This window comes from Lagopus muta, chromosome 18 (genome assembly GCF_023343835.1).
Source record: "Lagopus muta isolate bLagMut1 chromosome 18, bLagMut1 primary, whole genome shotgun sequence".
In the NCBI taxonomy this organism is placed as follows: Eukaryota; Metazoa; Chordata; class Aves; order Galliformes; family Phasianidae; genus Lagopus; species Lagopus muta.
The window spans coordinates 3,369,466-3,652,346 of NC_064450.1; the positions used below are offsets into that span (position 1 = coordinate 3,369,466).

Consider the following 282,881-nt stretch of genomic DNA (forward strand, 5'->3'; position numbering starts at 1 on the left):
TTACAATGAAGTGTCAAAAAGGAGATATTCCTGCCAGCACCTGGGATTCGAGGTGATGCATCGATCTGAATTTGTTTTGATTCTGAATTTATTTCCGAGCTGCCGACACGCGGAGATTCAGCATTTCCCCCCCAACACCCCGTTTCCCTGCCTTTCAGTGCTGTTTTCCCGGGGTTCGAACACGTGGCCTGAAGCTCTAGCTCCGGCGGGGAGGTGGGACTTAGCGAGATTGATGGGCTAACGAGCCAATGGCTTGCTTGAAACCCTGTAGCAACTGAGCCGCTGTCTCCCGCTAGAAACACGAGGAGGGGGCGTTCGAGGTGCGCGGCCCCGCAATGGGAGCCGAGGTGGGCGGGGTTACCTCAGACGGGTGCGCCAATAGGCGGCGGCAGGGCGGCCGCAGCGACGCGAGGATGGACGGGGCTGTTGTTACCCCTCACCAATGAATGCTGAGGGGGGCGGGGCCGGGCGGGAGCGGTCCAATAGCATGGCTGGGGGGCGGGGCCCAGCGTTCTGTCAGAACGCCGCGGCAGCGGGTTGAGGGGTGAGCGAGCGCGGCTGCGGTTCGGCGCGGGCAGGCGGTGAGGCGGGGACGGACGGGCGGAGCGGGACGGGACGGGACGGGACGGGACGGGACCGGACCGACTCCCCGCTGAGCCGAACCCCTTCGCCTTCCTGAGCCGCGACAGGAGGTCGGCGCCGTCTGTCGCGAAAAACGACCATCTCCGTTCTGTCGCGACATGACGCGCTCCGCCGCCGTTCCCCGCCGCTGACGCCGGGCTTCGGGCACGACGGGACCGCAGCACTCCCGGCGATCAGGTCATGCCGCCGCCCGCCCGCGCCGCCGCCCGCCGCCGTGTCCTCACCGCCGGGATGGGCCGCGGGAGCTGAGCCGGCGCGGAGGATGAGCCAGGCGGGCAGCCCGGGGAGAGCCTACGACTTTCTGCTGAAGTTCCTGCTGGTGGGAGACAGCGACGTGGGCAAGGGCGAGATCCTGGCCAGCCTGCAGGACGGCGCCGCCGAGTCGCCCTACGGCTATCACATGGGTAAGGGCCGCCCCGCCCGCGGGACCGGCTGCGCCGTGCGGGGACGCGGAGCTGCCGGCGGAGCGGGATCCCGACGCGGTGTAACGGGCCGTGCGGGTCATCTGCGCTGTGCAGTTTCATACACAGAACGCGTTGTCAGGGTGGTGAGATTTCTCTTACTGAGCAGTCATCCGTAAAGGAAGAGAAACGCTAGGAAAAATCTTGTTCTTGTAAGTATCCGTGAAACAGCAAATGTATTTGCTCTGAAACAGCTTTCGCTGGAAGAAGAGATTGCTTTTTCTCCCTGTTTATTGCTCTTCCACATCAGAAGAGTGGCCCTTTAAGACCAAGGTTCGCGTTTGTAGTGTGTTCTTTCACTTAAGCTTTTTAAAGGGCAAGACAGAAGAGCCTCATCCGTGCCAGGTACGTTCTGTCTGCAGACCAGAGTTCTGAACACTGCCAGCTGATTTAAACCTGAGCCAGTGGCTTTGGGAAAAGGGATTTTTTTTTCCTTCTTTCTCCCTGTTCTCTTCATGTCCCCTGACCTATTTTCCTAGAACACAACTCTAGTCTCCCCTTTTCCTTCCTACTGCAAACCTATTGTGTGAGTTATTAAAAAACAAGCGATCTTGTAAAATTACCCGTTGCTTCAAATTACTGCTACTATAAGTCTCTGACTAGTTAATTCATTTGGAAGGCTTTGCATTTGTTATTATATTGAGTTCGTTGCACTGAATCAAAGCAAAGGAGTGGGTGGAGGTGGAGAGTTCTTTTTGTGGCTGCTTATGAGTCAGACTGCGCCTCGAAGGTATCTGTGTGCATTTTAAGATGTTTACTTAATAGCTTTTGCTACCTTCCTCCTTGGGATGTTGCAGTCTCCTCAGTCTGGATCCTCCAGGTGACTGGAGAAAAAGGGGAAAGGGCTTCAGGGGGGAGCAAGCCAAGTCTGGCCCTGTTCTGTACATGTGGTCTAAGTTTATACATCCTTATTCAGCAGCAGCAGTGCAGTCTCCAGTATGCCTTGACATAACAGTTTTTGACCAGCTCCCAAGCTCATAGATCATACTTTAGTCCTTGCTTATAAACCTTTTGCTACTCGTGGCTTGCATGCAAATCACATTTAAATTGTGTTGGTATCTCTGTGAGTGCATCTCTTGACAGCCAAGAAATACAAATATTCTCTTGGAATTATTTAGTGAGTACTTAATGTGCCACTTGGAGAATCTTCATCCATAATAACATCTCCAAAATATTTCCACACGAGGCTGTACGTTCTGTACTGTGCTTTGTGGATTGTGGTCTCTTCACCAGTCTTAACTATACACAGACAGATCCAGTTATTCATGTCTCACCAAACCTCTTATGCACAAGTTGCTCTTCCTTGGAGAGAGAAAGGAGTTGTAGCCACAAGCTGATGTGCACATGTGAAGAGAGGGGTGTGAGACACAAGTAAGGGCAGATGTAATGGAGGATGTGGTCCTGGGCTGTAAAGGAACACGTTAATGAGCGGCATCCCCAGGGGTCTGTCATGGGACTGGTGCTCTTTAACATCTTTATCAATGACGGCGATGATGGAATCAAGTGCACCCTCAGCAAGTTTGCTGATGACACCAAGCTGAGTGGTGCGGTCAACACAGCTGAAGGAAGGGATGCCATTCAGAGGGACCTCGAGAGCCTGGAAAGGTGGGCCCGGGTGAACCTGATGAGGTTCAACATGGCAAGTGCAGAGTTTTGCACTTTGGCCAGGCATCCATACAGACTGGAAGGAACGGTCCTTGAGAGCAGCCCTGTGGAGAAGGACCTGGGGGTCTTGATAGATGAAAAACTTAACATGAGCCAGCAGTGTGCTCTTGTGTCTTGGAAGGCAAATGGTATCCTGGGCTCCATCAAAAGAGTGGTGGCAGCAGGGACTGGGAGGTGATTGTCCCCCTCTACTCTGCTCTTGTGAGGCCCCATCTGGAATACTGTGTCCAATATGGAGCCCCCAGTACAAAAAAGACAGGGAAGTATTGGAGAGAGTCCAGAGGAGGGCCACTAGGATGATCAGGGGACTGGAGCACCTCCCCTACGAGGACAGGCTGAGGGAGCTGGGCTTGTTCAGCCTGGAGAAAAGAAGGCTGTGGGGTGACCTCATTGCAGCATTTCAATACCTAAAGGGAGCCTACAGAGGGGAGGGGAATCAACTCTTTGAAAGGGTTGCTATGTGTAGGATGAGGGGAAATGTTTTTAAGTTGAGGGAGGAGAGATTTAGGTCAGACATCAGGGGGAAATTCTTTACCCAGAGAGTGGTGAGGTGCTGGAACAGCTGCCCAGGGAGGCTGTGGATGCCCCGTCCCTGGAGGTGTTCAAGGCCAGGTTGGATGTGGCCCTGGGCAGTCTGGTCTAGCATTAAACATGGAGGTTGGTGGCCCTGCATGTGGCAGGGGGGTTGGAGATTCATGAGCCTTGAGGTCCCTTCCAACCCTGGCCATTCTGTGATTCTGTGATTTAATCTTACATTTTGTGCAACTGTGGTATAATTAAGATTTTGTTTACACAACCACAGCATACCGTTACGTCTCACTTAATGAAAGATGTTGACTTGAACTGTGGAAAATCTGTAGAAAATACTTTCTTGCTCTTCATCCATCTCTGTTTTTTAAGGTATAATGTTCTCCACTGTACCAAATGTGGAGGACTTTTGAACACTTGCATGTATGCTTACCAGTTGTTATCCCTTAATATCCCTTCAGCTCTTCCTGCATCACTTGAGTACAGCAACATAGGATGCAGCTGTGGGAGACCTGTGCAGGCTGTGAGAATAGAGATGCTGTGAGAGGGAGCAAGCTAAACATCCTGTTGGTGTTATGACTCACTTTCTGATTTGACTTAAAAGCTTGATAAACAGGAGGAGAATTGAAGTGAGCCCTGCAGGACATGAAGAGAGGTAGGAGGAAGACGTGGTGAGGATGGGCTGATCAGCAAAGAACGCTGCTTGTTGTCTTCGGCAGCATCAGATTAGTTGAGCAAGCAAGGAGAATGAAGACAAAGTAGAACACAGAGTTGACCAGAACAGCATGTGCTATCGTTTGGGTGTTTTTTTTTTGGTGTGGTGGTTTGTTTGGATTTTTTGTTTGGCTTTTGAATGCCCAAAGGCTTTGTGTTCATCTATGAGCTGTGTAATTGTGCCATCTCATGTGTATGGGCTCAAACTTCAGTTGTATAAACCAGAAATAATTTTTTCGCAGACACTTTGACTAGTTATTCAAAAATAAACCTGCAGTCTCTCTCATTCCTGGGAAAATACAGCAGTCACGTGTCTTACTATTTTTTGTCAGTACACAAAATTGATATAAAATCTGGAGGCAGGAAGGGAAGCCAGCATCGTGTGGTCTCTCAAGTCTCTGCAAGCTGCTGCTGGTCCAGGAGCTGTGGTATGAAAGCATTTGGCATAATACAGCTAGTAAGATGAAATACAGCCTCTTCATCTCTGAATTCTTAATGACCAGAGGGCTTGGAAAGAAGAGAAGAAGCTTTATTAACATAACAAAGTAGGGACTGCTATGGAAGATACATTAGTGAGCACGATTCATAAAGATAATCCAGGAAGCAGTTATTCTGAAGGTGGGCAGGTAGGCAGTAAGGTTAGTTGTCTGGGTAACCTGCCGTTAGAGGTTTCCCACGTCTTGCTGAAAACTGAAATATTACAGGTTGGACACGATAAGGAAAAAAATGCACAAAGATGATCTTAGGGAGCTGCAGAAACTTTGCTGCTAAGTATTGCTGATTTATCATCAGAATATATTTGGAGGAAATAGAACATAATACCTTAGATGTTCTGTCACTGGGCAGAAAAATATTTTCATGCCTTGCACCAACAGATTTTTATTCAGCTGGGTTCTGTTTTTGCTTCCACATTAAAATAGAAAAAATTTTGCTTGTGATGAGATTGCTTGACACGGGGGCTGAAAGGAATGATTGCCTACACTTATTGCACTCCTAGTCCTTTTCTTGCAGGAACCCCAGGTTTACACTGGCAAATTCTTTCATCCTTTCTCCCTCAGTGACCTTTTTATGTTCCATCTCAGGGAGAACAATAATTGATCACTTTGCTGTTATGGGGTAGCTTTCCAAAAGGCATGAATTCCTCCCCCACTTCCCTTTAAATTACGTTAAAATTCATTTGTGTGCCCACTCATCTCAGTTAAAAACGTGTAAATCAGCATTTTTGTAGAAAGGAGAAGCAGGTGGGATTTGATCTCATACAAAAGCTAAGTGCCAAGAAGGCAACTGGTTTCTTATGTTGTTATTATGGGCTGCCATGGCACTGGTGTTTCAGACAGGGCGTCTGACTTCTTTTGGGATGGGCCTGTGAAGCAGTGATGGATGCAGCTCTGAGTGTGCTGGTTACAACTGCTCCTTCAGTGCTGCCTTCCAAGAAGGACTACATTAATTCTGGGTTGTAGTATGTGATGCATGTGGAGAAAGAGCCCCTCTATTACTTTATAAGACATGCCCACTTCATGAGACCAGTGCATTTTCCCCCATGTGTGGAAGCAGACTTAAGTGTAACCTTTTTTTTTTTTTTTTTTTTTTTTCTTTTTTTTTAACCTTTTTTCTGTATATAAACACAGATAAAGGGTCCTTTCATGTTGTCTGTGACTGCCAGGTCAGTCAGTGGAGTTGTTTTGTTGGGGTTTTCTTGTTTCTAGCTGGTCTTGCACATCTGTTGGAACAATTAATATTCACCTCGCTTGATTTAATGGAGAAGTAGTAATCCTAGGCATGAATGGTAGTTCATAGGTGTTCCTAAGTTTCTTTGAAACTTCCATAAAATTAGTTTTGCTTTGTTACACACTTCTATTCAACCAGCTTCCTTCAGCCTAATGTAGTGAAATCATTTCTTTGGCTTAATGTTACTTGGCAACTTTGGAATCAGGAGCTTGCATCCGTCTCATGGCCAAGAGTTGCATTTCATGAAGGTGAGGAGGTAGGCTGTCTCACCCTGAGGTCTGCAGACCCCCTTGATCAGTGGGCAAGAACTGCTGTTCTCCCCATCTCTCTCCTCACCTCACCAATATCCCTGCCTAAAACTCACCTGCACAGACATGTTGGAATTTGATACCTGCTATTGCTACTTGGGTTTGTTGTGGCAAAAATGGTTACAGCAGTAGCTCAGGTTCTCCTTTTTCTTTCTCATGCCCATTCTCTAGCTCACTGTGCTGCCTGTCTCCATTTCCCTTGGGTTACTGGTGTCCTTTTTTTTTTCTTCTCTTTTTTCTCCTCCCTTTAATTTTTTACAGATGTGCAGGAGTGGGAAAGAGACTGTAAATAAACAAAATTACCAGGAAGCTCCCAGACAGGTGTGCAACATGAAAGGAAAAGTCCAGGCTGGTTTGGAAAGCGGTCAGACTTTAGGCTCATTTCAGTCTTTTAAGTTGCTTTGACCTAACCCAAAAGGTGCTCATCTGTGCAATATGTTGATTAAAATACATTTACATATTGCTGTAAACTTGCTCTTGTTCTGGGAATATAATGAGAATGCAAAATGGGATGAAGAATAGAAATTGGTTAATTAAAAAAAAAAAATATTTCTATCCAATATTATTTAGTTTCTCTGGATTTTGTTTAATGCGAGACTGAAAGTACAGAAAAGCAGTGCCATTTTATCCAGTCCTTGACATGGGCTGGAGTTTGTCATGCTGGTTTTCTTTAAGGAAAATCTCAAGCAAGGTTCTGATACACCAGACAAATTTGTTTTGAGCTTGCTGTGCTTTTTCCATCCACTTTTCACTGTTGATACGGTGGAACACATCCATACAAATAATTATTCTTTTTTGTTATGCCTTCCTGTGTTGTAATAAAGTATGAACTGGTTAAATAGGCAGACAGTCACAACTTGGAGTCCCACAGCAAAGTGAAGCTGTTGCAGCTAAGGCCCCGATTTACTGATCGTTGATATAGCGCATGTGGAATAAACAGTCCTCCAGAAAGGTGAAATAAAGCCTTCTGTGTCAGCATTATAATTTAGTACCTATTCAGGGCAAAGTTTACAAAAACACTGGTGTTCACAGCAGCTGTTATGTATCTGCACTGTCACTCAAATCTAAGGAGAAATTGAAAGCTAATTAGTAGGAAGCTCTAATCTCATGTCTGCCCAGGAGTGGAGGAGGCTTAAAGGTCTAGAAACTGACACTGCTCCCTTATTTATAGCAGCCTGAGGCTTTAATGTAGCACATGCCTGCTATGGTATAATTGCATTTTTGTTTGGTCTGTTAGTCAGGCTGTTATTCTGGCTTCATATATTGGAAGAAGGAATTCCTGAGTCTTTCTCTGGACCTTGCTGGTAGCTCTCTGCAGGAGGTGTGCCTTTTATGGCCCTGAGGGCTGCAAGTCACCAAGGAAGTTGCTCTTAGTGCTGGACCAAATCTCTGAGCTGTGCTTTAGCTAAGGTGAAAATCCTCGTAGTAAACAAAAATAACTGCTTTTGAAGTGGGGATGAAGAGGGAGTGGGGCCTAGCAGGTAAAACACCCTTACACACATACAGAAACTTCTCTGTCAGGTCGGTAACATAGGACAGTTCTGTAGGCATGTGAATGTTAAAGATTGAGCATTTTGGAATTGTGTTTGTTGTTAGAAGCAGGGAAATGGGAAAGCTCTTTATTGTTCGTGAGATACAGCCTCGTGCTAAGCTGAAAGCTGATATAACAGCTTCACTGTTTTTCTCTGTGGTGTTGGATTTGCTGGTGTGCAGGAACTGCGTGCGGTCAGCAAGGGCTGCCAGGAGACAGAGGTGAGTGCAATAGGTGGGAGCGTATGGGAGAGCACGGGCTGTTGGCCCAGAGCATTGGGCACTGACATCTTTTCTGGAACACTGGATTTCAGTGTAGATGCTGGTAGTTTTATGTATGAGGGTGGAGAAGCTGACGAGAATTTTTAGTGGGGAGATTTCCATCTGTTTTGTCAGCTTATTTTTAAGAACTTAACATGTGATTTCTTGAGTTAATGCAAAATCAAACCATCCAGAGTTTCTCCCATTGTATTATTTTTGGATCTCAGCTTCACATTCATATAACATGAGCTCCTGGCAATACCTGTAGTGTCTTTAAGTGTATTTGCACAGAACTGTTTTCATTCTTGACTCAGGAGATGACCTATCTAATGAAAACTCCCAGCGATTCTAAATACGTAGCTAGTTTAAGACCCATGTTTATGTGCAGATGTAATAAAAGAGACTGAACATGTGGCCACATTTAGAAGTGAACTGCAGTCCAAGAGTGACGCATTTGCCTTATATGAGTTGTGGCTCATCTCTTGCACTTTCAAATGCAGACTGATGGCTTGTGTCAAATGCAGGCTGATGGCTTGTGACTGTAATTTGTTTAGTGTAAGGTGTGTCCCAGGCTGATGGCTCGTATTTTACCTCTCTGCTCTTCAGCCTGGTTTTATACTGCGTTTGTTCAGCACAACTTGGCAGTCAGTACCTCACTAGGAGGCTCCTGCCATTTCTCCTCTGGACTGTGATTGCATGCAGGGAGCCCTGCCCTGGCCTTAGCAGTGTATGTCTGTTGTGATCCCACATCAGCAAACTGAAATAGCCAAGAATGCCTGCTATTCCAATGAATATATTGAAGAAACAGTCAAAAGCCTACTTGAGGATTTAATGCTCAATTTGCTTGTTGTTATAGAAAGTGGGCTGTTATTGTTGCTTGTATGAAACAGAAAAGATATTAATTAAAAAAAAAGTTTAATTTAAAAAGCAGAAGGGGGCTGTTATTCCATGGACTTCAAAACAAAGTAACTTACAAATTTTAGAGATGAAATCATTAATGCAGCTCCCATGCCCTTGTGCTTTGTTTGCAAGCTGACTTTAATACAGCGCCTCAAATATTTAAGTGCAAGAAACATGAAACTGCCAGCTGGAAAATTCAGACCCAGCAGGCTGCCTTCCTAAGGCTTTTTCACGAGCAGGCTGAGGAGGAGAGGCTCCTGCAGATGATGAGTTCAATGGAATGACTAAGTCAGTATAAGTCTTGTGGGTGCAGGATCTCTCCATGGATCTGGGTGTCTGTGTTCCCATTCTGATTGCTTTAGCAAGGAAATGCTATCCCTGTACATGCTGCAAAATCCCAGTCAGCCCATGACTGTCCTTCCGATCTTTCTCTGTGTTTACTTCTGTAAATATGCCAGGTGAAGTTTGCATGACCTTGACTTCTCAAACCAGTTCAGAATTTGTAGATTGTGGTTTAACTTGAGCACATACTTTATAAAATAGAAATGTGACAAATGGGACTTTAAACAAGTTCATAACCTCTAAACTTTTATTTTCCTTTTTAGTTCATTCTAAAAGGACCTGTATCATTTGCCTGATCTTAGTCTTGGAGCAAGAGGATTGCAGAGTCCAAGAATACATGCAGTGTAATGACCTTTCTGGTCTCCAAACAGGAGTTTAATGCAGTGGTGGTTGAGTGCTGTGGTTTTATAGGCAGTCTCACTTCTCAGTCTACACCAGACTTTTATCTTCAACATCTGTAGGACAAATAATTCAATGCAGAAGAAGTGAGAAGTGACCACGTAGTTTTGGGGTGAAGAAAAAGTCTGCAGTTGTAATGACTGAAATGAAGCTTGGCTGCAGACTGATGAGTTACCTCTGGGTAGGAGAGGGGCCTCTGGGGGAACAGAGGAGCAGCCTTCCAGCACCCCTGGGCTGGTCATCAAGGGGACAGAATCATTCTTCATAACGAGTTCGTAGGTGTAGGTTGAAACAAGAGGTTCAGAGGTTCAGAATGGGTAGGAGGGATAACATTTTCTTCAGAGCCAAGCTGTGAGAGTTGAGGTTGCACAGATGATCCCCAGACCTCACAGCTCATCCTGGTTTGAACAGGAGATTTATACAACTGACCTGAGGTTGGCCAACCTGACATTTCTTTTTGTCCTTTTCACCCCAAATCAGTTTATTCTAATTTAATGGAAAAGTGAAGCCAACTAAACAATGAAGAGAACAAGATCTTAGTAACATATGGCCTTTCTTTTTCCTTTAAATCTGAACACAAAGTGCCAGGAAAAAAATCTTTCTGAAGTTTTCCTCCTGGAAAAAAAAAGTACAGTTAGAACGTTGGCAGCTCTTCTGCTGGAATAGCTGGGGAGGAGGAGAGGAAAGAACTGGATATCTGATCCAAACCAAACTTAATTTCCTTTATTTTTATAATGGAAGATACATTGTGACTTGGTAGTTCTTCAAGTTATTGTTAACATTATCTGGAGAGCCCACTTTGCTGCAGGATGTGTTTTGCTTGGGATTTCAAATCCAAGGAGTGCAATGGGTCTTCTGTTGTTCTGGTTTGGCAATATAGTTTGAAAGCTCTTTCTCTTCAATTATCTGTGCTTTTGCTTTTATATTTTTAAAGCAAAATTATGGTGCTTACATTTACTCCACTTATTCTTTGTGAATTCCAACTTTGATCTTCATTGTAATGACAGAATTCACAATATACAGGAGTATGCCTCTGAAATAGAATTCCAATGTTGTAATTTTTATGATGTGTTAATAAGCTTAACTAATAACAGTAGTGTAATTTTTCAGAAGCATTTATTTGCAGCTTGATTTAAAGCCTGAGGAAGTTTTGGGGAGGTTTCTAACTCTTCTCTGAGCTCTTAGACCTATAGCTCAGAAAAATGATGGCTGGATGGTCTTGTGATTCTTGTCGTGCCAAGTATTTCTGAGCTGGTTTACTGCTAATGAAGTGTCAGGATATAAAAGATCATTGTTCTCTTCTGGAAAATGTCGTAAAATGTGAAGTATTGCATCTGCTTTTAATATTTTTATGGTGGCTTTGAAGCTATTCTTCTTTCCAGATTCTGGCCATGTTTCAAGCCTAGCATTCTAGATAGAAGGGCAAGTTGCACGTGGCTGCTTCTCATTTCTTTCTCAAGTTGTAGAATCTGTAGAAGATACGTAAGCTACTTCTGCTTCTTTCCCTATGTACCAGGATGATTTGTCCTTACCTGTGAAGCTGAATTACTATACCAGGAGGATATCCATATGCACAAGGACTATTGGACAATCAGTTCTTATATAAAACCCATTTGACTCTTTTGAGGTTAGCTATCTTAGCCTGGTGAAGCTTCTCTTCATTCTGCTTTCCATGGATGTGCAGAACACCATGTCATATCTTGAGACACATTCATATGTCAAAAAAGATGAAACAATCGCATTTCAACAATGTTTAGTTGCAAGGAATGTGGAAGATGTGTGAGATCTCATATGACAGGCTGCCCTTGAGAGCTGGTGTTCTTTGAAAGTAATATAGCAGCTTTTCAGGAAAAGAGAACACTTGTTAATATTGTGCTCCTTTCTCATGTCACCATGACATGAACTGCAGGAACTGGAGGAACCTGCAGGAACTGGAGAACAGCAACAGTGAGAAGATGCTAGGTCATGGTCACCTTTAATTTGATATCAAATGGACCAGAATTCATCTTTGACCTCAAAGGAGAGCATAACCGTTTCTTAAATTTCACTCTATTTTTCTCATCCAACTACCTCACTTTGTGTGTGTCCTTCTCAAAGCTCCTGTCTCTTCACTCAGCCATTTATGGTTCGGTCACTACCTGGTTCTGTGCGCTTTGTTTGCCTGGACTTCTTGCTCTGTACCTCTGCTCAGCTCCTCTGTTCAGCCTCCATCTCAGTGTCTCATCCCCACCTTTGTTCTGCCTTCATGCTGGCATCTTTGTCACATCTCTCTTAACACGTAACTCAGTGTTCTGTCAGTTCCTAATTTCTTTGTCCAGCTGGTAACAATCATTCCCAATCTGTTCTCTGCAACTTCTGTCTTTTCACATGAGTTTTCTAGCCAGCAGTGTGTTGCTGTGCTTGCAGGTTGTATCCTGATGCCAGTCAATCTATGAGGCACTGGAATTCTGTGATTGTCCATTATTTATGGTCTCCTTGTATCAATTTATTCTTTCACATCTGTGTGGAGGAAAACTCTTCTCACGTGACATTTCTGGAACTGATACATTAGTCTCTTCCTGTCTTCTTTCAAACTCAATAAAATAGGATGATGCTTTAAAAAAAAAAAAAGAAAAGAAAAAAAAAACAACAAAAAACTTTTTTTCCCTGTGTAATGCTAATAATAACATTGCCTTTTCCTGCAGTGCTACTATTTATAAACAGTAACATGGTTATATATACTTACAAATATATTCTTCTCAGGAAGTTAGCTGCAACTTGCAGCAAGCTGTTGAGGCAGCCAGCTTAGCTTACACCTCTGATATCCTTTCCTTCTGGAAGAGTGAAGAGGGGAAATGATGAACTGATGCCTCTTCCTGACCTGGGGATGTGGGGACGCATCTTCTTGTGGAGTAAATTTGGATTGTGCAGAAGCTATCTATTTTTTGTGCACAATTGAATTTTAAGACGGAGGAAAATGAAATATTGTCTCAGAGTCTTCATTTTCTTTCCTCTTAGCATGAACAGAAAGAGATCATTCTGAGGTTTTGGCTCTTTATTTAGCCACCCTAGCAGAAACTCTGCAAACTAAGGCATGATTTTATAAATGAAATCATGTACTTTTAAGTTGTTTGCAAGTTTTTGGGGGTAGGATGCAAATTCAGCATGTGAAGTACTGGCTTTAGTTTGCTTACAAACACTGATGATGAGAGAGTAGACAGAAACATAGGTTCTGTTTCTGTAAATTAGCAATCTGGCTAATTAAATCTTGTGGCTCATACAGGTTTTGGAGTTGTAATTTGGTTTTCAACTAAGCATTGGAGGTGTGCCATAAATTTATGACAAACTTCTTAATCCTGTACCCATTTCTTTGCTTTGAAGGACAGTTGGTCTGGGCTAGAGCCAATGAGAAATGCTCTGAGATTTTTGGATTCTAACCTGGTGCCCTAGGAACTTGCAAGCATGAAAAGCTTCTGAGTAATAAAGACCATTTTGATTTGTAAGAGTAGATTTCTTGTAAGCTGATTTCTTTAAACATTTGCAGGAGAACAAGTGTGCTGAGGGATAGGCTGTGGGATTCACATATCTGACCATAAGCAAACATAAAAATAAAAGCAGAGCTTTCTGATCCAGATCTGTTATTTAAAAAAAAAGAAAAAAGGAAAATTGTCACATCTTTGAAATGAGTGCAAAACTTATTATGTGTAATTGCAGTTTGTGATTTGATTAATGAGCTGAAGAAAACAGTCTGGATCTAAAATTCCAGTATCCTTATTTCAAACTGAATACCCAATCTGTGCTTTTCAAACACATGGCTTTTATTGCAGTAATTAAGGGTGATAGAAGAGATTAGAATTTGGAAAATGATGATGATTCTGAAATGGCAAGCAGAAGGCAAGTCTGACTGTCACATAACCTGACCTTTGTGCTTGCATATCAAATTGTATGGTCCAGTTTTATTGCAAATAATTTATTGGCAGTAAGAAGTTTCAAACATCAGCTTAATTGAATTCTGAATCAAAAGCATGGTGTGGGTCTGCTTGCTTGGGGTGATAAATGAACGGGCTTGGAAGCTGTGGCACTTCTCAAATATACTTGAGACAGTCGCAAATGTGTTCCTAGCTGTAATTTTGCCGTGGATAAAGAAAGGTAGATAGCATAGAAGGCTTATAATGGGAAATGATGCATGAAAGCATTTTAAGCACTCTCTAAAGCCTACCACCTGTTTTCTCAGTGCTGCCAACAGTCTTTGAAGGATGCTTTTGCTTGACTTTGTTAAACATCCCAGACTCAGAATCCCACTGACTGTGTGTATCTATTTATGGTTCTGTTTGTTTTGTAGAGTCTTAAGGTTTGGCACAGAAACAGACGGTGGGAAGGAGATGTTAATGTATCTGATATAACTATTAGTTATCGTCTAATTTGGGCAAACCATTGGAAATCTCCGAAATGTGGTCAGGTCATGTTCTCTGTTCTCCTATAGGTTATTTAAATTAAAATACAGATACAAAGAACACTCAGAACAACCTCAAAACCATGTGAATGTTGGACAAACGTCTCATTCCTATGAAAAATTCTGCTTTTTCTTTTCTTTTTTTTTTTTTTTAACTGTCAAAATACAACTGATGATGTGTCTGTAGCCAGTTGCACTCAAACTGAGCTGGAGTATTCTTCACTACTGCAAAGCTGTACTGCAGTTGGCAGCTGCACTGTAAATTACTGAATCTCAGTAACAGAGAACATTTCTGGTGAAGTAATCTTCCTTTGCTGGAAGACAAAATGAGCAACTGAAATGATTGAAGGAGACACATCACAGGAATGCCACTGCGTGCTTCAAGAGGAATAGAAGTTTTACAGGGAATGTAAAAGTGATCAGTGTTGACAAGGATGCAGTGCAGTCAGTGAAGCATCAGTGATGGTATGGAATGGCTGCAAAGCATCTCTGCAGAGAGGATGCCTTCCTATTTGCTGTTGTTACCAAACAGCTGAATGATTTTGGGGTGAATTTTACTACATTCCTAAATGTAGTAATACTAAGTTCAGTTTTCTAGCTGTTTGCTTTGTGCTTGAGAAGAAAAGTATATATTAAAAAAGCAATTCTCTCCAGCAAGGGATGCAGCTTGTCTGAGGTTCTTTAATTTCAGTTTGTGGCTTGAGGCCTGTATGATTTTGATTTATTAAAAACACCAAACTACACAAAAGTGTGAAGCACCACTGAGGGGTTTTTCTGGTTCACTTCAGGCAGCTGAACTCTCTGACCTGTCTGCCTGTTTCTTTCCTCTCTTTTCCTCTGCAGCAATGCTTCTTGCCCATGTATCCCAACAAAGCTATTCAGTATTTCTAAATGAGTGAATAATGTTCTGGAAGGACGTTTGATTTCTGCAACAGCACAGCCCACGTCTGTTGGTCTCATTGTTGTAGCTGCATGCTGTTCCTGATGATTCATGGCAAAAGGCCTTTGTTTTGATTCTTCATCAGTGGCAAATGCAGAAATATTCAGGTTATATTATACTCAGGTCTTATTATCAACTGGCTCTATCTGTATCACAGCTGAAGAGTACAGAAGTTTCTGAACCTATTTCTTCTTTGGAGATCTTCTCAGAAGCCCATAGATGCTCCCATAAACAGCAGCTGGTAGCAGTATATCTTTGAGGTGCCTTATGCATGTCATCTTAAGGAAAAATATGTAATATTTTGCTGTATGTGCAGCTAACCAAGGCCAGCTTGCAGTGGTGCATGCTCCATGGTGCCTGGTTTACTCAGCTGTGAATCTCTGCAATGACTTCCTATGTTTGGTATGTCTTTAAGAAGAAGGATGGATGTCCGTGCACTGCGTGGGATGTCAGTGTTTGCTAATCGTGGTCTGTGTCTCCATGAACTTCTAGATAAACTGATGGAAGTATTTCGCCCTGTGGGAAATAGCAGCAGTAGCACAGGATGCTGGAACAAGCTGTGCAGTTGGGCAGGGTTTGTTCTGTGTTTTATGTTCTTCAGGATTTCTGAAATGATGAAACTTGTTCTTTCAGTACAAAAACAGTTTTTATGTTGTGGTCTGTTCCGTGGCCCAAGGCTTTTCTATAGGCTGGATTTAAAAAATACATATATATGTGTATCTATCTATATATTGTTCTTGGCTTTCAGGTTGGGCAGATGTTTAGTGATTGCTGCTGGAACTGACAAACTATTCAACAAGTCATTGATAGATAAAACTATTTCTAATAGTTCTACAGTGCAGTTGTTCTTTCAAATTTGTCGCTCTTGAATCTTTTCCCCTATGAAGTCCAAGACTGCTTTAGCTCTACTAATAATATCAGCAAATACAATATGTAATTACAATATTGGCAAAGTGTTTTTTATGGGTTGTTTTTCTACTTGCTATTTATTCCATGAATGTAAACTTCAACACACAAAAAGCTAGAAAATGACTGGAGTTATTTGTAATGGAGATCAAGGGCCTGGTTCTCTGTGTGCTTTATCAATTATGTTACAGCATCCATCTTATGAAAAGGAACTGATGCCATCGTGCGATGTAATGAAAGCATTCTGCGATCCTTGGAGGCAGTTGAGGAATTGGGTGATAGCTGTGCACAGAGGAGTTGCCTTCAGTCTAAAACTCACAGATGCTGCACTGTGTGCTGTGCACTCATCTCTGGCAAGAGTGCATTCGCATCTGTAACCAGGGGAACGTTTCCTGTTTTAGATAACCCGTACTGTATGTCAAAGAGCAATGTCTTGTGTTTTTAGTTTAGTGAAGACTCTGTATTCTTAAGCTGGGCGCATATCTCATTTCCCTCGGACGATGTATTTCTCAAGTACCCGTGACAAACGCCGCTTGAGCAGTCGGAGGGGGGCAGATTTGCCAAGCAGCACAAAAGCTGTGCACCATTCCTTTGCCTACCGAGCGCTGACTCGGCTAGCAGCTGCTGCACCGTAACTCCTGTTCGGCAGCGTAACACCTGCTCGTCTTTATTCCACGCCTGACTCTTGCAGACCCCCGAGGTCCTCCTCTGCGCTCCTTGCCCGCACATCAGCCCTCCCCTGCTCTGATGCTGTGTTCCCCGCCTCACTTCTCCACTCATCCATCTTGTCCCCCGCTTACCTACAAGGCCGTGAAAGGAGGCGGGGCGAGGCGCTTTGTTGAAGTCCAGGTGCGCACGAGCTGTGCCCGCTCCGCTCCCACGGCTCTTTCCACCCCGCCTTATCTATCCTGGATGAGGATCCGCTCACGGCAAAATGCGAATTGCGTTGGCCGGGAATCGAACCCGGGTCAACTGCTTGGAAGGCAGCTATGCTCACCACTATACCACCAACGCTGCGGTTGCTGTAGCACATCTTCATTTACTGCCGTGCTGTGCTGTGCATTCCTTCTTTGAGAGTAACATCACCAGGACGGATGTCTTACTAATTCTTCCCATAAATATAGCACACCAAAAAAATCTTATTGCTAAGCATTTGATATATGCACCATTATGAACAGTTATATACACTGTTATACAGCTTCTTTTTATTCTGAGCATTAATGGCCACCCATAGTAATGAATCTTACACCTGCCTTATCGTAACTAATAAAACCCAGCATCTTTAGTAGATACTGAGACTTCCTCTAGCCTGTCTACACAATTCTTGCAATCCATTTATGTGCCCCAGCAGAACCTCCTGGCTGGCTGGTGGGGCTGCTTTCTGTGACAGCATGGGGCTGCCACTGTTTGGATGTAGAAATCCCTTGACAGGCAGTGCTGCCAGCTGGCAGCTCTCAGCTTGTGCTCTTCGTCCCGTACCTAACAGCTGATGAGACTGCAGAAGGACAGCAGGCTCACAGCACAGCAAGAGGTTGAGATTCTTCTGTTTCAAGTCTCAGTACTTCCACTGATTTTGCAGCTTGCTGCTGTCTGTGTACCCAGCAGAACTCTCCTGCAGTGCACTGGGTGTCTCCTCACACCTCTGTTGTTTTGTAGTTGTCTGTGTGCAGTACAAGTACAGGCAGTTCAAGGGATCATCTTCAGCACTCTTCCTCAGAAGATCTGCTGAATTGTTAAGTAGTATTAGGGTATTCTTCCCACTACATTTGTCCTGCATCTGTGTGTTTTTTCTCATTCCCTTGTTTATTTTACGCTCAGAAAATAAGACCTCTGCTCTTCAAGACACGAGTCTTGTTATGTTTTAGGATATTTTCAGTTTTCATGCTTTTTAAACTTCATTTGGAAGAGTTGATGAATAAATGTTCCATTCAGGAGGTTTCTTGTCCATGGCAAAGTCGAGAAACATGAGAAAAACACACCAGTGAAATCGTGTTGCATGACTGAATGGCATGTGTGAATACTGCACACAACTTTTCAGCTAACACTTAATAAGATGAAGCTTTCTTTTTATTTTTTATGTTTATAATGATGCACTTTGTGGATGCAGTGTTAAAGCACAGTGTTCAAAGCCATTCACCTGAGCATTGTGGTGGATATTTTCAGGGGTCAACTGTTGCTACATAGCTGCTTCTGGTTAGTATTACCTAACTGAATTCAGAAGAGCTACTCCCATTTTGTCCAAGAAAGCTGCAAAGCAAGACCTGAGCATATTTTTGGGTATCAACTTGAAGGGATACAGAGAAATCTACTTAAAATGAATCTTGCTTAAGAAATATGAAAACTCTTCTAAGCTTTATGTGAGCAAGTTATTTTTACATATTCATAGAGTAGTAATGCATAAATTCTTTTATGATCAGCTTCTACGAAGTCCGTAACTATTGTCCATATATTACACACATTCAAGCTGATGTAAGATTTGTATGCCTGTGTTCCCCTCAGGAATAGATTACAAGACTACAACAATTCTTCTGGATGGTCGACGAATCAAGCTACAACTCTGGTATGTCTTCCACTGTTCCTCATAGTTTATATTTCAGAGACATAACAAATGCAACTCTTTGGGGCTTGGGTTCACCCTTATGCCTCAGAAATATTTAGCCAAATGGGGAAGAATAATCCAGCTAGCCAGTACTTTGGGCAAGTTGCTTACTTCGTATTTATTTCAGTTTTTCATCTACTTCATATAAAATGGTAAGCCTAGAATTTCTCTAATGGCATAAAAGAGGAAGAAGCAGGGTCAGGGCAGGACAGACAGGAGATGGACTGTGATTTTTGAGGAAACTTCATCTGGGCAAACTGGAGAGCTGAGTTGTAAGAACACAAAGAGTTCAGATAGGGTAGAGAAATGGAGGTGAAAATGAGTTGTTACAGTTATATTCTTTTCCTCCTGGATACAGACAATCTTGTGCCACTTCTATCTTTAAAAGTCTTGTTGATGTTTATTTTAATTTGAAAGTTTTTAAGATACTAGAATTAAATGTCTAATTTATTCTTCATGGGCTGTTTTTGCCTTTATGCATTTCAAGATCACATTTCAAATGTTAAATGCAATGAAGGATAATAGTACTCTGACATACTGTGTCTTGATTACTTGATAATTTGTTCTTATACTTCATTTTTCTACTGCATTCCATTTTATATAGCTTTATAAAAACAGCATATAATGCTCACCTGAGAGATGCTTTAATCCTTTTTGTGGAGGGAAATTATATTCTTAGGACTCCTGAAAATAACAGGTCAGAAATGTTTCTGCAGCTGACCATATACAGACCTACCTCAAAAATTCTTAGGAATTTTGTTTCTTAGCATATCCTTCACTGTGATTCTGTACTTGATGCTTTCACTGTCTCCTTAAAGACTGCTTCCTCATACTGAACTCATAATAAGCTATTGCTGCTGTAATCAAGAATTTACTGTTTTTCCATTAGTTTCCTTGGTGATAGCTATTGTTTCCTCCCACTTTTTTTGTCTGCTGCAAAAACAGAATGTTTCTTCAAGCTGAGCTAAATGCAAAGTCTAGTGGCATACGTATGCTGGACCAGGAGCCTTTGTTTTCCAAGGACAAGTGCAAGAATAACATTTCAAATTCTTGTCCTCTCATACTGAAAAATCTGAAAAATTTAAAAGGCTGAATTCCAGAGAGGGAAAATCCTGTTGAGAATAAGAACAGCTCTTAACACGTTAGTGACTACGTGTGTGACTAACAGAATGAGGGGTGATATTGATCAGCACAAACCTACCTGAACTCTTAATGTTGGAGTCCACCTATTTCTTTTAAAAGTATTTGTAACTTATTTTGTTTAGGGATACATCAGGGCAAGGGAGATTCTGCACCATATTTCGGTCGTATTCAAGAGGTGCTCAGGTAAGCTGCATGCTGCTCTCTTTAATGATGAGTAATGGTATTATAGGAATGTTTAACAGACAGCAAGTTGTTGTGATGACTTTTGTTGCTCACTTGTAGATTGCATGCAGTTGCACTGAGAGTCTAAAGATAACATGAAACTTGGGAAATAATAAGGGGCAGGATTTTCTTGGGTGAGAGGAGGAGGAGGGGCAGAAATTAATGACATGGTGGTTGAACCAGCATGTGCTATAATGATAAATATCTTCAGGCCTTCTTGTTGGCTACATCAACAACTTAAGCCTGTTAGCTTCCTTTAACCATGTGAATATGCATGCTAATGCTGCCTTTTAAAGCTGTGAGCCAGGTAAGGTGAACAGCCAACACAAAACTCAAGAGCACCAGGAAAATACAAACATAATAAAAACTGTAACAAAGTGTATGGACTTATAATGAAATCTCTCAAAAAAACCAAACATACAGTGTAGTGATTTTAGGGTTTCAGATTTCAAAGTACTGCTTTAATTCACGACATGTAGAATTGCATGGTTTATGTTCCAGAATTACATAGAGCATTGAATCTTCAACCTACTGCATCTGACCACTAATATTTATTTACTGTGACTTGTGTTGTGTGAATGATCAATCACATTTGTCTACTGTAAAAAGAAATATTCACCAGTACATAACCCCCTCCCAGAAAGTTTTGGATTCTGTCCCTTACCATATCAGTAGTCTACAGAGAGTTGGGGCTTGGTGTTATAGAATGTCGAGGTTCTGCTTCATTAAGATCTTTCTCAGTATCTTACAGGATTATTTCAGACTCAGAGAATTCACAGATAGTATTTTCTGTCTTGTGCCTTTGTTAAACTTATTTTTTTAATAACATGTATATTTAAAAACAGGGAGTAATACTGGTGTACGACATCACCAACCGTTGGTCATTTGATGGCATCGATCGATGGATAAAGGAAATAGATGAGGTAAGGTACAACCCAGGACTGTCACCAGTCTATTGCAGATGACTAAGACTGACAGTTTATGATATTTTCTGCTGTTTTTACTGGCATTTGCAGGCAGTGCTTACTACGGCGTCATCCAAGATGCCAAGTTTACCATTCTGTTTCTATGTTTACAATTTTGGAAGTTAGAAACATAGCAGCTTGAAATGTCTCATTTCTTTAAAGGTGTTGGCAGTAAGCATATGGAGGGCAAAGATTTTATATTGTAATCCCACTCTTGCTATAGATTTGACACATCTTCTCTGCAAGTGAGAAAGGGATGTTTTTAAATCATAGAATCATAGAATAGCTTAAGCTGAAAGAGACCTCTAGCGATCATCTTGTCCAACCTGGCACTCAGTCTAAACTCTTGAAAAATCTTCTGTTTTAACTGAGGGAAGGGAAAAATTAGAGCCAATTTTTTGTATTGCTTTTCTTTTCTCAGCATGCTCCTGGTGTACCAAAAATCCTGGTTGGAAACCGCCTTCACTTAGCCTTCAAGCGCCAAGTGTCTACTGAACAAGCACAAACCTATGCTGAGCGGCTGGGCATGACTTTTTTTGAAGTCAGTCCTCTTTGTAATTTCAACATTACAGAGTCCTTCACTGAGCTAGCAAGAATAGTATTGATGAGGCATGGAATGGACAGGCTCTGGAGGCCAAACAAGGGTAAGCAAAATACGCTGAAAATGTTTAAAATTAGTCCTGGAAAAGGTTTGTGGTTCCTTAATGAAAAATAAATTCCAGAGAATTGATTCCTTGGCTGACATCAAAATGAAGAGCCAGGAATCTGATACAACTTGTTTTCTAAACAGAAAATATGCACATACAGGCATAACCTGTTCCTGCTTTTGTAGGGAATAGCATGTCTTTCCTAGAACTAAGTTTTGATTGATACATAAGTAGGAAATGGAAGCAGCAGATATTTTTGATAATGCAGGTGTGGGAAAGCATGTGGGAAGAGAAATGAGAATTCATCCTAGAAGTACAGCATGCATGCAGAGTGTTGGTTATTCTACTAGCGTTTGGCTGACAAAAGAAAACTATTATAATGGAAGTTTTATGTCTGTTTTTAAGTACTGAGTCTGCAAGACCTTTGTTGCCGTGCCATAGTTTCCTGCACCCCTGTGCATCTTGTTGACAAGCTCCCTCTCCCAGTTGCCTTAAGAAGCCATCTCAAATCCTTCTCCATGGCCAACGGTCTTAATGCCAGAATGATGCATGGACGCTCATATTCGCTCACATCCAGCAACATCAATAAAAGGAACAGCTTAAAGAAAGCTAAAATTATCCGTCTACCACAGAGCTCATCAAAAAACTGTACAAGAAACAGCTGTAAAATTGCTTAAGCTCTGTGGGAAAAGGAACCTGGATGGAATCCCCTCATGTGAAGCGTTGAATGTGAGGACTCCTTTTTTTTAATAGAGCATACTCTATGTAGGTATCACACTACATAGACAAAAATGAGAAAAACAAGTACTAATTTGGAGCCTGATCACTACGGTAATGCTGCTTTGGAATGAATGACTTGTTCAGTGCAACTGAAAGGGTGTGACGTTTTGCTGTTGGACTTGCATACTTTATTTTAGTTTCTGACTTGCATGATGCCATTGTTTTCACTACTTGATGTATTTTCCTATGGGGAATAATTATCATTATATTGAGTTCTTAATTCCATTAAATCTGGAATGTGGCTTACTGTGTAATTGTTTAAAAAAAAATCCTGTCTTTTTGCAAACTATTAAAACCATGAGTCATTGGTTTACATATCCAGGCAGAAGTTTTTAAATGCAATGTATTGTATACATTGTAAATTCTATAAATAGTGCAACCAATTCCAGTCATACTGCAGTTCTGTATTTGGATGTTTGGTAAAGCTTCCTTGATGACTTCAAAGCACTAACTTAACTAAGCTAAAAATGTGTATACAATTATGATGCACATATGCAACAAGGTTTTGTCCCATTAGTATATGTAATGGATTTGATAAAGTTTTTTGGTATGTTATTTAATACTTTGGGAAAGTAATTTGTGGTTTAAATACTTATTTTTCTGTAAAGAAAAAAAATATATATATTACATTTTATACCACTCTACAGGAAAGTTTGAGAAGGAAATGCCAAAGATTCTATGGTTAAGGGAACATGACTTGAAAACCTGCTTTATAAGAAAAAAAGCACTATTTAAAAAAAATAAATAAATGCTTCTGGAAAATAAATCCTACTAAGCTTTATTTCATTGGAGAAAGTTGTCTTTGTCTTCCTTGAGAAGAACTGGAAGAACAGTGTACCTGAAGTGGACAGCAGGAACATGAAGCCATCTTAAAAGGATGATAAAATACCTTGAATACAACGTCTGTCTTCAATACTGTGAACTGACATGCAGGAGGATACATGTCAAGCGTTCCCCTTCTTTTTGAAGAATACTGTGACTCGTTCTGAGCAGTAGGAATCCTTTGAGGTGATGGTGTAATTCTTCTAGGCATCTTCACAAACGGGAGATACCATCAAGTTAGGAATCCTTAATGTTCCCCCTGGATCTGACTAGGTTTCCACAGCCCCTCTGTGTGAGTAGGGAAAACTAAAACAAGTGAAATGCCAAAGCTACGTCAGGACCTGGACTGATAAATGCAGCACCTCTTGAAAAGTGTCTCATATTTAAAGATCAAATAGGAAAACACAGCACAGCAGAAGGAATTTCTCCTGGCTTGCTTTCATTGCTGCAGCTCACTCCATGACCAGCAGGCTCCATCTGCTGGGCTGAGCTGCACAGGGATTGCTGCACGTCAGGATGAAGCCGGTGCACTGCAGAAATCACACCTCCACAGCTTAAGAAAACATACATAGCAGCTGCGTGAGGTTACAGCCAAATCCTAGGAGTTCTGGCTGTGTTTCACTATTGGTTGTGTGCAGAGTTCTGTGCGCATTCGTGTCCTGTTTTAAGTCTTGGCCTCTTCAACCAGCAGATCACTGATTTCTTTTCTACCTGCTGCGTGTAGTGTGAAAACTGGGAGAGACCATTAGCATGGATGTGCTCACATCCTGCTGCCAGCGAGGGCACGGGGGAGGCCGGAGCAGCAGTCATCGTGCAGTGATTGAAGCCTGCGGGCGCTGTTCTATGCAGCACTGAGGGCTGTCCTGGCTGAGCGAGGCCTGGTGGACATGGAAGGTGATTTTAGGGAAGGGGAGGTGGAAGGGAGCGGGCTGCCCCAGGCGTGAACGCTCCAAGACGTTTGTACCTTTGTTTCGACGCTTGATAGTAACGGTGGTGGATTTATTGTTAGTGTTATTTCTTTCTCGGGGAGTTCAGGGCTCAGCTCGCACGGCGCACATCCGCCCTCAGCGCCGCCGTCCCTCACAGCACGGCGCTCCCGCCGCCATTCCTCGTGGGCGGAGCGCAGCGCAGCACGGCTCGCTCGCTCGCTCGGCGATCCCCGCCCCGCCGGGTGGATGGCCTCGGTGCTCGCCTTGCGGCCTGCCTGTGTCGGAAGCCGCCGCCGTTCTATCCGCCACGGCTCTCGGCTCGGCTCGGGCGGGCTCCCGCGGCGGGGCTGAGGCGGGCGGGTGCCGCCATGGTTTAAAGTCCCGCGGGAGGAAGCTAGCGGGCGAGAGCCATGAACCTGCTGCCGGCCAACCCGCACGGCAACGGGCTGCTGTACGCTGGCTTCAACCAGGACCACGGTGAGGCGGCGGGGCCGGGCCGTGCCGTGCGGTGGCTGCGGGGCGGTGCGGTGCCGTAAGGCGGTGCCGTGCGGTTCGGCGCGGTCCGTTCGGGCGGTGCGTGCTGGGCGAGGCCCGGGGCCGGGAGCGGGGCTCCCGCTGCGCTGACGAAGCGGCCTCCGATTTCAGCGGTCGTTTGTAGAGAGCCGAGCCAACCCTCCTGCTTCCAGCTCTGAGGAAGGCTCTGCCGGTTCGGTGCGCCGGGGAGCATCGGCATCTCGGCGATCCTTGGGAAAGTAAAGCAGCGAACGTCGCATTCTCAGTGCCGGCGCTGTAACTCCGCGTCCGATTTGCGTTCTCGAGCTGCTGATCGCATCAGCGGGCAAAAGCAGGATGCTGCGGCCGGCCGGCTGCAGAACGGTTCTCTTGCTTTATTTGCCCTCTGTGAGAAAAGCCCTCCCTACAAAAGGGGTCCGTGTGCCTCCTCTGGCTTTTGCAATGTAAAAATAGCTCCGGCCCTATGAGTAAGTGGCCTTTTGTGGAAGGAGTGGAAAGCCGTCATTTGGTAACATCCTTTGGGCTTGCCACACAGCACTCTTGCCTAAGGCAGCCTTATGTATGCCTGTTGCTGTTAGGCTGTGTGTTAGCAAGGCCTGCTCCGTGCTCATACTCTATACTCTAGCACCTCCAGTGAGTTGTTTGTCAGTGGGATATCGAGCTGTTAATGAGCTTCCAGGTAGTTCTGTTCAAGCAGTGATGTTGGCTTGAAAGTCAAGAAGCAGTGCTTTTTCAGCAGCTCAGTCCATGCTTGTTTTCATCTTGTGTTTGCAGCAGAGGGGGAAGAAGAGATGAGATCGGATTTGCTTCATTTCAAACCTGCAGGGGTCTGTAACAGCGATTTCATATCTGATCTATGGTTGGGTTGGGTTATAAAGAGAACGGCACAAGAAGATGGGATTCTGTTCTCCCACAAAATGCCTTTGGAGCACCATTTTAGCCCATAAACTCTTTGTTCTTAAATTTCTTAATTTTGTAGCAGTAAACACAAATTTAGCTTTTTTTTTTTTTTTTTTTTTTTTTTTTTAATGAAATCTTAAATCCAAAGAATATTAAGGAACTTGTCTTTGGAGTCTGTATGCTCTGTGAGCTGAGCAGTTTGTTCCTAGCAGTGCTGGCATCCTATCCTACTGGGTAACAACCAGAAAACGCCTGGAGCAAAAACCATCTTGGTTTTTATTTGCAGGTTCCCAGAGCCTGGGTAGGTATGATGGCCTTTGGACTGTAGGTAGCACAGAAGCTCTGTATTCACCTAGAGCCTCAAATTGCTTTAAACAATGGTAATTCTTTGGTTGCCCAAAGAGTCGATGTGAGGAAAAGCTCACTTCTTCCATGTTGCTTCCACCGAAAATAGAAACGTGAGTCACTTGAGTGCTGAAGCTCAATAGTGTGGGTGTCTGCATATATTGCCACAATAACCTAATTTCTTGGTAATTGAAGACTAGCCAATCCTATTGAGTCTGGATAATGGGAGGAGTGATCTAACACGTCTCTCCCGGTCTTAACTTCCGTGATGGACAAGTGATAAAACTGGCACCCGTTGTTTTCCTTTTACTGTCCTTCCCTTGCTCTGTTCTGAGCAATGCTTTGTTTTTACGCTGTTCAACTTTGCTGCTTTTTTTTTAATTTTAAATTTAGGAACAAATAAAATGGCCCATAGTGCAAGGTGTTCTCCCTTGTCTTAAAGCAGAATACTCTCAGGATCTTCATTTTTATAATGCTTTCAAAGGAACATTAAAACACTTTATGGAAATGAGTAGATAAAACATTATAATAAATTAACATACCAGAAGATATTAATCTCAAGCTGGTTTGAGGATGGGAGTGTGGACTTGTTTTGGTATTTAAACACATATTTGATCTCATTTTGTGTACTGAAACACTTAGAGGACCCCAAAGTGGGGCATGAGTAGGATCCTGTGCTGCATCTTATGGCTTTAGACAGAATTTTCTGTTGCAAGGAACAGGAACGTGTCAGGAGCTGCTCCTGCCATGCTGGCATGCCCAGGCTTCACTGTAGCAATTTCTGGGTCTTAGGCCCTAAAGCCCACGAGTTTCTTTACCCTTGTACCCCCTTCAGCTTCTGGTACCTTCTTGGTTAGTTGTGAATGTAATCCTTTCTTTTTCCTTGTTTTTAATAGAGCAAACAAAACCCACCCTGGTGCCACAGGGACTTTTGAGAAATGGTGCTTTCTTACCATAGGAGCAGACACAGCTGCGGTGTCACAGTCCTGTGGAGGTCCAGGTTTTACCTGGGATTCCAAAGGGAATTTTTAAAAGCAACTGAATTGCCTTCTGTCAGTGGTTCTTTGACAACATGCCTGTCCTTTCTCAAGAGTAAGATGTGATCCTGCTACTGAAGGAGGCTGAATTACTGCTGCAGAGGTTCCCATCCTCCTGTTCTGGCAGCCTCTTTCCATCCGTGTGCAAAGTTACAAACTATGGCTGTGTGCCTGAACTGTCAGACCTGTGATCCCATTAGCAAATGCTGCAATCCCATCGAAAACACTGCGCTCCAAAACTCCTTCCATAGCCTGGGACCAGTTGTGCAGCAGTGATCTTCTGTGTCTCAGAGATTGCCATGACAAAGAACTTCATGTGTCAGTAGTGATCGACTGCATAGGGAATACTAACATTTATCCCCTTCCCTCAGTTCTGATGTGCTCCAGCGAGGAGTGGAGCCATTCTCAAGAAATAAAAGCAGCCCACATGTTGCTCCCAAGGTTAGCCCAGCAGAAAAGCTGCAGCAGTGTTACAGGAAATGGTGTGTCTGTGCTGTATTGCATTAGGAATACTTGGTGGGGGTTTGTAACAAGCTGCTGGTGTCAATGCAGCGAAAACCCAGCACCCTTCCAGTGCAGAGCAGGTTTGCCATCCCTCTTCTTCCTCTCTCCTGGAAATAAAGTACTTTGTTTTAAGGCTATCACTGGAAGAATAATTATATTAACACACACTCCAGCTGCAAGAAACAGCCTAGTTCTCATTTTGTACAGTATTGTGTAGTGAGATACATTTCCATTACAACATGCTTTCTCGTTATCCCAGCAAAGTACACTGGAAGAGGTGGGGCCTCATTAGTGCCACAGCCTCCACACAGAGCACTGCTGTGTCCCACCAACAGAGCAAACTGAAGAGTGGTGCATGGAGAAGGGTGTGAAACTTGATTTAAAAGCTTCTACTTCGTGTGATGTCAATGTGCTGGGACCCTAAGGATGCGTTAAAGCTTAAAGCTGACACCACCAGACTTGTCCAGTACTGGTCTGTACAGCAGGGTGTGGAGTGCCTTGCTGAGTCCTGCTGGAAATGAAAGTCTGCTCCAGTGCCATTATGACTTTCCCTGGATTACTGATAGGTGTTTATAAACTGCACAGCACCCATTGTTCTGTCAGCCAATCTCTGGTGGCACTTGCTGCTTCTTAATGACTTTTAATTGCTCCAGTTTCACACTGGCATTTACTTCTATTAGTAGCTGCATGCACCCGTTAGCAGGTAAGACAGGATACTGCTGCTTTGATGGATTCCACCAAAAAGCACATTTGTGCTTCTGTGCATACGTGTAGCTAAAACATTACTTTTCCAAAGGCTTCCTTCTGATTATTCCCTGGTTTAGACTTAAGCTACTGCCATATGCTTATGGGCAGCTAGTCACTAGCAGGCTCTCATTTCAGTATTCTTTAGGAACTACATTGAGTGCTGTTCCATAGAAACATGAACAACAGATCACTCTTCTCATGTATTGCGACCTCAGAGTGAATCCTGACCTAATAAGATGTGGGAGAGGTTTGCTTAATTGTGCTGTTAAAAGGACCTTAAAATGTTTCCTTCCCTCCAGTACTGTGGCATGGGATACCAGTGGGTTGTGAATTGCTCTCCTTTCCTTCTGTTGTTTCCTCACCTGTTTGAAAAGAATGCTAAGAATGTGCTGCTTGCAATCGAGGCCAGCACAGAGGACAGCTTCTCCAAGTGCTTTCTGCTTGCAAACATTAGCAAAGCTGCCCAGTGTTCTTCAGCTTATGTTTAACAGTGCAGTTACTGAGTGATGCTCTCCTAACCTCTGGCACTACCTTAAATCTTCTGTGTATCTCCCAGTTACTGTATATGTGTATATGTATAATGTGCTTTTTACTACAGGATGCTTTGCATGTGGAATGGAAAATGGATTCCGAGTTTATAATGCAGATCCACTCAAAGAAAAAGAGAAACAAGGTAAAATGCTTAATTATTATACCTTGCTAGCTTTGTGTTGGAAGCTCAGCCTTGTGTATGTATTTTTTTCCCAAAAGATTCTTGCTTTTACATCCCTGGAAGGCTTAGAATAAAGCCTTATGAAAGAAATCCCTGCTGGTGTCAGAGGGGCTGTCACTTACACCACTGCCTCGTGAGATGTTCGTTTAGATGCTGCTAATTAGCATAAAGCTGGCTGCTGATGAAGTTGTCTCACCTTCGTACAGCAGCTGAACTGCAGGAGCTGCTACTGCTGTTTGTAGTCCCGAACAGGAAATGAGTTGTGTGGCTGCTGACAAGTGGGAGAAGAGTTGCTTGCTGCAGCATCACCGTGTGCCATCGTGAGGAGCTGTTCTGTCCTTGTGCAGCAGCCTGGATGATTGAGCACAATAAAACTGCTGCCCTGTTACTGGAGACCTGGACGTAAAGCTGCTTGTACTTGTGTGGAGCATTGCTTGCGAGAGCACTGTGAATTCAGACCTCTCACACTCGTGCTCTAAGCTATAGATTCTCTTTGTGCTTAAAAAAGCTGGGAGCATCCCGAAGCAGTAAACACACTGTTGTGCTTCACAGGAAGGTTTCGGTGTTAACAGGTAATGGGGTTTTATCAGCAGGCATTCAACTGAGTCACAGTGAGGGAAAATGAAATCCAGATGTGATTCTGACCTTAAGTGCGGAAGGAAAGCTGATACAGTGAACAAGTTTCCCTGTGCTGTCACTGTGGTGATAAACCAGAATGTAGATTTATAAGAGGAGAAATGTATTCTAAAATAGCACTGCAGTTCCTATGAACCCAGGCATGCTTTTAGTGCTGTAAGAGATTTCAGTCACAATTCATGTGACAAAAGCTGACAAATGACTTTCTGTTCCTAATAGTAAACTCTTCTACAAGTATCAAGCATTCTAACTTCCATCTGTGGCAGCATGCTGCAGATTCAGAAGTCAGTTTGAAGTCCTGTTGAGGTCGTTGTCAAAACTCTCCCTGATAGGAGCTCTGAGCGTGGAAAACTTGTGAAATGTTTCCTGTCTTCAGAGTTGTGTGGTCGCATAAAACATAAACTCCTCGTCCAGATGTGTGGCAGTGCCTCTTAATGCCTACCTGAATCTCCCTTAATCCTACCATTTATGCACATGTCTAAATCTTTCCATTGTAGTACCTCCACTCTCATCCCCTGATGTTTTTGCTGTTCTTTCCCATCCCTGTTTCTGACAGCAGTTCTCAATTGATTACTTGTGAGATCTCTGCTTTCTCTGTAGCTTTGGAAGAGCTGACTAGTTTCATCCATCTTTCTTACTGGAATGTGTCCACCTGTGGAAGTACTGGGCAGTCTGTTAAATAAAAGGTTTGGGTTGTGACTTGGATCATCTGAAGGCCACAGTTGTGGCCTCTCTTCCTGGTGGCTGAACGCCAAACTCCCCTCTAAGCTATGTGAACAAAACCAAGACCCAACTCAAATGGCATCCAATGGCAAATCCTCTGCTTGATACTTGATTCTTCCACTATCACAGGATCTTATTCTACTTCTCCTGCAATTCAGGTTGTATGAAGAAGAAAACAAAAGTAGAACTGTATTCCTAGCAGTAAATAAGACACAGGCTGTACCAGCTGCACTATTTTTCACTACGTGTCCTGCACTGTGTACAGCTGGAGTGGAGGCTCTGTGCAGGTGGACCATTCTTCTCAGGTGTCCTAACAGCTGTGGGCACATCCTGAGAACAGAAGTAAAGATTCTGTTTCAGTCACACATATGTACGTTTTGTCTTCTTTCCTCAAATCCACCAACACTATGAAGCCAGGTCCCATTGCACATGAAGAACTTCATGACCTTGTTGGTCGTCATATTTGGTATTTTCTAAATCCATACCATTGGCTTAATAGAGCAACACCAGACTCAGACTGTGTTCATGAGGGCAATTAGCTGGGGAAAGAATTTGAATTGGCCACTCATTCTTTCTAAACATATTCACAACATTAGTGTGTAATAGTAACGATCACGCTCCCATGATATTGCTTGATCTGCTCTCATGCAGCTTCTTTCTATAGAATTTTAACATCTTGCTGATTTTTTTCTGCATGTGAAACGAGGGCTGTCCCATCTGACAAGAGCAGCAGTGATCTGAGCTGTGAGGAACAAAGCAAGTTTAATGTGATTCCTGGACTTAAATCAAACAAACCAACCCTTCTCGGTCATGCAGTGCTCAGGTTTGCCTTGTCTGTCACCTCCACTCAGAGGATCCTGTTTTCTTTGGTTTGGTTTCAATATGAGGGTAAGAAGGTACCATTCTTTGTGGATGCCTGAGCAGCGTGGTGGATGACTTGAACTCCCCTGTAACTCTGATAGCAATTAAAAGGCATTTTCACAAGTTGTGGTGCTTTAAATGAAATACATTTGTCTTCCAGAATTTCCAGAGGGCGGTGTTGGCCACGTGGAAATGTTATTTCGCTGCAACTATTTAGCACTCGTAGGAGGAGGAAAGAAGCCCAAGTACCCTCCTAACAAAGGTACTGTCTTGAGTCTCACCGAACAGTTTGCAAACATTTGTCTTGCTAAGCTGTGTGAAACCACCCAGCCTGAACCCTAGCCTTGAGATGGGCTCTTGTATTCTGAAGGTTGTAAGGGAAGGGCTGTTGCAGCAGCTTTCAGTATTTGTTAACAGTTATCTGCAGTCTCTCAGACTCATTGCAGTGACAAAGGCTGTGCTTGGTTAGCTTTGCAAAGGGATCTTGGCTCAGCAGCTCTGGGGGGAAACGGCCCTTGGTTGGCAGGGTTGGTATGGAAACTTTGCCTATTGGGAGGGCTGTCAATGAAATAAAGAAATAGGAAAAAAAATAGTCTTTAGTAGAAGATATTTTTATTATCTGCTTTTGCATTTTGAGTTTTCCAGCCCCTGCCTGTAGGAGACATAGAATGGGTCGGTGGGTTGGTGTTATGCAGAATGCCAACCTGTGAGTGCTTTGCTGCTGAAGGCACCTGTTGGTCTTCTCAGAAACTAGAAGTTGTTCTAATAGAGACTCTATGGATCTTCAGCTATGCTTTGGTGAACTAACACAGTCATCTCTGTACTGTTCCAGTAATGATCTGGGATGACCTGAAGAAGAAGACTGTCATTGAGATAGAATTTTCTACAGAAGTCAAAGCAGTTAAGCTGCGAAGAGATAGGTAGGTGCAGCACGTGTTCCAAATGGTCGGCCTTGTAGGTTATATGAGCAGCTCTTACTCATTTCCAGCCGTTCACAGAAATAAAAAGGTTTTGCTGTAACACTTAGCTTTCATTGCTGATGTCCTTTATTTAAAACAGGATCTTGGGGCAGGTGTTTAGGTTAACAGATCACAACTGGAGTGTATCTGAAGCCTGATAAAAAGCCTGTGGGACTTTGTGGCCTTCTTTCAAAGGGCTGTGTTCTCATATGGCTGCTGCTGGCAGTGGTGTCTGTAGGTATGGTGTGTGTGATGAAATCAAGTGAATCTCTAGAGCAAGAGCATTTGTTAGCAGCTGGAGTCCTGTGTATGTGTGGGCAGACGGGTTCTGCTGCCACAGCTCCAGATAAAAGTGCTTTGCAGGCTCACAGTTGTGTGGTTTTGGGTTTGTTGAAAGCCTCTGCAGATCTGAATTAATACATGTCTGTCTTCTACCCTGCACCAAGTCATAGGAACTTCTTGTGTCTTTCAGAATTGTGGTAGTCCTGGATTCCATGATTAAAGTTTTCACATTCACACACAATCCCCACCAGCTGCACGTCTTTGAAACCTGCTACAACCCTAAAGGTTAGTGCTGTGTGTGGGCTGGGGAATGGAAGCAGTTTTATTTAGTTCTTGTAGTGCTGTTTATCTGTACATGCCTGATTTTGTTTCACTTAGTAAATCATTTACTTTACTTACAACACTTTACTTACAACAGCGTAGCCATGCCCTTTGAAGGTGATCTGTGTTTATAAAATGGTTGTTAAATTATATCCACATTTGGCTCTGAAAAGCTTTTCCTTCTACCCCTATAATGTTACTGCTTTGATTTCCCTAGGAGCTACATGCTTTCTTATGTAAAGCATCTGTGAGCATAATGCTGAAATTATCAACAACCAAGGGCACAATTCCTCTTTTCTAATGAAGGTAGAACTGTCTGGAGACTTGTTCTCTACAGTGTCAGAAAGAGACTAATCAGCAAGGGATGATTTCGGTCTCTGGTTGAAATGAGTTGATTTGGAAATGTCAGCCAGTGTCCTGGACAGGCTGCAGTGCAGGGACAGCAGCTCTGGCACAGGTGGGCAGGGCTGAGGTTTGGCTTAAGGAATAGGTCAGTTGCAGTGCCTTTACTTACCGAAAGACAGAACAGCTTTCTGGAAGAAGAGCCTTGAGAGTGAAGAGATGAGCACGTTTCCAGGTCAGCTGCACACCTGTGATGAGCTTTGTTGAGTGCAGGTCTAAAACTGGAGAAGTAAATGCTGGCTGAGTGGAAATCTAAATGAAAGTGTCACCTGCTGCAAACTCTCTGCTCTCTTAAGCTGCTAAGGAGACTTTTATTTTATTTTATTTTAAATAGCTTTGCTCTACCAGACTGATAGAGCGGATCTCTGAAAGCATCCAGATGTTGGATAGCAAATGGATTACTTTAAAGTGATGATAGGAGGGAGTTAAAATTATGCTGTGCTCCTTCTTTATGGTCTGCACCTATGGATGGATCGGATTTTGGGATTCTGCAATAGCAACAGCCCTTAAAAGGAATTTCTGATTGACCACTTACGTTTGTTCTCCAATTACTGATATTTTGCAAACTGGTTTGAACAGCGCATTAGGTCGTGGAAGCTACAAAGTTATTTTCCTTTTTTTGTTTTGCAGGTCTCTGTGTCCTTTGTCCAAATAGTAATAATTCCCTCCTTGCTTTTCCTGGAACACACACTGGGCACGTGCAGATCGTGGATCTGGCCAACACAGAGAAGCCTCCCGTGGACATACCTGCTCACGAAGGCGTCCTGAGCTGTATAGCATTAAACCTGCAGGGAACAAGAATTGCAACAGCATCAGAAAAAGTAAGAACGATGACCACGTACCTCTGACTTACTGCCCATTTTAGTGTGGGAACTCTGCCAAAATAGGGAGTTGTGTCCTCTCATGGGAAAGGCACAGATGTAACTCACTGGTCCATTTGTCTTTGAAATATACTTTTTTCTTTACTGCTTCTTCAGGAAATTCAAACAGCAATGGAAATGCAGCACTTGAGGTAGCATTCATATTCTAGCTGACTGTAGCTCTGACCCCTCAGTGAAATTTGTATGGAATTTGGCCCAAGCAGTTCCTCAGTTCGTGCTTTCTTCAGTAAATACTATTCAGTGGATTTTCTTTGTTTTGCTTTCTTTGGTTAGTTGTTGTTTTTTTAAAGACCTTTGTTAGGTTCTATTTAAGTTTTCTTACTCACTGGCTTTAAAGTTATACATGCAAGCAGGACTTACAGTGGAGGACTGCAGTTCTCCTCATACGCACACTGCAGGCATGTTCATAGTGTGCAAAAATAAACCAGTAAAAAGGTTACTGGAGAACTGACTGCACTTTGTGTGGGCTTGAGTTTCATAGGGCTGCAGAGTTCAATATGCTGACAAAACCCTGGCATTCCTGCGTAGTACAGATTGCTTTGGGATTGATGCAGACATGTAGAGGGAACACACAGCGAGTCACAGACCTGTGTCCCTGTATGGGTGTCAGTGGAGTCTGCCTACTGAGCTTCCTCTTCCCAGGGGGGCTCCCAGCTGTCCCAGTGAGCGTAAGGCAGGTGTGTAGGGGGCAGGCTGAGTGCTTGCTACCTTCTCTCCCTCAGCTACAATGAGTTTCTCAAGGATGATCTAAATTAATTCCACCAGTGTTTGGAATAGGTTCTGCTGTACAACCCATAGCTCAGAGAAGCCTGAAAAAAAGCAGTCACAGTCTCTCTTAACTAGGCATAGCTACTGGAATTCTTCTGAATGGAGCTTTTTGAGCTGCAAACTCCACTGCTAAAAAAGAATAATGAGCTACTGGATGATGCTAAGAGACTATTCCTGTGGCTTTCAGTTGTTTTTCTTTTGGATAGAGCTCAAACAGCATTTTCAGACAATTTGTTTCAGGCAAACAGCCATATTGAACATACTGTATGTCCTAATACAATGCTCGATTCCTTCTCAAGGGGACCCTCATAAGAATATTTGATACTTCATCAGGGCATTTAATCCAGGAGCTACGCAGAGGATCACAGGCGGCCAATATATACTGGTATGTTTAATTGCTTCTGCTTTGTCTTCTTTGGGGTGCTGTTACACCTGGGGAATGGCAGCCGAGCCTCTTTCAAAAAGCAAAGGAGAGCTGCACTGCCATGGGCACAAAGCAAAACACTTCAGGTGGTCAGGGGGCCGAGGGCCACGCTGGGGACTGTGTGCACTGTGCTGCTTCCTCTGCTCAGTATGGGTGAGGAAAAGCCATTGCAGTGGGACCGTGCCTAGGGCTGCACCTTGGTAGATGCACATTTCTGTATAGAACAGGCTGTAGCTGGGTGGGAACTTCACACGGGAATATGGGGAAGGCAGCAATGCAGCTGAATGCTTCCCAGAGGGACCAGGAGGGTGAGTACCTGGTGTGAGCATAACGTTTATCGTAACACACTGCCACCCTGTGTGCAAGAGCCTGAGGCAGAAGTTTGACTCTTAGTCTGCTGCCTGAAACACTTTCCAGTGAAGAGGGGGAAAACTGCTTTCTTCCACTTAGCCTCAGCCTTTGGGTGTAGACGTGTTTCCCATTGTATTTAATTGTATTTACCTGTCTGCTGATTGGAGCAGCAACTGTACATTTTCTTTTAGTACAAGTGGCAGAACAGATCACGTCAGTTGTGTCCATCCCAGGGCAGTCTGCAGCTTGGCTGTTACTGATGAACCAGGTCCTCCGTGTTCTGATGTGTGTACTTACCCCTGAAGGGGTGTTCATTCCAGTCAGCAAAACTGCACTGAACTGGAGGAGTCATTAACACCTCCCCGGGCAGGATGACAGCTGCCCCAGACAACAGCTTAAGTGAGATTTTACACACAGGAAATGGGGATATGTTTCAGTGGAAATACTGCAGCTGTCCTTATTCTCTACAGCATTAACTTCAATCAGGATGCTTCCTTAATCTGCGTATCCAGTGACCATGGCACAGTACATATTTTTGCTGCAGAGGACCCCAAAAGAAATAAGCAGTCAAGGTAGGTTTTAAGCCATTCTGAAGCCTGCGTGGAAGGAGTGGCTGCCCTTGCAAGAAAGCACTGGGCCTGTCAGATAATGGCTCCCTGAGCAACAGCAACAACCAATACCTACACCACTTGAGCTGCTAATAGTAATCTGTTGTTCTGCTTGAATATAATTGCAAATTTAGGACTGCTTAGCAACTGCCATTTTTCTGCCCTCCATGGAGCTGTAGAGTTCTTCCAGTGCGATGGTGGGGCTTTTCCAGTGACTGAGGAATTTATTCATAGCATGGTCATACTGTGGTAGTTACACAAAGGGAACTAAACTAAAGTCTACTAAAATCAGTCCTCTTAGCAGTTTTGGCAGTCACTTAAAACCCAGAAAGCCAGAAAGGTAGTTGTACAGTCACCCGTCCCTGGGAGCAGAACTGCATATATTGCCTGATGCTTAGCTTGAAGGAGACAGGCAGTCAGTAACAGTAGCAGCCCTGAGACTTGTTCAGACGTGCCAGCAGTTCTAAATCAACGCTGGTCAACACTTCACTGAGTTGTCTGTTTCTTTTTTTTCTTCCTTTCAGTTTGGCCTCTGCCAGCTTTCTCCCTAAGTACTTCAGCTCCAAATGGAGTTTCTCCAAATTTCAGGTTCCCTCAGGCTCTCCGTGCATTTGTGCCTTTGGAACAGAGCCAAATGCTGTCTTAGGTAAGTACCAGGGGGTCCTCCAGGTTCTGTCTGGAGAAGCAGATTTTGCACCATGCTTGTTTGGAGCTGGAAGGAGTGTTCAGATGAGACAGCGTGGCAGGTGTGAGCAGGAGCTGCTGCTGCCAGACTGGGCTGAGGGCCTGCTCACAGCACAGCCACCTGGCAGGCTGTCTGGGCTGACAGACACTGCATGAGGAGCAATTTATCTCAGGCTTTTCAGATTCTTTCAGGACACCTCTGTCAGTTTAAACGAGGTAAGAGAACAGCACTTCTCAAACAGCTGAACTGAAAATGGCTTTGTTTTTGTTTCAGCAATATGTGCAGATGGCAGCTACTACAAGTTCTTATTCAACCAAAAAGGGGAATGCTCAAGGGATGTCTATGCTCAGTTTCTAGAAATGACCGATGACAAGCTTTGACTGAAGTGAGGGAGTGCACAGGTCAAAGTACTGCCTTGGCTATTCTGCATCTTTGGGAGGACAGTGTATGAATGTCCAATGCTGATCAAGAAGTTTAGCAGACCTCAGTGAGAAGCCTGGCCCACCACGATCGGAACAAGCTCTGAAGTAGGGGACTACATTTGTTTATTCTCATTTCTGCAAGCTTTCATCATTAAAATCTCTTTGGATTACTGTCATCAATTCAAGTTTTCAAGTTGTGGCTTTCAAAAAGCTTGTGCCTATTGGGTTTCTCTTTAAACTGTGAAATGACTTCAGTTAAAACACGAGTGCCTGCCATACTGAAAGATCTGCAGGGGGCTGTGCAAATGTCAGGACTAGCCTTAGAAAAAGGGATGTGAAAGCAGAAGATTTTAGGCAGTGCTGGAAGTGGGGGGCAATACTTCCACTCAAACCCAAATACAACTCCACCAGCTGGGCTACAAAAGGACTTCAGCCTTTCCCCTTTCCCTGAACACATCTCAGTGTACCAGAGGAGAGGTGTGTAGCCAGAAAAGACTGGAGCTTGAGCTGTGTTGGTTGGCTGGGGGTCATCCTGTGGCTACAGCCCACTGCTTGTGTCCACCTGCCCACAGTGGCTCAGTTGAATGATCAGCACTAATGGTCAAAAGGTGCCAAACTGTACATAGTAGCTGAAGGCACATTTAGGCATTTGCTGACCCAACTAACCTCTCCTCAGTGCGTGGAGCAGGCAGCCAGGACACGGGCATGGGGAACTCCTGCAGCTGTAGAGGCAGTTCCTTCTGTAAGGGAGCAGCCATTCCAGGTTCAAAAGGAAAAACCACCACCCGTGGTCCTGCTGTCACAGCTGTACAGATTGCTTGGAAAATTCCTGTACTTCAACTGGAAGAGTGGAGTGGCTGCTTACGCATCCAGCGCAATACATGAACCAGGTGGCACAGAGCAGCTGCTCTGCACTGGCTTTAAATGTGCAAAGTTTTTTTTTCCTTTGAGATGTTGTACTGCATTACGTTTACCTTAGGAGGGGTAGGTTAGAATAAATCAGTTGCAAACTCTCCCCAAGTTGTGCAGCAGTTAAGATTTAATGCTGGGTTAAGGCACAGAATACTAAACTAGGAACTGAAATAGACACAAGCTCTCAGCACTTGGGGGAGGGAAGTCTTGCTCTTCTGAAATTTAATTTCACAGATGCTTCAAATCCGACATCCCAGTTCACATTGTTTAGGTGCAGACTCTCTAAATTTGACAGTTTCTTTTAGTGTCATGTAACATACTGAGGACTAACTTCTACGCAGACTTCGATGTCAAGGTTGCATGTTGCTTTTATGTGTATTTAATCACAAATTGTTTTGCACACTTATTTGTAATATGTTATTTCTTTTAAATAAAAGTGACTAATTTTGCTGTACTCACGATCACACCCAGAGTTCCTATTGCTGCAGGCTTTAGGGAATATTTAGCTGAGCAAACAGTGCTGGATGGTAGAGGACAAACAGATTTGTGCTGCTTGGAGCCTGGTAATGCAGGCCGTGAAGTGCAGAGATTGCTGCCTAGGAAATGCTGCTATTTATACCAGAATGAGACCATCTCAGCACCAGTCCCACTTCCAGTGCAAACCAGTGCTGTTCTGGATCCCTACTGCATCGCTGTTTACTGCACCATCCCTATGTGCTGCTGTTCTGAAGCTCACCCTTAACTGCTGCATTAGCAGAATGACTGGACTGTGGTCTCCCTGGAGCAGTGCAGGAAGCCATCAGAAACTGCTCTGTAAGGATGATCCTTTCCCTCGGCCTCAGCAATATCCACTGCAGAGAGCTGCTCGTGCTCAGTCAGCTGCACAAAGCAAGGAAATGACTTTAACTAAACACGAAGCCTTCTGCACACTGCCTTGAAGGTTTCACCTCTCATCATCTACTGAAGCACCATCCCCTGACCTTCCATTCAATCAACCATAGTGGTGACCAGAAAGACTACGAGCAGACTGCTTGCATAGTTAAAGCTCTTCCGAACATAAAATGTTCCCTGTTCTGGTGTGACACCAACTACAAACCCAAACACTGACAAACTGACAACTGAATCCATAGCACATGGCTAAATATACTGACTGCAGTGCCACGGCCTCGTTCTACATCTTTACAGCCATTGAAAACGAGTTAAAAATAGGTCTTCCCACCTGCTGCAGGCTGCAGGCTGCTCAGCCAGTGCTTCCTTACATCACTTTTGGGCGCAGAACATGAAATACATCATTCTAACTGAAAACTACTGCAGTAAGAGCAATACTTGATCAACGTACCTCTACAACCACATTAACAGTATTTTAGTTACTCTCTCCAAAAGGTTGAAGAACGAGACCACGTCTCCACCCTGCTGATTTATTTACGGTACTGCACTGCTGAAGCATCCAGTTACACTGAAGCTCAGAACTAACAGTGGCACCAGCACAGCTCCCTGCGCTGCCTCACAGCGACACTCACCCGTGTTCCAGCCCTGACAAAGACACACTCTGGTCCTCCTGGGCAGGCTGTCAGGACTTGCTTTGTTCACATGGAGGAGCACGCAGTGAACAGAAGGCAACTGAAGGTCCAGAGTGAGCAACCGGCTCCTTGTGAGCAAGGCAAACTGTCAGAAGTCTGTTCTATGTGACAAAAGAGGATTAAATACATTTCAAAATGACAAATTGCCAGCTGGAGGTGAGCACCACCATCCACAGATCCAATAGCTTTTATTCCTTTCAGTGCAGCTGCCCGTGGTGCAGGCTGCATCTGCTGGCAGCCAGGAGTAAGGTGCACATTTTGTAAGTCTAAAGTTACTGCTATTCCTGAAAAGCAGTGTTTCCACCAGCCGCAGGATTTCAGTTACTGTCATCTTAGGTTTTGTCTGTTGTTATTTACGCATAACCAAACACCACCTCTTCCTCGTTTTCTTCTCTCTTTCCATAGTGGCTGTGTCACACCACAGTCCTGAAAGGAAAACTAGATTAGCAATTAATTTCCAGGTAATTCCAAATATTTGCCAGCAGGCACCAGAAGCCACAGCCACATCTGTGCCAAAGTCCAATCCCTGAGCTACCGCCGCTCTCTGGCTGCATCCCTGACCTCAGCATCAAATGCCAGCACGGGGTTCTCATGAATTAAGATGAGGAAAGATAGAGAGGAAAAAAAAAGCAAGTTGGGCTTGAACATTAGCTGGGAAAGAAACCAGCTCCACAAAGATGAGAAGAACATGGCGGTTAAAGCAGGCCCTGCACTTCCCAACTTCAGATGCTCTCTTTATCAGTTAATTTTGTGTCAGGCTTTAAAGCAAAACAGAATCGTTTCAGGAAGCTCCACACACCTGGGCAAAATATTACAGCTTATTATTATGTAATAAATGCAGGCCTCACTCTTTACATACCAAGCAACTGAGGATTCGCAGTAAGAATGTTATACCATGTAGTTAAGACAAGTACAGAAAGGTTAATGGAAGCACTGGATGTGGTGTAAATGCTGCTGTATCTCACAGCTATCAAATTCACACTGTCTAAATCAAAGTCTGTATCAGTGACTTCCAACCTCTTCCAACCAAAACTTACCTTTTTGGGAAACCAGAATCAATTTACAACAACATTCTAACACAGACTGTTACCTGAAGTTCCACTTATGGAGTGAGGTAATTATAAAAGCTCGAAGTTTAAAATGAACCTGCATTACAAATACCATCAAAGGGAACATAGAAGTCCTTGCAGCTTTGCCTCCCAGCCAACAGCGTGCACTGCAAAGCGCTTCACAAAGCAGGAGTGCTCTCAGGGCATAGCATCATATTTACCTGCACCATCAGAAGGAAGGCCAGCACAAGGAGGGCTGCTGCTGTTGTGCTTCACATGCTGAGGTAATTGCAGAGGGTGGGCGAGGAGGCGGTGCAGCAACTCCAAACTGAGACAACGCACTGACCAGAAGCAGCTTTTCTTCCCAGCCCATCCACAGCCCTCTGGCTCTCATGGAAGACTCAGCGTTGCTTTGCTGTATGAGACACCCCACAACCCCATGATGACATCCAGCACGAGGACAGAGCTGTCACACCCAAAGGCAAAGATGTCATCTGTCCAGATGCCGCCTCCTTCCCCATCCCCACATTGGTGCTGGCTGCAAGCTGGGGCCACAACACAGAAACAAAGCTGGTGGGAAGGCTGGGAGCCACATCATGGAAGGACACAACATGCTGACAGTGCAGATAAAGACATCTGTCACCAGAATTAGATGCGTGGTTGGGTCTGCTGTATATCAGAATTCTGAATCTGTTTTAGAAAGGGAGGGGCAGGGAGGAAAGCAACCAGACACAATGAAAATTAGATCAGATTCCTGAATCTTTTACACCTTGCAGCAAACCCAATGACAGGCAATGAAAATCAGGGCAGCTCTAAAGAAAATTAAGCTGGGTTGTTGTTTCTTTGTTTGTTTTTTAAGTTGTCCTTAAATTCCAATTAGAACACTGTATGTTGTTTGCTTACACCCAGCCATTTTCAAGGACTACACAGAAGCTTTCAGCAGACGGAACACCAAACTGTCTGCGCAGGAGCACAAAAGGAAATCACACCAAGCACTGCAAAACATAAAAGTTAACAGACAGGTGACATCAATCCTAGAGGTCAAATCTCCATAAGAACCATCTCAAGAAATTTTCTGTTTGCAAAAGAAAAACCACATTGATGCCAGGAGTCCACAGCTGAGAGCAATTTCAGAAAGGTCAGGAGCATCAGCTGAAACACAGCGGTGTGCCAGCTGCGCCACTCAGCCTGCAATGCCGCGTGGGAAGCACTGCTGTACCAACGAGGGGAAGCACACAGCTGCACACACAGCAGGGTGCAACACCCTGGAACAGCCCCACTGCCCAGCCTGGTGCCAAGCAAGGCAGAGGAACCTGCACCCGACAAACAGACGAGAGATGATCCCAAAGGAGCGCAGTCAGCATCACCACAAACACGGCGCTGTACGGAAAAGGTGAGCGGAGTTCTCCTATGGCACAGCTTTACTGAAGGGTTTCTCCATCCGAGCAAAGCTCCAAACCCCACACAACCAACGTGTGCCACCAGCAGCACTGCAGAATGGGGCCCAAAGCACATCCACACATCCCTGTGCTCAGAGTCCCAGCTGCTGCCACACCAGCAGCGCTTCCTCGGCGCCGCCAGCAGCCTCTGCACCGTCAGCACGACGTTGCACGTGTTACACGGTTGTCAAACACACTTGTTGAGTCATTCCAACTTAGTTAATTTGCTGAATAAAATTTAATTTTATTTAAAAAAATCTTATACACTATTATTCACCTAGCCCTAGTTGTGAACAGATTCTCACTTCTGAAAATAAACCACATTCTAATCGATTCATTCAACACCAAATTAAATTACTAGTACTGGATTTTGTTTTCTTAAAAAAAGTATGTTAAAACTTTACTTTTTTATTTTTAAAACCTCTAAAGAAAATCTTGCAGTTTTACAGAAATGGTTTTTTTTCAGGTTATGCTCTTTGTTTTAAATGCCTGTTATAAATTCAGCTTGTGTAGAGTTCTGTTGTTGGTTTTTTTAAATAGATTTTTAATATGTATTATCTGCAGAGACATCATTGTAACAGTTCCATTTTGTGGATGAACACAAAACTTGTACAGATTTCTCGTATTTGGTCTTTAGGTAAATAGTTCCAAAAGCTGCCTCAATAAACCACTCCAAACTGTTCAGTCCGTCGAGAAAACACAGTTCTTTTCCTTTCGTAGCAGAAAAGGAAATATAAATAATGCATCATTATTACAGAAAGTGACAAAAATCAGGTTCAAATCAAGCCAGCTGTGCAGCGCTCACTCACCGTGCTGCGTGAAGAAATAAGACATGATGTGAACTGAAGACTGAACAGCAGCCTCGCGCTCAGCTCGCGTTTTTTACTGTAAAGTGGAATCTATTACCACAATTAAAGTGAGAAATTGCCACTACATTTTAAAATGTTCAACTGCAGAACACACACTTAAGTCTTCTTTATTGTAATCATTCGGTAGCCACTGTTAGAAAACCACAACAGCTACTGTGGATGGAGACCCGGGTCAGTGTTTGACATCAGAAGTGTTACGGAGAAAACTGGTCAGATTAATTCCTACAGATGGGTGCTTAAGCTTAAAAATATCGAATATACCTCTGACAAGATAATTTTAACTCTCTTTTTAAAAGGACTCGTGATAAAGAATTTCATCTTTTCTAAATGAAGAACAGTCTGTTATCTTAAACATACACAATATTAAGCGAGACTCTCGTTTTACTTTAGACTGGAAAAATATGCCAGGGACAGTCAAAGTCAACACAAAGTAACAAACAGCAAAAGGTAGCAGAGAGAGAAACAGATAAGTGCAGCTCTGGTCAAATTCATAGCAGTTCTTTACGTCAGTTAACGGCTCATTTACATCGTAATTTCTAATCAGTTACATGCAAGCCCAAAGAAGCATTTGATCACTACACATGGTAATAAAATTTGATTAAATTTATCAGGCAACTGCTAAAATATGAAAATTTGCAGATGTAATAAAGTAGCTTTATCTGAACTTTAAGAGGACAAACAAAAGTAAATCATTCCGTCGGTTAAAAAAACCCTACATTCAGTTTTTTACCAAACAAAATTTCACATGAAAAGTATTGTGTGATTCCAAAGTTTCCGGAGTAGAAATGGAGTGATTTGAAATGTCAAAGACCCCATCGTTTTGCAAAGAAATGAAAATACACCTCAAAAATTTCTAATTCCACATGTGAACAACAAAATACTGCATATCTACCAACAACTGCATTGGGTAGGTCATTATGAAAGGCTAGCTGCCAAGATGTAGGAAATGGCTCCTTGCCTCTGTTCCCTTTGAGGAATATACAATCGTTTGAAACCAGTTCACACTAAGCGCTTATCATGCTGCCGTTACACTGAGATGCTCAGTCCTTAAAATCATCTGATAAAGACTTTTTTAAAGCTGCAGCCCTCCCCAGCACTGTACTTCTCAGCGCACACAGTTCATAGGGGCAGGGAGGAGCGGGGTCACAGCCTCTGGAACAACATGTTTTGCAGTTTGACTTTAAGTTACCAAGTTTTAAGGCCACCTGTGTTGGTTTATTTTTCAGTGCTGAACGTTGAAGTCTGATCACAGGGCCCCTTTCCCCACTGCGTGAGAACATGTTCCAAGATTTTAGGTGTTATATTTAAGTGTCTCCTTTTGGCACCACGGAGTTTGTTGTTGGTTGGGTTTTTTTTGTGTGTTTTTTTTGTTTTTGTTTGTTTAAAAAAAAAAAAAAGAAAGAAAGAAAGAAAGCAAACTCTAAGTTTCTAGTTCTGGCTGCCTTTATCGCTCACTGCCACAGGCGGGGTGTCCACGTTAACAGCTATCACTATGCTCTCCCCATCCTCTGTTTTGATACGTTTCAGTTCCTGCTGTTCCGACTGGTCTCCGTTCTGGCGCTTTGTTGGAAGCGATGCTGAGGCGGACGCGTGGGTTGCCAACATATGCAAAGGACTTGCAGCAGCTGCAAAAAGATAACACAACTTCAGCATAACATAAAGATAACACAACTTCAGCACCTAATCTTCGTTGGAACAGGTGAGACTGAAAGCAAACATGCACTGCCATCAAAGCGCTGCACTACAGCGGGGCGTCTGTCAGCCCAGGCGAGATTCAGCTGCAACCATTTAACCTCTGCACAAACCCACAGACGTTGCTGTAAATCACTCACCGATCACACAGACAGGACAGGGGTGGGAAAAAGGGAAAGTACCTCCATTCTGTCAGTGGGGAACTGAACACAGAAAGAGATTAAATGATATAAAGCCAACCTCTGAAATATCCGTGACAGAACTGGGAAGGGAATTTAGAACCTCCCTGAAGGAGGATCTGGCCGTGGCTGTGGATGTGCAGATCCTGCCTGTGCACAACGCAGTGCTTGGCCAGGAAGAACAGCAGCAGCTCATATTCATTGCTGGCCATGAGTTATTCAACAACAGCAATGCAAAGCACACAGCCAGGGGATGCAGATAACTCGAGCATCACTTCCTCTCTGATAGATAGTTAATCACCCACAGTGTAAGGAAAACAAGAGAGGCTTAATGAGAAGGTTTAAGAAATTACTGTCTGATGAAAGTGAATCAGATAACAGAAATGTAAGTGCTTAAAACATGCTACAGCAGATTGTCATACTTGTCATTACATGGAAACAACAGCACACCAGTCATCATTACAAGCAAGCACAGTCCTGCAGTCATCACATCCAAGGGTGCTTTCCCTCTAACTGTTAAAAGGTCGTTTCTCAATTTTGATTTTCTTCATCTGACTATTCACATGTCTTTGGCAAATAATACAAAATACCAATTATATTTACTTGTTCATTGCATTTCATGAAAGCTTGTCTAAACACCACCTACTGACCTGCTTTTTACACATTAACTCCCTGTCTTTGGCATCACAGCTTTGCTGAGAATACCACGGAATTCTGTTAGTGCAGCTCAAACATCAAGAGCTCAAGGAATTCATATTTGCTGAAGTTCTTGGTTCTTAGTAAACTATTCCAGTGAATACCTGGAATCACCACTGCAAATAACCAAACTGCCTTGTACTCAGTGTGTACTTGCAGAACAAACTCGTTGGAAAACACTTCATGTGACTCTTGGCTCAACTCTGATTAAAGAAAAAATGTGCATTTAGTCTGACAGTAACTCCCTTTGCTTTACTTGTGCTGAAATGAAGCAGAAGCAGACAGAACACTGACCTGTAAGTACTATACTTCAGTAAGAGAACTGATGACAGAGACGGAATAAAAAGGATACAAAACAAATAATTCACTCCATTAGTAGGATTTTACTGAAATAAATGCATGTAATGAAGAGTTTTGGGCTTCCTTGTATCAATTTCCAGAAGTGTAATTTATGAGAAAATACTGCAGCACCAGGTAACGTATAAAAGTGAAACTGTTGAAACAAACTACATATATCTGCAAACCAATCCAAAATTGAATGTATCTGTAAATCACAACACAGGCAGAATAATAAGAATTGTGAAGAGGTACCACTGCTCACACAGACTGCTGAGTCTGAGATGGGAAAGACAGCATGCAGACAGAACCACCTCAAAATCAGAGAAAGCTCGTTAATTTTAGCGCCCAGCTTTTGTACAGGTTGAATAAAAACAAGAAAGAAGTAACAGTCCAAAAAGCCAGTGTGTTTAACCACAGAACACAAAGAGTTGGAAGAGACCCATTAAAGATCATTGAGTCCAACTCCTATCAACAAGAGAAGATGGGCTGTCATCACTGGAACATCCCTACAGCGACCACAGAGCCAATAAAAAGCTCTCAGGCAATCTCCAATGAAAAGAAAACATGAGCTCTTACCAAGAGAGAGAACAATCTCACACAAGGCTGTAATCAAACTTTTTTAGTACAAATTATGTTTTCAGTACGACTACAAAATACAAGAGAAAGCACAAGAAAAGATTCAGCACTGGCCACTGTGAGGTTTTAGCACAGCCAGAGCAGCAGAACAGCCCGACACAACACTCACCAGCATTGCCCTGCCCTTGTATTGCAGTGGTGATGGGTACTATGTGCGTTCCGTTTTGCGTTACAGTTTTTATTGGTAGCTGGTGTTGACCTAGAGGTGCCTGTTGCACTATAGTGACTGTCTGTAAAGGTGTAGTCTGAGATGTCTGAATGATACGACTAGCAGCTCCGATTGTAGCATGGCTAATAGCAGGTATAGGCTCCACTTTCACTGAAAAACAGATGAGAAAGCATCAGTGAAAAACAAGAAAGCATTAAAAACAACAATTCACATTTACTATGTCAGCCCTCAGTGAAGATGCATACTGTTATGTTCTGAGCTCCGAGCTATGTGAGAAATTACGATGCAAATCCTCAGTTTTAGCATGGAAATCATTTTTGAATAATAACCAACCAGAGCAACCAACCCACAGGTTCTCACCTTTTACTTCCTTGTGGTCTCCATTCTCTTGAGGTTCTACCTTGGGCTGGGTTACCATTGCAGCTTGCGTGACTACTGCCTGTCCAGCTACAGTGTAAGTGTTTGCTGGTGCTAATCCAGTCACATTTGTGACAGACACAGCTGGTATCTGGTGAACAACATGAACTGTCTGAACTACAGGCTGCTGGGATGTTGATGTTGTCACAGGAGTTGCAACAGTGTAGGTGACGGGTTTAATAGTTTGTGGTAGCTGCCGTTGTACAGTAATTAAAACTGGTTGGCTAGATAGAGGTGATCCTAGCAAGGAAGAGAGAAAAATCAGGCTGCTGAATTATATCATTTAAACCAGTCGTTCTATTAAACTTACTGCTAAAGCCTGAGAGGATTAATGACCTCCTTCACTCATCCCTGACAAAAGCAGACATCGATTACAGCACAACTCCTCCAAGCCACATATTCCAGGTAAGCGCCTCGTTAGCTCAGTTAGAGCTGCTGATTTGGGCAGGAGCTCCACCCCCCACCACAGCCCTGCAGCTACCACAGCTATGTTTGATCTTCATTCAGTGAAACTCCTTCCACAGACGGGAACTAACATGTGCTTCAGTGCTGCATGGAAGCTTTCCACACAGGAACAACTCCCAGCTTCCCAGCCCCTGCTGAGGGCTGCTGGCTTTGTCACAGAACATTTATTGCTACTTTCACAGGAATATCACTGAGAAGATGGATGGCAAAGTGCATCAGCTAAGGTAATCAAACAATCCTTATTCCATTTCACCTTCCCCTCTTTTTTGGTGTTTTTTTTTTGTTTGTTTGTTTTGTTTTTATTTTTTAAGGAGAATTTGTGCCTTGTCTCCTTAGCCTTATAATTCTGTTCTATGTCCAGCATCAAACAGATGGAATGACCACAGATGCATGCAGGACATCTGCTTCTTTCCATAGCCTACACTTAGGTTGGTTGTTTTTTGTTTGTTTGTTTGTTTTTTCCTCTAACCCAGAAAGAGCACATTTCCAAACATAGCAAAAGCCATTACAAGGCAGCATGGCTCAATTCAGCACAGAAGTACAAATCTCTGCTTACTATTAAAGCAATCAAGGGTTCTGGAACCCAGAGATAACATCACCTGTGGGTCTGCAAAGAGTATTTACCTGGAACATGTGTGTATTATTCAGTGTTTGTTATATATTTTAAGACATTAAACATTTACTCTTTGTTGTTTCTTTTTGTTTCTATGCAAAGCCCTGGTAACACAGACATGCCAACCCTCTCCCACCTCCAACCCCACACGCTTCTTTCAGGATCCTCACCTGGGGCACTCTGTGCAAATCGTGCTTCTTGTATTACCGCTAATTTTGGCTGGATAGCACTAGGCTCAGGTTCCATTGGGACTGGAGATCCTTCCCTGGACAGACTCTCGGGGGTCTGGACTCCACTGGAGTGTGCAGACAGCACTCCAGAGTGATTAGGAGAGGCTGGGGCACTTCTGTATTCAAAAACGAAAGCAGCAGCTGACGTGTTTTAACTTCTGAACTGCGAAAGACAGCGACCTTCCTCTACAGAGACTGTAACACACACTGCCCACAGGAGGGCACTTGTGCCTTCTGGCAAGTACAGTTACAACCCAGAGCAGTTTTGAAAAAGCTTCTGTTAAACAAGAACAGAATTTAAAAGCAAACTTCAGGTGCAGTTAATGGAATGGAAGCGGCTGGATGCCTTCCTAGGGAGACTCCCTACAACCATCTGTGAAATATAAACATTTCTTTTGGTGGAGAAGGATGTAAATGTATTGGACTAAAGGGCAACTCAAAAAAATGCACACCACCAAGAAGGTCATAACTTTACAAAGGGAATCATTAAAAGCCATGTATTTCCCCATCACAAATTCTGCTTGGACATTATCAAATTAAAACGCACACTTGTAATTTCTAAGCTCAAAATAATGGTAGCTGGTATTTGGTTATTTTCTTTGTAAACTGTTTTAGAATTCTGTAGATGGCAGTTAGAAATTAAAACTGTAATTCTGTAAAGAAAAAAACAACACAACAAAGGTACAGCAAGGCTTGCTTACGTTAACATCTGACAGTTAGGCATACAGAGTCAGTTCTTTAACACAAGCAATAAAAACAAACCTAGCGTATGGGGCAGCCTCCTAGCAAAGTTTATCATACAGAATTCAAACACTGAGCCTGGATTTAATTAAATTACTGAACTTGTGACTGTATCCAAAACTATCAAGTCTGTATCAGCCTGAAGATTAAACAACAGCCATAGTCTTTTTGTTCATCTGTTTTTCCTTACCTAGAAGAGAGTGGTCCCAGAGGGGTTCTAAAGCAAGGTACTCCCCTAGGCCGCCTTTTCCTAAAAGCCTGCTCTATTAATTTGCTTTCAGAGGCAGGGTCTATCCTCCAGAATGAGCCTTTGCCTGGTTCTTCCTGGGAACGTGGTACTTTGATGAAATAACGATTCAGAGAGAGATTGTGACGTATTGAATTCTATGGAACATAAAAAAATATGTAGAATTCATATAACTTTTTCAAGTCAGAATGTGGCCTACTGCAGCAATGTGTACTACAGGAAACTCGGGGTTCAGTTTCTTTAATTCCATACTTCAACAGGAGTCACACACTGCCAACGCAGCGCCATGAACCTCAAAGGACTCTGGCATTTTCCAAATCTTTCCCAACAATTAAAAACCAATATGTTAATGTGATACATGGTGACTTTCACAGTTAGAACACTACAAGTATTTGACCATAATGCAGTGCAAAAAAAACAAAAAAATAGCAGCCCTCATGTCCTCATAATACCACCCTTCCCCAGGTGTCAAGGAAAATATCAGACTGTACTATGAGGGCCAGAAAAGAATGTGCTGATACTGATCTTACACGATTACACTTTGTTGCTGTTCCAAATACAGAAGGAAAAGGTTAAATTTCACAAGCTCCAAATACTGAGATTGTTGGGAGTTCACCCACAGTCCAGCCTGCCTCAGCAGAGCAGCCAAGGACTCAGCATGTCCTGCAGGACAACAAATGGCAGTAGGTCCTCACACAGCTCCTCGGTGAGATCCCTGTTACTCCAGCCTGGTTTGCACGCTACCTCATCCTCACGTGGCTGTTTGTGCTGCAACTCACACAACTTTGATCAAAGAGATGCAGAGAACTGCTAATGCTCCAAAGTGTCTGTATCTACCTCTGCTTGCCTTTGTGCACATCCTTTTTTTCTTCTTCCTTTCCCCAATATAAATCCCAAATCTTTCTAAATATTGTCACTGAATAACAAGAAAGTAAGTACAAGAATAAGTACTGAAAAACTTGTGAGAGAACAGAGGGGGGGGGAATGGAGAAAAAGCTTTACATTAATAAAAGCTCCTCAAAATTTCCAAGACTAAATGTAAATCCAGCTGAAGTGTCAGCATTCGGGACCCTGGGAATAAGTTTGGAACACCTAAAAAAAAAATTGATGATAACCATGCATGGTTTCTTAAATACGAACTGATGAAACCAGAAAATCTTTTCCTCAGCCAAAAATTGAAAAAGAACTGAAAAGATGCCAAGAACATGTTTATAAATTGTATTTATTTCTCCATATGCTGGAACAAAAAAGTAGATCCAAAAGCACCTGCTAAAATAAGATCACAAAGAGGAGTCCTCAACAAAATGAGTTTTATGTAATAGGGGATATAAATACTGCAGTGCTGCTAATTAAGGGATGGGATCTGGACGTTATTTGCATGCATGTACTGTCTGGTTTGAATAATATTCAAATATAGCCTCAAATATTACTTAAGGCATCAATCAGATAAGTCACCTTACCTATCATCTAATACCTGATAATTAAAAGCTAGCAGAGCTGTTACACATGAGCTGCCCCTGTCAGTGCTCCTGCACTGTTTATGTGACCAGTTACTTAACAGCATCTCATTTCCAGCTGCTTTTTTAATTTGTTTTTCAGTAGAAATAGGTGCTAACTATTTATTCTGGAACACATCTGCTTTGCTGTGTCCATCACCTTGGTTCAGTCAAGTATTTTTGTCCTAAGCCAGAATTCTGTGTGTTACACTGTATGTGTGTGTGTGTGACTACATGAGGCTCGCTCACATAAGGAAGCGTTATATGCACAGATAATGATTCCAAATCAGGAAGCAAAAAGCACGCCAACGTTCTGTAAGCAGAACCCTATTGCTAAAACATATCTGTCAGTATTTCTGCAACCAGAATTCTGCACTGATCACTTGAGAAAGGGAAAAAAAAATCTTACAGGTCCTTCCCAGTCACAATAAGAGTGAAGTCCTTTACTAGCCAAAGCATTACAAAATCCTTGTAGAAGTGCCATTCCCCATTAACCTTGCAATTCTCCTATGAGTGATTCAACTTTCATATAGGCTCAATGACAAATCAGCACGTAATTCATATTTGAAATCTGTTCCTCTACTGAGAAGGTGTGTACTCTCTGGTCTCCTGTAAGCACAGCAAGCACATACACTTCCTCACTTTTACCCTCCTTCAGTCTCCCCCGATTTTATTTCCCTGCACAGAAGTTCAGAGCATGCCTCTGCTGTACATCATGACTGTGCTAAGAGCAGCACTGTGAAAATGATCCTTCATGACGGACAGTGCAGCCTGAATGCCACATATACAAACTTGCCAGTCCTGCTAATTGTGCTCTTCAGTCCTTCACTGACACTAAAAACAGCAGCAAAGGCATTGAACCCTTATGTGTATCTGGAAAGACCGTGCCAGACTGATTCATATTCCGTTAGTCATCCTGGCAAATGCTGAGGCTAGTCTCTTGGAAAGTGAAAAGAAAGCAGAAATTAATTCTACAGGGTTTGGTCTAACTCAGAACAGAAACAACCCATTCACAAATGGAATACTGCAGAAGTGCATCAGGCACACAGTGCAGGGGAACAACAGTTATACATACTCACTCCTTCACTGTATTGTATGGTCAAGATCCCAAATGCCCAAATGAACCTGAACCCAGAACATTAGGTATCCTAATTCTATCCCAATATGACAACATGCATGTTTATGCTGTGTGAAGTTACAGAACAGAACTGCATCCCCAGACACTAACATGTACTTAAATCCACAGCTCTAGCTACATTTTTCTTCCCCAGTAGTCTGTATGTGTCACTGCCAGAGCTTTAGAGAATACTACTCCATAAATAGAGCAATGCTTCAAACATAAAATAATGTTAATTGCCTACTTTGTTGGAGATTCAATCAGAAAAAGATACATTTTAACCAACACTGATTTGAGAAGTTGTATTTACAGAGGGCCATTAGGCTCGCCAACTGACTTAGGACCAAGTATGCAGAGAGCACTACTCTCAACTAAGAGAACCTTCTAGAAATCAAGCTTACCTGCCAGCCCTTGTCTGCTGTCCTGTAGTATGGATAATTTTTAGTTATGTGCGTATAGATTCCATTTAGTGTAAGCTGCTTATCAGGTGCCATTGTAATTGCTTGTACTATTAACTGTGCATAGGAGTAAGGTGGCTTGGAGTCGTCCTGCAGAGGAAAAAAGAAAATTCTGCATCAATAAAAATGTAAAAACTTTATGAACTGAGTTGCAAAGCAATTAATGCCTTAAGCACTTCTGGACAACCAGAATAATCAAACAGAAAAACTAAGACAATTTTGCTCTTCTGTTTTGCAAATTGTAAACTAACACTAAAAAAAAAAAAAAGAGAAACAAATGCCACTAAAGAATGCCTACAAAGATACACACATACACACAGACCTCTTTGAAGATGAGGGGGAATGGGAGCATCAGAATAAACATCGTGTCTCATCACAAAGAACTCACAATTATTTTGAAGTTTGAAATGCTGGGCTATGATTTAATGCATAAAAGGTGGCTGACAAAATTTCAGAAGTATTGCATTCACTGCAAACATAACGTATGGGTTTTATTTCAAACAGTGCTTACCTTTGGGCTGTCTCCACCCGATGCCTCCTTGTCATTTTCTGACTGAGAATTGTCAGCCATTAAATGTAGGTCAGATGGTATCACACGACTCATTTTGTACCCTGAAGAGCCTGCACCACGGGGGCTAGATGGGCAGGAATTTGCAGCACTGTTGAGCATAAAAAGAAGATCCTACTATTTTGTTATACAGTATATCACCACATTATATTTAATCAAAAAGCTCTTATTGCAGAAAAGCCCACTATCAGTGCTTCTAGACCACAGTTAAGGGCCTGTCAGTATTTCCATTATAAAACCTATTTTCCAAGCCCTTCTAACTCATCCATGAGCATTAAAATCACTGCAGGAAGAAACCTGTCAGATGATGCTCAGGCTTTCCTCCTCAAAGGAAAAGGGATTAACTGATTTATTAGGTTGTACTGTATTTGGGTGAGATTTGCCTACACAGAAGTCCATTTTAACTACATAAGCAACCACACATTTTAAGACACTCATTTGAAACACGAAACACATCTTGCCTGAAATCTCTGCCATATGCTTGTATTTTGTCTACTCAGAAAGATCTTGTTCTGTGCAGTATTTCTGCACATGAGAAAATATAAAAAGCAGTGAGGCAAAAAAAAATAAATTGATTCTCATTAAAATCTAAAACATTATTTTAAACATTTGCAAGCGTGTTCATACACACACACATATATATATATATATATATATAAAAAAGTGATGAATGCTATGAACAGGAAGCATCAGCACTGACTTATCTGACTGCACTCTGTATTACATCAGCAGAGCAAATACTGTGCCAGAAAGTGAAAGCACCAATGAAAGGGAAGAAGTGATGCCCTCTGACTCCTCACGTTTTGCTACCCACCACAGAAAAGCAGAGCTAAAATTGGAGCACCTTTCCTAAGGGCTGCTCTCCTGCCCCGTGAGCCCACATGAACTACAGCAGCACAAAACTGGTTTTACTTCCACAATTTCATTTTGCCAACAGGAAAGACAAAGTCACTGAGTGATGTCTGTCTCCTCCAAATAAAACCAAAACTCTGGCAGCTCTCCATTGGGGCACACGCTTCTCAGCGACTGTAACTCATTTCAGCAGTCCCCAGCACTTCCAACATTCAACTAAAAACTACAATAGTAAAGAGGGTGCAGCCTTATCTGCAAAGGCAATCTGAGAAATCCAGCACAGCCACTTGTTACCTGCCAGCAATAAGCCATACAAGGGAGACTGGATTTCTGAAGCACTGCATGGAAGAATCCTTGATCAGAACCAAAATATCTGACTATTTTTATTATGCTTTTTCATATAGGTCACTGCTGTTCTGTGTTTTTACAGATCAACTGACAACATCCTTCCACTGAGCTCACTTCAGCATATATTGACAAAGCAACACATATGGGTACACACAAAGCAAGCTTACAAGTCCTGTCCAAAACAGGATGATTGGAAGAGAAACTGTCAAGCTCTGCTCTCAAAATAGACTCAAAACTGTCATCTTTTTTTTCTGTAATAAAGTGTGCTCAACAGGTGCACGAAAGCCCTGAAGAGAATTGCAAAATTCATAGTGAGGCAAAGACTGTGGTGATACACATGATATTATCTGCAGCATTTATGAGTTGCTCTATCATTTCATAAGCAAAAAATATTTTCCTTGAATTTTAATCAGAAGGCAAACCTGTTACACAGACAAGTCAAAATCTCTCTCTATTTCCACCATCTGTATAGATCTCATTAAACACTGCAACACTGAGATGAAGGTCTTGGCAAACAGGAAAGAAGTCGATTATCCTTCATTCAAATCTCATTAACAGTAGGTACATTTTTCAAAACCAATCATTCACAGTCCATCACCCAAGTGAGGCCCACAAGAAGCACGGAGCAAGTACATGGTTTGCAAAAGCAACTTTCAGGGACTTGAAATGAAGTTTTTGCTCCAGCACTTTCTATCTAAGCTAATTTTATCAGCTTATCAGGACAGCTGGTGTTTGTTTCATTATTTTGGTCCCAAACAAAGAGTCACACGGTGACAACAATTACCAAATCAAGCAGCACAACGAATAAAAAACCCAAATTAACCTCCCTTGCAGATGACCTCCCTACACTAAACTTCTCATGTTCTATTTCAGTTTATGTGCTTTGTTTACTTTCAGTAATGACTGGTCACTAAAAAATCATCTTTCAGAATTAAAAATCAGTCTATTTTCCACACTAATGATAACCAAAGACTATAAAAACACCACCAAAGTCGCTTGGAAAGAAAGTAAAACATGTGCTCCTTTCTTGTAAGAATGTTACACTCCAGAGCAAACTGCTACACGTCTAAGAAATCAGGTGTAAGTACTCAAGGCTGCTGATGTAACTGTTTTCACAGGTAGCAGAACTGAAGCTTCATCACAGAAGCAAAATACTGAAAGCATATTACAAAATGGTCTGAATTCTGTAACCATTCTCTTGCCCTGTATTCCATCTGCAGGGTTTAAATACCTGATAGTTCCTGTGGGAGAAGGGAGAGGGCTGATCAGGTGAGCCATGTTGTCTGGAATGTTTATCGTTAAGGGAGAGATCTGGGGTTGCACAGGCTTCACTGGGGACTCCGGGGCCTCCTGTTTTTCTCTCTTCTCATTGGACAGAGCAGTGAATGTTATCTTTATGTTTGTGCTGGGAAACCTGAAAGTACAGCTGAAAAATGAAAAACAAACACGTAAGTCACTTGTTTACACAGCATAAGAGTTTTTTTTGCATGATTTGCACATATCACCATATCTAAAAATACAAAGGTATGCTGCCTTGCACAATTACTTGCAACCACCTTCATTCTACTGATCACACGAAGATCAGTGTGACCAGAAACAGATCCACAAGTGAGCAAGTTCAGAATTTGGAAGGACATAAACAAAGGCACTTATTTGTAATGAAAGCACTTCATGTGTAGTCTCTGCATTTCCTGAGGTTCATCCTAACCTTGCAACTACCCCTAAAAAAGTATTATTTTGGTATTATTTTGAAGACAAATGCTATTTGCCAGATGTCAAACAACAGCTCCTGTAAAGGAGCAAGCAAGACAAGCAGAACTCACCAGGAGCATAAAGACAGGCAAATCTGAGCCTTAATCAGCTTCATGGACTGCTCCAGCTAAAAGACTGCTCCATTTTCTCTTCGTACACATATTGAATCCAACACCTGTCAGTCCTAAGGCCATCATCTGCAGAGTGCATGGCTGCTGCACTACCACTTTTAGGTATGTGTTGGTAAAGCTGAGTTTAAGAGCCAAGTTCAATAAATTTCCATTTACACAAATGACCAACTTCTGTACCCCTAAATTGAAAAACTGATTATAATCTGGCAGTAAATTAACAATGTGAGTTGTTGGAAAATGAAGTACAACTACCGCACACGTGAACGTTTTCCTTCTGTCCCATCTTTCCATGCAGGTATTCACAAGTTAACCCAGTTACACAGAACAGGTTATTTATAACTTCTCAGAACTAAACAGACTGAGTTAACAAGAAACTTCATTTTCTCTCAACAAAAGGATCTACAAAGGCTCCGTTCAAGGAACTTTGCCACCTCCTCTCTTTTAATTAAGCTGTCAGATTGCACTCAGCACTAAGCCCCCAACTGTATTTACACATCCCTCCCAAACCATGAATACAACTTTTAAATGCTGTATGACCTACAAACAAACCTTCACAATCGTTTTTTAAATGATTCTGTGTAGGTCTGGTTTTAAAAAGATAGAAACCAGCATACTGGAACAGGTCTGAGGGATGCAGCCATGAACACAAGCAGCACACTGTAAATAAATGGCATCACTGCTCTGAAGAGACTGTATTGAATGTCAAAATTCCATGAGAACTGGAAGGAAGGCTGAGCTGAACAGCAGCATTGGAAGCATCAATTCTCATACTCTTTGGGTTCTACTTCTTAAAGCATATTTATAAAGCAAAGAAAGCATCTGCCTTTTACTACACCTCTTGTGACGCACGCATCCATTGCAGAGATTCCTTTTTCCCCTGCAGTTTACATTCAAGCATCAGGAAAAGAAGCGAGCAGTGATGCTGACCTCCCTTTTCTCTCTGCCTCACTTCTCAGTATGGACTCTGTCCGGATTTAACAGACGACCTATTTCTGAAACACGCTCCATGTGCTAAATCAGGAACAGAATCCATGCCAAAAAAATGCAGATGCACTTCAGCAAAAAAGTTGAGTGAACCAAATTCTGCTTTTTTAGTATCTCCTGCTCACTACCATGCTTTCCCTCTCAGAAAGCATTTTCTGCCTGTACTGTTTTAGTAGCAATTGAGAGAGGTCTCAGCCGTTGTGCTAATAAAAATGAGATGCTGAGAAATACTGGTGACAAATGTCAATCGGATTTGGGAAAACAAAACCAGATCCAGGAGCTCTGACGAACCAAAGGTTAATCAGCAGTGCCATGCAAACGTGGAACTTACAGTCAGGAGCTGCAGTGAAACCCGTTACTGTGTAGTGTACAACACTTCTCACACTGAGCTTCACAGGGTGCTGCTCTTAAGGAAGACACAGAACACTCACAGATCACTGTTCTGCCTCATTATTGAAAGACTATTAGAAAGTATTATTGAAAGACTGCATCTGTCAATTGGTTCGTATTTTCAAGCATGGTTTTTAAATATAGATATGTTTTAATAGCTGGAACATAGCCCAAAAAGTGATCTAAGAAGTGTACATTGACTAACAGATTTTCTAAGCCATTTGCATCAACGCACACATGTTGCACTGACTTTCCAAATCAAAATAAGGTGCACTTTCTAAGGTGAGGAGAATCAAGTTGGTTTGGGCATTTGTTTTTTAATTATACAGCAAAGCAAAGGAAGCACACACAGAGACCTGCTCAAACACACAGTGCCTAAAGCAAGCTGAACTCAATTTTAATCGCTCTTTAAAAAGCAGACTACTTTCATGATGTGCTAGGATGGTTGCTATAGAAGAAACTGATCTATACATCCCACTTTTAAATGAATGAATGAATGAACGTAGCTGTATTGTAAAGTGTCACTCTACCCCTCATCTACTCAACTAACTCTCACTGTTCCTTCAGAGGATGATATCATTCAGAGTAGGAAACCAAATGGAGCCACAACTGGTCCAACAGATTCTTTAAAAACCAAACCCTATGAAAGATGTGTGTTCCAAGAGCCACGTGACGAAAAGCTCACATGGCAGGAATCAAAGTGATGAAAACAAAAGCACCAATGATTTGTCCAACTGATATGCCACGGATGTGCCATTGTTGTATCTCATATATTTCAAACAACTATTCATGGTAGCATATTTAAATATTTTCGTATGTTTATCACAAGAGTACTTACACTGTTTTCCTACAGAGCATCAGAAAGGAGGCCAGCCTGCCAGCCTATGATCCAGCAACCCGCAGTGCAGGCATCACACCTGCAATGCCACCAATGGTCCTAATCACTCTGCTTCAGAAGTTCATTCTGGCTTAACTACTGGAAAAGCTGAGATGGGAGAAAACAGATAAGCAGCCTCAAAACATTTCTAACTATTCGTGAGAAAACCATTCCTATCTCTACAGCTCCCAGCAAAACTGAGACCTACTGACCCTGGCATTACTTCTATTGAATGAGTTTAGCAACTCTGTACATTGCCAGGTGTCTTCTGAGGAGATGTTTTAAATTCCACTTTTGTCACATCTCTAATACTTTCTCCTCTTCCTTTAGAAATGCTGCCTGCACTGCAGGAAAAGGTTAATTATACACCTGCAATTCTAACTACATTCTAATAGCATCTGATTGGAAATAAGGAAATGTCCTATCTCATCTGTGGAGCCAAAACACAGAAGCAGGAATTCCATTTCCTCCCTGTATGCCAGTCCTGCAATGAAGCTCAGTGCCTCAGTACCTTTTGAATTATTTCACGTTAATTGCCTTTTAAAAGCCAGATAGAAGCTGTTCTCTTACAGTTCTGTTATCAGCACCTCCAGATCCTGCTTTCAAATAGACTGGGAGTTCAACACCAATAACTCCCTAAGCATGGTAGTTACGTCACGGCAATTCAAGTTTTTACACTGAAAATGCTACTGAACAGCAAGAACTTCAAGCATCTCCCTGTTTTTTAAACACACCCAAAAATTAAAAGATGAGAGGTTTCCAAATTCTTGTTAGTTCACTAACAGCCAAGGAAAGCTTCCCATTTCTACATTTAAAGTCGGTCAGCATCCCCAAGCCTGTGTCTTTGCTCATTTCTTATTTCAAATGCTTGAAGTGTCAAGCACAGGCAACAGGATAGCTCATTTCCAGGAGAAACTGAGGTAATCAACAACCCCTGTACCATCAAACAGCTTCTCTCCAACTTAGGTTTTCTCTGCCCATACAGCACACTAAGATGATGCTGTCATACCTCCTTATCCTGCCCTGTATTCATCAGTAAACAAAGGAAATGCAGAAATCACATTTCAACATACTTCTCCTTTCCATGGAAGGGAGATTCATAACTCACCCCTCCCTAATTCTTCTTGCCTATTTGTTTCTTATTTAAGACTCATCTCCTACCTGATTCCACTGCATCACTCCAGTAAAACCAATCTTCACCACCAACTGCTTTAGTTACACTCCTGGTAGAAGACGCACATGCTTTGAAGCTTAAGTCACCACTGAGATACTACAACACACAGTACCACGTGCACAATTGATTCCATCGCACTTCAGAAGGCAAAACCTGTTTTTTACATCATTCACATCAAACAGCAGAGAAACAAAATTTGGAAGAGACCTCTGAAGGCCTCTGGTTCGATACCTTATTCACAGGAAAGCTAACTTCTAAGTGACATCAGTTTTCTCTGGGTCTTGTTTCAAATTGTGAAGCCTGCCATGGCTGCAGTTGGGCAATTCACTCCAGAATGAGCCACAATAAGAGGGAATGGTTTCATAGAATCACAGCACAGCCTGGGTTGGAAGAGACATCAAGGTTTACCAAGTTCCAACCCCCCTGCCACAGGCACGTGGGCTCCTCCAGCCTCTCACCCACTTGTTCCCTGAGCACCTCAGCAGCCCTCCACTGCCCTCTTCAGTTGGTCTCTTCTGTTGGTGGTGGTTTTTGTACTGCAGGCCCAAAGCTGGGTACAGTCACTGCCCAGTACAAGGCTGGCCTTCACCATGACGACAAGGGCGCAGCTTGGAAACGCACACAACATCCTCCCCACCAGGACCCTCCAGTCAGCCATTCCCAGGCTTCACACAGCCCAGATGCAGGATTTTACATTTATGTTTCCTGAACTTCCCAAGGTCCCCCATCAGCCTTCAGTCCATCCATGTCCCTGTGAGTGCCAGCTCTGCCCTCCAGCTATTAACCGCTCCCCACAGTCTGGTGTTATCCACAAACTGCTATGGGTGCTGCCCCATATCCCAGGCCAGTGATGAATGACAGCACTGACCCCAATTCTACCAGGTTGCAAAGCTACGTAAGGGGACCACCAGCTCTGTGCAGTTCCAAGTTCCTTTTCTCCATTTGCTACTCCATTTATTACTGACATCACAACAGAGTAATAGGTAATTAAATATGAATTAAACTAGAACTAACAATTATTTTTAACAGATTTTTAAATAAGCAAGGCTTAAAAGATGAGTCTTTACACATGCAGCTATAGACACCATGAGGAAAAATAACACAAAAAGGGCAATCACAGATACATTCAGCCTGTAAAGCCTGTGTGCTGTGGCTCTGTACCTTGGGAAAAGGTGCATCCCTCTGGAGGAGAGCTGAACTCTCTGATCAAACCAACACATACAAAAGAGCGCTATAAGAAGAAACACAACTCCACCTCTTGGGGAAACCTGAAAGCAGCGACTTCTGCTAGCTTGGAAAGCAGCAATTCCATGACCAAGGAGAAAGCGGCTGTTTCACTTAGCCCATACTTTTCCAGAACAAACGATTACTTTTTGCAGTTTTCCTGTCTTCCAAATATTATACCAAAATTCTAACTGTCCAACCTCAAGCACACCAAATAAGCAGACATTCTGGAAGTGAATTAAGAGTCTGGTCTGTTAAACTAAACTGTAAATCATTACTGCAGTACTTCCAGAACTGAATTACCACCTATGCAAAATGTAAGTTATTATTACTAATATGTGCTATCAGAAACAGAGTTACACAACTTCTTGTAGTAAGGATTTCCTTGAGTACTGAAACACAAACAATGTGTTCGAGGTTTGTTTTACAAAGGATTTCCTCGAGTTCCTCAAAAGAGATTCCTGTCATTTTTCTTCCAAAATAAGAAAAGTGCTCAGAGTGCAGTTAATGGTGTAACAGGTACACTGAAAAGAGGTGATCCACTGTAATGCTCATCAGATTATAATTATTTTCATATTATCCTGAACAGAGGAAGCTTTTCCACTGGCTCATTGTTTATATGCAGAATCACTGAGGTTGGAAAGACCAACCAGACGGCCACGTCCTCCCACCACCCCACACCTGGGACCACTCCAGCTGCTTTCCATCCACATGAGGTGTGCCTTTCTGCTCCCATCGCAAATGCCACCTTTGCAACACTCTTCTAACCGGTCACAATAGAAAATAGCAGCGTCCTATTTTCCTCACTGACTTTCAGGGGAAAAGATCACTTCTCTAATGTGAAGCAGAGGAACATAAAGCACAAGTCCTCCACTGGCTTTTTAAAAGGGAAGTTTTTAAGGTGTTTCTGTGTGCAGCTGACCACACCCTGCACAGCAATGAGAAAAACTACTGCAGCAAGAACCCAGCATCACTTCCTAGAGCACGCTGTCTCAGTAGAGCTGCCTCCTCCTACAAACCTCCATGATTTAAACTAAGCCCTGATTGGGTTCATTTACCATAAATGTACCTGCAATTATGTGTGGTCATTACTAGGCAGGACACTTCTAGAGGTTACCCAAAAAAGCAACTTGTTTAACAAGTGGCAACTCTCTCCTCTGGGGAATGAATCACAGCCTCACGCGTGCTTCCCTTCATTCTCTGTGTCCTCTGCCATTGATTTCTGCTGACTAAAGATCAATAGCTGAAAAGCATGTCCTCCGCAAACAGAAAACATGAGGGCTCTGAAGCAATCTCAACCAGCAATGAGACGTTTTATTTTGAGCACTGATTTCCACAAACATTCAAGCACTTCTTTCAGGCACGCCATCATTGCCCACACAGTGCCATAAACCTGCATGAAAAACCACACTGAGGAAACTGTCACTGATCCTTCCATCCACTCAGATGGCTGAACATTCACAAGCTAAGACCCATGCCTCATCAGAAGCGACAAAATATTGCTGCAGACTCATGCTAACTTAAGCCCACCAACATTACAGTTTTATCAAATTCTAAGTGAAAGCTGGAAACATGATTAAATTGCTGACTCTCCAACAGGAGACCCAACTCACATACCTCCTCATTCATGTTCCAGCAACCGCATAAGAAGTCTGAATATTTTTTGGAAAGCCACTCCAGGAATGGTGTTAGCCCACTTTCAGAAGGGCCTGGAACAAGTCTGGCTGCAACAAAGCATCATCCTACAGCAGCAGAGTATCCACAATGACAGGAGAACATTCCTGAGCCACTGGCAGTGAATAGAGTAATGAGAAAACATTTCCTGGAAATGGCTTAATACTTCTCTCTCGCTTAGGAAGTTAACTTTGTGACAGATGATACAATTTTAATGGTATGTTCACAGCAATTTAAGAGTCGAGACTGAACAAATGCTGTACTTAAAGCTGGCCCTCCGCTCCCCTCCTGTGCTATAAAACCAGCCTTAATACAGCTGTTATTACAAATTGCAAATGTTCCTGCTTCAGCAGTCACACATTCCACTTCCTTTCCACACTAAATACACAAATAATGGAACCGATCAGTAGCAAAAGCACTTAGTTTATCCTACAGCCATGGAAGTATGCTATGATTAATAAATACAGATCTCAAAATCACAAATCTCCACCGTGTTCTGCTTTCTTCTTACACCGTAAAACACTTCAACCAGAGACAAGGGAAAAAAAAGAAAGCCAACAACCCAAACCCTCCAGAAATTCAATACAGTAGCCCTGCACAGGCTGCAGGAACCGAGAAAGAAATTGGCCTGCAGGCAAGAATGTAGGCAGCAGTTACTGTAGAAACCAAGCTCTTCACTGCTTTTCTCTGAGCAAAAGAAAGACACAAAAGAGCTGGAAAACAGCGATCGATGGGAAACAGCTTATAAAGCTGCTTGTCACATCTGCTGCAGGAAAACCAGACACTAATTCATTAAAACTGCTCATGTAATGCCTCTGGAATTTGAGGCTCCCCAGCCCTTGAATACAAAAGAAACTCCGCCTATGGAAACACTGCATTTTCGGGTTATTTAGCATTTCTGCACACAAAAGCCCTGTGCACAGTCAGGTTGTGTGGTCTCTATCCCTAAATTTCATTTTAAACTGTAAAAACAAAATAGATTTGTCCAGAAGACTGCGTGCCTCTATCTCTGCCAAATTTCAAATGGCTATTTTGAGTCCCAGCAGAGCATACATAACTCTATAATACAATAGCTTCCTGTTTAAAAAAAAAACACAGAAACAAAACACTGGCAACAGGAAAGTAAAAATCAATCCTCATTCCTTCTTCCTTCCAGATAGCTGCATTTAATAATGGTTTCCTATTACCAAATATGCAAGTTCAAACTTTCACCACAGCAGTAAATACCACTCCAGAATTTTTCACAAGATTTACCATCAGAGCTGAGCTGAGGCAAACAAACCAGAGGCAACCCTTGCTCTGCAGGCAGCTCAGACAGCTGCAGCACTGCCTGCCATCTCACCTCAGCTCTGGCTACTTCTGGACATGCTAAAGTTCACAGGGAAACACTGAAGTTATAATAATGTTGTTTGTTGCTAAATACAAACTATCAGCAGACCAGACAAAGCTGCTGAAAGCTCTACATCGAGCACTGGGCATTTTACCATTCTTTACAATTAAAACATTAAGGGAAAGTACAGTGAGCAAGTGCTGTCCTGATGTGTTTTGACGTAAGCATAATCATAAATAAAGCACTCATGACTCAGACATTTGTTACTGTAGCAACAAAAGACTTCATTTATTACCTCATCAGAGAGCTGCCTTGCATACTGCAGAATGATGCCAGAACTCTGACCAAAAGAAAAGCTGCTCAAGAGGCAACGCTGCACAGAAAGGACTTCCTGAATCCACTAAGCAAAGTTTGTTTTAGATGGGCTTTTCAAGATAGAGCTCTGCTTCCAAGAGCAGAACAGTCCTTTATTTCACCTAGAAATCCATGACTAACTCAAGCCATTCAAAAAGTGACAAAAACTGCTTCCTACCAACTGCAGTTCTGAGTACACAGTGCCGTTTAATCTCCTCCTTAAATCTGCCAGCTTGGGCAAAGAACAGAATTTTTTTCAGGCTCCTCTCAAAAGCTACAGGCATTAATTACACCTCACAGCCATGTGAAGACGTCTGAGAGCCGTCCCTCTCCCCGTTCCCTTTGGTGATGCTGGCAGGCTGGTTATCTCATTGGAAATCAATATGTTATATTGCATTCTGAGATCAGTTCTGAGCCATCTGCACTTCGCACAGTGTTTGCTCAAACCAGTTTTCAATTCTACTTTTATTTGCAATTCCTAAAACTCTGCCCGTGAAGGCACAGACCCTTTAGAAATGTTGTTTGCATGAACTGCATACACACACTTTCCCTAATCACTTGTGTAGGCACTCCAGAACAAATCAAGACTCCAAAAGAGCCTGAAGATCACAAAGCAATGAAACTATTTGATCTACAACAAGCAGATTGCTTTTGGAAAATATTCCTCAAGAAGCATTTCTCCTCAGCTATTCCTTTAAGATCATGCCAAGTTCTCAAACCGTGGGATGCTTTAAGGGGCAGCGAGAAAGTGCAGAAGGATAACATCCAGTAAGAATAACAGTCGTGATTTAAGGAGTCAGACAGTCACAAGTGGAAATCTGTCCAGGAATAAAAAGAACACGCTAAGCAAAAATCTGTGTCAGAACATATGTTAACTACTGCCACTGTGCTGATAAGCAGCACACAGCACAGAGAATGAAAGTGTAAAACACCCAAATGTGAAGGGGTTATTTTCTCCAAATGAAAACCTGGAGCTGTGCTAGTGACTTATAGCAAATGAAAAGGAACCAATACTTAATGGTGCACGTCCCACAGAAGGGAGAAATCTGAAATTGTTTGGAGAAATCAGGCCCGGGGATGTCTATCATTTATTGAATATAAAGGAAGACTAAGTGTAGACAGACAGACACACACGTGCAGTTGAGCAAAAATAAACCACCTCCCAACAACATCCAGTAATGAAAAACACAGGCCAAGACTGGCAGAGCAGAAGCACAAACCAGGCTCTCATGAATAAGCACTTATCTCAGGAGATGGATTCGTGGCATTCAGCAATGCAGCAGCTCAGCACTGTCACACAGGAAAGCTCTTGCCTGCCTTGCACCAGCTTTTCTCCAGGCACAACTCCTCTTGCTGGGCGCTCGTTGCTATCTGCAGGTAAGCTATTAATCCACTGGAAAGTGACCCTAGCCAAAACCTGCAAGCTTTCTGACGTTTTAGTAAATTCAACTGAGCTCACAGTCTGATTTTTCTTCAAAGGTAAAGAAGTCTGCCACAGCAGCTTCATGTGAAAGCTGTACTGTACTTACTACACGAGACCACAACATTTTATTACAAAATTGTTTCAACCATGCTCTTTGAGAAGTTCAAACTTCGACTGTCTGACAGCAAAAAATAAACTCCCAGTAACCACTGGTCATAAAGGGAAGTACAGAACTTGGTTAGCATGGTGCATGCTCCATGATTTTGATTTTCAACAGAACTGAAGATACATTTGCTTGGGACCTTTTAGCATCATCAACAATGTCAGTATTTGGACTGTAGACACTGTTAACACTATGGACTATTTCACTTAAGCACTTGTCATAGCAGTATTGCTACTGCTACAAAAACATACGTGACCTAGAAACTAGAGAAGGAATACAAGTTGCTGGAGTGGTAATAATTACACATAATCTTTTAGTGAAAGAAACAATGATTTCTATGTTCCCATATATACTACTTTCAAGGTTTCAGTCACAACTGAATAAACACATTGCTCTTCATTTCTGTAATACTTTTCATTACAAAACCATGGAGCACTACACAGAAATTAACATTATCACATTAGATCCAGAATTCTCCGTAGCCCTATGGCACACCCAAGTTCAGGGATGGTACCACTGTCACCAGGATTGCCTACGTAAGGAAACGCTACAGAACAGCCAGGGAAGGCAGGGAACCAGGGGAGGGAGAGAATCGTGGTGTTTGCACAGCAGACATGAAGCAAGCCATTTCAAAATGCATGGAGTCAATCTGAAAAGGAGAGGCACAGCTCCTGATAATAAGTGCTAGAAAAAGAGCACTGAAATTTCATCATCCCCTCTGTCTCCGCCCACGAAGCATTGTATCATTCTTCAAAAACAGATTAAACAGATTTGTGACTTGGCCAAGTCATTTTGGCAAGCGTGCAGCAGAGCTGGGAACAGAACATGTTTTTCCCCAGCACCCTACCCTTGTTGAAACCACTGGATCATCCCTTCATTTTAATTCTTCCTTCTCCTACAACTACTTGAAGAAGAAGAATCAGGTGACAAGCTCACAACTTTAAAACAGGGATTATTTACCTAAATAAGTCTGAGCCATTGCAGTTGGAGGTTGTTGCACACGAGTATCTGATTAAGAAACAAAAAAGGAAGTAGCTGTGAAGTCTACATGGCAAACACCAACATACACACACAGCAAATTATGCACACATAGCATGTCCTCTGGAACACAGCTAAGGGGGTTTTACTTTCACTAGGATGAACGCCACAAGAGTCTGACAATAAAGCTACACACTGTAATTAAAACTTATAGTTAAAGTCTTCAGTTTCTTCAGTACATAAGTTATACAAGATTTCATTTCTTCTGTATTTATTAGAAGACTTTTTTTCCCATTATCAAACAACAACAGGAAAAAACGCAGTATCTGCAGACATTAAAAAAAAAAATCAAATAAAATAAAGCAAAAGAAACCTTGAATACTGAAAAATATTGGGGGAAAAAGGACTCTTCGTTTCTGCTGCCCTTTCCCTAAGGCTTAGCAGTAATCAAGATTTCCTCACTCTTGATCATGACTAGTTTTCATGCTATTAAAATTGTGACTGATTTATGTTTGCACTTGAACCAGTGCAGAAGATCCTGCAGCAGTCCCAGCAATGCACAGCTGGAGATGCTGAGAAAAAAGCAGAACACAAAGCTTAAAAAGAGACCAGCAGAAGCCAGTAATCAAATACCTGTCTGAAGTTATTTCTGCACTGAAGTGCAAAATGAGGATCGTCAGTCATACCAACACTTTGGAAACTACCAACAATAGTACAAGCACATCTCCATTGCTTTTCCTGTCCATCTGCAGTGTCCACACTGAACATCATTTGCTTTCTTTTTTCCTCTTCTCAAGTGATCGATGCCACCTGTGAGCAGATCTTTCACCATGAACTTTTATGTCTAATCAGAGAGGTTGCATTCCCAAAAATCTCACAAAATGCACTGCAAGGTTGCAATGCTTTTACATGTACGTTTAAGTTCTGTTTACTGTTTCTCACCAACACTCCCCAGGCTGCAGCTTGGGTCAGCACTCACTCACATGGCTTGGACCAGACCCATGCAACTAAAGTAGCCTGTGAATCCGAGCTCTCATCAAAAATGGCTTTAAATATCACATCAGGCCTTAGCACTGTTTACCTAAAGAACAATGACAAGTGATGAGGGGGAAAAGATTTCCATTTAACAAATATTAAACATTATGGTAAATAATTTACACAAAGAACAGGTGTTGAAGCTAAATAATTACTACAGACCAAGTCCCAATAGCATAAGGATATTTCATCTCTCAATTTTAAGCTGAAAATAATCAGACTGATATCTGTGGTTTTGATAGCACTAGCACAGAAGACGCCAAGGATTGTGTCCTGAAAGAACTGACACAAAATAGTGGTGATGGCCAGGATGTCCATAGCAGCAAGTTTTGGAAATAAAGAACCAACAGCAACTGCAGGAAAGAAAAAAGAAACAAAAAAGCTCCATGCTTAATGCTGACAGGGTAAAAAAAAAAACTCTCAAGAATAAACAGCTTATAACACAACCTAAACAGTTCATGGAACACACTGAAGAGAGGGCATGTGCTGGTCATATGTTCAGCGTATGTTACTGGCACCATTCACCGGCATGTTCCATGTGGTAATAGCTTAACTATTTACATTTGAACTGTGCTGCCTTCAGGGATGACATGATCTGGGCAGCCCTGATGAAACACACACCACCTAAAACGAATACATGCTAATTTTGGCTCACAAGTTACCTCTCCATACTTCAAACAATGCTTTGCTTGGCACTAACTCGTTTGAAGAGCTTATACTCAATATAACTAGTGGCAGTGTGAAGCAACTTTAAAACCAGCAGGCTGGGTTTATGTAGCATTATATAAAACAGTCATTGTAGTATCTGTGATTTTTAGATACAACTTCCTGCTCAGATCCAAGTACAGATTGCACGCGCGTGCACTCCAACTTCAGAACAGCACCATCCTTTGATGTTGTGTGATTTCTCTATGCGTTCACTGCCTCAAACACAGCAGTTCCTAACACGATGCAGTCCACTGCCCAGATGACAACTATATGCAATGCTGTAGTTTCAAGACCCTGTCACAGAGCGAGTGGAAAAAAAAAAAATCAAAACAGAACACAAAAACCAAGAATAAAAAGAATTCTGCCAGAGTTCAAACACACAACTTCAAATAACTGCTTTCTGCAACAGTCAGCCTTGGCTCCCTGCTCTGCAATCATTTCCATTTCTGTGAAAGTTGTAACAATAAAGGTGTTCCTGGTGCTGACACAGAGCTATTTTAAGAAGGGATCACCACCTCACTACTGTATGCTAATTCCTGACTGCATCAACCCTTTCTGCATTCAAACCAGTGGCTATGATTAGATCTATTTACTTCCTTTTACATATCCATCCTGTAGTACTTGAACTTTAAGTCCCCTAGAGCTATTTCTCTTTCCTTTGTATTTTTGTATTAAATCATTGCCTGCACAAGTCAAATCCTGTCTCCATTTAGAACACCTTTAAGAGGGTTATTCTAATGACTTAGAGATGGTGTGAACCACCACAACTACCTACAAACCTCTCATACTTGAAGTCTCCTTCACTCAGTGAAGAAAGTCAGCAGCCCAACCTCTTGCCCCCCCTGTATCGGACATGGACAGAATGTTCCCAGTCAACAATTCATGAACCAAATGCATAAGGCACTCAGATATATTCTCTTCTCTAAAACCCTTGGGAAAAGCTTGAACAAGCAGCTACCACAAAGACAAAACAGTCGTAAGCAGGGCAAAATTGCACTAGTGTAACATATCCACAGTAGCCAGCATTTCCTTCATCAGAGCCCAGGGATCTCTGAGCTGTAATGCAACATCACTGCAACACACACCCAGCCCCTGCAGCTTCCCTAGATCTGTCTGAAAGTAATTAACCCTAAACTACTCAGACCTTCACGATAAGAAATTTAAGAGCAAGAAAATCATCCTCCTCCATTAACATCAAGTGTTCTTTCAAAAAGGAAACAAACAAATATGCTGAGAACAGTTTACCTTGGAGATAAGGCAGACAAACTGTTGGAGCCATGTCAATGCAAGGGACTTGGAACTGGAGCAGCTGCAATGACAATCAAACACACATCCCTTGCCTTATCAAGTTGTCATCTCCCCTGAAAGCTCCTCTGGCACACGCTGCTACATTACCATCTCCCACATTTATTTCTGTAACTGGAGTCTTCTTAATTTCAGAAACTAGAAAAGCCTAATTCCTAAAACAAACATTTCTGATCAAAGCACCAAATGTGATTCCTTAGAAACTCAGTCTCTTCTCCCTTTCCCCTATCCTGTTACTTCTCCATGCAGTCAAACTCACACTGCCCTATAGCTGTGGTTGTTTTATACTCCACATAACCATGTTTTTAACTTTCTCAGATGAAGCTGAATTACTTTTTATGGCCCACCTCTCAGCTACATCACAGCTATTACAAACATGCACACACAAACGACTAAGAGAACTTCAGCTCACTAAACTCAAATTACAAAAAATGCATTTATTTAATCTTTCCAACTGATGGCTGAATTACAGTCGTATTTCTGTTATTCAATGTCCTCTGCATGCTGTTTTGCTCTTTTTTTTTTAAAGACTTATAAACACACATGTTGGTTATAACCTTAGATAATAGCTAATAATCTCCTGTAAGAATCTTGGGTACTTACTAGCCCACAGCAGAACAAACTTATTTATAGCTAAGCAGCAGGCTGGGGTTAGTGATCTCTTCCAAGCTTGACAGATTTCCAACCTCAGAATAACCACGCCATAAAACAAGCAGGGTTATTTCACTACTGACAGAAAAGTAAACATTTGTGTACTAGGGTGTGCTTGCAGATGATTGCTCTGGCTGCCTGCACTGCAGCAGACAGTAAAAGCTATTCATAACAGGCCAAAACTCACGGAGGAAATTCAAAATTCTGAAAAGAATTTATAATCAAGATTTAACTCACACCTTTAAACACCAAGACAGGTGGGAGGATCTCAAATCTCCCCACTGTGAATGACTTTTCCCATTTCATCTTCAGAAGCATTCCTTGAACGTTTAATAACTGCCAAATTTTTCTCTCTGAAACAGGTACAATTACCTACATCCTAATGTACAGCGAAGGATAACAGACCAGGAACAAACAACACTTAAACCCACAGAAAGAGACTGCAATCACAAGAGCTACTAAAATCAGGTTAGAAAAAATATCTAACAGTTATCTGACTTATAATGAAGAAAGTTTACTCACAAAAATCTCAGATTTAAACTGAATTGGATTTTCAAGCAAATCATAGAATCATAGAATCACAGAATCACAAGGTTAGAAACAACCTGCAAGATCATCTAGTCCAACCATCCTCCCAAATAATATATGCTAGAAATGAAATACTTCCAGAAAAGCCTGTTCTGTTGTCAGCTTGCTGCCCACTGTTTCATCTCACCCCACTCCTCTGCTTACCCACTCACTAGAATTTCCACAGTCACTGTGCATATTCTGCTCGTGCAACAGCACTCCTCAGAGGCCAGCAGTCCTTCAGGAGAGAGGAAAAAAAAAGACAAGGGATGCAGCTAGTCAAGAACGAAGTGATGAACCAAGCAAAAAATTATTACACATCTTTGTAGTGCTTACTGTAGGTTATTTTGTCTTGCTAGAGCTCACAAGGCATTTGAGCACTGTTAGACAGCTCTGGAATGTGCTGATAAAACAGACTAGTTGCATTTCTCAGCTTTATGGGCAGACCAATACAAGGAAAACATTTAAAAACAAAGGCTTGAGTTTCAATTCGAAGGGATAAACAACTGAAAATTCTACTGTGGTTTTTACCTATTGCATCTCTTTCCTGTGTTGCTAAATGTGCCAGCCATCCGAACATTTCAACTGACATACTCACTGTGGTTCCCAGCTCCAAAAACGTTTGTAGCAATTATCAATATCTAGAAAGCTACATGAATAATACCATCATCAACCACAAACTGTGGAGCCCACCCTGAACTCAGAATTCATTGCTGCATTCATTTTGGCACTCATATTCATAGCAAAGGGGAACCACCTTATCCTAAGGATGTACCTTCAGCTCGGTAATGCAGCTACAAACATGCTGTCAGGAAAAAGGCTGTGCTCCAACTTCTGATAGTATTGCTGGAAGTTGGACTGTACCAGGATGAATTTCATCATTCTGGGAGAATCCTATTACCCAATCTAGTCATTTTAATAAAGTTACTTAAGAACAGATTGCAAACTCTTCAAAGCAATGTTTTCCTATCATTAGAACAGCAGAATAGTTCACTGCCTGGGTTGCAGACCCTAAGAAAGTAAATATATCTTGTAAAATGGAAGTGTAGATGAAGCTATTAACCTCCTAATAGCCTATAAAAGAGCATCCTCTCACCACATGCACTAGAAAGGACCTCAGCTGGTGACCACCCCAAAATAAGGGTGTCAACTAAGGGCTGCGTAAGGCAGCTCAATTACCTACTAGTAAACTTAGCTGGGCCCAGCTGCCACACCCCAACATTCACACCATCTAAGGAAGTCACTTGCTTCCTTTAAGGTGACTTTGCTCAATGTTATTCAACGCTTAGATCTGTGCAAGCTATAAACAGAATTCTGATCGATGATCATGTATGTAATTCACTCCTCATTTTTGTCAGCACCCAAGCCCAATGAATACTGCAGAGACACGATGATTTTAAATGCATGGAATGAGGATGCTGGCCTCTGATGTGAAATGATCCACAGCCAAGGAGCTCATGCCCATTTTTCTCTAGTGCTTTTTTCCATGTATGCACATTTATGCAGAGAGTGAAAAAGGGCTGGAAAGCATGTATTAGCCAAAGCACTAACAACTGAGCCAGTTCAGCATCCAGTCAACTTAAGATTCACTTTTCAATTTTTGACTTAAGACAGTTTCTCACAAGAGTTTCCTTCATCTTCTCTTACACTGCTTTGGCTTTTCCTTTCCACTTTGATTTCAAAAGCATAAATGGCCCTTAAGACAGCAACTCCTTAATGGATGATTCCACAAGGCACGGCAAGCTGACCGCTGCCAGAAGTCTGTACAAGCCGACCACACACTGCATGCCAGCTCCACTGCTTGTCAGACCTTTCCATCAGCTACTTCAATGCAAGACAAAACCACCAAAAAAGCAGACATCAGTAGCTCATGGAAGATCTGGTGACTTCCAAGGCTAGCACATCCTGCAGCTGGGAGCACTGCAGTAAGCGAGACCTTCCATTTCCATGCTCCTTTCAGCAAGTGAAACGGGTCAGCTCAGATGCTCGTGAAAGCACAGCCTGTCTTTCTAAAAAGTGTCACCCTAGATTCCTCTGAATCACAGCAGCCAACCCAAATATCAATGCCAGAGCCCCACATCTATCATAATAAAAACAATGCTACCTCTCAGAGCTCAAACCTCAGACAATCTTCAACTCTGTCCAAGCGTTTTTCAGGCCTCCCTGCAAACTCTTCCAGTTCTCCCTGTGTAACAACTCCAAACCCCATGAAGATCCTGTCCATGTCTCAAAGCAGATCACATTGGCCTAATAACCTCACCCTTCCCCTGCAGCATTCGACTTCTCTTCCATCTTTATAAACCATACGTTTCATGATGCCACAATCATCCTCTTTACCACTTGCACATTATTTTTTGCCTAAACAATATTTGTTATGGACCAAATTTGAAATCCCCCTCACACAGAGCTCTACATGACTACATTCAGCCCTCTCCTGTCGAAGCTTTACACTTTTTCATCCCTGTCTCCCCCAGTGCTACACTACTCTTCCTCATCTGCCTGGAAACACCGGTAAAGCTTCCCAAAGAGGAAAATTCTTTTCTTTAAGAGACAGCCTCCATCATTCTTATTTTCCAACCACTTTCCATGTGTGCTTACCACCCTTACGTTGTAATCAATGTGCCCATCTACTTAACTAAGTTAAGGAGTAAAACTTACGACTATATGTCTTGTCCACCCAAATTATATTCTGACTAAAATACCACAAATATCCTCACAGCACAATGTAAAATGTCACACTTTCCCATGTGTGGAGGTTTATGCTGTATTCATTTAAGTCACAAGCCAGGTGCAAGCCTTTGGAGTCCTTAAATTAATTATCAGCCTTAAAAACAAAACAGGTAATTGTGTGTTTGTACCTTCATAAATCAAACTTCTACCATAGGCATGGTACAGCAGCATCCTGTGCACCGAGGCCCACAGTAGACACTAATATTTCAGGTGCACTTTTTTTTTTTAAGGCACTGTATGTTTCAATGAAAGCTAAATTACTTTTTTTTTCCCAGCTGTGGTGTCTGAATGTGTCACTGCTTTCCTAAAACTCCAGCTTTTTTTTTTTTTTTTTTTTAAATCAAATGAGCTGGGTTGGGGTGGTTTTTTTGTTTCACTTTTTAAACAAACATGCACACACAAGTAATTCTGAAAATGCAGTTTAAGAAACAACAACACCCAAAAAAACCTCTGTGCCTAATGGTAAGTTGAAGTTCAAAGCAGCACAAAGACTCTTGTGCTGCAGATGGGGATATGTGCCGTCCCCACTGCAGAAGTTCCAAAAAGCAGGAAATGGTTAAACAAATTACTGCTGCCTTATTGCAACATCTGTCAAAATCAGAATTGAAAAGAATCTTCTGTCAACGTGTTACTTCATTCATATCAGCTCTGCACCAAAACTACACTTTAGAGAGAAGCTTTAAATGATCTGAAATACTGAATTTAACGTCAACAGGAGGTACAACCACTTTGTCCAGTACTCACTAACCTGACCAACCAACATAAAATTAAGATGCTTACACCCCATCAGCTCCAAGACTTTAGGAAAACTCTGCAGAGAATCACTGAGTATTAAACTACCTTTCAAACTACCGTAGTTGTAATCCAACATGAAGACTCAGATGATAATAAACAAAAGCATAAAAATCATTTGCATGCAAGAATTCTGCTAGCAAGCGTAAACAAATGCCCAGCTAGGTATCAGATGCTTTAGAAAGAAGTTTAATTTAAACAAATAAATCAAGCATGGACTTCATGTTATAACAATTTTTCAAGGTATGGAAGACTGTTAGAAAAGGATTTGCAGAAGTAGTGACTGAACAGCTATGAAGATTCGCTTGTACCTCCCATGCCATCAAATTGCACCCAGCCATACCTACAGCACACCTGATAACCAGGTCTGATTACAGCAAGGTCATTTTTGGTTCTGGATCTTTTTGTTTTCTTGTTTGTCTAAAGCAGCTTTTCCAAAAAGGTTCTTATCAGAAGAGGGGAGTGTAATGAAGATGCAACCATTCCTCTATGCTGCCTTCCAACACTGCTAAAAATATGTGCTGAGTTCAAACCTTGACACCTTAGTTTATGGCCTCTGGAGTTTCATCCTGTGCTTGGTCCATTAGCAAACCTTTCAGTCATCTAATTCCTCCCCATAAAACTGTATGTACTGCAGCATCTTGTGCTCCTTTTGGATAAGACAAACATACTGAACTCCTCACACTCCTCCCTGTTTGTTATTTCTTTGAGCCTTCAATTCCTTTCAGCAGTTAGCTCCCTAAAACGTTGCAGTTTCCCAAATATTCTTCCATACAAATTTTGATTCCAGAACCATACGAAGTTCCAGCATCAATCACTGCTCTCCAACCCAGTTCCTCTACTTCTACAGTCACCACATCACTCTGCTTTGACACACTGCATCTCATCTTACATATCTAACAATTTGTCTTCAGTTACCACTTCCAAAGCAGCCTACCAACTCTTTTATCAGTTTCCCACCCTGAAGATCTGGCCTGCAAACCCTTTGAACCCTTTGCTTTTTCTTTTTTGAGTGGATTGACCAAATCCTTTTTTTTTTTTGTCCTCATTATTTGCGATTTACGAACATCGGTACCATCTGTAAATATTTATCTGCTGTTGATTTTTCCTCAGATCTCTGAAGAAAGGATGAAGTAGAAACATCAAATAGTAATCCAGCAGTTTACAACGCTTACCAACCTGTGTACTCCCCAAATTCTGCTTCTGGAAACTCATTAGTAAGTGAGGCAGCAGTTACACAAAACATTTTGTCCCTGGAGATACTCACAACTGAAATGAACAAGGCGCTCAGCAATCTTATTTGATGCTGAAATCATCTGTTTCCAGCAGGGGTTTTGCTGCAGGTCCCCTTCATAATCCTTAATGTAAAATCTTAAATTAACACTGAACGAAAATTAATTCCATTTGACTTTATACTAATTCTGTTTTGCTTCACAAAGCTTTGATAATGACATCTGTTTGTTTGGTTTTTTTTGCTCTTCCTCTTTTTTCTTTTTCTAAAGTTACAACTCTGGTTCATTGCACACGCACCTTCACCCAACTGAGCTGGAGCTGTCATGCTGAAGCCAACAGGAATTCTTACAGTGTAGCATGGACACAACTGCTGGCCAATCTGCTCACCTTTTCCATTTTGTTTGCTACACACGGACAAACAAGAAGGTGATGTGCTTGTACACATATTAAGGCATTCTGACATTCTGAATGTTGAAGATTTTACTTCCACAAATACTCAGATCTACATTACACGTGAAGACACCTCTTTGCACAAGTTAACGACAGGCAGTACTGGTGAGAACAGCACAGCAGCACAGTCAATATGTGCAGCACAGCCACACAAACAAACGCAAAGAATCGCACACTGCAATTGCTCATGGATGTTCTTAACTCCTGGAAAACATTACGTATCACTCCATCCCTGGAGGCATTCATGGCCAGGCTGGATGTGGCTCTGGGCAGCCTGGTCTGCTGGTTGGTGACCCTGCACACAGCAGGGGGTTGGAACCAGATGATTACTGTGGTTCTTTTCAACCCAGGCCATTCTATGATTCTATAACACTGCAACTCCAGCTCTCTTCAGTGATACAACAATATCAATGAAATATCAGCTGAAGAATGTAATTTTTGTTTTCTAGCCTTCCAATGTGGAATAGCTGTACGATAAATACAGTTCCTCCCCTCCAACTGCTTTATCTAGGTCAAAAAATTCCTTAAAGGCAGGAAGTCGCAGAAAACAAATGTCACTACACATCAACTTTTTATCATGAAAATAAACAAGACAGAAGATATAACCACCACCTTCCTAATATTTCAGTCTGAACTCCCACAGAAGACAGTTTATTACTACAATCAAGTATGTTGTGAAAACACATTATACTCTGCCATGGATGCCCTTACACTGCTACAAGACAAATATGCGAGTTCCTTTGAAACTACATTTGATTTCTGTCCAGTTATAGGTAATTTTACACAGAGTAATGGGGCTTGAGATCTTAAGGGCACTGCTGCACTTAGTGAAAATACAGAAGATCAGATGCACCATCACCTTATTTTTAATAGTTTAAGAATGACCATGAAAATAAATTATTTGCTCTGTGCATGAGAATTACATAGGCTTTAAATGGGAATAAAGCAGAATTCCTGCTCAGCAGAATCATTCTCTAAAACACATGTATGTTCTTGAAGGACGAATATTTATACGACAATGTCATTTCCTCATTATAAGCAAATTAATCATACACATTCATTTTGAAAAGTGAGGGTGGAACATTAACTTGCATTCCTGATACCCACCTGATACAAAGCTGTCTCTCCTTCCTCAAAACTTGTGCATTTCTCAACTGATGATCAGTACTGTATATGCATTTAATTAGTACCCAGGAAAGAACAATTGCATTTCCGTATCTCTTGCCTTACTGCTATAACTGAAGGTAAGGAAATCAAAACTCACTTTCAACAACAGATTCATAAAACAAACAGTTTAAATACTTCATCTGCACCTTTACACCAAAACAACACTCACTAATCATGCTTCTGTTACAGAAGTGGAACAGAAAAACAGAGAAGCCACCAATTTCTAAGACCATTTCCTGGTTTCTACTATTTCACATAACCACACAGAGAACATACTTGTACTCCTATAGATAACTCCAAGCACATGAATATGTGTAAGATCAATAACACTGTAGAAGATGTCCTTACTCGATCCCACACATCAGTCAGAGCAATAAAAAAGGCAAAGCAATCACCAGTTAATCCAGATCTAAAGCTGAGCTTTCCCTCAGCTACCTGATTGGTGTCTGGCAATTTGTAGTATTGTTTCAGGAGCAAAAAACCATTTCACTCATCCGTCATGGCCAGTTCAGATGGGAATGTGAAAGAAAAAAAGAGAAACAACTGTTACAGATTACAGAAACTTCACATTCAGCTTTTTTTATTTGAAGCAGAACATGCTCTACCTTCTGCCTCCTATATTGCTCTTCAAGGTAAGGCTACAGTGAGAATCTTGCTTTAAAGTAGCCACAAAATACCCAGGAATATGTTCAGTTTACATTATTATTCATTACGCATGGGTCACAGTGTCTGCTTCATAAAGTACATAACACTTCTGGAGTCCGATCTGTAAGTCGCAGCCAAGTTCAATACTTCCTTATTCTTTGCTTTGAGATAACTTGTAAGTAATTCATAGTTTTAATACCAGTATGGAACTCTATCATATTCCTCTAAACACAAATCAATCATAATGTCTCCATTTGGCCAGCTGTCTTCCTTACAAGCAGCTGTATTTATCAGAAGTGTTATCAAAAAAGTGAAAAAGCAGGTGCCAATCCAGCCTGAAGTAATTAATCCATTGTTGGAACTCTGTTCCTTGGGAAAAGAAAAAATATATGTATTGTGTTTGATTTCCTAAGCATCTAATGCTTATAAACATAAAGCAAATCTTTACAACACAAGTCAGGCTCAAAAGCATAAAAAAACCCCAGCAAGCAAAGCAAAGAACATTCTTCCCATATCAGCTGCTAACACTGCTTAAGATGTTACAATCCATTCCTCGACCATTAATCCAAATCTGAGCTGTTTCCAGAGTGAAACGCTCACTGAGCACGCATGCGACCACAATGCATACAGCAATGACATCTCTGCATGGAATTTAAGCAACTAAAAAAGAAGTGCACTCATCTATTTAGAGGTTCTCTACAATCTGCTGCAGTATTTCCTGCCTGAGTAATGTTGAACGCAATAAATTTTCCCAAAGAGTTTACTTAGTGAATATACTTGATCTTTATTCACAATCTACTGGCTTCCACCAGTAGAAACCTACTACTTATTAGTCAACAGATGATAAGCTGAAGTGAGACACACTCTACATGGTTTACTCTAAAAGCTCCTATATTTAGCAAATACAAAGAACTTTATAAAATGAATGACAGAATGGGACAATTTTTTACTGCCTCTGATTATAGAGGAGCTAAATCAAGTTGTAGCAAATGAAATCACTGGGAGTAAAATTCAAAGAGCTCAGGAAAGAAGGTACTTTTCCCCCCAACTGGCTCCAAGGTGAGGAACTCACTGCAAAAGGATGATGTGGATACAAGTTTACAGAGATGCAAAAACACACTGCCAATTCATTTAAAAGAACAACACAAAGATTACATTACTCTACTCTGCTCTTGTGAAGCCCCATCTGCAGTACTGTGTCCAGGTCTGGAGCCCCCAGTACAAGAAAGACAGGGAGCTGTTGGAGAGGGTCCAGAGGAGAGCCACGAAGATGATCGGGGTGCTGGAGCACCTCCCCTACCAGGACAGGCTGAGGGAGCTGGGCTTGTTCAGCCTGGAGAAGAGAAGGCTGCGGGGTGACCTCATTGCAGCCTTCAGTACCTAAAGGGAGCCTACAGGCAGGAGGGGAATCAACTCTTTGAAAGGCTAGGCAACAGCAGGACAACGGAAAATGGTTTTAAGTTGAGGGAGGGAAGATTGAGGTTGGATGTCAGGGGGAAGTTCTTTCCAAAGAGAGTGGTGAGGTGCTGGAACAGCTGCCCAGAGAGGCTGTGGATGCCCCATCCATTCCTGGAGTTGTTCAAGGTCAGACTGGATGGGGCACTGGGCAGCCTGGTCTGGCATTAAATGTGAAGGTTAGTGGCCCTGCATATGGCAGGGGGTTGGAGATTCATGAGCCTTGAGGTCCCTTCCAACCTGGGCCATTCTGTGATTCTGTGACATGTGCTTTTGAACCGACTGGGATCCAGAAGAATAAGTAGAGGAAGCACAGCCACATGCCTCTGTCCCTTCCTGCACTGCTCCCCAAGCACTGGCTCCTGACTGCTCTGCAGGACAGTAACAGGCTGCACGCATCTCTGCTCCAGCTTGGAATGCTGTTCTCTCATTAACGGCGCCTTGGTTACGATTCCCAAATCCACTTCCACAAAATCACATCCAAAAGTAATCATTAATATATAAAATATGTGCTTTTTTCCCAAACGAACAAACTGTCTCTTGGAAGACACGAGCTTACTATGTCAGAACCTTTCTAATTTCCAATGCCAATGAACAACATACACACAAACTACTGACTGCAACACGAAGGGGTGGAAAAAATGGGCAGGGGGTGAGCAGCACACAGACAACCAACCTTTTTCATAGCTGAGCTGTACTCAAAAGTCAGTCTGTTTTTCTCCAGCTGTGCTGTTACATCTGTCTGGAACCCTGCCTCTCCAAAAGCTGTATATAAAAGCGCTGTCACCAACAGCTGCTGTGCCCAGCACATAAGGTATTTTTCAAACCAATTACCTCAAAAGTCAAGTATCGATGTTATTATTTACCTAGCAATACCCCTCAACAACGCCCCCACTGAAGTCAGGGGAAACTTGAAAAGAATCGAGGGAAACCAATTAAAAATGTGGACTATATAAACGGCAGCAGAGATAATCCATGGATCTTGAAGGTAGTTGTAAAAAGATCAACTGACTTGCTTGGGTTTGTATGCATTTAGATGAGGTTATAGGACTTGTTCTACCCCATGCCTTGGTGCACCGTGACCTTGACCACAGAGCTTCCTAATGGACATGAACAAAAAAAAAACTTGCTATTTTTTTTTCCCCTAGCTTCCATTTTATTCATCACATGAGATTACAGCTGGTTTGTATATAGACAAGGACGTGTGTCAGACTGTCAAGAATTAGAAAAACAAAAACACGCTTCCCACTGATGCTACCCTCCTGTGTGGAAACTTAAACATTTGCACTGACAGTGATGTTTCCAGGGAAGCACTAAAAATAGCGACCAAAATAGCTATCTTAATGTACAGCAATTCTCTGTTTATGGGATTTATATTTTTAGAAAGAAAAATGTCTTTATTATAATATATATAAGTAGACTCTGAAAACTTAATTTACCCAGAACTTCAAAATGTGTGGTTTGCAGGAGACCACAAAGCTGTATTTCTGTTTTTCCCATCCAAAATCAGGAAGTTCAATAACACTATTAGATTAAATCAAGTTTACACCTTGTGCTGAAATCAAAGGCGGCCAAGGAAACCCAAATGACGTGCAATTACTAGGGACAATTAAATAAAGACAGCTCAAGTCTGAAACAGCATTTTGCTTGGAGTCACCTATTTATTAGTGACAGAAGACAACTCTTCACTCTTAGTCTCCAAGATCACTTCAAAACAAACACAAAGAACAGGCCTTTTTTTTTTTTAACCTCATTTGCCATTAGAAAAAAATCAAATGATCGTGCAGTCATAGGCAAAGCATACTACTGGCAGCACAGCAGAAGTAAACAACAACAAAAATAGATCCAGTGATTACTTGAGCTGAGGATAGCAATCATCAATCTTCAACTCGCACTCAAACTGCTTTCTTTCCAGCCACCTTCAGTTGTTAGTTAACGTTTACATTACACTGTAACTAAGTTTAAGCCTTAAAATCCAGGAGATCATCTTCAGTTTGAGCACTTAAATCTAAATGAAAATCAAGAACAGGGCTACAAACAATATTAGTCATCAGTAGTTCACAGTAATGATTTGCTATAAGCAGATAATGTCTACTTTGAATTTGCCTGGAGACTCCTATGCTAAAAAATTAAACAACAAAAAAACAGAACTTTGAAAATATGAAACTACAATTTCTCTATACCACTCTGCTATGACTTTGATAAACTATTTTATATTTCTGAAAAAGCAGGAGGTGAGCATTTGATCCCAAGCCCTTCAAGGTAAAATTCATCCCTAAGCCTGTTGACCAAAGAAATCCTACTTCATTCAGCACACACACTGCTCCATTGTTTCCAGCCAGCACTGAAGGTAAGCCACCTATTATTTACAGAAAGATCACACCTACATTTTGTAACCAGGAGATAACTACTTTAAACAGCTTACAGATCTCGAAACAGAAAGCTGCAAACGTGCAGTCTAAGAAATGGTGTAATCATTGAACACAGTACGTTTCAAGCAGATGTAGTTTCTTTAAGCACCACCTACGTATATCCATGACAAATAAGAAATTAACTGCACAAAAGTTTTCATCGTGTTCATTTTCTCTGTATAAAGTGACAACACTGAAAGAAAAAAAGATAAAATTACGAGTCAATAATTGCATGGACAGCACGAAGCAGCTGTACTCTTTCCTCAAGGAATTAAGCATTTATCTGCGTGCTCCTGACTAAATTTCTCAAGCTAGTTCCAGGCTGCTTGCAATGAACATACATAACTCACAAGGACTTGCCTGCAATGAGTGTATTAAATACCAAACCTTTTACAAAAAGAAGCATTTAAATTGTACCTCTCAAATGCCTTAGATCAAAATATCAATTAACCACATGGCAAACGACTATTAACATTAAAAAGCAGAAAGCAAAAATAGAAGTTACAGTTAAAGGTCAAACAAGTCATCCAAGTGTGTTTGCGATTATACAGCTCCACACAGACTGGCACTGTTAAAGCCTTTCAGAAGAAGCATTTCCTAGAAAGCAAAAAGGTAAGAATTTCATTTTTTACCGAGAAACCAGTTGTGGAAACGAACACCAAGACGTCAAAGTGGAAAATACACACCATCAAAGTGCTAAGAGAAGTTTAAAAACTTGCAAGGCATGGTAAGAGCTGACACTGACAGCATGCTTTCTGCCAAGTTAGCACACTTGTAACCTTGTGGGTATCTCTTAGTTGACCTAACTAAAACTACTCCCAACCAAAACACTTTCACTTTTCCTATGTGAGACTCCTCAAAACAAGGATTACTTATTTACAGCCCAATAAACTCTCCAGCGGAGTAGGTAGGCCTCACATAGTCCTCTAGGAAAATATTTTGTCAAGACAGTTAATATTTGCTAATGGTATAGGAATGTATTACCACTTAAAACCTCCTGATGCATTTATTGACACATAAGGGAACAGAAAGCACCAGGACAGTGAAAGCATCTCATGTGGAAGATTCAGTGTAGTCATTAAAAAAAAAAAAAAATCAATGTCACAATCAGGCAAAGAGAAACTGCCACAAAAATCAGGATCCCACACACAAAACAAGCCCTCAACGTTCAGTAAAAGCACGAAGGGCGCCACAAGATCTACCGATCTCACATTCAAAAATCCCAGATATGCGGACGACCACTCGACCGGTTTCCTTTGAAGCACGTAAACAATACTCAAGGGTGTATCCAATTCTGTTTGCTAATTACAATACCTCCGAGCGCTGCCGCAGCCCGATTTGCTCCCGTCTCCCAGCAGACACCGCCGTGTGCCAGACGCGGCACGGCAGGGTCCGGGGGGGGGCCTCGCCGCCGCACCGCCGGGGGCACGGAGCGGGCGGCGGGTGCGCGGGATGCGGGCCCAGCGGGAAGGGCACGTCCAAAGGCGGAGCGGGAGAAGGGGCGGCGGGGAAGGAGGCCTCGGGCACGGCTCCGCGCCCGTCACGGCGACCGCGTGCCGGCCGGCGGCACGGACAATCGGGCGGCACCACCCCGCGAAGCTCGGGAAGGCGCGGGCGGGCGGGCCCGGCGGGCCCCGGGGGAGAGCGGGGCGGGCCCGGCCGCCGCCGTACTCACACTCGGGGCAGCTGCAGCGGCGGCGCCCCCCGCCTCTGGAACACGCCGTCCACGAAGACGCCGTTCTTGCCGAGGCAGCGCAGGTAGAAGTCGCCCCCGCCGGCGGCCGCGGGGTCCCCCTGAGCGGGAGGCGGCGGCCCGTCCGCTCCGGCCGGTGGCGGCGGCGGGGGCGCGGCGGTGAAGATCTCCAGGTGGCGCCGGGAGATGAAGCTGGAGTGGCCCATGCTCACGTCCACCGAGCCCTGCGACGAGTTGCGGCCGATGGTCACCGAGCGCTTCTTCATCAGGTACTCGAACTCCCGGCCCTCCAGCCGCGCCACGGCCGCCGCCGCCGCCGCCATCTTAGCGAGCGAGGAGCGGGGCCGCCCTCCGCCGCGCCCCTCCGCCCGCACCGGCCCCGCAGCCGCAGCCGCCGCCAGACGCAGGCAGGGAAGGGGCCGCCGCTCAACCCAACCTGACGCACTCCGCCGCTCGCTGACGGACGGCGGCGCCGGGCCAATGCGGGGCCCGCACGCCCATGGGGCTATGGCGGAGCGGCCAATGGCGAGAGGCGCCGCGGCCGGCGCCGCGCAGCACGTTCGAGTGTCGGGCGCGGAGAGGACGGGAAAGGCCCGGAAAACGCGGAGCAGATCCGCGCGCCGGGAGCGGAGCGACCCTCGTCCGCCGCGCCGGGGGAACGCGGCCCCGAGCCCCTGGCCGGGAGCGGAGCGCGGCGGAGCGGAGCGCGCTCTCTCGGCGCGGCGGGTTCGCCCGACCCTCGTCTCCTCCCCGCGGCCCCCGCCCGCCCCGGGCGGCCGGTGGAGCCCCCGCGGTTCCGGCACCTGCCCTGGGCCCGGATGCCGCCGCCCGCTCTCCTCGGCTCTTCGCGTGGGGCGGTGCCCGTGCCGGGTCCCGCAGCGCGGCCGCTGCCCCGCCCGCAGAGCTCCCGGAGCGAGCCGATGGGTTTTCCATTCGGCAGCCGGGGCGCGTGCCGTCCGCTGGCGTTACTTCCAGAAACGGCAGAACACCGGTAATAACGACAATAAATAACCGCAAGTACCCAAACATTGATGCAGGGTGGGTCAGCGCTTGGAAGGCCGTGATTGAGGCTGTTCGAAGAATATCACCGAAAGGGGGGGGGGGGGGGGGGGGAAGAAAAGGTTTGATAAACCAAACATATCTGGAAGGTTGTAAACATTAGCTTAAAAGAAAGGTAATGCCACATCTTCAACAATTTCTAACATCCACACAGTGCAAGCTCCGTGCTCTAAAAGTTTCAGGCATGTCGGTGTATTTGTGAGTACACCTGCCAGTCCTAGTTCCTCCTAAGAAGTAGGGCACAAAAGAGCAAGCAAGCGATCTGACACGACAAAACAGAATTAGACACCGCTTGCTGTAACAGTATGTTACATTCCTCCCTGAGGGTCACAGCACAGCACAGGGAGAAGTGGAAAAAAATGATCAAGAATCCACATGGGCAGCTTTCAGTTTAAAATACTACAGATTAGCAAACAGAAGACATTAAGTGTACTCAAATGTAGCGTCTGCATTGTGAGCCATTTACCTGATGAAGACCCTCTCAAAATGTTTGCACCTCTGTTACAAAGACCAGGTACTGTCAGAATTGAGAAGTAAATGATTGGACTTCTACCTATACACGGTGAAAGAAGGTGCTACAAATTATGCCTATAAACAAACGTACACAAACACTTTGCTGTAATGGCCCAGATAGCCTCACGGTATTTCCAAGCAGTTGCTTAAGATGTGTTTGTCTCTGTTCTCTTTTCATCTTTTCTTTAAAAATTTATGGAGTTCACCATCATATATTAATTCAAAGGACATACAAATGTTTCTTTCAGTGGTACACGCGTGCTCTGCAGGCACTGGTAATAGTTACTGAAAACATTTTTATACTCAAAACCAATCAACTCAATAACAAACATCCAGTACTAAATTTGAAACACAAACTCCTATTTTTGCACATTTGAGCCAACAGATTCTTAACTGCAATGATAACACGCATGCTTTGGAACAGCACACTGTGCATGCTACCTGCAAAGTCCAGCCAAACTTCAGGAATCCCTCTTAGGATTCAATCAGCACTCATTATAAGCAGCTACAATACAGTAACACGCTGCTTAAGTGCCTTTGTCTGACTGCACTGAGACATCAGTCGCAGTAAAACATAGCAACATTGAGAGATTTGGTTTCTTTTATGGAAAACTTCATTTAAATCTTGCCCACACTTTGTTATTTAGAATCAGACTTTCTTCTATACCAGCATATGTTTGGCACAGAAAATGTGGAGCATCAGAGAGCCAGTTATGACTCCCAGATTCTCAACTTTTTTTTTCTTTTTTTTTTTTTTTTTTCTTTTTTAAATCAATTGGCTCCAGTGTAACTACAGCAATGTTGTGCCTGCTCTGCTAACAATCGGTTAGGGATCCAGGGGGGTATGCCTGCTAAACATCACCGACTGCACACCCCCAGAGAGAAAACAGGTACACTGGGATAGCAGCCAGGTGCATTCCTATTGGGCCAGCAGTTGCTACCACCCTGCAGTTACTCAGTTTGCTAAAGTATTAATGCTGCTTTGTGAATAGCAGCTACTTCTAATTTGTATTAATTTCTTACTAACATCCGATACTAAATTTGTGAAGCTGATACTAGTTCTTTTCATAACAGAACAGTGTTGAGAACACAGCCAATGAAACATAAGAAATAGTTTTATAATGCGCTCTGAAAGCGCTTTTCAGGTATCCAACGGTCAGTACAGCACTCTATAACACCAACAGAAAGCTGTTTACTTTGGTATTACCAGTGCTGCAGAGTAAACAACAAATTCAATTGTCAGAAGTAAAACTCACTTTAAGATCTTGCTGAGATATTTCTGCCAATGTGTTCCTAAATTGGTGCAGATTTAGTCATTCTCTCTGTGACCATGCACAATGGCCCTCATAGGTCATTCCAACCTGCCCACTTGTTCTGTTTTGTGCCATATAAAGCAGGAAGCAGAGCAGTAGAACCATTCATACCATACGCAGTTCTGGGCTGTTTGGGGCCTTTATGTTCCAGTGAATCCCACTGCTCAAACCTAACCTGGTCCTTATGTTGGAGCTGCATAGCACAAACGTACTATTTCCATCATTTTTTCCCCTGTTGGTTTTGAGGATCTGCCTTACAGGTTCCCTGACTGTTCAGAACAGAACTAGGACTCCAACTTATCGACCAAAACATAGTCTGCGTAGTCTTCTCCACTCTGGGCCCTTTGTGGTAAGTGACCACGTCACCCAGTTCACACCAAATCATACAGGATCACATTTGCACCACAGAAACTGAGAATCCGCAAACCTTCCTTACCTCATTCTCTGGCTTCACAACAATCTGGGGTTTAACAGAAATACGTAAGCACTAAATGAACCCATTAATAAAATTTTCATGATCAAACTTGCTTCAAATGACTACTTTTTGCATTCTTTTTTCTTGAAGCCCATGTTGTATCAACACAGAAGTGTCCACACACAGTCTGCGTATGCCTGGGGCTACTAAACTGTCCTGTAACCAAAGGGTTTACTTCCTCAGCTTTTCTATTACATGCGCTCTGCACTAAGGGCTACAGAGTGCTGAGGCAGCCTTCAAGGCGCACATTTTCACTGATTCAAACACATGGAATACCACTAGAGCAACTTGATGAATAATCAAGTAGATTAAATGACCTTAATTGCTTGCTTTGACACAACCAGCATTAAACAGCTTTTAAAGGCCATTAGAGGCTATTCATAATCTTTTTATTACAGCGTCACAAGCTTCCAGCGAGATTTGAGTTCTGTTAAACACAACCCTACAAAGTTAATTTGCAAAGCCACTTTTCGGTAGCATTCACTTGCACTTTTAACAAGGTACGCACTTACCAAAACCTGTTCAACTGAATAAAGAAAACTTCAAACGCCAATACCTCCTTCCTCAACATCTGCCAAGCACAGTGTTTTCCTTTTCCTAGGCAAGAATGCCACTGTAAGCAGTAAAAAATTCCTCCAACACAGCCTCAGTGCGGCTGCCATACACAGCCACGTTTCTGAGTGACCCTGACGACCACACAGAACTCCTGTGTTGATCAGTAAAGCTATATGGAGACTCAGGCTTTAGACATTTTCTCACATATGCAATTTTTTGTCGAGGGAAAGTGTTAAATACCGAATGACGGAACGGTGCGAAGCTCCCTGGTCAAATATGGTCAATTCTTGCCTTAAAAATCAATAGGAGAATATATGTTACTTCAGAATAGTTATTTTTATAGGCTTTCTTTTTTCCCTCCAGGAGTCTTTCAGATCTCATAATTTAATAACAGAAGGACTGGAAAGCATAACAGTGGTAGAAGCATCTGATCCTGAGGTCCTTTTCCATCTTAAACGACGCCGCGATTCTAACAGCTGGGTAATCGTCCCTCCTGCTTTCACGGACAGTTTTTTGGAGGCGGAGTGGCGGAGCGATCACAAACCCCTACTCGACAGCGTGCCATGGACCTCCCCGACAGCCAAACCCGGGCTGTGCCACCGCGCTCCACCTGTGGAGACGCCCCTCCCGCCGGCCGTCCCGCGCTCCCGCTTTTCTACCCAGCCTGCTCCGCGCCCAGCGGATGATGGCGGCGCCGCTCGGGGCTGACTGACGCGTGTTTGTAAACACTGCGAGGCCGTGGGCGGTGCGCCCCGCCCCAGCGTCCCGTGAGGGAAACGCGGCCGGGGAGAGCTGAGGGGCGGGGCGAGCTTTGCTGACAGGATTACGGCACGCTCCCCAGCATCCTGTTGACAACTGACGCTAAGGCGCGTTTTCTTGGTTTCTAAAAGCAGTTTTTTGAGGCGAGACCATCACAGTCGGGCGGGTTTGAGAAGCGAGAAGTCGACTCCCGGAGCTGCTGGGAAGCGATCCCTACCGCCTCGCGTCAGTAACGGCAGACGCCGAAAATTCAGACACACGCTCTAAATTGAAAGCATCCCCTCCGCCCTCGGAGGATAATTATTCACAAAGCGGAAGCTCTGAGAACCGACACCACAACAGGGCTTTGCAAAAGCCGCAGCAGCAGCTGCATGGTAACTGGGAATGCAGAACTCTCACTGCTTTCGTGTACTTCGCTGTGGGATCCTACAACACACCCGACTCCATTTGTGCTGTCAGGATACGGCAGACCTGAAGCATTACTGTCTAAAACGCTGTGGCTTTTTTTTTTTTTTAGTTCACTAACAGTTCAGACTCTACTGAGCATTTGCTATGCAGACACAGTTGCAGGTATTCGAATAAAATGCCATAACTTGCCATGAAAACTTAAGATAGGCTGTCACTTCTCTAATAGAGAAACTGCACCATGAGAACACACTGGTCCATTCACCACAGCAATAGAATTTTTACCCTTCCTTTGCTTCAAACTGAACTTCTGTTTCCTTCCAGCCATCCTCCCTCTCATGTCACATAGCTTTATGATATGGTATTGTAAATTAATGAAGCAGATCAGTCTGCCAAGGTTCAGCTTATTTGGAACAGATGTCTTTGGCATCTGAAGGTGGAAACTGCCATGGTACCCCTGTAATACATGGCAGATACAAGCCCTACCAAAACAGCAACACAAGTCATAGTCAGGATGGCAGAAAAACAACCAAGGAAGTAGGAGTGGAGAGACTGAGATGGAGAAACCAAGTGATAAAATGATTTACATTAGTCAAAAATCAGTGAAGAACTACAGAAATGTGAATAACCTATAGAAAACAGCCAAAGGCAAATTAAAACCAACACCAAGTGTGATTAGCATCAGTAATAAATATACTTTAAAATCTTTTTATAATATTCTCGTTTAGATCTGTCATTTCAGAAGAGAAATGAAGATTTTTAATCAGTTTTCTGTTCTGATATTAAAAAAAAAAAAAAGTGCTATTTTCCAAGCCAACAGAAAGCCACCAACAAAAGAACAGTGAAAAACAGACATATGTCCTACATGCCTGCCTTTTCTGAAGTATTTAACCAGTCCCGAAGGATGACTACAGAACTGGAGATTCCAAGAACAGTGTTTGAGTGATTAGCCACAGAAACACTCTTGCAAAAAGGTTAAGAAATTGCAATTGCTTTCAGTAGTGAAGGGACAAAATAACATAAGGCAAAAGTGGTAAGAAAAATCTCATGTTTCATTAACAGACATTAGTAAGATTCTTATATGGTAGAAAATTGGCTTACGACCTATGTTCAAAACCATATGATTAATAGATACTATATAAAAAATAGGATAACTGCAATCTTTTTCATATCTGTATACAGTATTCAACATTATTATTTTTAATAATGTAGCCAAAGCCTGAAAACCTCAAAATAGCCTATTTTTATCCCATTACTAGGTACATACAAACTCTAACAAGAAGGGCTGTCTGAAAAAAAAAAAAAAACAAAAAAAAACAACACAAGCCAATTTATATCTATTAGAAATAATCAAGGATGTTGAGGAGAAAAGATGTCACTTCTGTATTCTCACCTCACACATCATAACTGCTCCAAAGGTTAATCGCTCAGGGAAAACCAGAACAAAATATGAGAACAGTTTCCTCCTTTAGATATTGTGAACACTGATACACAGTCACTGGCATATCAAAAACAGGAGAAAACGAAACTCAGAAAATGAACTCTTAGCCTTCAGAACACTGATGAGGGTTAGAGAAGCAGTGTGTGACCAGCCATTACTGACAGACTTCCAACAGAGAGAGGAAGAAAATTCTCTCCCATAGTTCAACTACTCTACCTGTTTATTTTGCTAATTGAATTTGTCTGTGGTTAACATGAGATGACGCTGCTCTATTTGCATTTCATTCTTAGAAAAGGAACTACGCACAGGCAATATTCAAATCAGCAAATAAACAACACCCTTTATGAATGGGATCTGAAGTTTCTCACCCGAGTTCCTGTGTGACATTTATTATACAGCACTTTGCAAAGCGGACACGGCCAAGAGGAACTGCCTGTTTGGACAGAACTGAGCAGAAGGAGAACATGAAGCAATTCACTTCACTGTACAGTTGGTTTACTTATTTGATAACTGAGTAAAATGCAAAGATGCATCAGGGAAGACGTGTCAAGAACGTTTCTCCACAAATTAGGAGGAGAAAAAAGCTTTCTCAAGAGAGGCCATGGAATGCTAACATAATACGTAATATCAAGTATCAATATTTACAACTTTTTTGAGGTTAGACTATAGAAGTGGAGGGAAAAACTGAAACATGCATCAACTTCATAGCATAGTGTGTACACAGCATGAAGCTGTTTATACAGCCTGAAAGCTGCTGAATACAAAACCTTTGCGGTTTACTACTGAAAACACAAGATGGTAACAGGGCAACCATAACACCTAAATGTGCTGGAAAAAAAAATATTCTAACAGGAACCCCAAGCAGGAGAAATAAATTTGACATGTTAGTAGGTTGCAGCTCAAGTATGCTTATTTTCCTCTCTCTCAAGGGCACAAACTCAGAATTGAAATCAGTCAGCTTTCACACATCATCATCAATTTATCTAATTCAAAGTACTTTCTCAAAACACATCTCCCCTTGAGAGTATTAATTTTAGAACATGCCTGTAAATAAATCTGCTACACAAGTCCTACACTGCAGACTGTTCTCATTTTCTTGTGGTTGGTCAGTGCTGGTAGATGACAATGAAGTTCAGCTAATACGACGCCAGCAACTCAGTGGGTTAATTAGTGTGCTGGCAGGATCCAGTGAGTCTCAGTTTACTATTTTATTATTCCCGTCACACCACAAAGACAATTTCAACTAAAAACGTCATTAATTTTGGTCAATAAAACTCCCCCAACTCCACCTGTCCAAGAAAAAACAAAAACGAAACCACCACCCAAAAACATGTAATGAAATCGGTATTATCAGGAATCAAACTGATTACCACTATGAGCACAGTTACAAGCTGATCTGTAACCAATAACTGTGAATTTACTTTGTCATAAACTCCTGCAGAGATTCTCGGTAATGTTTTTTTGTGGTCACTGGTGGTCTTGCCTGACTGAACAAGCGTGGGTGTTTGTGTTTTACTTCCTCTTTTAATAGAAATGCTGATCAAAATACAAAATAAAAGCTTTCCCCCCCCCCCTTTTTTTCTTTTTTCTTTTTTAATTTCACACTACTCTCAAGAAACGTTGCTTGCTTTCAGGTTGGACATGCTCTGATGGTTGGCATTATGAACTCAGTTTGCGTTGTATGACAATCCCCTTAAGCACTGCAGTTTTAGCTCACCAGCTCAGAGGCCTTATTTTTTTTCAATAGCCCACACATAACCAAAGCACGCTTCTGTAATGTCACAAGATTCATACACCCTCATTCTTTCATTTCTCCATTTTGATTACTCAAAAAAGGAAATACAGGTAAGTGCATATTTCCTATAATTAACATCATTAAGTCTTCAAATATGCCTAGATAACATTTTCCATTCATAATTTCAACACTTTCTGAAGATCTGACACCTGCGATTCTTTCCATCTTTACATAAACTAAAAATGTAAATGCAGCTCAAAATCTCACTCCATCCAGGTTCCTTTTTTGCAAGACCCAAAGGCTACTATTTTCAATATGGGAGTGACAGGAATCACTGAGTCAGGCTTTTAGCAAATAACAGCACAAGAGGGGAAGAAAAACACATACCACAATCACAGACACAAAGTGTACTATTATTCATCGCTCATCCATTTTAACTCCTTTGTGAGCCAACAGAAGGGCTGAAGTTGGCAAAAAACTGCTAGTCAAACATCCAGAAAGCACAACTCAGAGATCAGAAACTGTAATTGAATAAAACAAGATTAGAATGGAGGGAAGGAGAGGAGAAAGAATATCCGGACAGCCAAAGTTGTATCTAATCACCATTATTTGTCTTTTCAAGGCCCAATGCATAGTTTAAATAGGAATCTTGCTGTCTTTGAGACCTCACAGTTTCCATGTACCATTAACTGCATTGTCACGACATTGTAGCCTGGAAATCCCCTGTGCCATGTTCCACAATTAAAAAATATCTGGATAGTAAGAGAATACTGTTAACAATACCAGAAAGTAATTGGTTTTAAAAAAAGAATACTTAAAAACAGCATTCTGGAAGCTCGTATTTTTAAGTTAGAATGTTAATCTCCAGCTTCCAATGCACAATGGGTTTTTAATTTATCACAAAGTAGGAACTATTTGTCTAAAAACACCAGAATAATTTGACATAATAGTTTAAGTAACTGGATCAGGTTTTTTTCCTCATTGCTTTTATGAATGAGTGTGAGATTAAGAAGTATTTCTTGTCAAAGGCAAATATTTAGCCAAGAGTTCAATGGTCGTGTCATTTCCTGCTCTTGCCACTAGTTCCATCCTTACAGCACCTCCCATTGTGCCAGCAAACATTTGCACGAGTGAAAAGCCTGATTAAGAAAATGACAGGAAAAAAAAAAGCATCATTTTGAGGGTGAATTTTTGCAGCCAGGTGAGTTCTCCTATTCAGTTCACCCCACAGACTCACAAATTGTGCTAACAAAGAGGCCATGCCCACATACAGGAGGGGAGCACAGCAGCTGCTTCAGCAGCGCTGCTGAAATGTGAGCCCTGCCAATCTGCTGCACACACACATCAAAGCCTCACCATTCAGGAGCTGTATTCCTGTTCCCTGAATAGACAGCCTTGTAATAAGCATACGCTCCTGATATGAAAAGCTTACAGGAACACTATGTACACTGACTGCACCATTTTCAGCTTTGCTCAGAGATCATCTTCTGGCCAGTCTCTATGGCATTTACTATCTTGAGGAAAAAAAAAAAACAACTGTACCTCATTCTCAGTTGTGCATTTGCTGTAAACTCAACCTTGAAATAAAGTTGTGCAGTTCTTTATCTTATGGCCAGACTTAAAAAAAAAAAAAAAAATAAAAAATAAAAATCCATTTCAAAACTACTTTAGATACAAACAGACAACAGCTACCTGGCTCACAGCAGTGGATAACATTTCTACTGTATGTGAAAAAACATGTTGTATGTGCAGCTGCCTTAATGCACAAACCTCACAAAGGCGTTCACTTGAGGTATTTGTATTCAAATCTACACTTGTTCAAGCTGACAGTTGAAACCACAGTAACATATTGAATTGCAAGTTTCAGGATGTTAAGAGGCAAAAAAGGTTTTTAACTGTGAGAAAAGATACTGGGATACACTAAATATGTTGCAGTCCACAAGTAGTGATTGAAAAATGACACAAGCATCAGAGCTGCTCTGTGCTGAGTTCAAGTCTGATCAGATCAGCACCCAAAACACCACTGCAATGAACCCAGTCAAACTGACATTATCATATAATGGAGTTTTTAAAGAAGAGCATCTATACCGGTTTAGTGCCAGGCCCTAACCTTAGCCCATCACTTAAGCTGGCAAGGTTCTTCCTATGTGAAGATTTCATAGACTATAAAGATGCTATACCACTGAGGATGGAGAGAAAGAACAAGACACACTCACTCTACAGAGGCAGAATATCCTGTCTTAAAGAACAAGGACTTCATAAGTCAATAGCTTTAAGATGCCCCCCCCCCCCCCCTTTTTTCCTTTTGCAAAATATGTGTATACTTTTTTCTTTAATTTACTTAACACATTACAAGGCAAAGAACAAACATAACTTAAAATCAAGCTTACCTTTTTAGGTAGCATATCTCCATCCTATATAATGTGATTTTTCAGTGCCTCAGTGCACAGTGCCAGTGCATATTCAGAACACATTCACCAAAACATTTTTATTGATAGAAATACAACTTGATTGCAAAATCAAACATGACAGTAATGTAACAAAGACAACTTAGCACAGTGTGTGCAGTCTCATCACTTCAAAATACATCCCCTCTGAGGGTCAGACAAAATAAGGTCTTTTTGGCACCTTTGAAATACTTTCTATATGCACACAGATAAAACTAATACATTTGGTAATTGCCTGCAGTTGTATGATGTAGGCATCCAAACAAATATATTTCAAGCACTCCCATATTGTCAAGTCACATATCTTGAAAGACTGCCACAAGAGCAAAAAAACCAATATATATGCATTACTATTTTCCTTTTCCTATTAATCTTAAATCCTGAGCCCTATGCTCTATTAAACATTTCAAAATGTTGTATAATATTCAGCGTTTTTTGAGATTTAGCTAGCCAAGGTCCTGAGTAGCCTGATCCAAACCTGGAGCCAGCCCTATGATGAGCAGCAGATTGGATGAGATGTTTCTCAGAGGTTCCATCCAACCCACATTCATGCACGATTTTATAAACAGAAAGTGGGAACATTTTTATACACAGATGAATGCACAAACATACCTGCCCTTTTTGTAAATCTGCCTGTAGGTTGGCTAGGTATTTAGAACAAGTATGCATGTGAAGCAAGATTACAAACATCACTGAATGGCAGACCTACCTCGGTATGTTAAATACACATCAATTTTCATTTACACACATGAAAACTACAGAAGGCAGTACTGCTTTATGCTCTAAATCAGAAGGCAAAGATCTGACACCTCTTACACCTATCTGATTTTAGAAGCATCCTGTTTATCTGTTGAATCCTCAACTTAATGAAAACAGAAGCCTGGCTACTCAGAAATTGACTCCTGTAGTGATGAGGAATCACTCTGGAATTAGAGAGGGATGAAACAGGAATTGCTTCTGCTGTCAGAGAAGGGAGGAAGCAGGCTTGTCCTGAGCCAGGTAAGCACTTGTACCACAAAAAAAAAAAAATTTACATCCACCATTCCTCTCTAAGTCACATTTCAATCACACATCTCAAAATGAAACTCTACCATTCATTCCTACGTTTGCAATTCCTCCTTTGATGTGCCTTCCTTTCTGCAATCCACTGACCAGTATTTTCAGCAGTGACTCATGAGAACGTGGTTAACATTACACACTGCTGAAACTCTTCTGGGTTGATTCAGAAACCCAGAAAATATGTCACTAGTAACAGACGTGGGACTTGAAACTCTCTTGAAAAAAAAAAAGTATCACCACGTTTATGATGGTATTCCATCTTATAAAAACCTTTCTTACAGACAAGCAATCATGCCTTACAAAAGTTACACTTGGAATTCACTCTTGTTTTACTATAGGATAAAAAGAAACAACTTGCGTCTACTAAACCTGATGAACTCAGAATAATTGCAGATGTCCTGCATTCCTTTTACATTCTTAAATAACGTGGTTCTGCTCCCTCGTGAACATTTGAAGCCTCATACAGCTATTCAGAGCTGAAAAATTAAACAGCCATTCGAAACAGTAAGAACATAGCATACTGAAATGCTGTTGTGTTCTAGAGTAGCCTACTGGAGAGTCTCACATCCTAGTTCTCCTTCACCCCCTTCCATCCTCTCTGGTGTCTGCAGCTACCTACAAAACTGCTTATCTCACAGCTTAAAGACATTCACAAGAGCTGCTTGAAATAAATTTAACTCAAATGTTGTAGATCACCTTTCCTGATAAAGAAAAAACACATCAAGTTTTCATATAGCAGTAAACTATTTAGCTAAGAGCACAATAGCTGTTGCTTTAAAAGAAAAAAGACAACAAAACGAACAACTTCTGGCCAAGGCAAAATAATAAGATACAAGGTTAGTATGAAAATGAGTGTATTGTAAGTTCTTTGGCTTAATGGTTTGAAATTTAAATTCCAACACAAAACCTGTTCTTATTTGGACAGAAGCTTCCTAGTTCTGTAGTTAATCACATTTCAGAAAGGTTTAATAGAGCCACAGTCCTAAGAAAAGCAAACATGACAGTCAGTCCACATTATAAACACAAGAACAAACCTGTGTGTTTTACAGCTTTTTGTTCACCTTTCACTACAAATTCCTTTCTAGTACTTATGTTAGAAATCAATATGTGGCATTGCTAAGAGCCCAATTATTTTACTTAATTATTTTACGTTTTAATTCCTCCATGTTCTCAATCCATCATTGGAGCAGCAGCGTGACCAATATTCAGTTCTTACATTTGAACACAATCTAGTTCAGCAATTCCCATAGACCCACAGCTGCAGAAAAACTGACTGTGCTGTTATTTGTTTGACAAAAACAGAGGCGTTGCTCTCTAACTGTCAGCAGGAGCAGATATCTCCTGTGTCAGACTCACTACTGTGCAACCATTCTGCAAAATTTAATGGACAACACAAATGACAGTTAAATTCTGTAAGTTTCTGTTAATTGTGTCAACATCATTATCCAGTACAGTAGCAGCTGTATCACACTACATTCAGTACTATCAGAATAAACATCCTACCAGCATTTTACATACCGAGTGCACCTAAAAATATAATGCATTTGCAGCATCAGTTCACTTCCACGAGAGTGGCATGACAGAATTCTGACTGTTCTTTTTTAAAGCACAAGAACCAGGCTGGCAGGACGGTGATGGACAGAGCTCCTCATGCAAAGAGCTATTGCAGCAGCAGGCTCTTCTGCTGATGGTGTTGGCTTCAGAGGCAGACAAATGATTATGCCAAAGGCCAAATCCTTTCCCCTTTTCGCAGTGGTGACACTGACAGGATACAATCTGAGAGCAATGAAGTCATTTAACTGACAGCTCGTATCACCAGCCCCACTATCTTCCATGGGCCAAACTGAGTCACTTACACAAGTGACTGCTTAGGAGTCAGAACAGTGAAAGGCACAGAGCAAAGAGAACACAGACAAAGGCCTGGGAAATGGCACTTCCAATTGGAGGAAGCTCTAACAAATAATCCTTTCCAGTTTACTTACAAGTTCTCTGTGAGCCATTTGACAAAAGATATATTAACAAGCCAAGTCAGAACGTTTATATTCAACACACGAAAAATAAAAAGCATATTTAAGATCAGCAGCTTCTTATCACAAGTGAAAAAGCTGAATGCCATTAGGGGAATTTCTCCATAGAAAGAGGCTGTTCTGATGGAAGTCAACGGAAAACCCGACTGGTTTGAATAATGATCACAACCCAAATAATTATGAAAGTGTGTGGTTTAAATGAAAAAAAGAAAACTGAAGACTGGGAGTTCCTGCCCTTTTGACAGACATGCACTCAATACCATCACACTAATCTCACAGTTTTTCAGTTAAGAACTTTCCAGATTACTCATATCTAACTGCAGAACTAATTCAGAACTCTACACTATTCCGTTGAACTTGTTACAAAAGGTACTCCATATTTAATTACTTTCTCTACAAAAGAACAAGTTAAGGTACACTGTAAGAGAGGCATAATAAAATGTGCTATGTGTCAGCCTCCATAATATCAAGAGCCAAACAACCAATCAAATTATTCCACGAAATGAACAGCAACATCTGATCTCAATTACTCAATTTTTAGAAGGAAATAACACAACACACTGCTTAGTCCATTGTTTTCACCATCATTAATTGCATCAGTGACCTCTAAATATGCCTTCCATTATGTGCAATATTTCAAATTTGCTCCCTAGCAAAATCACCCAAAGAAAAGCATTCAGGCAGGAAATGTACTTCATGCTGCAACTGCTGCTGGGAAGTTGTTTCTGTTTTAACCCTTGGAGTTTTAATAAATTCTGAGGAACCTTTTTGTTAATACAAAGTATGAGAAGTAACTGACATTGAGTAAGTCTGCAACGCACCTACTGGCATTACAGCCAGTAATTGTACAGTCCTGATGCCAAGAAAATTTTGCACAGAACCTCACAGTTAAGTAAATCCACTCCACACGCTTTATTAACACTAAGGTAACACAACAGAACTTTAGGTAATTAAAGTTTAATTAGTTGTTCAATGAATTACATGGGATTTCATACGAGAACTTACAGTCATTCTTTGTAACTCACAAAACCCTCCCAGCAAAACCAAAGAGGTCCAAGAACTGCCCCAAAGTCATTATTCAAGTGCTTGATTTTCTTCTTGCTGGTTACCCTGAAAAGTAACACAATAATAATGATTACAGTGGGACATTCAAATACCAAATGTCTGCGTTATTTCAACAAGCATTACCAGCACGTTCTCCTAATAATTTCTAACTCTGAAGCAACAGAAAATTATAATCAGTCTGTTTGTGCTTTTGCACAGGCAGCAGATACAATAAGAACATCTTACACTTTTGATGCATGTGATTTCACTATAGCAAAATACAGATCAACATTAAGCATTACAACAAAATAAACTATTAAGTGCATTACGTCTCAGACTAATCACCTCATCTTCTGGAAGGAGAAAGCAAACGTGCAGTGGTGCTTTAAGTTTTATCAGTGAAAGAATCACAGATTGTGGTTTGTCTTTTCTTCTTATTATGTTATTAAAAAACCATGAACACTGAAAACCAAAAATAGAACACGCAGAGTTTTTACTTCAATTAAGACTGGTTGTTGCTCTTTGGCCACGCTTAGAGAGGATCAAAGTGCAGACCAGTCTTCCTCACCCAACTGCTGCTGCATTTTTAGTATTTATTTTGTATTTGTGTTACTTGCAAACACTTTAAAAAAAAAAAAAAAAAAAAACAAACTTCGTTTCCTGAAGAATCAAGGCAAGAAGTTTCGCTGCTTATCAAATCCCAAGAAGCCATCTCTAACGTGAGAACATCTCAGCAACTTAAGTCCAGGTAAAGGTGCTTTTTAACATCTGGTGCTCAAATACTGTGGAAGAAATCCCAAATCCCTGCCCCCGCTTCCTTTAAAAAAAAAAATAACAAAAGAACAAAATGCCTATTCAACCACTCTGACTTAACCTTCAATATTGTCAGAGTACATTACCAGTACTAGGAAACAAACAAGAAACACTGATAGCTTACCATCTGCTTGATGGTTTGGGACTTTTCACATGAAAAAACAGAAAATAATTTGAATTTGAATGCTTAGTTAGTACCCTCAGTTATAAAGGTGGAAGTTAATAACAGAAGCAGCATTAAAGTTGATCTTCACATTCAGGAAGCTAACTGGACATGTTCAGTAATGCTTCCTTTCGGTGACATCCTGTCAACAATGTGGCTGAAGCTATTTCTATATACTTTTCTTCCTGCTTTCTTTCACCATTTCAACTCTTCTTAACAGCCAGAACTCAAGAAGCCACACCACTATACTTGGCAAGAATCTCAAAACCCCAGTCTCCAGCTGCTTGACTCCCTTCACTGTTTCTCCATCAACTCAATTCTCTCCAACAAGAGCAAGCTCTGAAAGCAAACAGCACAGGGCAAGACTCCAAAAACAAGACAGAAACCAAACATTGACACCACTAAAGAAACAGATGAATGAGGTGTTTTTCCTCCATTATATTTGCTACTTGCAGTTCCTCAACAACGTTTTCAGCCAGCCTACCTGACTAGGTAGTAAATGGCCTAGAGTTAAACAGCTGCTTTATGATTATTAAGATATAATTTCTCAATAAAGCACCTTCAACAGGACCTTGCAGCAGAAACAACACTGTGTATGGTTCTTCTGGCCCTTCTATAATCGCACGTATTAAAAAGACACGCTCAGTAACTTCTGAAGCAATAACATCAACAGAAAAACATAGCACTCCAATGCCTGAAAAGCAGTAGCTATCATCTTCATCTCCACCCTTTAACAGGAAGCGTAGCACCACACCTTTACAAACAATGGATTTTTAAAGGGTTTTGTTTTTTGGGTTTTTTTTTTCCTCCATTTAACACCATTCCTTTTCAGAAGGAAACCCACTATTTTCTGAAACAACTAAGAACCTTGCACATCTGTCTGAAGCCATGGAGTTGCACCTTACTTCTAAGGCTCAAGTTCAGCTATTAACATGACTTTATGCAAATGACTTAATCATCATATGAATTTCCCACAGCTACAAAGAACCCCCCAGTCCCATTATCACTGTAACTCAGCAATACATTATAAACAAAACAAAACCAAAAATGTGGTGTTTACAGATTGGAACACAGCTGCTGTACTCACAGACAGGCTATACAACTACTTCTCCACTTCAGGTAGGTTAATCTTCCACCAAACAACTCCTTGTTCTTAAACTGTTGTCTTTCTTTATATAGCACTGCATACCTGCCTGATCATTTGTCCATGCAATCAGCACGAATTCAAACATCCCCTTCCCGCCCCCAAACAACTTCTCTAATTATTGCTCACACCTAGAAGAGGGTAAAAATAAGCAATCAAGTAAGAACAATCTCTGTCTCACCTGTAGGAAGTCAGTCCCAGGAATTAAAGTATTGCAGCACTCCAACCTAAAACTGTACTGTCCTAGGAAAGTGCTGTTTTGAAGAATTAACTTGAAATTTTCAGCTTCATCAGCGCTGGTGTTTGTTTTCTCCTGATCCAGCTGCCAGTAATTCTTCTGAGCCAGTGAATTACTTCCAGAAGCCCAACACGTTCACCTACTAAAATTGAAAGTGAAAACAATTAGGGACACACAAACACACACACCAAAACAAAAACACAACAAAAATAGTGAAAAACAAAATTGAGACAGACACACTCCACACATTACATACTTCATGTTAGCGAAGGGTTTGGACACACCGTGCAATGCCAATGTCCTAGGATCTCAGTGTCCCCCTGCACATATTAAAAGATACATTTGTAAAACATCTGATAACTAAGACAAGGAGAAAATGATGATTATTCAGTAACACTTGTGGATAACTGAAACCTAAATAGATAGTAAACGACAAGCATACCTATTTGAGGCTCCTCTGATCTCTCAACTGTGAATGCCTCAGTTACTGGTGACACTGCAGTAAAAGACATCAGCAGTCGACTGATGGCGTGGTTGCCTCCTTGAGCACAGCACTACTTCTAAGTAGGTTTATGCATCACTTCGTATGCATTATCACTCAAACAGTCAACAAAGAAACATTTTTCTTTTCTAAAATGTTAAACCATACATGTGTGTGTAAACTGCATGACTGAAAACCTTGTTATTTACTAATGCAGCCAATATTTCACACGTATCAGCTACTTTCTTGTTCTATTCACAGACTTCAGGAAGACAAGTCACTGAACAAGGAGTTTGCTGTGTATACTCTAAGAAACAGCTCTTCCAAAAACTCCCCCAGATGCTTCCCTCACAGTGACTGGAATGATCATCACCTTTCAGGTAAGGAAACAGAGCATGAATTGAATGATGCGAGCTTCTGATAAGCTAAATTAAAAGTGATAATAAAAGTCAATACAAAACATTTTCAAATATAAAACATGCAAAAAGAACCCCATGGTATCACTAACGTGTTATCTGTCTCCACTGATGAGCAATGAGGTGGCATCTCTTGCTCCTCTTTCACAGTGAGGATTCTGAAGTCTCCATGTTCAGAACAAGCAGCCTCTTTAGACAACCGGTCACCATCATCATACCTGCAAACCCAACCCAAAATTCTAATTTCAATGTATTGTTCTGTAAAGATGTTTTGTTTTCTCTAGACTACCATTACATATTTAACAATACAAACAAAAAATTGAAAAGCTTCTAGAAATGATAGCCAAATTATACACTTGTGCATACAGCTGATTTTATTTTCTCATTCCTTATATACTCCCCTCTCAGCTGCAACCTTTTGAGTACTATCAAGAAAATTATTTCATTTGCCCCCTTCACATATAAAGAGAGTACACTACTAACGTTCCGTCAGCTGCTATTAAGCAAGCACTGTCTGACAATGTTCTTTCTTCTTTCACAGTGATTCTTCTCACACCCCCAGGGAGGGGACAGATGGGAGCTTTTGTCAGCGGGTCATAGCTGTCATACCTAGAAACAAAACAGCTGATGTGGATGCCAGGAATTTACATGGTACTATTAAACAGAAGAGTATGTTGACAGTCTACTCACAAGTCCAATAAAAACCCAGCGACTTCTGCATCGTTTCTGAAATCCAGTTTTTCCTTCAGCGTCAGCCATCGGTCGATATGATTTCCAACATAAATCCTGGTTTTCCCTCTCCTCCTATCAAGACTTTGTTTTCTTTTTTTCTTTTCCAAGAAAGACAACACCGGGGGTCTTCCACACCTCTTCGTTGGCAGCGACATCGTAAGCCTAGTAATAAAGAACAGATCGCTTAGGGAGAAAGGTTATACCTTAACACTGAGAGCCACGGCGGCAGAAGCTGCTCCCAAACATGGGACACGCTTCACTTCTACGAAATTAAGGCCCCAAAACTCTGCGATCACCTCACGAGCTGCGGCGCCCGTCCCTCCCCAAGCTCCTCCCACCCCACCTCACCCCACCCCGCCCCGCGACGGCAGCCCCCGCCGCTCTCCGAGCGATGCTTGCAGTCGTGCCGCAGCGCGGGGCCCTCCGCAGCCCGGTCTCCCGCCGTCCCCGAGGGGAACCACCGCCCTCGCGGCCCCAGCCGGCCTCCTACCTGTCCGCTTCCCACCTGCCTTCGCCGCGAAGTGCTTCCCCTCCTCCCAGGGAAGCCGCCCGCCCGCGCACAGCCGGCCGCAGCAGCGCAACTCCCGCCGGAGGTAAACAAGGGACACGTGACCGGCGCTGCGCGCACTGATGACGTACGGCTCCGCTGCGATGAGGCGCGTCGCGTGCTGATGACGTAACGCCCTGCTGTGATGGCGCGCGGGGAGCGGCGCGTGCTGATGACGTACCGCCCGCTGTGAGGGGCGCGTTGGGAGGCGTGCTGGAGTAGTGGTTCTAAGCCTTAAAAATCCCTTTTGAAACGTTAAAATGCGCGGTTAATTACAGATTCTCCTCCTCACAACAGCATTTAAAGACGCTGAGGTTAGAGGCGGTATCTGTAAGGTACCAGCGCTGACAGGAATCGCGCAGTCCTGAGCTGGAAGGGACCCGGGGGGATCGAGTCCGACTCCCTGCCCCACACGGAACCGCCCCAAAGCACGCAGGAGGCGCTTCCCGTCCTGCACACCTACGAGGGATCGCTTTTAATTTGGCTCCAGTGACGGTTTTGTACTGGTTGGGGTTTCCATGACTGGTAACCAACCGCACGACAGCCCTGTCACACGGCATCAGCGTTACCACAGCTGAGCAGATGGTGCTCTGGAACAGTCAGCACTCACTGGCACAACACAGCTTTAAACATTCGCTGCATAAGTCCAGAACGAGGGTCACAGTGTGCTTCTGCCATGCAACAATTCCCAGCATGAATTGCAGGACACCTCGTGAGCAGCCAGACTCAGGAGCAAAGCCAGGACCGTCCCCTCAGCTGCCTGTTTGACTTTCGCACTGAAAGGGAAATGCTACATAAATCCCACTAAAAGCAAAATGAAACCAATTCCATTTGAAAATTGATTTAGAATCAGAACCCATTTGGAAGACAAGATTTGAAAGCCATGCTGTCACAATGTATGAGGTCAGATATCCTATCGGTTTCTTAGTGCTGCCGTACACTTCTGCTTACACATACATTCTTAAATGTCTCAGAAGACAAACCACTTTTATTAGAAATATTTATGGGTGATTTTACCTAAAGAATGAAAGGACAATCACACCTGCTGATTTTATTTTTCTGCTGTCAATTTTGATGGTTAACATAGTTAAAGAAGTTAGCTCAAAAAGGAGGAGATGACTGAAGACTGTGTAGCAACATTTATTTGACTGCTGCAACTGCTAAGAAACGTGACCCAAATAACATATTTTTGTTCTTCTTTTGTCCAATATTTAGATAACTTGAAAAAAAAGTATTTAAACTTCTCATTATCTTTTATCATTTACAACAGAATCTCAGCAGGTTTATTTCAGTGTGCAAGTTAATTGCAAATTATAATCTGTAAAAGAATTGTTGTAGCATAGTTACAGCAGTCAGCTGAGCAATGCTTGCCTGGAAATCTCAGAATACCTGAGCTGAGGAGTTAACAGCACCCTCAGTTCAGCTCCTTCTGGGCCTCTTCTTCTTTTTAAACATTCTAGCTAGATAAAGAATGAGTATTTACTGCACCAATACAATATTTACACATTTTTTTTTATTACTGATGCATCGCCTGTTGGATGGACAGAGCAAAAGAGGGCAGGAGTGAAGTATGCAGGTAGCTGTGTGGGAAACACACCGGTCTGGCAGATAGCTCAGCAGTAGTGCTGTTTGTGCATGGTGTGTTGAATTCACACACTGGGGTAGAAGGGAAGGGCCTCCAGGTATTTACAGAACGTCTGAGAAGTACCGTGGAGCAGTGTGAGCTGAACCAGGGCTGAGCAGATGTCAGTGCCAGAGCCCAGAGCCAGCAGGAGAGAGAAAGAACAGGGATAAAACCTGAGAGAACTACATTCAGACAGGCACTGCCCTGTGGTAATGCTATAATCTGAGCCCTGAGGCAAGGCCTGAAAGGGCCAGGAACCCACAGCACTCCTCTTGTTGGGAGTCGTTTCTCTGCAGCAGGTTTTACAGGTGTTATTGCAATCCTCGTGCCTGTGCTGAAGGGGACTTCTGGACTAAGCTGTGTAACCCTGAGGCCTCAGGGTCTCAGCTTGAGGAGAACAACGCAGAGCAGAATGCAGGAGGTGCTCCAGGTAGGGAAGACACCTTCACTCAGGGTTCCTCAGCCCTGTGCCTTCAGGGTCAGTGGGTGCCGTGTGGGGAGCACCGAGCAGCGTGTGAGTGAGGCAGGGTGAGCTGCAAGGCTCTGAGAGCTGAGAAGGGCTGTAATGGCTCGGGCTGGAGGGGCCGCACATCCAGCCGTGCCCTGCCGTGGCGGGCTGCCTCTTAACAGCTCAGGCTGCCCAGGTATCTGGTAGAGTCAGGGCATAAGTAGAAAAAGGAAAAAATATGGAACGCTTCACGAATTTGCGTGTCATCCTTGCGCAGGGGCCATGCTAATCTTCTCTGTATCGTTCCAATTTTAGTATATGTGCTGCCGAAGCGAGCACGAATTGGCCTGCCGCCTGAGCGGTATTTATAGCCCAGATCACTGAGCTCTCATAGGATAGGGTGAGCCCGCGGTGAGGCAAGCACAAAGTGTGTGCTGGGGTACACAGACAGAACACGGCACTGGCAGAGGTGCGGGACAGCGTGCGAGGCAGCTTACGGGGAGCGGACCTGAGGGGGCGAATCTCCCCTAGTGAGCACCGCGCTATGCAAATATGCGCGCAGCACTATGGGGCGGCGGGAGGGGCGGGTTGCCCGCTGGTGTGCGGGCTCGGCGGCCGCGTCTGGGTTCGTTTCTTTAGTTTTGGTAGGACTTTAAGGCCAGCAGCGCTCGGTTCTTCGGAGTCGGCGCTGTTTCTGCGGTAGTACATCAGGAGTTTGTACTTGGTTTTCCGCAGCGGTATCCCGGTGCTTTCAGTCTCGCGTCGTTTCGCCAGGTGTCTGCACAGCGCACGCAGCAGCTGTTGCGGCGCTCAATTCGTGGGGGAGCTGCGCGGCAGCGGGGGGCTAGGGGAGGGGGGGGGGGGTCGGGTTTAAGCAGCAGCGGCTGGAGTCAAGGCGTGGGGCGGCGGGACGGGCGCTGTTCTAAGTGCCGCCATGAAAGACCTATAACCAGGAGCAGAGTGGCGCAGCGGAAGCGTGCTGGGCCCATAACCCAGAGGTCGATGGATCGAAACCATCCTCTGCTAGCCTTAATTTTCGCTTTGGGGCGAACAGCCATATTAGCACGAGCGGCATTTGTGCTGAGCTGCGTTACCGGGCACAGCCCGGCCGCTCTGTGGGTCGGGTCGGTCTGTGGTCGGTCTGTAGTGCTGACGCGCGATGCGCTCGGTGCGATGGCGACACGTAAGCTCTGTGCTGGGGCTCCTTTTTTTCCAGCCCGGCGCAGTGCTTCAGTCCTGCAGTTTGTGTGGTTTGCCCGTCCCATCCGCTTCATGGCTCCCAGTCACCTTCTGTGGGTCAGTTCACGCCTGTGGTTGTGATGCTGGTATGTGCATCTTCTCAACCAAAGCAAGCAGACAAACGATGCGTGAAAGCAAAACGGGCCTACAGATACGAAGTGAAAGTGAGTGCAGTAGTGTTGCAAGTCTCCGTTCAGGCTGTGTTTGTACTGGCAGTGACGCGAGAGAGGGCTTAGTGGTTTTGTTTAATGTTAAGGGGCTTCTGAAATGGCATTGTTTTCACCGCTGTGATGCGTTGCGATAAAGGAACAGTGGGATTTATCATGCGGACTGCAAGGGAAAACGAGAAGAGAGCGAACTGACAAGGGGCTCCTTGATGTCTGACTCCCTCAACAGGAGTGCCTGGGAGGCTGCTCCTAAGCGGTTCCATGGTGTAATGGTTAGCACTCTGGACTCTGAATCCAGCGATCCGAGTTCAAATCTCGGTGGAACCTGAGAGTTTTTGTCCGGGACGACATTTGGTGAACGGCCGCCATCGTGGGGAAGTTGGGTGATGCGTTGGCTTTTGGAGTGCTGTGAGTTACTGACCTGTGCTGCCGAAATCAGGCGCAAAGGGGAACAGAAAAGCGAGAGAACCCTCTCATTTTTTTGTCTGTTTTTTTTTTTTTTGCGTGTATTTTTTGCATCTAAGTTACTGCATCGCTACGTGCCTTATCTGTGTAATTTCAGACCTGCTGCAGTGTGCTGAAGTGTAACTAGTTCCTTTCTGTGCGATGAGCAACCAGTGTGAAAGCAGCAACTCGGTGCCAGCAGAACACGAGGCCGCCTGCTGAGCTCCGCAGCCCCTCCTGCTGTTCGCTTCACCTGTTTGAAAGCAGCAGTTTTCCTGCGCTGTTTCTCCCGGCAACCTCTGCCGCGTCCTGCAGTTAATAGTTCAGCTGTCGTCATCCTATGTCGGACATCGAATGGAGCAGAGAGGCAGAAGGTGAGCGGTTGGGCTGCCATCAACGCTCTGTTCAGCGGTCGGTGGTGCTGGGGAGTTTTACTGCTGAGCATCGTTGGTAATTTATTATGCAGCACAGCAGAGGCGGGTGCCACCGTGCGGTTCTATGGTGTAATGGTTAGCACTCTGGACTTTGAATCCAGCGATCCGAGTTCAAATCTCGGTAGAACCTGCTGAAGGGGGGTCACTTTTTGACGGCGGCGCAGAGGTGACTGAAGGAGGAGCGCGTCCGAGGAGCCCTGAAAGCGCTGAGAGCCCGGGGGGGGGAGGGCGGACAGCCGGAAGGGCTTTCCGTGGTGCCAGCTGCAGTGCTGTTCTTGTGTGTCTGAAAGGGGGCGATGCAAGATGCGTACTTTTGACAACACGAACAAGGGAGATTTTAATTTCCAAATAGTTCTCACCCAAAGTTAATCAGGTCTTTCGTTATTTTGCTAATTCGGTACATCTGGCTGTAGCCTCGCGTTGTACTCTGCGCAACTTCAGTAGTTTTACCTCTGCTTTGCTGCCACAAACCTTATTTACTTCTAAGTGCCTAAGGATGGCTCAATTTCCCAGTACCTCCTCAGCAGCTGTCCCTGCTTGCTTACATACGGGATCAGCCCTGCTCTGTTCCGTTCTGAAGATCAGCTCAACCCTCTTTACTTCCAGGTAACTATCCACTCCCTTACTGTCCATTGGAGAAATGCAGACCGCCTCCACAGCTAGCCATTACTTTATGGAACTCAGAATCCTGCTTCAGAGAATTAATGAAAATGTTTGCAAAATTAATTACATCTTTGCATGCCCTGCCGATGCACAGCATCTCAAACTAACGTTGCACGCTGTAGCAGCACCCTGTTCTTTCAGCAGGGATTGATCCTGCTATCCCAAGGTAGATCTCTTTACTGCTCCTTGCGTGCTGGTGTTTTAAATCAGTGCAACCATCCAGCAGCGCAGACTTGCTCTGCCAGCACCATCCTTCCCAGCTGAGAGCACTTCAGAGCCACTGGGTGCTCCTCTGCCTTCCAGTGATGCACTGTGTAGTCATAGAGAACACGTTACCATTTCCAGCTGCTGACCAGAAACTTGTTCCCTTCAGAGCACAGCTGGAAGTGTCTCTGTAATCCCCAGCACTCATAAAGAGCTGATGCACTGTTGCTGTTACAGCCGCATTCATATAAATTCAATCATTGTAGATTAGAACAAAGAGCACTTAAAGTCAAGTCCAATTTTACATGGAATGAGACGTGAGTTCATGATCCAGTATCAAGATTTATTAGGACGATTCATGGTCATGCTCCATTTGAACACAAAGCACTGCGGTTTCAGTAACTGAACATTATTATCCAGATATAATCCAGTTGAGACTGCTACATACAAACGTGTTTGTCACTCTGTTTCTCTCCCTCTACCTGCAGTGGATAAACCAACACAAGGCTCTGTGGCTCAGGCAAACTTACTGGAAAAGGCAGAGCAAAATTACTTTACAGCCCCTAGGAGCAGTCTCAGCACCAGGTACTGCGTAGCCCAAGGTACCTACCGCTCCATGTGTTCAAGTCAGTAATACCTTAAGGCAGCTTCCAAATTGAAATTTAGCATTTCCAGTTACCCTCCCCCCATCCCTTCATTGTACTTTCTAAAAATCACCTGGAGGCAGATCGTCTCAGCACAACATTCAACTGAGAAGTACAGCACTACGGCTGCCACCAGCTGTTCCCTCGCTACTGAAAAGCAGCAGCAATGAAGATTATTATTATTTACCAAAAAAATGATCAGATCTAAGTGATGCTGTAGCTTCAGAAACTGTAGCTAAAACTATGTATCATCAGCAATGACAGACATGGCAAACGTGGACTTAACAGCCAGAATCGAGTCTCAGGCAAGTGTTCCACTATAGGCAAAGCTGCAACAAGGCTGTCTAATATATGTTAAAATCTCACTGAAAGAAGGTAGAAGGGCAAAGGCTAATTAATGTTAAAAGGTCATTAAAAAAAAAGCCCAACTGGCACATTAAAGAAGAGTTCTAAAAATTTAAAATCAGTTTTACTCCAAGTCTTACAAAACAAAAAGGACAAGTATCAGACATCACTGTTATAACACATACATTCCAACTCGCCACTAGAAGCAGCGCAGCTCAACACCTCTGTCGCCTTCAAAAGGCTGCAGGAGACATTTGCTACTGGGTCTTCACACTGCTATCTCAGTGCATTACAACGCTAAGTAGAGGGAAGAAACGGGGGGTGGATTCAACTGGAAAGGGTTGGCTTTTGGTTGAGCTGAGCCACGTGCTCGCTTTGCAGAGCAGCGCAGCCAGGCTGACTGCAGGCACTGCGCTGCTCCTGGGGTCACAGCAGGGCGGCAGGCAGAGAACAGGGACAGCAGTGGCTCAGGTTGTGCAAACAATCCAAGGGTACCTTTCAGAATTGAAAGGCAGCGCTTTTGAAATTTAATGAAGGTTTCATCAGAAAAGCAAACAATGCTATCGTACCATTTTGTCCAGTACACGCACATAAAAAATAAGCACGCTATACAAAGATGGAAGCAATATAATTTAAACATGCCATCAAGCTATAAACCATATATACATAGAAACGTATGCCTGTACAAACAGAACGAGACCACTTTGTTACAAGTTATTTCTTTCTAGGGAAGTTCTTGGAGGAAATCGTGACAGAAAGAAAAGGAGACTGAGTGGGTGAGGTGTTGCTTCCAGAAGCAGGCTGTTCAGACTTCTATGCAACACCACCATCTGGCCTCAGCATTTATGGAGATTTTGGCTATGCCTGGGTCTTCCCATGCTTCTGGACTCCCTTCCTGTACAGAGGTAGATTTCTGTAGATGTCCTGATATTGCACCACATAAGAATAAGGTTTTTATTGAAACAAGGAACAACTTACAAAGGCTGATTTACAGGAATAATCTCATTGTGTGCCTTCAGGTAGAGCAGTAATCCAATTCATGTGCATCAGGGGAACTCAGGACTCTGTGCTTGAGCCTCTGTTCTGCCACTGCAAACACCTGCACTGCCTCTACTGCTGCCTTTATCACATCCACTGCGTTCAAGTCAAATGCTGATTGCAAACAGACACAGGTTTTTGCAGTACTGGAAGTGATGCACAGAAGCAGCTGCACAGCATGGAAATTTGCAAGATGCATTCAAACACTTCCTGAAACAACTGAAAAAAATCCAAGCTGTATTTTCAGACTAGAAAACAATCTGAAACTTTGCTAGCTAAAAATAATAATAATCCATTAATCAGGAACAAATTTGATGCTATTAGGATAATCTGCAGATGTTTGGCAATAGGTTGATGTTCAAGATTATGGTGGACAGAACAACTCCGATCTCTGTGAAGCTGCAGAAGTGTTTGCACACAGATACCACTTTAAGACGTTTGCTAAATAAAAAGCATACCAAAAATGGCACACCTAAAAAATAAGGACACCAAAATTAATGATGCCAATGCATAACAATTTGACCTCACAAGCACTGCTAAGTAGTTTTCCAGAAGCACTCCATGAAGTTACTCTCACAGAAGTCCATCGTGGAGACAAATTAAAAGGAATAATGTGGTTCTGTGTAGTGAAAGATGAGATGGAAGTGCTGTAAACCTGGCTCAGCAGATCTAACAAAGCTGTTGTGCACGTGCTCACATGGCAGCACATCTGCACATTTTGCTTCCATAAAGAACTGCAGGTAAGCAGCATCATTCTTTCTAGCTGCAAGTTTATAAGAAAGCTTAAGAGGAAAAGTTCTTTCTGTACCAACCAATTTGCAAGTATTTTTATGGGAAGGATTGCATTACAACCACTTAACATTAATTTCTCGTGTTCAGTCTATATGAAGTATCTTGTTCCCTACAAAAGGTTTTACCAGTAAGGAACAGTGACTAGTTTGGAACTGAAAAGCATTTGCTCAAATACAGACAGAAGGCATGTATAAATTCCTTACATCTCTCCATATACACACTTGTCCAAGTTGTGGAGTTATTTTAACAAGACGACAAGTAAATCCCAAGTTAATAAATAACAATTGGAATAATATAGTAATTCGTGATGACTGTTCCCCCAAGAAGAAAACTGCACACTGTGGAGTAGGAGAAGGTGATGTCGCCTGCAAAAACCCAGTTTGTGAAGTAGTGGGAAGCCTCAATCTGGAGTATCTCAGCATTACACTCCCTGCACCTGGCAGAAAGTGCTCGTGTACCTTGCAAGATCACATTCTTGAATGAAGAAATCCATTATACACAGGAGACAACAAGCAGTAAGAGCTTACAGACAATGGCAGGAACCCAGCAGGAGCCAGGGCTCTTGGAGGCTTCTGGTTTTGTTTGCAAAAAGCAATGGTTCTTCATGGCAAACGATCCACAATTTGGAAAGCATCTCATCTGTACACTTGGCTAGTGCATAGCGTCTGCGATTGCATAGAATGTTTCCAGTGCTCAATCTGTAACTAATTTAAGCAAATATTTGGGAAGTTTGATTTGTTACCATTTGATATCTAAGTTGCTTGCTGTTTGATTTACTGCACTGTATTTGGTGTGCAAAGCTTCCTGGACCTTCCTGGAATCCATGCCTTCCAGCCAGTCCTGGTACATCTTTTGTACGTACGCGTTGGCTTCTGGAAGTCTGACAGGTATTGCAGCATAGACATCCTCCATCTGGCTAAGCAGTGCTTTATCTGGTTTTCCATCTTCAGTTTGTGTCTGGCCTTTTCCATTTAGGCACCCTTGTAAAAAAGAGAAAAAAAGCAGTAAGGCACAACAGTGATGAGGGTTTGAGATGAGATTTGAATTTTTTTTTCATACTGCTCTACAGAAAGTAGCTTGAATTTCTATATACTTCATGTGAGTTCAATACCAACATCTTGATGAAGTGAAGTCTCCACATCACTCCTTCCCTGCCTCCTCTGTGGTTTTATGATCTTAATTATGTGCCTTGTCTTTTCTTGCCCTTGACAACCACTGTTTCAGAGTATTCCCTCTGAAGTTTTAAATAATCACAGGAGAAGCCATGTTGTCTTTTATTTATAGATCAGAAGAGAGCAAATAATGTTATGGTTAATTTTAGAAAATCCAATCAATTTCTCAGCCAATCCTGTACATGTCTAATTGGTGTTCTGGACTATTTACTAAGTATTGAGCATTTTAGGTTATTGAGAAGAGAATTAAGGAATGAAACGAAGTGCCTGGCTGTCAGACAAGCTTTCTTTGAGATCCGAGCTGTGTGTGCAATGCCTGTGGATCCGTGAGCATCCTTACCTCCTGGGCAGGCGAGGACTTCTACAAAATGGTATAAAAACTTTCCTTTCTTCAACTTCAGAACCATGTTTTGGATATTCCGAAAGCCATAAGCTGCTGCAAAACGCAGCACTGTCTCACCATCCTTTTCAAGGGTAACTTCCTGAAAGTCTTTGTTCCTATGAAGATATGAAGGTTTTCAAAGCCCTACGTTACCAAAGGGATGATCCAGCTGTCAGCTCGTATTCAGATGCTTGAGAGAGCAGAATAAGGATAACAAAAAATGCAAACTTCCAGTTTCTACACTGAGTGAAACAGAAGTTGCAGTAGAATTTTCAGGACAACAGTAGTAGATAGAAACTTATAAGAACTACTAAGTTATCAATACAACAGAAGCTAAAAAACAACTATTTTACAGCAGCAAATTTATGTATTTATAATACATTAAGCTCCCACCAATGAAAGAGTAAGGTTACAATAAGGGTTCATTGTGTGTTAGCTAGCCCATCCTGGGTAACAAGGATACAAGCTTGCTTACTTTAATGCTCTGTAGGTGATTTCTTTGACATCCATGCCAAAAAGCTCCTTTGCAGCATGTTTAAAGATGTGCTCCAGGTACCCATCGGATCTCTTCCCATCATGCCTTACCACATCGCCCTCCTTCATCTCTCCAAACCTTGGGAAACAATAAAGAGATCCACTCCAACATTTCATTCCTTCTCTTTGAGGTAGTAGCATGTTTTTTTCCTTCTCTTCCTACCAACCCCCAAAAAGGGTTTTAGAACAGAGACTGAGAACATATCTGAACACTATCAGGGATGTGGTAAAACTAGTTTCAGGAAGGAATGTTCCACTTCACATTAATAGAGTTTTACATTTACATTGAATATGAGCAAAAGTTTTGTTACTTATCAAAATAAGGAAGCAATCCACAACAAAGCTACTTACAAAGTATCTACAGCTACTTCAGTCACATCTTTCATAGACACATTTTTCTGCTCCATTATTTGGACAATTTCACCTGTAGAAAAATGCAGGTCGTTTTACTTTCAGTGCAAAGCAAAATGCAGATGCTGTGCTTCTGTTTAAGAGCTCTACACCCCACATGCTTACAGTCACATTCTCCAGTTCTTAATGGTCAGTTACCTCCAATAACTGAGCAGCCTGACACTTCCAGCCCTGAAGGAAAGGGCCTTCAGCTTCCCCCAGACTTTGCAAAATGCTACCTACCCCTGTCTGTGGGGTCAAGTCTGGCTAACAGGAGAATGCTAAAGCAGCCTTGAAAGAAAAACAAATGAACAACAACAAGAATACCAATCACAAAGCCTGTATAAATGCTATTCTAGCACAGGAGATTTGGGAATGTCTTCAGAAATAATAAAGGCTTAACCTGATGTTAGAACACAATCAACTTCTTGGGAGTTGTACAAGGCAGTGTAGAAGTCCTCCCTCAAGGCTTCCAGTTTTTTGTCATAACAAGGTGCCACAACTACATGGAAGATTTTTTCTGGAGACAAATTCTGCAGAAAAGAGAGCATGTGTTAATTCCATGAAGAACAAAAGAAAGCTTGAAGGATGACAAGCTAAAAATAACACCCAACTAATATTAGGCATCAGTCCCTAGCAATAAGTTCGAGGGCTGCAGCACAGAGAGATTGAGTGGCTTGCCAGAACTTGGAAGCATCAGCAACAAGTCAGTGTTCTGTCTGAAACTTCTACTTATTCCTTCACACCACAGAACGTGCAGCTTTTGTAGCTGTTGACTGCATTAAAGATGAGTGCAAATTAAGATTTCTATTTCAGAATTCTGTTTTCTACCTCTGTCACTCATTCCCTTCCATATTCAAGTTCACCAACGTTTCTGTATCTGTGCAGAAATAGCAATACTTTTCTATATAACCTGGAATATGGGTAAGTGTACAATATGTAAAAGGAATAGCAACCTTTTTTTCAACATAAAAAGTTGAAAAAATAGAAGGATTATATTCCAGGACACAGTGCTTTCCACTGACCATGCACAACCCAGCAATTTCTACAGCTCTCCTCTACTCCCATTTCAGCTGCTGCAGAGCTACACATGCAGCATTCTACAAGGATCTCTTTATCTACCCCAGATTTAATTTAGCCATAATATCTAAATCCACATTCCAGTGGCAGCACAAGGATTACTGCCAGCTCACACTGCAGCACATTAAATAAGAGTCTTTGTACATTCTTCATATCATGGACCCTCACACGGCAGTGGAGCAGCATTTATTCTCCAAGTGAAAGAAAATTCAGAAGATTCTGTAACACTTTAGAGGACACCAAGCTCTACGTTTCTATATTAAAACATTCTAGCCCATCTGTTCGATAGCATTGAGGTAAAAACAAAGCAGAATTACTAACCTGCTGCCTGGCAAAATAGCCCTTTACCAGGGAGCCCATGATCTGCTGTGGAGACTTTGCAGTGCAAATGTGGGGGGTCACGAGGTTGGTAAGAACCCTTTCTGCATACCGGATCCAACCTAGAGCAGCAGCAAGGCACCATTAGAGAATTAGGTGACACGTAAGCATGGCAAGGTGACATTAATAGAACTTCACAGCAGGGAGAACATTTCCACCTCGAAAATGAAGTCTGCATAGGCTGGAGGCTCCACTTTAGGACCTACCAGAAACCTCAAGGCTCTGTTAGGAATGCTTTACAACTGGCTATCAATAATCCACTGTGGCATTAACTCGAGACCCAGAAACCTCTGTGAATTGCATGACCTATGAAATTCTTTCTAATGCATAGATTTAACAGAGCAGAAGGAACAAGATCCCAGCTAATGAAGACTAAGTTGACTTCCTAGACTTCAGCCCTTGGATCAGCAGATACTCCAACAAGCGCACTCTGTTCAGCAGCTTAACTGTAACTCTCCATTTCCTGAGATTTAATATCTGCACTCCTAGTCTTTGTCTAGAACAGAAGTCACATGAAAGCATGACCACAAGATGCACATGGATTAAGCCTATTAAAAAAAAAAAAAGGCTTCTTTTACTATTTTGAGACACAATTTCTTTAGAAACACCTCCCCCCCCCCAGCACACACACATATACTAGTTAACTGAAGTCTCTTTGTATTCAGCATTCAGCCTTAGTTACTCAGCAGTCCCCAGCCCCTCCAGCAGGATCCCTCAGCTCAGCTCTAATGTGTTATTTACATTCACACCACTCCCACTCTCCAGAGCAGCCCTAATATTCCTCACTTTCCCAAACACAAACTGACAAACAGGCAGATTAAGATAGCCAGGCTGTGCAAGTCTTACACTGGCACCGTAGCTCTTACTGAGAACACAGCCCAGCATCTTTTACAGCAGGGACTTCATGCGGGTGAAGAAAAGTTCTGAACGAGCTATAAATCAGATCCCTAAGTTGTGCAGAAGCATTTAGCCCAGCCTTCTAGGGAACTTTATTTCTTGTGGTGTTAAGAACGAATACGAACGTTTCATGTTTCTGCTTTTTAGCTTTCAAACACATCAGCTTTTACATAAAAGAAAAACTGCCCTGAAGTACGTATTGCCCAGGAAAGGTAACAGCAACCACTTAATTCTTAAGCTTAAGTTAAAATACTGCTGGGTGTTTGTACCCATGTGCAAGTCAGAGCACTGCCAAAAAGGCCAATAACAGCACAAAGCTGGAACAAGGTAAAATTCAGATACTGTAGTCACGACCATAACGAAATTTCATCCAATCATGAGGGACTTCTGGCAGGTATTGCTCCAGGCAACTCTTCAATTCTTTTCTCACAGCAGACAGAACAGCATCCAGTAGCTCCAGCTGCACAGCGAGCGTCGCTCACTGTTTAACTTACAAGCAGCAGTGGTGGCTGAGGCACAGCAGGCATCTATCTGCACCCTGCACACACACCAGCTGCTCCATCAGCAGGGCTGGATTCCAGAGCTGCAGTGACAGGAAGCCTACCCAGCTCTGCTATCAGCCTGCATCTGCCCCCACACAGGCCCACACCCTTCCTGAGTTCATTCAGATCCTCAGCCACGTGCTGGCTGGTGTTAGCATCAAAGAGCCAAAAGAAATCCCCACCAAGCACTGTGCACATGCTTACAGATCCACTTTGGGACAAGTTATTTCTAGTGCTTTATCATCAGGAAGTCATATATAGACATACACTATAACTATATACGCATCAGTATAAAGTGCAGAAAAACTACACTGAAATCATCCAGTATGGTAAAACTCCATTCCTGTAGAAGCAGGTTAGTTTAGTTGGCTGGGACAGCACCATCTGAATGCCCAACAGTTATGTGCTTCCTGCTTAGGCTGTAAGCCTGCCCCATTAACTAATTAGCTCACAGAGGTTAGCAGAGTATTAAAGCTGTCTGGTTCCCAGAGCAAGTGCTTCACGTTGCTAACCAGCACGGGTATTTGAGCTTCAATCACTCCTGCAGACAGTCAGAAGAGTAGGCACACTTGAGCATTTTGAACAAGAAATTAAAGACAGTATTATCTGACTTCATGAGAACAGCAGGAGGAGGGAAGAACAACTTGGGCAGAGATAATAAAACGCCCCTCTATCGGGTTCTGGGGTTACCCCAGCTGTGGCCTCTTGCTCAGGGTGTGTTTTACAGAACAGACCACTACTGCAGAGGGTGATACTGTAATGTGTGGAGTTATACCCAAGGATAAATATGAGGTAAGCAGTTACACTTGGATTCACATTGACCTTGATCTACAGAGCTATATAAAAACTATTTCTGTGACAAGCATGTCAACATTTCTGTGACAAATTTATGTGATGTGGGGACAGAGAGAGGAAGACGGGCAAGGAACAGAAAGTGCATGCAGCCAAGTTCCTGGAACAAAGTAAAGCACTTTACAATAAAGATGACCAATCAAAAATTCAATCCCTGAATTCTGTGAAATGCCATACACTTTTAGAAGGCATTTACAGTGGGATTTCAGTTCAGTTTTATGGAAATGGAAAGCCCCCATGGCTCTACATCTGTGCCACAGCAGACAGCTGACACCACAACTAGCACTAAAGACAAAGAGCAACTTCTGTAGAACAGCCGAGGACAAGTGCTCCATTAACTTTAGTCTGTTTCCAGTGAGAGGGGGGCATAATTCTTAGATCTGTTTCTAGATACATAAAATTGAAGTTCTCCTAAAATTCTAAACCTGTGAATTTCTTTTAAAGAAAAAACATATTTGCACTTCAAAAGGAGCAACCCTACAGCACGTCTGCTTCTCGAGATAAGAGGCAGCACTAAGATAACACTAACAGAAGAAAAGTAGCTTTTGCCTCTTGCATTTATGCAGTTCCTAAAGCATGACCCAGATACTTCTGCTAGAGGGAATACAGAACAAACAGAAGTATAAATATCAATATTTAAACTTCAAACGACAAGAGCAGATTCTGGAATCCACGAACACATACCAGAACTCACTCTCGTAACTTTTTCTTCCTCAGGTACAAAATTCTCAGTACAAAGGGTCACATCAAGTGGAAATTCATTTGTAAATGTTAGACAGAACCACCTCAGTCATTGCATGTTATGTCACTTGCTGAAGTGACAAGTTCAAAACCATACATAATGGAGGTTATGGCTTAATTTCATCTGTAGCCTGAGGCCTCACAAGGAGGATTACAAACTTCAGTTCTGCACCTCAGCTTTATTATCCAGACCTTCCAGTGTGATGTGTGCTTCTATACAAGTGGTTTCATAAATAGCACACATTGACACCTGTACAGTACATCAGTAGTTTGGGTTCCTTGTTATCAGAAGTGACCACAGACCACCAGCAAGGATTTTTTCCTGTTTCTTTTCTAAAAAACCAAAACCAGAATTTGCACTCCTCACCTTTTACAAAGGTGCAACAGGAGGCAACTGTCAGACGCAGACATTTAGCATATACCTCATCCAACACCATCACATCCATTCCTGGTTGGCATGGTTCACATTTAAGGCTCTTACATACAGGAAAGCTTGTGATGCTCACTGCTAACTGCCAACAGCCCATAAAAACAGGCTCATGGAGCACTGCACTAAGGATGGTCACTACTGGTAACAAGTACAGCACACAGCGTTTGGTGCCTCTCACAACAAAGCCAAAGCATTCCAGCGTTCTTTAAGGCTCCCAAATGAAACCACCCTCATTCCTGGGCAGCCCTAATGAGACTGGGCCAAAGGGCAAAAAGGTTGGAAGAATCAGTTCTCACCAGGGCAAGCAGAGGCAAACATGGGTAAGGCATGCTCCTCCTGGCTCCTCCGTTGATACCGCTGCACAAACTCCCTCTGGCTCTCCAGGATACTGAAATCAGCAGCTATAGTGGTGTCAAATACATAATGCACCCCTAGGAAACAAAGCAGTAAAGAAAAGCGAATTACTAGAATGTTTTCCATCTGCCAGGTGTCCTTCCAAGTTGCAAGTCAATCAAAAGAACTTTGGAACATCCCCAGGCATACTGCCCACCCTCTACAGAATTTTCATAGTTAGTGCAGTCAAAAATAACAGCTGTACACAGGAAAGCTAATCTTCTATGTCACGAACCAAAAAGCACCACCAACTTGCTATTGCTGACTAGCAATACTTCAAATACCTGTTTGCTTCCTTATGAAAATCTCCCCATTCAGCACACATATTGACTCTGTTTTGTTCACTTGGATGAAATCTCAAGACCACAGGGCTGTATGCAGTGACTCCATCAATGAGCATCCTTCACAAAATATGCTGAAGTGATTTATTATCCAAATGTATATATGTATATCTTGCTGTACACGTATATGGCAAAGGTATATGAACACAGCACCAACACTGAGACCTTCCATCTGTCTGTTCAGCAGTGCACTCCCTACACACCTACATAATACTGAGCACAACCCCACAGCAAGCCAGGCAACAATAATTAATGTATGCTAAGAAAACTGGGGCCCACCAGAACTCAGCTTTCTTTCTGGATGTAGAGAAAAATACATTGGGTATAGAAATGCATAGAAACAACAGCAACAAAAAATTTTAAGAAGTTTTAATTGTATTAAAAAACCCTCATGCATTATAACTATCATTTTACCTAGTTTTTCAAATTAAACTTTGTGTACATAATACAAAGACTAAGGAAATACAGCTTTAACATAAAACAAGCAAATACAACAGTTGTGGGTCATTTCAAAATGTAGAAAAATAACCAGAACTGAGAATCTTCCAGCAGTTCACACCAAAGGACTGGGAGGCATTTAGGATAAGAAGTCCCCTCTTCCTCAGTTAAAACAAGGAGGAAATCTTACTCAAGTTCATGACCAAATTCTCCCTGATTTCTTGGTAGTGAACGCAGATGGATCTACAACCCCCTTCTGTTCTGTGACCTTTCCTGTCAGCACTGCAGTGCTTCAAATCTGTCCCTAAAACCAAAGTGTGTCATACTGGTGTGCTGTCCTTAGTATCACAGAGTAGGCATTTCAAACTCAACTCTGAACTACATTGTGCAATGGCTTTATGACTGCACAACAAGCAGTTCTGCTGAGAAAGCAAGAGCCCCAAATAATCTTCCCTTTAAGCTCCATCACTGTAACAAACCCAGACTTACCGAGACTTTTGAGGAAACCACAGAGTCTCTTGGCTGCATCATTCACAGAGAGACTGAACTTAGCAGCAAAATAAGGCAATGACTGAGGGCATATAGACACTGCCAACACTTTGTGTTTTGAGGTATCACACTTCTGGTAAACAAAACAAAGCAAAAGAAACAAGTTTAGTAAGTACATCAGGGTAAGGCTCCCTACTTTCCCTCTTTCCACTCTTGGAGCTCCTCACTGTTCTACTCGTACTCCTCACCACACTTCAGTGAGCCTCAGCATTAAAATCACCATAGAATCACAGAATCACAAGGTTGGGAGGACCTACAAGATCATCCAGTCCAGCCATAAGCACTGATACAACAAATCTTGTTTCTTGAGGGCAGCGCAGGATGCGCTTCTGATCTTGTCAGTGCTTATCTCTAACATCTATAGATGTTGCTTCTGTATGACTCAGGGAAATCCATCTGTCCTAGGACTGTTCTGTGGTTGGTGCCTTAATGGCACGAGGAAATTTAAGAGACATTCAGCACCCATGAAGTTTTGATTCCTAGCAGAAGCTTCTATTGCCAAATAAGAAAAAAAAGCAGCATGTTCATATATTAAAATAAAGGAACTCCTGTTTCCAGAGCACAGGCATTTGAAGTTACAAATTTAAACCAGCGAACTACAAATCCTATTTGTTAAGGCTCTCTGTCACTGCAGAAGCTAAGAGAAGCTGCAGAAGCTAAGAGAAGCCGACAGGACCCTTAAACCAGAATTTGTGAAAGAAAGAAGAACACTCTTTGAATACCAAAGGTGGTGTGCATTGTGAAGCTCTGATGACAGAACTTTAAAGATGAACCTCGGGGTTTAGGTGCGATGTTGTCCACACCAGTGGAACATTTGAAAGAGAAACCAGGACTATGCTACAAACAAATCTTGATCTAAACAGGTTAGAGACCACAGCTTGTACTTTGACATCCTAAATGCTGTATAATGGCCCCACAAGTAGAGCTCATTATCCTCTGGAAAGCACCTCCCTCGTTCACTACCTTCATCAGGACCTGTGACATTCTGATCAAGGTACCCATGTGCTTCCCACGTGTGGACTTCAGGTTCTCTTAAGTGAGCCCCACGTGAGCCATATGTTTTTTTAACCCCATTTTCTTCTCTTTCATGTACACTATCATGTTGCACTGAGTGTTAAACTAGTTCTAATAAAACTGAATCACTATGTAATTAATACTATTATTTACAACACCAAACATATCAGTTAAGCCACAGAGAACACAGACCTTAACAGAAAACAGCAGCAGAACACATCTACCTGTTTCACTAAGAAATGTTATCAGTAATTTCTGTAAGCAGCTTGAATACATACTGAAAACAATTCTACTTCCAAAAACTAGGCTCAGTAACTTTGTATTATGTCAACACATTGGCACCAAAAACTTCCCAGTACAACAGCCCTAGTAAAGCCCTAATCTGAATATTTATAAACAACGAAGCTCAGGCTGATTAATTACTTGAGTAATGAAGAAATTATCTTTTCCAGAAGTCTTACTATTGCAAATGCAATAACTTTCCTTCAGCATTCAGGGTCAGTGCTGTAATTCTGCTTCTCAAATGCAAAAGTATTTTAAGCACTTCTGTTCATCTTGCACTACATTTTCACTTCCCCTTTGGGCAAAATATATCCTGACAAATCTTCACATTATCTCCCCTGGGAAATTAAGTTGCTTAGTCATGCCGCAATCTCCTTCTGCTCACAGAAAGCAGTGTATTATTGGTAGTTCCACTTCACCTTATTAAGGTTGAGTACGCGAAAGAACTCCTTCTGATTCTGTTGGAAAACTCTGGCTCCTTCTTCTGATGTCATGCAATTGTCACACGCTAGGCAGTCGCTAAGGAGTATTTTAGCATTAGCCAATGTAAAAAACTCATTTTTCTGAAAGAAAAATATAAACATACAAATATTTAATAACAATCAAGTGATTTTCAACACCTGCACAGTGACCCACCTGAAGCACAAATACATTGATTTGTTTAAAACAAGACAACCTACAACATTTGTATAACACCCAAGATCGTAGGGAAACAATCACAATAACTTGATCAATTCTTCTTCCGCTATTATTACTGTGAAACTGCAAAGCATTCAAGTGTGAACTCGTAGATCTGAGTTTAGTCAAAGTCTGTGATCCAGTAACTTGATTTGCTTTGGATTTCAGCACTCAGTCCCCATCCATTTACCAAGTAACTGAGAAAACTTATTTCAACTATTAAGCCTCTTTTAATAGCCAGCTAATAAGAAGGCTTTTAACCACTAGGTGCAGCAAACAGAATGCAGTCCTACAGCTGACCATTCACTGTAAAATCAAAGAGCACGGTATTTCTGGCTAAAACACCACTGGCAGCGCATCTGTGGGGAAAAGGAATATTTAGATAGAAGTGCAAGATGACCACATTACTTGCAAAAAGACCAAATTCCTTCAATTACGAACCTACTGCCAGGGAAACAGTTACTTAGGAAAGAACAGCACGGGATACTCAAGAAACATTTGTGCACCTGAACTAGCAACATCCCACTTTCTACCTTCCAACCTCTGTCCCCACCATAACGATCTGAGGTAAGAGTTTGACATGCAAACAACGGACAAAACCCTTGGCTTTGTTTTGTGTTTACAGACCATCTCTTTCTAAAGACTTCCTGATTCTCCAGAGATACACTGACGCTGTCAGAACTGATTTGCATTACATGAGAACTTGGGAAGTTCTCCATTCGGAGCTTCTTTCCTTTGGGGCAATACAGGGGGAACGCGTGGCTGTTTTCAGAAGGTCCATTACCTCCTCAAAGTCATCGTTAGGACTCAGCACATCCACCGACGTACTTTGCGCATCGTCATTTTTCTGTTTTTTACTGCATTCCTGAAACACAACATAAAACACATCACGCGAAATACAGTCACTGCTGAATAACAACGTGCCAGCAGAATTATCTCGATAGTTCCGAACTCATCCGGCTCACGATACAGGCTCTAACGGTGCTACGGGAGCCTTGCAGGTAACGCTTTGTTTCCCCACAACGAAAACAAGCGCTCAGAAATCCACCTGCTCCACCACTTTTCCATTTCTCAGCGTTCCGGGCCGCAGCACACTGGGAACGGCCGCAGAACCGCCCCGCGATGGCTCGGCTCAAAGCAGGGCGCTGCTCCCCGCCGACCTCGGGGCGGCCCAATGCATCCTCCCCGCCGCGGGACGCCTCGCTCACCTTTTTGGTGCAGTTCTCGCACTTCATTTGCGGTCCCTCCGGGGAGGCTCTCGCTCGGCCTGGCCGCCGGGGCTGCGGGACAGGAGCAGTCAGAGCCGCGCGCCGCCCGCCCTTCGTCACCTTTCCCCTGTCTTCTTACCCCGGCCGGGAGGGCCGATCTCCCTCCCGCAGCCAATGCGGCCCCCGGGGCGGGGTGGTCCCACCGCGCCCCTCACGCGTCCGTCCCGCGGCGGGAGAGCGGCGCGCTCCGCCCGCCTCGCGGCTCAGCCGGCACCACCGAGGCGATGGGCGAGCGGACGGGGCCGAGAGCCGCAGAACGGAGCGCCGTACCTGGCCGCGAAGCCTCGCGTTCCCGCCGGGGCACGGAGCCGCCTCAGCGCCGCGCCGCCGGCAGCCTCCTGCTCGCCGCCTCCCCACCCCCCCGCGCGGCGGGGCTCATTGTGGACCTGAGCCTCGTCACGTAGCCACCGCCGCCGCCGCCGCCGTGCGCGTCCCCGGCGCGGGGCGGGCACGGAGCGGAGGGCCCCGGCGCGCGCCCGTCTCACCGCGCCGCGCAGGGCGCTGAGGGAGGAGGGGGTGCCGGGCTGCGCTTCAGCCTCAGAACCGCGGCCGGCCGTCGGTTCGTGTTCCGACGTTGCCTTTCCTCAGCTTTGCGTGAGCTGCAGCTTCCCTCCCTGTTAGAGGCATAGGCTTTGAACCACACCGTTATTGTGATGAGCACAAACGGCACCGCTGCACGGGAACTACAGGCAGTGTCACGCTGTGAGCCCTGCAGACCGCCCAGTACTGCCTTAATGCAGCCGTCTGTGTGAGGCATCGGCGCGCCTTCCTGTTCTGAAATCGCTCATTAACACGAGGTGTTCCGAAGCATCCAACCATTCTAGAGCAATCCCTGGGCAGCTCAAGACTTCAAGATCCCTACTTGGTCACTAGTCACTAAATAGTCACTAAAATGCAACATGTTATTAACATCTTTGTTCCCTCGGGCAGCTGCTGTCTTGCTGAGCAGGCGCTGCACACCGAGTGCAGGGCACGGCAACAAGGCGAGGAACAGCCATGGCACAGGTTCACAACCAGCAGCGCACTGAGACCTGCATGTGAGGTCACAGCTGGAATCCTTCCGTTCCACACTCACGGTTATGCTTAATTATCTCACACTGATACAGTGATTCTTCCAAAGACCTGACAGCATGGGATGGTTCCACGATTCTGTGCAGCTCCTATTTAATTGCTGTGTTATTTTCCCTCATATTCCTTTACAATTAGAACACAAACCAGTTAACTGCATCAACATTTTTGCAGGAATACTGAAAAATCAAAAAGCACTTTAAGCATTCCTCTGCCTGTGGAATAAATGGATGCAATTACAGAATCACAGAATCACCGAGGTTGGAAAAGACCTTCAAGATCATTCAGTCCAACCATCCACCTATCACCAATAGTTCTCACTAAACCATGTCCCTCAACACAAAATCCAAACGTTCCTTGAACACCTCCAGGGTGACTCCACCACCTCCCTGGGCAGCCCATTCCAGTGCCTGACCACTCTTTCAGTTTCAACTTAAGAATTCTAGCAATAAAAAAAGAACAAAAACTCATGCAAACCAGACAGCAAGCAAAGAATCAATGGTTGCATGGTATAAGATTATACTTGGGTCATTAGGAGATAATTAGGTTGCCAAGGGGCAATTTCTGCTTTCCATCCACTATTTATACCATTTTCCCATAGGCAGCAGATGAGCACAGTGTCTCACTGTGAAAGCACTGCCCTGCTGCAGCCTGCTCTGGACAGCAGCACTCAGTTGCTCTGCATGACTGCAAGGCTATGTCCAAAGGAATTCACCATTGCAAAGCTTTTCCATGCCAAAGGGAGGCAGTGCTTAAGAGCATCACTTGCTTTTTTGGCCTCTCTCCCTGTGGTTGAAACCTGTTGCTGTATTTGACATTTACACCCGCACCACTAGCAACAATGATAGAGAAAAACAAAGTGTTTCTCTATGAAAACAGTGCATTGCAGCCAACTTCAGCAAACTTTAAAGGTTATGCATCAGCACTGCAAGGCATCGCAAGCTGGAAGTGCCTCAAGCCAGTATCAACATCTGCCGCTCAACAGCTATCAGAATTAGGCAGAAGAAAATTACAAGTAATCAATTACATATCTCTGGATGGTTCTTCTAACAAATTACCTCCCTCAAAGTACTGCAGTGAAATTCCTAGATGATTGCACAAAAAATGTCATAAGAATCATTAATCAGTAGCAGTAACTTGCAAAAACCCATTCTATATTCCAGTCTGAATAAATGCTTGAGCAGATGTGTGGTGTTTCCCATGTTTAAATAATTTCTAACTTAATCAACTCTTATCAGGTTATCCTGTTACTGGAGAAACATACAGGTGTTAATATTTTGTCAGATAGTAATACAGGAATGAATCAGACCCTCACGGTTGCTGTATGGTATATATTGACTGGAGGGGACAGGTGAATTTCTTATTTATTACACTCTACCCTAGAGAAAAGAAATCTTTTGTATATTACCACTAAAAGCAGTTTCCAGAGACCTCTGCTTATAGATTTTTTTTAAATAGAGCTTTGAGGAAGTCAGCTGCTCAGTTGGGCTGTCACCAGGCACTAATGACTTATTATTCATCCAAATCCAGCAGCTGATACCTCATGAGTCCCAAGCACACCAGTTCAAGCTTGCAGTTCCTTGCAGTCCTTCCCCATTCATACAACTGTTGTTACACAACACAGACAGCAGATAAGTTCGTATTTTCTATTACTTGCAATTAGTTAGCTGATAAACTTAAACCTAAAGGACTCTGGACCATGTAACTTAAATCTAAAACTAATTGCTGTCAAATCAGAAACTCAGTTACCACTTACCCACAGTGATGTTTAGGAACAGCTGCACAAACAATCACATTATGGCCTTAAGCAAACTCTCTGGAGTATCTGGATTTGTATTAGGAAGAAGGCCCAAAATTGAGGATGTTATTCGGGAAGAACCACATTCCTGTGCAAATAGGAGTGGATCAAGTATCCTTCCACCTAATGGATCTAATAGATAAAAGGATGTGTTGAATTATATAAAGGGAATTTAAGAAGTTAAGCTTAGCTACTGGTTCCTACATTTTACCATTTTCATCCCAAAACTGACATGAGCAGATACTGGATTAAACAAGAATACATTTTGCAAGTGAATGATGTTCAGCTGAACCTGAAACACAAAGATACACCTTCAGGTGACATATCACAGAATCACAGAATTGTAGGGGTTGGAAGGGACCTCCAGAGATCATCAAGTCCAACCCCCAAATATGATTAATGAAAAGTCACAACTTCATGTTAAGCCTGTAAATGCAACATTTATTTGTGCTTTATATTCCCTACTGCATTGGATGGATTCAAGGTCTCAGTTACCGGGTCTTCTGTGTGCAGCTGTCTTGAGATAACACTGTGACACTGAGAGACCCCCCCTGCCCCCACTAACCTCACCAATGTACAACATGCACAGAAGAGCAACTAGTGGCCACAGCCCAGCACGAACACTGCATGGCAGTCAGTGCCCCAAGTGCCAAGTATGCACCTGCTGCCATTGAGAGCCCTAGCATCCATTGGCCTCCATGGGTCACCAGTGCTGCCAAGACCAGGGGCAGCTGGAAGAGGCTCTCTGGGTGGACAGATTCCAACCAAAGAAAGACATGGAGATGCTGGAGTGGGTCCAGAAGGAGGGCCATGAAGATGCTCAGAGGACTGGAGCACCTCTCCTTTGAAGAAAGGCTGAGGGAGCCAGGGGTGTTCAGCCTGGAGAAGAGAAGGCTGCTGGGAGACCTCACTGCAGTCTTCCAGTACATGAAGAGAACTTATAAACAGAAGAGGAAGCGAATTCTTACATGGCTGGATAGCATTAAGACAAGGAGGAATGGCTTTGAACTAAAAGAGGGGAGATTTAGGTTAGGTGTTAAGAAGACATTCTTCACTCAGAGGGCGGTGAGGCTCCAGCACTGTGCAGAGCTGTGGTGCTCCATCCCTGGAAGTGCCTGAGCACATGGATGGGCTGCGGGCAGCCTCAGTGTGGGCACAGCAGGGTGGGGCTGGGGGGCTGTAAGGTCCCTTCCAACCCAACCATTCTATCACTCCAGGATTCTGTTGGCTTGCCCTGCCATCCCCTCAGCCCCAGCCTGAACACACCTCACCCAAAGCAGGACCGGCAAACCAGCACCAAGTACACCCACTAGAGCTCTCCCACCCCGTACGTCTAGCCCAACAGCACACAACTCCCCATTCTGCCAACACAAGCTTCCCTACTCCTTTCTATACGCGTTAAGCCACACAGACTTGGAAAACGATGACTTTTAGACAACACAACTCCCAGGCTCCGCCACCATCTTGAACGCGGGCGCCGCGCCGCCATCTTGGATGAGGCTCTTCCTCTCCCAGTTACAAAGCCCGAGCGGTCCCGGTTAGTTCAGTGCTGTTGCCCACACTAAATATGGTGTTCGGCGCGCCCCGTCCTTAGGGCGAGTGAGGCAATCGGCGGGGAGCGGCAGCAGCGGGCACGTCTCGGAGCGGGCAGGTAGGGCTGCGGGGCGGGATGAGGCGCAGCCCCCGCTGGGTTGGCTGCCCCGTGCTGCTCTGCGTCAGGCGGACCGGGGCGGGCGGACGGCGGCTGCTGAGGCGCTCCCTGCATCCCGACGGGATCCCGTAGGGATGCAGGGAGCGCCTCAGCAGCCGCCGCCCGCCCGCCCGGGGCCCCGCAGGCGGGAGCGAGGGGTTATGCGGGGATCGGTAGGATTGGGTTTCCCTGCTTTCGGTACCCCCCGCTCACCCATCTGCGCGGCTGTGCCGTCGCTTTGGATGTCCCTCATCGGTTTGAATAGCACTGGGTGGGTGGATTTCTCTCGATGGGAGCGAGTTTTGCTTTCACCTGAGTGTGCCCTTATGAAGCACAGCCCGGGCTGTGCAGCACTTTGTGTGTTTGTTGGGCCCTTCTCAGCTTTTCCTGGAGACTGTAGTCTTCATAACAACAACAACAAGCATCTCTGCTTACTGCAGGAGAAGAAGCAATCCTTTCTCTGGGGGCAATTCTGAGCAGCTCAGTTGGTTCCAATGCCACTTGCACCTGGTACGCGTCTGCTCTTAGGTTATGCTGGTAGTGTTAGGGTGGGATGGGTTTGGAGCTCAGTCATGTCAGAACTCAAACCATCTTATGCTGTGGAAGTAAATGGATGCTGTAAATGCTACATGAAATTGCCCAGCTCTTAGCTGTCTTTAAATAGGTACTTGTTTTCTTGATGTCTGTTGTTACTTTCTGTCTAGGTTGAAGCATGGTGTTGCTGGGGGGAATGGAGCATTGCTGGAAATTCCTTTTGCTATTCTGGAATAGGCTTGGTATCTGGGAGTGCCGTATATGGCATTATTTGACACTTCGCAGTCAGGCTGAGGCTGTAACCCTGCAGTTCTGTTCTGGGGAATGAGGACAACCGGTATCCACGGTGCAGAAGGCTGTGTTGACTTGCTGCAGCTCCAGCACAGTCTGTCGTGGCTGCCTCTGCACGTAGCACAAAAATGCCATCAAAGGTCTTTGTGTTACACTTGCAGTTTTGCTAGTCTGAAGAATTGCTAATTCATGCAGCGCTAACATTTCTGGTTCTTGTTTTTGACTTTTTCTTCTGCAAGGGTAGAAACAAAGAGAGACTTTATTCCCAAAATGCAAAGTTTCATGGAAAATAGTTCAGGTTCCTGTTGTGCAAGTCTCCTTCTCATGACTGTTTTTGTTTGTCTGCCCTTTTTAAAATGTGCATGCTATTCTTCCTGTGAGAAAAAGGTCACGTTCCCACTCTGGGTGCTATTGTAGTCCAGATAAAAACTTGGTAAGAAGTGGTAACATGCTAGGAAAGAGAGTGTTAGAGTCAGCAACAATTCTACTTTCTATTTTTGTTTTGTTCCAGCAAGGTTACATGAGTCAGAGTGGGCTGTGGGGAACTGCTCCTGAAGATGTACATGTTGATTGAAACCCGCACAAGTTCCCTTCTTCATCTGACAAGGTCACCTGGCATCAGGTCTTGGTCTGTCTTTGTTGGTAAGTATTGTAAGACTGAGTCTCTCTAAAATTCTGTTCTCACCGCTACCTTTTATTTCTGACTTCAGTCCCCCGAACTCTTTAACTTCTTTGTTGATAGTGTTCTTTGGTTTATTTCAGAACTTTTACTAAGAGAGAGGAATCATAATTAATTCCTGAAGGAGCTTGTAGCACAAGATGCGTATGTCATGCTATAGAAAGGCACTACAGAGGGACCTGGATAGACTGGATTGATGTGCCAAGGGAAACTATGAGTTTCTATAGCGTCAAGTGCTGGGTCCTGCATTTTGGTCACCAACAATGCCAGGCAATCCCACAGGCATGGGAAGGAGTGGCTGGAAAGCTGCTTGATGGAAAGGGACCTTGGTGTACTGATGGACAGTTGGCTGAATATGAGCCAGCAGTGTGCCCAGATGGCCAAGAATCCTGACTTGGATCAGGGATGTGAGCAGGAGCAGGGAAGTCATCGTGCCCCTGTACTGCCACTGGTGAAGCCCCACCTCAAGTGCTGTGTTCAGTTTTGGGCACCTCAGAAAGGACATGGAGGTGCTGGAGCAGGTCCAAAGAAGGGCAGCAGTGCTGGGGAAGGGCTTGGAGAATATGGCCTATGAGGAGAGACTGAAGGAACTGGGGCTGTTTAGCCTGGGGAAGAGGAGGCTGAGGGGAGTCCTGATTGCTCTCTTACAGCAGCTGGAAGGTGATTGCAGTGAGAGCGGGGTTGGTCTCTTCTCACTACTGACAGGTGACAGGATGAGGGGAAATGGCTTCAAGTTGCACCAAGGGATGTTTAGGTTGGATATCAGGAAGAACTTCTTTACAGAAAGGGTTGTTAAGCACTGAAATAGGCTGCCCAGGGAGGTGGTTGAATCACCATCCCTGAATGTGTTTAAGAATCATTTGAATGTGGTGCTCAGGGATGTGATTTAGCGGACGGTTAGTTAGGGTAGCATGGTTAGGTTTTGATTGGACTTGATGATCTTCAAGGTCTTTTCCAACATGAGAATTCTGTGATTCTTTCTGGCATTTTCTTTGAGAAAGAGGAATCATGACTTGAACTCCTCCTTTTGTATAGTCCCTAAATGGGGCTGATATTTGCTCTTCTCTGTAGTAATTTCACAGTGAGATTGATAATTTTTCAGTCTGTCATCTGCAGAACCTCACACTCATAGATTGAATTCTAAGGAAGTCTCAAAAGGGCTGGGAAAGAACTTTTGCTGTACGCCAGGCAGCATACAGGACCCACATTTGCATTGAAAAGAAATCTGGGTTCTCAGAAATGGCAAAATCTGCACTGTAGCAATGCTCAGTTGCAGAGTCACACTGCCACAGCTTCCTCCTGAATGGAGGAAGGCAGTTGGTGGCTTCTGACACAGTTTGTTGCACAAATTTTCTTTTGGCTCCACAGTACTTAGAGGGGGAAAAATAACCTCGGTAGTGTAAACATGAGTGCTCAAAGTTGTACTGTGCTTGAGGGGAAGTATAATGTAATGGTTAGACTGAGTTTCTCTAAAATTCTCAGTTCTGTCACTATCTTTTATTTCTGACTTTGGTCCCCTCTGCTCTTTAATTTCTTATATGCAGCGTGGGAGATTATTTATTTATTTATTTATTTATTTTACACTAAGTTCAAAGAAATATAACTGTCTTTTGTAGAGTAATCAATGTTGCAGCCACAAGACCTTGTGGCTTTAATTTCTGAGTGTTCTGTATTTTCAGGGAATTTTAGGAGGTTTGAGTTCCTCATTCTAATTCTCTCCTCTTATTCTAGGAATAGCCTCCATAGGTTTGGCTGCTGCTTATTACAGTGCAGGTAATGGCCTATCATTTTTCAAGAATTGTTTTTCCTGTTGACTCCTTTGTGTGGCTCTGTGCAGCCTTACAAAGGCAGTGTATGAACCTGTCACCCTCTGTGTGACATGAATGTTAGAATCCAGTAATAATTCTTGCCTCTGTGTGAGTCATTATGCTTGAACGCTGCGTTTCTTACTTGGTCTCCCTGCTCATTTGCAAGACTATCTTAAGTAATAACACTCAGTGCTCTAGCATTTTGTGCTTTCAGTATGCTGTATGTGATTAGCTGCTCCCCACAGCCCTCCTGGGAAGATGTACCAGGATTGTCTGTCCCTATAATGAAATTATGTGCCTTTGATGCCAGTGCTCCGTTTCTCTGGAAACTGTTAGATCATCACCAGCAGAGATTACTCACAGAAAAACACCTTTTGAGTGCAGGCAGCTGGTGCTGCTTGCCCCCACTAGAGCAGAGTGCACCACGTGATAGGTATTTTTCTACCCATGGAATTTATTTTTCAAGCTGTTCTGTGACTCTCTTGCAGCATCCTGTTGAGCCTCAGGTTTTATAGCTTAGTAGCATATAAGAACTTACTGCCATTACAGTCCATACTTATTTGAAGAGCAAAGTTCAGTGAAAGCTGCTTAAAACACCAACTATATCAGACATCTAAGTGTTGTTTGTTTGTTCTTGAAACAATACTGACCTATATTCTATTTTCCTTTCAGTAAAAGCTTGAGTAAGCAAATTGTTTAGATAGGCTGCTAGGTGTAAACCTTTCCAGGACAAAAAAAAAAGAAGTGTTGGCTTGCTGAAAGGGCTGACTGCTTTCTTTTCTGAAGCTTCAGTGAATTACTTTGTATCATCCCTAAATCCTGAAATAATGTGCATTAGAGTTAATGGCAGAAATGCTCAGATGCATCAGAGAAACCACTTCTTTCCTTGTTGCCTTTATAAGGAACGTGCAAAACTGTTTTGTATAGGAAAGAAGGAGAGAAGCTCTAACTTTGTTCATCTTTTGTGTTGTTCAGACAGCTTGGCATGGAAGCTCTTCTACATGGCTGGATGCTTCTTTGTGGCAGCACAGAATCTGGAGCAGTGGGAGGTAAGATATTCAGCACAGGAAATGAGGTTATTGTGCTAGCTCTGAAATGGTTGTCAGGTGTTGATTTCGGCTGTCTGATGTACTTTGCTGTTGAGTAGTTGAAACAAGCAATTTATGCTTTTGGTTTTGAGGAAACTCTTCAAAATTCTTAAGCTAGGATGTGAAGGTAAATAGAACACATTTTTTTTTAAAGGAGAGACCTGTCCTTTGTGGCAGACATGCAGGCAGATCTGCTCTTGTGGCTTCATGTAAATGAGTGAAAAAAAGTTCTCATTTAGCTGTTCTACTGATTTGCTCACTTGCTCCTACTAATAAGTGACCATTGAACAGAGTGGTTCTGCCTTCCAGACTACTCAGGCTGTTTTCAATTAGGAAGAAGTTGTGTTTGTGAGGCTTGTTTCTGATCTTTATTATGTCTGTGTTGGGAGATGGGCTGAGAATGTATTCCCCCCCTCTGCAGGCTTGTCACTTCACTGGTGTGAGTTATTGGATAAGTGACCTCCAAGAGAGACTTGGTGTCTTCATTGAGTCTTGGGGAAATTTTAAACCTAGTGTAAGCTCGGTCTGTAAGAGAGAATTACAGGAGCAGCATGGAAGTGCTCAGATTTGATTCCAGCATAGCTTTTATTAGGTGAAGAATGTAGCAGGAGAGGCAGGGAAACCAGCTTATCTTCCTTCTAGAAGTAATTTAAGAGATATGGAAAAGTCTGTTAAACCATGTGCAAGATTACTGTTTTCATGGTCAAGTAATAGACAAAAGTCTCCAATTAAAATAGCTAGATGTAAGAATTAAAATAGCTGTATACAAAGAGAAAATTGATTGTTTAAAAATTTTTTTTTTTAATTGTTCAATTTTACAGGAAGCTGTATTTGACAAGAACAAGGGAACAGTCTGCCTAAAAACATTCAATCTTTACAAAAAGATACTGACCTTCTCAAAAGGAGGCAGTGAACAAGGTGAGAGAGCAGTATCTGTAATAGCAACTGTGATTGATGGGCAGAAAAAAACACCAAGAGTTTACTGTTTCTTTCTTTGTTTTCCCTCAAGAGTTCTGTACTCAAGTTAGGCACATTTGTTTCCAGGTCTGATTTGTTCACAAACAGCAAAAGTCATAAATTGCCTTTTAGGCTCTGCGTGTTTTTTTCAGGCTAAGGTACTGAATGCATCATGTTAGTTGTTTTAATTCAGGAGCTTCCACATTGCTTTCCAGATGAGTGTAAGCCATTCCTTTGGAATGATTATATGCAGGTTTGCATTTCCCCTGGCTAGCCTGCTTTGTGAATGGGACAGGTGGAAAGATATTTTGCTTAGGTTAAGTATTGGTGGATTCAAAATTGTATCAGGCTCCCTAAAGTGCCTGGGTAGTATTCTTATTTAATGCAAAGCAAAATGAACCTTTTGGTTTTTTTTTCTGAAAACAAAACAAAGTTAATGGCCACTGAAGACAGCATATTCAGTAGGCTCAGCTTAATGCAACATCTGATTGCTTTTAAGCTTTCTGATGAAGTGACAGAAGCTGAAGTTTAGTGTGTGACTTCCTTACGGTTACTGCGAGGCAGAAGTTCCATTGTAAAGTGAAGTAGGATCTTCAGTGTCAGATTTTCTTATTCCTGGTAGTCTAAATCAAACCAGCTCTCGAGGTGCTTAGAAAATAGACAGAATACACCATGTCCTAACATTGATTGGGATTTTAAACAGGACGTTTGGGGGCAGAAGATAAAAAGGATGTTTAATTTGTGAACTTTTCTTTTGGATGTGTTGGAGCCCAGCACATCTCTTCCTGAGAGGTTATTACAGTTAATATGGGGATGCAGAGGTGAGCAGATACTCTGAAAAGTTAAATCTTTTACTATTTGTTCTAGCTCAGTAAACTTAACAGCTGTTTACCTACTCTGTACACAAAGAGTTGATAATCTGTAAAGTGTGGCCATGTAAGAAACCAATGGTCTCCATTTCCTAGGAAGCAGTGTAACTTGTTCATTAGGGCTGAACCAGCTGGTGTGCACTGTGCTGTTTGTTTTGGTCCATTGCTTTAGCAATTCCTTGGTATTACAAGTCTGTGGTAGTTGTGTGAGGTCAGAGCAATAGCACTCGAGCACAGAGTCCCAGTGGCACAGTGACTAGGATTGCTCCTTAGGAGAGGTGCTGAAAGTTTATTGAAATGCTAATCATAGATGGCTTTATTTTCCACATCTGCTTACAGTGGTTGCTCTACTGCATGAGATCAGAGATGTCAATGTGGAAGAGGAGACGGTGCGGTATTTTGGGAAGGGTTACCTGGTTGTGCTACGATTTATCACTGGATTTTCACACCCCCTGACTCAGAGTGCTGTGCTGGGCTGCAGAAGGTGAAGTGTGGACTTTTTTTTTTTTAATTGCAAAACCAGTCACATGGGTCAGTAATTAAACAAATCATTTTAGCACCATTCCTACATGCTGATATGACTGTTATTTAACTTTTTCAAACCACTTGCAGCAGGGACTGTGAGAAGAGGATTGATGTGTTCTGACAAGGAAGGAAATGCTTGGCTTGATGTTTCTCTGTATGTAGGATGCTGTCAGTCATGCTCTGTCCTATCAGCTGGCCCTTTAAAGACTTGTTCTCAAGGATCAGAATGACCAAGGTTGGGAAATGCCTGTAAAATCACCTAGTCCAACCATCCACCTACCCCAGTATTTCTCACTAAACCATGTCCCTTAGTGCAGAATTTAAGCATTTTTTGAACACCTCCAGGAATGGTGACTCAGTTGTCTCCCTGGGCAGCCCATTCCAGTGCCTGGCCTCTCTCTTATGGAGAAGAAATTAATGTACCTGTTCTTGTTTCATCAGCACCACAGTTCCATTAACTCCTACACTGTTTTTTCTTTTCTACAGTGATGTGGAAGCAGTTGCCAAGCTTGTCATCAGTTTTCTGGAATTGGACAGAGCAGAGAGCCAAGATGTCTATGAGAGCAGTGAAACAGAGGCTAGTGATGCTGGTGAACCACAGGATGAATATTAATAGTCATGAGCTGAAGAGATGTTCAAAGATCTGGAAATTACAGATTGGTTGTTCTTCATAACAAAATTCCTCAGTCTTGACTTGGGCATTTCTCTACATGTGCACTTACAGGGGGAAGAATCTGTCTTAGGGCATCTTCTTTAGTGCTAAACTGCTTCAAGGTCTGTGCTCCCAATACTGCCATTGTAGAATCAAAAGCAAATTCTATCTTAGTTCCTGGATGTGGACACTGCTGTCTTTTGAACTTTGTCAGCTTGTCACAATTGTCTAGGAGTAGTTATTTATTATTGTACAGGTTTAAAAATGTACTTTCCCATTAATGAATTGGAGCTATAGATGTAAGCTTCCACTTACTGCAAAGATATGCAGGTACAGTATATGAAATGCAGAACAGCTGAATTTAACTCAGAACACAATGCTTTGAGGTTTCTGAAATATTGTATATGGGTGAATATACTGCTAAATTGGTCTTAAGCAGCTTAATATATGCACTGAGGTGATGCAGGGTAGTGGCACTTTTCTATTCTCTACTACTGATTTGCTATTAGATAGCAGTGGAAATCATGAGGATGGTCAGGAATTTTAAACATCAGGTTGCTCAGCTTGTTACTGTCTTACTCCTCTTGGAATTGCTAAGGGACCATAGCTAAGAACCAACAAATGACCCTGTTGGTTGTTCAATGCCTTTATGTTCTGTTTAACTTCTGGGCATAGACTACCCAAAGAATAGCCTTATTCTAGACTTAAATGTTTACTGTTTTAACTGTGTGTTTGGGAAGGAAGTAAATAAACATTCCTTCAGGTAGGGAAAAGACTGATGTCAGACACCATGGCAGTTTAGTATTTTGCTGTAGTAATGAGGAGGTAAATAATAACTTAGATGTTGTTTTTTTAAGATAGCTGGGCTCAGTGTTTGGCTTGGGCCCATGTGTTACTCTGTGTGCACTGTCTTCTGTTCTGACCAATGGCTTCATTAGTGGTTAAAATTATGAATTTTCCAAGGTACTTTATGAAGTAAAAGCTACCTCTTTTAGCCAACATGTTCTGTCTAGAACTAAAACTTCACTGTACCTCTATCAACATGCTGGTATTACAAGTACAGAAATTGTAAGAGCTGAAAGTTCTTTCCATGTGCTATAACTGCTTGTATTCAAGTTTACCAACTTGTGTTAGGAGTTGTATGGAGTTAAGACCTGAATTAGAAAATACTGATGGTTTCCTCTGGGACGTCTGAATAGACTATGTGGAGATGGTCTGCCTCCATGCCAGCACTTAAATGTCTGGTGGCATCTGGTTCTTCAGGATTTAACTGCATTCCTATTTAAAAACTCTACCTCTAAAGAAGTGAAAGCTATGAAATGATTTCAGTTGCACGTTCCATTGGAAATGGAAACTGTGTCCATTTATCTGACCAAAGAACAGGTTGATTTCACTTCCAGCCATTTGTGTCTGTGAGACCAACACGCTGTTACTGCTGGTTTGAAAGGATCATCCAGGTGCAAGAGGGAGCTGCTGTTGATGCAGCCTGACTGTGGCACTGAACCAGGTGTGTTAGTATTAAATAAGAACTTGTGATCATGTCAGGTATCAAAACAGACCTCTGCCAGCAGACATGCTCTTGAAGTACTCCAAGTTTTCTGGCTGATTACGTTGCTTTCAATCTCTGCCTCCCATTACTGGAATTGGGAAGCTGCTGTGTATGAATGAACATTGGGGAAAAACAGGTTGCAGGTAATTAACCAGATTTGGCCTTTATTTTGCAGGAAGATGTAAACTACAAACCATCAAACCTTTTATATTCTGCAACTTTTTTTAACGCTTCAGAGAGATTTTCATTTCAGTATCTACCCTCAGTAACACTCATTCTGGAGAGAGTGAGACTGAATTTGGATGAACTGTTTTTTCATCACTCTGTAAAATGGGTTTTGAGCATTCTAAAGACTTTCAGTAGGAAATACCCTTAAATGCTTAGTTTTTATAGTGTAGTGTAAGTAAAATAACTCTACGACCTGCAAATACCTTCTTTGTAGCAAAGATATTTGAGGGGTATGTGGTATGGCTGTGCATTGCACTTAATGTTCCAAACCTACAGATTTGACCACTGAGTGGATAAAATGGACAAAACTACCTGCATTCAATCTTAGTTACACTGAGTTTCTTTTCTGTTCCCATGAGAGCTGGTGTCACGGGGAAAATACAAATAATGCTGTGGTTTTTCAGTTAAAAACCATTTTTACAGAAGTATTTACATTGATCTAATTTTAAACTGTGTCCTGCTTCAGCTGAGCTCTGCATCAACTTTCGGTACGTTCTTGGCATTAAGCATGATGTACATAGGTGTCCTGCAATACCAAACCAAAATGTGAGAGATGCTCTAGGAGGGGGAAGGACCTACAGAAAGGTATTGGATGGGCGGAGTTCTGTGAGTGATATTTTGTGGGATGAGTTGTGTTTTTAGTTGACATCCAATAATCAGCTCCTTTTAGATGCTTAGGTGCACCCCTCCCTCTCAATATCCTGCTGAGAGCAGGTAGACAGGAGAGAGAGGGCTGCTGCACAAATGGCAACGTGTCTTACATTTATACAGGTAGTAAAAGCCACGCTGGCTTACATATTGCATGAAAAGTGCTAGTTCTGACACTGGTAGATTGCTAGGAGGCAGAACTTTGTCTGGAAAATAGTTAGAAATAGCTTTTCTACTTCAAAATGGAAGTAGAATTTCAGCAAGGCCTCGCGTGTCTCTTTTTTTATTAAAATCTCCATTGATAAAATCAACTTTAAAGTGTTTTGTGTCACTAATCTTTTTTGATTGTTGATTTTAATTATATTAATATTGTTGGCTGTCTGGAGTACCATTTGGCACCAACCTCCTGGAGATGATGGGGTGGGCGGGCAGGGCAGAGGAATCACTGGTATATAATCACTGATCCTGATCATGCTTTCTTTTCTTAACATTTTTCCATATCAGTTAATAGCACCAACTTTCCACTGGTGCATGTTTTCCCCTCTTAAACCAAACCAACACGCTGTACACAAAACAAAGTTTCAACAAACACTTGGAATATCAAAGTATTTATTAGAGTAAATAATCTTAGAGTAAGGGATGTGACTTCTGCAATTAAGGCATACATAGCAGCTGTGCATTATTTTTACAAAAAAAAAAAATTGTAGACCACTTTTGTAGACTTCTCATTTTAGTAAGTTGTGTTACGCTACCTCCTCTTGTGTGCTCTGCATCCAGAGATATGCTCATGTCTTAACAGTCGGTTCAAGAACATATCAGTACCTGTGCTTCCGAGGTAAGACTTGCAAGAAAGCAGTAAATGAAGCAGACAGGTAAAGGATACTCTGAAGATTCGTGATACAGTATTCTTAACTACGTGACTTTAGAATTGTTTTCCTTGTATTGACTATCTTCATGTTCCAGTAAAGTCCTAAAATATCTTCCTATAAGTTTCTGAAGATTCTGAATGTTCAAGATGAAAACAGAAGGTAAGAGCATTTTTCCCTTGCATTCAGTAGACTTTGGTCATGCTTGAAATTTGGACAAAACTGCTGTCAGATGTACTGAATTTGAGGGGGGGGGGGTGGGGAAAGTTTTCTGTCTTGAGAATACAGCTGAATTCTGACTCCTGATTTCCATTATGTAAGGAGAGTAAATCTTACAGGGCAGGTGACACAGGGCTCAGCAGTGTTAGAGGACAATTAATACAGACTCAAAGCCTATTACCTTGATAAATTCCTTTCTCCCTCAGGTCACTTGTTAAATCACAGTTGTGGCTTCAACTCTTAAGATGACAAACTCTAGCCATATGACTACTTGCACATGTCCACTGGCATTGAAAAAGACAAATTAAAACATGACTAATTTTGTGCTTTTATTGCTTTATCTAAATCATCCACCACTTGCTGCAGCTTTTCTAGGCTGGGGTGGACGTTCTCCTCCATCCACTCCTCTACAGTACACTTGTGGAAGACTTGCTCCATGGCTGCCTGGAGGTCTTGCACCACAGCATTCCACTTGGACAGAAGACTGACCAAAATCAAGGAAGAAAGAAGAAAATGATCAAGTTTGCAGGTGATTTCTGCCTCAAGAGGGGACAAGCTTACTAGGGCTTTTACAGGGGCTACAAAGAGGATACAGTCCTTAGGATGAGGATGCAGAAGCAGCATCTGTAAAAAAGACCTTAGCACAAATGGCAAAACATGGTACATTAAGTACTGTTAATCTTAGCAACTCTTTTTTGGAAAGCACACATGCTGCCAGGGGAAAGGGGCCTGGTTTTATCCCAAGCTCTGCCTGGATCCTGGTCCCTGCTATGTTCCCACATGGAGACTCACAACTTCTGAGATGGAGGAGTAACTCCATATATAAGGGAGGGCCTTCCAAAGAATCTGTACTTGTATTCACTAAATTTGTTCAACAGCTGACAGATAAAAGTAAGCCTGCTCTTCTATTTAAATCTATTCTATGAACGCATTGCAATGATTGATTTTAACTGAGAGTAAACTATATAAAGAGGTGAGAACTCAAAGCTGTAGGAATTTGCCAGCCTGAAAAATGACAGACTTGTTCCTCTGTAAAATAGGTGGTGTTACCTTATTGCATCTGGTTGAAAGTGATGCATTATTATAGGATGAATAATCTTCCTTTTTCTGTGGTAGGGACTGAACCAGCCTGTGACATACCTGAAAATATATGTTAGTATGAACAGTCTTTGAAACAGCAGGAGTGTATCTGTAAACAGAGGGAAGTGATTGAGCTTTAGCTTTATCTCACAAATGGAGAGAATGACTAAGGAGTAAGCAAATTTAAGGCTATATATCTTTGGAACTGGCTTGTAGAAGACTTTGTGGCAGACAATAACAACTGGACATGTGCTGTAATTTAAGTTTCATTTCAAGTTCACTTTTTGGTAACCAAACAATTAAAAATATTCACTTTAAGTTCTAATTTAACAAATAATCAGTTTACTGAAGTAAGACAGCACATGCAGTCTAGGAATTCAGCTGAATTCAGACATTAAGTTCTGCTGAGGTGTCGGTATGCAGGGTGAAATGCCTGAAATGTAGTGCTTAATGTTCAAGCGGTTTGTTGGTGTTCCCTGCGTACATGGCCCATTTCTAGGTGCTACAGCCCCCACGCTCCTGTGGACAGAAAAATCAATGCAAACCTTAGTACCTGTTCCTGTCAAGAAGTTCATCCACTGATGACTTGAGGTAGAAGCTAACTTGTGTCACAAGGGTAAGAATATTGCTGCCAGGAAAGGTCCCCGTACTTGTGCTGTCCAAAGAGATCGTTAGTTTCTGCACTTACTGTGCACTGTGAAATGTCTGAGTCCAGCAGCTGGAATTTTACCTCATGAAAGTATCTAATTCCAGATTGGACATTCCCAGGAGCTTTTCCACATTTTCTTTAACCTTTTCAGAATAGCCACCTGGGCAGAAAACATAAGAAATGAGACAGAGGAGCCTTCCTAACAAAAGTGCTCAAAAAGAGGGTTTTTCTCAAGCACTCAGCCTTGGCTTACCAGATCTCTTTGGATGAATATAAGTTAAAATAGAAAAAGAACAAGGAAAAAAGGGGGTGGAGGGAGTACATCTTTCACAAGGCTTCTTGTGCCACAAAAAGCCCTTTTTAGTTATGAGCTTTCCATTCAGAGTACTTAATACTTTTAGTGTCTTAGTTAAGCATAAGCAGGTTGTATTTTAATGTTTTGAAAAGAAATGCAGACAGACAAAAGTAAAAATTTGATTGGCAGCTGCCTCTGAAGAAGCCAGAAACAACAGGAAGTTTTTACAAGGCACTTTACTTCCTAGGTGCATTTTAAGAAAATGCATTAATTTCTGTATGTAAACAATATTTAAATGTCATTAGTCTCACTTATGTACCAGCAAAGTTTGAAATTAATTACCAAGAAAGCAATTCTTAATTTTTTTCCAGTACATGATGAGTTTTGTGGTGATTTTTGTATACAGTATATATAATATACTGTATATATAATATTTTATAATACAACATGATTGGAATACTATGGCTCTTTTTAAATGCATAGGCCAAGAGGCTTCTCTGCTGCTGCAGGTGAGATGTGAGATCTATTGTTTGTAATTTGGATCATGATCAAATAGTGAAACCACCTCAAAATGTAGTAAGCCTGTGCTAACCTTAGGGCAAGGTCATTTCACTGCTGTGTTAGGCTTTAGCTCAGAGAGAATAAAGTTGCCATTGTACCATTCTCTAGTGCCTGCAGACATACAGCCAGTGATGGAATTGCCACGGGGAAAAGCTCACACAAAACAGAGAAGTGATCATACCTAAAAAAGAAAACATTCACTAATTAGACATTCGAGTTGGGTGAAGCTGAGCAGTAACTGATAGGAAAGATTCCAGCGTTGCCAACTTCCTTTCTAAATCTCCAAGTTCCTTGTGCATCTGAGGAAGGCTTGGGTGGAAGTCTGCTTCATGTTAAAAGACGTGCCTTACCTCTGCCAGCCAGTCAGTGCGATACCTTGGAGCACATCAGCAGGGATGCTGCTTGCTACTTTCAGCCACTGAAGGTGGTTTTTTAAGTGGTGTCCAATAAGTGTTAGAGACTGATTCACTCCTGTAGCGCCCTTAAAAGCGCTAGCAAACCACACCTTGGAGAAGCCACATCTACGATACTTCTCTATAAGAAGCACTGAAATAAGACACAAAAGAATACCTATAGGACACATATTCCTCCAGTTTTCAGCCATGTCTGCAATGTTCCAGTTAACAAGAATTCTGGGCTCTGAACGTTTGTGTTAGAGGGAGAGCCATGAGGTCTACTGGCATGGAAGCAGCTGGGGCGATTCTGCTGGTAATACAAGCGTATTAAATGCATCATACAATTTAATAAGAGGAGGGTAAATCTCCACTTGTCTAAAAAATTAGCTGCTGTTCTTTCATTGTAGGATGTTTGCTGCCTTGAAGGAGTAGTTCAGAAGAATTTTCACATAATAAGGGCTGCACTCCACCTTCTCCAATTGTGCATCACTTTCTTTTTTCCCCCCTTCAAGGATTAGCACTGATCAGACTTTTGTTGTTTTTCCCAAAATGGCACACATTGGAAAGTTTTAAAGAAAGCTTGAAATGATAATAAATAATCAGGTATCAGAGCTCTTCCAAGCAGCTTAGAGAAGTACAAACCTTTGCTCTCCACATCCAGGTCTGCAGCATAGTCCCAGATCATAGGCTGCACCAGCTGTGGGACCCCAGATTCTGAAAGGAGCAGAGGTTTTTTTTTTTAAGTAATAGAAAAAGGACAGTTACAGGTGAGAAAGAAGTACATGTCAGTCATGCATTACTGCACCTATAGAACAAACTATGGCCTGTCACTGAATTCTTCATGCCCACGTGCATTTTCAGCCTTGTCAGGACTTTGAACATGTCAGGGGTATGAATCTATTAGTTTACCTGGCTGCTTGAACTGGTGGAGTTGCAAATGGTACATGCAAGATGTCAGCTAAATTCAAAGGAAATAATCACCCATTAAGTTAGGGATTATCTGCACAGAACTTAGCTTTTCAAGAAGCCCATAATGAAAATGCAAGGTTAGCTTCCCTTTATAATCAGCTCCCTGAGTAGTTTTAAACGTGAGAAATTCTCACCCCTCAACAAGATGCGGTAAACCATGCATAAATTGAGTACTTTAACTGCATCCCATTTTACTCTTAGTCCATTATTGGCTGTGGTGGTAGACTGCACGTAGCTAGATGCTGTGCTGCTTTTGTGGGAATTGCAGGAGTTCTAGTTTTTTGGGGATGATTCCCCACCACGAAAGCTATGAGTAGGTCAATCAGAGCTGGAGGAGCTGTATGGCTCTTCATGATACTGTCTAAATCTGTTTAGAGCACACACGTAAAATGGAAGAATGTGAAACTCCATTAGAACCATTCTAATTTTAGTAGTAGTTACATATTTTTCAACATAGGAGGCTTGTGACAATACAGTATTGGAGTTCCTCACTAACTGTGTCAACTTTAACATCAAGGACACAGAGCTTCTCTTGAATCTGCATTATGGGAACCAGATACTGTACAAAGTAACAACTAACGTTAGAAGGTGGTGAGAAATGTAGAAATTTAGGAAAAGACTACAGTTTTTCTTTGAAACGGGTAAAGACAGTAGAATTTATGGTGACCACTGTGCAAAATGACTATTACCAGATAGAAAACTGAACTGCGTACATTGTAAGACTTGCCCAATGTCAAAAAGAAAGTCTGAAGCATTGCCATGGACTAAGTGTCTCCACTTCTTACTCTAATGGACCACATCTCAACTATTCTCGGATCATTCTGTATTGTATTTCAGCTGATAGCAGATCTGTTTCAACTGAATGCGTGAACTCTTGAGGGCTACCAAACGACTCACCCCATCCCAGGTGACACACCTGCCAGTGTTTCCTCGCTGATCCCTCTCAGCATGTCATCCCACACGATGGGAGTCACAGTGGGATAAGACGAGACCACATAACTTGCAACTGCTTTTATATGGAATAAGCACAGCTTCTCTGGCGTGTTCCCTTGTTGTTGCAGCCATTCCTTGGACTCCTCTCCTTCACCAAGGTAGTAGACCTGAAACATCAAGCAAATAATTCTGACTTCTTGTATAGGAATAGGGGGAACAAATTTGATACAGCATCACGCAATCATACAGTATTCACAAACTACGGCACAAACGTAACACACTGAGCAGAAGTATTTCAAAGTGCTTTTTGGTGCTGAAGACATTGTGAGTATCAACCTGCAGGATCTGGCTCTGACTAAATGCATCACAGAAGGGCTGCCCAGGGAGGTGGTGGAGTCACCGACCCTGGAGGTGTTCAAGGAACGTTTGGATTTTGTGTTGAGGGACACGGTTTAGTGAGAACTATTGGTGATAGGTGGATGGTTGGACTGGATGATCTTGAAGGTCTTTTCCAACAGTGGTGATTCTGTGAAGTTTTCTAGAAGAATTAAAATATCTCAGGAATAATTAAGTGCATGGGAAATGTTGAATCACAGCCTGAACCTCTGCTTGACCACCTGAGGCGAGCAAGGAATCAGCCATGGGAGCACAAGTGAAGGCACCTAGACCCATTTAAGAGCTGACTACCAGGGGGGGAAGAATCTTTTCTGGAGATCCCCTCCTTTGGAGTTTCATGGTGAGCCCAGGATATGGGTAAGCGTTCTATCTATTCTCTTTCAGTATAATAAAACTGCTTACTGCTTAGCCAAACTCTCTGGTATATTTTGGAATTATAACATCTGTACATTCACTGGTTATACATTAAGGCATACTGTATTTGTCTTTGGAAGGTTTGTCTTGTGAGCTGCTCTCGCCAGTCTTAGTTAAAGAAAACTAGCAACCATATGGTCCAGAATTGAATGAAGTGAGATTCCTCTCGTGGAAGGAGATCATTTCTACACAAATCCATAAGTGACGTGGGAGCACGTCCAAAGGTTGGCCCAGCACAGTCAGTCCTACGTAAGCTGCGTATTTGGGCTCATTAAGATGGATATGCTCCGCTGTCACGGCAGCACCCGGCCCGCGCCTCACCTCATCGCAGCCGATGTGGAACCACCTCAGGTCCCGGTGCAGCTCCATGACGCGGTCGATCATGGCTCTGACCAGCGCCCGCGACTCCTCCTTGTGCGGGTTGAGGGCGTTGGGGAACAGCTTCACCTCACGGAGATGCGCGAATTCCTTGTGCTTCAGCGCGAACTGCGGCGGGACGGGGACCGGCGATGGGACGGACCCGTGCGCAGCCCCAGCGGGGGGGCGGGTCGGGGGCCGCTCACCTCCATGTGCCCGAAGCTTTGCACCAGCGGCACCACTTCCAGCCCCAGCTCCGCGGCGCGGCCCAGCAGCTGCCTCAGCTCCGTGCGGCTGCGGAAGGACGCGCTGAGAGCCGCGCCGAGCGCCGAGCCCGCCGCCCCTCCCCGCCGTTACCTGTAGGCGTGCGGCGCGCTCAGCGCCTCCAGCGGCGGCGCGTAGGGAAACGCGTCCTCGTACTCTAGCAGCAGCCCGGTGGCGCCCATCGCGCGGAGCAGCGGCAGCACCTGAGGGGCAGGGGGGGCGGTGGCGGGCGGGCGGGCGAGCGGGGGGTGCGGGCCGGGCCGAGCGCCGCCCCCTCCCCTCTCCCCTCACCTCGGCCAGGTACGCGGCGCGGGGCGGAGCGCCCTTCAGGTCCAGGTGCACCAGGCGCCTCCGCATCTCGTTCGACGGCACCGGCCGCTCTCGCTCCTCCCCTCGCTCCGCCCCGGCAGTCCGAGCGCGGCGCGTCGAGCGCATCGCTCCGCGGCGATGGCGGCCGTGGCGGCGCGGCGGCGGACGGGCGGCGGGGAGCGGCGGCGGCAGGGCAGGTACGGGGCGGGCGGGAGGAGGGGCGGCGAGGGAGCGAATGGCGGCCGTGCGGTAACGTCCGTGCGGTAACGTCCGTGCCGCTCCCCGCAGCGCACGGAGGAACGCGAGTCCGCGGGATGCGCGCGGCGGGCGGCTGTGGGCCGCGTGCTTCGTCTCCGCCGCTCTCGTCGCGGCCGCCGGCGCCTTCCTGGCGTGGAGCTCCTGGAGCACTGAGGACGGCGTCGCCGAGGTGTTGGCCGGGCGAGGGGAGACGCTGCTCGACAAGTTCGTGGAGGTGCCGTGCTCCGGGGACTACGACGGCTACCAGAGGTTTGAAGGTATTTGGGGATCCCCGCTCCTGCAGGGAGGCGGAGCGCTGGGGCCGCTCCCCGTGCTCCTCACATAACGCTTTGCTGAGGCTCAGGGGGAGCGGAGTAAACTTTATGCTACTCCCGAGCAGGAAGAAGCTTCTTCTCGGGAGTTGTCTCTTCTTCAAAGCGCTCCTCCTGTGAAAAAGCAGCTCAGCTCTTGTTTCAGCCTGGCTGTGTGTTGAGTGTGAGTGGTGAACTGTGCTGTGCTGAGGAAAAAAAGAAACTTTATTTCCTGATTTTTTTGAATCACAGAATCATTTAGGTTGGAAATGAGCTCTAAGAGCATCCGGTACAAACATCGACCTGCCCCACCATACCTGCTAAACTGTATTCCTTGATGCTACAGCCACCCTCTTCTTGAAAGCTGTTATCCAAATCTGGTTCCCCTTCAGCTGTTAGACAAATCCATTCCCTTATCTGGTTTGTTATGTGGCTGACAAAAGCTTACTAAGCTTACTGCAGCTTACTGGGAGCTGCAGTGAGCTGCTTGGAGCAGAGCAGCTCTTCCAGCACTGGTTTGGTGGGAAGCGGCCATCAGCTTGCAGCTTGGTTGTACTGCCCCAAGGATAGGAGATGGAGGGGATAACTGCCTGGTCCTGGTGGTGTGTTGGGCAAAAAACGTAACAAGACAGAAGGTGATGCACAGCCTGCGGTCAAAAAAGGCCTTCCCAGTGTTCATGTGGTAGGGCTTTGGAGAATTAATCACAGTAGATGTTCTTGAAGCCAAATAAAGCACCTCAGGAACTTCCTCACAAGAGAGCGTCCTCAGTAGGAGGACTTTTTGATTCTGAGCATGAGAATACATGTGTTCAGTTTTAACTTCCTGCAGTAAGGAAGAATGGCTGCTGGCTGTTCTCTACTGTTTCAAGGCCAGAGAAATCTATGCAGCCAGTGTTGCTGCAAGTTGGTTCTTCAACTCTGAGCTGGGGTTGAATCAGTATGCATTCTGCTACCAGGGCTTTGGTTTATCAAAAAACAAACAAGAAAGCTCACCAAAACAGTATTTTCCCAATTTCTGGTTTGTTAGAGGAACGTTCTGAGCTGAAGACTTGTGGTCTTGGCAGCCCCAACAGCGTGGAGAAGGAACTTTAAGGATATCTCAGCTGAGGAATGAGCGGATGCGTTCTGTGTTCTTGCAGTGTGGGAGGAGCAAGCGTGCCCTCTCTTGACCGCGTATTAAATGGCTGATGTGGTCGGCATCAAACCCAGGAACGTGCTGGAGGCACGAGCGGGAGTCGCCTTGGATGGGTTTGTATTCAGTGTATTTGCATTCGCTCAATGCCCGCCAGAGGGCGCCCGTGAGCCGTCCGCAGCGCTCCTGCTGCACGCGTTACTGGGAGCTGCGCCGCACAGACTGCTGCTCTCTGCCGAACTGCATTCGGCTCCTCAGCTTTAATCGCTTTGTTGGAAACAGCTTTTTATCACTGAAGAGCTTTTATTCCGTCTTTACTCTGGCGTTGCATCCACAGCTGCTGGTGCTGTAGCAGGAGGCATGCTGCTATTACCCTTTGGTCTGTCCACAGTTCAGATGAGCTTCTTACTTATGCACCTGCTCCCCCTCAATCCAGTCCAACAGAGCATCTGGTTTTGCTTCGATAGATAACAGTGGTTGGTGTCACAGAGCCTTATTTCCATAGTACTGCTCAGCAGAAAACTTGCTTCATACAGCTATAAAATGTGCTACAAGTACTAAGTTGATGATGTTTGCAGAAGATGGGGCATGCTGTGAGCAGAGTCTGATCCTTGCAGCCAGATCTTCGCTATTTCTGCTCTCTTGAGATATGGTTAACTACTTAAAGTTGCTGTGGCTTTCAGCGTGTCTGATGAATCTGTGCATAGTCCTGTGTGTGCTGGCATACACTGTCAGGGCTCAAAGCTTCTGCCACTGCTGAGGCTCTGAGATCCTTTCCCAGAGGTGAGGTCAGTGGATATGGAAAGCAGTTTTAACAGTGGGTCCAACACTGAGATTTCTGGTATTATCATGACAATATCATCTTGCCCATCTCTCTTCTCTCAAGAGTCATCCCTGTCTTGGCAATGAACCTCTTTCAAGAATAGGCAAAGCTGGAATATAGGCACCTAGACCCTGGGTCCTGTTACTTTCTATTTTCTGTGTGCTGATTAGGGAGTATTTCTGGCTTTTCAGTGTTGTGTACATTTCTCCTTTACTCTGATTGGAAAAATACAACTCCTGCATTCAAAGCTGAGTAGCTTATTAGATAAGTGATTTGTTTTTGCTAGGCACAGCTTTGTGGAAGCTATTGGGTACTCTGTAATGCTAGCCTATATTCTCATGAGTGCAGATTTTGGCAATATGCTCTTACTGCTTTAGTGCTCCCACGTGCAGTGGTTTCTTAGACAAAGATGACACATTTCTTAATGCCAAAATTGTTTTCATCAACACAGGTGGTTCTAGTCCTTTCACACTTTGCATCCAGTATTCATACCTTGCTTCTGGAACCTGTCTGATTTCATGCTAGACTCTGTTTTTGTTTATCTTCTCAGGTTGGAAAAGCTTCAGCTGTTTCTTTCAGAATACCTCCTGCTTCTAGCATTATCTTTGCTAGTTTTCCTAGCTTAGCAATATGCATGGGAACTGCTGAGCCACAGCCTGAACCACTGATTGAGCACTGGTGGAAAAGACCCAGTCAGCCCTGGGAGCAGAGGTGAAGGCAATTAACACGTGCAGTTGGAAGGGGAGCAGCCTGGCTGCACCTCTCTTAGACCTCATTTGAGGGCTGACCCCTAGCTGGGAAGGTTCTCTTTTTGGAGATCCCTCCTTAGTGAAGCTTTCCCCTGCAAACCCAGAATCTTCTGATACAGGTGAGCAATCTTCTTCCCTTCCTTTATAGCACCTCTCTGTCATGTCAGTCCTGCTGTCATCACGTCTCTGTTGTCACACCTTTCCCATTGTATTGATACATCCAATTGCTACACAACTTAACCCTCATCCTGTCTAAAGCTAGCTTTGCTAAATCCTGACTCCAGTACCAGCCTTTCCAGAAGGGTAAGTCCTGCGCTGTTGTTTGCAGCCAGAATTTTAGAGCACAAATCTCTTCTGAAAAAGCGAGTCTTTCTAGTGTCCTTTCTGAGGAGTCATGCAAGGAAGGTTCTGTTTAGATGAGTTGCTGTGGAGCATTGAATTTCTCCTTTGAATTTCCTTTTTGCCACATCTCTCCTTGAACACATGCTTTCCCTTATCTCTAAGAGTTTTCTTTGCCACTCGTGCATTAAAGAGTCCTTTTCAGTGGCACAAGGCAGGTCATTCTGCTCTTTTGTCTCTATCTGTCAAGACAACCTTATTGGTTTTCTATGCTCAGCTTTCTCCTGAGTGTCTTAGAATCTCATTTTTGTGTCAGTCTGTTATCTCAGTCTTTTTTAATCCTGTTTTGTAGCAGAATAATAATAAGAAGTGTACTGCAGCTTTCCAAACTTGTGCCTTATGAATTTGTTGATGTCTTTATACCCATAGAGTGTTAGATAAGGTGTGCAATATGTGGGGTGTGATTTGTGGTTGGTGGTAATAATTCTGCATGTCTTTGGTGAATGAATCTTGTGGTTCTTAATGAAATGTCTCATAAGTGTTTTCAGTTCTGGCAGCCTAAATTCGTTCCTTTTTTGGCTGTTTCTGTACATCTGTGAGTGTTGAATTGAAGCCGTTTCTCCCTCAGCCATTTGTCCTGCTCTTACGATGAGTGTTTGCTAGCTTGGAGGCACAGATGTCTCATCATTCAGCTTCTGAGATGCTTTTCAGGCTGGCGTTCAAAAGTGAAGAGCCAATTTTTAACCTACGCATACGATGGAGCTTTATGGGCTTTAGGAGGGATGAGAAATAGTTGGCATTGTTTACTGGCTGCTACTTTTTCCCATTCGTGACTGCTAGGTTATATGCTACAAAGGAACACAGCATTTCCAGTGCTTGCAGTGTTTAATTGGCAAACGGTCAGTGCCTGGGATTGAGAGACTGAAAAAGCTCAGGATTTCCATGAGAACATGGCCCTGCTTTTCTGACTGCAGAGGGAGGGGATAATTACAGTTCTCCTCAAACACAGAATTCACCCTCTCTTCCTCCCCCCCTCTAATTCATAACTTAGCACAACTTTTCCACCTGGAAAGCCCTTGTCAGTTGAATTCTATGCTTCTGGGGCTGTGTTGCAAAGTGCTGTTTTCAAATTCGTAGAGCACCTTCAGGTTGCTGATTGAATTTTTGCATTTTTAAGTGTTTTGTTTTTTTTTTCCCTCCCCACTTCTGTTTCTGAAGAATGGTGTGTTTTGATTCTGCTGCTGTTCACAGTGTCAAAAGGAGAAAAGTGAGCTTGGGGTTCTGGTTCATTTTTGTTATAATGTTGGGTTCTGTGCTGGCCTTGCAGTACTGGTGGTTCACATTGTAACCTCTTAACATTTTTACCTGCTGCTTTCATAGATCATCTTCAAATAATTCAGCATGTGCCTCCTGGAATTTGACTCTTGAGCTGATCTCAGTGAGTTGTTGCTGGTAGTCAGAAAACAGGCAGAATTGTTTGGGTTGCAGCAGGCAAATCAAGGTAGGAAACCAAGTGGGTTACATTTTTACCCCAGTGGTTTAGAAGGAAAAATTGCTTTTCAGAATAGTTGGGTTCTCAGGTGTTTGCTGGGAATGCCCTCGGTGCCTCCAGTTTAAATACACATCCAGTAGGTGACTTTTTCAAGTGTGCAGTTGGTACGTGTTGTCAGCCTCAGGTTTTGCACCCACATCTCCTCGTGGCTTCTCTTTCTTCTCAAGGTGCTGCTGTAGTTGCAGGGTTTTGCAGTGTTGAAGCAGCCAAGGCACGTCCAGTACGCCAGTGTGCAGCCCTGCAGAGCACTTGTACTGTGGCAAGATTTCTTTTTGTCACTGTGCTCATTGTTATCATCAGATGCTTTTGATCAGAGCAGACTGACACTTTTGCCTTGCACGGATGAATGCAATTCTTTTCCTCTTGCAGCAGTGCTTTGTACCCTCTCCTTTGTTCTGAGGAACAAATAATCTCTGAAGAGGAGCTCAGCAACAGAAAAGTGTGTTGGCAAATGTCAGAAAATGGCTTCATTCACATTCTTCCATAACTTTACATCTGTAAATGGAGTTTCCCCAGGAAAATGTCTAATGCAGCATCCCAAGGTCTGTATTGACTCGGAACTGATTTTATTTCTTGTTCTTGCCCAAAGGCTGTTGTGCATCAGACTTGTAGTTTTAAAAGAAATTTCATATATTCTTCACTCCTCTCACTGCTGATCCTTTTCCGTGAGCTTGTAATATTAAATGCCAGGTCGTTCTGTAATGAATTTTAAGTGATTTCTTTTATTGTAGGTCCTAATGCTTTTGGCTATGACACCTTTTAATGCAAGATCCATTATAAAAAATTGTCCTTTGAGGTCTGTTTGTAGAGACATTCAGAATGTGATTTGCCCTCTTGACTCTCCCTTTTGAGAGTGGTGTGTATCCCTGTCCATTATCTGAATGCTTGCTTACACTGTGAAGAAGGACTCTGTAGGTGTTTGCTATTAAGTGGTTTCAGTTGCTAGAAATGCTGCCCGATTTTGAACTGTTAGCCTGAGATGAAGGGATCCATGTGGCTCTTCTGAACTCCCTGGCTCTTGCCCTGCCTGTCTGAAGGCTAGAACAGAGCAGGTAAGGGGAAATCACTGAAGATCATCTTCCTGAGACCAGTTATATAATTAAGAACACTTGTACTGCTGCACTTAGATGCAGACATTTTGCCCTTCTTCCCATCTGTCTTTTCACATGTGCGTATGTACAGATGTCTCCAGCACAGCCTGACTAACCAAGGGGCATCTTCTTTGGCTCCAAGTGCTAGATATGCTCTGCAGCATCAGTAAGTCTGTTTTAATCCTACACTGGGATTTTGATAAAAATATTCTGTGGCTCCTGATGTAACTTTTGACTCTTGTGGATCTGAAAGGGGAGTAGGAAGACATCATGGGGATTTGGTTGGGAGCTTTTTGGGAAGATGGTATTTCCTTTTGTGTTTCAGGGTGCACTCCCAGGAGGTGTGGAAGAGGTGTGAGTGATGCTGTGATCACCAGGGAGGAAGCAGAAAGAATCCGTAGGTAATTCTCCTTTTTAAATTTCTGTCTGCCATACTGACAGCCCCAGTTCAGGTGTAACAGAAAGCTTGCAAGCTGAAGGGGGGTGACTTAAACTGATTAATGCATTAAACTTGTGTGTATCTTATTAAAAGCTACTTTGTAGTGGGGGCTTTTTGATACAGAGTCTGCATAGCTGTGTGGGCATATGGGTTGTAGGGAAAAGAGAACAGAATTCTCTGCACTAAATAAATGTTGAACAATTTTGTTCTGTTGTTCCAGTTTACCTTCAGAAATAAAACCAAACAATAAAACCACACATAAATCTCCTTTCAGACGAGTTGCTTTCTGGGTGGCTACGACCTGGTCCTGACCCTGTAGTTCTCTATGAGCGCAGTGATCGATTTTAATCAAATAGCATGGGACTGTCAAAGTCTGTAATTAGAAAATCCGTGGTGGTTTTTCTATTTGCTTGTTTTGTTTAATTTTGGCCAGACTGAATCTGAAAGCCAGGGTTGTGGGTTTTTTTTTAGTGAAGGTGCTTATGGTCTTGTGTGCAAGAGCTATTCCTGTCCAGAAATGTTCTGCAACATGTAGATACTTTATTTTCATGACTAAGTGCATAATTCAGGGTTTCAAATAAAAGGTAGCTTTTCTTTTTTACTTAACTGGGTTGTATTTGATGCAGTAAATAACTCTTACTGGAAAGCTGTGTGTTTTATATAATGACATTAAAGGACAAGGTAATCAAGCCTTCAGTTCTCATCTGAGGTTGTTGTTTTGCCTGCAGAATAGCAGAGAGGGGACTGTCCTTGGGAGGATCAGATGGAGGGGTGAGCAGCGTCCTCTTAATTTTTACATTCTCTTACTTCCAAGGAGAGCTTTAAGATTAAAAAGAGAAGATAACAGATTTGGGGAAGTTGTCTGGGAATTTATTTTCTATCCTATTAATGCTTTTGCTAGCACTATAATCGACTTCTCCAGTACAGCTGACACATTTCCTATTAAGTTAATATTTCTAGTGCCTCTCTTGGTCTGGTTTCGTCTTCTGCAGCTGGAACCAGCTGCTAAGCAGAATACACAAGTTTGATTTCTGTCCTTTTTGAGAAACCAAATCACAGTGGTTCACAGCTATCACATACAGGCTGATTTTTGTGTAAACTCCATGTAATGTCTTCAGCAGAACTCTGAATTATGTTCTTTAAATATGGAAAAAACCTCACCTTTTTCTCTGCGTTTTTCCCCTCTGTTCTCAGTTTGTTTTTGTGTATGAACAGATATTGTTTCTTGAGTATTTGTAAACATAAGCACTTCTTTGGGCCTCTGCTGAATTGGGACATTTGTTGGAAGAAAAGGAGAAAAGTTGTGATGGAAGGGAAAAACAAAAAAAAAAAGACTTTTTAAAATTGTCCTTGGGACTGCTTAAGAAGATCTGCAAAAAACATTTTGGGAGCTTTTAAAGGGGAGGAGAAATGGGGGAAAATGGCTCTTTGGTAATAAAATTTTGTTGGTCTCAGAACTGTAGGCTGTGATCCTCTCAGGTTCCTTGCAGTGTGTGAATGTGAGAAAGCTGTTGCACGCTGTGACTCCTTAGGGAAAGGTGCAAAAGGAGCTTTTGCAAAAGGAGTTGCTTTGAAACCTCACCCAGAACTGTGGGTAGGCACTGAAAGATGCTAAAGAGATGAGCTGAAAAGCATTTCTGGAGGATAATGTTCAGGACAGCCCTTTGAATGTAGTCCTTCACCTAAATTTTCTTAGCCTTTGCTTTTTTTGTTGGTTTTTTTTTCCATTCTGCATTTCTTTCTTTCTTGGATTCCTGATGTGAATCTGCTCCTGATATTGCGATCTTGGCTCCCAGATCTCATTAAATAATGACTGTTTTGTGCTGATGATGTGTAGATAAAACTTCTTTCTTCACTGAAGCTTGTTGTCCTCTTTTCAAACCTCTGGTCTACGTAGCATACAAAATGCTTCAGCTCTCATTCCATCTGGCCACCTTACTCTGCCTTATGAGCTGCAAGTCTCTGACTGAGATCTGCTGCTTTGCTTTACATGTCTGCGACTTCAAAGTCCATCCAATTATGTTCATTGTTCTAAGACTAAATTTTTCCTTAGAAATTCTTTCAATAATTCTTCTTCTCTTTGATTCTTTTTAATTCTTTCTTTAGTCAGCTTTATCTCCATATTTCCAAGCTTCAAATTCCTGCTGTGGGGCAGACTATTTTCATTCTGATTTACTCCTATTTTAAATAGCATCTTTGCTTGTCATATTTGTATTTTGAGTTCACAGAAGTAGATTTGTTTGTGTGGCTGTAAGTTAATAATTTAAAGGGCTAAACTTGTAACTCTGTCAATTCTCTCCCTGTTTGCAGTCCTTTCTGCTTCCTTGGGGGACTGAAGGTTCACACAGAAACTTGTTTCCTTCTCCATACTTTTGTTTTGAGAAGATTCTGTCTGACACTGAATTACTGAAGTGTCCCAGGAGCCATACCCCAGTTGTTGTGCTGAACTTTCTGTCCCATATTCTGTTATAGCTGCTCCTAGATCAGTGTATTTGCCCACATGCCCATTCATGTGCATGCACACACTGAAGCTAGAAGAGGACGTGTAATTTTCTGGTCTGACTTCCAGCAGAATCTAAACAGAGGCACCTTCTGCACCACTGTCCTGCTTTCCCTTGTAGGTCTCTGCAAAATAGCTTTTTTTCTACTGTGTTCTTTCTCTTTCTAGAATGTAATTTCTACTAGTTCTCCTGGTGTTTTTCAACTTTTTTTTCTCCATCTTAATAAAGCTAATGGCCTTTCTTTTTTCTCTACCCAATATTTTCTTGCATGCGATCCCTGCTTACGTTACCAGTTTGACTCACTCAAATCTTTGGAGGTGCTGCCTTCAGAACATCTCTCCAGCATAAATGAAACTTGACTCATTTACTATCAAAGCTATTGGCACTTTGAAGCCAGGGAAAAGAAACCCCTGGTGCAGTCAGCTGAGGTGCTCCATTTCCTATGCTGCTGCAAACTGACGTTAGTAGCTTGCTAAACCTCCTTGTAGGGAAAACTGTGCTTCTCATGACTGAAAGAAGCAAACAGCGTGTGGCTATGATGCCAAACCAGGGTTTCTGATGGGGGCACACACACCCATGCACAGTATGGTATTTCTGCAGGTAATATCATTCCTGCTTTCAGTCCTTCTAACCAAATTCTAGAGTCTTTAAAATGCTGTCCTGATTTTTTTCTGGGGAGGAGATAAAGCCTCTGCATGGTATTTATCTTATCTCATACATCTGCTACGTCAGACCCCATAGTTTTGTTCTTTCTTGCCTAGCTACCAGCAGGCACTTTGAGACAGCTGTCAGTTTGTACCTGGCAGCCTTGCCCTTGAGGTAGGGAAATGGATCCTTTTTGCCATGTGCTGGAAAAAGGTGGCTATTGATATGGCCTTCTTGAATTTTTTTTGCAGTGAGAGGGGTGGAAATTGTGATACTAACAACACTTAAGTTCCAAAAGAACTTTCCTTTTTTTTTTTAAAGGAAGTTCAATTTCTTCTCTTTAGCACTTCTGTTAAACCGTATCTCATAAATAGATCATATCATAGAATCATTAAGTTTGGGAAAGACCTCCAGGATCATCTAGTGAGCTGTCAATCATGAGTACATGTGGATACGTTTGCATTGCTCCTGCCATCTTTAGATGAACTTTGCAGAGCTTTCTGCCTGGGAGCATTGATCTGAGGTACAGACTAATGAAACTTGGTCAGCCAGCTGAACTGTGAGCAGTGGTGTTGACACCATCCTCTACGTGGTGTTCTTCTGAGTATTAAAAATGGTACTGAAAATATTGGATGCTCTGGAATGGCAGAGGCTAAATTAAATGTTTCAGCTTCTTTTCCAGTTAGCTATTAAAGAAATTGCTCTGTGTTCGTAATCAAGTCCTTGCCTCTGTCTTTCAGTTATTTTTTCCTCCTGTTTGGAACAACCCTGAGGAATGTTCTCTTATCGTTTTCAGTCTTGTCTGACTTTGCATTGTGGTTATTGCCTTCTCAGCTATGAATGTCACCACTTGTTGGGAGCATGTACCTGTACTTCTTGTATTGATCCACTTGACTGTTTTGGTCTCTACCACATAGCTGTGATCATCTGCAGTGTGTGGAACGTGTGCTGGAAGTATTTGGAAAGCAATTTGTTCTTAAATTAAACTTATGTTTCAGATACGTCCTGCTACTTCTCCTTATAATCTACCTTGGCATGGCTACAAGCGTATTTTTGAAGCTACAAGGAAGCAGTTTTGCTTGTTCCAGCTGTAACTTAGATTATTGTACAGAACCAGAAACCAATGAAATGAAAATATGTTACTTCTGAAGCCTGAGTAAAGCTAATGCTCATCCTAGAGCAGCTCTTGCAGAAAGGTGACTTGTTTCTAACAGTTTCTAACAGTCCTCTGCAGTCTTTAAAGAATTTCTGTGAGAAGCAGAAGTCTGAAAAACTCATGTCTGTTTCAGTAGCCTGTTACTTTATATATTCTTAAAAGTTTGGGAATAAATTTGGGTGGATGTACTGAAGTAAGTTTGTTACCTCTTTTTAAATAGAGACTTTAGTGGAGCTCCCATCTCTGCTCTGAGGCTGAAAGCAGTTGAGCCTCCAGTGATTTTTCTCTTGTTTGGGTTGGCGTGGGTGTCCTCCCAGATGTGATCCAGAGGAGAGAGAGAAGTGTGCTGAGACTTGGGGTGTAGGGGGTGTTTGAAACCGTACTGCTGGCTGCCACTGCAGCTCTGTGTCACTGTGCTGCCATGCATTCACCAGCCTGTCTTTAATTTGGTTAAAATAAAAAGTGGTTTCTGTCCCAGCTATGCCCAGAAATCCTGCTGGTAAGATGGGAGTTATCACTCTTTCCAGGCAGCTCACCTGTGGATGGTACGTGGTGCATCAAGAAATGCCAGGTTCCAAGATGAGAATGCTTTTTCCAGGATATTGTACCTCAGAGATGTCGTATTAATGTTGGTGGCAGTCAGGCTAATCCACTGCTGCTGCTTGATGTTTTCAGTGAAGGAAGGAATGCTGCTTTTAAGTGAGCATATTTTTAATTGCTGTTTAAATTATGGGGAAAAAACATGTATTTTCTGGACAGCAAGGGATGTACAAGAGTGTTCTTCATTCAGTTTAGGAAAATATAGAACTAGCTTTCTATCATAGCAAATGTGAATACTGACCTTTTTAAATTGGTCTGGAGCTCAACAGTAGCGTTTGGTTTGAGTCAAATGGAGAAATGGATTGATTTATTTATTTCCAGATATGAGATCTTTTCACTCTTTAGTTTTTTCTTACAGTTTACAGCAGTTTAGAAATTGGAATAACAGAGTGGCTCTGGCAAACCTTAGAATTGTAATTGTTTTTTAAAGCAAACTTTTCTGTTTTAAATACAAGAAGTACACAGCAACACATGGTGAAGAAATCTTAATAACAAATGTTGGGCAGGTTAAATATTAGTGTTGCTATTTGAGCACTTAATAAATATTGGAAAATGTGAAAAGGGAATGTCTTTCAGACTGGTCCAGGAACACAGTGTCTCACCCTGGGGAGGAAGGCTCTGTCAATTCTGTATGCTGGATTTGGATCTCTGTGCTTTATCCATATGGTGCCTTAATCTTATGGTCATTTATAGAACGAACTGGAGGAGGCTTGCAGTTGTAAAATAAGCATTAATATTTTGGATGCGAAACTAGAAACTAATACTTTGACTTGGGAGGGTATGGCAAGTGAAAGCCAACAAGATTATTATTAAAGTTTGTTAAATAATAAAACCTTCTCAGACTCTTTTTTTTTTTTCCTTTCTCAGGCATCAATTTTGGACTTGCACTCTGGAGCTCTTTCACTAGGGAAGCAATTTGTTAATCTGTACAGGTAATGTGACACTTTGACTTGCTGTCACTCCTGTAATCCTGCACCTTCAGTATTCAGTCCACTGGGCTGGAAGATTTAGCATTGCCAGCTGTAGAATTGCTTAGATTTACCACAGTTTTCCACACTTAGTTGAAAAGCTGCTGTGGTGGAAAACCAGCATTATCTTTTGTTAAACTGGACTTACTGAAAGCTACTCTTCAGCAGAATCACAGAATTGTAGGGGTTGGAAGGGACCTCCAGAGATCATCGAGTCCAACCCCCTGCCAAAGCAGGTTCCCTACCGCAGGTCGCACAGGTCGGCATCCAGGCAGGTCTGGAACATCTCCAGAGAAGGAGACTCCACCACCTCCCTGGGCAGCCTGTTCCAGTGCTCCGTCACCTCACTGTAAAGAAGTTCTTGCGCACGTTTGTGCAGAACTTCCTATGCTGCAGTTTCCAGCCGTTTCCCCTTGTCCTGTCTCCACTCACCACTGAAAAGAGTCCATCCTCGCCATTCTGCCCCCCACACCTTAGATATTTATAGACCTGGATCAGGTCCCCCTCTCAGTCTTCTTTTCTCCAGGCTGAACAGACCCAGTTCACTCAGCCTTTCCTCATAGCAGAGATGCTCCAGGCCCTTCACCATCTTCGTGGCCCTCCGCTGGACTCTTTCCAAGAGATCCCTGTCTTTTTTGTACTGGGGAGACCAGAACTGGACGCAGTACTCCAGATGAGGTCTTACCAGGGCAGAGTAGAGGGGGAGGATCACCTCCCTCGACCTGCTGGCCACGCTCTTTTTAATGCACCCCAGGATGCCATTGGCCTTCTTGGCCACAAGGGCACACTGCTGGCTCATGGCCAACCTGTCATCCACCAGGACACCCAGGTCCCTCTCTGCAGAGCTCCCCTCCAGCAGCTCATCCCCCAACCTGTACCACTGCATGCAATTATTCCTCCCCAGATGCAAGACTCTACACTTGTAGAGAGTACTTGCAGGTAGTTTGGGGAATTTTTATGGTGTTTTTTCTCTCCCCACTTCCATGCTTACAGTCCATAGTTGATCAGCAGTGAGAGAAATCAAGTAGACTGGAATAGTGTTTAAAAAAAACTTGAATCCACGTGCTTATTTCGTGTGGGAGGGGACATTTTTCATGCCTTGGGAATTCCATTATCAGTTGCTGTATCTTGATCCTTTAATCTTTTAACATTTGATCTTTGAGCAATGCTTTGGAAATTTCACACTCAAGCATTTGTTGGATTTTAGTATTGTCTCTATACGTGGGCTATTAGTAAAGCACAAATGGGGAGAGAATACAGCTTGGTTTATTGGGCAGTCTGATTCAGTACCAGCTATTTTAAATTTTTATTTGATTTTTCAGGTTCTTTGGGGACAAAATTCAAGACATCTTCACAGAAGAGGATTTTGCATTATATCGGTAAGAAAAAATTCAATGACTGCTGAATGAACTACAAAACCTGGTATTTTTTTGTATAGTGTAAGCTGGGGATGCTTATCGTTTGTGATGGGTTCAGACATGGAATTGAACTCAAAGCTCAGAATCACTGAGAACTAAGATGTTTGAAGTTCAAAACAGCAGATGTTGTTTAGTTGTGTCATCGATGTCAGGCTGGTATTGATGGTGTAAGTGGAATCAGATGGTGGCAGCACTGCATTTCTCTTCCTGCATAAAGGCATGATGGCTGAAGCCCAGTTCCAGACCTGCAAGCAAATAGGGCTGTTTGCCTGAGTTCTCAGATCATATTATCTGAGCTGTAATCTATTTTATCACTAACTCCTGTTTGACATCTGTTATCACCAACCATGACATCTCTTGGATAAAGACAGTCCTATAAGACTGTCAGAATAGGACTGTTGGTTTTTTTACTGGGAGGTGAAGTGTAGGAAAGCATTAAAAACGATGAAGCAGGAAGTGGAAGGACTTCAAATTACTTCCTGGGAAGCAGAGCATGCTTTCCTCCTAAAGAAGCCAGGATATGAAATGTACTATAATGTAACAGCTTTGGCATCTGATGCTTTCAGCTTTCCTGTAGACCTGCTCATCCACTTAATGAAGAGAAAAACCTAATGAGTTCCATGTGTCTGTGAAAGTGTGTTGCCAAAGCTTAGGAGCAAACATTCTTTAATTGATTAGACACAATAAATCTTCAGTTAAGCATTTTAGTTGCTTTCTCATAATTTAAAATGTGCCTGGCTTGATCTTTTAGTCTAATTTTAATGATTTTCTGCTTTTTTTGCTCATGTTTTCTTGTCTATATGAAGGAATTTGACCTCCCTCTAGTGGCAGAAAGAGAACTAAGTATTCAAATACGTTAATTGATATGTTCCATTTAGACAGCATATGTTATTATTGACAACTGAAATTTTATTATTTGACCCAGTGTTTTTTGATATTGCTATCACTGTTGATGACATGTACTTCTGCCCTCAAACACATCACAAACACATTATGCTTTTTGATTACAATTGATTTTAGAAGGTATCAAGTGTCTGCCTCACAAGACAGTGGGGAATAATTTGCAAGTAATTTGTGCTGCCTTCCGTTCTGTAGAAGATCGAAGAATCTGTCAAAATAACAGAAGTTAATGGGCAGGAGGTGTCCTGAGCAGCAATTCATGCTAGTTTCCGACCCCTGCTTTATGGGGTGAGAGTGCTGCTAGAGAACATCAATACTACATTGGTGTTGCATGCTGATACAGGAGATATTTCAGTCACAACCCATATAGAATGCTTTTGTTCATGCTAATGGCAATGCTTTAATACAGACTGCAGTGCATTATGTCCTAATGAATGATTTTATGCTATTCTTGGGAGCGTTTTATCTTCGTTGCTTTCGTTCACCTACTAAGGCCTGTTTGAAAATACACTCCTGAGAGAAATAACTGGATGTAATTCATGTCTGAGTATTACTGATTACAACAATAACAAATCTGAGTAGGCATTTGAGCCAGGAGGCTGCTTTCTAAACTATCTGTGTCAGAATTATGTTGTTTTATAAGCTAATACAGTTTCAAAGCTGATGCTTTTTCTCCTGTCTGCCAAGCATATTGCAGCAGTTCCTCCTGTTTCATGTGATAGGTGCATCTTTATCCAGAAGTAAGACCTTTAAATCTGTGTGCTTCTTTTTAAGGTTGTGACTTCAGCAAAAAAACAGTACCATCAAAGCTTTATTCCAGAAACTTCTCAACTTGTTAAGGCACAGACACAGAATGAGCAGAGGAGAACTAACAGCTTGCTTTCTGCCTTTATTCATTGTTCATGTGTGATTGCTGTTGAAACTTTCTGGATATAGAAGAGCGTGGCTTTGTCTCCTGCTGCCTTTGGTGCTTTTCACTGGGAGCAGTGCAGAGATACTGACAGTGAGCTAGAGAAGCTGAGTGGTTTCATAGAGCTTTGTGCTGAAAATCTCACTGTGCACAGTGCCTCTAACAGCATATATAGATATATATATATATATATATATATTTTTTTTTTTTGCTGGTCTGAGAGCTTATATCTTTGAGAGATTATTGTTTGACACTTGGTTCTTTTTCTCAGTCCTTTATGTGGCTGCTGCTGCATTAAGCTGGAAACTGCAGCCTAGTGCCTACATACTTTTTTCGGTCTCACTTCATATTATTAGAAAGTATGTATTAAACTCCCTGTGTAGAAAGCTGGCTGAAATAGGAGTTTCCTGGAGTTTCTGTGCATTTCTGGTGGTACAGTATGTGCTCAAGAAGGAAGAAGCATTTAGGCATTCAAAGGTACGTTGCTGCTTGGGGCTTTTTTCCAGCAAGTCTTTGCAGCATGGGTTGCTTGTTTGAGTATCAGTGGAAATCTGCAGTTCACTCAGTATTTGAAGGCAGCAGCACACAGGGGAAGGGAAGGCCACCAGGGTGCTCTGTGCTCGGAGACCTGGCTATTGCTGTGTCAGCTGGAGGCAGGTGCTGCCACAAGACCAGGTTAAAGCTTGAATCTCTGCTTCGACCTTCACCTTACCTGCTTTGTTATTATCTCCCCATTCACTATTTTCCTTGTCTACTTGAATTTGTTTCTTATTTATGTTATCTTTTGAAAAATGTGCTTATTTTCTCTGTGCAACATACTTTGACTAATAAGTTTTTCCTTCTCTTTGATATGATCCAAACCAGCTAGACTTCTCTGTGTGTCAGGAAGCAAAGCTTTTTCTGCTTGGTTTGCAAAACTTACAATCTTGCCTGAAGCCATTGCACAGATGTCTCAAGGAGGAATGCAGCTTTAGCAGAGCCTTATGAACACAGAACAGCAAATCTTCATAGAAAGTTTTTGAAAGTAGGAAAGGAATCAACCCAAAAGAGGAAGCAGCATTGCTTAGGGAGCGATACGACTGTTGGAGATTTAAAGTTGTGTCAGGACTGTGGCTCAGCTAACTCAGAGTTTGTTCCAGCTGGCTGGTGCAGCCAGCTGCCATACAGCCTGGGAATGGGCTCCTTCACTGTGGGTTAGGCTGTTAATTCCTGTGGTGGGCTGCTCAGAGTGCAAGCTGCCTTTGAGTCGTGATGAAGTGAGTAACTGCATCTAATGCTTTTGGGAAGCATGAGGCAGCCTCCTTCCTATTTCTAGGAAGGCAGGCAGATAGACCAGGCACCCACAGGCATGAGGGGAGAAGGGGTGGTGGCCTGTAGATCCTTTCTTGGTTTTACTTTTACAAAACACAGCTGTTACGTAGCTTGCAACTTGAAGCATCAGTTCATGCAGTCATGTAAATAGCTGATAATCTCATCTCTAACTTCATTTCATGGCTTTCATATTTCACATCTAAAATAGCTGGAATTGACTGCTGAAAACTTAAATCCAGTTACAATCCAGTAGAGAAATGTCTAACACAGGAAAGATGCAGAAGTAGTGATGAAATTCCATTCAGAATTTCAGAGTGGTGTATGCTCCAAGTGTCTGGTTTTGGTGCTGCTTTTGAAGCTCTCAAAGGAAGAAAAAGACAACTCGTACAGTAGCTAAGAGTGTGTTAAATGGGGAGAAAACTGTATCTAAAGAGGAAACAGAGGATTAAGCCTTGAGAACACTTTAAAAAATGTGTTACTGTGTTCTTTGTAGTTTGTTGCTTTTTAATTTCCTCAAAATCAAATACTAGCTGCATGTGTTTATTTGTGGGATTTTTCCAGTGATCCCTATGAGGCACAGGAATCTTGAAGTATCATAGAGTGGACTGAAGCTGGGGCACTTTGTGCTAGCTCTGCGTGCCCTTGTCTGTCCTGAAAGACAGCATAGGATGCTGCTGTATAAGCAGTTCTGTACAGTTAAAAATGCTTGCTTCCTCGTGTTCTTTGTTATCTTAAAAAATAAATAAATAAATAAAAGAAAGCAAAATCTTGCTCTTTTTCTTGGCAAGCACAGGAGTAGCCAATGTAGACACACTGTGGTTGGAACTTTCAGAATAATTAGGGAAAACATCTTGCATTCATTTTTAAAGAAAATCTGGATACAATATCAATGCATATGTTGGCCTCAAACCTTGAATTTCATAGAGCCTGAGACTCCTTTGGGCTAGTTTGGAATTATTTGAAGGATGACTGAAGGCTTGTCTCACAACACTACAAACATGCTCATTTCCAGTCATCTGCTTTGGATTAAAAACATGCAAGTAAGATACTTTTTAATTTTTGGTAGTTCATAAACACTGCAATATGCATGGAATTTCTTAGAAAACAGACTGCTTACACTAATCAAAATCTGGACCACAGGAGACAAAGCCAACAGAAAACTGCAGATTCTGTCTTTTTTTGATGTAGTAAGTCTCTATTGTTGAAGGCAAAATAAACTGGGAAAGTGGGATATACAGTCACAGTCTGAGGAAGATGCTTAGCTCTGAGGAAGCAGTAACAGTGAGTGAAGGAGCACAGAGAAGAAACAGGAGAGATGTGTCACTGTTTAGATGGGGCCTCAGCGCTGTTCCAACCCTCAGTCTGCTGTGTTCTGCTCTTTGCAGTGATGTGAGACAGAGAATTCAACAGAAGATTGCTGAGACCTTTGGTATCAGCTCTTCTTCCATGTACCTGACTAAGCCAACATTCTTCTCTAGAATAAACAGTACAGAAGCCAAGACAACACATGATGAATACTGGCACCCACACGTTGACAAGGTAAGTAGGAGGCTTTAATGGGATGCAAATATTCTGTGCTATTATTAGATCACTTTAAAGTTATTTTGCATTAAACATTTAAGCATACTTGAGAACTCATGCTTGTAAAATAAATAAATAAATAAATCTTCAGATGAGGAACAAAAGGAAAGATGAGCAAATTCTAGAAGCCAATCCAAGACCATTTTTCTGCAGTGGGGACATGGTACCCTATTAGCAATTTAATGTTTTATTGTTGGATTTTTTTTTTTAGAGTGGCAATTCCATGACTTTCTTTTCACTGTATGGTTTTCTGTTTCTAGGCTCATGGCTTAATACTTCAGGTTTTTCAATGGTCTTATGTGATTTACAATTGATAGTAAGGTGTTGGTGCTTTAAACTGAATTCAGAGGCTCTGTGCAACCTGGATTTTGTTTGTGTTCTGTTTAAAATAAAGTAGGCAAAATCATATTGTTGAGTTTTAAAAGTCACCTAAGATGGAACCAAACAGAACTTAGCCCATCAGAATCTAAGTTACACCTCAGTGCTATAGACTGTGTATGGGTAGTGTACCTTGAAGTCGATGACCTGAAACATCTAAGATTAAAAAACAAAAAACAAAAACAAAACAGTAGTGAAACATCCTACCTTGAAAGTGATGAAAGAATCTAAAGGGAGCACATCTGTTGTTGCTCACCACACCAGCACATGCTTCTGCACTCTTTTGTGATGTTGGTGGAAGCAAGTTAGGTTTAGAAAACACAATGAGAGAGAAGCTGTGGGTGCTCTATCTCAGGAGGTGCCCAAGGCTGGGTTGGATTGGCCCTGGGTACCCTGAGCTGGTGAGGGACAGCCAGCCCATGGCAGGGGGTGGGATTGCGAGGGCTTTAATGTCCCTTCCAACCCAAGCCACTTTATGGATGATAATGTCAAATGCAGGTGCTATTTGAAAGAGGTGAGGCAAGGGGATTGTGCAGTCACTGGTGCAGAGAAGCTAACACCAGCTTCTGGATGCTTTTTGTTAAAAAGCTGTGACTTCTGTTTACCAGATCGTAGCTTTCAGAAAAAATTACTGTGTGTTGAATATATATGTCTGCATGTGATTTTAATCTACTAGATTCACAAATATATCTCTATACAAGTCTGTATATATGTTGTGTGTGTATCTGTACAATGTGCATCTATATTGTGTATTTAAAGGTTAACAAAATAGATGTAGCTGCTATGGCATTTAGAATTCAAAGCTATGCAGGAGACTGTATTCCAACAGGTGGGTCAGAAAATATTTCAGAGAAGGCTGAATGGGGTAGACAAGTTGTGTAGTTCCACAGTGTTTTCAGTGCAATCAGCCTGCCTGGTGTTTTGATTTTTGCAGCTGAGAAAGCAAACTGGAGCATGTGAGCACATTTTACCTTTTTTCTCTGAGCTGCTGAGTATCCTGCAATTACAATTCTCCATCTCAGTATCCTTGGTTTGAAAGATTTTAAGTGCATAATGGAACAGCACAGTTCTATTATGTGTGTTGAGGCTTTAGATTTTTTTTCCCTCTAAAATTAATTTGGTTTTTAGTTACATGGAATGGAAACCCTTAAATCACCCGAATGAATCATTTAATCTTGTTGACTTTACAAGCAAGGTAAATCAAATAGAGTGTTGGCTGAAGATGTGGAGCTTCATCTTGGATGGGATTTGTTTGGAGCTGAACCTTTCCAAAGTCAAATATCTGATTTATAATGGAATTGCTGTTGCATGCTCAACCCTGACAGCACAATAGTCTTATAATGTTCTCTAAGAGATGTGGAACTACATGAATTCTGCAGTCCCATGGGCAAGGATTCTGTCATCCTTCACAGACTTGTCAGTCTCTATCATAAAATCAGGCTTATTTTATTTTTCCTTGAATTTCTTCTATTGAAGAAGCTATTCTGGGATTTCAGTGTATATTTTCACTAATTTTTAGCTTGAACTTCTTCATGATCAGTTCACACTTATTTTGGTTTGTATGGATCCTCTTAATCAGTCTTGTTCCCCTCCCTTCTCCCAGTTCCACCTTCTCTTATCCCTGTGTAGGCAGCAATCACAGTCTTTTCAGCCTTTCTCCTCCAGGTTAAACAAGCCAAACCTTACACTAACTGGAGTTTTTGTAGCAGAAGCAATGAGGGTTAAAATAGCTTTTGCAAATCTAGTTGTGGGAGTAGGGTTGTAGAATGGCTGTTCAGAGGTGCTGCAGTGGCACATTTACTGCTTTATATTGCTAACAAGGTTTGGGTAAATACAGGGACAAGAGTATCACCAAAATGTTCTTCATTCTTGTGACTTGGACTGTTTATTGCTGCATTTGGCACTTTTCTTTAAGCCGTTATGGTCAAAATAACAAAATGAGTAAGAATGAAAATGTCTTCCTATGCCATCTGTTGCTGTGTTCTCTGTAGTCGTTGCCCTTACGGAATAATTTGTGCAGCTGATGTTGAGCTAAAATATGACTGGCAGTAATGAGTGTAACTTCAAAAAATAAAAAATGTTTAGGGAATTTCTAAGCCTAGAAATAGCACCTAGCTCTAACAGTCACCAGATCAGACAAAACGCTGTGCTGATGATGCATATTTATACAGTACTGCTGCTCTGTGCATTTCCCTGTTTGATGGTGTAATTCAGAACTTGACTGAGCTGTGACACACTGTAAAGACATTTGAGAATACAGCAGTTTACTTTTAAGTATCTTTTAAATTGTAGATGGCATAGGTATGAAAAGAAAATACATTTGGAAGCCAGCTAAACTCAGTGGTAATGCGTGGAGAGAAGCTACTAATATATAGCATTTCTCTTCCCCACCTTCAGCCTGCATAGTGATCAAAATACATAAATAATACTTTAATAGGAATGAAAGTCATTCTGTTATACTTAGAAATGGGTTTTTTGGTCTGTAGGCTGAGAGGAAGCGGGGACTTTGAAAGCTGTGTTTGAAGGTTTTAAAACAAATCCCGGAGGAACACCTACTCCTTTCCACACAACAAATGTGTAATTATTTGGAAAGTCAATATCTGACTGTTACCATGAAGCTCTGGAATGACAGCTGATGAAAGAGAGTAAAAGGTGAGGTTTCCAGGCACCTCTAGCTGATTAGCCAGTAGGTAGGGTTAGTTATGTAAGGACTGTTTTTGGGCATCACTGTCAGTATTATGGTCAAATTCTCTCTTGTAATAATACAAACAGATCTGAGCCTTTCTATACATTTGATATGATACACAGGTGTAACTTCTGACACAATGTTTTTCTGGCTGCTCAGTAAACATGGTGGGGATGGGCTGATGGCTGTACCAGGTAATCTTAGTGGTCTTTCCAACCTAAATGATTCTATGATTGTACATGTGAGATGACAGAGATCAGCAGGGATGTTTCTTATTATGAGAACTCTGAGGACAGAAATAACAAAGGTAAAATACTAGTTCATTATATGTATATAGTGTTTGTATAAACATAACTGATAATGTTGACTTACTCCTAGGTGACTTATGGCTCCTTTGATTATACTTCACTGCTCTACCTCTCCGACTATGCTGAAGATTTTGGTGGTGGACGGTTTGTGTTTATGGATGCAGGATCCAACAAGACAATAGAGCCCCAAGCAGGTAAGAGTCTTGGCTTGCCAGCATTGAGGCAGGCCAACCTATGCCCTTGGGTAGCTCACTGGTACACTGGGACTCTGCATTTTGTGTCAGCAGTGATTATTGAATGATGCAGTTTTCTGCTTTTTTGTGTGTGTGTCTTGAGATTGGGTATAAAGTAAGATTAAAAATGTTAGGAAGAAATAGTTTGAAATATCTGGAATAAATCTGTACAAAGTGACTTCCTTGAAAGATGTAGTATTTAGAACTGCAATCCAGCCATGGCAGCTTAATGGGTTGCAGCGCATCAAGAGCGAAGAGAACACTGTGAACATCCTTACACTACAGCAAATCTACAATAAAGCAATTCATTTTGCATCTTGTGGCCTGAAATTCCTTTGCTGTTCCAAGTGGGGCTCAGTGCTCTGTAATTACTATGGTCTGGGTGTGAAGGTGATGAATTACCACAGCCCTGCTGGTGTGCAGTACCACGATGAACCATGGTAACCTGATTATAAGTCCATCAATGTTTTCAATAGATGTGCAAAAAATGAGCATTCAGGTGGGTGTCGGTTATACTAAAAAAGTCTTTCCTTAAGGATGGCTTAAAATTCTTCCAGTAGGTGATTATTTGAAATTAGAATTACTTTGGGCAATGTGTGTAGGAAGAAAGCACTCAGTCTCAACTTGTCTGTCTGGCAGGCAAGCAGGGAGCTTACGGCAGTGTTTCTCAATGCTTTGTAAGGCAAGGCCATTGCAGAAAAAAATATTAAGGACAGCTTTATATTCCTACTGTGTTCAGTCTTCTTTAATAAGAAAAAAGAAAAAAACTTTCTCATTTAAGACAGCATCAGTTGTTTTCTGACAGGCATTACTCCAAGGAGATCTTATCATGGCTGCCTATAAGTGGATGAGGGTGTGTGGTGGGTTTTGTTTGTTTTAAGTTTATTTTTGTCTGTGTCCTATGGGTCATAATGATCCACTCCACAGCTGTAATGCTGGTTTAGATAAACTCTCTGATTATCTCTGTGTTTGGTATCAATAGTTCTGTTTGATTATTTTGGCTTCTCTGGTTGAAAATGAATGCTGACCTGAAAGTATTATCCTTTGCAAAATGCTGCTATTGGTATTTTGAACAGAAGCAAATGAAGCTGGGTCATTTCCAGGTGCAATTCTAAGATGAGCGTGTTGGTTTTAGAACTGAATGCCACACAGCTGGCAGCACTGCCATCTCCTCGCACAGCGCTGGGCAGTCAGTCCAACCGCTGTACGCAGCATTCCCTGGCTTAATTTCAAAGTCTGCAACTGTGAAATTGCATCCGTTCAGCCCCATCCATCTCATTTTCCAGCTCTGCTATGAGGTGTTTGCTCTTTGTCATTCTTGGATGGGAAGGGGGAGCAGGCGAGGCTGAGGTGTGGAGATTTTTAACAGCACCTGATTGTGCAACTTCCCTTCCGTGTGTTTTTGTATTAATGGTATGTGTGAAATACAACTAGCTAAACACACCTTCTAATATAAAAGAATGCTGAGCTTGGGGAGACCAGTCTCGTATGAGAGCTGAGATTTGCTACACCTGCACCACAGAAAATGCAGTTCAGTGCCAGCTACACCTTTCTTTCATCCTCCTTTGTGTAAGCACAGTTGCCAGGGCTCCCGTGACAGTATCACTGCCTGTGGTGCTATCTAAATAATTACTGAAGCCTTGTGAGAGACAGAGAAAAGGTTTAGAGATAAAGCACAACATGATGGCAATTTTGCTTCATTTTCCTCTTGTTGATAAAAAATGCAGCTTGTGAAAGAATGAGAACTAGAAAGTGGCCCCAAGGTGTTTTCTGTTGCTGGTACAAGTTGATCTATTTTTCATGTTCAGAATGTTCTTTCTCCATGTTTTGTTTGTTTCCCCCTTTTTCTTTCTCTTTTTTTTCTTTTTTTCTTTTGTTTTTGATCCTTTCCTTTTCTTGTTGCTGCAGCTTTTTAAACCACGTGTTGATAATCTTTTATGCTTCTTGCTAAGGATGACTGGGGCTTCTTTAGAGATGGCTGTTGTGATCACTAATACACGGTGGCCAATTTACTTTCTCTATAATAGTAATACCGTTTACATTCTAAAATCTGTTCTTTCTTGTTTCAAAGTTGGTCTCCATTTTGGGCATCTGGTGTTCTGTGCTAAAATGAGCACATTCCTTTTTCTGCAAGTGGTAATTATTAAAGTGCCAGATTCTGCAGTGAAGAACAGAAGGGCATTATATGGATGCCACAGAGCAGGAAAGCAGTCATCAGAAATACAAAAAATACAATTAAAAACCCCCTGTGTTATCGGATTCCCTCCTTGTGGAACCTAGTTGGAGAATATTTATCGTGTTTGTGGCTTGTGTAAGAAGTCCACAAGTCATGCTTGCACATATTTGAATGTGCTAGGCTGATCTTAAGGCTGTCATGTGCACCATGTTCTGTAATACTGGTTTGTTTAATGATGACTAAATCATCTTGCTTTAGGAGAGTATTGCAATTTATTAGTCAGGAGGCTCATGAGGACTTCTTTGTTCCTTTGGATGGACATGGGCAAGTCACCACTGCTAACTCGCATATACAGACTTTGGCTAATCAGCCAGCAAAGGTGGCATTAAGGACACATCTTTGCAGCCTGTAAGGCACAAGGAAACGTGTGTTCCTGTGTGTCTTCTGACTGCAGCTGGGACCTCTGTCTGCTGCAATAAACTTGCTGTATAGAGATGAAGAGAATTATCTGCTCCAAGTAAAACTCTGTTCTGAAAGGAGGTGGTGTTGGTTTTCTGGTTTTTTTGGATAAAGGAACAGTTCTGAAGTTGTATCTTTTTCTTTTAAACAGCCCTGCATGTTGTATTTCCAAAACTGATGCAATGGCTTTTTAAATAATTTTTTTTTTTATAAAAGAGCAGCTGGAAAGCTGACAATTACTTTTTGTTTGTGAGTTTATGGAAGAGGAGAACTGAAGAGACAAAAGGAATTATGTCCATTGGGCAGTGTGAAATGTGACTTTCCTGTTCCATTTGTGAATATCAAGCTCAGTGTACTTTCAAAGTTGTGAGAGAGAAGTGTGTGTTTCTGGAAGTCCAGAAATATTGGAGATGAAGGTATGACCTGTTTGGGAACTTGTGACATTGGGTTATTGTTAGAGTGGAAAAATGCACTTGAAGCCTGGTTGTTCAATTGTTCTGCTCAGGTGAAGAGAAATAAACATCCTAGAGTGCATCCCTGGTGTTCTCACAGTGTAGGAACGGGCTTCAGTGTGTCTGTGTGTGAATTTGCTGAGGTAAGCGTAGCTTTATTGGAGTGGTTAGATATGAGATGATTGTCAGATCCCATAATCACAAGAGTAATTGCAGTACTTCAAGTTAAGTGGTGCAAATTTATCATCTCTTTTTTTACTGTGCTCTTCAAAAAAAACAAAACCAAAAACCCACCTTGGAGCAATTCACTGTTAAAGGCTGTGGGAATGCAGCATAACAACAGAGCACAGTTTTTCTTGAGGAAAAAACAATACTTCCAGATCCAGAGGTCCCACAACAGCATTAAAGCATTAACATAAGGTGTGGAGTCTGTATTTGAAGCTTATATTTAATATTTCTGTTTGCGTCATGGCATGTCTGATTTATCACTGGTTGTACATGTTCTTTCTCCCCATTTAATCTGGGTGATGCTGATTTAATTTAGATGAGGATAATCTTCTGGCATTCCTAGCTTTAGCTTCCTTTCAATCAGCAAAACTGGGTCACATCTTGATGATAAATCAGAAAGCTGAGAGATGATTTAAAACCAAAACAAAAATACCACACAAGGAGCTGTCAGCCCTGCAGGGAGGGAAGCAGAGCAGGCAGTAATGGCTGCAGGGATAATCAGCTTTGCAAAGTTTGCGGGTTGAAGGAGAGGTGGCAGTTCTTAGTGATTTTTCTCTGCCTGTCATGAATTGCACTTGGGACTGGTAAGGTGATTACAGAGAGATGGTAGAGAAATGAGGATCTGTGGTGATTGTGAAAGAAGTATATTGTAACAGGTACCCGCAGTCGCTCCATAGCTCATCATAGAATCAGTACGGTTGGTAAGTCTGCTAAGATTGTCTTGTCACAGGTGTGGGCTGATGGCTGCACCGTTCTAGGTCATGTCCTCATTTGTATGTGGAGCCTGGAAAGATCTACTTTTGCTTTCTGTTCTGTTTTCTAAGGAAGGTTAACTTCCAGGCTCTGTTTTTTCTATTCCAGTCCTGCTTGAGGATAGATTTCTGATGGTTTGTTTTTTTTTAGTGTTATCTTTTAATTGGGCCCATAAATCAGCAGTACCTGGGAAGTACAGCTCAGGCCTTGCACTTCACGTGCTGCTTTGCACGTAGCACATTCACTCAAGAAGACATTGTAGTATTGAGGCCTGTAATGGCCATTTTAAAGTAGCTGGAGCATTGAAAGGGCTGAGGAGTGCTAGTGAGATGAGGGAGAGCCAAACATATCTTGTGTGAGTGCTTTGCAGAGCATTATCAATAGGGAGCAGTGACTGGTATAAATTAGTTTCTTATAAATAAGCACACTGAGTGTGTCTCATTGCTTTTCATTCCTCACTGCATTGATAGAACTTCATTTGATACTGCTGGACAAATATGCAGTGAAGCTGAAGGCACAAAGAGGGAGCGGAGGAAAGTCAAACAGTTCTCTTATGAAATTTGGGTAAAGTTACAGATGAAGTACAACAAAACACAAAACGCCACAGCTAAGCCAAGGGTTAACGCTGTATCAGTAGCGATGTTTCAGTTCTTGGTTCCTAAGCTTTCTGAATTCTTGTTGCACACTGTAGGTACTGTCATGAGCTCCTTTTCTTTTTCTTTTTTTTTTTTTTTTTTGAAGGGCATTTCTTGATATGAGCAGAAGTTACCTTTGTATTTATGGTTCAGTGATATGCTAAATCTAAGTACGAAGTGCACCTCCACCAGGAGTCTAGAATCTGGAACTTTGGCATCTGTGTGATTTGACCCCAGCTGTGCTTAACATGGTGTATTTAGCAAAGGCAAGAAAAGGAAAACAGGCGATCCAGAGGTATTTCACATGGTTGAAACTGCAGCACGTTATTCTTAGAGGGCTTTGCTTGGTGAGAACTTTTCATGGGAGTTAAGTTTCTTTCGCAGCTTTGCAGAGTGCTCCAAAATGGGAGAACAGAGCACTTGTGGAGCGTGGGTTGGCTGAGGCTGAGTAGCGAAGGGAAAACATGGGAGACAGCAGAGGCAATAGCCCTGTCCTTTTCTCTCGGATAGGGTCAGGGCTGGAAGGTGTGGGTGGCACTCTGCAGGAGAGATGAGGGGAAAAAGCACAGTTCTGCACTTTTTATTTCTAAATAGTAGATTGCCACACTTCAACATAATGTACGGAGCAGAAAGTCCTGTTATTTTGAGCAACCAACTGTGCTGGTGGCAGTGAAGCAGGCAGGGATTCTGCTGAAATCTAAAAATGCACGTGTATTTTTTTTTTTTAGTAGGAAATAATTCACTTGTTCATTTGCTTTCTTTAAAAACTGTAATTTGTAGGCTTTCAGTCCAGCTGATTTTCTATTTAAAGTAGAAACAATTACTTTAGAAAGTATTAATAATACTTAAGCAAATTACAGGTGAGCTATGAGGACTGGCCACGTTAATCATTAATTTTACTCATAACAGGAAGTAATTTCTCTATCTACTAAAAATATCTGGGAAAAGCTTGCAACCAGATTTCATTAGGTATCCATTTTGATTTATTTTTGGGCCCTAATCGCCTTTACTTGGCACGCTTTTCACCTGTGTAGGTACAGGAATCGTTTAGAGAAGCTCGTGCCTTCTCTTCTCCCATAAACCTTGGCAGAACATCCAGGCTCAAGTCTCACCTGAAGAACAACCAATATAAACTTGATTTATGTCTGGGGTGAAATCCACATCAGCAGTATAATTGTGTGCAGGTAGGTAGGATGCACACCCATCAGCTGTTCTTTCTTTCTGATAGTGAAGGCATTGCCTTCAAAAGGGCTTCCGCCTTTAATGCATGAGAGACAGCGCTGCCAAATGCCAGTAATTCTTATTGTGCCATTACAGAAAATGTAAGGTTTTTTTGCCTAGCAATACGGTGTTTGGGGAGGGGGAAGACTTCAAACCAAAATGAATTAGCAATTAATCCCAAGGACATGACTGTGCAGTTTCCCAGGCAGTGCTTCTGACTTAGTGTCATTCAGCAGACAAAACGCTGTTTTTTTTTGTCCGTGAGTAACATTTAGAGCTGGTAAATGCTAAGCAGACAGTCAGAGCTGTCATACGTGGGATGAAAGACACTGAGTAGATCCATAGTGCCAGATAAACTCTAACTGCTTCCCTTTAATCTGGCAGAGGAGTTGCTTTGTTTCCTTTCCAGCAGCAGCTCAGTCCCTCCAGTGACTGCCAGCTGCTCAGGATGGTGCCTGAAGGTGAAATCTCTTGCATCCCTCCCCATCCCCCACCCGGTCCCATCCTTCCCTGGTGTCCAGCCCTGGTTGGTGCTGGTGAAAGGAGGATGGTGAGGGGTCAGTTAAGCTCTCCTTTACCCGCTTTCATGGTTGAGTGTTGCTCTAGACAATCGTAACATGTGATTTGCAGTTTTTGCTTGATGTTTGTGTGAGCCAAGGAGTTTACAGGGAAGTTTAGCAATGAGTTAAACTAGAAGGGCCAAAAGGATGCTGCCAAGAAAGCAAAAGCTGTGGAGTCATGTGAAAGGTGGGAGCATGAAGGGGTTGGAACCCAGCAGCAACATGAGCTTGTTGCAAAAAGGGAGCTGCAGAAATTGATGGCTGACGTTGATATTAATGAATGGCCTATTCCATGTAAAATCACAGTAACTGAAGTCAGAGGGATTTCTGGAGATCTTCTAGTCACGGCTTCCTGGTAGAGAAATGATCACCGGAGATGCAAATCATGTGTATCTGAAATACATGCTTGGGAAGTTTCCTATCTAAATGTGTCCTGATCTACTAATGTTTACTTTTAATGCTGTACTTGTGTGCTAATGATAGGACCCTGAGCAACCTGATGTGACTTGGATGTAATTTAGAAGTTATCCATCTCCTTTCCAAAATGATGGCTAAGATGTCCTCCCAAGGTTCTTCCAACTGAAATTCAGTAGTGAACCTATAATTCTACATGCAGTAAATCTATGATGAGAAGTGTAATAATCTTGTAGTATGTGAGGTTTTTTTCTTCTGTGCATTGTGATATCATAACACTTCTGTAGTTGTTAAGTCCTTTTATTTATTCTCTACATTATAAGTTTTACATACCTTTCTATTTATTCTCTTGCCAGAATAGATACAGGCAACAGAACATACTCTTTATCATACCTGTTAAGCAGCAATGTGTTAACTGCAAAGTACTGTACTGGTGTTTACTAATTAATTTGTACAATAACCCAGTTAGAATACGTCATCTTCATTTTAGAAACGTGCAAACAAATGAGAAATTAAATGGTTTTGGTCAAAGTTGCCCTGCATGTCAGGGGCATAGTTGTTAATGAAATATTTTTTTGTATGTGTGTATTCTTCCAGTCTATATTGCTCCCAGGACTGAGCCTAGGTAGAGAACTGTAGGCAGTCTGCTTACAAAAATGTAACTGAATGTTGAGATTCAGCAGGGATAACATCTCCAGAGAGCAAACCTCATGGGAATACTGTGAGATGTTGCTGAATGGCAAACTAAATGGGCCGTCCCTGCTGCACTGTGAAATATGCCTTGATTTTGCTTCTGCTTAAGTATTTTTTGTGAATAGTGTTACTTGATCAAAATTGGGGTCATAGGCAACTCATAGCAGCGGATCTTGTGGCTGGTGCTTATGTCTTTATAACTAATGATTCCTGTGGATCAGTGCAAAAATTGCTTCTCAAAAAACAAAACAAAACAACAAAACAAAAACCCAAAAACTCCGGAAAGCAAGAATCTGCCTCTAATGTACTTACAGCCTTCCTCCCTTTCCATTTTCTCCACATCATAAGCTTTTCTCAGCCTGACGGCATTTGAGAGCTTGACTTGTGTCAGTGACAAGGAAGACCAGGGCTCAGTTTTGATGGATGTTGTCATGCTGAGCTTGTTAGCAATTCCTTGGCTTGGACTGGTGTGAGAAGCTGACATATTTAAATGAGTTTGTGTGAGTTTTTTTAAACTCCAGTACAACTCTCCTTTTGGTTACTTTTGTAAAAGCTTCTATGTGAGGATAACATCAAAAAGGAACCAAAAAAGCAGCTGTGGATGAAACCAGTGCAGAAGCAGAGCTGGAGAAGTGTCTGTGAGTAAGCAAGGGAAGTGGCTGCACCACAATAACACCTTATCCAGTCTGCAGGGAATGGAAGCTCATCAGCTAATCTTCTGTTGTAACAAACTCCATCATGAGAACATTTCTAGGAAAAATGGAGGGGATGAGAGAACAGTTGTAGATACAAGCATTCTTAGATCAAAGGCAAGGACCGATTGATTCCTTCTGTTCCTGTAGAGAATGCAGGCTGTGGGCAAGCTAGTTATTTAGAAACAGTCTCCTGTAGGTATTCAGGTTACCATAAATCTTTTTTTCTTTGGATTTTATTTTTGCTAGTATACAAAGAAAGATGAAAACAAGTGCATTTGTGGAGAGCATCGTTGAGCAACGAAGAAACTCACTCCCATGTTGCAGTGAGGAAGTTCTGCTCTTCCATGGACCAGCTCACTCTGTAACTGTTGTGCAGTGTTATGGAATCTTGAAGCCATTTGAGAGCAGCTGTAGAGTTGTGTTTGTGTCCAGAAAAGAAAGCAAGGCCACCAATGGAAAGGTCTTCAAAATTGTCAGTATTTTTACCTAATACAGGAACTGGATGCCCAAGTGTTAAAAGCATTAAATTGTCAGATGTGCTGCCCTAATTGCTGTGGTATGTCTTGTCTGATTCAGTTCCTCTGGAATGGCAAGTGGAGGTGAGAAAGAGATGGAGAGTAGATGTGGGAGGGCAGCCCACAGTGCTTCCTTTGCTCTTGTGGATCTGAACTCTTCCCTGAGGCTGAGGTACTGGTTAAAGTGTGAAACCAAACAGGCAATGGAGTTTTTGGCATCTTGCAGTGATTGGGGGAAAATGTGAGTCAAATGTTTATGTTCAGGATAAAATACTTTTCAGACTTGATTTATCTCAGAGGCAAAAACAAACAAACAAAAAAAAGACAACACAAATTTGTTAACCTCTTGGCGTTGCTTCTAATCCAGAGACACTTCCAGTCTTCATCTTTCAGGACCTGGCTCAGAGATTGGTGTCTCTGAAAGCTTAGAAGCACTGACCTCAAGAGAAGAGGTAATCTCTCTCCTGTATTTTTTTTTTCCACGCCCCAGAAGCTCATCACTTAAGAGCCAGGGATAACTTCATTTCTTTTTGTTGGTTACAAAACGCCACGCTATAAAGCTGTGTTGAGTAGTAGCTTGTGATCTCAGAAAAGCTTACAGTTTAACAGCAAGCATTCATAAATCAAACCAAGCTTTATGTGTCGGGAAGTAGTAGTCAAGATTCTATTATGGGAGCAGAAAAGCATGTTGGAAAGAAACCTTCTTGGGCAAGTGGGAGGAGGAGAGATGGAAATAAAATCTGAAATCTTTCTTAGCTCAAATAAAGAAAGAAAAAAGGAAGAAGGATTTGAGTTCTGTGTAGTTTGTGCTGAGTTTTTGTCACTTGTTTCATCAGGAAATGGAGTGTACGTGCACTTTTTTGGTTTGCAATGCATAGTTGCATAGCCATTCTTTAACATCTGTAACACAGTGGTCATTTCTTATAAAGCTCAGCATTCACTCTGCTGCTTTTTGATGGTGCGAAGAGCTTAGTGGAACTGCCTTGGGGATGTCTTCCTCTGCCAATGACAGAAATCCTAGCACTGCTGCGTGACTGATCACCATGTAATACTTTTTCATATAAAATTTGGGATTTAAAATCCTGAACTCAGAATTGATCAAAAATTACTAGAACAAGGACAACCTCTGTCTAGGGCACTTTTTAAGGCAACTTAGTTCTCACCCACTTGCTTTCCTGTAGTGATTTATGTGTTCTTCAGATGCTGTGTATTGAAGCAAGATCATGAAGTCTCAGTGTGCTTGAAAGGCCCATCACTAAAGGTGCACCATTAAGGAAGAGGATGATTTTATCTTGTGTCTCTCCCCAGGTGTCCTGGATAATGATGTTACTGTATATCCCTTAAAAGTGTTATTAGATGTGATGAGAATTAATGTTCTTTTGTCCCCCCCCCTTCGAACAGTTGTACTATGAAGAATGGGGTGAGTTGTACTGTGGAGAAAGTGGAGATGCTGTGCATTCATACTGAAATTTCGTAATGGAAATGGTTTTAAAATCAATTCTTTCCAACTGAGGAAAAAGTATCTTCAGAAACAGCCAATGAACACATTTGGTGACATGGAAGACCCTAACAGGCAGAGATGAGACCAGGTGCACAAGGAACTATAAAGTACTGTATATCTGAAGACATATATTTATTAAAGAAGAAAATTAAAACACGTTCTTTGTAGCTAAAGAATCCATTTAAACTGGTTTAAACAATACACTGAAACTTGTCTAATTCTGAATTACTACTGTTTCTAATAAGAGATCAATGAAAAAAGCTTGAGAGTCTGTGTAAGGCAAAGCTTTGGGTGAGCAGGTGAGGGACTAATCTTGATGTAGTTGAATGGTATTAAAATAAGATTTAAGAAAGCAAAAAAAAAACACCCCCTGTTTTCAAGTTAAATGGACTTTGTATTAAAACCTCAAGAGTCATTCTGTGCGTTGTAACACTTGCAGGATAGGAGAGCGTTGCTTTTGTTTACAGTCTTCCTTCTGTAAGAGCAGGACACCAAGGTGTGTATGAGCTATGTGTACAAATGGATTTATTTTTTACATTTATTTATAGCTTTACACATTATTGATCTACAGCCAGAGGCAGAGAAGAGTATGATATATGAGTTCATAGCTCTGCTTGGCAGCTGAGACTGCTTCCTATGAGAGAATAAATACACACTGCAGCTGCATGTGCAGGGACACAGGCAGCTCAAGCTCCATGAGGCCAGTCTGGTTTTGTTCAAACTTCCCATGTGTGCTGCTGAAGAGCAGGCGAGCAAAGTAACTTCTGCATCTTTAGTTAGCAAAGAACATCAGCTATGTAGCTGATGTCCATTTTCTGCAGTGTACCAGAGTTGGAATAGCTTGTCTTGTAATTGTGCAGACTTTAATTAGCCTTGGAAGTTTTTTGGTTGGCCTAGTGGTGAATGATCCCAGGCAGAGTCAGACTGTCAGTGTGAGTTCTAGGTAAGCTTTAACAAAGTTTAGTCTAATCTGAACAGTGGAAAAAATAGATGAGAAGGAAAAACATATGCTATTGGGGTAAAACAGTGATGCGTGTTGGTATTACTGTCCTTTATGGAAATTTGAGCACTCCTAGAGCTGCTTCAGTTCTGTTATGTGTGCAACATCAAACTGTTATGTTCTCAAAATACTTAAATAGCATGGAAGTGCAGAGTGACCATTCTGATGTGGTGTTCAGTGGGGTGCTTGCTGGAGTTATCAAAGCCACTGGGTTCCACCCTGAAGCAACCTAAGGCCTGGAGAGCCCCATGGCAGGGCAGTGTGATGGTCAGAGCTTAGACAGGATGAAGCACAGGGGTAAGCATTTGCACCTATAGAACAACTTCCAAATGTATGTATAGCTGCAGTGACTCCTGCTAAGGAAAATTAATTTGTATATGAGAGTAATACATAACTTTCTGTCCTGGCTCAAGAGTGAGTGAGCTGGCTGTGTACAAAAAGCTATAGCAAATACTTGGCACAGTGCTAATAAGCTGCCACAGCTACTTGTGAACCTGCTGAGCATTTGTTCACCGAAGACTTTTTACCACCTCCGTAGCACTTCCTCCTTCTTTGGTCTAAAATTAGAGCCCAGATTAGAAGGGAAGCAGGGAGAAACCCAGGCGCTTCACTGATTGTCACCAGAGATGCTTTTTTTCTTTTTTTCTTCTTAACTGAGGCAACTAAAACCTGGATTCGTATGTTCTTGGCTTCCTCCTGCCTTCTATAAACTATGAGATGTGGTGGAATTACGTCTCCAGCTTTGCAGCACGAAGGATTAACATAAAGTTAAACAGTCCATAAAGCTGTCAGAGTGCAGCACAAGCTCACAGCAGTTTGTGTGATGAGCGAAGGGCTCTCAGGTAGCTAGGAGCAGCTGGACTGAGACAACAACAGCAGAACTGTGTAGAGCTGATTGCTGAGTGGCAAACTCTATGTCGCTGATTAAATACTTTGTCTTTACAGGCCGGGTTTCCTTTTTCACCTCTGGATCAGAGAATCTGCATCGGGTGGAAAAGGTTCACTGGGGCACTCGCTATGCCATCACCATCTCCTTCACGTGCAACCCAGAACATAGCATTGGGGATCCGGTCTTGATGTAATTCCTCCAGGGGTGGAACACAATGGTCAGATGGAACAAGAGAAGCCCTGCGAGAGAGATGGAGAAAAGTCTTACAGACTCTCATTCAATTAGAATTTCCCAGATGTATTATGATATTGTAACACGTTTTATTTCCACATGTCCTTTTCAGTACGTGCTGCAAACAGTGCCTTAAGGACCATCTTAGATTTGGTATATTCTGTAAAAGATTTGTCTTTATGTGTAATCCTACGATTGGTTCTTTATTTTTCTACTTATTTATTTTGATTCTTCAGTGTAAATGTTATGAACTACCTTTTGGACTATATCTTGATATGACACCCCATGCTGCTGTTAAATCCTGCAGCTGCTTCTATTACTGATGGGATTTAGGAAGTTTGTCCAAAGTTAATTCATCAAGATGAGTGCTATCCTTTCAGAGATATCTCCTCTTGATAGGAATGTATTGTCCTTAGCACAGGCAGTACACCTGTGGTTTGACTACTGGGCTTTACTTGAACTTTCTTTTAAAATTAAATTTCTACAGACATTTTCTGCTACAAACAAGGACCAGTTAATGTGACATCAGAAATACGGCCTTTTAGTTTGGAAAGCCCATTGCTTTTGAATCACAAATGCAGTGATGCACTAGGGAACGGCACCACAGTGGATTCCTCTGACCAGCATGCAGCATTGCCAATGCACCTCACTGTGTCAGTGTCACCTTAATGAAAACAATTAATCTCCTGGTTTCTACAATTAAGCACATGCTGGCTTTATGGGAGTGTGACCATTGAACTGCGTACATCAAGTGTTGAAAGGAGAGCCGGGTGGAGGTAGTCAGGCACTCTGTATTCAGCCGAGTGTTCAGCTGTCCAAATTCCCAGCTATGACTGTAAGATTTGAGAGCAGCACAGGTGAGAAGGAAGTTGGTTTTGTGGTGGTTTTGCATGTGCTTGTCTCTATAGACTTGATCCTGTAAACCCTGACTTGCTGCTTGGACAGCTGGGTAATGAAACCGTGCTGAGCAGCTGTGCACGGTATGTGGGCTCTGAGGGAAGTTGGTGTCCACTTACATCTTAAACTGAAATGCTCTTGAGCTGGAGCTCATTTGTACAACAATTTGGAACATCTATTGGGCCTGAATTTAATCTTAAGACCCATTTGAAGAGAGCTCTTGACTTCTGTTATTGTTGACACTGCTTACACATCGGGTGTAGTGAGCTGCTGTGTTTACTTTGTCTAAGAACAATGTTTTATCCGTTCCAGAAAGTTTATCAATAGCTTTTTTTGGATTTCTCTATTTTGAATTAGGATGACTATTTCTAATCAGCTAGGATCATTAGTCTGTGATGTTATTAGAATAATGAATTGCCCTCTGCAGAGGGAAAGGGGTGACTGCGCTGCAGCACAAATGAAGAAACAAAGCAGTGACTTGGGAAAGGTTTTTCTGGGCCACCACATTAAGTAAATAGTAGGAAGAAAGTCTTTTTTTCCTCAAATTCTGAAGTAAACTTGTTTTTTGCTCTGAGACCTGAGAAGGGCTTCCTAGTCTCCAAAGAGTTGTTTCAGTGGCTGGATGATAGGAAAATAATGCTGTTATTTGGATTCTGTATCTAATTACTTGTCTCCAGTGCTGTTAATTCAAAGCAAATTCATCCCACTGAAGTTGTATGTTTATGTGAAGGCAGACCAAGATCATCAGCAACAGTTCTGCTGGCTTAAAACTTGATTTCTAACACCACCTTGTGATTTAAACGCGGTTTTTACCACTGCTGTCAGAGAAATCTAAATATCAATGGACCTCTGTGGATTTGGATTTGATTCTCAAGGTTGAGGAATAAAAACTGAGGGCTCTACCATTCTTTCCAAGAGTTTATTACTTTTCTGTCATCCAGGCTTTGAGTTGCACTAAATGGCAGTGGTGCATTCTATAAAACACTGCTTAACAAGAACATGTCAGGCCATGGGGGAAATCTCAGCTCATCTCCTCTCAGGTTTTAATCTTCTGAAGATCCTGTACGTTGTAATATCTTCCAAACATGGTGTGCTTCTCCCGTAATGCGAACTGACTGGCGTTCAGAAATAGAATCCAATTGGTATTTGTGTCTTCTGGGGTTTTTAAGCTTCAGTAACGTGTTCAATGTGATGACCAAACCTGTCAAATGCAGTTTGTGAGAAATGCGTGCGCTGTACCTGGTAATAGAATTTATGTTTTGAGAGAAGCACAGTAATTCAATATGTTGTGTGTTCCAGGTACTAATCAAGATTTTGTATTTGAAGCTTCAGTATCTGGACTACTAAAAGCAATATATCCAGATCTATGAAGAAATTAAGTGGCAAATGAGGGAATAGAGCACAATCTAAAAGATTCTGATTGTATCCTCCAGCAGGGAAATAACAGCAGAAAGGCTGATGTTCCTGAGGCACGTTGGAATCTGCAGAATTCAGCAATCATTAGAAATAAGCTTGACTTAATTTTAGCCCCCTAATAACTTTTTATTAAGGGTTATCTCTCCCCATTTCTTGACAGATCATTCTGAATCTGAAATACTGTAATTGCTGTTGATGCATCCGTCTGTCCTCTTTCAGGTTCAGCCTGCCTGTCGCTGCTGGGAAACGCACTGTTCCTTTTCTCAGAATTCAGATTGAGGACAGGATTTGTTCTAGTCAACTAGCATAAATCTGATGCCAAGCTGCTGCAGACAAGTGCTCTTAATTGAACACACGGGAAACCCAAAATCTTGATGTTTCCCAGTGGTGTGAAAACTTCTGTATAGAGCCCTCGTGGTTCAAATAATGTAAAGATGGGTTGGTACGTGGCCAGGGGGAACTGGGGCGAAGTTCTGATGTACATTTGAGCCTTGTCCCTTAAAGCATAATCACTGAAGGTATTTAGGAATGTCAATTTAAGCATTTTTAAAGAAAGATTTTTTTAAAGAAAGCCTGTTTGTGTCAAATAAAAGCCAGGGTGAAATAGAAAAGGCATCAGGAGATGCCTTTGACTAAGACATTGGGTAACACTTCTGGAGGACTCATCCAATGATACTTTGGGAATTATTTTTCTATTAAGGCGTTGGAAATTACCAGGATATCCTGTTAAACTAACAGATATGTGATCAGATTTGGTCTCTGCCATACACCTAGCTTTCAGTGCTATAGCATACTCTTCATTTTATTTCTTTTAATCCTGTACAACTGGATTGTTGGAGCGCTGAGTGGACCTCTTGGGATTTCTGACGTGTAAAATGTTCAGGTGTGTAAGCAGTTGTGGAAACATTGTGTCTTCTTTAACACCCTGTAAATAACAAAAGCTGGAAAGGCACATTTGCACTGAGACTTATCCTGAAGGTGTGTTGTCCACATGAAATGTTACAAGCTCCATTTGAATGAATTTCAAGTTCAGGAAAGCTGGTTGGAATACTCTGTATACAGAAAGACCGTGCTGTCAAGAAACCCTGGGTTTCTTTCTTCATTTCCAATAGAAGCAGGAGAGAATGCAACCCCACTCCTCTGCCCCTAAGCAAGGAAAGAAAATCTCAGCTCTTGTCTCTCCTGATGAAGTCTATTGTGAGGAACCCCAACCGAAGATTCAAAGAATAGCAGAGTGATTTCCTTCATGAACCACAGACGGCTCTGTCACACGTGGATCACCAGCCTCATTCAAAAGGCAGGCTTTAAAGAAATCCAGTGCAGAGAGCCCTGGTAAAGTGCTGGTAATTCCCTGGTGAGTGGCTGTTGCTCCTTGTAAGAAAGAGCACTGAGGAAGTACAGCATTGTTTGCCTTATCTGCACTTTTGTAAACCTGCTTAGAAGGCTGAACGCTGGTTTTACAGCTTGTTTGCTGAAACTTAAAGTCAGCTCTCCTTCAACAACAGCCCATTTATCCCTGAAGTGTCTGTGTAGGCATGTTTATCTTCCATACAAGCACGGGTGACTTGTACCTAAGCTTTGCAGGAGGGAAAATAACTCCTATTTCCACACTGTGCATCTTTCTTTTATTTTGTTCCATCATCTCCTCTCAAATCTCTTATTTCATCTCAATTCTGCCCTAGCAAACTTAAGCTTTTACCTACTGTGAATGCTAAATAGGGAATGTATGTGTATGCCGTTATTTATTCACTGCCTCGACCATCACAATTGTTTGGTACACTTGCAAGTGGCATTTGCCTTGATGTTCAGTGATGTGCAAAGTGCTTGACCTCGCACTATCACTGCAAACAGTGACCTGGAAACACACACTACAGAATCATAGAATTGCTCAGGTTGGAAAAGACCTTAAAGATCATCAAGTCCAATCACAACCTAACCATGCTACCCTAACTAACAACTCTCCACTAAATCGTGTCCCTGAGCACCACATCCAAATGATTTTTAAACACATTCAGGGATGGTGGCTCAACCACCTGCCTGGGCAGCCTACTTCAGTGCTTAGCAACCCTTTCAGTGTCTGATATCCAACCTAAACCTCCCTTGGTGCAACTTATGCCTTTTTCTCCTCGTCCTGTCGCCAGTGAGAAGTGCCACTAGTGCCTTGTTAGAGCTTGGTGCCAGCAGTTCCTGTCTCATCAGCTCTGTGATGCACATGCAGGGCTGTTTAATTTCAAAGAGATTAGGGATGTCTTATAGCAAGGAATGCTCACTGCATCCTAGCCTGTGAAAAAGCCCAGTATTGCTAACTGTTGTAGCTCTATAGTGTTTGCACATTTAAAATAGCAATGCTTCAGGAACCCAATGTTTCAGTGGACAGACCCCCACACGTAGCTTATTTTTCTCAGCCATACTCAAACTGTCTTTTTCCTGCATCCTTTTTAACCCATCCTGTGTATTCAATCTGAAGAAGAATTTTTAATTGTGGTAAACTGTCAAGTGTTGAACTTGTTTTATTTTTTTTTTCATTCTTTAACTTAATACTTTCTTATTTTTCTTCTGTCCCTGCTTAAAAGGATGCTTGTTATTTCGGAGAGGTGTTTGTTTCCATCTCCCATTATCTTACGCAGCTGAAAAAATGGCAAGGTAGGGATCCACGTTGTTGGCTGTTGAATGTGCTAGTTTTTTGGGGAAAACCTGTGGATAGAAAGTACTGGATTCTGAAATAGACACCAAAAAAACTCTTTTTTGCTGTTGATCATCAGTGGCTGTTTTGTATTACAGGATGGATCTTGTTAGGGGATCCCTGCTGGCAGGGATGCTCCTACGTGTGCAGACCAGGCTGCAGGATCACTAGAAATGCTTGGATGCTAACTGCAAAATCATAAAAGCAGGTAGGAAGCACCAGCTCCTTCATTTCTGTAACTTTCACATGCACCCAAGCAAAGCAAACCCCTCAAAACATCTAGCTTTACTGCTGGATGATTCTGAGGCTTTCCAGGCAACCTGGACTGGTTGAATTTCTGAGCTGCTGGGCTGCAGAACTGGTGGTGCCTGAAATCACAGCATCTCAGAGAAGGAAAAAATCCCAGTGCTTTCCTTTGAGACTGCTTTTCACTGCCAGGATAAGGTCTCTGGGTAGATTTGCACTTCGTCACTGACCTCCTGATGCATTACTTTGGCAGCCAGAGCATTAAATCTGGGAGGGACATAAAAAGCGGTGGGTCCTCATGGAGTTATTTTGCATCATTTGGCTCTGGATGGTGGTTTCTTCTATCCCCACCAGCAGGCAAACATTTTTATTTCTGGTATATGTCATTACTGAAGAGGAGGAGATGTGTTCTGGGAATCCTCTTTGCATCTAGGGCTGTAAATGTGACTCACTGAACACCCACATACAAAGAGAAGGCCACATTCCAGCAGATGATTCCAAACTTTGACAGGTGCTGTGAAACCACGCAAGTCTTCCACCATTCAGTCCTTCTCGACAGAAAATGAATGAGAAAATGATCTTGCATTTTTTCTGTTTTGCAATTGCAGTTGCAAACCATAAATGCGTTTTGTCATTGTTTTGGAGGGAGATAAAAAGTAATTAGGGAGGAATTCCTTTCCACAGGGAGGAACAGGATCAACGTAAACTTTGCCTGTTGTTCACTAAGGGGAGAAATAAATACAGCAAGCCAAGCAGAGGGAGAAGTTAAATAGAGGGTTAAAAGGAGGCCAACGTAATGCAAAGCCTATCGCTTCCAGCAGAAGTTAAACACGTTTTCACACTGCAGCTCAGGTTTATATTTAGGCTTTCGGGCAGGCCGTTAAAATTTGTCCTCTTCCTGATCATTCTCCTTAAACAAAATACTTTGGCCATGAAGCATGTACAGAAGGGCAGTAATCAAAACCTTTCCCTAGCTGAATCCTGCAGGGACATAGCTTAGATCTGAGCATCTCAGAAGTAATTTTTCTGCCTTCTGGTGATGGGGAGGATGGCAGAAGTGAAGGTGCTGACAGCAGCTGTGCTGCACGCTGATTCCCCTGGAGTGGGAAACATAATGGTAACGGGGACTGTATATTTATAAACAAGGGCTTGTACATTAATGCTGCAAACGTGGCAAAGGTTATAAGCAGCAGAACTATCTCTAATTAAATCATTTCACGGAGCTGGAAAAGCAGGAGAGCTTTGAGCCTTAAAGCTTTGGTATTAATAAATGAGATTGAGTGAGTGAGTAAACAGATCAATTAACTTAATAGAAAAAGTAAATGGCATCGTCTGCCTCTCCCCTGCCCAGCAGCTGTTATTGAACCTGAGTTTTCTTCCAGCTGGAGATGAACATGCGGGACGGACGGACAGCAGGCTGCTCCCCGGGACATCCACACAGAGAGGACAAAAGTGGGAATAGAAAATTATTTGCTTGGTCTGCTGCCATTTCATGTTAGACTGAAATTGATCCTCTGGATGTACAGCTGTCCCTTTCCCCTCTGATATTTTAAGGAAGGGGAGAACTAGTATATTGCAAAATCTTCCCAAATGGATGAGATTTGAGCTCTCTGACTTACTTGCTGGGTGCAGGCAGAGATCTACAGATGCACGAAACCATCATTTAGGAGAACAGGTGTTTTCCAGTTGTGTTCAAGGCCCTGAAGGCTGAGGACAGCACGTGTGCATCTGAGACAGCTTTTTTCCTTGAGAATGCAAGTGACTGTACTAGAGTGTGATGTGAAATCTGTCTCTACAGTAGCTGCCTTGGGCCTGGGAGGTGTGCATCCACCATCCCTGGGCGTGCTCAAGAACCATGGAGATGTGGCACTGAGGGATGTGGCTCGTGGGCATGGTGGGGTGGCTGATGGTTGGACTGGATGATCTTAGTGGTCTTTCCAACCTTCGTGGTTCTATGATTGGGAAGAACACAGATGTGGAAGGAATGCTGGACTTAGTGATCTTAAGTAATTTGAGTCTCCTTCAAAATACTGGCCTGGCCATAAATATTACCTAAGTTCTGTTTAGGTGTAATAGCCAAGAATGGTTCCTAGCCACATGAGCTTTACCACTGCCAGACAGCTAAAATACTGAAAATAATCTGAAATAGAGAACTCCTTCAAACAGCATTTTGTAGCGTTGCCACATAGTGCCCAAATCCAGAGGCTGGCTTTGTTTGAAGGCTTAAATCCGCAGCTATGAACTTTTACAAATGACTCAGGTGAAGGTTTCTGGTCCTCTCTTTCTGTAAAATACCAGCAATGCTGCTGTTCTGGTACCCTGCTTCCCCCCTCTCTCCACTGCTCCTGTTGTCCCAGGGCTGAGGTCTGTGGGTGCCACTGGGTGCAGGCACCTCCTGGCAGCCAGGCTCAGCCGCCCGCCCGCCTCTCCTCCTGGCGACAGTTACTCTAAACAGCAGGGCTGGTGTTTATCCTCAGGGCTTGACTCCATCAATTCACCCAGTTTACATTGGGGAGTGGCAGTAAAACGTAACGCTTCGGAGAATTCTGACTGCACGCACTCCCACGTAGGAAGCCAAGAAATACTTTGTGGCCCTCAGCCCCTTATGGGGTGGGTGATGGAGACCACCCTAGGGTGAGGGTCAGGGCCTGGGGCTCCATGCTGTGCTCTGGCTGCTGAATTCTCAGTGCAGTCAGCTTCTGGGTGGGGGGGACACATCTAGCAGGGCTGGAGGCCACAGGGGGGTGGTGGCAGCAGAAAGGAGTCCCTGAAAGGGAATGGGAGAATGAAAGGGTGCTGAAAGAAAAGGGTGAGGATGGTGAGACTGGAGGGGAGGCCTGAGAGCAAAGCTTGATTGTTGTGTCCCATTGTCCGAAGTGATGTTTCAGCTCCTGCTGCCGAAATGCTGACTGCAGGTAGCAGTGCTGCAGCGCTGATTGGAACATCCCAGCGATGCTTGGTGGGGACTGATGTCACACCTGCAGGCATAACGGTGAAAAGTGAAGCTGGCAGCTGGCCCAAAGGCTCCAGCAAATGGGAATCCCTCCATGTGGACAGACTGAAACAGGTTTTTAGAGACAATTCATGAAGTACTGAGAGTTGAGAACAGTGTTTCTACAGCCACCCTCTGCTGATAGAGCTCTGTAGCTGCTCTGTGTTCTGCTGTTTCCCTGGGGACAAAGAGAGAACACCCCCTAACTCTCCTCTCCTTGAAATCATAGGGCTCCCACAGAGCTGCTTTATGGCTGACCCTCTTCTCAAAAAAGCAACATACAAAGCTAGATCACACCAGGAGCTTCCCTGTCCCCTCGGCAGCCAGGACTCAGGACAAATGCATTAATTGCTTGACTTGTTATCATTCCAGATCACTTGTTCTGCCTGTTTGGGAGTTACATTCCTCAACAGGTTTGGATTCAATTTCATTCAACAGTTTTGTAACCACGGGTAACTGCAGCAGTGACGTGGCTGTGCTCTGCTGCGAGGAGGCTGTCATGGTTGTCAGGTTTTAAAATCAACCTGCTTTGACAGCTCCTCTGCTTTGCAGAATTCACCTTGCAGAGTCTGCTTTGAAAAAGCTGGTAAAATTATTTTAGTGTTTGAAGCGTTTAATCTAAAAGGAAAAGAAGAGTAGCAGTTCATGAGTGCCTTTGTGAAAGACTGATAGGTTTCCAGAGATACAAGGTCTGTCTGTTTTCTTTTTAGGGAGTACACATTAGAATAAGTTTACTTTGTTCCAGGGCATATTGTGAAGGATGAGGTTCAGTACACTTCATTTTGTGCTTGGATTGGAGGAGCCCATAAATTGTAGAGCTTTTGGAAGTGCCAAGGGCAGATAAGTCTGCCTGTGGTCAACAAAGGTTGCGAGGCTTTGTTTTTTCTTCTCCTTCCTTTCTGAATATCTGCAGCATTGTTATTAACTAATAATTCTGAATTAAGCTGTGTTCATCTTGATTCCAGTGGTATCTCTTCTTTATGTCCTTTCCTCAAAACTGTTCCAAATAGTCTTCAAAAGAAATCAGTTACAAGCCTGCCTGAGCTCTCATACAGATACCTGACATTCTTCATGCAAGTAAAATCACGACAATAAGCTGTAAAGGATTTATTATTTTTTTCAGTCTTGTGCACCGCCGTGCCCAAAGGCCCTGGAAGTTTGTCCTTGCTCCAGAAAGCCTCTCTGGGTAATAAATGAGCAGGTGCCATCAGTGGAAGGCAGAGAGCGGAGTTCCTGCTTCCCACCGGCAGTGCTGGTAAGCAAAGGTTTTCAAACCCCGGTAAGGTGAGAGCTGTTTTGGAAAGATAAAATCAGCAGCGATTAAACGAGCTCTTAATTAACCAAATATTCCCCCTGCTTGGCTTTCCAAATTATTCAATAACTGAACAATTATAATGAGCTCAGCAAGTAATTACAATCCATAACAGACCGTGCCCTCGCCAACTGCAGCTTTCTCAGCACGAGCTGTGAACATGCCAGGAAATGAAGCCCGTGAGGTGTGAGTCAAACAGCTGAAAACAGGAACGAACCACCTTGTTTTGGAGGTGGTGGGAGGAAAACTGCTGCCTCCGTCCCAACTCTGTGCTGAATCCTTAAGTGTGCAGTCCAAGACTTAGAAACCATCACACAAACAATGAGTGTGGATCAAATTTGCAGTGCTATCTCTTCAAGGATGCTTTGGCAAAGCAGGACAAAGCAGGGCTCAAGCTGGAGCAGCAGCCATGGAAATGTCCTGTTTTGCCCCCAGCTAGGCAGACTGGAGCTGTGGGATGCAGATTCCTTGGCTGGAGCTGCAGGATTTGCTGGGAGCAGTCATGCAGTGCCTACTTTGTGGTTACGCTGTGGAAATCAATAGAGACTTCTGCCTTCTCCCTAGGCAGCAAGAAGCAACAGACATGAGAGGTACGACACTTCCCCAGAGCCTCACAACTCTCTCTCTGCATGTTTTGGGGTCTGGTGGGGGCACTTTCACTCTGGAGGATGGAAGGAGGGACTGCAGCATGAGGCAAAGCAAGGATGGAGTACACAGAGACCAAAGAAGTATGGAAGATTAAAACAAGAGCACCAAAGGCAGCAACACGCTGAAAGCAAAATGAGTCTACTGAACAAACAAACTGAATCCACCATCCTTCTGTAAATGCTGCTCAGAATGAGGGGAATGTGACACTGTTCAGGTACAGGTCCTGGGCTGAAGTCAGTAATTATCCACAGACAGGGCCTGAAACACACACCTCACAGCTCCTTAAGATAAACATCTACTGCAGAATGTGAGAGAAGATGGAACGCCTGTTAAGATGCCGCTTTGATGCTTTTCCTTTTTCCTTTCTGATGTCTAATCTGGTGCCCTCCCTATTTCCATGCACTTCCTCGCAGGATGTGGCTGCTGCAGCACAGCACTTCCAGCCTCGGGCAGTTTCCCTGTGATCCCATTTGGGTTAATGAGCAATCTGCTGTGGCACAGTAATGTTTCACCTTTGCCTTGTGCAGGTAGCAGAGCCCTCTGCCCACGCTGGGCCCCCTCTGGGGACGTGAGAAGTTTTCCCAGGCTTAAAGCTTTTTTTCTCTTGCCTTTTATTGAACTAAACCCCAAACTTGTTGCTGTTCCCCCTCCTCTATATAACAGATAAATAGTGAATTCCCAGGCCCCCCAGTGCTTGGTAGAGAGAAGATTCACTTGGATGGAGGGAGGGAAAAGAGTGGGTGCTGTTCCAGCTGTGCCCCCATTAAAACAGGAGCTATAGAGTTCTCCCCATCACTTTCTCATCCCCCCTAAGAGAAGATGCTGTGAAGACACAGGCAGCACTTGGAAATCCAGGAGACCTGTGCCGCAACAAACTTGTGTCTGTATTAAAACAAACAAAGTAAAGCAGCAAAGCAAAGCTACTCAGCTGCTGTTTGCTGAGTGTGGGCAATTACTCGTGCTGTGCTGTGCCTACTGCAGGAGGAGGTTCCTTGATTTAATCATTCCAAACAGATGGCAAGAACACAATGACAGGGAGCAATGCCCTCACCTCTGCTGGTCCCACCACTCCCAACCCGTGACATGGGGAGGAAGAGGCTGCCAGGAGGTGAAGAGCAGAGTTTGCTCCCTGCCATACCTCCTGCTCTTGGCTCTCACTAGCAGAAGTGTGGAGCAGCAGTGCCACGAAATAATGATGCTTTTATCAGGAGCATCGTTCCAGCCGTGCTCCCTGAGACGCCAGCCAAGCACAGCTGCCATGGCCGCAGGCTGAGCGATAATCTTCACTCCCTGCCTGCCATTAATCTAAAAATGGATGAGGAGTTCTTCTGGTACACAAACATTCCCTCCGTTCAACCACTAAAAGCCAACTGGAATCCCAAGCTGTCCCTAAAAGGAGAGCGCTTTACTGCTGTGCATAATATCTCTCATCTGAGGATCTCAAAGCATTTCACACGTGTTGCTGGTGTCTTAAAACACTTGTGCAGAGCATGGAAACCACATCGCTGGTTTATAGGCAGCAATGGGTGGCTTCTACAAGGTCACACAGAGAGTCCCTGGGGTTGTGAAGGAGCAGCCGGGGCTTCCCACCTCCTCCCATGGCTGATAATCTCCCCAGCTCAGATGTCAAGCGCTGCCCAGATAGGTGTACAGCATCACAGCGCTTGTAAATGTGGGCTTTATTGGCTATCTTGTTCTAAGCCTGCCTGGGATACTTATCAGCAGCCTTCAGGATGAATGGCCTCACGATGAGAGTCCTGTTGCCAGTGATGGGAAGGAGGATAACTGTACATTGAGAGGGATCAGATAACTGCCGCCTTGTGCTGCTGCTGTTGCTCCTGAGCCCTGACACTGAAGCTGCTTTCAAAACATGGGGGTGGAGGTAACTCAGAAGAACAGCATCACAACTGGAGCCTAAGATATTCCCTTCTACAGCGTTGAATGAAGGAAAACAACCTCTTATGAAAGAAAAAGCAGAAACTCAACGTATCTGTAGGGTTTTCTAATGCAGTGTCACCTCCTGGGGGGCTTCTTGCATGAGCTGCCCCTATAGTTCCCAAATGTGAAGGCAAGACGTGAAACTAAATGGCTTAGAAGTGTTATGAGTTTGATGGAAGCCTCTGATGAGGTTTGCAGGAGCACGTATGTGAAGCACTAACTGTCTCCAGAACTCGGTGTTTATGGACACAGCACATTTAGATTCAGGAATCTGCCTTGCTTTGTTTGGATGAATTCATATTTGTTTTTAGTTAAGAATTCAGGAGCTGAATTCAAGATCCTAACGGGCGTGCACAAGGAAAGGCTGACAGCACCGTAGTGAGACGTGGCCGAAATGAGCTCAGCAGCTCTCACTTCTTCCTTATCAGCTCCATTTTGCTTTGAGAGCTGTGCTGTGCCACATGCAGCTGATAGTGCTGGGTGGGTTGGCATTGTGTACCCTTATTTGTTACTTTTCCTCCAGATAGCTTGATGGAGGATCTGGGGAGGCTCTTTCCCAATATGGAAGAGATTCAGCAAACTCTTCACCTTGCTCCTTGCTGGAGAAGCATTCCTAGTGTTTACAAAAATACTTCGTTTACACAAAAAATGAAATGACCTGTGAGTTCTAAGCAGGATCACAAACACAGAGCCTCAATGCCAGAAGAATTCTTCAGAATTCCTTTTTCCCTTTTATAATTATACCTTTTCTTGGGAAACGGGAGGGGAGAGGAGGAAAACGCTGCCAGTTTTGCTTCAGTATGCTCCATTGGGAGCCTTCTCCCTGGGGCCAGGAGGCTGCACTGGGACCATGGATTACTGGGCTCAGCTCTGAGCACGCAAAGCCCACCAGGCTTCATGAAACTCCAGGCCACTCACATCGCCCCATGGAACTTTGCTGCCAGAGATGCATGCTTTCCCTCTGCTGTGCTTTAGGTACATTTCTCATCAAGGACAAAGAAGCTTGTATCACAGTAATAGTAATTATTTTAAAGAGAACTTATTTCCTGAGAAGCTGCTGCTAGAATTCTGAAGGCAAAGCAACAGCTGTCCTGTCCTTGTTGCAGAGGAGTTGGGCTTTAAGGGTCACAGTATCACAGAATCACCAAGTTTGGAAAGAATCCTCCAAGTTCATCCAGTCCAACCACCCACCTACCACCAACACCTCCCCACTAAGCCACATCCCTCACTACGACATCTAAATGTTTCTCAAACACCTCCAGGGATGGTGACTGCACCACATCCCTCAGCAGGCCATTCCAGCACCCAGCCACTCTTTTGGAGAAGAGTCGCTTACAACTCAAATGGTTCTGTGATTTCTTACAAGCCATAGCAATTAACTCTAAGTCTCTGGAATTCCCCAGAAAAACTGACAGTAGCAAGTATATAAAATGGCAAAAAGACACCTGGCCAAGCTGCAGTCAGTCATCAAGCCTGGGTGTTTCCATGTGTGCTGCTAGCAAGGCTGTGCGAAATGATGGGAATAAGTCAGTCTGGGTTTGCAAAGGAAGAAATGTGGGAGAGCAAAGTTAGCACTTGGGAGTGGGCTTCTGTGCATAACAGACTCACTTTGTCCAGAAGATGCTGCAGTAATGTTATATTTTAAAGAAACTAAAAGCTCTCATGTAGTCAGGTTGAAAACCCTAAAAATAAAAAGCTCATTTTCTTCCTGAGAACCTCAGGCTGGAAGAGAGCTGCTGCCACCAGAGGGACTCCCAAGTACGACGGCAGACGGTGGGGCTGACTTCAGGATTTCCCTCATCTGCTCTCTTAGGTTGCATGGAAGTTCATGCAATTTCTATTCTGACCATGCTGATGGGGCACAGATGGTGCATTGACTTCTGGGCACAGCAAATTTGTCACCTTTCCCAGTCTCCTCAGCTAATGCACCCAGCCCTGCAAGGTACAAAGTGCCCATAAAATCACCTCTATTTCATGGGGTTTCCTGGTATTCAGACATACAATAGGCACTTAATAAGACTTAAAACGTTAATGATTTGCTGGTATTCAGGACTAAGTGGCAACGTGGGGTTTTGAAGCATTTACCACAAACACGCTGTTAAAAAGCGCAGAAGAACGCGATGAAAAATGTGTGATTCAAGGTGAAGCCTGCAGAAAATCAGTGAGACCCAAATGTGTTCTCCAGGGCATGGGGGGAATGAGCGCTCTCACTTGTCTCATGAAGCACAGCCTTTTCTCTTTTCAAGTGAAAACAGAGAAATTGCTGTTACTGCCGTTGCTGCTCCCTTAGATCAAAGGAAGGAACGAGCTCTCGAGCGCTTTTCTTTCACTGTCTGCTGGTTTTGGTGTTGTGTTCTGGGGAGACAGAGGGGACAGTGAGTCATGAAAACCTGAAAGCCAAAGGGTGCTGCAGAAAACTTCTCATGACAAAGCTGTTTTCCTTCCTTCGTAATAATGTCTGGAGTTTTGCAGTGAGAACCCAGAGTTCTGCACTCTCCCCAAATGTTCTGGGTGAGCAAAGCTGCCCCGTATGGGAATCCTATAAGATGTGTCAGCCACAGACAGCACTCTGTGCCATGGACACGAGGCAACCATCCCATGCCAGAGTCATCCACCAGGCTGATTTGGTTTTGCTGTTAGACAATGTGAAGACAGTCTCCTGATGCAAGCATACAGAGAATCGTCCAGGCTTCCCATCCACAGATGAGAGGAACTCAAGTTCGAACACCCACCCTGGCAGGATATTTATTAAGCAGTCAGAGCTACTGCCTTTTGGCAGTGTAGCAGCTCCAACGAGACAGTAAGAGAGATGCTGTTTATACAGTCCATCTCTTAAACTGCGCTCTGGTTCCTGGGAGTAGGGGAGATTCCAAGGAGCCGCGTTCCCAATGCTCTGCACCCGGCTAAGCACCTGGGAGGATGCAGTGTTGCACACTGTGCTGCTAACGGGCTGGCATTCATCATGCACAGCAGTGTCCTCTGATTGCTGGCCAGTTTGGCTTGTTAAACAGGCTCTCCCCTGCCCAAATGACATGCTTTATGGTGCCTGTTAGTTTACTGGTTCTTTGCGGGGTAAGAGCATGCGGGTTCACAAGAGCCCGATGGCAGAGAGAAGCAGCTCTGAGTGGGAAATGTGATGAGTGACAAACACACAACATTTCACCTTCCATCTGGATGCTCCCCATCAGCCCCTTGATGCTGACTGCGCTGAGGCTGCAGCACAGTCCTGCTGGAGACAGCGAGGGCATGGCCACCCAAAGTCACCCCACAGTGTGTTAGGACTGTGTAAGCTTAACCTGCTCTTATTTCTTTTCCCAAGCACAGCTCCTTCCCAGTTTCCCCTGCTTGCTGATAATGATGCTTTTAGTCTCGTTGGCACTAGATGTTTTTGCATGTGATTTTTCTTAGGCAGGAAGCCTACTCCCTAATGCTCCTCTTGATACCCCTACAGCTCTCCAATCACCTGCTTCCATTATGCACCTGGTGACATATACAGTATTCCTATGGAGTAAGCATCCGTCCTATGGCAGCCTTGTCATGCTGTGGGGGGAACGGTGGCCTTTCAAGGACCTTCCCCTTGGGCCAAGCACTGGAAACCAAACCATCAGCACTGTGGTGGGTTTTTCTTATGCTCAGAGGGCATCACAGCACAGCACAGCACACCTTGGGGATGACACGTGTGTTCCAACCTTCCGCCCTTATCATAGAATCGTAGAATCAAAGAATCACAGAATGGCCTGGGTTGAAAAGGACCACCATGCTCATCTGGTTTCAACCCCCCTGCTATGTGCAGGGTTCCAGCCACCAGACCAGGCTGCCCAGAGCCACATCCAGCCTGGGCTATGCTAAGGCTTAGAATTGTAGAATCACGGAATCATGGAATGGTTTGGGTTGGAAGGGACCTTTGAGATCATCTAGTTCCAACCTTCCTGCTACAAGCAGGGACACCTCCCTGTAGACCATGGCTTATCTCTGTTGCTCTTACAGGGCAGTGACTTCCAGCCTCAGAAATAGGAAGGAAAGGGAAAGGAACAATGGCTTCAGAATGAATAATAATTAGAAATGAATTAGTTCCTGAAGAGTTGTTCTTTTCAAGTGGTGAAGGCTGTTCTACCCTCCCAATTCCCAGCAAGAACTGTGCTCCAGTGCCCCTTGTTGCTAAGGGAGTTGGCACCATCAGGTTCATTCCTACCACCCAGACTGGAGAGCAGCAAAGTGGTCGCCAGTGGTTCAAACAAAGTTCCTGTGGTTAGAAGTAATATATGGCAATGCTAAGATCTGTTACTTATTCCCCCTCCCCAAAAGCACCCCCAAACCTGCACCAGAGTGAAGAATGCCTGATTGCTGGCACAGAGATGTGTTTCCCTGATCTTCATCCTATACTTGCCCTGAGGGCATTATTTTTTTCCCCTGGTAAATGCGTCCCTCTGGACTGGGAGGGGGCACCTGATGGAGGTCCATACTTTGTGTTATGAACAGACGTGTTACAGTTTACAGGCATTTCTAACATCTGTGGAGGAAGTTTTGCACTAGATGCAATGTGGGAAGAGAATGAGCAAAATACATGGAGGCAAAATGCTTGTGAGGAAATGTCATGAATCTATGGGTTCCTTCTGTGAGTCTCAGGATACACGTTTCAGTTATTATTTTGGAGCCTCAGGCCTTTGAGTGATGGCATTATAACAATTTCTGTTTTCCCTTCCAAAGTAAATTTTCAGATTTTTCAAACTGTTGTCTGTAGAGAAAGGGTCTGAGTCAAAAAAACAAAAACAAAAACAAAACCCCCAAAACAGTGGGAAATTAAAATAATCTTGGATAGAACACCTGAAATATTACAAGTCTGTGTAGATAACCCTGTGGTTTCTGAATGTTTAGAGTTTGCAGTGCTGCTACAGTGAATTTTAAAAGAGTTGCTTTAATCCTGAGCTGTAGTGCACCATAATGTGACAGGAAATAGAAAAAGGGGCTTAAGGGTCTCCTTAGGCACACTTGGAACACATAACAGGGATATATAGGGCAAACCCAGGGCTTGCAGCTAAGTTAAGTTGGACAGGACAATTTCAGACCTTTGCTGTAGCCTGAGGACAGCAGAGGAATCACGCAGGAGGAACCACACAAAGCACAGCTTGAAAGGAGTTTTCTGAAGAAAGTATCCACCTCACCATCCTTACCCAAACCAGAGGGATTCGCCCACCCCAGCTGCTGGCAGGACTCCCCCGACAGCCCCAAGCCAGAAAAAATGAAAAAAACATCTCACTGTATTCCAGCACACACAGCTGCTTACAGTGACCAGCAGACAGGAGGTGTGAGGACCCTGTAGGGCAAAGGGTGCCCAAAGCCCTACCTCGGCCAGACGCTCTTCTGGTCCTGATGTCTGCTGAGAGCCTCCTCTTCCTCACTTGTCCTTCAGCGTGGCCATGCCCAGGGCCTCCGAGCTGTAGTCGTATTGGTTGCTGGAGGACATGGAGCGTCCCCAGGAGCACTGCAGGTTGGAGCCCCTCTTGCGAAAGGAGGAGGTGAACCTGTAGAAGTTGCGGTGCCGGTTGCGCAGGTACTCCCGGTAGTTTTTGGTGAGCAGGGTGTAGAGGAAGGGGTTGATGCAGCTGTTGCTGTAGGTCAGGCAGGTCACCAGGTAGTTAATGCACTTTTGGGTTTGGGTGGTGAGCTGCAGGGGGCTGCTGTAGAGTCGCACCAGCTGCCAGATCCAAAAAGGCAGGAAGCAGGCCCAGAAGACCAGCACGATGCTGAAAATCATGATGAGGACCTTCTGCCGCGGGGACCTCTTGCTCTTCTCCTTGTGGGGCGGGTTCCGCTGGGACTCCAGGTAGGTCCTGGCCAGGCGCGTGTAGAGGAAGCCGATGATGATGCCGGGGGCCATGATGCTGGTGCTGAACAGCACCGTCAGGTAGGTCCGGTAGGCGTCCATGCTCCAGGTGGGCGCGCACATCCTCTTCACCTTGCCCTCCGCCTTGCTCCCCTCAGTCAGGGTGACCATCAGCATCATGGGCAGCGTGAGGAGCAGCGACACCGACCAGACGGCACCCGCCGTCACCTTCCTGTATCCGCGTGAGCGCTTCAGGGTGTCCAGGGGCCGCGTGACGGCCAGGTAGCGCTCGGTGCACATCAAGGTGAGGGTGAAGATGCTGGCGTGCATGGTGAGCAGGTCCAGGCTGAGCAGGATGCGGCACCCCAGGTCTCCAAAGTACCAGTCCTGGGCCAGGTAGGTGCAGACGATGAAGGGGATGGTGGAGAGGTAGAGCAGGTCGGCCAGGGCCAGGCTGACGATGGAGCTGTACATGGGGGCGGCGCAGCGCGCCGAGTGGCACATCACCACCAGCGTGTACACGTTGCCCGCCACCCCGGCCACGTACATCACCGACAGCACCGTCCCGAAGTCCGACGGGATGAGCAGAGGGCCGCCCTCGGGGGGGCCGCCACCGCCCGCCGTCCCGTTGTCCCCCGCCGCCGCCGTCCCGTTGGGCTCCATAGGCGGCGGCGGCGGCCCCACAGCCTCGCGGCGGCTCCGGCGGCGGCGGCGGCCGCTCCGCCCCCCGCGGGATGCGGGCGGGGCCGGGGCTGCCCCCGGGGAAGGGCCGCGGCGCTGCCCGGCACAGAGCCGCCCCGCCGGACCGCCGGGAGCCCGCAGAGCCGCCCGGGTCGGGCGGTGGGAGCCGGCTGCGGGAGCGGCCCCGCAAAGTTTCCGCTCCGCTCTGCCCGTCCCTCCCGGAGCGGCGGCGTTCGTCGCTTCGGCTCGGAGAGCGCCGCGGGGAGAGCCCCGAGCTTCTGCACGTTGGGGTCTGTGCAGCCGTGCTCTGCGAGATGGATGCAGAGCCGGGGCTGGAGCAGCCTCGTTATTTCTCCGAAGTAGTTAGGCGTTTAGAGCGTGGTTTTCCTTCGCTCCGAATAGCGCGGCAGTACGGGGGAGAGATCGAAGTTCGGGTTTTGGAGGCTGCTGGTCCACCTGGCGCTGCGAAGCGGTGCTTCACGGAAAGTTTTCTGAGCGGTTAGGTGGGAAATCTGCAAAATCAGCGAACGCCTCACGTTACTGTCTCAGAGAAAGCAGAGATTGAGGCCAGCTATCGTTAACTGACACATTTCCGAGGTACAGGAGAGCTGCATTCCCTCAGCGCCCATTGATTTCCGATAGGAATTAACTGCCCTTTATGCCTGCGCCCAGAATGCTCTGTGCTCATTTGCCTGTATTAATCCCTGCTCAGCGTGCGTTTGAGAGCGGTGCTCTGAGCCTCTGCACAGTGCTCCGAAGTGGTGGCACTCACCACTCAGCAGGACTCACCGTAGGAGCAGGACTGAGCAATACAGGATGCTGCCTTGGCCGCTTGGATGTACTTTGCTGTAAGTTAACAAACACACACGTAACTCTGCCCTGCTGCCCGGTGCTGCTCGTGATTGCACGTATCTGTTAAAAGCTTATTCAACAAAATAGCAGATTTGGACGCTGAGAGAGTGGGATCTCAATCGAATCTCAGGCAGAGGTCGGATCGGTGAGTGCACAGGCGAAGTTTAAACACAGGCGTGAGATAGAAGATGTTTTTCCCACCCAAAATTGGGGCTCCATCCCGTGCCAGCACCACAGCCACTGCATTCCTGGGCACAGCTGGGCTGACAGCTGGGAATGTGGCGGTGCTGCACTGAGGCCAGGACCTGCCTGCACCCATGGACTGCGTGGCCTCTGAATGAGATCCGGCTTTGGCACAGGCTGGCATCTCTGGGCTGCACGCAGCTTTCGCAGCCCTGTCTCCTTTTTGTTTCTGCTCTGTTTTCTTCTGTCCTCATTTAGCAGCTGGGACAGAGGGCCAAAAGGAGGAGAAATGGTGTTTTGTTGCCTGCCACGCTGCCTGTTGTGTTTTGAGCAAGCCCAGGAGATGGCAGAGACAAGCAGGGCTCTAAGCAGAGAGTTGAGCAGGGCACAGCACAGAGCAGGATGCTGGAGGTTCCCATTTGGCCACGCACACCCTGATGTGCATTTTTCAGCAGTGTGGGTGACAGGAGGAGCAGCGAATTTTCCATTTCTCCAGACATCTGAGTGAGGGCTGCAATTGCCTTTCAGGAAGGTGTGTTTTAATTGGATGGAAATACGGAGCTCAGTGCAGAGATAATGTCAGAGTAGGACCTCAGAGACATACTGCACACAAAGTCAAGGAATCGAGGAGAAATGTGTCTTTTATGAATCTCAAAATGTATTAATCCCCTGAGGTTTTCCTTTCTTGTAATGCTCTAAAAGGTATTGATATGAAGATGATGAGTAATGTGGTTCACACACAAAATTTCCCTTTGGTGGCATTTGTTCTAATGTGCCAAACCACACCCAGCTACCTTCCTAATGTGCCAAACCATACCCAGCTCTGCTTTGAGTCTTATTCTCTGTTCTTAATAGTATTTTTTTTTTCCAGGTGCTCGGATCTTAATTTTAGAATTTTCTAATAGTCTGCTTATTAGGTAAGATAAGAGCAGTGTAGGACCATTTGTGTCCAATGTGTTCTTTATCAGGGGAACAGCTGGTGCACCATTGCTGGCTTGTGAGGTCAACGTATAGATGGGGCTGGAAGGTGAGGTGCTGGAGGTGGCAGGGAGGTTCTGGTCATAGAATCATGGAATCATTAAGGTTGGAAAAGACCTCTAAGACCATCTATTCCAACCGTCCTCACACCAATATTGTGCACTGATGGCTGCAGACAGCTTCACATAAGGGCGTGCTGGGCAGGAGGAGGGCAGTGAGTGTGCTCAGGAGCCAAGGTTCCCTGCTAGGACCTGCCAAATCACAGAGGTCCTCATACAGCATCTGCCTGAGAAGGGCAGAGACTGAGCCAGCTCTGGAGGAGCCCAGTAGTGAGGTTTCTCAGATCCCAAACACGTGCTGCTGGATGGGATCTATGCATTCATTTCTTTATCCCAAACATAGCAGCTCGGCGCTATCATCTGTTGGTTTAGTGCCTGGAAGTGGAATGTAACGCTGTGATGGAAGTGGATGACAAAGAGACAGTGAAAGCAACTGCAGCATAACATCCCCTGGGACACACAGAGACTGATCTGGCTGCATTGCTTAAATGAATAGCATGTGCCAAGCTGCCTTTTCTCAAGTTGCAAACACACTGATAGATAATCTCTGCAGCTTGGCAATTGAAGCTCCTTGGAGCAATGTTTGCTTTCTGCCACATTGTGCGCAGGTGTTCATCTGTCACTGAAATAGTTTCTGAGGAAGAATCCTCAGGTTGGATGTTAGGAATAATGTATTCTCTGAAAAAGTGGTGATGCAGTGGCACAGCTGCCTGGGGAGGGGGTCACTGTCCCTGGGGGTGTTTGGGAACTGTGGAGATGTGGCACTGTGGTCAGTGGGCATGGTGGGATGGGCTGGGGTTGGACTTGGGGATCTGAGAGCTCTTTTCCAATCTCAGTGATTCTATGATTCTTTGATTCACTCAGGTGCAAAGAATTATTTAAAAAAAAGAAAAAAGCCATGGACTGTGTGTAACTCACGGATCTCAGTGGTTGACATTTGTCTCCTGCAGTCAAACATCCCCTTAAATTTAAATCTGCAGGATCTGCCCTCATCTCCTGCTCTTCCACTGCCCTTGAGGCTCAGAAAGAAGCCTGAGATCTCAGGTCCTGAGAAGTATCCCTGACAAAGACTGTGGTGTGCCACAAGAAAAGGGAGATCAAAGGCTTTATCCCCAATTTTTGCAGTAGAAGAGGAGTGCAGATTGCATGCTGTTCTAATGACAGAGCAGTCAGGGCTCCAACAGAGCCTTGAGGATATTCTTATCTTGAGAAGAGATCATTTTATGATGGCAAAAATACATTCTAACTGCCCCGAGTCATTTCCTGTACAAACTCAACCCACTGTTACCTTAGAGTGGAACTCAACCTTTTGTTAATAAAGGGTTTCAGATACTTGGGAGCTCTCTTTGAGCTGCTGCCCTCCCTGGGCAGCATTTCTTTGTGTGCCCATTGATTGCACAGCACAAAGATATCTGCTGGAGGGGCTTGGTAAACATCAGGAAAAGATGGGAGCCCTAGCAATCTCCTTTTGCCAAAGTCAAGGTTCACACTTGCCATGTGGGTGGGAACTCACTTGAGGCAGTGGGAGCTGATGCCCCTACATTTCAATGGCCTTCAGAGGAATCCAGCAATTAAAAAAAGCCCCACACCAAACAGGAACCCACACCTCCTGCTCTAAACAGAGCTTCAGAGCAGAGCTGGATCCAGCCCTGGGGATGCTGGAGCGGAGCAGTGATTCTGGAGGCATTCAAGGCCAGGTTGGATGGGCCCTGTGCAGCCTGACCTGTGAGTGGCACCCAGCCTGCAGCAGAGGGGCAGAACTGGATGATCTTTAAGGTCCCCTCCAACCAAAGCCATTCTATGACTGTATGATTCTGACGTGACAGTGAGGATGCTGTGCAGGATGTGCATGTCTCCTGCCGTAACCCCACTGCTGGCACAGCTGTCAGGGCCAGGCTGACGGGTGTCTGCATTCAGCCACATCTCTCCCTGTTATCTCCCTCCTGCAGACTTGTGCAGGTGCACAGTGCAGAGCAGAGCAGTGACTCCACTCGCTGCCAGGACTTTTCAGTACACTGACTTCTGCCTCCAGGTTGCGTTGCCTCTGGAGAAGCTGGAAACTGTTTGTTGTATTTTCATTCTAACTGGTGCAGTGATCTGAGGGTGTGTGTCAGAGCCTATCAGTGTCAGAGGTCCCGCTAAGGAGGATTTCAGCCACTGCAAATTGCAGCTGTGAGGGTGCTCACACAGGCTTAGAGAGCGCAGTGAAGTCCTTTTTGTCCCAGGCTTTCCATTGCCTTTGGATCAGGCCCCAGACTTTGTCTTCCTTTACATCTGCCTTCCAGTTGATTTAAAAAGCCCTGACCCAGCAGAGCAGAAGCCTCACCCTGTGCTGGGTCATGCTGAGCTGGGGGCTCCCCTAGGGCTCACCCAAGGGTGCTGTGCTGGCCATGCTGGGTGTGAATGGATGCAAGGAGAGAGGAGCAAGGATAAAGGAACCGCAGGGATCTGTTCATTTATTTCTTGGAATAGGGTTGAACACATTTTTTTATTTCACTGCAGATTGCATGCAGTGAGAAAATCAGTTTTTAAAAACTCCAAGAGCACAGCTCTTTCCCTGCAGGCTGCAGATGGCCAGGTAGGCTTGTTATTCTTCACTAATCAGCCTGGGATTAGGCCAGCACATTCATGTAGAAACACTAATACTTTTATTACCAAAGACAGCCCAGAGCTCCTACGGTTTGTCTAGAAAATGGAATATTTGATTTTCCCCCAGTAATGCTGTGTTTTCCTTGTCTCCTGGCAGTTTGCACAAAAGCCCAGAATTATGTGACATACTGCAAAGGGAACATCCAACCCTGCTGTGCCATCTGAGCCGCTCGTGGTGCAGCAGGCATGTCCCTGACCCCAGAGCCATAAAGTTCCCCTCTTCCAGATGGGAATCCATGCCTTTACCTTCACCGTCAGCAATAATTTATGTGTATTTACTCTCAAAGCATGCAATATTAATGTGTCCTTTTAATATAAATGTACCTAGGGTTGGCAAAGGGGGGTTGGTAGCCCTGGGCACTGCAGTTTGTCCAGGCATCTTCAGAAGAGATGCTTTGGTGATGCTTCCCCCCATGATGGATTTGATGTGAAGGGCTCGTCTCCAGCAGTAAGTCCTCAATATTTCTGTAGTCAGCTGCATTTGTGCAGCCATAGCCAAATAGGGTGATCTCCTTTTTGTAGGATCATGGAATGGTTGAGAGGGACCTGAAAAATTATCCAGTTCCAACCCCTGGGTGTCCTCACCAGCTCAGACTGCCTGGGGCCCCATCCAGCCTGGCCATGGGGCACCCACAGCTCTGGGCAGAGTTCTCATACCACGGGCTATAGGTAGAAATAGAAATACCTAAAGTATGCAACAGCTGGTCCAAAAGCATGTGAATACGAGGTGTGGGACTGTTGGAAAGGAGGGATAGGAGGCAGCATGGCAGCTGAGAATTGGCCTGACAGTTCTGTTTCACAGACACCAGTTAAGGGGAGCATTTTTTGCTGAAGCCCAGAAGAGGAGCTGGGATTTCTCTGCCTTTTTCAGTGCTCAGGGGGAGCACACGCAAGAACGGCAGCAGCTTTACCTATCAGCAGCAGGGGAAGGTTTGAGATCCCCCAACAAAACACACCTGAGAGCAATCCGGTAATTAACTGAGGTTAACCTCAGCTGAGTTCCCAAAGGGGCAAATGACTCAAAGTTGAAAGGCCTCCTGATACAACCACAGCCTGATAGCCTTTGGACAAGGGTGATTATGGGCTGGAGGATACCTGAGCAATGGGGTCAATTGATGGCCGAGAGAAGTGCTGCAAAAGAGCCTTATTTATATTCCAGAAAGAATTGTAGAACCGCAGGATGATTGGAGTTGGAAGGGACCCCTAAAGGCCATCTCACACTCCTGCACTGAGCAGGGACACCCACAGCTCCTTCAGTGCTCAGAGCCTGTCCCCTCACTGTGGCTGTCTGCAGGGATGGGGCATGGAGGTGTTCCATTGGGCTGGGCCACTATGAAGCCTCAGAACTCTTGCTGTAGATCCAATTCCACTCTGAAAATGGAATTTAAGCATTTTTTCAAAGTTACGCTCCGTGTATTCTGTACTATTTTTCTCCAGCAAGGGAAGCTGCCTGCACTGCATTATGTATTAGGCTCTTGGACGCATAACTAATCATGTAATTATTAGAATTATATTTGCATTCACAACTGGGATGTATATAACTCATATGTTAATGCATGCTAATTAAATACCCGATTAATCGTTTAAAATAATGAGGTTTGAATCTATACAGCTATCACAGGCATAGTAAATACACACTGCTTCTGAAGAATAAACCAGGTGTGTCTTAATATGCAATTCCAGTCCTGCATAAACACATAACGCCAGTTATCTAGAAAGGATTCAAAGTGTTTCTTATTCACATTGCACAGCAACTGCTGGCTGAGTGACAGTCATTAGGATGCATTTTACTGCTTCTTTACATTATGGCACATTACTACTTCCAGCTGTTCCAGCCATCTGATAAGGCACACATTCATTAAGCTTTACCCTATGAGGGATAGGGTCTAACCCTTCAGATGCACTGCTGAAAACCAGTTGTGTTTGTGAAGTCTGGGGCTGTGTGGCCCTGGCAGGGCGTACAGCATCGCTTCATCTGCAGAACTCAGAAGCACTGTGGAAGGTGCTGAAAGTCCACAGCATTTGATGATTCTGATTTGATGAACATGCAAAGCTGCTGCTGCCAGAGGGGGAAGCAGGCAGCTGTACATTTGTCTCCTATAGAAGTTTCTTACCCCTGGGGTCCTTTGCTTCTTTATTCTCTCCTGCATCTCTATTTACTTATTTACTTTAATTTTACATATTCCATTGCCAGGACAGCTGGGGTTTACTTCCCCCACACTCCTTCCCTCCTTACTTTGTTCACCCTCACCCTTAGGAAATAGGTGTGCTGATTTTCAGGATCCTTGCCTTTAATTTTCTGGAGATAGCAGTATCTTAAATGGATGATTTCATTCAGAAACCAATCAACCTAAATCATCATCAGTGCTAAGTAATAACACAGAGTTCAACGTGTTTTCCTCAGGCGTCTGTCTGAGTTCAGGCTGTGCTGCAGCTATGGGGTTATTTAAGTCTGAAGCTCACCTGAGACTTCATCAGTAAGGTAAGAGAGTGCCAGGAATTATTCTAACATTGCAGCATCGGTTTTCTGGAAGGTCCCTGTTCGTCCCTTTCAAGTTACTCAAGCTCTATTCTAAGAACCAGGAACACAATGGATGAATATTCAGTTTGGTGTCGCTTATTCCTCTGATGATGTCATTTCCCAACAGAGAAGTGCAAATCTCCTTTCTCTAACAGCAACATTTACTGCTGTATATTAAGAAGAAAAAAAATGCCATTTCACCAGCTGTTCAGTTTTGATAGGTCTGCACAGAAACCAGCCCGGACAGCAGACCCAGGAGCAGCAACAAAGGTCATGAGAGCACTTCTTCTTCAAGCAATGTGGAAACGATGGATGTTAGAACAGTTTATTAAAGAAACCAAACACAATTCTGTGTCCTTGGTAGTTTTTTTGGCTGATTGCATTCTGGCAGGCTCAGAGGACACAGTGATTACATACTAAAAGAGGTGCATCTTCTTATGCTTCAAGCACGCCCTTCTCTCAGCCATCAATTGACCCCATTGCTCAGGTGTCCTCCAGCTCATAATCACCCTTGTCCAAAGGCTATCAGGCTGTGGTTGTATCAAGAGGCCTTTCAACTTTGAGTCATTTACCCCTTTGGGAACTCAGCTGAGGTTAACCTCAGTTAATTACCGGATTGCTCTCAGGTGTGTTTTGTTGGGGGATCTCAAACCAACGCCCAGAGGGCAACGGAGCACCATACAGATCCATGTAAGCTGGAGCTGAGGTCGCTGCTCTGGGATTAAATTCATCACAGAGTACCAATTTGAAGCAGTTTATAAATTGGTATGTAGAGCATACTTAGACTTTTTTTTTTTTCCAAAGGAGAAATGGGTGATTTTAAATGCTATCACAGACTTCTCTCATTATTGTCATAACTTGAGAGTATATGTACATAACTTTTCCATTTAGGAAGTCATCACGTGGAATAGAAATCACTCAGCAGCACCACAAGCTCTGAAAGGGTGAATGATTTTAAGGTAAATTTAGATATAAGTGCTGGTAATGTTGTAAGTCATGCTATTCCACTCTCTGCGGTGGATGCTTATCTGTTTCTTATGTTTCAGTGTATGTTTGTGCCTGCATAACTTTGTTTGGGAGTTGGGGGCAGATTACATCCCAGTGTTTCTCCGTATGACTTTTTAATTCCTGATGCTCCCATTTGGTATTGAAGCAGTTGCCTCTTAGATTTGTTCGTGGAATAAGGAATGTCTTCTGTGACTCGTTAGTGGGATTAGCAGCACTTCTTGTAAATTAAAATAATCATTTTTTCCATCCTGTTCAGAGGTCTGGGTTCAAAGCAGCCCTCGCTGTCCTTTTCGTCCCTGAGTCCCAATGGAGGTCATAGAATGACTGAATGGTTGCAGTTGGAAGGGACCCATAAAGGCCTTCTGGTGCCACCCCTGCACCAAACAGGGACACCTACAGCTCCATCAGTGCTCACAGCCCATCTCCTGACCTTGGCTGGCTGCAGGAAAGGACACCACTGCCTCTCTGGACAACCTGGGATGGTGATGCCTTGGGCAGGGAGCAGAGCAGGTTGGTACAGCACTCTCCAGCTGTGCTGAGAAAGGAAAAAAAAAAAAACCAAACAGCCAGATAAATGTTCTCCTCTAATTCTGTCCACTGATCTCTTGTAGGGATTTTATGATGCACAGTTTGTATAGTAGGAACCAAGGCATAAGAGTGACATACAACATGTCATGGTTATGCAACCTTTCCATGGTTGCATAAAAACGCAGATCTGGGCTGAAGATCAGCTTCTGAGCACACCTCCTGTCACCGTGCGTCCGTTACTGGGTGTTTTTCGTGCTGCCCATTGGGATGAATTACATCAGGATAGGTGGTTCCAGCAGCAGGATCTGACATTTGTTCAGGGTTTCCAAGGAATGGCGGTGTGGTGGAGCTGGCTGCTGCATGGGGCAGGACAGGGGCTGGGGCTGATCTGATCTCAGTGTCTTTTTCCGGAAAGGAGTAGGGAGTGTGGCAAGTGGGAAAGAAGGGTTTGCTGAGAATAAATTTGACACAGTGGAACAAAGCGTTCCCCTTAAATGTGTTCTACAGCCAGAATAGCAGCAGCACTTCTGCCAAGTGAGGGGCCTGCTGCAAGAACAGTTTGGCAAGGGGAAGATATAGCCAAATTTGAGTGAAGCAGCCTGATGGTGGGTGGCTGGGTTATGCAATTTGACTGATATTCAGCATCCATTATCTCTTGCAAAGCTTCTTTGAATGAAACAAAATGGTAGAGCAGATGCCTGCTGTGCGTTTAAACACTTCCATTCCAGTTCTTGAAACTTGAGAAAGAAGATGAGGAGGACAGAGGTTGTAATGAAATCCTCACTGGGAAACTGAGGGCAGAGGGAGAATATGAGCTCCTGCAGTGTCAGAAATTGTTGGATTTGTTGAAAATTGGTTCTGGAAGGAGTGAGCCAGAAAGAAATCCTTAAAAAAAAAAAAAAAAAAAAAAAAAAAAAAAAAAAAAGGGGGGGGGGGAAGGGAAAAAATGCAATATCCTTTCACTTCAGTGCACTTTTGTAAGTGTAGTCATTTCTGGGAGAAGTATCAAGGCTTACTGCTATTCTTGACACTGCTGTGAGGGATGAATGAGCTCTCATGAATGGAAGAATCATCATCATCATGTAGAAATCAGTGTGGTTTGGCTTTAGAAAGAGTGATTGTAGCTCAACCACTTGTGTACAAACAAGAGTCTTCTAATTGCCTGGCTTGCCAAGGAGGGAATGTGACTGTTTTCTTCTCCCTGGGAGTAACTTTGACTTCATGAGGATAAACTGAATTGGTTAAGGTGTATTTAGGAACGCGTCTCTCTTATCCTTTTTGAGGTCTTACTCAAGGAGCAAGAGAGGACTCAGCTTGGGATTCAACTGCTGCAGAGATATCAGTGCTGAAGGACAGGTGGTTGTCTGTAATGCGCTCTTGTCATAACCAGTGTGAACCCATGGGAGGTGATGAAGACATGCAGCCCAAGGAGACATTGCACTGTGTGTGGGGATGTGTGTGATACCCTTACCACAACAGAACCTGCGATGAGTTATGATGTGAAATAAGCCTGCGCAGAGCAAGAGAAACCACTGCTGCTCCAGAGAAACCACTGCTCCGAGGCCTCTCCATCTGGTGACTGCTGCCAGAGAGCTGCAAACACTCTGAGCTGAGCTGAGCCTTCCTGGGTTTTGATCCTCTGAGTGCCTGTGTAAACGTGGACCAGCTGCTTCCACCTTCCGTGCTTCCTGGAGTGGTTCCCAAACAAAAGCACGCTTGCTATAAATTTCCAGTGCCACTTTGGCAGCGCGTGTATTGACTTTTCCATTTTCCTTTTCTGGATTTTGTTTCCTCTCACCTTTTAAGTTTCTTCCGTTTTCCCCGAGGGAGTACTTATGTTCTCAGATTAAAAACAGAAGTTTGTTCAGGTCGATTGTTAGTATGCTGTCAAACGGTATTTTCCATATAAAAATATTTATTTTACTTTAAACCACATCTTTCTGATGGAAGAAGGCTTTAAAAGAGTCAGCGTCTGGGAGCTTCTGTGCATAAATGTTTCAGCAGTTCTGTGATTTCATGGAGCAAAATAAGAGTGCAAAGGGTAGCCCATTTCTTTTGCTGCTGGCTCCTTCCCTTCTGACCGTAGTGAAGCTGAAATGTGAGGTGCGAGTGGACTCCATGCTGCTGTCTCCCGGAGAACTGGATAATTCAATGTACATGAACAAGTATCACCCAAAAAGGTTGACCTCAGTGATTTCCCCACGTCCCTTCTATCTCCTATGACTCTATGGTGCTGCTCCTTGGGCACAATGGCTGGTCTCTGGCTATTGTGTAAATCCAGCAAAGCAAATACAGGCCCACGGTAGCTGACCTTCCAGGTGGTGTTATTGCAGTCCTGTGTCACGTAATGGGAGGAGAAAGTGGTTTTCATTGGGCTGCACACAGATCTCCGGTGAAATAGATTTTTAACTTTTGGAAATCAATAGGTAGACTCAATATGCAGTAAAGATTAAGGCTGTTACTGATTAAATATTGCTCCTTCCTTCCCTGAGGGCGTAAAGTTTACCTCTCTATTTACCGCTCTAACTGCTTGAGCTCTTAAGAGAGGCTGCCAGAGAGGGTGAAGAAATCTTAATTTTCTCAGTGTTTAAAAGGAGTAATCCTATCATACCTCTTTCTGTCCCAGGCCCCCTGTGTATATTCCAATTAAAAACTCAACCTTCCGGATTTTTCCAGATCCATGTAGGTCTTTGAGAATAACATTAGCTGGTACTTCTTAATGCATTCTGAGTGGTTGGAGTGACGTTTCTAAGCAGCTGAAGGCATGGCTGTAGTTGGCAAGGCGGTGTGAAAAGTCCTTCATCTCAAAGTGCTGCTTTTTGTACATGAGCACGAATATTTCCTCTTCTGCCTTGACAGCATCCATTTTGCAGAAAACAATAATGAGACAGAAAACAAGGGGTTTTATCCCAGGGCCATGTCACCAAAGGCCAGGCTAGAGCCTGCAACTTGGTAATGAAGACATCTGCCTATCTTTAACTTGTTGTTCCTGCTCCACTGTACCCTTTGCAGACCTTGCCACAAACAAAGTGGTGCGTGACGTACAAATCTGGAACTGAAGAGCCTCTTCTGCACGAATCTCATGCTCCCTCCTGCCACCCATGCCTGGCAAATTATAAGTGAGGAAAGCCTAACAGCTCTGAGAGGGCTACTGAAGTCATAGGGAGTGCAGCCGATCATATCAGGAGGTGCAAAAGCAACTCGAGCATCTCACTGATACAAGCCCTTCTTTCTCTCCAGCAGTTGTTAACCAGCCTGACCTTCTCCCTGCTCTCCATCTGTGCTAATTAGACCAGGCTTTGAGGTATCAGTCCTTTCTGTGTGGTTTTTTTTGTCACAGAATTTCTAGCAATTTAGCCAATTGTATTACGAATTAACCTTTGGCATTCTCTTATGAAGAAATGGTGTTGAGCCCTGATTAATGCCTTGTGAAGCTGTTGGCAGCCATCGCTGTGAGTTAGTTCTGCTGGGCTGGTGAATTCAGGGCAGTTCCTCCTGTTGCAATTGAAACACAGAACTTGCAGTGTGGCTGCATCAGTAGCAGCATGTAAACATGTAAACCCAGCAGTTTTCATAGAATCATAGGGTTGGAAGGGACTTCTAGAGGTTGTTCAGTCCAACCATCCTGCTAAGGCATGTTCTCTACAATAGGTTGAATAGGAAAGTTTTATATGGCGGGCAGAAGAAACCTGAATCCACATCTTAAAAGGAGAGCAATGAAATGGAATTTGTAATACAAATTACTGTTTTTGATTCCACCTTATCTTTCAGTGCGGGAAAAAAAGTCATAGAATTGTTATGGTTGGAGAAGACCACTAAGATCATTAATTCCATTGCAAACCCATCCCCACCATGCCCACCGACCATGTCCCTCAGTGCCATATCTCTGCTTCTGGAACACCTCCAGCTGAAAGAAATATCAAGTCAGAATTTGATTCAGGCATATCACACCCATTCATGGCTCTTGGAAGCAGGGAGGATGGATTTCTTTTTTATTTCTTGTTTAACTAAATCTAGTTTTATGATACTTCACTTGTTACATTGGTAGATCATAGAGTCATAGAATGGCTTGGGTTGGAAAGGACCTCAAGGATCATCAAGTTCCAGTCCCCCTTGCCACAGGCTGTGATACGTGGGTTTGGAATGAGCCCATGGTTTGCACAAGCAGAAATCAAAAAATGTCATCTACAGTTGTATACGACATGCCAGTGAGTCAAAATGTGCTGACAATAGCAGCCGTGTTTCAGAAACAAAATGTTGGCACTGTATTCACTGTCATCAGAAGAAGGAGATGGTTGCTAAAAATGGGATCCATTTAAGTAATAACTCCTTAGGAGTTTTTGTTTGAGTCATAGAATCACAGAATGGCTTGGGTTGGAAGGGACCTCAAAGACCATCCAGTTCCAACCCCATTACTGCAGGCAGAATTGATCAGGCACCAGGTCCCCATCCAACACATAGGTGAGTCTCATTAATTTTCTGTAGGGTCTGCAAAGATCTCTGCACCATAATTGCACAATAGTGCATGTAGGTGGACAATATCATACCCTATCTGGTCATCATCACCACCACTGCATCTGAAAGATGTCACAGTCTTTATATTGTGAGTTGTAGGTTTTTTGTTGTTGTTGCTATTTTTTTTTTCTCTTTATATTCTCTGTTTCTGAAGTTTCTGAGTAACTGTGTGCGTGCTCTGTGTGGAATTTAAACAGATATTTGGGAAGTGGCTGTTAGCTATTACATTTCTTGGCTTCAGTGTCAAGAAATCTAGTGGGATTATCAAATGACTTTTTCTTTGTGAAGGAGGCAGAGAGATTGTGATGGACTAGAAATATTTGTTTTTGATGTTTTCACTCTAGCTACTATCATAGTAATTAGGAGAAGCAACAACAACAATGAAGACGTAATTTCTCTTTGTCCCTTCTTTTTCTTTCTCTCATGCTGGAGCAACGAGAGGAATTGACAGAAAAATGTCTCTGAGCTGTCAGCAGTGCTTCTATAGCAACCTGCAAAGAGCACTTTCTGACTTTATTTATTGAGAGCAAGAAGGGTTCCAGAAGGATTTGCTGAGGGCAGGGTTGCACTGTTTGGATACCTTGCAGGTGGTGGGGAAGCCATGGCAGGAGCATCTAATTGGAGGCCATAGAGGGTCTGTGGCCTCTGGTGAGATAGAATGTCTCTTTCCCAAGCATGTGCAAATCTGTGAAAGGTGCCTGGTGACCCTGGCTTGGTGCAGAGGGACACTGGGTGAGGACATCAGGGCTGGGCCAGGAATGTAGGCTACAACATTCCAGGTTGGGAAAGAGGAGCACAGTTTGTTGGTGCAAACCCATCCGTTAGGAATTGGGCAGTGGGGCATCTTGGTGTGCAGCTGAAAGTCAGCAAACCCTCTCCATACTGGTGGCTGCAGCAGCAAAAATTATGCTATGAGCCTAACAAATGGTGTTTGGCACCCTGGCAGAAGTCATTGCTTCCTGCCATATGCTGTCATTGCAGGAAGAGAGCTGCTGTGTACTGAAAGCAGCAGTGGGAAAGCTCTTCTCAAGCAGATGGAGCCAAGAATTAAATGTCAGGCATTCATATGGATTGGCCAGAGCCTGAGGCTCCTGATGGCATGAGGGGGGTTGGGGCAAGGTGGCCCCTATGGGGATGGGGGTGGTGATTTTGCTGCAGCTATGACCTTAACCATGCATAAAGCATGGCAATCACTGTAAGAATGATTGAATAACAAACTAGTTCTCACTATTAATTCATTTATAGTGCTGCTTATTATAGTAGGAGTAAAACCAAGTGTGATATGCCAACACACTAGTAATCTCTTAAATCCAGTTCTCCTTAATGGACCATCTGTGATAGGCATCTTCTTCAACATTTGGAGAAAGCAGGAAGACCTCTTGTGTTCCAGTTCCGAGAGAAGAGCTTCCTAGCAAGTGTGTAACATTGTCTCTACTGGTCAGATTAGAAGGGTGAATCAAGACAGAAATCACACTGAAACATCATTGTTTTTAACCTCCTTTGTGGTAAGTGGAGGAATAGATTTCATCAATGTGTACTGTGGATGCTCTGTAGCTTTGTGTCTTCATCATGAGGCAAAAACTCCCAGGTTTCCCTGGTCCCTGAGTTACTTTTAGTATAACTTCTTTTGTTATGATTATTTAATACCAAACTATCTCTTTAAATGGCAGTTATTTTTAAGTTTTAAGATCATTAAGATTGGAAAAGACCTCTCAGATCACCAAGTCCAACCCACCTCCACCAAGTCTACTGACCACATCCCCCAGTGCCACATCTCCACGGCTCCTGAACACCTTCCTGAACACCTCCTGAGCACAGTGACTCCAGCACCTCCCTGGGCAATGGTAGTGTAGTGCAGGTTGTGTGGGCTATGTATATGCACAGCTGCACTGAGGAAAAGAGCAGCTCTCACCTGGTAAATGCATCAAATCCATGCTTTGTACTGATTATTACTTATTTGGGTTTTATGTTTATGACTGTATGCTAATAAACATGTTATTGCTATTGTTATGCTTCTGGGAGCTGCCAAATTGCTGCTGGGAGTTTCCAAATAACGGGGAATAACCCCAGGTAGGTATAGGAAATCCTCCTGGAGCAGGTCAGTTTGTTAAAGCTCTCTGATATACGACCAGTGCGTCTCCTGTCAGATAGGAGCCACACATTGTCTGCAAACAAGGACTCATAACTTTTGACAGTCTTGGAAATACTTGTTACTCTAACTGTACAGCACATTTAGACTCCAAAACCAATGCTTTTATCTTCTAACCATTGATCTTTACTTTGGGACATTTACCACCCCTGTCATGCTGCTCCCAGGGCCAGCTCACTAATTGCATTTCTTCCCATTCTATTGCTTCAGTCTTTTGTGTCAGCCTGAATCCAAGCTTTTGTAGCCTGAAATGGGAGACGTGCAAGCATGTGTGGGTGACTAAAGGATTGCTTCTGCTCCAGATTACATTTGAACAGGTTTGCCTGCATGCATTCCTTCTACTTGTAGGATGTCATTATGAACATCCTGGTGATGTTTTCTGTATGTGATGCTGTGGGCTGACTTGAGCTGTGTTATCTCTGGGTGTCGTCCTCAGTTCTTGCCCTGATTCTTCTGTGAGAGGAAAGAAGAATCCCTAACATGAAAGAAATCTCCAAGAAAGAATACTGGAGCTCTTGGGTTAATGAAGAAGTTCATGTTCTTCCTAGACTTAATGCTGTGGGATCTTGAGGAAAGAACTTCTGAGCACTTTTATGAATCTTTGAGAGTAAGAGAACAGAAATCCCTGTGTACATTGATCCTCAGACACTGGGAGATGTGATCTTGGCTATGTTGGCTCTTCATTGGCTTTTGACTATGAAACCCAACACTTCCCACTCCCCATTTTTATTACTTATCATTGCCATAAAGTACCTTCTGGTCTTTGTTTACAGCCTCTTGCCCTGTCATTTCAAGTGATGTCATCTAGTTTTTGAATTGCAGGAGATGGTTAATAGAATCACAGAATGGCCAGGGTTGGAAGGGACCCCAAGGATCATGAATCTCCAACCCCCCTGCCACAGGCAGGGCCACCAACCTCCATATTTAATACCAGACCACACTGACCAGGGCCCCATCCAACCTGGCCTTGAACGCCTCCAGGGATGGAGGATCCACAACCTCTCTGGGCAGCTGCTCCAGTGGGGCATGATGTTGTATGTGGTTATATCTCCTACCTGGCAGCTTTAAAATGTGCATTTTCTAAACACCTACAAGCCATGAGAGAAATAATTGTAATTGTAAATAGGGTAGACTGCCTCTCTGGAGGTTTTCAAGAACCATTGAGATGTGCTCAGGGACATGGTTAGTGGTATGGTAGTGATGGGTTGATGGTTGGACTTGGTGATCTTAGTGATCTTAATGATTCTATGACGTGATTAACAAAGCTCATACTGGTGCTAATTCACAAAAAAAGGAGCCTAATTTGCTCAGGATTTGAAGTCAAACGAAATTTGTCGTCTTTAGTGAAAAGATCAGGACATGGAAATCTTGTGACCTCAGTAAGTCATTGATTTTTCTAATTGAATCCTTGATTAAAGGAAAATGAGTAAGTTTTGGTTCACTTCTGGCCTTCACAACAAACAAGGATGCTAATCATCAGAAATGTGTTCTAATGAGTGCATCGTTTTCCTCTGAAAAGAGGCAAGTACTTTAAATGGAATTATGGTAATGGTGTGATCATTGTCTGAGCTGCTTAATGAGTTTAGCAGCTGTTGCAATGTTAAATATTTTGCACTTAAGAAAAATACCTCCTGTTAGAAAAAGCTGATGGATCTTTTGCTGTAGTGCCGGACACATCACATGTAGCTTTGTGCGCTGCCAAAATAACTTCTGATTTGGACACCGCGGTCTTCAGTGGGTTTGGCAGCTCCAGTGCTTCAACATAAATATAAAAATGGATTTTAGATGCTCTACTCTGAACTAAGTAATGCGTTATATGAAAGTCTGACATCATAAAAGTGTGGGGAAATGGTTGGAGTGGTGAGGTGCTGGGGAAGGATGTCCAGGGAGGTGGTGGAGTCGCTATCCCTGGAGGTTTTCAAGAAAAGGATGGATGTCATGCTGAGTGGCATGGTCTAGAGTGGTCAAAGGCATGGGTTAATGTCTGGGCTTGATGACCTGGTTGTTTCTATGATTATGTGTATATACACAGATAAATAAAACTGAACTGAAATGTCAGGAAAAACGAAGCCATAATTAATCTGGGCATTAGGGGATTTTGCAGAAAGGAAAAGCATAATTAAATGTGTAGGGAACAGTCAAGGAGGATCCACAGCAGCCCCCACCCCTGATCTGGTTATGAAAATGCAAGGCAACAGTCAGAAAACGTGCATGCAAGAAAGTCCAATTACAGTGGAGTTTCTTTCTTGGGAACAAAATAGTTGCGTAACTCAAACTGTGGGAATATTTGTTCTTTTAGCCTTGAACTGACTTAAACTGAAATAGAGAGGGCTGTAGGTCATTACTGCTCAGAGAGGCGGTGTTGCCCCATCCCTGCAGACAGCCAAGGTTGGGGAATGGGCTGTGAGCACTGATGGAGCTGTGGGTGTCCCTGCTCAGTGCTGGGGGTGGCACCAGATGGCCTTTATGGGGCCCTTCCAACTCCAACCATGCTATGGTTCTGTTAGGCTCATATGCGTGACCTCCTGCAGGATGAGGTATGTCTGGTGTTGTGCCCCCTTTTGAATGGGGCTATTCAGTCAACGTACCTGATTATTTGGGAGATCTCTTCAGCACTACTTTCATTTCAGAAGTGTGTGATATAAATGCTCCCACTGTTGGTGGTGTAAAGGAGCCCCCTGGGCACTGAGAGTGGCAGCTTTGGGAATTAAGATTTTTGTACTGATATTATTTCCCATGCTGTTGAAATTTGATTAGTTTTACTGCTTAATAACGATGCTTTGTATCTTCTACTAATCCCTAACCAAAATTAATTCAAGCATCCGTGCCTTCTGATGGAGATGGGTGTAAATAAGAGCTGCATAAAATTTCAGGGCTTGTTGTGAGAAGCCATCATTTTGCCCTCATCACTGGAGATTTATTCCCAGTCTTTGAAAGTTTTGAATTAAAGAAAAATGTGAAGAGTCACACTCAGAGCATTAGAAGCTATTTGGAGTATTAAAATGCAGTAATATGCTTCAACCTGTGGTTTGCATGAGGGAGATATTATAGGGTTAAGGAGTACTCAAGAAGTTGAAGGTGCACAGTAGGTCACAGCCTGGTTCAGAGTGAAATGGCAGCACTGATTCACAGCATGCCTCTCTTGAGACACACGCTTTCCTTCATGCCAGAAAAAAATGTCAGATTTTGTTGGTACCTGGGTAGAGATCCAGGCATAAAACCTGTAACTACATTGCAGAGTTTGGGTACAATGTGTTTATTTGATGTGTTTGGGTATTTATTTCTTTCCTAATGCCTATGCTTGACAATATGGTAGGAGATGTGGAAAATACATGCATATTTGGAGCAAATATTCTGCTTTTTTCATGTAGTCAATTAAGATGCTGTTTGTAAGTACAAAATGTTTGTTCTAGACACTGATACATGCAGTTGAGCTGGGGCTGCATTTTCCAGGAACAAACAGTCCCATGGAATGTGTACTCACTGCTTGGAGCTGGGAGGCATGTCAAATGCAAGTAGGTTTTGTGAAATCTCTCCAGTAGCTCAGTGTGAATATCAGCGATGGCAGCTTGGTTTTTGCATGATAAATTCATTCAACTATTAAATTACTGGAAAGAAATCCACCACTTCAACAAAGACTGAATGCATCATGTGTATTTATGTAAAGGATGTTATTATGATGGTTTCTGACCCTAACGAAGATAAAAAATGTACTTCATAATTTCCCTCTAATTCTCTTTTGTTAAGAAATCAAAACAAACAAACAAAAAAACCCCAGCAAATTATTTTTTGTGGACCTTCTAGCATAGAATCACTAAGGTTGGAAAAGACCTCTCAGATCTCCACGGCCAAAACCAACCCACCAACCCACGCTGATCACATCCATCAGTGCCACATCTCCACGGTTCTTGGACACCTCCAGGGATGGTGACTCCACCAACCCCTGGGCAGCTGTGCCACAACATCGCTGCTCTTTCAGAGGAGAAATTCTTCCTAATATCCAACATTATCCTCTGTTGGTGCAACTTAAGGCCATTAGCACTCATCTGATCACCATTTCCTGGGAGCAGAGGCCAACTCTCACCTCAGCACAACCTCCTATCATGGACTTGTAGGGAGCAATAATGTCTCCCCTCAGCCTCCTCTTCTCCAGACTGACCCATCCCAGTTCCCTGTATTCTGATTGGGTTTGTCCCAGTGTCTGGAAATGGAGCATCCCTTCCTGCAGTGGGTGTCCAGCAGCACCCCTTGGTTGGTTCCTCGTCCATTCCCGCTTCCCAAATAGACCACAGGTTTTCTTTTTGAGAAGCACAACTTGGATAAAGCCCTCTCTTTTCCAGCTGCAGAGATGTTGAGCTCTAGAACATGCCTCTGATTTTTAGGGGTATCTAGCCAGGGCACGATTACAAAAATTTCTGACTCTTTTCTCCACAGTCCTCCATCAACTCTTTGGAAATTATTTTTAAGTGCTATTTTTTGAAACTCTTCAGGGGGATGCAAAAAAGTGCTTAATTGGTATGAATAAAACATCCAGCATTTGGTTACCAAATGCTCCCATGATTCATTGAGAGCCCTACCACCCAAAAGGTCCTTTCCTCCTTTCGGGCAGCCTTATTACTTGATCTTTTAAAACCAGAAAATACGAAAGAAACTCTTCAAAATTGGGATCAGCAGGAGTCCAAACTCCAATGTTGTTTTGGCTCTTGGGGAGAGGTGAAGGCTCTGTGCAGTGTTTGTATGGTGTCCAGCTTCAGTGCAGCCCTAGGCTGGTACCCAAAAACCACAGCTCCTTGAGTGCTTCTGCAACACCCATCCTGCACTGGTACTTGGCTTCCTTCCCAGGTGTGCTCTAGTGCTCTAGTTCGAAAGTCCTTTTCCAGAGGAAGATGGCTTCTAAAGATGTGCATTTTAGACTGCACAGGGATGATTCATGACAGCTTCAACCTGGAGTGCTCCTGCTGTGCTCCCTGGCTCAGGAGCAGATGAGCGCAGCGGTCCTTGTCCTTTATAATTGATGGCAGCAGAAGCAGTTCTGGCCTCGTTATGTGACATTTATAGAGCGTGGCACTATCATCTGCTGCTGATCTTACCTGGAGTGAATTCAAGGCTGAGGTGTCCTGGCTGAGTGGTTTGGTTTTGGGTAGAAACCAACTAACTTTCCATCACAAGGTTAAGCCCTTGGAGAACCTTCCCCAAGTGACTGAGGTACATTTGTAAACAGAGCTGGGTCAGGCTTAGAGAAGTCAAAGCCTGAATGCTGGCAGAGACTGAGCTCCCTGAAGCTTGGCCCCATCAGTGATAAAGCTGATGTGTGCCCTGATCACACATCACGGATGTCATCTTTATTAGTCTGTGTTTCATAAGCCATGAGCTCATCTGGAAGCAAGTCATTGCTGATTTCAGCCCGTGGCTAATAACAAAGAACTCTGTGGGATGTTGATTTGGGTGCTCTGGGAGTGAGCCCAGAAGGTGCTGTGGTTTTCATCAGCCCAATGTGCTCTGCCTGGTGCTTTCTGCTTGTCTGAATCAATGAGATGACAAAACCTCACGGAGCAATGAGGGAACACTGTGTGGCCGTGATGCCGGCCCTGCAGCAGGTGCTGGATCACTGTTGTTTTCAGCTCTCTGCATAATTTAACGAAATAGAGTTGATGTGCATGAAAAAGGTGGTGAACAGGAATGCAATGTTTGATTTTGCATGATGATAAAGCAGCAAAGTTGTGTAGTATAGAAATACCCTTTGATTTTAAATAAAACGCATCAGCGCTGCATGAAAATCCCAGGAAACCTTGAAACAGTGATCAAGGGAGTACAAATGTGCAGTGCCCCATAGCTGGCGAGTTTATGAGGCATTAAAGCAGTGTCTGGAGGCCTCCAGTGCCATATAAACTGTTCTGTTACATAAGCATGTCATCTTATGCTGGGCTCATGGATGTGAATTCCCTCCAGGCTGGCAATGGGATGGAGCCACAGGCCAACAGTGCCTGCTGTTTATTTAAGGGGCTGGGGGCAGTGAGACAGCCGAGCAGTGCTGAGCCCATCCAGAGCTTCACTATTTCTCTATATCAGAAATCTCTACTAAGTCTTCACTGGAACCATATTTCCAGCCTCAAATTGCTTCAAGCCTGCTAAAAATTTATGTAATAAGTTTTAAATCTGGCACAAAGTTCGTACAATACGGTCAGGGTGCTCAGGAGCAGTCAGTCCAGGTCTGACCCTGGTGAATGCACGGGGACACTGCTGGTGCTGGCAGTGGTTGTGATGGGGACCAGCCTGGATGTGACCTCTGTGGCACCGCCACGTGAAAGCAGCGCCCGGGCAGTTCTCACAGCTGGAACCATTTGTCTGCACGGCTCTTTGCCTTGAATAGGATTAAAACACTTGAATCAAAGTGAGCCCAAAGAAAAAGCGATACGGAGCTTCCTCTGCGCTCCTCGTACAGGCACAGACTTGGTTCAGAAATGTCTTCACATCAAGTCAATTCGCATATTCTGGCAACCGTTGCAGAGATGATGTTGGAGCGAGTGCAGCTTGGCGATGCCCAGCAGATGAGTCACTTGTTTGTCAGTCTTAGCATTTCTACTCCAAGTGACACCATCGTGCCCGAGGGCGCTTTGAGGGACGATCCTTTGGGGTTGGCCCTCTGCACAGCAGTGCATTTATGCTGCGAAACAAAGAGCCTTTAGTGCTTTGGAGTGCGCTGTATTTGTTTATAACATCCGCGTTGCTGCGCTTGTGCACTGAAGGACTGAAGAATAGGCGGAGGTTTTGGAGAAGGTGGCGGACTTTCTTCGTACCCGGGGCCATGCTCTGGGTGTCAGATAGCTGCTGGGGCAGAGAGCCATGCAATATCCTGAGTTGAAAGGGCTCCATAAGTATCATTGGGTCCAACTCCTGCAGGATCTGTCCCCAACTGTCCCACTGCACTTCTTTGCCTGAGTGAAGGCTGCCGGTGCTTCCCGATGGAACGCTGCATTGATTCCAAAAGAATGGGTATGCACAAACCCTTTCAGCTTCTTTTCAGACAACTGAAAGCAAGTTGTTCTTGGGCAAAGCTGAGATTTTGTGGGGTTTGGCTGAAAAATATCTGTTTCCAATGCTTTATTTCCAAAAATAATTCAGTTTTTGGCCATTAGGAAGCAGAGAGATAAGATTTTTTTAATCTGTAGCAATCCCTCTTTTTGCTGTTGAAATTCTTCATGTGAAAAAGATACCTGCTGGATCCAATCTGAACACTTAGGAGTTACAGCTTGGATAAATACTTCAATACTTGCCCAGTTTTGTCTCAGTGGGATGGCGCTCAGAGGTGTATTCGTTATTTTGGTATTACTGTGTGCAGAAAAATACAGAGAGCTCTGGCACAAACCTCATCCAGTCATGTTTAAACACGTGCAGTGCCAGTGTGACTGAACAAAAAACTTGCACTGAAGATGGGGTGGTGGGGGGAAGGCATTTCTTGAGCTCAATCCATCTCGTTCTGTCTGGGTCTGATGAAGACGTACTGCAGTTATTCAAAGCAGCAAAATCGAATGTCATGCACAGTGACTGAGCAGCACACAGCTCTTCTGTTGCTCTTCACCCTCCGTGTTCCAGTTTTCCTGGCTACCCATCAGCTGTGTGGTTTTCCTGGGTGGTGCAGAGCTGGCTGCAGAGCAGGAGGTTGGTGCCATTCCTGTCCCTCCTACCAGCTCGCTGGGTTTTGGATAAGGTTTTGCTGTGCCTCAGTTCTTTCTGTTGTAAATAGATTATAATGTTTGCTATTATGAAATGCTTTGATTTCAGTGAGTAAGATGACAGTAATGAATTATTTTTATTATGTTATGACATAGTATGCCTTTCTTGTGTCTCTCTTCTCTGTAGCTCCTCTTTTGATGATCCCTTTATTTTCTGTTTGTACTTTTATCCCAACGCCCCAAGGTGCAATTTTCAAGCAGAATTAAGAAGGGAGAGGACTAAGCCAGTATATTTTCAGGAAACAGGTTGGGCTTCTGAAAGATGGGGTAGGAAAGATGGTTTCCATCCATGTTGCTGGTCCAGGTCTGGATAAAAGCTGTGTTGTGCATCAAGACATGTGGGGAAAGAGATTGTGAGATCTGGGAGGGAGCACTCCTTGCTTCTCATGGTCAGGAAGCAGCTCCTCCTTGGCTGTTTCCATCTGGTAGAACCCATCCACTAAGCAGCTGAGCACTGTTGGTGCAGGGTGGGTGGAGGCACCTCCCAACAGCCCAATGTGGGAACCCTCACTAGGGTGGGTATTTGACTTTTTTTAAAAGAGAACTCAGGGGGCACCTGTACAAGAGCCTTCCCAATTCAAGCCAGCCATTCTTGCTGTGTTATCTAAGCTAAGCAAGGCCTGGACCCAAATAACGTGCTTAACTTCTGCCTGACCTTCATTTGCTTTCCAGCAGCCTTGCAGGTGTGTTGGTAAGTGCAGTAATTTTCCCAGCAAAGTGCATATGCCATTAATATTAATAGCAGCTATTATTTGCTAAATGGACTTTTTGGTTAACTGAGTTTTTATCGCAGGTTGTTTGAGTAAAGCTGGAGTGCAATCAGTGCTATGTAGCAGCTTCAGGCTTGAGGGTGGGGGAAAAAGAAGAAATAATTAGTTGTCAGGTAGCCTGTAATTACCTGGATAGCATGGTCCTGCTATGCAATTAGATGCTCAGCACTTTCCATGTAAATAAAGTGACCTGCTTGGCTGGTGCGTCCGATGTAACCAAGGCAGTAGGTTAATGTGCAGCACATTTCCATTTGCAAATCTGTAAAACTAACTTAATTCCTCCCTGGTGTAAATCTGACATTAGTCTTCCTATGGAAGCTGACTACTGTGGGCAGAAGTCAGACGTTGGGTCACTTTGCTTTCTTTCTCAGTTGAAGAATCTAGTGGGGGTTTATGTTAATGTGTTGGAGCTTTGCAAAATTGAGTTCTCTTGTTTTGGCAGCAGGAGACATTTTGAATTATAATTTAAATGTCTGTTTAATAATCAGAAATGTTTTTTTTGGTCAGTGAATCTGATTGATGTATCATGGGAGGTAGAATCCCATTTCTCTCATGCTTCTTTACACTGGAGCATTTCAATTTATTTCTCCATCATTAGAATGGTAAATGGGGAGGAAGGAGGGGGGGGAAGGATGCTGTTTTCTAGGCTGTTATTTATCTGAAAGAGATGGTGCTAATTATGAAGCACCTCTAGCTCTGAGAAAGGCCTGGTGGCTGTGAGAGGACAGAGTTTGCTCTTCAGCACCGAACTGTGTCAGTTTATACTGGATGTATGCAAACCAGATAAGACTGATGTAGCACTGAGTGACATGGTTTAGTGGGTGATGGGTTGATGGTTGGACTAGATGATCTTAGTGGTCTTTTCCAACCAAAATGATTCTGTGATCCTATGATGTCTTTAGAATTCTGTCCTTAAGCATATTTGAGTGTCTTGCAGCTCTCACCCATGGCTAGGTGACACATGGGCCACCTTTTCAGAGGACACAAAGGTTCTTCATTGCAGGGAGTCCTGTGCCAGTTCAGTTCCTCCCCAAATGATAATTGGCTTCAGATGAGATACTGGAGAAACTGCTCAAGTGATGGGTTTCATGAGCGGTGATCAGCCACACAGTCTTTATTTTGAATGCTCTTCTTATTCTTCTGGTGATTTACTGCAGTTCCTCCAGCTGTAGTTCGTGGTGGGCATTCCCAAAGATGTGCTTCATGCAGTGGGGTCAGGCCATGGAGAGATGCAGGCATAGCCAGCGAGGAACCTTGAATTTTTGTCCCTGTTGGATTAGATGACTTTTAAAGGTTCCTTCCAACTCAAACAAATCTGTGATTCTATGAACTCAGGGTGCTAATGTATGCTCAGTGAGTGCAATTCTGGGCATAAAAAATTCACTGCACTCAAAGACAGATCCTATTACAAACTGAGTATTATAATGTGTGCCTGCTAGGAGGCAAACTGAATTTCTTGTGTTTCCCATCTTTTGGGTGCTTGACTTGACAGCTGTAATAATATTTAATAATAAGGTATACCTTACTGATGTTCTCACTGGAATGATGAAAAATACAGTTATCCTACAATGAAAAGGAAAAAAACTAACAACCCCTTATAACATTTAAATGAATTCCTTTGCAAATAAATAGGGTGGAAACCTTTCCCATAGAATCATGAAGGTTGGAAAAGGCCTCTAAGAACATCGAGTCCATTGTGCTGTGTTAATATTCTAGTTCAGAGAGAAGCAAGCAATCTTATATGGGCAGAAACGTTATTGTTAGGAGGGTTAATATACACATTTTAAGATTCTGTCAGGGTATGCAGGTACTCCAAATTGCACGTGTTCTACATTGTAAAATAGATTGAAAGAATAATTCCTTCTTGGTTTTTGTTTGTTTGTTGCTTCTGCCTAAGGCTCAATCCAGAAGTGATATACTGAGGGGGAAAAAAAGAACCCACCAAGCATTTCCTGAAAAATAATAAGCAGAATAGCACTTTAGGGAGGAGAAACACTACAAGAAGCATGTTCTAGGAAATACCTGATGTTACAATAGCTGAATCATGCCATCTAACTACTTCTTGCTTTCTGCCAGTACAGGAATGCTGTAAATCAAATGTTATGTTCATTGGAAGAACAGCATAGGGCTCAGATCAAAGCTGAAAGGGATCATACCATGTGATTGGTGTTGCTGGAGAGATGTATAGGAATCCTTCAAACCTTCTGATTAAATGCTGCTTGAGAGCAGGCTCAAGTTATTCATTGCCTATTTGTCCATGCACAACAGCATTTTCTTTTGATCCTATTTGGCTTATCCATCGGGCTCCAACTTATCAGAACTGAAGTGCAGATAAAAATTCTGTTGTGCAAGGGAAGCAGGGGACAAAGCTCTCGAGGCAACCTCACTTGGTGATGGGGGAAGATAAAAGAACAGAAGTTTTGTCTTATAAATATGCAATTCCACAGCTCATGGTTTGGACTCGCATGGCAGCAGTGTGATTTGCTTTGACTGCAGGTGCCTGAATGTGCCTGTTTAATGATTTGGTCTAGAGCTGCCTTTGCCTCCTCTGCTCTGTTCTTTTATAGCCTGGACGTGGATAGATGGAAAATATTTCCGAGGTCACTGCACAAACTGAAAAAAAAAGAAAAAATGTGGTTTTTATTCACCATTTTCTTAAGTCTTTCCTTCCATGATCTTTCTGTATAATTTGAGCTCTGCCTTAGGATCCTGAAACTCATGGAAGTTATTTGTTTGGTGTCTATAGAATGGGTGTTAATTGTTGGATGCTGTAGCACGAGTGTAGACTGCAGGGAATCCTCCTGGCCACTGAGTGTCATTGTTAACTCAGGAGAAGTGGGGTGATGGAGAAATCACTTTAATTGGGGAAGAGGAATGTGTGCAGGCAGCTTGGGCAGGTGATGAGTTAGTTAGCTGCCATGGTTTGCTGAATGGCAAGGCTGGTCTTTGAAGAAAGACTGCTGCAAGTTCCCAAGCATGCTGGGAACTTGGTTTGGTACAAACCTGCAAAATAGGTGACTGTGCATAGCAGCAAGGTGGGATCCTTGGCTGAGTTAACACCACGAATTTTGGGAATTGTCACATCTGGGCACCTAAGGCTGCTGCTCCCTTTTGTTTCTGGTCTTCTCTTGATCCATCCAAACTGATGGCACTTCTAACGTCTCCCCAGGCTCTCTTCCTTGGGGCTTGTGCCACTCCACTGCAGTCATCTCTGTTGTGCAGGGTGAGAAGTGCTGCTTTTCTCCCTACTCTGTTATGCTGTTGCAGTGCAATGGGTCACTGCTGTGCAGCAGTGACAGAGCAGGGCTGGTGCCCTTGTACAAATGCAGAGTCCTCTTCCAGCTTGCAAAGCCTTGAAATGCAATAGTCCAGAAGAGAGCCGTCATCATCAGAAGCGAGGTTATTTCCATAGAAGGAAAAATACTTGAAGAAAAGTAGTTCAAACAGTGGTTTGTGCAGATGTTTTCAAATAGCGAGTGAATTTTATTACCTGAGTATGTGGCTTTATGGCCACGTGTATTGTAGGAGCAGAGTGAAATTTCCTGATATCTAAACTTGTGAATTAATGCTTTTACTGAATGTATTTTTCATAGGGTTGGTTGGGAACCTTGAAGTTCCCATGACTTACCATGAACTATTTGATGTATAAACTCATCTTCATCATCAGCACCAGCAATGTTGGAACTAAGATAAGGACTCCGTTTTCTGGATTTGGGGCTTAGAATGTGCCCTCCATTAGCATTCATGTTAATAACACTGGCTTGCAGTGATGGCAAGAGGAAGGGATGTGACTGGAAGGCATCAGCCTGGGGTTCAGAGGAGGAAACTATTGCAGGTAGGAAGGAACGTGATGTGGGTTGCCAAGTTAATGCATTTTAACATTTCTTCTGAATACCATCTTGCTCTTACCTCTCAGAACTGCCTTGTGTAGAGCAGTTGCTTCCCTGGCTTGTCTTCACCTCTAGGAAAAGAAAGGTATTTTCTCTGCAGAATGGCAAATCTGTCTTAAAGCTCCTATATTACTGGAAACAAGATGGTGGTGTTTTACTGACTAAGCAGGAGATGAAGCCCTCTCCAACTACTTTAACTTCAGCAGGATTTAGCAGCAAGATCCACTATTCCTGGTAGTTACACTGCCATGAAAACACCTTTCTCCCCTTATAAAATCTACTTAAACCGGACAAGGGCTTTGCAAATCCCATCTGGGCAGTGCAGCTGCCGTGGGGCAGCCAGGAGGAATTCCACCGTCTGCCCGTCTCGCCGTCTCGGTGGAGAGCAGGGAGGAACGGGGTGGAGGAGAGGCTGATGCTGAGCCAGAAACCACCTCCTTCCTCTGCTGCTTTCCTTCTGTAGCCCCATAGCTGTGGTTTCGCTCCTCGCAGTCCCAAAGTTGAGGTGGCTCTCTCCAGTTTGTGCTAAATCACTTTTCCTTTGGCGGGTGTTGGTTCCAGCAGTGGAAGAGCTTTCTGTGTGGAGTTGGAGGCCGTTGTTTCCACTCCCATGCTGTGGGGTTTCTGGGGGTCCCTTTGTTGCATTGCTCAGAGCTTTAAGTGCCCCTGAGCGCTGAAGGAGAAGCTTTTCGATTCAAATGGCTTCGCTGTAAAAGACAATAAAAAAGAGTTTTTGAACCAATCTCTAAATTCTTCTTTAAAAAAATAATATATACATTCTTTCTTTTTCCTTTTTCTTCTTAAAATCACCTTTTCTCTGTAGGTGAGGTTGTAATGCAGCTCTGCTTTGATCTGTGTTCACTCAGTGCCCTCTGGGAATGAAGCCGTATTTTTGCCCGTCTCTCTGAATGGTTCCCTGCCCACTTGATTCAAAACCACTTATCTCAAACGTCTCTTGCACAGCTTTCATCAGCACAGGCTGCAAAGAGACCTTATCTATTCTGGGCAAGCGGCAGCACAAGGCCAGCATCACACCCACGTGTCCACGTGGCAGTTTGGGAAGCACTGAATGGAGGCTGAGTGGAAGGGACACTGGGGCAGGAAATAAAGATCATGTTGAAAAAATAAGGAAGCAATGTATTTTTTCTCTGCTCTAAATATTTATTTTTCTTCTTTTTCTTTCCTATTTAGCCAATTGTAGTCCTTAAATGTCACCACTGTTTCTATGGATGAGGCTATTACACTGTGCTGCTGGTGTCTGCTGACCCCTTGCACCCAGAAAAAATTGAAAGAGAGCTATTTGGAGAGAGAATAAATATGAATGACAGAAAATTACAACATCTGAAATAAAAGTCAGCATCAATTCCATGTTTGGACATCTTGTTTCCTATAAGGATCATTCTAAAATATGTTTAAATGTCATCTTCTCTAGAAACTTCTGCTCTAAAACAAAAGCCACTTGCTCTACAGCAGCTGAAGGCATGAATGAGGTGTGCTTTGATGCTTTGTGTCCAGCCTGAGTTTTGGGGGTGGGGATGGAGGATCCTGTTCTACAGGGATTTATTTTTGAAAGGCTCTCCTGCTGCTTTGCATAGCTTGTCTGCCAGAAGTGGTGGCTATCACTGAATGGCTCAGGTTGGAAGGGGCCTTACAGACCACCCAGTCCCAACCCCTGCTGTGGGATGGATGCCTCCCATCAGCTCAGGATGCCCATGGGCCCATCCATGGCCTTGTATGCCTCCAGGGATTGAGCACTGTGCCAGTGCAATGCTTTAATAAGAATAATCCTTCTCTGTGAAGTGCTGCTTTTGGACAGGCACTTTATTAAGAAGAATGTGAGATGGGGAGAGTGTTCACACTCACAGTGCTCAGCCAGGTGAGATGTGATTGAGCCCTTCTTCAGGCTCTCAGCTCACAGACTGCAGGGATATAGTGGGTCTGTGGCTGGCTGGCCACAACATGTCTTCTGTTTTTCACTCTGCTGCACTTCAGCATCCTCCCTGTGTGCCCTCGGATGGGGCAGGCAAGGATCTCCTGCAAGGTGAGAAGACTCTTACGTGTTGTTTTGCTCCTTGTTCAGTTTCTTTCCTGATTAGTGGTCACTGTGGAGCTTTTAAAATAGCTTATTTCAATATGCAAAAATGCATCATGTCACTGTTTATCTGACACGAAGCACTTGTGCCAGTTTATGACCAGGTTGCGCTTTGAAGCAGATTGCTGGTTTCTTAGTGAAATTCTTCTTGAATTAGAGAAGCTTGGAAAGAAGGCAGTATAATGTGCACTGGGGCGAGGAAACTCCCTGCTGGTATCTGCCATTAATTTTCAGTTTTTCTCATTCTCTCTCGCAGACAGTCCAAACATCTCAAAGTAAAGGAGGGCAGATTTAGACAAGTTATAAGGAAGAAGTTTTTTACATTAAGGGCAGTGAGGCAGTGGCACAGGTTGCCCAGAGAGGCGGTGGTGCCCCATCCATGCAGACAGCCAAGGTCAGGAGATGGGCTGTGAGCACTGATGGAGCTGTGGGTGTCCCTGCTCAGTGCAGGAGGTGGGACCACATGGCCTTTAGGGTCCCTTCCATCTCAAACCATTCACATTCAGTGATTCTATCGTTGTGCGGCTTTGGGTTTGGTGCTCTGCTCCATCCATGCATTGGTGCTTGTGTGACCTTTGTGTCTGTGAGGCTGAGAGTGGTAATGGCAGCGATGGAGGCCTGGCACAGCAGCAAGATGCTTGGCCAGCTTTCTCCACAGCACTGCTGCCAGAGAGCTGGGGAGACATTGCTGTCTGTGGTCCGTTCTCCTTGGATCCTGCTAAGGGTTCTTTGTGGGCGTTGAGTGCCCACCTGAGCCATGGTTTGTTCCCTTGGGCCCAAACTCCTGTTTTTCCTCTGCTATTTTCAAAAAGCATTGAGGTGAGCAAATCTAGCACATGGGTTTACACAACTGTGTGATAGATTTGCATATGTTTTAATCTTTTCCTAGGCTTTTTGTGAGCAAAAATATGATTTGTATGCACATGGCAAAGGCAACCGAAGAGCAACCAAAGGGGATGTGTGCAGAACATGCCATGGTGCAGGGAATGCTTTGGAATTGCCCTTTGTTGGGAGGCAGACTGGGACAGTGGCATCCAACAGCTTTTTTTCTTTTCCATGCCAATACGTCTGCAATTCCATTTCAGCCTCAAAAAATACACCCTTTAAAAGTAAATTACACATTTCCTATCGTGGTAGCATTCAGCACCGTAAGCATTACTGCCTTCTTCCTGACAGTCTCCCTGGGTGAGAGGCTCCTTTTACATCTGGGGAGTAAACTGGTGTAGTGACACAGCCACAGCCCAAACTGAAGCTACCAGGGCAGGTTCTGACCCCTCTGCATCCCTGGCTGCACACTTCCCCTCGCAGCATGACTGCCACAGCCACTTGCACTCACGTTCTCTTTGTGCATTTACTTTTGCATCTATGTCTGGCTGTGGCCCTGTTATTTCACATCCTGGTGCTGTTTTGACTTAAAATAAGGGCTGGTGCTGATTTGGAGTCAGGGATTGGTGCCTGACCCTTCTGTGCTTAGCAAGGTCTGTAGGCTTTTAACCTTCTGGATCCTTTGTGGTGCTGTGTCCACACCAACACTGTGAGCTCTGTACAGAGGCTGCGACGTACCCAAAATAAATAGATGATGCAATCAGAGAGAGTGACTGGCTGCCCGTGGTGAAAGGCATTGGCATGTCAGATCTGTCGGCTGCTTTCCTGTCTCGTTTTAAAGGCAGGTGAAAAATAATGGGGGAAATGAAATGTCTGGGGTTTTCACAGCAAAAATTAAATGTAAATAATTGTGCTTGCTGGTATCTCCACCCCCTGCATCTCCCCCCACGTCTGTATTCCATCTGCTGCTCCCATATGAAAGAATTTATATTTTGTAAGATAAAAAAAAAACAAACAACAACAACGAAACTAACAGCTTTAATTCTCAAGAGAGCTTTTGTACTTTTCGTTTGGACTCAGCAAGAGCCCCTGTTATTGGTGAAACTTCATTTCTGCACTGTGTTCACTGTGCAGGCAGTTAGTGAATGGAGCAGCATGGGAGGAGGGACATGGGTTGGGGCCACCAGCTGCCCCCAGCTGGGCTGGGACCTCATCCCCTGCTCACCAGGGGCAGGGAGAGGGATGGAGAGGAGCTGCTCTGGGAACAGGAGCTCTTTACCCCCCCTCCCCCAGCCCCCCATCTGCATTTACATGCCACAGAGCTCTCCAGCCTCAGTTACCATTGTGTTGTTCTGCTCTGAAGCAGTAGCATTTCTTTAATGAACAAAAATGAAAAGAAGTTGACTTTTTAAAAAACATTTTTTTTTATTTTAATGTTTAATTGGCTGTTTCTTTTCACTGGAAGAGCTTTCACCATCAGGGCTGTCAGCTACATTGCTATCCCCTAAATCTCTCCATTGCCTTGATGATGTGCGAGGCTGTTGGTTAAATCAGACCCGTTCTCCAGGCAAAGCTCTACTCTCAGACTCCCAAGCTGCACAAAATCCTGCCAGCCCTGAACTTAGTAGGAGAGCTTTGCATTCCAGTGTATTTCAACAGTGCTGGCATCCCTATGCCCAAGTAATTCAATAATCTGCTGAAAGCACGAATTCTTCTAACCAGTCCCCTTCCTTAGCACGCTCCAGATGCAGAACAATGAAGCCCATGGAGAATGGCGTGGCAGTTTCTGCATGGTGAAAAACTGGCAACATTTGCTTGAAAACAGGCTGGCAGCACTGTGGGAAGGCACTCATCCATTGCCCCAACCCATCCCCGAGGAACCGAGTTCTGATGGATTCCATTACAGCAGCACATGCTCTGACATGATGGGACGTGCAGGTGCTGGGTGTGATGGAGGGGCAGCAAGAATGAATGCATAACATGCATGGCACTGGGATCAGGGGATGCTGTGGGACAAGGATCAGCCTGCCTGGCTTCTCCTTCCTATCAAAGAGACCCAAATCCATGTTGGTTATGATTTCTTTGCAACAAATTGAAGGTGGTGCTGTTAGCATCCTACACTTTGCTGCTAGGTCTTAGCTCTGAATTACATGTCAACAACTGTGTTTGTTTACTAAGTTTTATATTTACACCATTGAGCTACTGATGGGTTCTGCCTGTACCTCCAAGCTTGCAGCTGACCATTAGAAGCAGAGAGTAGCACCACTTGCTTGCTTTGGAGAGTGTGTGGAGTGCATTCTTCTTGGCCATTGCCATGGTGCTGCTTGCTGAGAACTTCAGTGTGGTTCTTGGAAAAATGCATCCTGTTCCCAGGCAGCTCGTAAGTTTTCAGGGCATGAATAGCTCAGGGCCTCCAATTTGCTTAAGAGATAGTTATTAACATACACAACAATAATTGTGAGAAGAAATAGGCATCTTTTTAACAAGCTGTTGGAGAGAAGAATTAGTCAGAGTCTGGTGACAGTAGAGGATGAAAACATGAATTGGGGAAAACAATTAGACAGTCTTTTGTTTCCTGTAAATTGGCTTTGAAGTTCAAGGAGACATTCTCCCCTGAGAGTTTCCCTTTCTGTGCTTCATTTCTGATTATTTTATTCTTATTTTCAGAGGCATTTCTCTCCCAAGGCCTGGATGTCTCTGCATGGTACTTTAATTTAATAGTTGTGTTGAATTCTGAGCCTGAAATCTGTCCGTGAAGAACTACAGATGCAGGAGCCTCCAAGCCTTCTTTGAGTAACGAGCCAGAAAAAGCAGCTCTGATAACTTAAATTGAACTCTCTTCTCCTATTGCTTTCTTCCTCCTTTTCCCTTCTTTTCTTTTTTCTTTCTTTCTTTTCTTGCTACTGCCTTCAGTTTTCAGGATTTAAACTTCTTTGAGGGGCTATTGTGATGCTGGTACTTGAAGTATTTTACAGCTATAAAACACCTATGAGTCCAGAATGGTATACATTCTTAGAAAGTTTCTTAGTTTTTTAAAAAATTATCTAATTATTTTCTAAATTCTGCTAATGAACTCACAAGTGGAAAGTAGTCAGATTGGTGAAGGACAGCCAGGTGCCCTTGATTTCAGGTGCTCCCTGTCCACAACCTTTTATGAAACAGTTCTAAGAGGGCTGGAGAAAGGAGCAGGAGCATCCACTGTGAGTCCCAGTATGGATGACAGGGAGATGAACCATTGGGCATCGTTATCTCCGTATAGAAATGGATCCAGCTGCAGCTGTTGAGCACAGTCCAAGTGAACCTGTGGACTTTTCACTTCCATCGGTAACAGAAAGAGGAGCAGATTAACAGGGGCTGCTGTATGTGCCCAAGTTATGTGCTGGGGGAGAATGAGAAAATACAAATCTGGGTGGTGCTTGTTTGGGGAGGGAGAGGAAGAAGACGAGAATTTAAAAGATCCAGGTAACATCACCAGCATTTAAGCTGCGAATAGCACACAAAGAGTAAAATGAGATGAAGAAATTCAAAAGAATAACTGAAGCTCCATCCCTCAGGTCAGAGAACAGGAACAGACAGAAACAGAGAACAGACTTATTTTTATGAATAGAAAAATAGGAGATGTGGCAGAGAACAAGAGCTTGTCTTACTAAGGAGCACCTTGTATAGATAGAGAGATGATTTTTGTAAGTGTAGGAAGTGGCTCTGATGGCTTTTATCTACCTGTAAGAGAAGAAACCTCTTGGAGAAATGTATCCCTTTCTGTGTAAAGCTTTAAGTTTAGGAAGTTAGGAAAATGACATGCAGAAAACTATATGTAGCTTTGTTTTATTAACTGGTGAAACAGAAGCATGAAAAGCTGTTTGGCTGGATGCTTTGTGCCCAAAGTTCTGGGTGCTGTGGGACATGAGGTCTCAGGGCAGTTCTTCTCACATGCAGACAGATCATCAGTCACCTCTTGGCTTTGCCCAGCTGGTTCTCCTCTGGAGGCACCATCAGTGTAAGCCCTTCTTTCCCTCTCCCCTGCTTCTATACAGAAGAAATCAGCTCCCTAATGGAAAATCCACTAAGTGATGGCTCTGAATTCCTGTGCTGTCTATTTTATGGGGAGCAGTTAGCGATCCTGATCTATGTGAATCAAACATGGTCAGAAAGGCCCTTCAGGGAGGTGCTTGAGAACACATAGATCTCCTGCTGATTGGACTCTAGTTACATCTCCAGCTTCCTAACAGCTGGGCTGCTTAAAACAGAAGAGGTTCTGGTAGAAGACAAACCCAACCATAGCATGTAATGCCAACTAATGATCTCTCTAGCATGTATTAGGAGTTCAACGCTGTATGCCTAATTAATCATGATGCAAGGCACCTGCAGTGCTGGTGTTAGTGAGGCCAGGCTGGGGACCAGGAGCTGCACATGGGGGGGAGCAGAGGCAGCATTGCTCAGCTGCAGAGAGGTGGTGCTCACCTATTTATTAGCAACAACCAGGTTCAGGCTGGAGCACGTCTCAATCTCTAACTCAGCTGGTTTTAAGGAGGGAAAACAAAAAAGAGAAGTTCAGCTCGTTTCAGACAGCTGCTGCTGTTTGCCCCAGGGCTCTGCAGAGTCGTTCTGCTGTGCTTCTCTCATCCCTCTGCTGGTTCTTCAAGTGTTCTCAAAACCTCTCCCCTGATTCCTTCCTTTGGTGTCATGGTTCACTTCCATTGGGATCACGTAGCAAGGAAGTGGGATGTGAAAAACCCCATTTGTTCGATGTTTACATCTCAGCCATAGCAGCCCAAATCTGTGAGTACTGGAGGTACACTTCTAAATTCCTATTTTCTCTGTGTTCTGTAGGGAGGAGAATGAGCAAGTGGAAACTGTGTGATGTTTCTTGTGGGGTTTAGATGTTTACTTCAATGGTGATTAAGTCACTCTGTCTATAATTATTTAATTAGTATGTTAAAATCGTGTGTGCCATATATGGGGAGCATTGGGGGCTACCTAAAGAAGTAAGGAAGGAGGACAGGGGCAAGGGGGGACTTGGTATAAAACTGCTGTTAGTTGAATCCCACATGGTGTATAAACTATTTCAAGTTCAGAGACTTCCTTGAGTGGAAGGTCATTAATCCTAGGAGAACTTGCAGATTCTCACCGCATTGGTTAATGCTGGAGTTTATGGCACTGTAGATGTGTACCTCTGCGTGCCTTGATGCTTAGTCTGCAATGGAATTTTCTTCTCAGCCTTTTGTTTTGCATATGTTGTAACGATTTCCTAAACCTTTTCCTCTTAAATTAGTGTCAGTGTGAAGGATGCTTTTCTTTTGTCTCGTTATTGCCTTTCTCTGATGGTGTTCTGTTGTGCAGCAATCGTCTACATATTTCATTAAAAAGCAGCCAAACAAAACACTTAAAATACTTCCAGCTGAGACTCATCACTGCAAGATTAATCCTGTTTATTCCCAGAATCAGGTTTACTTATTCCCCTGAAGTTGGTGGCGTACAGCTGTAGTGAGTTCCAGCTAACAGGTGTGCATCAGGCACATCTCATGGAGGCTTTGCCACGGTGCAGGTGGTACTGACTTTTATGCTGGAGATGATGCAGAACCACAAAGCTGAGGGCCTGCAGGGCACTACTGCCTGTGTATGGAAGGATTTCTATTGGCTTGGGCAGGAGGAGTTGCTTCTGGAGTTACTTTAGAAAGAAAATCAGCTGGGAGTGGAAAACGGGGATTTCTTGTAGTTCATTGCCTTACTGGCTTCGTGTTGACAAATATTTTGATTTCCTTTATTCTCTGAGGGCTGAATTCTGGCTTTAACGAAGCTGTGGGTAATGTGCTTTATTAAATCAGGCTGAAGCTGATGTTCCCAAAAGGAGCATCTAATCTATTAAGCCAACATCTAAACACTTCACTTTACTTTTCAGGCCTCCTCCTTGGCTCTGTCAGGTCTTCTCATTTGTTCTCCTGTGAAGTTTGGTCTTTCGTCTCTTTTCCTTTGTTTTCTGGATCTTATCTAATTTGTCTTTGCACTTTCTTTTTCCCCCTCCTTTTCAAACATGACTTTAATCTGCAGGTCCTGGAAAGAACAAAAAAGCAAGTATTTGAAGTGTTGTGGTGTTTGTTGCTGGAGTTGAATCACCTGCTAATTAAAGAGCAAGATCAGTGTGTGGCTGCTGGCACATAACCATAAAGATAATCACTTTATTTTTGCCCTAATTTTTCAGCTGTTTCAATGGCCAAATGGTTCTTCCACTCATATTCTGCCATGTGCAGATTTCTGCTCCTACTTAGAGTTAGAAGACCTCTACCGGGCAAAGTATTCTTGTAATAAATGAGGAGGATTTAAATATTGTGGATTTAAATATTGTGATTGATTCCTTATGCCAAAGTATAGTCTATCTCCTCTGCATGGGCTTTTTGTGTGCCATCACAACGATTGCTCCATGAGAAAGTGTGAATGGGAGAGGAGTTGGGTGAGAGGTGGTGGTGAAGGGCTGCTCTGAGTTCAGGTTCAAATAAATTGTGACTCCTGCTCCCCAGGACTGGCCTTGTGTTTGAAGTGATGTTTGATGAACATTACCATTAAGATGTATTACTGAAAGATGTTGGTACAATTGATTTGCCCTGCTAAGGACTGGTGTCAGCAGCAGCCAGTGGTAACTTCTCTAAACTTTCACCAGAGAGGAAGGAAAGCCAAGAGAGACTGAAAAGAAAGTTCTTTAGCCTTATTAACAGGGAAGCGAGACCCCTTTGACAGCAAGGGGTTCTGAAGACTTGAAAACATGCTGTGTATTTTTAACCCGATCAGTATCTTCTGCAGAAGTAGGAAAACTTTCCATGGTCAGTGTTCCCTACAGGTTGCAGAGGCAAAGAGCTTTTAGGGAGAAAATGTAGCTTTGAGTCTCAGGAAAGTCAATGGCAGGATCTTATCCAAATTTTAGGTCTGTCCTTCAGAGCCCCTGTGTTACCCAATGGGGAATGGGAGAAAGTCCCTGTAGGAGTCAGTTCTTGCATGCCTGCTATGAGCAGGTTTTGGAGCTCTAAGGGTGAGATTTTTTCAAGACTACTAGTAAAGATAGTGCCTCAGTTCCTGCATCTCTTACAGGATCTTCCATATGTAACTGATGCAGTCATTAAAACACGTTATGCAATGGCTTACTTAGCATAAACAGTGTCATTTAAATGTATTGATTATTGATCTGCTGCTCAGCCTACAGATTTCCAGAGGAAAGCATGTGTATACACATAGGCATAGGCACACACATGTATGTGTGGGCACACATATGCACACTTTTGGCTGTCATCTTGCTGGAACACCCTAAATGTATTCAAGTGGCTTCAACAACTCTTATGTAGAGTTACCAACAGTGCTGTTGGTGGTAGTTTTCCAGATTGAGAGTTCCTCTGTGATTATGAATGCTTCTTGTACCTGCTTTCCCCTGATAAGAGATAGGACTAATAAATTCTTCTGAAGATTGCTTTTTCCCTAGCCATGTAGTTGTGTGGATGAAAGACTGCAGGCTCCAATCTGTAATGCCACCTGTAGGGACATTTATACTGAGTGGTGCTAGGGAAGAGGAAAAGAAAACAGAAACAATTGCATAAAAAGACAAAACAATCCAGATTTTCTGCAGAAACACTCAGGTAAATTAGAAAAATATGCTCCAGAAAGAAGAATAAGCTTCAAAGCTATGTAAAATTCTCTAAGAGTGAATCCAGACCCATACGTGACTTTCCCCTTGCCAATGGAAAACTAGGTGATGTGTGACCATCAGTAAATGCTGCTCTGCACTTGGAAGCTGTTTTTTTACTTCTATTTCTTTGTTTTCTTTTGCTCTGAGGATGGGTGGATTGTGACCACCCATCTCTGCAGCGTTTCCCTTCTAGTTTGTCTGGCCTGTCTCTCTTTCTCTCCCTCTCTTGTTCCTTGGAAATGACAATAAAAAGGGAGAGTCAATGCTGTGTGCTTTCCTACTACAGTTCTTCCTAACATCCAACTCATACTGAAAGCGTAATAATGACTGGAAAGTTGTTGAATGCAATAGAGTAATTCATCTGGCCAAACTTTAAAGGAATTCTTACTTGGGAATAAGCTACTGCCACAGATCCATTTTCTTTGTATTTTGTCCATTTGTCAGTTTGTTTTCTATCTTTTGTCTACAATGTACTTTTGGTGAAAGATCAGACTTGCAAAGATGAAAAACTTTTCACTCTTCAAGATTCAAAGTGCGAAGTGCTATAGCAAAACTCTTTGAAATGAGTTTCTACTGAATGGAAGGACCTGTTTGAGGAGGAAAAAATAAGCCTAAGGCAGAAGAAGATACTGGCAATTGACAAGTGAGCTGATAAAAGAGCAGTTCTGTGAGTGTAATGCTTATGGTATCACATCGAGCCACGTCTTCGCAGAGCACTGTAGCTGTACTGCATGAAACTTTAATAGGGAAAAATGGCCTTGTTCTGTGATCAAACTGTAACATTTAGGAGCAGCAAAAAGATTTTTAGTAATTCAACTGAAATATTTGCTTAAGAGGCTCTGATCTTTTACTTAGATGATGTACATCCCAATTTCCTGATGCCGGTGCGAAATAGCAGCTGCCATCCTTGGAGCAACTGTTGGACCCCTGCAGTGGGGCGAGCTGGAGTTGGGCAAGTCGTCTCTTCAAAGAGGAGCAGGAGAGAAGTGAAGAGTCAGTAGCTCTGGCTAGAGCTGTTCTTTGAGATAAGACTCTGAAATGTGCCCTTCCTTTTCTGCTGGCCCAAGCAGGGTGGTCATGGAGCAGCATCAGTAGATCCAGGCACAGGAATGTCATTGGGTATAAATTAAATAAACTAATTGGGTATAAATCACTGGGTTACTTACATAGGAATGCTTTTACATGTTTTGGGCCTGGCTTAATGTGGGTAGAAGGCGATGGAGATTTGTAGAGGGGAAAAAATAATCGCAAAAACAATGTGCTGGACTTCTTTATAGCTTCTTCTGCCTCTTGTGTATGCTGTGTAGTAACATGGCCATCAGCATGTGAGCTCCACAGCTGGTGTGGGCCAAGGAGCTTGTCCTGCCAAGCAGCTTCTCACCACTGCTTGTCAAATGGTCCTGAGGCTGACACAATAACAGCTAGGCTGATTAAATCATGAGATGCAGAGAAGACCTAATTATTCGTTTTCCAGCTGTTAGTTTGCAGCCTTCTGTTTCCTTGCCTTATTGGTGGTTGGAAAATTGTTTGGTTTTCTTTTTTTCCTTCTTCTTCACCCTTTTTCTGGCAGTAAGCATTGACTTCTTTCAAAAACCACAATGAGAAACCGCAGCTTTTCAGCCCAGTGCAGGCATCTTTGCAAATAATAAAATAAATCAGATGGATTCTAATCCAACTTCCTAACGAAAGGCAGCTTTGCTCAATAATGCAAGCAGCTTTCTTTTCACTGTGAGAAATGAAAGTTGCTTATATTAAGCTAAAGTTTTGCTGTCCAGCCCTGAGCAAAACTTACTGGACGTGATGAAAGTTTTGACTAAATAAGGGCAGTGACATTTGGACTGCGTAAGGCCCCTTGTTCTGAATCCAAGCTTTTCAGCATGTAGCTCTGTCGTTGGCTGGGAATTGCCACCTTTTTTTCAGATACAGAATTCCTCCCCCTCAAATGAAATTATTACAAGACAAATGCTTCCTCCCAGCACTAATTTGGATTAGTTCAGTTTATAGCCATGTTTAGGCAGAATGAGAGTTTGTCTTGTTTTGCTGCTACTCAACCTGGCTCCAATGTCCAACTTGCAATTTGTCCCCTTGTCCCAGTGGCCAGTACGTGTGCCCCTCAATAGAAGGTGATATTTCTCTCCAGTCTAAAGTTCACGTAACTGTCTTGTGTGAGACCGTTTTGTTTTTGTGATACCTTGTACAACTTGGGAAAAATATGGATTCAGTTGAGCTTGCAGAGCCTCCCGTATGGTTCTTGTCTGATTACTAATTAGTTCTGATGGAGGGGTAGAATCTTTCTTGAGGCTAGTTGTTTCAGTGGGAAGGGAAGCAATACAAATGCAGCAGAAATCACAATTAATGACTGTTTAATATCTCAGAACTAGGGCTTGATTTCTGTCTTTGCATTATGAGAAATAATGAGGAATATATTAGAATGAAAGTTGCCTAGGGCATGGAAGGCTTTGTTCCTGGGTGGGCAGCAGGAGTATTTGGTTATGTACAGTTGCTGTTGGAAAATCCACAGGACAAATGCAATCATTTCACACATAATTTCCAAATTTTTATGCTTTTCTCTCTCTTTTTTTTTTTTTTTTTGCCTAAAAAGATTAAAGTTTTCTACAGAATGTGAAAATTGCAGTTGATTTTTATTCCAATTGCTGCTGGTAAATCACGTTTGAACCTGAGGAAACTGAGGAAATGTTTGCTTATTGTTTAAGGAGTTGCTGTGATCCTTATGCATCAGTCATTATGATTCAGAGCCTTGTCCACCTTGTTGGAGGAGTCTAGGCCTTCTCTGTTCATTTCTGTTACAGCTTTTCAGGATCAATCCTGAAAGTGGTTGCACAAGAGATCAGTCCTGAAGTCTTGAGAGATTTGGACTCCTTTTGCTTTATGGTATCACCTCTTATGGGCCTTGTAGAAGGAAACTTGGAACAGAGAAGAGAGAAAAGAGTTAAACAATGCCTAGCTATCAGCTTAATAGATAGGCAGGTTCTTTAGGTATCTGAAATCTCATTCTGAAGTTTTAGGGGAATTAAGACTGTGTATTGGAGCAGGCAGGGTGGAAGTATAGTAGTTCAGATAGCTGCACTTCTACATTTAGATGTGATGGAAAGCTTTTATCCTAGAGGATCCCTGCCATCAGGAGCATGGGCTATTGCAATCTCCCCCCTTCCTCCTGTAGTAAAACTCCAAGAACTGCTTTATCCTCAGAGCTAGGACTGTTAAGAAGAGGCATGTCTTGCATTGTGCGCTGGGAGGTTTCACACCTCTATTTTTATGTCAGTTTTCCAAATCCTGCAGGGCTCTATCAAAGAAGACAGGAGATGTGGGACCTCCCAGGAGCATCCTTGCTTTTGACTATTGCTAATTGTTTAGGAGTGACTGTCCTTCACGTCCTGCAGTCTAGAAAGGGCTCATTAGAAGCCAGCTCCTCCTTGGTGGGACTTTCAGTATCTTGGGAGGGCCACAACAGTACAGTTGCTTCCTGAAGTTTTCCTCAAATGATCTGAAGTCCAGAGATGATGTGACTGCAGCCATGGTGTCAGTTGGCCTCAGCTGGTCCATCTTAAATATCTATTTTATCATAGCTTGTAGCAAAGCGCTTCCTTCGCAGCCTCTTGTGGACAGCACTGATTTCAGATGAATGTTTCTTATGTCAGATCATGTCTCCATTTCTATGTGATAAGAAAACCTGTTTTTTTTTTCTTTTGATTTATGAGATTATGTAGCCTATGTTCATTGGAGACTAATTTCACTAATTCTTCTTGGGTGCACTGACAGCACAATTACAATCTCACTGTACAGCTGTTGAATTTTAAACATTCAAAACACATCCAAGTGCACTGGAGGAAATTGGTGATATTACAGTCTGTTGTGAAGGAGTAGTTAGCTTTTGGAGAGGAGAAAATGTATTTCTGTAGTCCTAGAGAAGGCATAACAAGAAACATAGATGGCTGACTGATGAGAAGGGAGTTGGAAATATCAGTTAAGAATAAGAACTAAAAGCAAGGAATCACCCCAGGCAGCAATTAAACACTTGAGTCAAGGAAATGAAACAGAAAAGTAAGAAATGCTCATTTGGTAAAACATGGCAGCATTCAACCATGTTTCCTAAAGAGTGAAGGGGGAAGAGGCAGTTGGCTGAGGTGTCAGCATTTCCAGTTGTGTCTCTGTCATCCCTCAGTTCTTTTCTCTGTCCTCTCATGAGGATTTTGCTTATTTTCTTGAGGTGAGGAGGACAAGAAAAAAAGCTCAAATCTTCCAGAAGGAGCCGCAGATGTATGCATCTTATGAAGTTTTACTCCCTTGAGTGTCCCTCAGGTAGGACTCGTTGGAAACTCTGGATCTCTGAGGATTTGACAGGTCAAGCTACTTAGACTGTATGAGTATTTTAAAACTAACAAATACTGAGGATCATCAAACAGGTATGAAAACACTGGTCACACATGGTGAATTGCACTGGTTTTGGTGGTGTTTTCTCTTTTGTTTTTTGTTCTTTGTTTTTATCACTGTGGGCCAGGATGCTCACAGGATGATTCACCAGCTCTTTGGGGTAGGAAACCTTGGGACTTCTTCACTGCTTAATGCAATCCCCAATCTATAGTGAACCAAAGAGTCTTTTGCTGGTGACTGTAGTGTTTTCTGTACCAACTAGAGAAATGTAAATTGAGAATGAACTTTAATGAGATAATTTCGTTTAACAGAGTGCTGAGATCTGCCTCCTCTGTAAGCTGAGGAAGTTAGAATCCAGTTGCCTTGGAGACGATGCAGCTATTATCCAGCAGGGGAAATGAAGGGGCCCTATAGGATTTGTGTGAAAAGCACACTTGAGTTTGTTCTGCACCTTTCAGGAAGTTCATCTAGCTTCTGTTATAATTGTGTTCTAGGAACAGAGCGTGGTTCTGTGTCCTTACTGCGTCAGAAATGGAGATATATCTGCCAATAAATAGATACATATTTATTTCTGTTTATATTTAACCACAAGCTGATGTCAGAAAGCTGGTTTTTTGGTACTTTCTTAGTAGAAGGAATGATCTAAGATATTGAAGCACTATCTTTTTAATGGCATTTGTTATGAATGGGTGCTTAGGAAAGAGTCCTAAGTTGCCTTGTCGCAGAGCATCTATACTTAAAACCACATAGTGACCCCAGGCAGGCTGGGTGGCATCCTGCCATCCTTTCCTAGAGGAGTTCAGCAGCTGCAGCAATTAACATTTGTGTAGTGAAAATCCTGGTTATCCTCTGCATCCCCAAATGAAGGGGATTACTAGGTTTTCCCCACTCCTGTTCGGGTCAGTCATTTTCCTTCTTGGATTTAATGACATGGCTTTTGCTCTTGAACCCTTATCCTATCTTCCCTTTGCTCCCCAGCACATCTGCTGAGTTTTCCCGGGTTTCCTTTGGTGGATGTTCTTGACCTCATCTCTTTGTCCCATTTTGTATCTGCTTCATCTTCCTCCCAGCAGCATCTGCTGCTCCCTATAAGCGTGGTGCTGCCTCCACAGGGTTAGGTGGGAATAGTTTCCTAATGAGTGCACACTGATATCTTTCCCTGCTAAAGATGATCTCTTTAGCAACATGAACTGTGGTGATTGTTCATGCCTGTTTGTCTTTGTACGTGTTGTAGTTACTGTGCTTTCAGTCTGTGCAATCAGCAGGATGTGGAAGGGATTCTTTGACTCCTTCAGTGATTAGTGTTTGTACAGCACTTCGGAAGCCTAAAGTGCTGTAAGAGGGATAAACAGTATTGTTAATAACAACGTGTTCTGCTCTTCGGAATGGAGCCTCTGAGTGTTGTGGTAATAATCCCTGGTCTCCTCTTTTTCACATGCTGTTATCTGTATGATGTGCCTCTAGCTTATCCTCCTCCCACCTGCCAGAGCACTTTTCAAACGGCTTTTCTTCCTCCTCTGATTAAAGGCACACGGAAAAGAAGATTTCTCTTAAAACAGAATTCAGCCCTCAGGTTTCAGTGACCATGTCCAGATGTGGTGCTCAATAGATCATGTTAGGGGACTTTGATCTGACCACTTTTTCTCTAATCTCTCTGATTATGTGTTTTAAGTTCTGCCATTCATTAAAGCAGATCTGGTTTTCAGCAATACATGAAGTTTGATCTTACTGAAGAGATGCTTTCCTGTGTGCAGGTAATACTTCATCTGAGCTCTTTTCAAATTCATGTCTTATCTCTCCCTGTAGCTTTGTGGCAGAGGAAAAGATGAGCACAGACACAGAGAACACTTGAGTCTCTTGTTCTCTAAGTGATTGAAGCAGAGCTTCTGCTTTCCTTTTTTCAGCTCTGAAAGTGTGTTGGCTCCTCATCAGTGCATTTCTAGAGCAACAGGTTACTGCTGGGGCTTAGTGCAAGTATTGGCTGTGATGTTCCCAGAGAAGCTTGCCTGCTTGGGATTGTCTGGACTGATTTAGTCAAGCACTTCTGGCCAGGGTGCTTCATGTTTTGGTATTCTTGTCCCAGCAAAGCTTTTCTGGTGCCTTCTCATGCCTGAGCCCAAAATCCTGGAGCTCTAGCAGTGAGGGCAGCCTTCTGCCAAGTATCTTGACCTTCCTTTCTGCTGCCTTCTTTTGAGAACAGCTCTTAACAGCTCCATACGTGCTTTGGGGATCTAATTTTGCCATAGAAATCTCCAGGATGAGGCAAGAGGTTATTTTAAGCACAAGCCAAGACCCTTTTTTGGTGCTGCTCTTAATCTCATTGTGAGGTGGTAAAGCCAGCTCTACTGCACTCTCCAAAATTGGTTAGAACTGCTTTTGAAATAATAGGTTTGGGGTGACAACAGGGAGGTTGTTACCTACCAGCAATTCTACTTCCAGATCGAGCAGTGTACACTGTACTGTATATTGCATGTGCACTCGTATGCCTGAACTGTGAGGCTGTTTCAGCAGGGTGTGCAGAAGAGATGAGTTCTGATGGAGTCAGATCATGCACTTGTGCAAAATGACTTCTCTTCTGGCAGGACCAGTTCCTGCCAGAAATAGATGCATGCTCAGTAGCACGTTGGAATCATAAGTCTTCAAAGATTGTGCTTTAAAACGTAGTAAAGCCACTGGCTTTGCTCATTGCCAGCTGACTGACCTTGGATATTTTTGCAGGACCAGCTCAGGTTTCCAGTGCTGGTAGCAGAACTTGGCATACTGGTAATCTTTGTGCTACTTTACCAGGAGATGAGAAAGATATTAGTATATCTTTTGGAAAGGAAGGTCCAAAACTAATAATCTAGGTAGCGTAGCATCCTTATGGAGCTTTTATGAATGTATCGAAGGGTTAATTCAGAAGCAAGGTGTTTCTGAAGAGCTGTTGAAGGAGAGACTTCTTGCTGAGCTTTTAAACATTTTCTCTGGGGATAATATCAGGAGAGGAGGTAAAGATAGAAAACAGTGAACCGAGGCTGAAGCCCCAGAGAAAATGAACGTAAGGTGCTATCAAGTGATGCTTTGGAAATTGTTCCTCCCACCTGTCTGTGTGTGACTAGAGCAGGCTTAGAAGTTGAGTCAACACCTGAGAGTGTTCTTTAGTTTTGTAGGCTTTTAAAAGTGGTAGCTGGCACATCTAGGCTGTGGAGGTGTCTTTACAAGAATGGCTGTATCCTCAGCTCATGGATGTGAGGACCAAGGCAGTGCAGTGAACAGACTGGACGTGGGGCAGAAATGGAATGACTGCGGTGTCTCCTCCAAACTGGGTCATCCTGTGAATCAAAACAGCGATTTTTATAGGGCAAGGTTCTCAGCCCAAGCCCTGGTAAGCTGAAGGGAGGTGAGAAGTCTGATTTTTTATTTATTTATTTATTTATGTATTTATTTATTTATTTATTTTTTTGAGCAGATCAGAAACAAAAGTCAGAATCAATTAAGGGGTGAAGATTATGGGTGTCTGCTTCTAGGAAAATCTCACATTTCTAAATATCCATGATAAACACATCACCTTGATGGTAAGAGGTGTGGAGCACTGACAGTTTAGGTAACTTCTACTTGGTTACAGAATAAGAGGGGGGTAAAAGGCTGCTACCATAACTTAGAGTGTTTACCAGCAAGGAAGGTGCAGAAGAGCTGTGCTGTGCATGCTTATCCGCCTTCTTGCAGCTTTGGAATTCTTGAGGTGGGTTAATGGAATTGTGCAAGTGAAATCCTGAATTCTGTCTTCCCTCTTGTTGGGACTGAGGTGCTGGGATGGGAACCCTTTGAGGTATCTCCTATGAGCAGTATGAAATACAGAAAGGCTTTTCTCCTCGCTACAAATGTAAGAGACTTTTTGCTATGTTGTCCCCATTTTGACCTTATGTTCTAGGAACTTCCAAGTATTGGTATAGCAAAGGGCACAGAAATGTGTTATTCGTGAAGTGTGATGAAAAATAGAAGTGGGATTTCTGAGGGAGTTTGTTGTCTATATTTAGAAATGTGAGAACCAAAAATCAAACCATCAAACCCTTACCAATAAAAAAAAAAAAAGAACAACATTAGGCTGAGGCTTCTCCTTCAATTACCTGCAGCGTGTTCAGAGACCTGAGTGTAAACAGCAATTCAAAGCTGTCTACTGCATAGAAGCTTTAATTAACTCTAATGATAATTGTGGAACAAGCGTTACCATTTTGGGCAACAATTACCCAGCTCATGTTGGAGATCTTGTGTGGGTGAAAAGCAGCGGTGGGGAAAAAACAGAGACTTGAATATTTTTTCTCATTACTAACTCTTAACACTTTTAGACAGAGGAATTCACTTTAAAAAAAGAATTGAGAAGTGTCCAACCCTATCCACACGTGTTGTTCCAGGCATGAAAACTCAGGAGAAATGGAGTCTGGTCCCTTCCAACCTAAACCATTCTATGATTTTATTATTCCCATCTCTTTAGGTTTCCCATGATATTTCACTGTTGTAGGAAAGTTGCCTCAAGTCACCTGCTTGGGAGTGTTTGCTTCTTAAAAAGTGAGCAATTCATTTTTATTTCAAGAAGATGTGGAGTGAAAGCAGTGGAAAAACTTGCTCAGATTTTTCTTTTTTTTTTTTTTTTTTGGTCAATGAATGCTTGATGGTCTTTTTCTGTAATGTGAAGACTGAAAGGATCTCTAAATATTGCATTTCATGTATCATCAACCTAAGCAAAAAAGGTGAATGAGAAGCTGGAATTTTTTAATTTTATTTTTAAACTTATTTAAGAGGTTGAAAAAGAACCAGTGCTGCAAAGGCACAAAAGAACCTCCCTTACAAAGACTGTTGTGAATGGGAAGCTGTACACTGACATTTTGAGAACTAAACCAATGATCTTATTTTGAAAGTCAAAACACCACGCTGAAAATGAGTATTTTTCAACTTCACAATCTTACAAACCAGATCAGATGGGCAAGATTTCTTCAAAAGTTTTAAGACAGTAGTAATGAAATTAATGCTTTGGTCTAAACTATTATGTAGAATAGCTATATTAATGGCATATGGGCCCTAAGCTGTAGTTATTGCTTGAAAAGTCTGGAAAAGAAATGGAGAAGATATTCTTTAAGGAATGAGTTAGAGGCTCCATACTCTGTTGGAACGATTTCCTTAACTGTGTGGTGATTTAATACAGCTTTACATATTGATGCTCCTCTGGTCTTAGGTGAGATAAGCTTGATGCAAGCTGGGGAGGATTACTTGTGTAATCCATACCTCTCTTATTAGTTTAGACTTATCCTCTTGATCCTAGGTCTCTTGCAGAGGTGGTTCTGGTTCAGTGGGCAGCATCCACCAATTGCTCTGGTATCCCAGTGGGCTATTGTTAATAATTTTGCTGTGAGATGGGGCAGAACAAATAGAGAAAGCTCTGAACCAATTGCTATGCTACTGTAGTTTAAGCAATGTTTGACATTCTGGGTTCAAAAGGAGGTAAGGTCACTTTTGGACATAGATTACATTTGCTAGGTGTCATTACAAGTATATTTCTTGGTGACTGTTTCATGCTGAGGCTCCCTGGAGCATTTGAGCTGATAAAAGGTCGTTGAGTTCTGTTTTGTGTCCACTCTAATCGTGCTCTGATTCTACAGTAAAGAGCATGGAACTGATTCTGAAATCATTATACTACTATATGCTTGCTGACGATGTATGTTTGCTTCTGGCCACTGCTGGCTTGAGGTGGGGAGGGGATCAACAACTGCAAGACATTTCAAGATGTGCTTTGTATTTACCCAACTATGAATTCTCCATCAGTCACAGAGTTTTGGGTGACAGCTCTGGGATGCTCAGAGTGACACAAAACATCCAGTCACGAAGAAGATAAACCAGCTTTTAAGTTCTGCTGGTGAGGCTGGTAGAGAACAGTGTTTTAAATAGTATGCTTTAAAGTAACATAGCAATACGAGCATTTCCCAAGGTTATAATATGTGTGGAAAAACTCTGCAGTTATTCCTAACTGTTGTATGGTAATCCTGATTATACCACTGCTGTGCTGCAGTTATTTTTTCTCTCCTCAGTTCTGCCAGGAAAAGACCAACAATCAAAGCTTCAGCACTTCAGCAACCTGCCTCTCCGGTCTCAAACACTGGATTTTCTTCTTCTTTCCTTCTTTATCTCCCAGAATTTATTTTTAAGACTGTGTACATTCTTTTGCAATGAACTAGTTCAGACTCCAGTAACAGCATGAAGCTCGTAAGTCTCCGTGGAATGGCTTTCTCAGGAAAAATCCCAGTCTACATGCTCTATTTACTTCTAGGGGTAGAACATGTTCACTACAGCACTTCTTGCAGTATGAAATCATAGAATCATGACTGACTGGGAGGGGGTAGACTTATCTATATCAGTGGAGCCATTATGATGAATGCTTTTTGTCATTTTGTCATGCTAAGCCTGGGAAATGATGCATCTGAAATGATATTCTGAATCATGTTGCATTGGGAAGAATATGACATCTTGGGGTTTTGCATAGGAAAACAAAGGACCTATGTTTTTTCCTGGTATGCAGGGTTGAGGAAATGGTCTTAAGAAAGAAGGTGTCGAAATGTTGTTTTAAGTGTAGCAGCAAATCAGATAAAATGGAACTCTTGTATTTCTGGTCGTAAAGCAGTTGGTCTTCTGCTTCTCTATGCAATAATCTCACTATCTGTACTGTTCATCAGAATGCTGCTTTATAATGTAGTATGTGCAGAGAATGCAGCTTCCATTGGAACTGCTGCAGGTGCTACTTTATGTGTTCAGCATTTTCTTCTGCTTTTGCAAACAAATAGATTCAGTGCTGATTGCTGTTAAGACCCTAACCCCAGGGCAGCACAGAATGGTATTTAGTCCTGTGTTGGCTGTTGGTGTTATAAACAGCCCTAAGGTGAACCTCAGTTCCTGATAGAATCTGTCTTCAGGTACATATTGGCACTGCTCTTGCCTGGTCCTAGCACAAGGCTGAACTCATGGCATTTGGAAACCCTGCAGTGCTTCCCAGTCATCTGCTCCCCGGTTACCAACAAAGAAGGCTGTGATCTAGTAGGGAATTGAGCCAGTTTCTCTTTCTAACTATTCAGATCTGTAGGTGTTCAATAACATTTTCTAATAATTGGTCTAATTGGTTTTTGTCCTCAGTTGTTATCAAACCTTCCATGCTCTTACTCTGCCTCCTGAAGGGTTTCCATTGACAACTGTGGTTCATTCCGAAGGTTGATTTAGGCAGGACATGTACTTCATTTCCTGTTGCTCAGCATTTTTTGTCCATGCAATAATTCCTCTTTGAGTTTGAGAACCTGTCTTGCAGTCTATGACATGGCATGTTGTGTTTGCCTCTTTGCTCTCATACTGGGAAATCTAGATGGATGGTAGCATAACAGAAGTCCCAGAGGAGGATCCTCTGTTTGTCCTGGAAGAAATATATAGATTCTGAAAGAAGTGAAAGGTAATAGACTGGGTGGGAGTTGAACAGATTGCCTTTTTGGTAGCTGTTGATGGGCACTGAGGAGGACGTTGTCAGATCTCTATATAAACTCATATGTTGGACTGCTGTGACAACTTGTTCTGTCAGTTCTTGTGCTGATCATGATGTATGGGGACAGCACAAGCTAGAGAATACTCTGATACTTCAGACAATTTTATTAAGATAAGGAGGAAACTGAAGTCTGCAGGGAGCAGTGCAAATGCTGGAATATGGGCTGTTCTGCATTTCCCAACCTGTCCTTGCTCACAGGTCTTTGAGGATGTCAAATTGATTCTTCTGTAAGAATTTAGCAACTAGCTTAACCAAAGCTGTAATGTTACTCAGACTGGCTGTTGCCTGAGCTTGTCTAAAGTGCTGTTTATGCTGCATGATGGATTTCTAAGTTAATGATTGCATTCACAATTACTGAGAAATCTCGCATCACTGCTCTGCAAGGAAGTTGTGTGATGCTAACTGTTCTGACTCAAGGGCAAAGCAAACTTTAATCTATAAATTCATAATTGCATCGTAGCTAAGATGTTTATTGGCTTCTCACAGGCAATTGTACTGCTGGAAACTCCTCTGATCAGGAATAAAATCGTTCATAAGATTTAGTAGCATCCAATTTTAAAGAAAATGGAAGAGTGAGAAATCAGAAGGATGCCCTTCCCTGTTCAGTACTGACTGATGTAACTTCTGAGAGATCCACACTTTCTGATGGAAAGCACTTTCATAACATTTTGACTAGCATTAATTTTATGGTTATATGTGCAAAAGCCACATCCACAGTCTCTAATTAGGATGTAGACTCCCATTAGTCAAGCTGATGATGGTGAGACAATGGAATGGAAGCATTTCTTATCAAATAGCTCATATTTGTTTTCCCAGTGGACAACAAGCACTAATGAGCAAATTCTCCCCAGGTCTCATTTGAGGGAGCAAACTATGGGTGTTATTTGGCCATTCCTTAATGCAGGCAAGAGAGCTAACAGGTTGGCTTTACGCCTGCAGTTGTCCATAGTGTACAACATCTGAAAACTCTGCTGTGGAGAAGCTTTGTATGAAAGTCTTCACTGTTAGGAGGAAAAATAAGCAGGAAGCCCATCGTGGATAACAGCTTCCATATTGTGGAGACAGCCCTGTTGGAGAAGGGCTTTTGGACAAGGCCTTATAGGAGCTGTGGTGGGAGGAAGGTGAGATGTTGGGCTGCTGGGTGAGGGGAGGAGGGCACGTGCCATGACATTTCCTTCTGTCAAGTGTAATATGCAGCAAGCAATTAGCAGTAAGCTCAATGAATGCCAGATGAGGGTGGCTCTGGGTGTGGGCTGCCAGTTCTTACCTTCATAATTCTCCCAGGAAAGAAGGAGAGCTGAGCCTGTGCTATGATGCCCACACTGATCACGCCTCTTCCTGGCAGAGTGAGTTCATTTTTCCCTTTTGTTGTGAATATTCTTAAACAATCCAATGCAGGGGGAGGGAGAAGGGCTCATTTTCCCAGGGAGCAGCTGTTGCCCTTTCTGCCACACCTCTACTGTGGTGTATTCACAAACTGCTGCATTTTCTCCCACCCGTCGAATACAAACTGGTATCCAAGCACTGCTTTGTTGCAGCTGGGGGGGCGAGCAGCAGCCCTGGCAAGATGAGAAAGCAAGTTGGTGCTGCCCTAGGAAATGAGACAAACAGACCCAGGGAAAGTGCTAGAGAGCAAAGGATGAGAAATCAGGTGCGTTTGACCCAGGAATAAGGAACTGTATGGCAATTCATAAAGACAGCAATTTCAGCAAAAGGGCACAATTGCCCAAAGGTCCGGGGCTCACAGACTCTCAGCTGTGGATCAAATCTAATCTCCCTTGATATGTGGGAAATGGAGAAGTGGCATAAACGTTCCTCTGCTGGAGGAGTTCAGAGCCATTTAAGATCTTTGAAAATTCATATCAACAACTAGATCAAGCACACTTTGGCTAGAAAACTAGCAAACTGTGTATTTAATGCAACTACTTTAGTACTGGGGATAATGTGCTACAGTGGTCTATAGCCCTTTTGAACCAGAGTTAGGGCCAGCCTGAATCCTGACTCATCCCTTTCTTACCCTGAACCATGCAGATGCCCTCTGTCCCTTAAACTAAACTTTAACTCTGCTCTGCTACAAGTACTTTTGTTATCTGGAGGAGTGCTGGCAATTCCTAATTTTTTTTTTTGTATCCATTAATAAATTTGCCTTTCCAAGCAAATAGAGGCAAACTTCTTTCTTTACTGAATCCCTAGAGGGTAAGCACAGAATCTGCATGTAAATGGTTCTTGCTCAGATTACTCAGTTTTAAGAGTTATTTTTTTCTTCCTATTGCACAGTTCAGCAGCAATTCAGCACAGTTTGTCTGCTTCCCAAGTACTAACACTGCTGTTGAATCTGTCTGTGTGACATTACCAGCCTAGCACAGGATGCTCCTTTCAGCTCAGAAAGGCTGAGCAAATAACATGGTTAAAAGCATTCAGCAACCATCCAAGTAGAGATTATTCTTGTGCCCTGGTTGCCTGAGCATCTCAGCTATAAAAAGTCTTGCTGCCAGCTTTCACTGTAGGAAATATCTACTCCCCATAAGGGTACTGACCCATGTTCAGCTTTGTTCAGGCTCTCTCTCATTCGCTTGTAGCTGTCCCTGGGAGTGTAAGGAGGGGCAAATCCAATGGGGGCTTTGGGCATCCCTTGTTACAGAAAGCAGCCCTGGCTCATGGGTTGGTTTGTGAAGGTTGTAAGGAGTGCCTTGCATTGTGCCTCGAGTTGGTTTTGATGCGGCTTTGGGATGTGGGAAGAAGTTCCCTTCTGTCTGCCCATTGCTTCAGTGGCCCTTGTGAGAGGTCCAGCTGTGATGCTGCCCTTTCTCTGCCTGCACCTTCTCACCCAGGAGCAGAGTTGGGATCGCAGAGAGAGTCTCTGTGCTGATGTCTGGGAAGTGTTGGCAAGATCTGAGGAAAATCACTAAGAAAACCAAGAAACCGTAAAATCTATAGTTGTGGTTTTGGAAATAATTACAAAATGTCCAAGCCTAAAGACTGTTATGTTCTGCACTGCTTTTGTTTACTCTTGAGATCAATAGCTTATCGAGACTGATGATGCTTAGAGGGAGGAATATGTTGGTCTTAATCTTTATGTGTTTTTATACGTAACTCCCAGTTTATGCCATAGTTTTCTACCCCTGTTAAGTGCAACTTTCAAACTGGAGACTTTCATGTGATTTATGATCTTTTGAAAAGGGAAACATTTAGTCAGACTATATGAGCAGACTAGAGTTTGTTCTTTCTGAGAATAATAATGTATTGGAGGCAGTGTTACCTGGAAAATAGCAATGAAGAGTATGTGCTACCAGCCAGCTTAAGCCCATGGTTTAAACTCCAGCATCTGTCAGTGCTCATTCAAGTGAACCATGAAGGGGTCTTCCTGTGATGAGTTGGGTTGTTGGGTGCCCACTGTCACCACCTGATGTGAAAGCTCATGTACTTGCTGCTCTAAACTCAGATCTGAGAACTGAAAAAGTGGGTATTTCTTGATGTTTTTGAAAACCTCAGTGCCCTTGGGTGGATCCCATCCAGCCCTGTAGACTTGAGATAGTCTAGGTGGAGTAGCAGGTCATTGTTTCCTTCTTTATTCTTTATTCTGCTCCCCATTCCTGCCTTCCAGCTCAGGAAGCTGACAACCCTAAGGATAACTGTTGTGTTAAAGACAGAAGAAAAGAAGATGTGAAGTATTTCAGCCTTTTCCTCACCTTTGGTGGTAAAGTTCCTTGTCACGTACAATGATGAATGGAGAGTCTCCTTGGCCCCTCTTTTATTGTTAATGTATTTGTTAAAAACACTTGTTATTTTTTTTACCATGGTGACTAGATATCCTTTAGCTGGGCTTTTGCCTTTCTAATTTTCTCTCTGCATGTTCTAGCAACATCCTTATACTCTTCTGAAGTTACCTGCCCCTTTTTCCAAAGGTGAAAAGGTGGATCTGATGCTGTTGTCTGACCTTCTCTGTGCTTTGAAAAGCTACATTCTCAAATGTGATCATTTACAAACATGTTTCAGCCTATTGGATCATGGACACTGGTCTCTTCTTGTAGGAGCAAGAAATTTCTTCAGTTGTTTGTCAGAAATAGTAAATTTCACAGCTTTCATTTATGTGTTTAATGAGGTATGATTTTTTACTAATAGGTGCTAGCAGGCTCTTGATTGCACGGATTAAGATCTTTAAGATCTAATATATGTAACTGCCAAATCATTTGGTTCTTGACAGTGATGGAGGAGGAGCAGAAACACAGTGTGCCATCTCAGTAATGAAGAGAAAGAGTAGTGGCCCAGGAGAGCTTGTGGTCTCATCCCTGAGCCACAGAGAGGTTTGAAACTGGACCTTGTGTCTGCCCAAACTTTGAAATGTAGGGAGCAAAAGCCCAACTGCACTCTGTCTAGGAGTGCTCTAGGAGGTATCAGTCTATGAGCAGGGAGCAGGGTTTGTGAGGTTTTTTTTCTTTTGCTCGAGTCCCTCCTAATCCTTTACTAAAAATAGTTGGGAATTGTTGTGGCTATTCAGGCTACATAGAAATAAAATTCTGCTTCAGACAGGTTCCCACATTTCTGCTTTCTGAGTGGGATTAGGTCTAGTTTTAAACAAACAACACAGTCATGGCACCTGAGAGATGAAGGCTGTTCATACACTGCTCAGGGAGCAAGGTGAGCTGTAAGCCTTCAAAATGCTGGAGGTTATGCAGGTAGGAAAAGCATGCAATTATTGTTAACACTTAACTGCTTTAAACTGCCCCAAGAGGGCACAGAGAAGGAATTATATGCTGCAGATAGGCATGGAAACTTGTCCCTAGAAAAAAAGTAAGGTAGAATCATTTTGTTTGGAAAGGACCTTCATGAACCCAAATCCAACCACCAACTGGATCTACCGAGCTCCATCATTAAAACACGTCCCTCTGTGCCACATCCACCTGTCTCATAAATGCCTCCAGGAATGGAGATTCCATCACTTCCTTCAGCAGCAGCGACATCCCTCCCTGTGATGAAATTCTTCCTTACGTTCCATCCACACCTCCTCTGGTTCTACTTGAGACTGAGATATAGCAAAGAGTTTGATCTGTTGCTAATACATGGTGAATTTCTTGCTTGTATCTGGCCACAGCATACTGTGATGATTGGTGTATCAGACTGAGACAAGTGTGCATAGCAAGGTGATCTAGTGCTGAGACTTATTCTTTTCTTTTTAAAGGAAGAGATGCTGGGCTGTATGTAAGCTACAGTAATGATGGCTAGTTAGCCCAGCACGGTGTGAGCGTCACCATGCTTTTGTGCCCTTCCTATCCAAACCTCAGAAAGTTATTTTGTCTCATAATAGCTGTGGATGAGCTGCAGTGGTTTGTTTCCTTCTTAGTAATTTACCGTGTTCATCCATCAAACTTACTAAAGCAAAATTTAAGAATGGTGTTTATAAGCCATTTAAATCAAAGAAGTCAGTAAGTGCATTAATGAGCCTATCTTCATGGTTGCTTTTATAATGCAGACAAAACACTGTTTAATATTAATCACAAGAGGAAAGAAATTGAAGGCTAGATGTCAACGTTTTTGATTTCACAAATAAGAAATCTTCTAATAAAACCCACATCAACTCCAAAGCCTGTGAGCCTGCAGGAAGGGTTTGGGAGGATATGATTTGTTGTAGGGTGGCACCTTGTGAAGGGCCTTGATGGAGAAGAGTTTGGGATGCATTTACAGACAAGAAAGAAAATCCATTAAATGTGTTGTTGTTTTGGTTTTAATGAGGAAGCTTTCTGCTCGCAGAGATAGCCCTCTGGGTTTGAAGGAATTTCTGAATTCAGTATTTAAAAGAAATAGAAGGATGTGTGAAATAGGCATCCACAGTGTTGTCTTTCTCACTTATCTTTTTTTTTATTATTATTATTTTTTATTTTTTTTTAATTAAAAAGACCAGAAGGGAAGATAGATGCAATTTCTTTTTTTGTTGTTTAAATTCTTCCTACTCCATTTTAAGAGCCCTGAGATTAGAAACACATTTGACAGTGCTGCTGACAGCACTTATGTGTTGTTGACATGTTGAGTCTGGTGTAGGAAGCAACAGTTGAGCTATGTGACTTTCTCCTGTGTGGAAAAAAAACTGCAGTTCTCAGTGATGCTGATAGAAATTTATTCCTCATGGAAGGAATTGTCAGTTAGGAATAGACCCAGATAACTGGGATAAGTGGAAAAGGAGGCAGCTCTAGATGATGCTAGAGGATCCTTATGTGGGCAGAAATTTTGACTCTATCTTAAAGTGGTTAAAATACAAAATCTATTTTCAGGATACCTTCCTAAATTATGAGATATTGCTCAGTTTGGGCACCGTATCCTCAGCTATTCAAAGAAGTGCTGCTGTTCAAGTTAGGGATACCAAAAATGCATGAGCTACAGGAGGGAGGCAGGATGATTGCAGCTCATTGGAACTTAAGAATTCACTGGCAACTGCTGCAGGAAACCTGAGCTTGCCAGGTACGTGCTGTAATCCTGTGTAATGGCTGGTGATCTCAGTGCTTTAGATAACCTGCCTGTTCTTCTTGTCTCTTTGTGCCCCTCCTGGGAGTTGAGATAATGTGGATGACGTTGGGGGGAGGAGGTCTGCAGCAATCCATTTTTTCTAGGACATACTAATACAAATTGAAGCATACAAAATCTTCCATTTGGACTTATTTTTTGTGGACAAATTGGTGTTCATTTATGTCAACAAAATGCAAATCTCCCTCTCTTGGTATCTACCTTTAGCTTTCTGTTGTTTGAACTGTTCTCACTTATCAATCCCTCTTTGCATATGTAGCAATTTAATGTGTCTGTGTCAGGATGTATAGCACCATCTCATTTTGTGTGATACTGCCAATATGCAACTGGGAGAAATCACATGATAAAGGACCTGGGGCTTGAGCAGCAAGCCAGTTTTGCTGGAGATTTGCCTGCTGCCAAAGCAAGGAAGAGTTTACAGGCTTAAGCCTGTAGTACCCAGTGATGTTATAAATGCCATCTGTTCTCTGTAGATTTATTTGGGAAAGATTTAGGCAAAACAACTCATGTTTAGAGGGCTGACAGCAGCAGCATGAGAGCTGTGAGTTTCTCTGGACGGGCAGCATAGGCAGATCCAGTCTTCTGCACAGCCTCATGTAGATTCGAGTCATGAACTAATGTCAACAGAACTGAGGGAACAAAGGGAGCCTGTTTCTGATTTTTGGACTGGGTCTATTTCCAGGAAAGTCCTCTGGTAGCAGACATTTCATCTGAAAGCTTGAGGTTGCTGGTCTGTGACAAGTTTGATACTTCACTTCTGCCCTTTAACTCAGTTTTATCTCCAGTCTCTGCTGTGAAGTCACACTAGGTCACAACTGTTTACATGAAAATTCAGTAAACTATTCTAAGCTGAACTGGCATCGTGTTCTGCATGCACAGAGTTGGGCCAGTTTGGCCAAACCAACATCATATTCAGTTTTTAATTGTGCCTGAAGAGCAGTGCCCATGCCCCTAAGTTGCATGCACACCAGCTGTGCTGCACACTGCAGTGGGATGTGATGCTTTCAGCCCTGCTCTCAGCCCCTTCTCAAGCCTCACTAGGCAGGGTGGCATTTCTAGACTTCTGTTTCTGCAGTCTTAGCCTGTTATCAGCTCATCCGCCTGTCCCCAGTTTTGTTCTTATCCTTTGTAATTGTTTTTCTTCTTTTTTTTTTTATTGCTAATTTGCTTGGCTATCTCTCAGACTATAAGACATGAGAAAGATGAAGGTGACTTGGCATAATTATTCTTTGGTGTGTTAATGGGCCCCTTCAACACACACAGTGATTATAAACAGTAAGTCCAATTAGGAACGTGGATAACAGTTCTGGAAAGAGATGCACTTCTATATTTTTCTGAACTGTGACCATTTTCCTCCCTTGTAGAGCTCAGTATGTTTGGCTTCTCTGTATTTACGCGTCTCCTAGGAGTGAGGAATAGCCATAAATGCTGGGTGATGTCCACAGAACTGTAACAAAAAGGGTGCATTTTGACTTCTTTGACCATTAGCCCTGTGGGTTACAATGAGATGCTTCAGGATTATGAGAAATATATCAGCCTCTAGGGAGGTGAAATGAAGAAGGGAAGGGGGGGGGGGAGGAGGAAGGAGCAGAAATTTGCAAGGCCAAAAAAAGCAAGGGAATTATTAATGAAGGGCTGAGGAAGGGATGTGTGACAATCAGCTAATTTATCAGTACTGAATTAGAAGCCCTCAACTCAGGCAGCCAAGGTCAGGTGTAGCAGATTGGGGTGAGGTGATGGAACAGGTTTTGGCTGTAGATGTGCTGGAGAAGACAGTATGTGAAGGAGAAGAGGATCAGAACTGTCTTAAATGCTGATGAAATGTTACAGTGTTTATTAGTCATTTGGATTGCAAGAATTGAGTGGTATCTGAGCTGTATAAATCTATGTAGTTTTACTGGGGAGATCTAGAGCAAGGAGACTGGGGAGTAATCAGGGAAAGCCATACTGCATGAGAGTAAGGACAGAAAGCTCCAGCTGTGTGTGCCTGTGGTAGCAAATTGGAGTGCTTTGCTTTTGTAGTCAAACTATTGTAGCATTTGATATCAGAGCTCTTAATGCAGCATGCAGAGCATGGGACTTGTCAGACCTTGAAAGTCTGCAACTAACTGCTCTTTTCTTTAGTGTCCTCAGCCATAAAATCACCCTGACTGCTCAGTGTTGCTGGCTTATACAGTGCTTGGATAACTGTAGGCAAAAACATCAGGTAGAAATAGATTCAGAAATGCTCTCTGTACTTTATTTGCAGTGCTTAACAAGAAATGGGCTATGAAAGTGGTTATGTAGTTCAGTTGATGTAAATCTATGGAGCCTGTCATTGACACAGAGGATGCACTGTCAGGTGCAAAGCATAACAAAAAAGTATAAATCCATGCACAGTGTGAGTTTTGAATGGAAATGAGAAGAAATGAGGAGGAATGGGAAATGCACAGGGTCATATGCTGCTAGTTTTGCACAAAGCAGATTCTGCTGACAGTGAATGAGGTGAGGCAGAGCTGTAAGATGGCAACTGCTTTGTCTGCCAGGTATTTGTGACCAAGAAAAACACACTCTGCTCTGCATGCTGCCCATGCTGAGAACTGTGGCTCCAGTTGCTTGGTTAAATGCTCTCCTGCATAGCTGACTCATGTCGTTTGCTCAGCAAGGAGTGATAAGTGCTGGGAGCTGGGATGAGTCTGCTTGAGGTCATGATCATAAAATTTGCTAAACAAACTGTTACACTAACAGCATGTGGGAAGAGGGGTCCCAAGCTGAGCTCTGGGAGGTGAACCAACAGGCAGCAGGTCATTTGGAGAGGAAAAATGCCAAGCTCTTAAACAGTCTGCTAGAAGTGCACTCATGGGGTGAGGCTGCTTGCAAAAATAAGCCTGGGCTGCAAAGGAAATGGCTGTGGGGTGGTGCCTGGGGCAGGGCAAGGCTAGGCCATGGCTGCTGGGACAGGGCCTGAGGAGAGGTGCAGGCTGTGTGCTGAGGTTCTTCCTGCATTTTTTTGGGGTGGACTTTGCACGCTGGCCACACTGTTGCAAAGAATGCATCTAGTCCTGTATAGCAAAGGGCCTGCAGGTGCAGAGGAGGAGGCGGTGGGCAGGCTGTGGTCTGTGATCACTGGGGGTAGATGAGCATTGTGAGGCTGTGCTGTTCTCAGACCACCCCCAAGAACACTGCAATATGGTTTTAAAGGTCAGAGATGTACAGAGATGAGATCTCCCCAAGGAATGGGCTTTTGCCTTGTGTGCTGAGAAGCATTAAATGGCATTGAAACAATCTTATTCCTTAGAGTAGCGATGCAGGGAGCAGTGACAGAGCACAAGCAACAAAGTTAAAGCTCAGCTACAAATCAGGGCCAAACAGACACTTGAAAAGTCGCTTCAGGACAAAGGAAAAGCGATGCAGAGAGCGGGGAGGGTGGGATGTGGGAATTTAAGAAAGGTTTCTTGTCAGGCTCTGTCTCTGTGTGGGATTTTAGCATAGCTTGCTTGCTGAAACCGCGCAGCTTCAGTGAAAATGAATCCCCTCTCCATCACTTCCTCCAATAATTAAGCAATTTGAAAGAATTCTCCTGAAATCACAACCCTGCCTTTTATATACCGCATCTCTTCCCAGCCTGCAGGACTGGTACCGTACCAGAAGGGTTTTGGAGTTGGCTGGGTTTGTTGTGAGCTGTGTCTGATTCATATTTAATCAGATCTTGGACAGAACATATTGGACCTGAGCCCAAACCACTAATGCTCCATCAAAGATTGCAGTTCAGAGGGCTGTGCTTAGCTAGAGCTTGGGTACAGGTGGTTATATTTTTGCCAGTCTCCAAGCTAATTAGCTTTTATTAGCTTTTCTTGGTCTCAGTGTTCAGTACCTAACTTGTTCTGCAGTGCAGAATACGATTTATCTTGGCTAGTGTTCTCCTCTCTGCCTGAAATATATTTGATCGGTGCAAGTCATTCCTATTTTCATTTTGACGTCTGCCTTTGTTTACTGCTCTAATGTCCTGATCGACTCCCGTGCTGCTGCATCCATCTCTGCCAGGAATGGCACACGTAGGCAGAAACTGCCCTATGCAAATCCGGACTGTGGAGATGGAGAGCATTCTACAGCGGAGGGAAGCTGTGGGTCTGCTCAGCCTCTGGGCTGCTGAAAGTGTCCAGACAATTTTTATTGGGACAGTTATTAAAGTCAATGTCCCCGTGGGCTGTCTACAAGTTAATGGCCTGAAATGAATAGCTCTGGATGTGCTCTATTTTTGTATCCTTATGTAGCATAGGAAGGGGAGGAGGCTTTTATTCCCCAGGGAAAACCTTTTAACTAATTTTTGATGTAATTCATTTTCCAATGTGATAAATATTCTGTGGGGTTCATCCTGTGATCACAGAGCTAAGAAGATCCCTGGGATCTTGTCCAATGCTGCATTTTATCTTTGTGTCTCAACCCCATATTGTCTGGGAACTCTCACGTAAGGAGCTATTTTGAGAGAAAAACACAACAAGCTGCCAGGGCTTTCGGTTCTTTGTCCAGCACCAGCCCGCATCACATCATGCTTAGTTAAAGTTTAACTGGACCTTAAGTAAGCTGGTGTTGGTCTGGAGTCTTGGTTGTATCATTAACTATGACACTGTTATTTCCCCTCTCATTCCCACTCTTTATCCTTTATCTGGTGAATGTTAAACAGGCAATGTTTTTAGTGCCCCCACCCGGGCTGGTTTGATGCCTTTGATCTTGGTAACGTTGCATCAGGGGACGGAATAGCAACTGCATTCATGGTAACCAAAATAAAAATGACACAGGCTGTTAATCAAGACAAGTCAGCTGGGGTCAGGGAAGCATTTCCAGGCACTTTGCATAAACAAGATATGAGTTTTAAATCTTGCTGCTCAACAGGATTAAATGTGCCTGTGCCTATGGCCTTTTCCACTGCGGGAATTCTGATGTCTCTGTGTGAAAATGCTGAATGTTTTCCTCCCCCTGCCACTTTGTGAAGCATGGCAGCCAAAGTCATTGTCCAGAAGGAGCTTGATTCATTTTATTCAGGTCCCAAACACCGATAGCAGCCTGGACTTACCCACCTGTAGTTTCAGGCATCTGAAATGCCTACTTCACATCCAGCTGAGGAAGGGAGAGGGAAAGAAGCACTTCCAGAGGACAGATCTGTCTCCACAAGGACCCACCTCCAAAAGACAAGCCAGGCAGAATGGTGTAGGAAAGCACCACAGGTAGCAAAACTTTCCAAATGTGCTTTTGGATTCACCATGAAATAGCACTGCTTTGGTCTATACGTGCTCTCAGAAGTATGTGGGTTGCTTGCCCAAAACTGTCACATTTCTTCCTGAATTGGGATTTCACATCATAGCACTCAAAGCCATTGGATTGGACCAGGGTAGAGGCTTTCTGAGTGTGCTTGTGTTTCTCTCCAGTGCATCACAGATGAACACATGCTTCTGAGAAGAGCCCATTTAAATCTTTATCCCCTGGAGCCATCCACTCAGCATTTCCCTTGGCACTTCTACTGATCAAGCTATATCTTGTTTGTCAGAGTCATTCCTTGTCTGTTTTCTTTAGCTCCCTTCTCTTAGCCAAGTCATAAATTGGGATTTGTAGCTCATATTGTTCCTAGAGAAGCAGACTACAAAAGTGCAGACAGAGGGTTATGACTTCCCTGAGGGAAGAGGTTGAGAGGAAGAGCTGCCCTATCAAGTGGAATAGATGCAAAGCAGTAGTCTGAAAACAATGGTTGAGTGAATTGAGTTGGAAGGAAATCATCTCTGTTGTAAGTACTGTCTTCACTGGAAAGCCCTTTAACCTATGCACTTTCCTCTCTGAGGTTTGACTGTTCTGGGATTTGATCCATATTAGCTGTTCCATCATACGTATTGGTTTATTTCTTTTTAGATGCTTTTTCCCTCCTACTTCCCCTCTGAAGTTATTTATGAATCTGAGCTACAAGAAAGTGATTCATAGAATGATAGAATGATTCATAGATGGCCTGGGTTGAAAAGGACCTCAAAGATTATCCAGTTTCAATCCCCCTGCCATGGGCATGCATTCATGCCCATGCATGGGATTCCTCAGGGACTGTCTCCAAGTTGGTGCAAAGTGGCTGCTCAGGTCACATTGCTGTGATCTCAAAGATCTCAGTGCAAAGGCTTGCAAAAAGCAAAGACAAGCAGCATGGATTTCTTGCATGCCTGTTTGGGTTCGGGTTTGGTTTGGGGTCATAAACTAGCTCCAACTTGCAAGGAGCAAATGTAAGAGGCAATGTGGTAGCACAGCTGTTTCCAGCAGCTGTAACATGCTGAAGGGTTCTCTGCCTCACTTCACCTTTATCCTTCATACATAGGTAGTTCTGAAGGGGAAATAAAGGAGTCTAATCATAAAGAAGGCCATTTGTATGATTTTTAACACTGAAGAAACCTTCCAGTGTAGCTTATCACCAGGTAATTCCACAGAGTATCTGCCTTCTGTGTATGTGAAGGCATCATGTTTGATATCAAAGGGTCTGTAAACATGGAGTGTATGTTGGTCATGGGAGAGCATGATCTCTCTCCCCACCCACAGGCATCCTTTGCCACCACTGGTGAATGACAGCACTGCAGCTCCCACCTGGGCACCCCATGGCTTCCTTTCTCCCCTGTGCATCCTAGGGCAGCTGCTGTCACCATGTCAGTGTAACTGAGCAGTGTTTGAATATGAGACCTCACAACTCTGTTACACAAATGCCAATTTTATGCACATCATAGGACTCATATCATCTGTTTGGAACAGATGAACTGTAGTTTAGTGACTGTCTTATCACTGAGCCTGCAATAAGGCTGTGGTTAGCAGCTGAGCCCTGTGAAGTAACTGCTGTATCTTCCACGGCTGAATAAAATAGTTGGAGGAGGAGGGTGGTTGAATCTGCTTTGTGAACCCTTCAAAATCTTTGTTCTTGATGCTACTGGCTAAGAGGACCACTGATACCAATGTGTGGGTGCTGGGCATCATCTGCGTTGAGCTGGGTGGTTGGGAGGGATGTTATAGGGCTCTGTGGGTCACTATGGGAACACTAAAGATATCTATGGGCCTCTGTGGACACTATGGGACTTTACGGAGTCTCTGTGAGGCTTTATGGCTTTGTGCTGTCAGCAGTGAAGTGATCAGGGTCCTCTCTGTATGAAATAAAACCTGGCAGCAACACTAGAGACTGCTCAACATTCAGGATTACAGGAAACAGCCTGTAAACAACCTCTGAGCTAGTGTCTGAAAGAAGCACATAGTGGACATGGGCTAAAGAAATCTGCCCTGAAGCTTAAGGAAGCATTCAATGCATTTATGTACAGATTACATTTATCATGGACATAAATGCATCTCCTTGAGCTCCAGCTGCACTAAGTGATATCTTTGTTATTTTTAATTCACTTATATTTGAAGTATGGTCCTCAAGCAGCAAGCCCATTGCTCCTCCCTGAGAGATGGCAGTCTGTTACATGGAGAGCTTCAAGAAGCAAACAAAGCCCTGCAAACCCTCTCTCCTTAAAACCCTAGAGTCTGAGAAATGCTGGAGATGGGAAATTGTTATGCAGCTGAGAAGTTGAAAGAGCTTCTGGAAATATGCAAAAACCAATCAGTACAGATTTGTAAATGTAGGTTGGCAAACTCTTATGGAGTTGCAGATCAAACCCATTTTTGGAGGGCTATTAATTAGCTGTATTTTTTTGTAATTGTTACCATAATGCATTGAAGCCTTTGATTAATCCCAGCTCTGCTACCTCCCCACCCTGAACAAGTAGGGCTATTTCTTGCCTTGAAGTCTGATCTGGTCATAAACAACAGCGGCACAGAATGTAGATGGAAAGCATTTTGATGTCAGGATCAGCACTTGCTTGGTTCAAAGGGCTCCAGGGAGAGAGCAGCTTCAGTTAACCCTTCATGCCCTGCAATAAGACTGAGCACTGAACTTGGCTCCCAGCAAATGTGTGCTCCCAGCTGCTCATCTCCCCTCAACTCTGGGAGAGAAAAGCTTTTCTGATACAAACAAACCATTTCCAATCTGTGAGTCTGTGACATCTGAGCAAGAGGGATGCAAATCTGTTGGCTGCTTACAGAGCGTGGTGATTTGTGACATTCTGAGGGTAATTCTCAGGTCGAAAGTATTTAGGAAATCACTGCTCTCCATTTACATAAGAGATTTCCAGTGGCATGCTGCAATCAGTAGAATATTATGGCTGAAGCTGGTACTGATTCAGAGTGCCCTGTAGTTTTAATGACTTTCCTGTGTATTGCCCATGGGTGCAATTAATTTTGCCTGAAAACTTCCTTGATGAACCGTGCTTCATTGCAGTGAATCATCTGTAAGTAATTTAAAAGATGTTGATGCTTGTATATGATTTAAGGTAGTTCACAAAGTAACTTGTGCTTTTTAAACTGAGGTGAGCAGTGCAGCGGCACGCAGACAAACTGAAGTTTGCATCCCTGTTGGTTGGTCCTGAGTGGCAATGCAGAGCCACAGTTTGGAGTGTGAGCAGTTCAGATCTTCCAGAGAAAACAGTTTTCTAGAGCAGCACTAAAATGAAAGTCAAGAGATCCTTAGGTGGTATGAAAAATAAAACAAAAACACAAAAACTTTCTAATGGGAAAAACTTCTTATGCCTAGGGAAGAATTAAAACCTGTTTTGCCACTTAGAGCAGTCACATCTCCAAGAATTGTGTGTTTTTTGGCGAATGCTGTCTGAATCTGATAATCTTGGCATCTCTTGCTTCGAGATTCTCTGTTTTATAAGATAGCACTTATAGCATTTGCAGAATTGCTGTTGAAATCCCATTTGAAGGAAGTAACAGCCTCATCATTCCGCTGCCCAGTAAAACATATCAATGAAAGGAGGAAAACAGCTGGCAGATTGAGTTGAGATCTGCTTACAGCCAGGCTCTCAGCCCCTCCTCCCTTCCTCCTAAGGAGCTTTTAAAAAAATGAGGGATTTTGAAAGGAGTTTGCTGGGAACTGGGAGCGTAGCCTTTGGATCTACCTAGGGAACTATTTCTTGGTGACTTTGTCCCCAGCTGATGGGGACACCTGGTGATGACTGTGGCTGTGGATGCTGCAGTGAGTTGTATCTGGAGGTGCTGGAGCAGAACATCAGAGGGGTATGTGTGTGTGTTTGGCAGCCTTGGCTAAAGAAAACCTTCACTTTGCTCTCCACCATGAGAGTCCTGTGAGCTCAGTGCACAAGAATGGGATGCAGGAAACTCATGCACATTTCTGAGCCGTTTGTTTTTGTGGCTCTCCTCTTCACAGCTGGGTGACATCAGCAGAGTCTGCTCTGCTTAGATCACTCTCCTGTTTGCTCCTCTGCTGGCTCCACAATCCTGTGAAGAAATGAACCCTGTGACTCCCTCATTGCTTTGTGCAAGCATTCATAGTGATGGAGAATATTTTTGTGGGGGAATGTACCTCTGTAATGAGTAACACTTCCCCTCCATTTATAATGGTCTGGAACTTGGTATCAGCTGAAGAAGGGACAATCAGTAATGCAGCTCTCCTTCTGAGCTTGTGTTACCTTTGCATGCTGTATCCCACTGCTCTGAATGTGTCTGCTCAAACTCAGCATCAGTGGAAATCCTGACTCCATTCTTTGTATTTGCCTGTGGATTTTGAGTATTTATTTACCTCCCCAGTGTGGCTGATACTGAGGTTTAAGGACTTGGTTTGTTTAGTCACAGAGTCTACCCTTGACTGTGATGATGTCAAGGATTTTTCTGCAGCTTGTTAAACTTCCCATTCATATAAATGCATCCAAATGGTTTCCATAGGAACAGGATACTCAGCTCATTCTGCACTGGGAAAAATGGATTTGCATTTATGAATAAATATGATGCCTCTTTACCTCAGAGGACTTGGGCTGGGAGATGGCCAGTCCTCTACTGGAGCAGCTTTGGAGGGGGCTGATGATGCCTTGGGTGAGGATAGGCTCTTGGCAGCTGGAGGAGATGTGGACTTTTTGTGTCCTGTCAGTGAGGCTCAGAAAGGTGACACAGGTCCTACCATCACTGTGTGCTGTCTGTTGGACAAGGCCAGCCTCCCATGTGGCAATCATGGGGGGGTCTGAGGTGCACTTGTTAGATTATCTGATGGTGTGTGGTTCAGGAAGTCTGGGGTGGGAGGAGAAGGGCAGGCTGTCCTAGTTCAGGGGAGGTGGTGAGGAGGCCGTGCTGGGGGTGGGAACTAGTTTTTATAGTGTTTTGCTTAAGCTTTATGTTGTAGAGGATTAAATGCAACTGTGAATCCTACCAGGAGGTTTGTTTGCCCTTCAGAGGATAATGTCTGTTGGAGGAGATAGACACAATCAAATTCAGGCATTTGCATCCATGCACCAGAGTTGATGTTATAACTCATCGGGTAACTTGGCTGCAAAGACACGCTGTGAGATGAATTTTGTCAAACTGTTTCTGCTTGGAGGCACTCTAACCATGACCTGAATGAATCACAAAGCAGCCAGTAGGAATTAGATTATCCTTCCTTGCTTTTCTCTCTCTCTCTTTTCTTTTATTTTTTTTTTGTCAGACTGGATGTTGGTGTGTCCCAGAGCTGGAGCAGACCTAGCTCAGGTCGTGCTGGCACTTAGGAGCCATGTCTGCATGGAGCTCAGCAGTGGGAAGTTAAATTTACAGCTTAGCTGTTCCCTCCAGTCCCCTGCAGGATTGGTGGAATTGGAGAATTCCATATACAACTTAAGGGAAGTAGAAATGTTCAAGACCATTCCTGCTGTATCTCTGGGGTCTTCAAGGAGATGCTCCAGGGATGAGTTTTCCCTTTCTAGCTTTTCTGCACTTGCAGAGGATGAACTTAAATTGCTTGTGAGCTGTCAAACTGACAAGCATTCTTACACCTTCTCACTGCCACTTCATGATGACTCCTTCCTGAAGTTTGGAGTTGCTCCAGGGCCCTGTCCTGTGTGTCTCATCCTTACAGGCCTGCAGCTGCTTCAGGAACATGTCCCAGGTATTGATTACTGGGTGTAGGAGCCATGTTTTGTGGTAACTTCTGAGGGCATCATCTTCAACCTATTAACCGTTCTCATCAGACTGAGTCCCCTGGTTTTTTTCTATTTAATAAACTTATTTTCTCTCTCGACACTGTTTTGCCCTGTTTTGCCTCTGACTCAGCCTCAGGGCCACTGCTATGCTTGGGTCTGTGTTGGCTGAACCCATGGTGCTCAATAGTTCCTGAGGCAAGTCCAATATCTAGTTCCTATTCTCTACGAGATGTATCTGGTGGGAGAGTATTTTGGCTTTACCGTTTCCAAGGAGTTCAAAACTTGGAGGTGAAAAGTGAAAATGGAACTGGCAGACTTATTATTTGGCTTCCATGTTAAAAGAGGAGAGGTGATTGTGTGCAATCAACTACTTGCAACCTTTTGTGAAATCTGATTTTTCCAAGGGAAGTGCTCACTTCTTATCAGGAGAGACATGCAGGGGAGTGAGCTGCGCTATGTTCAGGCAGCACTGGGATCCTCCAGCTGCTGCTTCAGTCCTTTGGGTTCTTCTTGAGAAATTCTAGCTATGACAGAAATGAAAATGAAAAGTGATGGGACCATATCTGTTGTTTGCTGGTGCATCCAGGCTGCTGGAAGCCATCTGCTGCCTTATGCTCTCTGCCTGCACTAGCCCCCACCGCTTGGTGCTTGGTGTGTTTGTGCCTGCTACCAGTGGGTCAGGCTGGGATTGTTTTATCAGAAGGAGAGAAAGGCTCCCAGAATCAGAATGTCCCTATCCTTGACCCCATTAGAGCTGGTGTGGTGCCCACATGCCATGGATGCTAAGCAAGTATGAAGAGTGAGGATCATTTCAGGAAAATGGGGTTTTATTTTCCATCTCTTCTCAACACAGAAGAATTACAGTAACATGAGTCCTTCTGAGTGACAGCATAACCCTCTTATGCACTCATGGGCTAGCTACCAACTTCCTACTCTGGAACCGTGCAATGGCTGGAAAATAGCAGGTGAGGGCATGAGCTGTTCCCTCGGCTCTCTGTCTGCATCACAGTTTTCATAAAGGTCAGCTTGGAGGTACCAACCTCACTGCGGCCATCACTGCCTTCTGTGTGCGGAGCCAAGGATCCTGGAGCATCCTGGCAGCACTGACTCACCGGTGGTGCTCAAAGCTGGATCCCGCAGTTTGCCTTTGACTCATCTTTCAGATGAGAGCTCAGTTGTGCTCCTTTCCACTTATTCGTGATTGCAGGATCACCAAGCATGCTGCATGCTGAGTGCTGTTGGCATGGAGCTGCCACAGCTGGTGTGCACCACTGCTGTGCCGTGTATTGGAGCAGCTGCTTGCCACCTTGCTGTCACACAGTAGTGACAGGTTTGCTTTGGTCCAAAAGTGGTGCACTGACTATATTGCTGCTTTGTTGAAACTCCAGGTCCACGTAGGTTCTCACTGCATCCTTCAGTGCCATATCCCCATGCCTTGACCCCAATACCACCTCACCTCCATGCCTTCCACACTCCTGCAGATGGCTGCTCCAGTAACTGCTTTAGTTTTCCACCAGGATGCTATTTTTCCACCAGTTTTCATGATTATTTTTCTTCCCATCCTTCTTTTCTCCCAGTGTTTCCTCCCGGTGCCCCTTTTCACCATTGTGCAGAGGTCTGGGCAGCAGCTACCTACAAGCCAGTCCCTGCTGAACAAAGCCTTGCATTTGCATTCTTTGCCATTGAGATAACAACTGAATTTTTACATAATTCATACCCTTTTCAAGATGCCTATTTTTAAGAGAGTTTGGTAAAATAGCTCCACAAATCACAACCACTATTAACCAAAGGCTGTTTTCTTTTTGCAGAAGCATGTCTGTTTCAGGAACGGCATGCAAAACCTTATAATTTCTCTTGAAAAGCCATCATAAAACAGTCTGTCTCACTCTGACATCCCAAAGACCACAGACTGCTCAGCGTTTGATGCATTTTGGCAACCTGACCAGTTTGTGGCTGTTTTTTGGTGTGTTATTTAAGATGCGTTTTGGCAACCTGATGAATCTGTAGCTGTTTTTCTGTGTGTTGCTTGAACTTTCATGAAAATGTGTGATCTATTACGAGCGGGGCCCAGCGGCAGACCAATGGCACAACTTATTATCTTCTAAAACTGCACAACAGCCCCTATAAGGGCTTATTTTTCTCTCGGTATCATTAACTCTTCCATCTGATGATAGTTAAATAAATCTTTGAGAGCATCTTTTGTCTTAAATCTTGCGTATTTTAGGCTCTGGAGGATGGTTTAGCAGTTAAAGCTGGACAACTTTAAGACCTCCAGACTTGCATTATTAGAGGCAATTTTTAAATTGTAGAGAACATTTTATTTTCAGAGTTCTCTGTAACAGAGACACATATGCTTGTCAGAAGAGAGCTACCCAGCTATTTTTTTACTTTCTAATGCATCTATATTAGGTAGAAGGATAATCTCCTCATCAATATGTTAGGAGGCACTGAAGACCTTGTAGTTTCAACTGAACTCCATGCTGCAGGTTGGGCCAGGGCATAGGGAGCAGTGGTTTAGTTCTGATTTGACCTAATTTGCCCTGTCCTGCTGGTGAAGTGCTTTTCTGACTGTAGGAATGCTCCTGTTGAGCAATACAGAGCTGCTGCTGGGATGAATAATTCATAGAGTAATCACTCATGGCAGAAACTTTCAACACTCAATCAGACCTCTTTTTCTTTTTTTCCTTAATTCAGGCAACTGCTGACCTAATTTATCTAGGGGATGTATTTAGCTGATCTGGACAGACAGTGATTAATTTAATATTGGGAGCTGCCCAGAATGATGTGATGATGAATTATTGAACACTTTACCTCTTGCTCCTGCTGTCTCTCAAGGCAGAGTGGATCCTGTGCTCGCTGTCTCCATCTGCCCTATGTCCCCAGTCACCCATGTGGTTCCACATGTTGATTGTTGGACTGGGTCTTGAGAGGTTGGATCCCATTTCAGCTCAGGAAAAATTTCTTCTCAGATAGAATTGTGATGCAGTGGCTGCCCAGGGAGGTGGTGGAGTCACTGTCCCTGGAAGTGTTCAAGATGTTGTGTTGGATGATGTGATTTAGTGGAGCGGTGGTGGTTTGATGGTTGGACTAGATGGTCTTGGTGATCTTTCCAACCTCAGTGCTTCTATGATTCACCACTGTTCTGTTGAATGATTTTGAAAAACTTGCTTCACTTTTCTGTGTGGATGCCATTACCTGCTGCACATTGCTTTGGCTGGTGGGAAATACTGACAGCAAAGGGTTGTTCTATGATGGAACATGGAGAGCTCTGCCATAAGGCTGTCTGCTGGATCTGGAGATGGCTCTGGTGTTGGGAGTGTAACAGGGCTCATCTAGGAAATACTGATGGTGGATTTATTTTTTGTGTGACTACAGGTAGTTTAGGTCTTTGAGTTTTCCTTGGCAGCCTGGAGCACAGCAAAGCACAGCTTGTGTTCTGAGTCAGGATGGGGAGCTCTTCCCTGTGACAGCCAGAGGAGCCATGCTTTCTGATTATTTTCTACATTTCTTTCCTGTATTTTTCACTATGCTCTATGACTAATAGCTTTAATATCAGATTCATGTTTCATTCAGCTCATAAATTCTCTGAATTAAAGCACCTTTGTGAGACACCAAGGGAGAAGAGGTGCATCTCCAGGGGCTGCTGGGCCTTTTCATGCTTCAAGCAGACACTATGGCCAAGAAAGCATCAGCATGTGCCAGCAGTGAGGGCAGCAAGGGGTAAGCACAGCACAGCCCTGTGGCTTTCTGGGGGGATTTTCAGGCTTTACCCTCACTTGTGGCTGACTGTTGGCCTGGCTCCTGCATGCAGTTTACTTTAAAAATAAACAGTTTTATTTAGAAGAAATTAAAAGAAGCAAAACTACTGGAAAAGCTTAAATTCTTACTTTGTACAAGTACAACAGGGTTGAGATAAAATCTCATATAGCTGGTAGTGAGATGCTTGCGAAGTGTGCTGGTTTTATTTTGATCTCACATGGTAATGCTTTTACTGGCTGATTATATTGGTTTGCTCTGGAGGTTTCTCCACATGACTTTCAGCCAGTATTGATGCTGCCTCTGACCGCTGCTGCTATATGCTCTTACGTTGTGCTTTCTCTGAAGGTACTGTCTGTTTTCCTGCCAGATGCAGATCTCTGCCCTGGCACATCCTCTCACCTCCTGTGATGGCTCAGGACACTGCTGGCCATGGGAATAGCTACACAACCACCCTCACCTAAAGAAAAGGGATCTGTGCATGTTCAGCAGGTCATATATTCCTTCTCAAAGCCTGCAGCGTGTAACTCAGGCTTAATTGACATACAGTGTTTTCACAGGCTGGCATTAGGTTTTTCCAGCCCCAGCAGCTGTCCTGCTGTACCCTGAGTGCTTTCCACCCACCCGCTCACTGAGATGACGCTCATAAAGCTAGCAATTCCACTGTGACTCTTCAGGTGTTCCAAAGTGCAGCACAGGACTCACAAGAGAGCATGTAATGATTTTGCTAATAGAAAAGCATAGAGAGCGTGAGGTTTTCCACTATAAATCTGGAAACAAGCAATTACAATACAGTCAGCGCTAGATAATTTTTCCACTTCATTTCATGCGTCCTGCTCTGAATGCAGACCTTGCTGCCTGGTGCTTTGGGCTGGCTGGGGTTCTGTGTGCTGCTTGCCTTTTGAGTCATGCCTGGGAGTCAAGGCGTGTTTGTATTTGGTGCGGTGACTTAGTATGAGGAGCATGGATTTCACCTCTCCTGCACTGCCTTTGAAATGTTCTGCCCTGTTCTGGCTGAGATGGCTCAATGTGCATTCCTGGGCTTGTGCGAGGATAACAGTCAATTTTTGCATTATATAAAAGGGAAAAAAAAAAAAGGAAGGAAAAAGGCTAATTATAAACGTCTCCGATGAAGCTTATGCAATGCATTAATTACAGTCTGGAGAGCGCACAGGACACCTTTTGGTAAATTATAAACATCATTAATGAGGTACTTTGTCTGAATGTACCTATAAGAGCAAACACGTTGGTCCTAGAGCTCGTGGTACGACCTTGAGTGTTACCATCTCCTAGTTGAGACCAGAATTTGGAAATAGTACATGAGACTGTGTCCCTGACCAAGACAAAACTCTTCATCATTGCACTTGAGGGGTGAATGGGTTCTGACTGTGGCAGTGAGGTGTGAAAAGGAAGACCAGCTAGAGGTGCATGGGAAGGTGGGTTATCCCTCTGTCCAACCTAGTTAGCCAGCTTTGGGCAGATGGCCGATGGAGAACAGCAACTGAGCTGGAAAAACTGACCTGGAAAGCAGAGAGAGGAGGTGAAATGGTGAAAGGCAGGAACAGGGTGTTCAGCCCTGCTGAGCTGTAGTATAGGACTGAGCTCTGAGTGCTTCCTGGAAGAACTGTCACACGTAAAGTTATTTTTACAGTGAGAACAGTGTATGAAGAGTCACAGGATATTATGTCACCTTTGCTAAATCAGTTGTGTCTAATGATAGCAGTCATTGCTCTCCTTCTAAAATCGTCACCACTACAGAGGAAATCCTCACTCCAGGCTAACCTTAGCAGACCTTTACTTGCAAGAGCAAGTAGAAAGCAAAACGTAAGTGGTGGTGAAGCTTCTTGTCTTGCTGCAGTACCTACTGTACCCTTATTGAGTTACCCAGCTCCTAGAGGCTGTGATGATGGATAACTGTCCTGGCAGGACTCCTCATGTGCTAAATAGCAGTCCATGGCAGAGGGGCAGGGGGGGCAGTGAGTTGGTGTGAGAACCTTCAAGCCATCTGCTTGCTTGTAAAGTGAGTTTTTTGGGAGTCATCCTCCAGATAAACTCCATATTTAATGGCAGAGAGAATTTGACTCATTCTGCCTCTCATCCTCGTGTCAGAGGAGGATGAAGACAAGTATAAGATTCCTTGTGCTTTCATTTGAAGTGGTACTGGTTATTCTATTGAGCTAACATCCCACACTGATGCATTTCTGCACTTATTTGAGTCACATCATGGTACTCATTCAAAGCCATCTCTGTTACTACTGCTGTTCCCCTGATCAGGCTGACAAAACCTAGCAGAAGCCAGATGGCTGCTTAGTTGGCAACACAAAATGCCACAGAGCTCAGCTTTTATGACCTGTAGTTTTATGACCTGTTCTGCTGTATTTTAGTGCTTCTTGCTATTCAGTGCTGCAACATAGCTGGCAGCTGTACAGGTACACCCCACACCATAAGGATTTAATGTTGGTGTGCTTATAGAAAAATGGGCTGTCTGCTTTCATGATGGGGAGGGGTGGAGAATCTGCTCAACCATGCATTCTCTACTGAAAAGGTTTGGGGAAAGGTTCAGAGCTGCAGCCAGTCTGAGCATCTTTCTGTTGTGGAAGTGGAGAGATTTGGCTCTACAGAGGAGCTCAGGTCTGCCCACAGCTTATTACAAGATTTAAATTTCCATGCAAATGTTATGGGGCAGGTTATGGAGCTGGTTTCAGTATTCTGGGCTTTGTTTCAACAGGGATCAGTAAAGGTTAATTCTAGCAGCATCCTGGGAGTGGTAGCTGATGTCTTTTGGAGTGACCATAGACCAGATTAGACTGAAATGTCTAAATGAGGGTCCCTGTATGTGCCAGGTAGTTCTAGTAGGTGTGCCTTGATTTTCTGGAGGATGCTCACCAATTTAGTGGTATTCATCAACAAACTGGCTATTGACTGTATCTGGCACAATTGCTTATAGTTTTCTTTATTGTTTTTAAGCTTTAAACACCAGAACCTTTGAATTGAATGACCTCCTGTGTGATCTGTCCTAGAAATTTCACAAGTTCTTCTGTTCCTTCCTATCTTTGTTATTGATCTGTATGTAGATCAATGCAATTATTTATACAGAAGTGGTGAAACTGCTACTGCAGTTTTCTTCAAAAAGCTGTGAGCAGTATCCTGTGATCTTCTGGTCAAACACAAACTCTCTAGCTGAAATCCATGATTTGTTATATCATTCAAGTCCTTTTTAGCGAGTTACAAACTCCAGCTCAGATGGTGGTAATTATTATCTGATATGTACCCTGAGTAGAACATAATTATACTTGTCACTAAGTGGCACTGTGTAAATTACTCTTTAATTCCCATGCATCAAAGCAGCAGCTACCCAGTCATTTTTCTGCTAGGACAGAATTCTAGTATCAGCTTCATCACTGTGATGTCTGCCATCACCCGATCCCTCATTTCTTCCCTTTGGTGCTGAAGGTGTCATTTTCTGTGAAGTAACCTTTTTAGCATATTTGACATTTTTCCTGTAAAGCCTCTCTTGGCCTTTAATATGTTGGTAGAAAGTTGAATGTAAAAAAATGTAGGGAGTGATGTAGAAGATACGGCCTTCCAGGACTGACAAGGTAATCACTGCACATCATTTGGGGCCAAAACCTCTTTTCTGCTGGGTGTGCTCATAGAAGAGGGGCACTAGCAAGGCTGACATGTAGTTGGGCAGTGCTTTTTGGCTTTAGAATAGAGTAGATAGCTGCATTTGAATACTACTGAAGTGAATGAATGCATTTTAGCCTCCTTAACCCTAGATGAATTCAGGGTGATTGGGTGAGGGGAAGGAATGCTATCTCTAGGAGTCTTTGTGTCTCTCTGCAAAACTCTTTATCTTCTGTGGCAACATCTGGAGGCCAGGCCTTGGTCCAGGCTGCTTCATCTGGCTGTGTTCCTACACACTGGCCCAGTTTGAGGCAGATGACCTGCATCCTGCTCATTCCTAAGGTCAAGCTCATGGTCTGCTCTGCCTTTCCACAGCAGCTCAGAATGTTTCTCACCTCAAACCAGCCCATCTGCTTTCCACCTCAATACTGATGGATCGAGAAATGAGCTCAAGAGGCTCATATATGGTGTTGGGTTAAAATTCAGCTATAAAGTGGGAATAGGATGGGAGTGTATGTTACAGCAGAACTGCAGGAGGACTCAGTCTGATCCGAGAAGAGCCCTGTCTGTCTTGCAACGCAGAGTGCCTGGTCCTGCTTGGTTCTGTGCATGGCTGCTGGAGCGAGGTGCTCGCTTTATTTGTGCTTCTCCCCCTTTCTGTTGCTGACACCAGATACCCTTTGGCAAACGGATTGCAAGGAAAAGCCAGGGCAAGCAGCCAGCCTGCCCTGTTCTACATTCCAGGGCTGTAATTTCTAAAGCAGCTTATGCCATCAAGTGTGGACAAATTGTTCAGAATAACAGAAGGAACATTTCCAGTTAGAGAAACCATACCAGTGTGCTGATGTGAAGCCTTTCCAGTCTCCTTCCTGCAGTCGGAGCAAAGGTTCCCATCCCATGCTGCCTTGGCTGGGTGTGGGCATTACATTCAAATTGTTCTTAATTCCATGTGTGCAATCTTAGAGGCTTGAAATTTTATTAATATGTGTGTACATATGTATATATATAAGTACACGTGTACATATATATGTATGTCTATGTATGCATATATATCTCTTAAATAAAGATGGCATTTTCCAACAGGGCATATCAGAAGTCAGAGCTTTTTAAAAAATCATTGTACACTTAGGAGAAAACTTTGGGAGCTAGTGGCACAAGGTGGCACGATGGTCTGTGATAGTCCTGATAGAGTGAGAGGTCTGCTTTTAAAAGTCCTTCATTTACACCTCCACGGATTCATTCCTTCTGCCCTGTGTGTGTGCTCAGTAACATAGGTGGACTTTGGCATCTGTTTTTCATATATTTGACTGAAATCTCAGTAGGGGTGCTGACTGTATGATAAGTGTAATTTTATGCAGTGCTGGGGGTATTTGTGGCCGTGCCTGGGACTCTTGCCATTTACAACTGTAGACATTTGCTCCAGACACCCTGCTCCTAAACGAGACCTCAACACACTGCATTTAATACATTCAAGCCATGAAAATCATAGCAGACTAACCACATAACTGTGCACTGTTAATGAGAAGCCTTGGCAGACTCGTTGCCTACTATAATGAGGTTCATGGTTGTGGGTTGCCAGCTCCATGCTTTTCCTGCATTCCGGGGTGGTTGGCTGTAGGGAGACTCTTGCTGCAGTGTCCATCTCCATCAAGAGCCTGGTTGCTTTATTCTCACCCAACCAAACACTGATTTCCTAATTTACCTCATGGGTGTGATCATCCAGCCTTCATCCAAGGAGGAAATCATGTTTTGCTTCCCTTAAATCCCCTCTGCTGAGGGATCCAGGAGAACAACGAGCATCCTGGCACTGTAAGAGACACAAATCTCTATAATTACATGAAGCAGTTTTCTCAAAGTGCCCATTGGAAAGTTTCTCACTGCCACCCATGAGCTCCCCAAAACCAGAGCCTTTCACAGACCACCATGCTTCCCCTTCTCACTGCTCCCGGTGACTTACTAACAAGTTGATGCTTAGAAGCACAGTGTTCTGAAGCTTACAGCTGGCAAAGCCCATCCGTGAGCTGTGCTGGAATTTGGCTGCCTGCTTGCATGACTTTGATTTTCTGCGAGGTAAATTTTGTTTTCCCCAAAAGCACTCTGACATTTCCCTTCCGTGCAGGCTTTCTAAATTAGACACGGATGCAAGGCGCGTAATTACTGTGTGATGTCTGCCACTGAGACTGGGAACCTTTTTTTTTTCTTTTTTTTTGGTAAATATTTGTCAAATTAAATGTTGCGTTGACTTCTGCTGGTTTTTGTGATCCTCTTTGTGGTCAAATCCCCGAATACTTGAGCTAATGCATTTGCTGGCAGGAATGCCTTTGGGAAGAGCTGAAGTGAGAGATCACTTGCAGGAAGGAAACATGTCAATATATCTTTGAAGATTTTCATGAGAAATTAAGGACTGAAGTGTGCTTCATCCAATCTGGGACCAATAGCACTGCCATCTAACGCTGGTGTCCAGTCCAAACAGAGTGAAAAAATCAGGGTACGTACTGAATCTTCACAACAATGAGGCTCTTTAGGTGAGGTGAGGAAGTCACAGAATTGCAGAGGTTGGAAGGGACCTCAAGAGATTAAGTCCAACCCTGCTGCTGAAGCAGGTTCCCTACAATAGGTTGCACAGGTTACCTGTTGTAAATAGATAATACCTACTTGAAATGAACCCACTGAGTGAATTGTCTGCTTCACTATGATGTGGCTACAACCACTCTTCCATTGCTGGTAGTTATATTACACCACTTTTGTTCTCACATACCTCTTCTGTTTGCAAAAAAAGCCATGTCTTAAGATGGAGAATTGGATTTGGGATCCAGTTAATAGCATCACTGTGGATGATTTCTCACTCTGACTTATGGTAAATGAGAGCTGTTGCCATTGCATGAATTCTTTGAGCCTGTCCCTCCTGATGTGCCATTAATACATTATTTGCCCAGAGCATGAAGGTGACTGCTGTCTCCATGGTGGTGGCAGTGAACTGTTCCATGTCTGTCCTTTCCTCATCCCCATACTCATTAACTGAGGGGAAAGAAGTGTTATGGGTGGAGCAAGTGCACTGTGCCAATAGTCTAATGAGTTTGTTGGCTTTTGTTTCATAGTGCCTGTTTTACAGAATGTTTTACAGAATCATAGAATGGCCAGGGTTGGAAGTGACCTCAAGGATCATGAATCTCCAACCCCCTGCAACATACAGGGCCACCAACCTCCCCATTTAATACCAGACCAGGCTGCCCAGGGCCCCATCCAATGTGGCCTTGAACACCTCCAGGGACGCGGCATCCACAAGTACTTGTGTACTTAAGATTACTTGGAAAAAGTACTCTGTTCTTTATTAAGTGCTTGATAAAGGAATATAGTTGCCTCTGGATGGATGGTAAATTGGCATGTGCATGTACGTCTGCTACTTGTACTGAAAAGTGGCGTGAGGTTCTTATGATAGCTGGAGTATCAGAAGTACTGGCTCAGCTGTGTTTCACAGAAGCATCTTTTTTCCACTCATCAGACACTTCAGGCTGTATCTGTTGTTGTCTCAACTCTTATCTGCAGTCGTTAACATTATGCAGTGTTTGCTTTTTAAGTCGAGTATGAACACAGAGTGAGGTGAAGAGGGAATTAGTTTAGGATGGCTGATGTCTGGGTTTGGCTGGGGTGGACACAGAATATGGGTCCCTGTCATCCTGCCAAAGGCTTCTGCAGGATACCCTCATTCATGGCTTTTGTCTTAGCCATAAGCTTTTCCTCTGTTCTCCTTCAGATCACAATGGCAGCAATTTCCCTGTTCTCAACCCATGGCACCAGACCAGGACATGAGTGGTACTGGTGGGAAGCCTGACAGGAGGAGTGTGCCTGCAGAACTGCTGTGCCAGCTTGCATGCAGTGCATATGCTTTGTACAGAGCCCTTTGTTCTGCTCCTATGGGCTTAATTTGTTATTGTAACAATGGGGAAGTTGAGTTGAGGAGGTTTAGAATAAGATCTACTTCTCTACCTAGACTCATTTAAAGCCTCTTTACTGCCACGACGCTTTAATTTAAGCTGGAGGACTTCTGTTGTAGCCCTGGGACTTTCAGGCTGCAGCGAAGACAGTCCCTTGTGGCTTTCATTTGCTGCTATGACAGCTTTCATTACTTTCCCATACTATTCCCCAGTGCTGCATTGCAGCTGATCAGTGCTGGGCTCTGGAGGAGTCCCTGTCCCTCTGGATAGGAGCTGCGTGGACAGAAGCAATGGGAGGAAATGGCTTTCTCCAGCCTGGAGGCAGAAGACTCCTTTCTGAACTTGAGCGATCAGCTTCAAAGTTATTTCTGTGGTTTAAAATTCATGACATGTTGTGCTCTTCTTTTTCAAGCGTGAAGATGCTGGATTTCTCAGGCATACACCAAAGTAGCCTGGACAGGGTTGGGTTTTTTTTTCTGTTCTAAAGTTTGATTTTACTTTTAAAGATATATGAAACAACAAATGTGTTATGCACTATATATATATATATAAAATTACAGTACTGGAGAGCAGTGAGAGTGTGAAAAGAGGTGTAGATGTGGAGAGACATCTCAGACCACCAGAAGAGATGGTGCTGAGAAGAAGCAACTGGGAGCTCATCTGAACTGCTCCTGCTTTGTTGCTCCAACTCAGATATTCTTCTGAACATTTGCCAGTAGTCACCTGGGACTGGATTCAAATGCTCCCCCCAACTTCAAGAGGGGTTTAAGATTAAACCAGGAAGCTGGAGAGCCTCGATCTCTTCTACAAGCAGACTGTCCTCTCTGCTTCCAGTTTGACACTTATTAGAGGGCTTCCTATGCAGAAAAAAAGAGAATGGCTCAATAGCAAACCATGTTAGGGAACTGATTTTTTTAAAAAAATATCATTTAGAGCATTAGAAAAGAAAGGATTTTTGAATGTGAAGTCTGTCAGGCAAATAATTAGCAATGATTAGCAGTAAATGATTTGATTCTCTCTTACTGCTGGGTGGTGCGGAAGCAGGATGTGATTCACAGAATCACAGAATTGTTTGCCTGCTGTCAGCTCTCACCTGCAGAGAATAACATGGATGGCAGGCCAGCACAGCAGCGGAACAACAGGAGCAGCAGGACTCTTGCTGATACCACAGGATGCTTTCTTCCAGCATCCCCGGTCTCACCTGATGCTGAAAATTCATGTGTTCCCCTGGAGGTGATGGAGCTTGCTAACATAGCTCTGCTGCTGGAGGAAGGCAATGCCAGCTCCTGCAGCATGCAGTCCTGCTGCCATCAGAAGGGTTCCCGGTGGCTCCTGTCACTGGGTTGGGGCTGGGAAATGGCACTGGAGGTGGGAACAGGGCGCAGTCCGATCCTGATTGTCCACAGGGAACCTGGCTCCAGCCCTGCAATGTGTCTGCAGGTCTTCTGAGCCTCTGCAGGGAGACAGGACTGTCACACTTGGTGCTATCCCCCGGAGTCCTGCCCCTCAATTCAGCTCACCTCACATGGATTGAGATTTTCAGTCTTGAGAGCCATCAATAAGGAAGACCTTTACATTGCTGTAATGCCGGTGGACTCTGAAGTCTAGGATGCTTGAGTCCACCCCTCTCTGTGCAGTTTGAGGAGAAGGGACAGAGAGAGATGCAAAACACAGTTTGTTCTACTTGAGCACATAGAGACCAGAATTCCTGAGTGTGCATCGTGCCTGAGTGCTTTGGATGGCTGCTGCTTCTGGAAGTAAATGATACCAAGCCACTAAATTCTTTCAAATCTCTCTTCAGTATGATCTCAGTGCTGGCACTAGGATGTCTGTGTTTTGTTTCTCCCACCGCTGTCTGCTTTTTCACTCTGCTTTTTGCAGCACAGAAGCCACTACTGTTGCTGTTGATCGGATTAAAAGAAAATGCAGTCCCACTGGAGACTTATGGTCATTCAAGGGAAAACAAAATAGAAAAAAAGAGAGAAAAAAAACCTGGAACAAATTGGAGGGCTCCTGGGAGATCAGAGCACAGGTCCAAGAGCCCTCTGCAAAGTGGGTGCTGTTTGGGTTTCTCCCACCCTCGGTGCTGCCCCAGCCCTCTCCTTGTGCTCTGCATGGATCTCATTCCTTGCTCTGTCTCAGGTGGAAAGTAACCAAGGATGCTGACTTTATAAGGAGGAAAAGAGTCAATTTGAGAGAAACTTTGAACTACCAAACTCTTCAGAAAAGGCCTGAGGTAAATGCCAAGGTAACATTTCCATAAAACTTGACATTCCAGGATGACTCCTAGTTAAAAAATTAGTGCCGATGATACTCTGTTCCTCCAGGGAAGGATTCAGATTCCTTTATTGCCTGATTGATATCATCTTCCTTTCTGCACATCTGCTTACTTAATCTGTGCTCACTGTAGTAGCACCACAAGCCAAAGCATTTCTGTTTCTAGATGCCAAGCCTTGCAATGGTCATTTGTTCCTCCTCAGGCATCAGGAGGAACAGGACCTGGATGCTTTCCTCGTCCCACAGTCCTGGGGTCAGGTTGTCCCTGCTGGCAGCAAGGACTTCACCTCCTGCATCTCTAGCCCAATGCTGCTGCTGCTTAAAGCCGTTTCTGAGTTGTGGCTCATTGGGGACAGTTTTGAAGGTCGCTCTTCATGTATACACAGCATAAGGAAATATTTCTTTCTTTCATGGACTTTGCTGAAATAGCCTTGGTGTTATTTTGTAGGCTGTAAAATTAGAGGTTGATCCGCAGCAATGTCTGTATTGCTAGAATGTATGTCTCTAACTCTGGATGGGCTTCCACATCTTAAGCATGGGTAGATCTTTTTGTTAGACTCTCAAAGCCATCTTATGCCATTAAATACGATGATTTGATAGGAAGAGTAAGGCACCAGGAATTAGGGAAATAACTGAATGTGTGTGAGACTGCAAAGCCAGCAGCACTTGGAGGATGTAGTAAGCATTTCTGCTTGAACTCTAGCCCTGGGGAGCAGGAGGATGAAGGAGGTGGGTGTATAATTGGACAGACAGCTTTCCTTGTTTTCAGACTGCTTGGAGGGGAAATGAGAATCTTCATGGAAATGCATGCTATGAAATAAAGCACACATGGCTGTGCTCCCATGCAAGCAGAGCAAGCACCCCATCAGACCTGCCAGCTGGTAATGTGCCATTACTTAAGGAGCTTCAGATACAACATCGTTATCTAATAATTGATATAAAAGTGCTTATTTTAAGTCTTTCCCACCCATGTACATCTGCTATTTCTCTGTAATAGCTTCTTTAATTGCTGATGTGCTGAATGCCATGGGGATGTCACAGAAATCACCAGTAGTTGAGGGAGGAAATAAAGGACCTTCTCCCTCCCCGTGTTGTCTCCTGCTTTCCCTGTCTCACATTTTGCATAGGTAGGCAGCATTCATTCTGCAGGAATGAGCAGGGCTCTGGGAGATGCACCCGTGTGCTGCAGAACATAGGCAAGGAGCGGAGGCAGCAGGAAGGCTCAGTCCTACGGGGGTTAATCCAAAGCCTATTGAGATCAGTGGGATGCTTGGCACCATCTGTGGTGGCCTTTAAATTGGTCCCATATTTATTATACTTCAAATAACAGTGATTTACTGTAGTTTCTGGTGCATTGAGCTACGGAGCTATATCAAGCTCTTCTATTGTGGCTGGGTACAATTTCCTGTAGAAAAACCACACACCGTACAGTGTCAATTATACTGATTTTTCTGTTGCTGTCAGGTACTTACTAATGGTATTCAGGCTCTGCTAGTTACAGAGGATGCATGCTGTTCTTGCTAGAATGGACTTCAGAACAAGCCAAGTTTTCTGTGTTATCTCCAAACTTAGGAATCAAATGGAAGGATCTGGCATGATGCTGTGATTGCACTGTGCCAGCGTTCTCCTTCAGGTCTACCCCCTACAGAAGGGCAAGTCCATCCCAGGATAGAGAACAGACAAGCCCTATAACGTGGACTTTAAGAAGGCTGGATTAGAGCCTCACCCTTGTGTTAATGGACCAAATTTCTGGTCCGTGTTGGATCTGGGCAGTATTCACATGTGTTTGCATGTTCCTGCAATAACAGCTATAGTAAAGGGCTTGTAAATGATGCTTTCTCCACCCTTTCACACGCAGACCCTTGCCTTTGTTCCCTGCTTGCTCTGTGCAATGTGTTAAGCTGGGTTTGCCAGTTATAATGGCACATTGGATATGTTGCTCCTGTTGAGTTTTTTTCACCGTAACAGATGCAGAAATCATAGAAATTCACTGTAGTTCAATTTAGCTTTCTGTGACAGGAATGGTGAAGGACAAATTGTTCCTCCCTGTGGGGGTTTTAGGTGCTGTTGTTTCAAAGCTCATCTATTCCCCTGGCTTTGCTGAGCTGGTTTGGCACCTTGCAGCAGGAGATGCTTCGAGGCAGTGGGGGTGATGGTAAGCAGCTGTGATACAGATCTCTGTAGCTGTGAAAGTCTTAAAAAATTCCTTTATGAAGAGCTCCTGGTTCTCTCTCTGTGACCCCTTACACCAAGCCTGCATTTGATTTTGCCAGGATGGAAATTTGACTCTGTTATCTTTGCTGCTGATCCACTAGGAATGTTAAACAAAGCTGCCTGGGGCAGGCTGGAAGGAATGCTGTCCTTTGCTCATTCTCCTGGCCAAGTGCACGCACTGAACTCCACGTACTGCCTCTGTCATGCAAAGAAGAATGATGCAGTAGCTCTTCCAAATGCTTTTGTGTTGATACAGCCATGTGCACGTGCTCTCTGACGTGCAACCCCTACATGGTTATTCTGCTACATGTAGACAGTTTTCAGTTCCCCCATCTGTAGGCAGTGTGAGACCCTTCCACCCTGTGCCACGCAGCCCCCAGGGGAGCTGCACATTCATAAAGACCTCCAAAAATAAATAAATGGAGACAGAGATGCTCCACAAAAGTGCCGCCTCTGGTGATGCCAGAACAATCCTGTTCTGCATCCCACGCCAAAACTCGGCCTAAAGAAACATCTGCCATTTAACTCAGCTTGGGTGTGTTTTTCTTTCCTTAAAAAAGTGCCCTTATAAACATCCCTTCAGACCTGGGGAGACGTCCAAGGATAACTCAGCGTTGTCCTGCCTCTGTGCTGAGCAGTGCTCACATTTCAGCTT

The 282,881-nt window shown here is 43.4% G+C and overlaps 8 protein-coding genes, 2 long non-coding RNA genes and 5 other non-coding genes across 32 annotated transcripts; 8 read left to right on the forward strand and 7 right to left on the reverse strand.

The window, feature by feature from the left end:
- The first annotated feature begins 529 nt into the window (after positions 1–529).
- RAB40B (RAB40B, member RAS oncogene family) lies at positions 530–22,877 on the forward strand. Its single transcript, XM_048965259.1, has 6 exons — positions 530–1,046; positions 18,256–18,316; positions 19,621–19,681; positions 20,566–20,643; positions 21,107–21,329; positions 21,738–22,877. Exons 1-6 carry the CDS (start codon positions 905–907, stop codon positions 22,007–22,009), a joined length of 837 nt encoding a protein of 278 aa, XP_048821216.1. The 5' UTR covers positions 530–904; the 3' UTR covers positions 22,010–22,877.
- On the reverse strand, positions 16,699–16,770 carry TRNAG-UCC (transfer RNA glycine (anticodon UCC)). Its single transcript has one exon. It is a non-coding gene; the product is annotated as a tRNA-Gly (tRNA).
- A 1,235-nt stretch (positions 22,878–24,112) lies between the features above and the next one.
- On the forward strand, positions 24,113–38,310 carry WDR45B (WD repeat domain 45B). Of its 3 annotated transcripts, none has more exons than XM_048965254.1 (10): positions 24,113–24,340; positions 28,508–28,582; positions 31,002–31,103; positions 31,674–31,761; positions 32,273–32,367; positions 33,436–33,626; positions 34,754–34,839; positions 35,700–35,801; positions 36,362–36,483; positions 36,796–38,310. In XM_048965254.1, exons 1-10 carry the CDS (start codon positions 24,274–24,276, stop codon positions 36,900–36,902), a joined length of 1,035 nt encoding a protein of 344 aa, XP_048821211.1. In that variant the 5' UTR covers positions 24,113–24,273; the 3' UTR covers positions 36,903–38,310. The 3 variants fall into 3 exon arrangements, with proteins under 3 accessions (XP_048821211.1, XP_048821212.1, XP_048821213.1); XM_048965255.1 differs by lacking the exon at positions 24,113–24,340 and adding an exon at positions 24,387–24,843; XM_048965256.1 differs by lacking the exon at positions 24,113–24,340 and adding an exon at positions 24,851–25,203.
- Positions 38,311–42,139: 3,829 nt separating this feature from the next.
- On the reverse strand, positions 42,140–83,904 carry FOXK2 (forkhead box K2). Of its 2 annotated transcripts, none has more exons than XM_048965245.1 (9): positions 83,335–83,904; positions 55,288–55,482; positions 52,800–52,947; positions 52,232–52,378; positions 49,161–49,354; positions 48,170–48,345; positions 46,865–47,161; positions 46,445–46,654; positions 42,140–44,418 (listed from the first exon to the last, which is right to left on the reverse strand). In XM_048965245.1, the coding sequence occupies exons 1-9, from the start codon at positions 83,673–83,675 to the stop codon at positions 44,222–44,224; spliced, it is 1,905 nt and encodes a 634-aa protein (XP_048821202.1). In that variant the 5' UTR covers positions 83,676–83,904; the 3' UTR covers positions 42,140–44,221. The 2 variants fall into 2 exon arrangements, with proteins under 2 accessions (XP_048821202.1, XP_048821203.1); XM_048965246.1 differs by lacking the exon at positions 83,335–83,904 and adding an exon at positions 58,152–61,586.
- A 10,111-nt stretch (positions 83,905–94,015) lies between these two features.
- On the reverse strand, positions 94,016–103,996 carry LOC125702247 (uncharacterized). Of its 6 annotated transcripts, XR_007380499.1 has the most exons (8): positions 102,662–103,989; positions 102,130–102,333; positions 101,923–102,048; positions 101,532–101,657; positions 100,985–101,038; positions 100,799–100,862; positions 100,486–100,684; positions 94,016–98,250 (listed from the first exon to the last, which is right to left on the reverse strand). It is a non-coding gene; the product is annotated as an uncharacterized LOC125702247 (long non-coding RNA). The 6 variants fall into 6 exon arrangements; XR_007380495.1 differs by having other exon boundaries at positions 100,985–101,657; positions 102,662–103,994; XR_007380497.1 differs by having other exon boundaries at positions 100,799–101,038; positions 102,662–103,992.
- Positions 103,997–105,022: 1,026 nt separating this feature from the next.
- LOC125702383 (U6 spliceosomal RNA) lies at positions 105,023–105,129 on the reverse strand. The gene has a single exon (XR_007380565.1). It is a non-coding gene; the product is annotated as a U6 spliceosomal RNA (small nuclear RNA).
- Positions 105,130–105,744: 615 nt separating this feature from the next.
- TRNAM-CAU (transfer RNA methionine (anticodon CAU)) lies at positions 105,745–105,816 on the forward strand. Its single transcript has one exon. It is a non-coding gene; the product is annotated as a tRNA-Met (tRNA).
- Positions 105,817–106,451: 635 nt separating this feature from the next.
- On the forward strand, positions 106,452–106,523 carry TRNAQ-CUG (transfer RNA glutamine (anticodon CUG)). Its single transcript has one exon. It is a non-coding gene; the product is annotated as a tRNA-Gln (tRNA).
- A 609-nt stretch (positions 106,524–107,132) lies between these two features.
- On the forward strand, positions 107,133–107,204 carry TRNAQ-UUG (transfer RNA glutamine (anticodon UUG)). The gene has a single exon. It is a non-coding gene; the product is annotated as a tRNA-Gln (tRNA).
- A 1,059-nt stretch (positions 107,205–108,263) lies between these two features.
- On the reverse strand, positions 108,264–123,524 carry NARF (nuclear prelamin A recognition factor). 2 transcript variants are annotated; one of them, XM_048965248.1, is made up of 12 exons: positions 123,392–123,524; positions 123,062–123,133; positions 122,638–122,718; positions 121,595–121,738; positions 119,820–119,952; positions 118,455–118,589; positions 114,640–114,758; positions 113,642–113,771; positions 113,200–113,272; positions 112,790–112,927; positions 112,273–112,430; positions 108,264–111,740 (listed from the first exon to the last, which is right to left on the reverse strand). In XM_048965248.1, the coding sequence occupies exons 2-12, from the start codon at positions 123,086–123,088 to the stop codon at positions 111,499–111,501; spliced, it is 1,380 nt and encodes a 459-aa protein (XP_048821205.1). In that variant the 5' UTR covers positions 123,089–123,133; positions 123,392–123,524; the 3' UTR covers positions 108,264–111,498. The 2 variants fall into 2 exon arrangements, with proteins under 2 accessions (XP_048821205.1, XP_048821206.1); XM_048965249.1 differs by lacking the exon at positions 123,392–123,524 and having other exon boundaries at positions 123,062–123,352.
- Positions 122,771–137,816, forward strand: LOC125702246 (cytochrome b-245 chaperone 1). 4 transcript variants are annotated; one of them, XM_048965264.1, is made up of 7 exons: positions 122,771–122,854; positions 129,014–129,144; positions 130,913–130,954; positions 131,965–132,038; positions 132,899–132,995; positions 134,243–134,387; positions 134,915–137,816. In XM_048965264.1, the coding sequence occupies exons 2-7, from the start codon at positions 129,060–129,062 to the stop codon at positions 135,039–135,041; spliced, it is 570 nt and encodes a 189-aa protein (XP_048821221.1). In that variant the 5' UTR covers positions 122,771–122,854; positions 129,014–129,059; the 3' UTR covers positions 135,042–137,816. The 4 variants fall into 4 exon arrangements, with proteins under 4 accessions (XP_048821221.1, XP_048821217.1, XP_048821220.1 ...); XM_048965260.1 differs by lacking the exon at positions 122,771–122,854 and adding an exon at positions 126,881–127,638; XM_048965263.1 differs by lacking the exon at positions 122,771–122,854 and adding an exon at positions 127,810–127,948.
- Positions 137,817–137,956: 140 nt separating this feature from the next.
- Positions 137,957–145,369, reverse strand: HEXD (hexosaminidase D). Its single transcript, XM_048965247.1, has 12 exons — positions 145,195–145,369; positions 144,997–145,106; positions 144,846–144,933; positions 144,604–144,768; positions 143,456–143,639; positions 142,213–142,284; positions 141,526–141,721; positions 141,274–141,356; positions 140,401–140,479; positions 140,224–140,325; positions 139,641–139,730; positions 137,957–139,074 (listed from the first exon to the last, which is right to left on the reverse strand). Exons 1-12 carry the CDS (start codon positions 145,336–145,338, stop codon positions 138,906–138,908), a joined length of 1,482 nt encoding a protein of 493 aa, XP_048821204.1. The 5' UTR covers positions 145,339–145,369; the 3' UTR covers positions 137,957–138,905.
- Positions 145,336–181,701, forward strand: OGFOD3 (2-oxoglutarate and iron dependent oxygenase domain containing 3). Of its 4 annotated transcripts, none has more exons than XR_007380493.1 (10): positions 145,336–145,409; positions 145,501–145,727; positions 151,772–151,847; positions 152,614–152,656; positions 157,655–157,719; positions 159,078–159,134; positions 163,680–163,833; positions 167,318–167,441; positions 172,290–172,478; positions 179,728–179,840. XR_007380493.1 is itself a non-coding variant. In XM_048965257.1 (9 exons), exons 1-9 carry the CDS (start codon positions 145,351–145,353, stop codon positions 179,862–179,864), a joined length of 942 nt encoding a protein of 313 aa, XP_048821214.1. In that variant the 5' UTR covers positions 145,336–145,350; the 3' UTR covers positions 179,865–181,701. The 4 variants fall into 4 exon arrangements, 2 of the variants coding, with proteins under 2 accessions (XP_048821214.1, XP_048821215.1); XR_007380492.1 differs by lacking the exon at positions 179,728–179,840 and adding an exon at positions 173,218–179,718; XM_048965257.1 differs by lacking the exon at positions 172,290–172,478 and having other exon boundaries at positions 179,728–181,701.
- On the reverse strand, positions 179,796–198,555 carry LOC125702242 (urotensin-2 receptor-like). Of its 3 annotated transcripts, none has more exons than XM_048965251.1 (2): positions 197,379–198,555; positions 179,796–179,910 (listed from the first exon to the last, which is right to left on the reverse strand). In XM_048965251.1, exon 1 carries the CDS (start codon positions 198,519–198,521, stop codon positions 197,430–197,432), a length of 1,092 nt encoding a protein of 363 aa, XP_048821208.1. In that variant the 5' UTR covers positions 198,522–198,555; the 3' UTR covers positions 179,796–179,910; positions 197,379–197,429. The 3 variants fall into 3 exon arrangements, with proteins under 3 accessions (XP_048821208.1, XP_048821207.1, XP_048821209.1); XM_048965250.1 differs by lacking the exon at positions 179,796–179,910 and adding an exon at positions 181,814–182,000; XM_048965252.1 differs by lacking the exon at positions 179,796–179,910 and adding an exon at positions 186,152–189,427.
- A 7,843-nt stretch (positions 198,556–206,398) lies between these two features.
- Positions 206,399–210,941, forward strand: LOC125702330 (uncharacterized). Its single transcript, XR_007380525.1, has 3 exons — positions 206,399–206,546; positions 207,046–207,299; positions 208,601–210,941. It is a non-coding gene; the product is annotated as an uncharacterized LOC125702330 (long non-coding RNA).
- The last annotated feature ends 71,940 nt before the right edge of the window (positions 210,942–282,881 follow it).

Coding starts and splice junctions, on each gene's coding strand:
- RAB40B (XM_048965259.1), top strand. CDS start 905: ATGAGCCAGGCGGGCAGCCCGGGGAGAGCCTACGACTTTCTGCTGAAG. Junction 18,317..19,620: donor CGAATCAAGCTACAACTCTG/GTATGTCTTCCA, acceptor TATTTTGTTTAG/GGATACATCAGGGCAAGGGA. Junction 19,682..20,565: donor CGTATTCAAGAGGTGCTCAG/GTAAGCTGCATG, acceptor ATTTAAAAACAG/GGAGTAATACTGGTGTACGA.
- WDR45B (XM_048965254.1), top strand. CDS start 24,274: ATGAACCTGCTGCCGGCCAACCCGCACGGCAACGGGCTGCTGTACGCT. Junction 31,104..31,673: donor CAAGTACCCTCCTAACAAAG/GTACTGTCTTGA, acceptor GTACTGTTCCAG/TAATGATCTGGGATGACCTG. Junction 33,627..34,753: donor TTGCAACAGCATCAGAAAAA/GTAAGAACGATG, acceptor TTCCTTCTCAAG/GGGACCCTCATAAGAATATT.
- FOXK2 (XM_048965245.1), bottom strand. CDS start 83,675: ATGGCGGCGGCGGCGGCGGCCGTGGCGCGGCTGGAGGGCCGGGAGTTC. Junction 55,483..83,334: donor CCGCTGCAGCTGCCCCGAGT/GTGAGTACGGCG, acceptor TTCATTTTTCAG/CTGTACTTTCAGGTTTCCCA. Junction 47,162..48,169: donor ATTTGCACAGAGTGCCCCAG/GTGAGGATCCTG, acceptor CTTCCTTGCTAG/GATCACCTCTATCTAGCCAA.
- NARF (XM_048965248.1), bottom strand. CDS start 123,088: ATGAAGTGCGAGAACTGCACCAAAAAG. Junction 122,719..123,061: donor GCGAGAACTGCACCAAAAAG/GTGAGCGAGGCG, acceptor GTTGTGTTTCAG/GAATGCAGTAAAAAACAGAA. Junction 113,772..114,639: donor GCTATTTTGCCAGGCAGCAG/GTTAGTAATTCT, acceptor TCTTTTCTGCAG/AATTTGTCTCCAGAAAAAAT.
- LOC125702246 (XM_048965264.1), top strand. CDS start 129,060: ATGTACATGTTGATTGAAACCCGCACAAGTTCCCTTCTTCATCTGACA. Junction 130,955..131,964: donor TGCTGCTTATTACAGTGCAG/GTAATGGCCTAT, acceptor TGTGTTGTTCAG/ACAGCTTGGCATGGAAGCTC. Junction 132,039..132,898: donor AGAATCTGGAGCAGTGGGAG/GTAAGATATTCA, acceptor TCAATTTTACAG/GAAGCTGTATTTGACAAGAA.
- HEXD (XM_048965247.1), bottom strand. CDS start 145,338: ATGCGCTCGACGCGCCGCGCTCGGACTGCCGGGGCGGAGCGAGGGGAG. Junction 144,769..144,845: donor AAAGCTTCGGGCACATGGAG/GTGAGCGGCCCC, acceptor GTCCCGCCGCAG/TTCGCGCTGAAGCACAAGGA. Junction 139,075..139,640: donor TTTCAACCAGATGCAATAAG/GTAACACCACCT, acceptor GATTTTGGTCAG/TCTTCTGTCCAAGTGGAATG.
- OGFOD3 (XM_048965257.1), top strand. CDS start 145,351: ATGGCGGCCGTGGCGGCGCGGCGGCGGACGGGCGGCGGGGAGCGGCGG. Junction 152,657..157,654: donor TGGGAGGATCAGATGGAGGG/GTGAGCAGCGTC, acceptor TTCCTTTCTCAG/GCATCAATTTTGGACTTGCA. Junction 157,720..159,077: donor CAATTTGTTAATCTGTACAG/GTAATGTGACAC, acceptor TTGATTTTTCAG/GTTCTTTGGGGACAAAATTC.
- LOC125702242 (XM_048965251.1), bottom strand. CDS start 198,521: ATGGAGCCCAACGGGACGGCGGCGGCGGGGGACAACGGGACGGCGGGC.